This window comes from Netta rufina (assembly GCF_964035555.1).
Source record: "Netta rufina genome assembly, chromosome: 21".
NCBI lineage: Eukaryota > Metazoa > Chordata > Aves > Anseriformes > Anatidae > Netta > Netta rufina.
The window spans coordinates 7,970,653-8,204,186 of record NC_140145.1 but is presented as its reverse complement, the minus strand read 5'-3'; the positions used below and the strand labels follow the sequence as shown (position 1 = coordinate 8,204,186).

The 233,534-nt window shown below is 45.0% G+C and overlaps 7 protein-coding genes across 15 annotated transcripts; 3 read left to right on the top strand and 4 right to left on the bottom strand.

Annotated features, from left to right (window-relative positions):
* Positions 1-1,469: 1,469 nt before the first annotated feature.
* On the top strand, positions 1,470-67,718 carry NCOR1 (nuclear receptor corepressor 1). 5 transcript variants are annotated; one of them, XM_084299605.1, is made up of 48 exons: positions 1,476-1,581; positions 14,852-14,972; positions 15,305-15,482; positions 17,389-17,528; positions 18,589-18,784; positions 20,434-20,616; positions 22,490-22,603; positions 24,517-24,573; positions 25,358-25,410; positions 27,163-27,229; positions 27,981-28,153; positions 28,657-28,747; positions 29,289-29,467; positions 29,942-29,996; positions 30,782-30,883; positions 37,835-37,965; positions 38,515-38,732; positions 40,344-40,406; positions 41,083-41,222; positions 41,982-42,108; positions 42,591-43,146; positions 45,140-45,266; positions 45,569-45,764; positions 48,467-48,640; positions 49,498-49,658; positions 50,049-50,169; positions 50,274-50,375; positions 50,875-50,969; positions 51,426-51,594; positions 52,158-52,298; positions 53,292-53,375; positions 53,891-54,147; positions 54,536-54,896; positions 55,422-55,646; positions 56,319-56,528; positions 57,387-57,536; positions 58,099-58,272; positions 58,761-58,926; positions 59,194-59,690; positions 60,140-60,268; positions 60,850-61,007; positions 61,256-61,479; positions 61,905-62,042; positions 62,582-62,724; positions 63,533-63,586; positions 64,659-64,847; positions 65,393-65,575; positions 65,820-67,718. In XM_084299605.1, the coding sequence occupies exons 3-48, from the start codon at positions 15,375-15,377 to the stop codon at positions 66,005-66,007; spliced, it is 7,569 nt and encodes a 2,522-aa protein (XP_084155731.1). In that variant the 5' UTR covers positions 1,476-1,581; positions 14,852-14,972; positions 15,305-15,374; the 3' UTR covers positions 66,008-67,718. The 5 variants fall into 5 exon arrangements, with proteins under 5 accessions (XP_084155730.1, XP_084155731.1, XP_084155732.1 ...); XM_084299606.1 differs by having other exon boundaries at positions 64,626-64,847; positions 65,516-65,575; XM_084299603.1 differs by having other exon boundaries at positions 64,626-64,847.
* A 2,189-nt stretch (positions 67,719-69,907) lies between these two features.
* TTC19 (tetratricopeptide repeat domain 19) lies at positions 69,908-73,815 on the bottom strand (the record flags this gene model as incomplete). Its single annotated transcript, XM_084299904.1, has 10 exons — positions 69,908-70,203; positions 70,672-70,834; positions 71,141-71,295; positions 71,492-71,586; positions 72,177-72,238; positions 72,504-72,560; positions 73,087-73,125; positions 73,281-73,391; positions 73,493-73,566; positions 73,626-73,815. The coding sequence occupies 10 exons, from the start codon at positions 73,813-73,815 to the stop codon at positions 70,070-70,072; spliced, it is 1,080 nt and encodes a 359-aa protein (XP_084156030.1). The 3' UTR covers positions 69,908-70,069.
* Positions 73,816-73,892: 77 nt separating this feature from the next.
* Positions 73,893-85,411, top strand: ZSWIM7 (zinc finger SWIM-type containing 7). 2 transcript variants are annotated; one of them, XM_084299552.1, is made up of 5 exons: positions 73,893-74,201; positions 76,446-76,467; positions 79,617-79,719; positions 84,205-84,309; positions 85,125-85,411. In XM_084299552.1, exons 1-5 carry the CDS (start codon positions 74,126-74,128, stop codon positions 85,239-85,241), a joined length of 423 nt encoding a protein of 140 aa, XP_084155678.1. In that variant the 5' UTR covers positions 73,893-74,125; the 3' UTR covers positions 85,242-85,411. The 2 variants fall into 2 exon arrangements, with proteins under 2 accessions (XP_084155678.1, XP_084155679.1); XM_084299553.1 differs by lacking the exon at positions 85,125-85,411 and adding an exon at positions 84,390-85,117.
* Positions 85,412-88,542: 3,131 nt separating this feature from the next.
* On the bottom strand, positions 88,543-99,807 carry ADORA2B (adenosine A2b receptor; the record flags this gene model as incomplete). The annotated part of the gene is made up of 2 exons (XM_084299854.1): positions 88,543-89,383; positions 99,479-99,807. 2 exons carry the CDS (start codon positions 99,805-99,807, stop codon positions 88,690-88,692), a joined length of 1,023 nt encoding a protein of 340 aa, XP_084155980.1. The 3' UTR covers positions 88,543-88,689.
* A 15,679-nt stretch (positions 99,808-115,486) lies between these two features.
* SPECC1 (sperm antigen with calponin homology and coiled-coil domains 1) lies at positions 115,487-194,805 on the bottom strand. 2 transcript variants are annotated; one of them, XM_084299367.1, is made up of 15 exons: positions 194,678-194,805; positions 184,762-184,946; positions 181,990-182,125; positions 152,715-154,273; positions 150,659-150,866; positions 149,910-149,983; positions 149,191-149,369; positions 140,074-140,219; positions 139,766-139,866; positions 138,699-138,780; positions 134,698-134,848; positions 133,884-133,986; positions 117,768-117,884; positions 116,402-116,461; positions 115,487-115,606 (listed from the first exon to the last, which is right to left on the bottom strand). In XM_084299367.1, exons 2-15 carry the CDS (start codon positions 184,909-184,911, stop codon positions 115,517-115,519), a joined length of 3,156 nt encoding a protein of 1,051 aa, XP_084155493.1. In that variant the 5' UTR covers positions 184,912-184,946; positions 194,678-194,805; the 3' UTR covers positions 115,487-115,516. The 2 variants fall into 2 exon arrangements, with proteins under 2 accessions (XP_084155493.1, XP_084155494.1); XM_084299368.1 differs by lacking the exons at positions 115,487-115,606; positions 116,402-116,461; positions 117,768-117,884; ... (5 more) ...; positions 184,762-184,946; positions 194,678-194,805 and adding an exon at positions 144,303-144,814 and having other exon boundaries at positions 181,990-182,114.
* Positions 194,806-206,177: 11,372 nt separating this feature from the next.
* Positions 206,178-209,843, top strand: TIMM22 (translocase of inner mitochondrial membrane 22). Its single transcript, XM_084299859.1, has 4 exons — positions 206,178-206,428; positions 206,821-207,017; positions 208,065-208,137; positions 209,249-209,843. Exons 1-4 carry the CDS (start codon positions 206,200-206,202, stop codon positions 209,323-209,325), a joined length of 576 nt encoding a protein of 191 aa, XP_084155985.1. The 5' UTR covers positions 206,178-206,199; the 3' UTR covers positions 209,326-209,843.
* A 1,423-nt stretch (positions 209,844-211,266) lies between these two features.
* ABR (ABR activator of RhoGEF and GTPase) lies at positions 211,267-233,128 on the bottom strand. 3 transcript variants are annotated; one of them, XM_084299856.1, is made up of 22 exons: positions 233,006-233,128; positions 228,329-228,433; positions 227,789-227,974; positions 227,531-227,638; positions 227,063-227,123; positions 225,441-225,493; positions 225,071-225,211; positions 224,642-224,763; positions 224,360-224,525; positions 224,111-224,233; positions 223,924-223,999; positions 223,678-223,782; positions 223,127-223,201; positions 222,891-222,988; positions 222,648-222,779; positions 216,678-216,737; positions 216,435-216,544; positions 216,126-216,265; positions 215,425-215,559; positions 215,203-215,308; positions 213,527-213,674; positions 211,267-213,352 (listed from the first exon to the last, which is right to left on the bottom strand). In XM_084299856.1, exons 1-22 carry the CDS (start codon positions 233,111-233,113, stop codon positions 213,263-213,265), a joined length of 2,448 nt encoding a protein of 815 aa, XP_084155982.1. In that variant the 5' UTR covers positions 233,114-233,128; the 3' UTR covers positions 211,267-213,262. The 3 variants fall into 3 exon arrangements, with proteins under 3 accessions (XP_084155982.1, XP_084155981.1, XP_084155983.1); XM_084299855.1 differs by lacking the exon at positions 233,006-233,128 and adding an exon at positions 230,151-230,626; XM_084299857.1 differs by lacking the exons at positions 222,648-222,779; positions 222,891-222,988; positions 223,127-223,201; ... (10 more) ...; positions 228,329-228,433; positions 233,006-233,128 and adding an exon at positions 220,236-220,568.
* Between the last annotated feature and the right edge of the window lie 406 nt (positions 233,129-233,534).

Genomic DNA, 233,534 nt, shown 5'->3' with positions numbered 1-233,534 from the left:
AAGCGAAAGCTCAGAAGCAGGGCAGGGCATGAGGAGCACGTCTTCAGAGACGCTTTCTGCTGTCCGCGAATCTGTCGGCTATCCCGAGCGCAGCTACGAGGGGAAAAAAAATGTTTGGATATGTCTCAGAAGTGAAGTCAACCGCTGAAGAAGGTTGCAGAGCAAAAGAAGGCAGGAAGTAGTAAAATAAATATGCAAAAGGCAGTCATATGCGGTGGCTTGGAAGCTTTGCTGTTGAAGACAAATAGGCAACATGGAAGACAAGCACATTACCTCAGCCAGAGTGTGCCGGCTGCGCAGGTTCAAAGAGTCAAATGGGGAAAGCAATTAAGCAGAATTCAGCATCTGAAGAACACCTAAAGTCTCTCAAGATACTTGCCTGACTTGCCCTCACACTTTTATTTGGATATCTATATCCTTAAAAGTGAATTGAGGCAGTCATTGTGTGTATTGGGATCAAAGACTGCAACCACTTCGCCTTGGGGACACCTCATGTCACGCTAACATAGCACTTAGCAGAGTGGAACTCAGCTCTGCTACTAACTACAGACTTGATAAAATGCATGTTTTATAAGTAAAAGTCACCTGTTTGCCACAGGGCGAGCCCCTGCTTTATTACTCCGAGCAAATAACTGTGCAGGCGCATATCCCACGTGTAGGGTATGACTTCTGGTACTTAGTGGAAGCTGTAACGACACGAAAACATTTTCTCAATGGGATGATTTAATCTCATCTAATGGTATTTTTTCCCATTGTAAACCTGGTAAGAGAACCATTTGTGATCTCAGCGCATCCAGAATTACACATTTGCAGATAAAACATCGCAAGGATTTAAAAACCTTATTAAAAGAGCTACCTGTGCTACATTTTCCTCTCAGGGAAAGGGGAAAAAAAGCCCAAGACATTCAGGATTTTAAACCTCTCCCGTTTTTCCAAAGTCAGTCACCGCTCCGGGCCCTCAGGCCGGCTCCCTCAGCCCTGCTCCGAGGGGCCCAAAGCTCCGGAGCCCCTTTTCATCCCCTCATCCGCAGCCTGAGGGCTCGGCGGCCGCCTCCCGTTAATTGTGATTATTATTTTTATTCATGTCAATCGCTTCGCCTTTTCTTTTCGGCCCCTCAGCAGCACCTCCGGCCCCTCTGCCTCAGCGCCTCCCGCCTCATGGCGGCCGCCCCCCCCTCAGATCCCCTCAGCGCTGAGGGAGGGGAGGGGGGGGGGGAGAGAGCGGGAGCCTTTCCCCGCCGCCTCACCGGCCAGCGGGTCCTGGAAGGAGCATAACAACCCGCCCTCTCACCCCGGGGCCCGCCCCCCGTTCCTAGCGAGCTGCCTCCAGCCGAGCAACGCCACGCCGGCTGCGCGTCGGGAGGAAGGGGCGAGCCTCCCTCCGCCGGGAGAAAGAGCCGAGGAGCGGCGTTGCCGTTCTCTCCTTAGCTGCCAGGACCTGGCGGGCCGGGGCGGAGCGCGGCGAGCCGGGGGAGGGGAGGCAAGATGGCGGCGGCGGTGGCGCTGAGGTTGAGGTGAGAGGCTGCGAGCGCCCAGCCCCGCCGGAGCCCGCCGCCGGGCCGCCCCCGCGCCGCGCCGTCGGTAAGGGCAGGGGGCCTGGCGGGGCGGCGAGCGGGGCTGGCAGGGCCTGGGGGGGGCAGCGGGGCCTCTAGCGCCTCCGTCGTGAGGAGGAGGAGGAGGAGGAGGAGGAGGAGGGGGAAGAGGCGGGGGCCCCGGCCATCCCTTCCTCCTCCTCCTCCTCCTCCTCCTCCTTACCGGGGACGGGGCCGCTCTCGGGCCCGGGGGGAGGGCGCTGGAGCCGGGGGGGTCCTGAGGGAGGAGGCGGGGGAGGTGGGCGGGTCAGGTGTGGCTTAGGGCGGGGGGTGCCCCCTGCCCCCGGTGCTTTTTTTTTCTTCTTCTTATTATTATTATTTTTATTTTTTTCCCCACTGTTTGTGCGCCCCGAGGTCCGGAGGGGCTGCGGGTGGACGTTGATGGTGCCCCCTGAGGGGAGGTTTGGGGAGAAAGTGCAGAGCATCGCCGTGTTGGGTGTCCATCCTCACCCTGTGGGTGGGAGAAGTCCGATTTAAACCAATAAACCAGTCATAATTAAAATACATCCGAATCGGCCCTTGGAAGCTTGGATAGGGGTGCGTCAGGAGATGTCCTGCTCCTGGCCGTGCGCTGGGACTGTCAGCGGACACTGAGGTACCCGTTTGGGACCCGTAAACATCCCCAGCTTCTGCAGGGCACAGCACGGGGGCTTTCCTGCAGTAACCCTGACTCCCTGGTAAAGAAGTTTGTGTTTCTGCACTTAAAAAGCTGTCAGTAGCAAGTCAGTTGCAGTTGGACGAGGTTCCAGATGGACGCATGTGCTCTTACCGTTGGGCTCCAGTACGTAAATAACGAACTTGGTGATCCGAGCAGTCTGCTGCTGTCCAAAATACTCCTCTTCATGTTGCACATACGTGGTCTTCACCAATATTCTACCTGTTCATGACTGTAAATATTGGAGCAACGTAATAATAATAAAAAAGATAACTTCTACAGTGAGAGGGGTGTCTAGTTTCGAGTACCTGCTTTTGTAGTGATATTCTGCATTATTTTTAGGTACAATAATAGAGCTACAAGCTGCTAGAGCTGAGGCAAGGCTTGTTATTTCAGGCTTTAGGATGTGAGGGAGAAATGGTGCTATTAGGAAAGAAACATTATGGTAGTATGATGACTGAGGGTACAGCCTAAGTGCCTGAGTAAGTGGACACACAGCGCTGTGTCCCGGTGCGTAAGGACCGTGTAGATCTGTTGCAGTTCTGTGCTGGAGTTATACTCTGCTGAATGTTGTTATTCCTGATTAACTAAACAGCCTTGACATTTCGAAAGGAAATATGTAATGCTTGATGGGGGTTTTTAGTTAGCTGAAATCTAGTGTCTTGTGTTGAGGGATGAAGGACCTTCGTGCTCAAACGTTCAGGGGAAACAAGCCAACTGCAGTGACCCTTCTTGCGATAACACAGTTAATTTTTTTCTTGACATTACTCTACTACATGATAGAATATAGACTACCTAGGAAACAAAATGTTGTGCTTTATGTGTAGTTTGATTTGTCTGCGGGTAATATCCTGTTCAATATAGGTTGCTAAAATACTTGTTGCTGAAGCAGGGGGAGAGGTACCATTTTGGGGATCTTCTTTCAAGAGTTAAACTGCACATCTGTTAGTGTATGGAGAGGATATTCCAAATGTTTACTTCCACAAGTGTTAGTTCTCTCTAGCTTTTTAGTAAGTGTACAAACCAATTAAAGGTAACTCTCCAAATTTAAATTAAATCTACAAAGTTGGGGTATATTCACTGTTCTACGTTATGCTGATGATGATTTATTCTGTATACATGTTACATGTACAGCCGCTTATTTTAGTTGCTCTTCCTGGGCACACGTGTTCTGCATCGTGAAGGGTCTAGAAAGCTCTCAAAAACTGAGGTAAAAGTAGTGACAGACTTGAAAGCTTCTTTTTGATTTCATCCTCTGGTCCCCTTCCCCAGTTCTTGTGGTTCTATTACTGCATCTTCTAAGTTGCCTCATTTCTCAGTTACAGCATGACTGAGTGATGCTTGCAGGGAGAGGAAGCTGATTGCTTCAACTACTGCTAATACTTTTCCAGTTACCTTTCTGCGTTTCTGTATCAGAACAAATATAATCTTTTTTTTTTTTCCTCTATTATGATGTTCTTAATAGTGGCATTTATTTTTTTTCAAAGCTCTCAGTCAAAGTTTTGGTGAAATGCTTTTTTTCTTCTTCTGTGCTTATCTGCAAAATGGTTTCAGTGAAGGTTTTCCTGTATGATCAAAAATACTGTTCAGAGTTCTTGTGTGTGTAGCTACTTAAAGTTAAGATTTTAACAATTGTTTGAGTTGGAACAGATCTGTGCCTCATGCAGGTGCAGTACAACACAGCACAATCTTGAGAACAGACTACTAACCAGACAGTGGTTTCATAATGCAAACAAACGTTTCCTGGATGCAGTCTTGAACTCTTCAAGTCATTTGTGTTCTTCAGTCAAATGTGAATCGGTGCTTCAGATGACAAGCAATTAACTGAACGTGTTACCCGGTCTCTGTACTGTAAATGTTCCAGGTAAAAATTCTGACCTGTGCAGACTGCTCTCTGTAAATATTTACTTTAGGCTATTTCTAAATTATGCAAATAGATGGGAACGTGCTGGATATGTCCTCAGTTTGAGTTTCTCTACCCTTCAGTGAGTCTCCATCTATTAATGATGTTTTGTGATGTTCCCTTCCTCTTCTGTACCTGTTCAGCATTTATCCACCACCTGTTAAATGCCTACCCCAGCCCGGGCCTACTGGGGCTTGAGTTTAGCGAGCTGGGGTGCATGCAGGAAGCTCAAACTTACCTTGCAGCTAAGTTTCCTCCCAATATCCTGAGAGAGATTTCTGTGTCCTTGAATAGCTTCACATCTAAACCACTCATGTAATGCTGCCACTCCCAGACTGATTTGATACGCAGTTTTCTCTTCAGGCTTAAGGAGGATGTTGGTCGATGTGGTTTTGAAGTCAGTGACATCACCTGCTCATGATTACTGAGGCTATTGCAAAATTAAGGTACTGTAGTGTATGAAGATGCGTCGCCCACCTCTGAAAAATCCTGTTGTTCAAAACTCTCAGAAGTAAAAAAACAAAACAAAAAAACACTCAGGAATGAAATTTTTGTGCAGACATTGGACAAACTCTTGACCAGGACTTGAGAATTCTGTGCATGTGGACTGGTCTTGGGTAAAACCGAAATTACAATAAAGAGTGAGGGGAAGAAGGCCTATCAATGAAAAAGGAAAAGATAAAGTACAAAATATGCTTAAGCTAATATTATGTCTCTTTTGACTGTCCTTCTTGTGCCATAAGTTTAGCTGTGGCTTACAGGGAAAGTACGTTTGGTCGATTCTGTTTGTAGCTGTCGTGGAGTCAGAGGCCCGCTGGTCCTGAGGAGAGCTGAAAACGGCCGCGGTGCAGCTCACGGAGTTCCTGCAGTGCAAACACCCACTGGGTGGTTCCTGGTGGGGAGAAGTGGATGCTCTCCTAAAAGAATTAAAATACCGTCATGTTTCAAGGAAGGTGCCTAACAAACGGGAATATAAATCAACTCATGCAGGAAGTCTACTAGGAGACACACTTGCCTCTTTCTTCTAATGAACCTGTTGATTCCTCTCTGTTCATGCTAGAAAATTAAGCCCATGTAAGTTCAAGTGCTGTTTTCTGAACTAGATGTTATTACAGTTCAGCTGTGGCCTTCACCTCACTAACAGTAGTTTGGGAAAAAAAATAGAGGAATTAGTTTAAGAATTATATATACTTGGTTATTTACCGTAGAGTTTTGTCTCAGAGTCACATTCTTCACTTACGGTTTCTGCTCACTATGCTATTTTAAATGCTTTGCCGTCAGAGAAGGGCTGTGTGAAAGGTGTGAATTCTCCCATGTAGTAAGTGTAATTTCATGATTTACCTTTCTTGGAATGTTATTCCCAAAACCGTTTCTTGTAGAAGTGGTCACTTACCTGTGCCGTTACAGCTGTTATTTTGTAGGTGCTGTTTCGCTGTGGTTTCAACGAGTAAGCCCGTGTGTGTCCAAAACCCTGAAGTTTTGGTGCGTTTTTTTTGTTTGTTTGTTTTTTTTACCCCCCCCCCCATGGCTATTGAGGTTTCCTTACACCATTCATAGCTTGAGATCCTTTCCATTCTTCACCATTTTCTGTGACTGAGAGGCTGTTGTGTAAGCTTCAATGAGGAATTATATTTTTATATGTTGGTGCGTTCTCTGTGAAGTAGAACATCTCAAACTTAATCATAAATGTCAATAAATCACAGTTGCACATAAATCAGAATAAACTTTGTTTCTAGAAGGTGATACTGCACAGGATATACACAATCTGAATAGGCCTGAACACTCTAGTACAGTAAAATAGAATTCTTATTTTAACCTTTTTGTCTTTTTAGCTGAAACTGAGAGTTATTTTTGTATGAACTCAGTTAACTGAGGAGAGTGGTGAGGCTGGTACTTTGTCCTGTACAAAGAAGCAAAAATTGCTGTCTTGAAATAATACTTCATAGCATATAATATATATGAAGTTTGAGATCATCATAATTGTTTGTAATCGTGGGTGAAACAGGAAGAATTAGGTGGATTCAAGTAAACCTCAGTGAGCTGTTAGCACTGACTGGTGAGTGAGAATGACTCGAGGAAGGTTGTCTAGTTCTTATCACTGCAGTTGCGTAGCATCTTTTGAGTCTCTTGCATGCTGTGAGCTGATGAGTTGGAAGATACTTTGTGTGGTTTCTGTTTCACCTTACAGCTTCGCGGGTTAAGTTTGAATGCTTCAGTTGATGTTTCATAGCAAGTTGAATTAGCCCATGGCAGGGTTTGGGCCCTTCAGAAGGGGTAAGGTGATTATCTGGGCTGTGGAAGCTGCTGCACTTGTCTTAAGAGGCGGGGGAAGTACTTTCAACATTCAGTTCTGTATACTTGGTTTCTGGTCTTTGGCTCATGAAAATTTTCTGTGGTGTACACTAATTGTGTACTATTTGCTGTCTTGGGACAACCAGGAATGAAAATGTGGTGTTGCTGAGAAAAACAAGATGTTTGAAGTGTCTTTAGGAGGAAAGTGGGTAGTTTCTATTATAAAGACATATTTTTGAAACCAGAAAGCCTCGTAAGGTTTGTATCCTTCTTTGATTTAAATCATTGGTCAGCAGTACTTTCAGTGAAAGAAGTGTTTCCATCCTTCATTTCCTTTTTTTTTTTTTTTTTTTTTTTTTTTTTTTTTTTTTGAATGAAGGATTTTCTCTTGCCTCTTTTGGATAGTTTCGGTGTTAGTGTGACCCTCCTTGGCTGAAGAGAGCTGGGTAGGTTCCTGCAGGATCAGAAAGTGCTGCTCCTCGATAAAAGTCAGGAGTGAGAAGATTTAGTCTCATGGGGACTCTGTGAATCCACTAAATGAGAAGTCAGAAGCTGACTCTTTCTCCTGCATGTTAGATTTTTAACAACTGGTGAGCAGACTCTGAAAATATTTACTTTTCTTTGAAATATATGTACTCAGCACTTTTTTTTGGTGAGAAAAGTGGGTAGCTGATTAGAAACTTTGTAAGATGTTAATGTAGTTGTAGTTTGTCCTGTTCTGATCCCCCATATAATGGCAGCCTTGGCCTTGATAACACTTATTAGCAACTTTTCTTTAAGCTCATAAATTACAGAAGAGAGATTAAAATAGAATTTCCTGGAGAAGAGTGTCTTGTCAGCTGAATTTGATCGACCCCATTTGCTAGAGCACTAATTCTACAAATACAGTAGCCAGAAACAGGAGAAAGAGAAACTGTTATTTAAACATGAACTGTAAAAAGGTGATCTTGAGATTTGCTAGCCAGGTTTGGTTGCAGATTGCACATGCAATTAAGTAATATTTATCTTTTGGTATGGCAACAAAAATCCTTTGGAAGTACTCTTTTCTAACTTAATATTTAATGTTCTGAAAGCTATTACTTAAGTACCTTGAGGAGTTGGAAGTCTCTTAATGGAAACCTCTTTCTATTAAAATGTGAAGTGTAAAATCCTATTTTCATTTTTGAGCTATCTTGATGCAGATGGAAAAGTCGTGCTAATAGAGAGTAAATGTGACATCTTGAATGGGCTGCTGTAATGCTCCTTGACTTCTGTCACTTCTGTAATTGGCTAAATTAAAGGATACCATGCTTCCATGTCATGTAGAGTATGAGTCAGACACTCTATAGCATAATTGCGAGTTTATGCTGTGGACATTCAGAAATAAAGCATTGTTGTATGCTAGTAGAAATTTCAAGGTATGAGAAGGGGTCAAGTTCAGATGCTTGGGCATTTCTTAACTTTTTTCTTTCTTAACTTTTTTCTTTAACTTTTTTTCACTTTTTGTTGTGAAGCACAAATTTATTGTACATCTACTCAACCATCAGCCTTCTGGAAGGTTCTTGAGTGAAAACCCATTACGTTTGAGGGTTGTCCGGTCTGATCCTGTGGCTACTTTCGTCCCTTTGCGTTCCATCCCATTACTTTGCAGAACCTTGTTTAATTGGACCTGAAGGGTTAACACAGACCATGGCATCAAAAAGGTTGGAAAAGGCCTTTGAGTTCGTTAAGTCTAACCCAAGCTTTTTTTCTTTGTCACTAACTCTTTTCACAGTTGTTTTTCTGAATAACTGTCATATGACTGTGTGATAGCTGGGCACTAAGGCCGTGACTGAAGGACTAATACCTGCTCTTGAAATGTCTGGTGCTTTTTTTAGTTAAGGACGAGGCTGCTAAGTCGGTCCTAGCTTCTGACTGTACTTTTAGTGTGCCGAGCAGTTAGGTTTTAGATGGTAAGTAAAATTTAACCTTCTACTGTATCTATTGGTTGATCAAATAGCTTTTTTATATGGAGGTTGGACATACTCCCCTGTTTTTAGAAATCTGTTGAAAATGTACATTAGTTTTCTCTTGTATATCCCCAACATGCAAATTTGATGTTTTTGGACAAGTGCTTGAACAGACTTAAGATTATCTGACAGAATAAAATTACTGGGAAGGTTTGTTTTGCATATCCAGCAGGGTATTTATTTGAAGGGCTTACTTCTATGGCTCTCAACTTGTAATTTTGTGTTATTGTCTGTGAGTTGGAGTGTTCGCTGACTTGAAGGTACAAACGCAGGTCTGTTAAGTTCATGAAATCTGTTCTTGTTGTTTGCTTTAATGGGTTGGTTGTTCAGTACGGCCTGTTTTGGGGTTTTGTTTTCCCTCATAATACTCACTTTTTATGAAGGGAAATCACAGAACGGATTATTCATGGGTATTATTATCATGCTTCAGATAAAACCTTTCTAACCACTGCTGAAACAGTCTCTTCAGTGGAAGTTTCATTTTATGCTGGAGTGAAATTTTAATAAATATCCCCAGTTTAACTTAGTGATGTGTTGTAGGCCACCCCCTGCCTAAGGCTGAGCCTTCCTTGTTTTGCTATAGGCTGGTTGCATCAGAGCTTGATTTACTGAGGCTGCTGATTTATTTATTTTTAGAAAACAACTTGATTTGAGCTTTCTTTAGCTGTAATCTAACTCTTTGCACTCTTTACATCAGACTTAGTATGCTCAAAAACAAGCTGAGGAAAATCCCCCCAAAGGATGAGAAATTTAATTAGCAAATATTGGTTAAAGACTTCAAGATGACACAAAAACTCCCCTCAATGCAGAAGTGCTGATTTGTTCCGTGCATGTGGAGAAAACCAGAACCCACCCCTGGGCCTGGTCTTTCCCCGTGACGTTGAGCGTGCGAGTGGCAGACGGGGTAACCCTGCCTGGGGCGATCCTTTCCTCTGACCGCTTCCCTCTGCTGCTGCACACACTTGCGTGGCCACGAGTTGAGTGTTTTGGGGACCTGGCCTGCTAAAAATAGTTCCTGCTTTAAACGTGCTGTGTTTTCCCAAGCGAAGAACTGCTTTTCTCTGTGGCAGCGCTGGCTTTTGCCCGCTTAAAATGCCATGGATCCGCAAGCTGAGGCTTGGGGACTTGAGTCTTAGTTCTGATTCAGTCGCTGACTATTTCCTGGGTAGCCTTTGATAGATTTCTTAACCTTTCAGTGACTCATTTTCCCATGTGCACGCTGAGGATAGCGCTTACTTACGTGTCTTTCTGAAGCATTTTGAGACCTGCAGATCAGGGGATGCTGTTCAAATTAGTATTGCCTCTTGGAACCAGATCTGAAATGAAGCTATGACTGTTGCTCTTGTAATATCCGCTTCTAAATGATTTGTAACTTACTCAATATTCTCTGCATATGAAAATGTAAGTGTGAACTTACATTTTAGCTTTTAAGGGAAAGTTTGAATCGGGTCTCTTCAGTAGTTTGAGGTGGCCAAAGAGACAAACGCTGTCGTACTTTTAGAAATAAACAATGTTAAATCATTTCCTTATCTGAGGAGCTCGAATTATCGCAGGGCTAAGTGTGTCCTCCCAGCTCCTGAAACTTCTCACTGCTTTCCTCAGCTAGGTATCTCCAGACCCAGCATTTTCTTTTTTTGGTTCTTAACTCCAACTTCCCCTGTATTTTATTTTTTATTTTTTAAATATTATCCATTTAACACTACCGGGTTTCCCCATCCCTTGTATGTTTTACCACAGAGTCCAGGAATGTCAGTCATGACCTGGGACGCTATAGGAGAAGAATGGATTGAGTTATGAAGCAGAGAATAAAACACACTTATTTCTGACCCTTCTGATTGTCTGTATTCAGTGAGACAGACGATCGGCCAGCATGGTTGGCAGCTGTATGAAAGTATTCGTGACCTAACTTTATCTTTGTCAGACATTTAAGGCAGAATTCCAAAGTCTGTAACAGTTCTTATAAATGTTTATATGAGAAAGCTCTGAAATCTGCAGAAGGACACGAGAAGATGGTATGAAAATACTGGTCTGAAAAAACAGAGTCTTGCCTTCATTGAGTGAGCAGAAATGGAAGCTGATTTCTTGTGTCGTAGTTTGCCAAGGATGCTAAAAATGAAAATGAGCAGCCTCTGGTCTGGCGTGGGAGCAGGAACTGGTGGAAAGATCGGAGAGGCAGCAAAAGCTGGTAGCAGTGAGCTGTACAGGGGGATCCGGGTTGTGTCTGAGTAGAGGAAGACAAGGTTTGTCATGACTAATGAAAAGATACAGCAGTGAGAAAAGCCTGGACAAGGTTGTTTACAGTCTCTATTCACAGTTATAATTTGATGCAAGAAGAGTGCCATATTTAAATGTAATCTCAATGTATGGAACCTCGAGAAGTGACAGCAGGGAGGTGGCATTACCCTCCCTGACCAAGAAATAGGTTTGTGAAGAAACTCTGTCTGCTGGATGCACGTAAGCAACTGCTGGAGGTAGAGGCAAATGCTGCTACGTGTGAGGTTGGAGGGTGCCTGCACCTACAGAGCTGAAGTCAAGTGCATGCATCCACAGCTGCAGAGTTGGGTAATAAAGCAGAGATCAGCAGAATGTTGGTGGTAATTCTACAGGCAAATGCCAGCACCGCCACCCCCCTGCATATGACAGAATGTAAATATGCTCATACCAAGAGATCAGCAGATAAGATGGGATCTGCAGGGCATGTAAAGAGGTCAAATTAGGAGAACGTGCAGGCACGTCTGAGTGCCTGTGACAAGAATAGGAGCTTGAGAGGGGAGGGGAATGCTGCATTTCAGCATCATTTTGCATGCTCTTGTACCACAATGTCATTCTTGTCCTAAAAGGAGTGAGATCTCCTACAGGATCCCCATCCTTTAGCTCCTGCTGCACCTTTGCAGTGCCAGGGCGTAGCCACGTGCCTCCTCTGCTGTAACGCCCTGCTTTCTTCCTCTCTTCCTCCTGTCTTATCGGTGCCTTCCCATGTGGCTGAGGGTGGGGGATAAGGCAACCCCCACTTACAGCTTCATCTTTCCTTTTTTTGTTTTTCTATCTTCACTTCCACCTCTTATTGACCACAATTATAGCCTCTAATTGTGTTTCTGTTGCCTTCTGCTGTTGGTAATTTTTTGTTTGTTTGTTTGAGGTTATGGTGCTACAAATGCGGTCATCCTCCCAGTTCTCAGAAGGCCATTAGACTAAATGTTTTCATGTGTATTGCATAGACTGCTTAGACTATGGGATGTGGGCTTGCATTAGTGTTGTTGGGTGCATGAAGGACATTTGTGCTGGTACGCTGTGTCCCCCTCCTGTCCCTCATCTTTCTGCTTTTTCCACTTCTAGTACAGAATCTGGAGAGACAGTTAGGACCTCTCTTTGCTGCTGGATGAGTGGTGATATTTAAAAATTGAAGAAATATGCAAGTGCACATATGTTATTTTTTATCATTTCCTTTTGTTTTTAACTGCCTTAAGAAAGGATCGTATTAATCTAAAATTATATTATTTCCAGTGAAGTTGGCTATTTTAGTATTTATTTCTGTTGTTACTATAGTTTGACTTAGTTATTCTCAAGCATAATCACAGGGAAGTAAGAATCTGTAGTTTGTGGTCCATGCAGTTTGCAAATTCTGACATCTTTGTCTTGGTGATCCCCAGTGATCATTTTTGGGGTTGCCAGGGTCATGGAATATGGAAGATAAATGTTGGGGCACTCCTGGTTTAAAGATGTTTGCTAGTCAAGCTTTAAGGTTTTAAGTTGTTTCTAAGAAATTCTGAGCTGTTAAAACTTATGGCAGGTGTACAAGTATAAATTTTGGCTAGGGCTGAATACTGCATGAAGAATTTGAGCGATATTTGCAGTGACCCAGCTGAATCACTCTTTCCCTCCTCCTTCCCTGGGTAAAACTTATTCCCTAGATAAGCAGAGGGATTTCATGTGTCTGCATCACCAGTGTCTAGGATCTGTGATTTCCTAACCATAGGCAGGTGTGAAGATTTCAAGACTAACAATTGTAACACAGACGTAGCAACCTGCACACTGAAGCTGTTGTGAATGGAGAAAAAACCTTTGCAGCATCATACAAGTGAGCGTGGACTGAACTTTCAGCACCTGGGTTAATGATCAACTTGCTGGTTTGACTGAACACAGAGAAAAGAAGATGCAACGTGACAGAGATGAACTAGAAAGGACCTTGAATCGTGTAGTAGTTGGCCTATATTTATAAGTTATTTTCAAGTGGCTGTTCCTCTGATCCTCTGCGTCTCCGGATTCTTTAGATCTGCTTGACTTGCCAGCATGCCAGGGAAGAGGAGAGGAACAGGATGAGTATTTACTGGTGCTCTCCCAGAATGTTTCTGGCTCCCTTTGCCTCCGCGTGGGCGCCCCAGAAATAGAGAAGGTTTGGAAGTGGGTAGACAAGGAACAACTGAGCAGGCTAGGGGATCAGTGTGGAAAAGATAGGACTAAAGGGATATGAAAGAAATCTACGGAATCACGTGTGCAGAGGAAAAAAAAAAAAAAGGAATGAGATGTTTGGTTGTTCCAGTGCCAAAACTGGAGATAGCAGATGAAGGTAGCAGGTCCAAAGCAAACAAAAGCTGGTGGTTTCTCATGTGAAATGTCACTAAGCTGTAGAAGTGCAAAGAGCAGTTGTGAATGCTGAGAACTTAGTCTGGTTCAGAAAACAGCTGGACAAACCAACGGAAGAGAAAGCAACTAAGAAATCTGAAACAGAAGGGCTCCAGCTCCAGGAGTCCCAGAGTCACAAGCTGCTATAAGGCTGGAGAACTTGTTGGGAAAGTCCTGCTGTGTGCTTGCCTTTCCTCTTTTAGATTTTACGCTAATAGCATGCTACCGATCATTGTCAGTTACAGCTTATGGGGCTAAAGGAGCTTTGATCAAATTCAGTATTACTGTCTGTGTTCCTCACTGAAGTTTTTTCAGTGTATCAAGCATAAATATGATATTAAATTCAGTCAGACATCTTCCATGCATTTATGAAGACTGCATATGACAGTACAGGGCTGGTGAGACAGTACAAGTTAAGGCATCAACAGTTCATTAAACTAAGATTTGTACTTCTGTAAACTGAAATTGTTTGAGTATCCTTCTACCCTGGACCCAGTTACCCATTTAATAATAAAATGTTCTCCAGCCTTTGGTGGGAGTAGTTATCACATTAGCAAACATTTGATCAAGCTGACAGTTAGCTGTATGCCAAAATTTTATGTGGACTTGCATGGAAATTGAGAGAGTAAAATCAGATGTTTTCTTTTTGCTGTAGCTTGGACTCAGGAATACATGTGAGTGTTCAGGTAGCTTGCAGCTATGTAGCACGATGTATATTACCCAAAATTGCTTGCTTGCTGACGTTGTTTCTTATTAAATGGAATACATACAACTCAGATTTATTAGACCGTCATATAGTTTGTAAAGATGTACTCTAATGAATGCAGTGAAGAATAGTAAATGTTAACGATGAATAATTCTTTATATTAGAACTTGCCACTGGGATGTAAATTATAGGTACAGTATGAGATGTAGAGGTACTATATAGCACACAACTACTGATTTGTAGTATAGCTTTGAAATCAAAGCTGTAAGCTTTTCTTTAATTTTTCATACCTGAAAATCAGGCTAAAATTTATAATCTCTGAAACCTAATATCTGAAAAACAGGTAAATCTAAATTTCTCTCATTATTCTGATAATCCAATCTATAAAACTTTATTTCTTAGGTGGAAAAGAAACTAATCAGGACAGAAGTGACAAAACTTGTTAGATAAGCTTTAAGATTTATTTGTATAGCTTTCTGTGTCTGATCCTTCCCTGAGCTGATTTTGTCTATTGACTTTTAATGGAAAATCCAGTTGAGAAGTGTAACTTTACATGTGGTGTTTGTGAAAGGTTGCAATCGAATACACTTCGAAATGAAGCCACCTAGGCAGGGGTCAGCAGGTACTTTATTTGAAGGCCTGGTGCGTCTGCCAGGCACTGGACCAGAGGTGGAGACCAGAGATGGACAAGAGGTATAGGTAACTTCTTCTGGTCTTCATCAGATGATTTTGGCAGCTGAATCTATATATAGAGCTTCATAGATAGATGCTTGGACTTCATTAGTGAATGCTTTTTTCAGTGTTTAAATCTTCCTCAGGTCAGTGTACATTTAAGTGTCCACTGTTAATCTGCAGCTGAGAATGCAATAGAGGCAAATCATTCGTTGAACATCAACTGAGCAGGATTGTTCTAAGGTTTCATAGTATATTTAGTTGCTGGCATCCCGTATAGGAAGAACTGTGCTGTCAATTGAAGTAGTGTTTTTTCCTCTTAGTTCCTTTTTTTACTAAGAACTGTCTTTGTCAAGTTGCTGTTAGATGGTGGTAATACTGTATGGCCTGACTAATGCATTGTGGTTTAATGAACTGTAGGCGGCATCGAGTCAAGCAACCCTAAGACTACCTGAAAGTAGGAAAGAGTTCATAGAGTCCAAAAACTGTAGAAGAAACGAAAGTGAACTTCATGTTGTGCTAAAGAAACTTACTGTAAATTGTGAGTCCATCTATAGACTATTATAACCTCTTTAACACCTATTTAAGTGACCTACTTTTCTTTTAAAATCCTATTAATTCAACTGGTAACTGGTAAAACGATGTTTTCTGACAATATAATACTCAAATCTTTGTGTGGACAATGCTGACATGTCTGGTTTTGAGCCCATTTAAGACTTGTTAACATGTTTCAGACTAGAGTAACCTATTAAATAAATACATCAGGAAAAAGCTTTTACTGGTAATGGTTGTTTTGCTTAGGTGACTATGGCTGTAATGTATTGTGAGTACATCTGGTACTTCAGTGCTTATCAGTGATCTTTTTTCCTTTAGGCGGTTTCCTAGAAACATGATTGCTTGCTGGTCTTGATCTCACAGCTTTGTGAAGACTTCTTCTCTGATAATGTCAAGTTCAGGCTACCCTCCTAACCAAGGAGCATTCAGCACAGAACAGAGTCGTTATCCTACTCACTCTGTCCAGTACACCTTCCCTAGCACCCGACACCAGCAGGTAAGCAGTCATTAGGGTTACAGTTTTTATCAAGAGTGTAATTCAGATGTTTGCTGTGCCAAATGGGATTTTTTTTTTTTTAACCACTATAATACGAGCTGTTACACAGATCTCCCCAGTCAGTTTCACCTGGGCATACCAGTCTGCAGCTGCTCTGTTTTCACATGAACAATGTTGTTTGTACCCTTGAAGTTTGGCTCTTGCATCAAGGCTGATGGGTGCACTTATTCAAGTATATTCCTCTTTAAATGAGGGTCTGACTATGGTGTAACTTCTGGAAAGTATAATCGGTAGTAATGTACTTCTCCCTGGCTCCTTCCTAAGTATTAACTTGAAAGGATATAATTACCTGTTGAATTATGCCTTCCTGCAGTGCTCTAGCTGAAATTACTAAAATCCTTGACTGCAATTTTGGCTTTTTAAAGTTCAGTTTTTGCTTGTTCTTTTTTTCTTTCCCTTGCCTTATTTCTTTTTACATAGACTAGTATTAAAAATACCCTATAAAGTGGTGAAGGTAGCCTAAATAAAACCCTATAGCTTGTTGTCTTGACAGTATTTCCTATTATTTAATATTTGTGAATGTAGTAAAACTAGCAATACTTCTTAAAAAATTAGCCTGTCTTGAAGACTGTATGTTGATACTCTTGTCTTCTCAATATGTTGAATCTTTTTGTTTTTTTTTCCTCTTGGAGATGAAGTTGAAAAATGAAATGTAAAAACAAAAAAAAGTATTGAAGTGGCAAAGGAAGTGTTTTGCCTGCTTAGGAGACCTACTGCTAGTGTTGTTTAGATAAATAATTGTTTTCCCTGCCTCCCCTCCATCTTTTTTTCTAAAAGCACTGGATTTTATTTTTTCAAGATTATATATGTAACACCTCTTTGACTTTTTGACAGAAAACTGAGTTTTGTAATTCTTTGTCTTTATCGTGAAGAATTAATATAAATTTCCTTTTTTTTTTATCACTGGTTTCTCCTAGTTTGAATAAATTCATAGAAGTTGTATTCATAAAGTTTTGTTTTAGCTTTGCTTTAATATAATATGTTTAATCATCGTACTGAATGTGTCCAGTGTAAGTGTGGCTGAGTGCATGTGCAGTGATAGCAATAATTTTCCAAGAATATGCAAATAGTCTGTCTACAGTCACTGTGCGTTTAATATGAATGCAGAATTCTGAGCCTCACAAATCCCTAGAGAGGGTGGGCTCTTAGAACATTTGTGGGCACTAAATTTGTATGTGGAATTGATTTCCTGTCAGGCCCAGGAGTGTTCCAAGAAGGTAAGAAGTAAACCCGTAGTTACCTTTCTGTCCTTTAAGGAGCATTGGGCTAGATTATCTATAAGCTGATGCAGTACTTGACAAAATATGTGTGCAAGGCAGAGAATGTGAGTCTGAAATATACAAAACTGTACATCCCAAGCTTTTTCTGAAGCAGCTGTTGTAGTGCTTCCAGGCAGCTGTGTTCTGCTAGCCACAATTAGGGGAACAGAGTTTTAAGAATCTCCTATTTGGTATTTGGTCGTTTTTACCAAGCATTTATTCATAGAATGTTTTGGGTTGGAAGGGACCTTCCAGTTATATTCAATTCCACAGTGAATGCCAATGACAATGATGTTAAACAGCACCGAACCCAGTATCAGCCCCTGAGTATCGCCGCTCATCACTGGTCTCCACTTGAACATTGAACTGTTGGGTGCAACCATCCAGCCAATTCCTTTTCCACTGAGTGGTCTGTCCATCAGATCTGTGCCACTCCAGTTTGGAGACAGGGATGTCATGTGGTACAGAGCCAAATGCTTTGCACAAGTCTGGGTAGAGGAGGTCGGTTTTTCCTCCCCTATCTTGTTTAATTGTTGTACCTTCTGTACCTTTTGTTTTTGTTAACAACTGAACTGTGTTTCACTTAGGAATTTGCGGTTCCCGATTATCGTTCGTCTCACTTGGAAGTCAGTCAGGCAACCCAGCTCTTGCAACAGCAGCAGCAACAGCAGCAGCAACTTCGGCGCCGGCCTTCTTTGCTTTCTGAATTTCACCCAGGCTCTGATAGGTTAGGATACTGTTGTTTGTTTGTTTGTTTTTAAATATGTGAAAGAGTCTTTTATGAGTCTGTGCTTTCTGTAAAGTCTAATTTTAACTTTTGAATAGAAAGGTTTTTGAGTTTCACTGTTTGATTAATCAGTGCTCCATCGTTGAACACTGGAATTTGATTGTTGTAGGACTGCCTGGTATTAATCTGCTTTGTAATTCCTTAGTCCCTTTGCTTTAACTGCATGCTTGTTTCACAGAAAGGAAACGAGTCAACAAAGCACAGTTTGTTTCACTCTCCCCACAGAAAGCTTCTAGGACATTATTACATACTGCAAACTTCTTGATGTTTAGGCTAAAAGTATGTAGAGTTTGTATCTTTGGATAACTTAATCTCAACAAAATTGAGGTAACAAATGCAAAAATCATTACAGTGTGAATATTGTCATATTTCCTAGATCACACTGGGAAAAAAAATCTTAGGTTTGCATATTCAGCAGGTAGTATTTGTGTGTCTGGTAAGAAAAAAAAAACAGTGGAGCTATTTGGGTGTTTGAGCTGTGAGAATTGTAGAAGACAGAAATGTGACTTTTAAGCACAGATGACTACCCTACTTTAGCAAGAGATACTTTTTCTAAGTACCCTTTTAGTCTGGTGCATCATTCCTGTCTCTGTCTAAATAGATGCAGCTGATCTGGGTCCAGTAGGTTAACTGAGAAGAAGTGTAGGGACAACTACAGAGAATTGCTGTCATTAGTGTCAGATTGGTAATATCTTCTCAGTAAAATAGGTTACTTTACAGTCAATATTCATGAATGTTCAAATGCGCAGTAATATTACATTACATATCTGCTAGGAGTAAATTCATATGCTGCGTGAGTGCTAGCAGTTTATTTTGGCTATATCTGACATTAACGGTTATATTTTTGAAGATCATACTTAAAAACATTTGTCTGCCTCACTGATTAGAAAGAGTTTTGCTAAATTGCATTTAACGTATGTCTGGAAATTGTTGATGAACAGAAAATGGTTTTCTTGTGTGGAAAGTGCATATTTTAATTGTTTATTTCTCTGTTTACTAGGCCTCAGGAAAGAAGAACTGGATATGAACAGCAGTTTCATCCAGGTCCATCTCAGACAGATCATGATTCACTGGAATCTAAGCGACCACGTCTTGAACAAGTTTCTGATTCCCATTTTCAGCGTGTCAGTGCAGCTACTGTCTTGCCTTTAGTACATCCTCTGCAGGAAGGGTTGAGATCTGCAGATATTAAGAAGGTGAAGGCATTTTCTGTTATAATACTGAAGGTGTAACTTCCTGTGTTGTGGTGAGCTAATCATTTTTTATTTTCCTTAGGTAAATCTTACATCTCCTTATGTTCAGTCTCATGAATTTTACATGTTACCACAAACTGTAGTCATGATTTAGGGTGTTACTCGTTCATAAAAAGAACAAGAAGATAAGTCTGTGTCAAACACAGTACAGAGGGTGGAGTTCTGAGTAGCTACTACACTCTGAAGTTGTTTAAGCCTCAATTGCAAAGTTATGATAGCATAGTATATAATAGATAGCATATGAAATATTTCTACTTTTCAGTTAAAACTGCTGGCAAGCACATGCAAGTCCATTTTTTTCTCTAATGAATAATTTTGCTGGACAGTCAAAATACATCCCTCCTGTCCCTTTTAAGCATCAGAAATGAATTTGCTAATTTACGTAATGTTAATGATACCTGTCACTGTCTCGTTTTGGATAAATCTAGGGCAGTCTAGTTTGGTGTGGATATTTTCTATTGCAGATATTAATGTATCTTAAAACTAATATTGAATCTCTTCTCTCGTCCACTCACCTAAGCAGACAGGCCCACATGCCAAAAAGGTGGAGTGTAGGGGCCATGACATCTGATGTACTCATATCATTAAAGAAAAAATCTACCATATGGACTCAAAAGCTAATAGGCATCAAGTTTTTAAAGTAGAATACTTATATTGCCTTGTCTTTACCATTCATTCTATTGTGTAAGTAAACCATATGTGAAATAAAATTATGATAGCATGTGATTCTCAGTAACTTGCTGTACTGCGTAACAAAGGTAAGAGCAAAGGGGGGGGGTTGGAGAAACCAAATTAAGGTATGCAATGTTAACATGCTTGCATGTAACTGAATTTTTATCCAGGCACTACATACAGAAATTTGCTGTCTCAATAGAAATATAGCCCAGTGCTCTCTTGAGGAGAAGCGGTATTGGGACACAATATTTTGGTCAAATTTGGCTTGATTGAGGGATGTGTTTACTGAGCTAGCATTTGCCAACTAGGTAGTTGTGGAGCATGATATTCTAAGTACATAAACAAAAACAAGGTACAACAGTGCTGACATATTTCGACATGTTCCATGTTCTAATGTTGTTTGGAAACAGACAAATAGAAACATGATGAAAAAGAAAAGTCTTTCAAGTCATCACTCTAAGAAAATGCAAATAACCCAGAACGTACTCTTGACAGGCTATTCGCAGTTATGTTGAAGAATATCCTTATTAGTATGCGGGCAGAATATTGAGGATTAGCTCTCAACCCTATATTTAAAAATAAAAGTTACTATTTACATTTTTGAAGATATATTGTATATTAAAAGGGAGGTGTTTTGATCTTCATGATAAATGTTGAAATGTGCTGTTAATTATTTTTAAAGGTAGACTTTGAAATTGTAGTATCATAAATGGGATGTCAGTTAATTCTAAGATATTTAGAGCACTGATAAACTGAAGTCTTAAACTATCTCTCTGTTAAGGAGCTACCTAAGCTATAGATAACTGGAAATTCTTGTTTAATTCATGCATGCTAGTTTGTTTACTGAACACTCATTTGCACGTTATTAATATGACTGATTTTGTTCAATTCTGCCCTGCCTCCTGTCTCCATGAAAGGACCCTGCTTTTGGAGGAAAGCATGAGGGACCATCATCTCCAATTTCTGGTCAGCCTTGTGGGGAGGACCAGAATGCTTCGCCTTCAAAGCTGTCGAAGGAAGAACTGATACAGAGCATGGACCGTGTAGATCGTGAAATTGCGAAAGTTGAACAGCAAATCCTTAAACTGAAGAAAAAGCAAGTAAGCATAGCAGACACTACTGTTGTTATCTGTCAGTGAAAAAGGTGTGGAAAAACTTCTTGTGGTGGTGAATTTTTTTGGTTACATGAACCAAATGAACCAGTTAAAAAGGGAAGGTTGTGTATGTGATTTTGCTAGAACATTTAAATAGATTGGGTGTGATACAGTTTTGAACTTTTTTGAAAATGTGAGCCAAGTAGGAACACCAGAAGCAGATGGCTTTATATTTTAAACTCTTTCTTGTTAGATGACTAGGGAAACAAGGGTGCTGTGACTGTAATTTCGGCTTTAAAGATGACTACTGTTTAGGGGATGGCTGTTGTCTTCCTTCTTTCACACTCTGTGCAAGGGGATAATCTCTTGCATGCATCTCCAAAAACAGTGCTTGTGCAAAAGTCCCTTGATCATCTTTCACAAAGACAAGAAACCCTAACATCTGGAGCAAAGGTCACCTTCAGGGAAAGTGTAGTAGGAGGAGTATAAGTAAACCGAGCAGAGAACTAAAGGGAGAAATAACACTTTTTAGTATGGTCCTGGCTATGTCTCACAACACAAAACTGCACTTCAGTCAGCAGGTGCAAAGGCAATGTTTGTTGACAGTATTTGTTGCCTTCCCTGTAGATGTGGCTAAAACGACTCTGCAATCTAGGCATCTGATACTCATTGACTAAAAGTCCTTGTCTGCTTTTTCTCACTTCCAAAGATCCAGATAGGAGTAGTGCCAGCTTTAAGTCTCGTTAGTGGGAACTCTGTAGGAAATGACTGTTATGATGTACGATTTGTAATCTGTAGGTCCAGGGTAACAAATATGTGACTGTTTAGAGCCATATATTTTTATCGTCTGGAAGCATTTAATTACTTCTGAATTTTAATGACCTGTAAAATGACTTTCAGTAGAAAAACAAAAAAGGATTTCACTAACTATTTGACTCTGTGTTAAGGGTGCTGGATTTTTTTTGTTTGCTTGCTTATTAAATTTTCCACAAAATCAGCACGTCCTTTTGATTATGCATATCATCTGCGAAAGTACATTTGGGCATGTTTGTACTGCTGGACTTAAAGAATTACAAAGTTGCTGTTGTTTTCAATAACTAAGCCTGCTTATTATGGCATTCTGCAGAAAATATTAGCTTTTGAATTCTTACACAAGAGTATAGCACACCCTAGCCAGTACTGTAAGACTGTATGGTTCCCTTGCATCAAACATACCTTATTGTATGTTTGTGGTAGGCATGAATGAAGGATATTTGCAGTTTAAAAATGAAGAGTGAACTGTATTTATTTGAAGTGAAAGCAAAGCACATTATTATAACAGTTAGGAAGATTATAATAAGGTATTTTGCTTGCTTGCTTGATATTGTAACAATCTGTGAACTTCAGTACACATGGAGTGGTTCGTGTTTACTGCAAAGTATTTTTCAGTGATGTTTTCTGTATTGCTAGAAGGATTTTTGTACCTTTTAAAAAAATAAAAGGGTGATAATAATGACCCTTAGGTATCTACATTGTGGAGAAACATGTATGGGGCTTATTTCTTCTGTGGGAAGGCAGGCTTTCTCTGAAGTTCATGTTCTTGTTTAAAGTTACATAGTGATAACATACACTGCTACAGTGGCCTTAAGTGTCAAGCTGAAGCAAGTCTGACTTAATGCAAGTGAATCTAATAAACAGCTGGTTTGGTTTACCAGTAGCACAGAATGGTCATGTTACCATCCCCATGGGCATTAAAACCTTTCAATTCGTACCTTGTCGGTTAAAAAAAGAAATAACAGGCAGTGCAAGCCGTTGATCGGATGCATATTTTATCTGGTGACTAATTACTGGTAAGGGTAGCATGGTGCGGATGGCTGATTTTCTTTCTCTCGTTTCTTAGCAACAACTTGAAGAAGAAGCTGCTAAGCCTCCGGAGCCAGAGAGGCCTGTCTCCCCTCCTCCAGTGGAACAGAAGCACCGCAGTATTGTCCAAATTATTTATGATGAAAATCGGGTAAGCGTGTTTTTCAATTGAATGAGTGTAGTAGCGAGTCTTACCGAATGCACTAAAATTCATTAGTTCACTCCTGAGAGGCAATTTTTACTACTTGTATTTTGTTCATTTTGGCCCCCACCTTCATTTCATTTGAAGAAGTAAATGAATTTTGTAAATGAAAGATTTCTGCACAACATTTTTATTCTTGATCGCAGGATCTTCTATCTTACAAACATTCTAGGGAAATACATCTATGATTCTCATCTCTAGACCTTTTGTGTTGATGTATGCATGTACATAATGTTTATATAAATGTGTGCGTGTGTGTATTAAGAATTCAAAACAACTTTCTGTTCTCCTCACATAAATGCTAACAAGTTTGGCTGAAGACCCATCATTTAAATTAGCCGAAGGAGAAAACCTGCCTTAAAATCATATAGTCACCTTAGAAGACTGACTTAAGCTGAGTTTCGTGGTGGGTAGCAGGCAAAATTAGTCTGTATTTGAAAAAGTCTTAACGGGCTGCTGTGGAGCTCTTTCTCTGCTAACCTTGTTTGCAGGTGGCTTATACAAGAGAATTTTGAAGTTACTGTTGCATTCTCCACGTTATGTATGTGCCATTAGGTAGGGAAACCTGTTTCTGTATTAATCAAGATGGAGTAATGTGTCAGTGTGTACTCATCTATTAGCTGCTTCTGTGTGGCTCTTCATATATCAATCTATATAGCAAGGGAAGTACCAAGCTTGGTGCATTTGTGAATCCATTTAGCAGTTGGTTTGAGCTCTCATTATCAGGAATTACATGTACTGTAGAATGGCAGCATCAATGGGGCGTAATACAGACATCATGCATCAGTACCTACTCTCTTATTTTAAATGATTGTTAAAGAAAGGCTAAGCCATTTGTGTACACAGTACTGGTTTGGTATCTTTTCTTCTGCAGTTGTACAAGAGGACAGTCCCCTTGGCAGCTTTCATCTTCAAACCATACAGTTTAGGATAATTACTTCTAATATTAAACTACAGTTGGCTAAAATTTGATTGAAGTAATAGGGCTGGAGTTCAGTTTTAAATGTTTTCAGACCAAACAAACCATTCTAGCAGGAGTATAGTATAATACTGCCTCGATATATAATTATTTTGTACAGCTGTGAGTTCCAAAGAGTATCTAAAGATTGAAATTACAAGTAAAGAAGTTAGAACTTAGCAGAATGCTTTCTAATCATAACTGCTTTATGGATTAGTTTTTCCTATGTTTTTCTCTGTAGGCATCTACTCTTAGGGCTAGTGTGTACAGCTATTAGTGGGAAAGAAGCAAATTTGAATTAGTATCCTGGATCCTTTCAGATAGCCTTGTCTGCTGACAAAGGGCTTTGGAAGATCATACAGGCTTGAAATGAATTTGGGCAAGCCAACTGTCTTATCCAGTGCTGCCTCCTTGAAGTTTGGAATTACTTTGGAGTATTTACATAGTGTGAGTGAAAGAAGATCTTTGGCATAGTTCATAATATGTGTATGTACATGTTGATTCACAATCCCAGACTTTGCAAATGGAGAATTTTAGTTCCATTTTTCAGAGTTATACTCTTTTTTTTTTTTTTTTTTTCTGAACAGCTTTCCTCTTCTTAGGAACTTTTGCTATATTATTTATTAACTGCGTGTACTTTTTGAATCACAGAGGAGGTCAGTGTCTGTTTTTCTCATCTCCGTGTTTTTAAATTGAGAGAGCATAGTAGTAATTGTAGAATTCAGGTACAGGTTTCTTGATTTGCTGAGGCAGCATTGCAGAAGTAGGTTAAGAAGGATATAATACGTTCAGACAGGGCTTTAGCAGTTGAACTGAGTGAGAGTTCACTTGTACTTCTGACACCCTAACTACAGAGGATTTACTGACACTATATATATATATAAAAAAATATTTTCTTTTACAGAAAAAAACAGAAGAAGCTCACAAGATTTTTGAAGGTCTTGGTCCAAAAGTTGAACTGGTAAGTTGTCTTTTTTTATTCTGTGTTGCCAGTGTAGCTTTCATGTCTGTAATTCTGTTGTGGTAAACATGTAGTTCTGTGTTCGAGTATAAAAGAACATTATAGGGTGACTTAATCTTTTGGTTTGGGGAGGGAGGGGTTGGACTTCTTTTCATTTTCACTTGGTGCCTGATATTTTATATTAGTTTTGAACTCCTGTCCGTTTCTCAGTTTAAAACTTGTTTGAACATCTCCAGTATTAAATACTGGAATTGGGTAGTGTAGCTATATATGAGAAAATATAGATTAAATATACATGATGTTCTTTTTGTCTTCCTGTAATTGTAAACAATGCATTTTAAGAGCATATTTCAAGAAAAAGTTGCATTCATCCCTGCTTTCATCTTCAATACTGAAGAACACTGAAAGCAATTAAGCTTGTATCTTATTTTCACAAGTTTATATTAGTGTGTGTTTAAACACACTCATGAGTCGGGGCTTGAGTGAACTGGCTGTGTTAAGTAAGTATAGCTTTTAAAAATAGATCTGAATCTGTTTGAGAGAACAGGGTTGAAATATGATAAAAAATTAAACACCGTTGTATAGTTATTGCGATCTAATTTCAAATAATGAAGTCTGTGTCCTAAGTATTGAGTATCATAAACTTATTGTCACTTCAGATTGCTGCATCTCAGTTTAAGTACATTGTAGGCAGAATATTTTAATGTTATTAAACGTAATACATATACTTTACAATTAAAAAGTTGATAAGTACTAAATATATCTTTCAAATCCCAAATTGTAGCCACTTTACAACCAACCATCAGACACAAAGGTCTACCATGAAAACATCAAAACGTAAGTGCTTTAGTATCTTGTCCCTCTGCCTTTTAAGGAGTCTGGACTTAAAGTTTCACTCAGTTTTTCACTGCTGTGATTTCCAAATATGATGTGTGCACTTTAACTATGTTAAAAACTTTCCAGTTCATGTAAGCTTGAGAGTTCTGTGTTGTAGAATAGTGCTGCAAGGAATGTGATATAGGTACCGCAGACAATGGGACACAGTGACTTTCCATCATAAATTAAAGACAAAAATAATAAACTTTTTTTTTTTAATTGGTAATACTTGTATTTTTCAAAACCTGAAATACAGTGTTTGACCGAGATGTGCCTTATCAGCTTTTCAAACGTTATTGGTGTCAGTAAATGGTAGGAGGAGTTTATTTATTTATTGACTTTACCATGTACTCATTTTCTGTCATGGGCCGTGAGCAGAGTTACTGTATGCTAAGTTTACTTGTTATGTAGGGCAAACAATTTACTGATTTGAAGTAAACTAGTTGTCTTCTACTGTAAAAACTGTGAATTTCTAGGAAAATTAATCTTTCTTTTTCTTTTAAATACAGAACTCTTCTCAAATTTGAATTAGTTCTTCTAAGTTCACTGAAGCAAGTATTGATTATTAACTAAAATAATTGTTAATAGATTCATTTTTAAATGTATTTAATTGAATTAATTTATGCCCAATTTTAAATGTCCATAAGAGAGACTACCTGCATGGGAAAATCATTGATAACATGGAACAAAATTTAAATTTTTAAGTGGTTATGCCAAGCCAATATTGATTTTGCTCTGTAGCAATGTTATAGAATACTGAAATAATGATCAATATTGCAACAAAATTCAGCTTATTTTCAAAATACGTATTGCCTCTAGACTTTGAAAATAATTGCTGAGTTGTAATTACTGCAAAAGTACATTTTTCTTACAAATTATCTTTGAGGAGATCCCACTCTGTTCTGCTAGGAGGTCAGCTATGAAGACTGAAGCCTCTTCATGGCTTCTCTAGGATGATAACTGGGAATGTTTACTTTCATGTCTTGCTCTGCAACTCTGTTTCTGAGACAAACATGATATACTACTGCTATAGCACAATTAACAAATTTAAACCAGTATAAAGAACAACACTACTTTAATAAGACTTTTATTTAATTGATTTCTGCACCACCAGTTTTTACAAAAGAAGAAATAAATTGTTAGTTTCAGATGTGAAGAAATGAATAGTGAGTTATGTGCGTATTACTGTCATAGCATTTAATTCTATTTTATATATTTTTTTTGTAAGTACAGAAAAAATACTTCTTTAAAATGCTTTTAATCCAGGGGGAAAAAAGGTAATTCTTATTCTTCTCCTTTAAATGTAGCTGTATTTCAGTTCTGCAGTACTAAGAGGGTTTTTTTTTTAAGGCAGTACCAAATTTTGAGGATTTTAGGATTGAGTTGCAAAGACACTTCTTTTTCTTTTCCAAAGTATAAGAGTGTTACCAAATTTACTCATTTTAACATCTTTAGGAGATAACCTAGCTTGAAATTGGAAGCTTTCATGTCTCTCTTGTTTATTTCAGTCATCTTTGAGAATATTTTCTCTTAGATAAAATACAGTATAAATTAAATGATTGTTATATTGGGATTTTTCCCTGTTTTCCTACATCTAGGAATAGTTTTCACAATAACAATCTGGCATCTGTAACCTACATGGGCTTTGTTGAGTAGATTTGAAGTTCCTGAATCTTCTGTGGTTCACTTTTTTTTTCCAATTTTGTTTTCTAGAAACCAGGTGATGAGGAAAAAGTTAATACTATTTTTTAAAAGAAGAAATCATGCAAGAAAACAACGGGTAATACTACTATGTTTTTGTGAAAAGATCACTTTCTTTTTTTTTTTTTGGTCTGGATCCTTGACATACTTTCTCAAATGTGTCATGTAAATTCAATTGATTAGTTAAATAAGATCTTAAATTATGTTGAGTTGTTTGCAAATGAACTGCAGGCTTATAAACACAGTTTGCTAGTTATCTAAAACAAGGAAAAAGGTTTATTTTTTTCCTTTCCTTCCTGTTCTTTTCTTAGAGTATGAAGAAAGAAGGTGAAAAATCCTTAACTGTCATGCCTGGCCTCTCTCTGAGCTTTTCCTGTATAGTAGCTATAGTATCTGAAAGAAAATGAGGCTGATCTGATTCTGAAGACTGAAAGCATTTTTAATCAAATATGTGCATGTTGGATGTTAGTATTAACTAACTTAATGCTTTCTCTTGCATATCACTATATCAAGTAGCATACATTTTGGTGGGGTGGTATCCAGAAGAATATTTCAGTTATTAAGAATAGCTGAAGGTTAAACATCAAATTCTACCATGAAAATGTAATGAAGTATTTCTCTTCTTACAGTCCTGGTCTTTTTTATGTAGGAGCATAATCCTCAAAATCTACATTCACTTTTCCCTCTGCTGAAAATTGGTTTTATGTTGTCTTCAAAATGTAAAGCCACTGCTGCAGGATATGAATCTGTCTATGAAATGCCTACAGGAGGTGTACTGATCACTTACTGTATTTGTGTTTAGTTAAAAGTTTACTTTTGGAATTTAACAGGAACAGAAAATCTGTCAACGTTACGATCAGCTGATGGAAGCATGGGAGAAAAAAGTTGACAGGATAGAAAATAATCCACGCAGAAAAGCTAAGGAGAGCAAAACAAGAGAGTACTATGAAAAACAATTTCCAGAAATCCGGAAGCAAAGAGAACAGCAAGAGCGATTTCAAAGGTATTCCCATGGATTTGATACATACTTACAAAGTATCTCTTAGTTTTTTGAAATTAAGCTGAAGCATTTTTCTAAATAATGGATAATATGTTTATTCATATTAATTACTTAAGTGTATCGTTCACTACATTTCATGGTGTTGAGCACAATTTTCAGTTCACATCCTAAGGATGTTCATTAATGAATGAACGTTTCTCATACAAAGTGGAATCATGCTGGTCAACGGCTTGCAATGTAATCCTTTTTTGACGTTGACTCAAGCATGACATTTTGCAGAGCCTTGCAAATTCACCTGTAAAACTGGGCAGTTGTTGGAAATTGCAGTACATTGCAGTGTTTGTAGTCTTGAGACTACTTGAGAAAGAACTGTCCTAACTAACTAATTTGATTAGTTAGGTAACACCATTTTAAGAGTTTTGGAAGCTGTCATTGTTATGCACAAATCTGAAATTATTGCTGTTTTCCACTTTATCCTTACTACTTCTGTTTTCCCCTAACACTAGAGTTGGTCAAAGAGGGGCTGGACTTTCAGCAACTATCGCTAGAAGCGAACATGAGATTTCTGAAATCATTGATGGACTTTCTGAGCAGGAGGTGAGGCTATTGTCTATTCTTTGCTATAGAAGCATAACAAATGACTCAATATCCCTTTCCTGGCAATTAAAGGTCTCTTTCAAAAGGTTTGTTTTTTGGTAGGAAGAGAAACTTTTTGGGCTGGTTTGGGGGAGTCTGTGTGAACTTTGACTTGAAGCAGGTCTTAGAAATACTTCTCATTTATGGGTCATGCTTCCTAATTGCATTTATCGTAGATTTTTCTTATGTGTCTGTTTCATTGCAGGTGTTGCAACCAGCTTTCTTTTTATATCTGTAAGAAATGTGTGCAAACTCTTCCTTTCTAAAGCCCTGCACCATTTTATTTTTTCATAATATGGCACTATCTCCTGTTCCCTTTAGCTTTGTTCATTGGGATAGTGACAGCTTCTAGAAGAGTTAAGAAGTAGACAGAAAAAATGTTTGAAGCTACCTGTGAATGTGTACTGTGGTGGAGCTTTAAAACATTGTGTAATTCAACAAATGTAAACAATAGTAGCAACTTTTTGTATTCTTTACTTTTTGTTTTATTCTTTGCCTGTAGAATAATGAAAAACAAATGCGTCAGCTCTCAGTCATTCCTCCCATGATGTTTGATGCAGAACAAAGACGAGTGAAGTTTATTAATATGAATGGTCTGATGGAGGATCCCATGAAAGTTTATAAAGACAGACAATTCATGAATGTCTGGACCGACCATGAGAAAGAGATTTTTAAGGAAAAGTAATGGGCTTTCTTCTCTCTTATTTTTATTGCATTGCAGATAACAGTTAAACACCTAACCCCACAGTAAACATCAGTTAAATTGGAAGTTCTGAAGGTTTTGTGCAGTGATATTTGATAACGTTCTTAATTGGATGAATGAAATATTGCAAAAGCTTTAGACTACGCCAAATGTTTTTGAACTATGTAGGTTTGCATCCACTTAGTCTGTAGATAAAAAATTGTCTTTAAAATGGCTTAGTTTTCTGATAAGATTAAAATGTGAAGAGTAGATATACAATCTCATTATATTAGTTAATTGCTAATTTTAAGTGCTTAGTTCAAAATTTGATCAATTTGAAAAATAGACTTTTTAGACTAATTTCTATTGTGAAATCAAGGGAGTGCTGATGGTACAGATTGTTTAGAAGACTGCTTTGCTTATTTGGTCATGAATTATGTTGTTAAACTTAAATAATTTCTGATTTGTAAAAGGTTTGTCCAACATCCCAAGAACTTTGGTCTAATTGCTTCCTACCTGGAACGAAAGGTAAGACCTTTTTTAATATAAGTAGAGCCTAGGGTGGGATCCCTAACTTTCCAAATGTAAGTCATTTATTCCAGCATCATTTTACCTTCTTGGAAAAAATCTGTAATTCCATAAAAAATATTGCTTTGACAGAATTTCATAGTGCTTGATCAGTAACGTCATCAGCACATGCAAACATATAACAAAAGTTAGTGGAATGACACTACTGACAGCAGTAAAAGAAAATGACACTATTTAGTTTTGATCTTATTTTCTTTTTGAAGCAGGTAAACTGCTTAACTATCTTATTGTAGTTAAGGGCATAATTGGCTCTGCTGAGCCACTGTTACTTCTAAGAAACTTTGCCTCCACCTTTTAAGTCAGTGGGATCCCACTGCTGGCTGAATTAGTCTTTAGATCTGATTTTTTTAGTCTTTAGAACTCACATTGCAGAGCTGATGTAAAATGTGGCGGAGAGTTGGGATTTTTTAAAATTTATAGCAGAATCTTGAATATGTAGGACTATTATGATAAATAGAAGCTTTTGCGTTTGCAAAATGTTTATTATATGTTAAATCACACAGATTGAGGTAGCTGAGAGATATTATTAATATAGGAGATCTGTGTTTAACACAGTCTAATTTTATACATGGTTGTGTTGCTACATGTATGACTTCGCTTCCCTACTGATCAAACAAATAGTGAAGGACTAGGGATTGAATAGTTTTAAGCATTGAATTAAATTAAATAACAAAAATGTATTTATTTTGTAGGAGTAAAACTTTTTTTTTGCCTTTTCACTTTAGAATGTTCCCGACTGTGTATTATATTATTATTTGACTAAGAAAAATGAAAATTACAAAGCACTTGTGCGAAGGAATTACGGTAAACGCAGAGGAAGAAATCAGGTATCTAAAATGCATTTGTTACTTGAATATTATTGTTTTATTGTTTCATATTTACAACTGTCTTGCAATCCTGTATAGAAAGCAGGTTATGGTATATGCATGAAGTGGAAAAAAGGAAAAAGTAATTTTTCCACTAGTACACTCTTATCCCCTTTAAATATAAGGAATCCTGACATCAAGGGTTTTTTGGTTAGCTAGTTTTTAATTCTGTGGAATATCTCCTTCCTTTGCACATCTGTGACTTTTTTGACATGACAGCTCATTTTATTTGAGGATCCTGCCATAGACATGGAGGTTGAATCCATCATTAAATCCCATGGTGGAGCCAACAGAAATAAGGTTATACATGTGACTTGCAGTGGAAAAAATATAATCACTTTATAATGCCAGTGTTTGTCAAAAAGCAGAAATTAATGGTAATCATTATATGGTGGTCAGGCTCGAAGTCAAACTGGAACTTAACAGCAAGAAAAAGGAGACCAATTTAATGCATGCAAATTAAAAATTCTGCTGATTCAGGAAGAACTCATTTGGAAGTCTTGGAAACCTTTGGAGGGGAAAAGAGCAGCATATTATGAGGAATATATACATTTGCTAGGCTACCAGGGTTAGTGTGGATATTAGAAAACAAAAATAATTTAACAAACTCAGACTTTTTCTTAATTAAGACAACAGGAAGAAAGTTGTATACTCGCTGAATGTGTCCCTACTCTTTCCATTTGGTTTTCCTCTTGCATCCAACAGCATTCTGAAAACAAAATAAAAGATACATCAGTAATGAGGTTAGGAAAGAAGATCCTATATGTAATAAAATAAATGAACAAAGAAAAAGATGTAAAGATGAAGCCTGCAGGTATTTTGAATTTGTATCATTAAAATGAATTTAACAGCTACAAATCAGTATAGATTTGCAGAAGAAATGCAGTGTTTTGTTAGAACTGAAGCTTGATTAGGGGTGCATAGGAGATAGGAAGGTCCTATAAAATTCAGGATTTTTGAAATCCTTAAACTTTAAAATATGAAAAGTTGTGGTTTATTGGACTTAGTCATATCCCAGCAGCAATACTAAAGAGAAAATTGTTGAGACTTTGAGTTACTTTGGGTTATTGTGACTGCATAATTTTTTATTGAAATGCAAAACAGTGAATTAAGTAAATAACGCATTTCAGGATATGTGAATCCTTTCTTTCTAGTAATGTAAGTTTTGTGAGAGTCCCAGTAAGTGTATTCGTTATATAGAGTAAAATTACTGCACATGACTTCAGCTGACAAGTTGATCCTATCGGCTAAAACTGGTCAGCACGTTTTGCTTCTATGGTGGTGTTGTACTTGAGCCTTTTGAGTTGTGGCCTGGTATTCTAAAAGAAGAGATTTTGTTGATGAAGATGTACTTCTCTGTACCCCCACAAATTATGGACAGCTTGGGTGAAGGTAATTTTCATTATGCAACAGACTTTGCAGTTAGTGAAAGTATAAGTTCTGACTCCAGTAATGGGAGAGAATGCTTGTCATGTATCCTGTATTTTGCCAGAACTTCTATTAGACTTTAAGTCTAATAATGCTTTCTTAATAGGAAAATGTATTGTTGTGTGTCTAGTAGTGGTAAAATATTAAACTAAGGATGTATGGCAAATACGAAGCAAATAAATAAATGAGACTTGTCCAAAAGAGACTTTTAGACAGTTGTTGTGAGAAGTAAGTGCAGAGAATGTTGCTGTTTTAAGTGGCTTTGTTTTTATAAAATGAGATTGGCATGATCATAGCAAGTATATACACACTGAGCAATATCTTCACCATATGGAGTTCTGTTGCAGCTGTTCTAAGAGGTAAGGAGACATAACTGGTTCAAGCTGTAACATAACGTAACTTTAAGTTTTGATGCATTCAGAAGATCGTAATTGTATATTTACACGTCTTTCAGCTTTATTGCATTTCAGAATATCAAAACTGGTAGAAATCAAAATCTGGATGATTTCTCAACCCACAATTTGTTTGCTTTCCTTGAGCAATGCTTTTAATCAGGGAAGATTTTAATTAGTTTTGTGTAGAAGTGCATATAGACTTGTGAACTTAGCTAATGATAAATGAAACTGAAGGTGCTCTGCTTGGCTTTACAACTGCTCTTGTGAATACTTATTTCTACATAAGTAACAGTAAGTATGTGAGTTGGAGCACTGAAGTTGCTGTGGTTGTTCACTGGACTTGGATTACTTGCTCTTTGAATTTTAAGAGTTGTAGGTCTTAGTTGCTTCTTGTTAATCCACAGTAAGTACATTGCTAAACTGTTCAATGGGCAACTGCTAGACAGACTTAATGTGTGCTCTGTGGTGAGGATGCAGACAAGTGTCAGGCTTCATAGACCTGAAGACTGTTAAAGAATACTTGCAAAGTCAAGGAGATTCTCTAAACAATCTAAATGGGGAAATCTTACCATTTCTGGAAGTTTATATTCAGGAGTATTATAATTAGTGTTTAGTGATGCTATAGAAAGGAATTGGATGGTACCAAAATACTTGTTTGTATTTCTTAATTTTATTAATGATTAATTAGCAACATCTATGTACGATAGTTGAAAAAAACACTTGAGAGTGTTGAACTCTCTTGCTTGCCAGAACTTTTATCTTAAGGTTGCAGAATGTAATTCGTTCCCCGTGTCCCTCCCTCACCCCAGCTTTGTTTGAAGCTGATATTTTTTTGTTTCTCTGAGGAGCAATCTGAAACTTCCTTGCTGATTGGCAAACACAAGACATGTAAGATTTATGATGTGCTCCAAGATGTGCTTATGCCTGCCAATAACAGGTGCTTCAGCTTGAACTCGTAAGAGTTCATATATTTTTGTAAATTAGAAGGCAAGCAAGAAGAATGGTGCAGTGGAGAAGATATTAATCATGGTAATGATGTTGAAATGCTTAAGAGATTCTTTTTTAGTGTGTACAACTTGACTCAAATTTCAGCAGAGGCTTTTACTTTAAAGAAGCTGACTGCTAGATTAAGGCATGTAAAGTTAAGAGATGTAAGGCTTATTGAATTCTGGTATGCTTTTGTCCTTAAATAGGATTAGAAAGGACATCTTATTAAACACTGCCTAAACTGTTCCAGAATGCACACAGAGGCAACTAAACAGGTGTGTCTTACACCAAATATGGCTTAAAATGAAGAGCAAATTTTTTGACATAGTATTAAATGAAAGTATGGCTATACAAAAACACTGCCCACAGATAGTCTGTGGGGCTGGCACTTTGCAAGTTTGGTCAGTGAATGCTGGAGTTCATGCAGCAAAGAAGTCAGTGCTTTTGCACTGGTTTCATTACAGATAATGCCATAAATAATTAATTGAGAGGAGGCTCTTTCTGCGTAAAGTTTCTCGTTGCAATTTGGTGGCAAAGCAGTAGCGTGTGGGGGGGGTGACTTTTGCAGTCTAGCTGCCTGGTCAGCATAAACCAGTGTCCGTGGATCAACCCGCATGGCTCTGCAGCAGGTGGGACAGCCCAGTGATCCGACGAGACAGAAATTTGCTGTTTTTGTGGGACAGCCAATCGTGCTGAGCTCCCCGGGGATTACCTCGGGTGACCCCAGGGAGATTAAAAGGTTGTATGTGAGACGGGCAACTCTTCTGTAGGCAGCTTAAGTGGCAGAATGACACAATTTCCTGGAATAAACATGTTGCTGGGTCAGGCAGCTGCTGCTAAAGAGCCGTGTGATGTTGGTGCTGTTGTGGGTTTTGTCCTTTTGAATCTTATCCTGAGCTAAAGCCCGTCCCCTTGCCTGGATAGTAAAAGTTTTAAGCAACAGATGAATGTGCAGGTACGTCGCTGACTGAGGCTTCAGCTGTTTTAAGGTTTGTGTTTAACCTGCCCTTGACCTATTGATTATGCATGTTCAATAAATTCTCTGTCAAACAGAGAATCCTGTTGTTTACAAAATGTAACGTTAAGGTAACCAGCAAAAACAACAGAAGATTTTCAGCATCTGTTTTGTAAATGTAAAATACAGTTTTTTTTTGTCTGAAAATGCATATTTTAACTCCTCGCTTTTGAGGCCAGTCTGTAGGACAGTGGAAATAATTTACTTTAGCACGTGTCTCTGACGTCTTTATTGAAGGAATGTTTTGGATAACCAAGTAATGCCAATATCTTACGTGCTAATAGTTTGCAGGAAGATAATAGTGGTTAGCATTTGGGGTTTCTGCTCCAGTTCACATTATTAAAATGTCAAAAACAAGTCCTTTCTGTGACTATTTGCAGGCTCAGTTTTGCTAATGAAATGGTGACACCTGCTGCTACACTTACAAGAAGGTTCTTCTGTAAAAAGGAAAGCCTATTTTGAGGAATCTTTCAGTGGGCTATAAACTATCTAGCGAAGTCCTAAAACAGCAGTCTTCTGGATCTCTGTCCTTGTCTTTCTATGAACTCCAAGTGATAATTGGGCATTTGTTTGGAAGGTAGCCTTATAGAAATATTACTTGTATTTTGCCTTTCAAGGTTGATTTGCAGAGTCTTAAGACCCAGTAAGGAACAACTCAGTTCTGCACACGTCAGATTTGAGTGGATAGCATCTAGGTATGGCAGTTCTGCATCTGTGACTCCAGCTGAAGTGGTTTGTTTAACCCATTCATGCCCAAGCCCCTTCGGTGTAAATCCCTGTGAATGGTTCCCTCTGCGTGGCCATATCTGACTCCCCACCCTCTTTACGTACTGTAGTTTCTTTTGAAAGCATATATAAGGCAGAACTTACACTGCAGTCATTTATTTGAGATCATCTTAGGTGTTTTCAGAGAGGGGACAGAGAGCTCTCTCTTCCTCTTCCCTCTCCCCTTGCCTTTGACTGGAGTTCTGCCCACCACTACTCGCGTGGCGTCTCCCGTTTTTGTTGTAGCGTGCCCAGTCCAACAGCCTTGGCTTTTTCTGCTGCACTTGGAAGATCACCTTGTTACAGATGCTTTTTCAGCATAAATGGACAAAATGGGTTAAGCTCTGCATGCTCATTGTGGACTTGCTGGCTTTTGAGGCTCATCAGAATTCATTTGCATCGTGTAAGGGTTCTGGGAATGTGGGGAGTGAGTTACGTGATTTACTTAGTGGCAGCCTTACTGCTTGGTGTTTTAATCTGGAGAGGCAGGAATTTGCAAGCAAGCCACAGGCATAGAAATTCCACAGTGTTGGGAAGTGTAAGATGTGTTTGTCGTGTGCAGGTTGATTTTTATGGATAGTAAACAGCAATAGTTAGGCTCCTTTTTATGCTGAAAAAGGCGCGTGGCCTATACTGCTGGACTGACCAGCTTTTTATCTGGTTAATAGTCAGTGACTTAAAAAGGATCCAAAGCGGAAGTATCTCACACTAGTCAATACTTGCTATGTAATCTGTATTTAGGAGAATTTCTATTCCATGTTATCCTTTCAGGCATACGACTTGATTGTTTGTGTAATTCGTGCTTCCATGCATACAAACACCCCAATTATGTTCGTAACACTAGGAAGTGTAGTAGATTACAAAGCATCAGCTATGTTACCAGCTTAATTTTTTTTTTACCTTAACCAGTCCAGTTCAGAAAAGCTGTTTTGAGAGCTGAAGTCTTCGAAGTATTGGGAAGCAACACAGTAGGGAGAAAAAAATGTGCTAAAACTTAAGTTTCTTCTGTTTCCATATTTGATGTAGTTTTCTCAATACATATTTTTTTTGTGTGTGAATATATGTATTTTTTTTAATGTTTAAAACTTCACAGGGTATTTAGCTTATCTTTTGCTAGGGTACTTCTAACAGTTAAGGCAGACAGGGAATGCCACAGGTAGTTTATTTTTTTGTGTGTGATAAGGATTAAAAAAAAACAATGCCACATGTTCTTCTCACATCTTTGAGACTTTATTTTATTTCCTTTTTTAGCAGTTGTAAATGGCCATCCTGGTAATTCTTTGTGATTATATGAGGTAACAGAAATTCTTTGCATTAATTCCTGTTTGAAGTAGATCACGTCTTCTGGAAAGTTTAAATCAAATTTATCTGCTTTCTAAAATGAGGTATTTTTTCCATGTGGCAGTCATCTGGCTTCACTCTGAGAGATAAGGAGTGAGTGTCCCTTAACAGAAAATACGTAAATAGGATAATAATGGGTAATGGTAATTACTGTGTCTTTTGTTGGTACTTATATGCTTGCAAAACTATAATCTCAATACAGGCTACAGTGTATTAAAAAAATAAAAATCTAGGTTATAATTTTCCTTCTGCACAACATAAATTCACTAGAAATATAAATCTAAAATTCCTGACATTGTTTTGAACAATTACATTTCTTAATTACTAACAACAGCCTTGAGAAAGGTGGCTTAGATTTGGTCTTATTGTTCATGTTACAGTATCTTCTGTTTTCAAGTTGGGAGCTGTTGTGTTTTGCTTTTTTCAAATGTACAACATTAAAAATGAAATTTGAGGGGAGCAACAACATTACTACACAAGATGTTAGACCTTTCCTAGGCACTTCTAACAATGTGGCTGTTCATTTTTAGTACAACGTATGATAACACATTTATTTGTTAACACATACAAGTGTATGTTATCATGTCTGTGCTCACCCTGCAAAAGAAACCTGTACCTCCATTGAATTTATAAGACAAAATACGATGTCTGAATAGGACAGCTGAACAGAAGAAACTCAAGAGAAAATAAGCTGAGAGCTACTGAGGATCCACAGCTAATATGTAGAAACTGAATATTCTGTGGCAGAAGGGATTTTGAATTTTGGGAGATATGCTCAATTCATTATAGTTCCAGGGTGTAGATAGGTATTACAGTTTTTGGCAGAGATGTTTTACTGTTTTAATGACAGATGTGCAGTAACTGTAACTTAAAATATTATTGGGTGACAGGTAAGGTAATATCAGTGTTTGTGTTGCTCGAGTATGAGTTGCTGTATCTTTCTACATACTGTAAAAACGTGTAAATTCCATTTTATTTTAGCAACAAATTGCTCGTCCTTCTCAAGAAGAAAAGGTAGAAGAAAAGGTAGAAGAGGAAAAAGCAGAAAAAGCAGACAAAAAAGAGGAGGAAAAGAAAGATGAGGAGGAAAAGGATGAGAAGGATGAATCAAAGTAAGTATACATGGACTGAAAACACGCTAATTCATTCCTGATTGCATCAACTTTTTATTATAAAGAGCAAAACGTAGTTGCTATTAGTCTAGCAGTGAAATCTGGACTGAAAACTTTCTATTTAGGTTAATTCTTATGCATTAAGCTTTTTTTTTATATATATAAATTTCTTTGTCTTGCCGATACAATCAGACTGGTACAAAAAGCCAGAGTGATTTTTCTGTTTGTTTTGTTTTGTTTTGTTTTTTCTCTCCATGGGTAACACTTTGCATCTCATTGGCTTTGTTTTTTTTTTTTTTAAAATGTTCTGTCACAATGTCCGTATCTTCTTTGCAGTTGATAATGTCATGTATCTGTTACTCTCTAGCAATTCTAACTTTTTGGCAGTAAGTGAATTCTGCTTCACTGTTAAAGTGTCTTGGTTTTGTTTTCTTCCAAGTCAAAATAGGAAGTAAGATCTGATGCATAGTTTTTTAAACCATATTCAGGAATATCTGCCCATAAGAGCTGTCTGAATGAGTCTGAATCGCCTTTGTTGACTATTTTCAGAGATAATACCAAAGAAAAGGACAAAACCGAAGTTGCACCAGAGGAAACAGAGGAAAGGGAACAGGCCACTCCTAGGGGCCGAAAAACTGCCAATAGTCAAGGTCGTCGTAAGGGCAGAATCACCAGATCAATGACAAATGAAGCTGCACAAGCAAATGCTGCTGCAGCTGCAGCCACTGAAGAACCACCACCGCCTCTTCCACCCCCACCAGAACCTTGTGAGTAGCATTTATAGGACACTTGGGGACCCATCTGGTAGTCAGGCTCTTCACTGAAATAAAGCCGTGCTCTGTGCATGGAGCGCACTTTGGGGTTGTTTGTTTGTTTGTTTTTTTGTTTAGTATTACGTCTTTATTCTTAGGCCTGCTCATAATTTTGTGACTGGTACTGCTAAACTTCATGAATGTAACTGATTAGTATGTGTGTAATCAGATGAGTCTTTTAAAATCACGTGTGGGGCAGGGGGAGCCAGATAAGCTTTTCAGTGATAACTACTTTTTGTCTGTTTGCAGGGTTAATGCTGTGTATCCATACAGATCCAAATGCATTTGACAAAGATTGACTTACAGGCTGTAGCTCACAGAAGTTGTTGTTAAATAAGTAGACCTGATATTTGAGTACTTTGGGGAGTTTCATAATCTGAAATAGATCCTAGCAAGTAATTGTTGTTGTTTTTGCATTAGATGGCAAGAGAATTCTTTAAAATAGAAACGTTACTCTGTTGGCATGTATTGGTAGAAAAAACTACCTTATCTCTGGCTACATGTCTAAAAAGGCTGACATAATCTGTGGTGGTGCAGAAACACTATCAAACAAAATACCTCATGGCTAAATAATTATTTAGGGTGGTGTGGCAATTTTTTTTCCTGCAGTGCTCTGCTGTAGCAAAGTTTATTGCTCTTACCTCTTTAACTACATAGTTACAGGCAGCTAGATACTCTTATAGACGTTGTAACAACTTTCTATTGCTCAAATATTCTGTACTTCCTGAAGAACAGAGTAAGTGGGCATGCGAGTTCACTCGTAGCTTAAATTATCAGAAATGGACGTTTTGCTCAGTTGATAAACTTTTTTTTTTTGTCAGCTGCTGAACTAAGACAACAGGTTTTTTCTTTATTTTGATGAGATTTCCTGGAAATCCAGAATAGCTTTTGAGTGCATCAGATATTTTATAGTGCCCTACTTGTATTGTTTGTTAATGGAAGCTGTTGAATACCCACTAATTGATAAATAACCATTTCAGTCCTTTCTGCATTAGTCAGTGAAATAGGATGGAACTAGCTCACAGCACATTGGATTGTGAGAAAAGTGCAGAACTTTTGGAGAAGCTGCTGTATTGTGCCTCCTTCCCCCCAGTTGTGAATAATATTAAAATCAGTGAAACACTGCTGTGTTTTGTATTTTACCCTGAGTTGATTACATACTTGCTATGTAAGGTCAGGGTTAAATTACAGTTGAGAATCAGTTTTATTTCTTCAGGCCCCATTGTAGTCAATGTACTGATTAAGACAATCATATGGGCAGTAAGAGCACAGAAAGTTCTTTTGTAATTTTTAGAAGAATATAGCATGTTTGAGTTACAGTAATATCTAAATTTAAGAAACCTTGCCAGATACATAGAAAAGAATGGATCACAAGGAAGGAAAAGGACACTGCTGAGAATGTACATTTATATCTTGGTTTAAAGGAGACTGACTATTTCCCACTGACAAGAGCAGTTTTTCTGAGTGACTTGAACAAGCGTTAATGTAAACAGGATAATAGATTATGGGATGGTCGTAAAAGTGTCTCTTAGTCTTTTCTCTGATCAGTCATGGTTTTTCTTTCAGCTTCTGCAGAACCTGTGGAGACATCCCGCTGGACAGAAGAAGAAATGGAAGTTGCTAAAAAAGGTAAATCTTGTAAAACTTCTGTTTTACTTCACAATACTTGTACTTACTGAATTATTGAAAACATATTTACTTCAAATTCTACAAGTTCAAACTCTTTGCAGCACTACACTGAATGAATAACTTGAAATTTGCTGGTTTTGTTTAGTTTTTAACACAAGCATCTTTAACAGGCAAACACATTTTTTTGGGGATGTGTTGACTTATTTCATATGGCCTTCTTAGAGATATTTGATGTTGTACTTGGTCCACAGAAGCCTGAGAAACAGATGTGAAGATATGTATGTTGTATGTAAACTTTCAAAGTAACATGTTTAAAGTTTACAAAATGTCCTTTTGTATAAGGCATTCTTCAAGCAGAAAAGTTAGTGTATTGTATAACTTGTTACTTGGTAGATACTGTCATCTGTAAATATTATGCATAAAATAAACATTTTAGCAAAGGCATTATGTATTAGCAACAGCTAGTAAGAGTTGAGTTTGAAGGCTTTATTAGCAGATGTTTAGATACTCAGCTTTATACCAACCCATAATTAGTGGTCATATCAGTTTTCACTGAGAATTCTTTTAAAGGATGGCAATACTTTTGTATCTTCCCTTCCCACTAGTTCCATTTATTAGGGTTTGGATAGCTGAATTATTTATCATAGTAAATACCTGTTCCTATATGTTTGAACAGGCCTAGTAGAACATGGACGCAACTGGGCAGCGATTGCCAAAATGGTTGGGACGAAAAGTGAAGCTCAGTGTAAGAACTTCTACTTCAACTATAAAAGGAGACACAACTTGGACAGTCTCCTTCAACAGCACAAACAGAAGGTAAGCGCAGTGGGCATTGACTATTTTACAGGGAAAAACTTGGCATCTCTCTGAAGTCCTTCATCATGCTTCACTAAGACGGTGTTGCAGTAACCACTTCTTTCCTTTTCCACTTGTTTTTCTTTTGCAACATGTATCTCCTAGAAAAGGCAGCTGAGTCTCAGTGACCTGTGATACTAATCGCTTCATACTTCAAAGTGCAATAGAAAATTTTCTATCAGATAGCACACTCAAGCCTGAAGAGTTCCTTACCTCTTTGAAAATGACATTCCTTATCAGTACACCAGCAAGTATAGAAGTTCAGGTTATCACTGTAGAACATTTACCATGAAACATGTCGTGTCATGCAGTAAGCACTAACCTTACAAACCAGAGCAAAAGAATTAAGAAAACAACCAGGAACTGAAAGTTCTGGGGCATCTAAAATAGAATACTGAGAGCTGGAATCCTCTAAGCTGTGGTGTCCTAGTCTTCTCTCCACTGAAGTGAAGAGCTTCAGTGTCTGTGTTTGCTGCAGTAGTTCCATTTCTCCCCCAAATATGTAAGGAGTCAGTGGTTTGTTCCCAAACACGCTTTTGGTGATAAAAAGCAAAAGCTGGACAAAAGTTGAAAGAATATGCCCTTGTGAATGAATATGTGCTAAACAGAGATTCAGTGCCGTTTATTTTAATCTGAGATTAAGAAATGGGAATGCATGTTAAAAACAAAACAAAAAACTTGTAAATGTTCAGCATGATATAAATACCATATATTTAACAGTCTTCACGAAGGCCCCGTGAGGAGCGAGATGTGTCACAGTGTGAGAGTGTAGCTTCGACTGTGTCAGCTCAGGAGGATGAAGATATTGAAGCATCTAATGAAGAAGAGAATCCAGAAGACAGTGAAGGTAACTTCCAGGGACTGGAACTCCTGTATGCACTGAAAGAGAGGGACAGACATATGTTTAGTTTGTGTCAGTGGTGATCAGAAAGTTGTGTGCCAATTCATAATGTGGTGCTCGATACTGTGTTTCAGTTGGATTTTAATTGTTTGAACACACTTCACTAGTTGTATCTGGAGGGAGAAAAAGCATTTTCAGTATTGAGCGGCCTGAAAATACTAATCCTTAGTATTTTGAGGTATTTTGACTATTCTGTTTTCTAAAAGATAAATTAATAGCGTCTGGAATTGTGCATGCTGAAGCAAGTTGAATCAAAGATTTGTGACCTTTGTTAGTTAATGCTCTCAGTAAAACAGCTGGGCAATTGTCTTGTATTTTGAGACAGCAAACATGCATCTGATTATTTTTAAAAAGATAAAAAGCAGCAGTTGACTGAAACTTAATTGGATCTCATTAAGTTGAACCTTTATTCTAAAACTTTTTTTCAGGTGCTGAAAATAGTTCCGATACGGAAAGTGCTCCATCTCCAACTCCAGCAGAACCTGCTAAACCAAGTGAAGAAACTCCACCTGATAATGCTGCCTCGAAAATAACCACTGAGGCAGCGGCAGAACAGGAATCTACTGTTAAACCTGCAGCCAGCACATCTCCCTCCTTAACAGCCCAAAGTGTATCAACAGCTGAAAGTCAGACCTCTGAGCCACAGGTTAAGGAAGAAATAAATAATGAGGCAGAAGAACCTATGGATGTTGACAGTAGAAGCCATGCAGTTGAAGCTAAGCCTGTGCTCAATCTTCCAGTACATACCAAAGTAGAACCTGTAGAGACGGAAATGAGGCTACCAGAGAATATTCAAGTGAAAATAGAGAGTGATACCAAAGAGAGGGAGATGGAGAAACCCAAGGAAAAGTCAGAACCTGAGGAAATGGACTATAGTCTGTCACAACAGGTTAACTCAGCAAGACAAGAACCCCATTCAGATAATGATTCGAGTGCTACCTGCAGTGCTGATGAGGAAGTTGATGGAGAGCCTGACAGACAAGGGTGAGTTTAATTGTTCAGCATTCATAAATAGCCATCTTTAAAAAGTGGTTTTACTTAACAGTGGTCAAAACCTGTCATCAGTAGCAATGTTTTTGTTAAGAGTTTTTACTGTGGAAAGAATTTCTAAAGAGACTTTGCTGGAAGTACAATAGGGGGAAGCATTGATTAAAAAAAATTATGAAAAGCTCAAAGAAAGTTATTGTAATGCAGAGCAAGGCAAAATTCCATAATTGACTGGGTAATTAGCAAACTAGCACAACTACCTGGAAAGCTAGAGAATAAGGGAAATTGAGCCATGTGGGATCTGTTCAGAGAATGGGAATCACGTTAAACAATCATCTGGAAAGGACAGCAGCTTACTAAAACACTGAAAATTTGCCAAAGCATGAAAAAAGATTCAAGATGCTCCTGGCATGAGTTTCCAAGATGAGTAACTGTGGTATTTTCTGGTGAGAAGGGAAAGCTTTTGTTGCTGCATGATTGATACACAGACACTTTAAAACCAATTACCAACTCAAAAAAAATAAAAAATAAAGTGGGTGATTTTGTAAATCCCCCCATCTATCCACTAAGAAAATCATCAATGATTGTGTAATTGGATCTGTACTCAAGTTCTTTGTTTTGTTGTTGTTTTTTTTTTTTTTTTTTTTGCTGCTTTTGCACAGTACTTCTGTACAAATCTACACATTCAGAAGTACACATTTCGTTATAGGGTGATTCACTCACTTGGGAAATCTTGGGGGCTCTCCATTCCCTTTAGAGAAAAACTGTTTGAATGCAGAGCCAAAAATTCAGCATGTTTTAATTGATTCTTATTCTCACAAGTTCAGTTTAGTAGAATGTATCCAAACCTTGAATTTGATAGGAAAAACAGCCTGAGTATGTTTTAGTAGGAGATGACAATAGCTTAAAAATAAAATAAAAAAAAATCTAAGGGCATAAAAGGCTCTTTTTTTTTTTTTTTTAAACATTTCTAGAGGGTATACAAGCAAATAAATGTGAGTCCTGTACCTAATTACTGCCATTGAACCATGCTATATCAGCTGATAGAACAATCTCTTGAAGGCTATTATTAATAGAGTCGTGGAAGGTATTTCTCACCCCCTACCAGCCTGTGTCTGTAAACTAACAGACAGATGTCCTGAGAAGTAGATGACCTCTTTCTTCAAAGTGTATAAGTAGTGTCTGCGTGCATCTAGTTGTTCCTGGGAACTTGGCCCTAAACACAGCGGATAACCCACACGAGTAGATAGGGCTTTAAATGGACAATGCTGCTTATCTTTGGAACCTTTGTATCTTTGAGGGTAGATGGTTCATACCACTGATGATAAATGAAATCTTTTACTGTTCTGTTGGTACAATTCCTATGTAACCATAGCGTAGCTTCAGAGCCAATGCCCCCTCCTTCCCAGTGGTCTTAATATACACACAGTACTGAGGATAGATGTTAAATGTCAAAAGTATCCAGTATCATTGTTCCGCATATGCTCTTTTGAAGAGGGCAGTCGGTGGTGTTTCTGCACCCTCTGTCTTCAGACAACATCTTTTCCACTTCAAAAATGCATTAGCCCTCCACGTGAAAATAGTCTGTGGTACACTACACTACTGTTTATGTATTTCCTATGGACTAAATATATCTAGTGCTTGCCATCTATTTTTTTCCAAGGCATTCTTTATAAAGAAGGTTCCGTTCTGGTAGGACTGCATATATAGAAACTGCATACGTGAATTTCTGGTTTTCGAGATTCTGAACAATTCTTCTGGTATTTCTTTGTATTTTACAAAATAGCAGTATCTGTTGCTTGTTCTACCAGATGTGCTTTGGGACAAACAAAACACGGTTAATTATTTTTTTTACTTTGTCCGGTGTGTTAAATGTGTTGTTTTTTTCTTTTTTGAAGTTGAGAGGCTTACTTTTGCCTGTAATTTTTAAAGTTGTTTAATCTTGTTCTTTTTGGTGATATTTTTCCCTTCCTTCTTTCTCTTATTCCAGTATCTTCAGGGAGTCAAAGCCCTCACTGTTAAACCCCACTGGGTCAATACTGGTGTCACCTACAATAAAGCAAGGGCAGATGGACCTACAACAACTTCACCACCGAGCTGCTGTCATACCACCAATGGTATGGGGTCTTTCAAGTAATGTTTGAAGGAACATGTTGTCCTGAGAACTAGCTCTAGTACTAAAGCAGGAAAAAAAAAAGGAGCAAGGAAATGTATTGTTTGCTTTGTTATCGTAATACTTTTAAGGAGTAAATTAAATACAAACAAATATACAAATGTTAGCCTAAAAACAGGCACAGACCATTTGAAATGCTCATACATGCACTATACACCTGCTCAAGTGGACTCGTTGAAGAAGACAGTTACTTTAGTAAATACCTGCATTAATGTACCCAATGTTAACATCTTCCCCTCTTTGTAGGTTTCTTGCAGTCCCTGTACTGTTCCTGTTGGAACACCAGTGAGTGGCTATGCACTCTATCAACGGCACATTAAAGCGATGCATGAGTCAGCACTGCTGGAAGAACAACGCCAGAGGCAAGAGCAGCTGGATATGGAATATCGAAGTTCCGTAAGCCCATGCGGCACTTCCAAGAGCCCTAACGTCGAGTGGGAAGGTAGGTAGTTTCACATCTGTCATGTCATGGAGGTAATTCTGCATTTTATGTGTGCGTATTCCACTGTCTGCCACATTTAAGAAGGAAAATTTAGCGTACTGTTGATTGTTACCTTCTGATAGGACTTGATTGAAGGAACCTCTTTATTATAACAGGTGCTGCTGCAGTTACAGTGTTGGGGAACCACCTTATAATTTCCTTAGATAAAGCAGAACTGGCTCCAGTGGGGTGAGATCAGAATTCAGTTTTCGGAAACTAAAGGTGGAGTTGCAAGAGAATTGCTAATAGACAATGAGCACAATTAAGAGGAATATTTTACTGCACCAGAGTACGTGGACATTGAGCCCTGGAATACTGCACAAAAAAATGGTAGAACTGTCATGTTGTAGCCTGTCAGACCATGGAAGGGCTGTGAGAAAGGTTTTTCTTCTTGCAAATATGGAGGTTGGTTGCTTTTGCCTAAATAGATGCTGCTTGGAGGCATGATTTGAACTGAGATCTCAGATCTGGATCTTTATTTCCAGAATGTGGCTCTTGTATTCTGTGGTACAGAACAAATCCAGAGCTGTTCACAGAACCTGTCAGGGTTCCTGAACAAGGATGTTTCTATTACCATTGTTGGTTACAGAAATGTGATTCAGATGGGCAATTTACATTCCTATTTAAGATCCAGCAGATGCATTTAGTAGCTTTCATAGACGCTTGCATTATGTTTTCTCTCAGTGTAAATTGGCTGTTCTTTCAGTCTTTGAACTGAAATTATTCTAATTCTCTTAACAACGTGGAAATTGCAAACAGCTTAGCAGATGATTGTCTTTATTTATGCAAGAAAAGCATATTCTATGGGAGGTCCAGCTCTTTGCTATAACTGTTACCTCTAGATACCCAACTTTCTTTCCTGGGAAATGAATAGGTCCAGAAACAACACTGTAACTGGGAAATAAAACCAGTGTGGCTAATGTGTTGAATATTAGTGTTAGAGATACCATCATAGATGCATAATTCTGCATTCTTTGATTTAATGTCCTTGTGCATTGTGTCTGTTGGCTCCACAATGTTAGCAGTGTAAACTATCATGGTCTTTGAAACTTGAGTGCTTTGCACTTAACATGCTCAACAATTTTAAAATTATGCTGTGAAAACACTTCATCTTAATTACTTTTATTGAAGTGAAATGAAGGAAACATACCCTTTTTTTTTTTTTGCCTGTTAAAATAGTGAGAAGGGAACTTGTGGATTGAGGGGGGAGGGTATAGAGTTGCTGGTTTTGGAAGTTGCTTCTTTAGGTAGAAAGTCTGGGGATGCTTAAAAGTACCATTTAACTAAAATACTATCTGAATAACTCTTGGCATTGGCAGTACTGTATTATGAACTGTGGGAAAGTTCTAGCATCAAGTCTCTGCCAGCAAAAATCAAGGGTGTTACTGAAGCAGTGAGGGGGGGATAATGTGGTTAATGTAAATGGGTTCTACAAGTCTGGACATCTTCATCTGCAGACTAAAGAGGCTGACATGTCATCAGATCATTGCAGTAGCTACTTCCTAACATACGTTGTGCATGCCAGCTTATCCATCTACTCGTGTATGTAGGAGAGAACCCACAGACTGTTTAAAAATGTGGTATTGCATACATTGGAATATACACATCCAGTGACTGTACTGCAGGGCATCTAGTCAGACTGAAGGGCATATTGTTGATTGGCTTATGACAAGCTACAAAATACTTCACCATTAAATAAAATAGTAAAAAGCTCCTTTAAGGAGCTATTATGGGATGACTAGTGTCATCTTTCTTTAACTGTGGAGATAAAAGATGTAGTTTCCCAGCTGCAGTAGACTTGTTCTGGCTTGTAATTTTTAATACTTAAATTGTCTGTTGCCAAACGGAAGGAATTAGAAGTTGTGGTACTGGATTTTTAGTTTTCTAAAATCAATATAAATATATTTTCCCTTTAAACACAATTGACGGGCAATACTGGTATTTGAACTTTGATTTGTTGCTTCTGTGGGCAAACAAACAAGAAAAGAAGGCTTTTTGTCTGGTAGAATTGGCATGTAAGTCTGGCTGAACTTGCATGTAATCCTGGCCAATGCACAGTATTTAGAAAGAAATCTTTAATATAAATCTTTCTGTAGTAGAGCTTTCACTTAAAGGAACCAGCTACTGGTTTTCACCAGCAAAGCATGAGAGAGTTTATACAAATAAGTTTATACAAGTGTGTAACATAATTTTTAAAACTGCAGTCTTTGCCAGGGAGTGTATTCCAAGATGATTGTATATGTGTATGTGTGTGTCACAGTCACTCACTGGTTTCGAAATAAATGCATGAATCTGGATTACTCAAAAGAGTAGGAGGACTAAATACACTTACCTTCTTCTCGTAGCACTACGTGCTATTGTAAGAGAGGAAAGTGGTACAAAAATTGCTACCCTTATGTCTTAGCACACAGAACCATTTATTCCTTTTATTCAGAGAGAGGCTACATGCCTGACCTTGGCATTTTTCAGTTACTTCAGTGCCAAGTGATATTTTGAATTTAAGTCTTTCCTTTCTGGTCTAAACGTGTCCTTGTAATTAGACTTGTGTACCTGATGAGTACAATCTGATAAAGTAATAAGCCCTTTGTTAAAATTCTGTGGTAAACTGGACCTTTTGACTCTAATTTCTAATCTTAGGGTTTTTCTTTCTTTAACTGTCATAGGAAAACCGGTAGCCTATATGCCTTATGCTGAGGTCAAACGAGCAATAGAACAGGAAGCACAAGTGCAAAATACAGCAACGAGGTCAGCATCACCATACAGGCTGTCTCCAAGAGAAGTCAATAAAGCCTCTCCTCAGCCTGATATGAATGCAGCTCGCTACAGTGTCCCACCAGGTAAATACTTGCTTTAGTATCGTAGCAATATACAGTCTTTGGAAGCTATTACTTTATGTAGTATCAAATTATTTTCTTAAACATCTTTGTGAACAAACGAGAGTAGTATGTTTTTTGTGTGTGTATGTAGATGGATGTTCTGTATTCTTGTTTGGTTTTGTTTGCTTTGTCAGCTACCTAATGTGCATTTTATTAAGCAAATAGGATTATCTGAAAATAGTTAGAACAGCATAGGAACAAAGTCATCCAGAATTTTTTTTTTCAGCTCAGTAAAAATACTGTCACCTTATGAAGGAAGAACTGAGGAAAAAAAGAGCTGCTACTAGGCTTGACATAAGTTTCTGAATAATTGCTTAATACTATGTATTGAATGATTTATAAAATAGTGAAATAACTGGCAAATCTTAAAGTTCTGAAACTTGGACTATTGCTTCTGCCTTCAGTGTATAATGCCATTCTGAGAAAAGACAGAACCAGTGAAGCTTAGATTATACTTGCCTCAGTTGTTCTTATTCTTTAAGTAGACTACTTTATTTAAAAACAGAAAAGCAACAACAAAAATATGCACCCTGTATTGTTAGCTTTAAAAGTTTAGTTTTCTGAGTTTGCAATTTTGCAGTGCAGCTTTTACCATTTTTGAACTTCAGTGCAATGTTAGGTATTACCTAATCAATGTCTAAGCACAATATATACATGGACATAGTGAGCTTCAGAGTTGAAAATACAGCTAGATAGCTTTTGGGTATTGTGAGGTTATTCCTATTGGAAATTGTCAGGTGAACTGTGTTATTTTGGTTCTTCTTGTCTCTCTAATGACTAATAGAGCTGAAACAGACTAACGCACATTTTTCCCTAAGTTCTCCAGCCAGCTCCTCACCAAGTAATAACCAATATACCTGAAGGAGTCCGCCTTCCAACAACCAGACCTACCAGACCACCACCACCACTCATTCCATCCTCCAAAACAAGTGTGCCATCAGAAAAACCTTCGTTTATCATGGGAGGCTCGATCTCACAAGTAAGAGAACTACTTGTTGAAAATCTCTTCTTATAACGTTTTTTTCTGCCGTTCCACCGACCATCAATATCTTTTACTCAGTTATCTGTTCACAGCATTAATAGTTAAGACCTGTACATGTCACCGCTAAAAGTCCAGGAGTTACAGGTGCTTTATAAAATAGAACATGCTGCAGTTGTTTACATTTAATAACACAGGTGAGGATGTCCAGTTTAGGTGAACTGCATCTCTGAACTAACAGTGACACTAGAGTCCTGTTGTTTTGCACGTTGATATTTTGCAGTGGTGTTCTGTAGCATTTTAGGATCATAGTAGTATTAGCAGTCTCCTTTAAACACAGAAGTGAATTTGCATTCCAGAAACAAGAATTAACGTAATATGTTGTTTCAGGGAACACCTGGCACTTACTTAACATCTCATAGTCAAGCTTCCTATACCCAAGAAACAGCAAAGCCATCAGTGGGCTCTATATCTCTTGGGCTGCCAAGGCAGCAGGAATCAGTCAAAGCTGGTAAGAAAAGAAAAGCTGACGTGCATTTTTTTTTATAGACTATTTAATAACTCATAATTAAGGAGGGATTATTATTATTATTATTTTTTTTTTTTTCTGAATAGCTTCCCTGCCCTATATCAAACAAGAAGAATTCTCTCCCAGAAGTCAGAATTCCCAGCCTGAGGGACTCCTGGTCAGGGCACAACATGAAGGTGTGGTTCGAGGTAAAGTCAGTCATACAGCTTAAGAAAGAAACTTTGTCAGAGCCTGATGAAACTGAGAGAACTGGAGCCCAAACTACTGAAGTGTTGTTATTAAGTATTAAAGGATTAATCTGCTCCCTCTTTTCCAAGGCATGTGTACATGTGTTTTTTTAACAGCTCCTCCTGTCTGCATGTCTCATTTAAAAACATTTGTTTCAAGACATGCCAGTTTCAAAACTAAATTGTTGGGCATACACATAGCAATACTTGTGAAAGATATAAATACATCAAATGAAAGGAAACTAAATACCATGGATTAGTGGCTTCATGTGATGTAAAAGGCTAAGTCAAAAGGGGAAATAATTTAGCTGTCTCAAATGCACACTATTAACAAGCTGAAAGTTTCCCTGTATTTGAGTATAATCTAACAGTTCCCATTAAAAAAGAGTTTGTATATCAAGTAAAACAGCTGTATTTTTTTGATTCCCTTATTTATCTGGATGTCTTTTTTTCAAATCAGGTACCACAATACAGGAGGGAAGTATAACACGAGGAACTCCAACCAATAAAGTTTCTGTTGAGACCATTCCTTCTTTGAGAGGCTCTATAACTCAGGTATTTGTCATCTTACTGAGAAGGCTGTAGCAAAATAATGTATTTACACTATCACTGTGAACATATTTGCATGTCTAAAAACAGTAAATTAAAGTCACAGAATAGGAACTGCCCTAAAGAAGCTGAAATACAATCAGATAGTTAAATATGATATTCACTGAAGTCAGTGTTGTCAGGATTTCATCTTCGTGTATTTGAATATTTTTATATTTCTAAAATAAAACCACCAGAGCTTTTAGTTATAGCTAACTGAAGGCTTATTAGCGATTTCCATGAAAAATAGCATCGCACCTGAGTTCAAATGTTACAATCAGTTGTAGCCAGTCTTGCACAGATGCTGTTTAAAGCTGTTTCATCTCATCATATTTTAAATACTCGTGTTTTATTTATTTATTTACAAAGTGTCAAACTGCTTGCAAATAATTATGTTCTGAATTATATTTGATTTAAATGCAGGGTACACCAGCACTGTCCCAGTCTGGCATAGCAGCTGATGCATTATTGAAGGGAACTATTACCCGGCTAGCTACAGAAGACAGCAGCCCAGAAAAGTGCCGGGAGGAAGCTACAGCCAAAGGCCATGTTATTTATGAAGGCAAAAGTGGGCATATTTTATCTTATGATAGTGAGTATTTATATATTCTACTTGATTCAAGTCAAGACTGCAGCAGGTTCTGTTTTTATAATCCATAGGTGAAGTATATCTGCTTCCAAATGCATAAACATCAGTCACTGGGGTGCCATCCTGAAGAAGTACTGACCTACATGTATTTTTGTGGGTATAAGAGTTAAAACGATCCAGAAATTGTGTGTGTTCTGATGAGTATCCTGTACTATGTAGTTAAAATACAGTTCAACTATTGGATTTCTGTGCCATTTATTTCCAATTTTTCCAGGAAAATTTTTATTTTGAAAGGTTAAGCAACCAAGTTTAAAATGTTCTGTATTAAACTCAAAAGAAATACCTCCTTTAACTTTGAACTGACGTTGAAATACCAGTACATGAGTAACTTAACAAATCTTTTATTTAACAAACCATAAAAGATCTTTTTAAGGTTGAAATTTAATGTTTCAGTATTACATTGAAGTTACCATTAAAGCATTTGTGTTTTGTGGTCTCATTAAATGTCATGCTCATAACTTTTTATTGTCCACGTTTTCTAACCATACTCCTGTAAATTTTACCAGCTATTAAAAACGTTCGTGAAGGAACAAGGAGTCCAAGAACTGCTCATGAAATTAGTTTAAAAAGAAGTTACGATACAATGGAAGGAAATATAAAGCAAGGAATGTCAATGCGGGAGTCTCCAGTGTCTGCACCACTGGAAGGTAAAAACAGCTGCTCCTGAATTGTTTTGCATTTTATTCAAGTCTTCTGCATTACTTTAAGATAATCTACAATTGTTTATGGGGAAAACAAAAAGAAGAATTAGATTTATATCTTACCCCATTAACCAAATCTATATAATAACCACTACAACAAAAGAATGCTGGGGTTATTACTGGAGTAGACACTAGTTTTCCTGTTTCATTTGTTGGTGGATGTTCCAATAACTGCAGGTGATTCAGCTGGCACTTACATGTGTCAGATCCTCAAAGAGGAGTAATTGACTCTTCACAATCCCAATGGATTGTTGCAGAGCTCAAACAGCTCTCAGTTGTACTAGCATGGACTCCGTGGACACAGCCATTGAGTTAAATATTGCTTCTTAGCCATGGCACAGTGATGTACATATGTTGGTATGACCTTTTACGTTCCTGCAATAAATCTCCTAGATAATGCCAAGCAGAAGACTTGTACAGCTGCTGTATTCTGCTTCAGGCCTTCCCTAGTATTATTTTGATTTAATAAATTGTAATCAAATTAAGACTGTAAAGGTCGAGTCGGGCCATTACGCAACTTTTTCTGATTATCTTAAAAATAAAATTAAAAAAAAAAAAAAAAAAAAACAGATATCAAGATGATGTTTCTTGCCTAAACTCTGGAGTCTTATTCCTAAAGTGCATTCTATCCCACCTTTGGATAGCCCTTAAAGGATATTTTCTGTAAAATTTCATTACATGTAACAATACAGTTTAGAAACCTCTTACTCATATATAGAAATTCAGTGCTGCTTTGAAGTTGCTCATGCATTTGGCTTGTCTTCCATCTTTTGTGGGCTTATGAGGCAAGGCTCTCTGGGCACTATGGATAGTATCTGTAATGTATGTAAGAAGAAGAGTGGGTTTTGTTTTGTTTTGGTTGGGGGAGATGGGTTGAACATGTTGTGGGTTGAACATGTTATTCTAGTTCTTTAAATTATTTTCTCTTTTTAAATTTAGGTTTAATCTGCCGTGCACTGCCTAGGGGTAGCCCACATGCTGAACTTAAAGAGAGAACAGTGTTGTCTGGTTCTATAATGCAAGGTAAACTTTTGCTAGTTTAGAAGGCAAGCATTAACTATGTTCCCAAAAATCTGGATTTCTGAACCTTAAAACTGTTATTTATTAAGAATGGTAGCTGTGTTAAGGGCAGAGCATATTAGACTGTTTTCAGAGCATAAATTATCTATAAGCAGCTTTTGGATATACTGTATATAAAGCTAAATGTTTAAACGTAGCTTTTTTCTTTTTTGGAAAATAGACACTTTTTAATACAAATGCTTGGTAATTAGCAACATTTTTACTTTTTGTTTTTAAATGAATATTAATACTTCCCCAGACCTCTGAAGATGTATGCTATTGCCTTTATATTGGCATCTGAAATAACCTGGGACACTTTCAGTATCTTGAATATTTGTTTGCTACTATTATAGTTACACTATAGACTACTGCAAGTCAAAATTCTAGTAGTTACTCTGTTTATTAAAAAAAAAAAAAAAAAAAAAAAAAGACTTAGTGATTATTAATACACCTGATGTAACTCTTTCTTTCTATAAAAGGCACACCAAGAGCAACATCTGAAAGTTTTGAAGAAGGCTTGAAATACCCTAAACAGATTAAAAGAGAGTCACCTCCTATAAGGACATTTGAAGGAGCCATTACTAAAGGAAAACCATATGATGGAGTCACTACTATAAAAGAAATGGGCCGTTCCATCCATGAAATCCCAAGACAGGACCTGTTAAGCCAGGAGAGTCGCAAGACTCCTGAAATAGTGCAGACAGCCAGGCCAATCATAGAAGGCTCCATATCTCAGGTAAACATAAAAAGCACGGCTAGACTCATACAGTTACTTACGTATTCAGTAGTGAATCAATTCCAGATATTTGAGTAGTGTTAAATGTGTGGGTGTTTTGTCTGTTTTCTTTTTAAGAAATATACCAGTGCATAAAATGTAAATATCTTCTGTGTATTAGAAAAATCCTGACACTTCACCTGTAAGGAACACACTTAAAAATCTGTGTGAGAGAACTGACAAGTAATAGTGGCTAAGATCTAGTTGTATTCTGTGCTGATGTGATAGCAGTAATGAGCTACGCTATCAGTCAAGAACATGATTTTTTTAAATTTTATTACTATTAATTTTTAAGCAGTAGTGAAACATTGACATCTTACCTGATCTTTCTTTTTTCTTTTTTTTTCAGGGTACACCCATAAAATATGAAAGCAATTCTGGCCAGTCTGCCATCAAACACAATGTAAAATCATTAATCACTGGACCAAGTAAACTACCCCGTGGAATGCCTCAGCTGGAAATGGTGCCAGAAAACGTGAAGGTGGTGGAGCGAGGAAAATATGAAGATGTGAAGACCGGGGATGCAGTACGTTCCCGTCACACGTCAGTAGTCAGCTCTGGTCCCTCTGTTCTCAGGTCAACTCTTCATGAAACTCCTAAATCACAGCTGAGCCCTGGGATTTATGATGATACCAATGCACGGAGAACACCTGTGAACTATCAGAGTCCAATGTCCAGGAGTTCACCTATGATGAATAGAGTTAGTGAGGGTATGTTATTTTGATCCAAAGTAATACAAGAACTTCGAATGCTTTCATTTTAAACTTACTATTTTAACCATTTTCTGTAATCTCTTCTACTTCCGTTTTACTCTAATGGTTCCTCTTGATTTGGAGGATGGTTTGAAGGAATTTAAGAAGGCCTTAGCTGTTAGTTCAAATAAGAAAATAAAAATCTACCGTATGATAACGGGGAGGTAGGAAAGTAGTTCAGTCTCCATTTGCATTTGATTATGGATCACACTGAAAGAGTTAACTAAGATCGTAATGTTTTGAGGGCAGAAGCTATTCCTTTGTTATATAAGCCTCTAGAAGAGAAAAATAATATGTGGAAACAATTGTAATTCTAGGATTTATGTTTTTAACCAGAGTTTTTGATATAAAATGCTTTCTGTGATTTATTGTAGCAAATTGCAGGGTCCTCTAGAACTTGCCTTGTGAGCCAGTGTGTATTTACCATTGAATCTTCCATTGAAAATAGGTATTTTCAGGTTTTTTTTTCCTTGTTTTTGTTAGCTGGAATATCTTCTGGTAAGCCAGCAAATCATGAAAGGAAAAACACACTTACTCCAACACAGAGAGAGAGCGTGCCAGCAAAATCTCCAGTTCCAGGGGTCGATCCTGTAGTGGCTCACAGTCCTTTTGACCCTCATCATAGAGGAGCTACTCCTGAAGTCTATAGGAGTCACCTCCCTCCTCACTTAGATCCTGCTATACCATTTCACAGAGCTCTGGATCCTGGTAAATGTGTTTGTCTTGTTTTTGATTTGTTTGTTTTTAGAAATATTGTATCTTTTGCACAGAAAATATGCCTTTAAAAAATAATTATTGATAGGCATATATAAGGGCTTATACACACTGTTGTGGTTTGATATTGAACTGAACCAAGATAAGAAAACTTTCTAAAATATTCTTGTATAATACTGTAACTTCCTCCTAGAAGATAACAGATCACTTCTGTTTAATTAAAAAAAAAAAAAAAAAAGACAACAAAAAAGATTGTTTTTCAAATAAGTATTTGTGAAGTGTATTAAAAGATTTCAAGAAACCAATTCATAAAGAGATGTGGAAGATACTACAGAATGAAAGTGTAATTATGACCCATCTGATCTCAGAGGGATTACCAAGTTATCCCTAATGATATTAAGTACAGTATACTTCCTTTTAACATATCCGTTGGTCTACCTTTGTAATGTATTTTAGTACTTCACAATTTTATTCAACTCTCTTCTCTTGGAGAATAGATTGTTAGTTTTTTTCTGCCCGTGTACAGTGCATAAATTCAGTAAAACATTAGTATTAAAATGCTATTTTGATCCATTTGGTTCTGGCTAGAGAGAATTGATAGCACTTTCCATTGAAACTTCAGTTCTATATCTTGAATACTAAATCTTTTTCCTCCTTCATCCTCAGCTGCTGCTGCTTACCTGTTCCAAAGGCAGCTCTCACCTACCCCAGGCTACCCAAGTCAGTATCAGCTTTACGCAATGGAGAATACACGACAGACAATCCTAAATGACTACATTACCTCACAGCAGATGCAAGTCAATTTACGTCCTGATGTAACCAGAGGATTATCTCCTAGAGAGCAAACTTTAGCTCTCCCATATGCGGGAGCAAGAGGTATGGTACCTGTGTTTTTCTGGTAGTCTTTAAAGCATATTATAGATAATGTGGTATGGCTTAGCAGAGAATCTTAAGGAGCTGTTAAGTGATCAAAACTCCAAAGTAATGCTTTAGAAGATAGGAATATCGCCAGAAAAAAAAATCCAAACAACAACAAAATGTGTAAAGCAACTGTCTTACAAGTCCGTTCACTATGGAGAGATTTAGACTTCTGTGCAGGGGTTTTCTAACGGGACATAATTTTGAAGAGTTTCATATTGAAATGTCCAGTGCAATATTGGAACAAAATAATAAGTGAATAGCTATGAATCCCTGGGGTTATATGGCATTCTCCCAGGAATAACAAGCTTAACAGGAAGTAGCTGAGCTACCATTTTAGCTACTGGATGTGATAATCTCTCTATCATTTAAATCAGTTTTGATAGTTATTGGAAGAAAAGAAGGTAACAAAAGCGAAGGAATTAGTCCAGTAGGACTAATTATCTTCAGGATAAGATATTAGTTATTTAATTGGTTGGAAAAGAAGAGATAAGTGTGTGTTTTTCATAGTAGGGGAATTTATATTGTAGTAGCAGTGGGTACCTGTGAATTTCAGTGTTACATTTTATTTTATAAATATAAGAGATCTGGAAAAGGGAGTGAATGATGGCATGTAATACTATTTTGCTAATAGATGGGATTATTCAGAAGAGGTTCAGTGTATCTTTTTAAAAGGACAATTAAAGGGATTGCTACAAATGCAAATTCTGATTTAGTGTGTTCCTAAATTGCTGACTGCCAGATATATTTTCCACTAAGCATTTATTAATGAACAGAATATATGTGTGGACCTTCTTGTGTGTCATCTTCTAACAGGAATTATTGACCTGAACAATATGGCTCCCACTATATTAGTGCCTCATCCTGGAGGAACAAGCACACCACCCATGGAGAGAATTACTTACATCCCTGGTACTCAGCTTACGTTCCCTCCCAGGCCTTACAATCCTGCTTCTCTGTCACCAGGTACAAGCTGTTACAATTTGATTTTATGTCTAATCATCTGACATACTGAGATAGTTGACCAATTTATTCTTTATTAAGCTGTCATTAATATTATGGCTTGTTTTGTCAGGAAGTGCTATTTCTTTGCACTTCTCACTTGGATAACAAAGTGGTTTTTTTTGTTGTTTTTTCAAATTATAATCTGTATTGTTGCAGTAGCAGATGAAGGAGCACTGACAAATTCAGAATTTGCCTTGTTCTGTCAGGTTTTCATTAATTTTCATTAATCAGTTTATTAACCTCATATTGTGTGTTAAAGACTGGAATTTGGCTTTATAAACTGTCTAGTTTCTACCTGTATAGAAAACACTAGAGTAAAAAGCTGTTAATTGAACCTTCCCCTGATACTGTATTAAGCTTTTGCCTTAAATAAGTGGATAGACTTGACTGTAATGAAAATAGATTTGGGAAGTTTGTTGTAAGTGGATGGCAGAATGTATTGGAGAGTGTTTGCATCAAATTATGCTTTAACTTTAGCATCTGTTTTTGCTATTTCAAACGTTTTGTCTTGTGGATGTTCCAGGACACCCTACACACTTGGCAGCTTCTGCAGCTGCAAATGCTGAAAGGGAACGGGAAAGAGAGAGGGAGAAGGAACGGGAGAGGGAGAGGGAACGAGAACGAGAGCGGGAAAGAGAACGTGAACGAGAGAGGGAGAGAATAACTTCAGTCCCTGCTGAACTTTATCTTCGACCAGGTGAGTGTGCATTGTTACATTTGGAACAGTCTCGTTGTAGACTAACTATTTTCTATATCCACCTATATCCAATATATATCCACATTTTCTATATCCACCGTAAGCAACATGCAGCTTATTAACAAATTACAGAGTATTGTTTGATTTAGCCTTCACTTAGGGAAGGTTTCTAGCACCTGGCAGTTCTGTTCATAATTGAGACTTCAAGTTTTAGGCTTCTTCATAGTTCTGTCATAGTGATGTAGTACCTAGGGAATGGCATGAATCCCAGTCATGCCTATCACTAATTGCATCTCATTTAACGCATTGTAAACAGAATGCTCCTATTTAAATCCTTAATATATACAATTGCATCCAGACTGGTGGAGACAATTGGGAAAGAATGTGGAGGAGAAAGCATTGATGCATTGTTATACGTATCCTACGTTGTTATAAGAGTAATTTATATGTATATTTGTTTTTTTCCTCCTCTGCTTTATTTTCTGCAGGTACAGAGCAGCCTGGCAGACCTGGTAGTCATGGATATGTTCGGTCCCCGTCCCCTTCAGTTAGAAGCCAGGAAAACATACTGCAGCAAAGGCCTAGTATTTTTCAAGGAACCAACGGGACAAGTGTAATCACACCTTTGGATCCTGCTGCTCAGCTCCGTATCATGTATGTTTCTTGTTACTGTCCCAGAGATATCTGTACTAATACTTGAGCTTATTGAAAGGTGTGTTTAGTCTGAGGAAGATCCTAAGATACAAGGATATACCACAGTTGTCTGGCTCTTTAATTTATTGAAAATGATCCTGTCCATTTGTACCAAGTCCAATTTGGATAGAAATTCGTTTCACAAAAGCTTTGCTTTGTTTTACTCAAGAAATGGCTCTGGTCCTTTTTCATGTGATATAATTCGGAATGTTCAATGTTTGCCAACAGGCAGCTCACACCTGGAGCTCCCTCCATAACTCAAGGGTTGCCTGCTTCGCGCTACAATACTGCTGCTGATGCCCTTGCGGCGCTAGTAGATGCTGCAGCCTCTGCTCCTCAGATGGAAGTTGCCAAAGCAAAAGAGAACAAGCATGAAGGAACCAGGATAGAAGAGAATATGGGACGCAGGTCAGCTGTGGTTACTGAGCAGCCGCAGATGGAACAGAAAACACTGGAGGTAGAAAAGAGGCCTGTCCAGTGCCCCTATACATCTGCAAATTTTTCTGGTGGCAAGTCCCAAGGACAGTCTTCATCAGTAGTCTATTCAGAGGCTGGTAAAGAAAAAGGACCTCCTCCTAAATCCAGGTACGAGGAAGAGCTGAGAACTCGAGGAAAGACCACAATTACTGCTGCTAACTTCATAGATGTGATCATCACTCGACAGATTGCTTCAGACAAGGATGCACGAGATAGGGGCTCTCAAAGTTCAGATTCTTCCAGTAGTTGTACGTATCTTAGTAACTACTTACTTCTTTGCTGTCTTAGCCTTTTAGGGAGATGATAAAATGTGAAATGATTCTGATATTTAATGATAAAATATTCAGCCCTGCACAGATCAGATGCTTGATAGGCAAATGCAGTTTTTGAATATAGTGCAGTGGCTAAAGATTCTTGTAAAATTTAGTTGATCGCTTTATTTAGGTTCCATGCTGCATTGTGAAATGCAGGATAATAAAACTGACCATATCATAAGTCAGGAGATGTAAAATTACTGAATTTACATTGGAACACTGTTTTGTGGAAATATGTTTCACTGTGATTCTCATGAGACAGACAGTTTTGACTTCCATTTCACTGATGTCATTTTAATGGAAAGACAGCATTGCTACATATAGGCAACCAAAATCTTGAGTGATATTCAAACCTTATTCTACAAATTCTGCTCGATATACAGTATCTTCCCACCGGTATGAAGCTCCTGGAGATGCCATTGAGGTGATTAGCCCTGCAAATTCACCTGTACCTACTCAAGAAAAGCTACAGTCCTATCAACAAGAGACACCTAAACCAAGCCAGGCAGAGAGTAAGTTGGTCTACTTATGCAAGTGTGCTGACAATTATTTTGCTTATATTTACCATGAACTCAAAATATAGTTAAAATATATCAGGAGTCTTTAGGTCACCGTTTACCACGTTTTTAACTTTTAGAAACTTTTGCTGGAGTTATGTTATTACAGGATCTGTGGAAAAAACTTGAGCAAATGTATTGGAACTGTCACTTGGCATTGAACAGCTCCTTTACATTACAGCCTAGCTGATTCAATAAGAAATTTATTTTGAATGTATTATTTAAAATTACCACATGTTGGTGTTGCTATCCACATTTTTTTGATCTCTTAATAAAGCTCATACTACTACAGTACCATTTGCAGATAAGAAATGAGCTGGAATTCACCAGTGTTGTGGAATTAAGCTTTAGCCTTTGAAAGTCCAGGGCCTATAAGTGGAGGGGAAAAAGCGTTTATTAGACATGATGCCTAAAGTCTATTATAAAAAATCTATTATAGAAACGCCTATTGTTTTATACTTGTAAGCAGAGAACTTTAAAACCTTGAAGCTTCAGTAATACCTTCATAACAAACTGTCCTTTTGTTCTTCAACTAGGTGACCCAAACAGGCAATATGAGGGGCCGATTCACCGTTACAGGACACAACAGGAACCTCCTTCACCCCAGCAACCTCCACCTCCTTCCTCCCAAGCAGAAGGGATGGCACATGTGCCCAGAACCCATCGACTTATCACCCTTGCTGATCACATCTGTGTAGGTTTATTTGTGCACATCTTTTCAGGTGTGAAAAGTTATGCTTTGATTATGAAAACAAGGTTTGGAACATTAATAAAACTAATAATTACAGAGTTGGTATTGGGGATATTATACAATAATGTCTGAACTTATTTTTTCATTTGTTGCAATTAGTCTCATATTCATCTAGTTCACAAATGCTGAACACTACACTGTAGCCAATGTCTGACCAAAGTTTCCTTTCTCTTTTTTTTGACCACAATCAGCAAATTATTACACAAGACTTTGCTCGAAACCAAGCAGCTTCTCAGGCCCCTTTGCAGCCTCCCACCACTACATTCCAGAACTCCACCCCTGCTCCAGCGCCTGTTTCTACCCGAGCAAAGACATCGAATCGCTACAGCCCTGAGTCACAGTCACAGTCTGTCCACCATCAGCGGCCAGGTGCTAGAGTGTCACCTGAAAATCTGTCTGACAAGTCGCGGGGAAGGTAATGCATGTATTTTGTTTAACTGTAAATTTAATTAATTCCCAAGTACAATATTTACAAAAGCTAGTGCAGTAATCTTTATGTAGATCAGAAATAGCAGTATCTTTTGGTCTTTTTTTTAGGCAATGACTTGCACTGTTTTTGACAATTGCTTGGCTCCGTAATATAAAAATTTTCACTACTAATGCATAATTTCCAATCCATAGAGGAGTGAAAAATTCTAATCACTTAGAACTTTGTGGAAGAAATCCACAGAATCATTGTGGACAAATCAGTGCTATCTTCTAAGATCATCAAACATACTAAAACATGAAACACACATAACTAGAAATATAGTTTTATAACTACTGGAATGCAATTATATGTGTTAACTACACTGTTACATGCATTAAGAGGACTTACCTGTCTCTGAATTCCAAATGCAGACCTGGAAAATCTCCAGAGAGGAGTCATGTTTCTTCAGAGCCCTATGAGCCAATCTCACCACCTCAGGTCCCAGTTGTACATGAGAAACAGGAAAACGTTCTATTGCTTTCCCAAAGAGCTGAGCCTACTGAACAGAGGTACGTGTAAAACTGCAGTTTAAAAGCATTATTCTGGATCACTTGGCTTCGAACAGTATCTTTATTAAAAAATCATTTAAGCAATCTGCCTCTGTTATCAGAGGCAAGTTTTTAATTGCTGTTCATAATAAGGAGGATGAAATTGGAGGAACAGCTGGGATGACTATTGGGGCTTCTAGCTTAAAAATGTAGCCACCCACCAATATATAGCTAAAACTTTAGCGAGCATGCACGTTGCAAGGCAGAAATAGACACCCCTGAAATGTTTGAGTGCGTCATCTCTGTACCACTCTTCTAGCACAGGCAATGACAATGTTGCTTTTTCTGTGAGCTTTAGAATCTTGAATCTTGAAAAAGCAGGTATTTCTGGACAATCATTAAATTGGTCTAGTCCCTAAAAAAAAAAAACAAACAGGTTGAGGAAAGATGATCTTAAAGCATATTAATGTTGGCAGTATCTGCCATTGATTGCTTTTTGAAAGATTTAAATGTACAGCGTGAAAAACGTTCTCTTACTTTTGACACATTGGTCTTGGCAGGACTGACTCTCGCTCTCCAGGTAGTATAAGTTACCTGCCTTCGTTTTTCACCAAACTTGAGAATACATCACCAATGGTAAAGTCCAAGAAACAGGAGATATTTCGAAAGCTGAACTCATCTGGTGGAGGTGACTCAGACATGGGTATGTAGGACTTTTCTATGAATTTGTGCAACTTAAGCTCTATGTGACTGCTGTCCACAGATGATCTAACCTAAATGTTTCGATTAGTGTGAGTGAATATTAATCTATTAATTTAAAAACATATTGTATATGACTGAATATCTGTAAGATTTATTTTTTTATGCTGATGTATGTAAACTGTTGCATTTAAGCATTTTAATATTTAATTTGAGAGATGTAAATGTTTAGAAGAAGCATAATTTTTGAGATAGTTTGCTTCATATCAACATTAACTACAGACACAGAGTTAACTAGAATAGTGTCAGGTTTTAGCAACTATTACACCTTTTCCATTTTGAAAAAGACATCATCTAAGCTGGATTTTTCTTTTTCTTGGACCATGTGATTATGACTATCAAAATGACACATTCTGGATATTTTAATGCAGTCTCAGTAATGGATACTGTCCCAGTGGAATATGATACTAGAACTGTATTTTTTTCTCTTAGAAATCTTACTATAAATTATTATCAAAATTATCAGTAGTAAGAGTTTGAGCTGTTTGTCAATCAGTACCTAATAGAAAGTATTTATTTGAAAGCAAATGCTTTTGCAGATTTCATTCTGAGAAACAAGGCTGCGTTAATAAGGGTTGCAGTATTCTCTTTATTGGATCTCCATTGTGTGCACAATACATCTTGCTATGTTGAAAAAAGTACAGGAAATAGTTCAGAGTAATTCTATCATATGTATTAAGACTAATAGGGTTCACTTATAATGATCATCGGTACTGTGGAAAACTCACTTAAATGTTATGTTTTAATTGCAGCGACTGCTCAGCCAGGGACTGAAATATTCAATCTGCCAGCAGTCACTACATCAGGTAAGTTTTTCAGTAAAAGGAACTATGCATGTTTCAGAAAAGGTAAACTAATGCAGTATATTTAATGTATGTGCTTTGAGCAGTGCCGTAAATGAGGAAGATGATGTAAAATTTGAAAAGTAACACCCCACAAAAAAGGTTTTTTCCTTTGTCCTAAGGAAATTTCACATAATATTTAAATGGGAACTAAAGCAAGAATTGTTTTATTTCTCTGGTGTCTGCAAATCTTAGAGGTAGAAGTCGTGAAATTGGTTAGCATCTCACTTACATAGAATTTAAATATAGTGTAGTTCAACAAAACTAGATCTCAGTTCAGCAAATGCAATTTACTTTATAAACTGGGGTATTTAAAATACTTGCTGTTTTTTTCTGTGATAAATAACACTTAAAAAACAAACAAACAACAATTTCCTGTCAGATGAGGAAATTAAACAAAACCCATATGTTCTAACGATAAAGGTGAATGAGGCAGAGAAATTTAAGTGAAATATGGGAGGTAACTTCTAAATCTGAATCTGAGTTGTACTGTAGATTGCCTTTACATGGTTTTAGCAGCCAGTTGGCTCCCCTTCTGATACACTTATTCTATCTTTAATTGGAGAAAGTAGTGATCTCCATCAGATGAGATGGAAGGGTAGGCTTTCTGAATTAAGTATTTGCCACAAATCATACTTTGTAAGATGAATTAGTGTGGATCATTAATATGAGAAATATTCTTCTGGTCTCTTCTCTTACAACTGATTAGTAGCTACAGATCTTACTTAATATGCTATCACAATCAGCATGTTTAGCTTCCATTGCGCTTTTTTTTTGCTTAATGTAAAATTTACTCTATTGCAGAGTGTCATTTAGTGTTTGCTGGCACATATAACTTACAGCTATTGTGAGCTGCTTTTGAGCATGTAGCTTTGCATTTTAAAAAAAACATTTTTTCCCCAACTTTCTGCCTATCTTTGTCCACATCCCTTTGTAATTTCTCTGAGATGTGTTTTTTGCCTCCCCTCCCACCTTTCCATGTATGTTTTCTTTTATCTCCCAGGTGCAGTCAGTTCTAGGGGTCATTCCTTTGCAGATCCTGCCAGTAATCTTGGTCTAGAAGACATTATTAGAAAAGCATTGATGGGAAACTTTGATGACAAGAGCGAGGATCATGGAGTTGTAATATCACAGTCCATTGCAGTAGCATCTGGCAGTTCCAACGCTGCAGTACCTGCAAGTAGTGAGACGCGTAGGGAAGAAGCTAATCCATCGCCTAATTCAGGTGAGGTATTTCAGCTCCCAAATATTTCATGGTTTAAATAAAATAAATAAACGAAGGGCTTGAATAAATTCAGTGTCACTGAAAGTCATTCCCTTTCCTCTGGAAGTGACAGAGAGACGGTGTTTCTATTCCCAGTAGTGGTCCTGGCTTTCAAAATGGTATTGGTGATTTTAGGTGCACTAGCCAATATCTCTTGGAGAATGACAACACTGATGAAACAGGGAAGAGATAATGGGTTGGCTTGATGAAAAATACACATGTAGTACATTACCTATAGGGAACATGCAGTGATGGGAACTAGCTTGAACTGAAAACAGCTCCCTTCATAAGGTTGGAAACAAAACTCTCATGGTAAGAATAGGGATTTTCTAGCAATAGTGTCATTAGTGACTGTATAGGCTAGTCTTCTAACTAGTAAATCAGCATTGCAGAAGAAAGCATCAAGTCAAATCCTTGTTTGGCGCTAAGCGATAATCTCTAGAAACAAACCTAGAGGCTAAAGTGTAGTGTAATATTTTTGGAAAACCTGTCCCTTCTATTTCCAGGAGGGGGAGTCAGCAAGCAGAAGTTAATTGGCAAATCAAATAGTAGGAAGTCTAAGTCTCCAATTCCAGGACAGGGATATTTAGGAACTGAAAGACCTTCTTCTGTCTCATCTGTACATTCAGAAGGGGACTACCACAGACAGACTCCAGTGTGGGCCTGGGAAGATAGGCCTTCATCAACAGGTGAGAAATGGGGGTTCTCTTTCCAACTTAATAAAGTAGATGTGTTATTTGCGGAAAGGTCAGATGCAGACATATAACACTGGCAATTATCAAAAGATTACATCATCTAGATCTGTGGTGCAAGGATTTCCTGAAACAGATTTTCTGCTAGTTGTCACAACCAAAGCCATACTATCTTTGCTATAGATCTCGTATAACCTCTTAGAACGGCACATTTTTGACTTCGAGAAACTCTTTCATTCAGGTTCAACACAGTTTCCTTATAACCCCTTGACAATGAGGATGCTCAGCAGTACACCGCCAACATCAATCGCGTGTGCCCCACCGTCCATGAGCCAAGCAACCACTCACCAACAGAACAGGATATGGGAGCGAGAGCCTGCACCACTGCTTTCAGCACAATATGAGACTCTGTCTGACAGTGATGACTGAACTATGCAGATTCTTTTTTTTTTTTTAATTTGCGGGTCAAAATAAAAAAGTTATTTTTGACTTGTGCCCAGAGAGACTTTCCAAGAGAGCAAGGGCCACACAATGAAGAATTAATGGAGAGTCCGTTAAATGCCTTCTGCACAGGCCGTGTGTTGGAGGATTGTGATCAAGAAGGTTGACTTACTAAAGATAAATATGTAAAGAGTTTTTAAAAATGTGGACTATTCCTGTTCTACATCTATTTGTAAAGAAAACCATAATGTCTTTAAATCATTCTTCTGTAAATAGAGAGTACTTTTTGCAGTGTTTTTTCCCTTGCTATAGTATCTGGTGTACTTATGTTCAAATCATTGCCTAAACTTTGGGGGTCATTTTGTAATTTTTTTAAGCATTTTCTCCAGTGTAGAGTACTCTTCATAACCCTAGCCTCCCTACCAGCCTAGCCTAACCATACCCCTAGCCTCCCAGTCAGCCTAGCATCATTGCCTGTTTAATGCCATGCCACTTCTTGCAGGCATTGTGCTTTTATATATATTTTTTTCCTCTAGACACTTCTCAGTGGTGTTCAACTCTTGTGAAAATGTTGATTTTTTTTTTTGACTGACCCCTTACTGAATTGTGTACATTAACATAGCCAGTTCGCTGGAATAAGATGATATATTTCTTTGAATTTTGAATTCTGCCACATTGTAAATTTTTGGTGCAGTTGATTTTATTTAGTAACACTGCAGAAATATTATTGCATGGGTATGTTATGGTTCATTTTAAAAAGGATAAAAAAAAAAATCAAAGCAAAACAGAAAGAACAGCTTCTGGAGGCATACCTCACTGTTACGCACACTGGGAATTTCAACTGTGCCCCAAACGCCTATGTTAGTGTTTTCTGTTTCTGCATTGTATGCAGTTGAAATAGGCTACTAAATTTTATTGTCATGGTTAACCACAGCAAATGGCTTATCTGAACAGAGGCTCTGGGTGGGTTGATAAGTCCTTTAAGAAGAAAAACCTCTACATCCTGAGTTTAAATAAAAACAAAACGCTTTTATAGAATAATTGACCAACACGAGTCAACTATTTGGCTTCTGTTATAACCAGTTTGAAATAGGTACTGCAGTCTTTACTTTCCTTAGTCTGATTTTAAAATCTTAATGTAATAATTATTTTAAAGCCTGTGTCCACATCCCCATCCCTAATCTTATCAGAAAACTTTTGGTAGAAGTCCTGAAAAATGCTTGGCTTAACTCCTAAGGTGTGCAATACATATTAGGGTAAAATTTTCTTTTAATTGTATATGGTACTAGAGAGTCATCTTAATCATTCATCTATCAATGCCTGCTATTATATGCTTGTAGCTCATGTATATGTGCATTTGGTTAGCAGTATCACAGGGTCTTCTGCCATCCATCTTCAGGAGCATCTTATTGTTTGCTGCACTAACCTCAGGAAAGTGAATCTAAATCTCTGGGGTAGAAGGACCGATTTATAGATAGCACTAAGCTGGGGGGTAGGATGGTCTGTCAGATTCCATACTGCTTTTGCATCTCATTGAACAATCCTTGCCTAGAGGTTACTTTCCAGTCACAGTCTTTTACATTTAACTGTGTTTGCAATACATTGTATGAAGGTATAATGTAGCTATGTAACCTTGAGTCCATGTAAGCTCAACATTTTACAAAAGAACTGTGATGGTCCAGTAGTACAGAATTATTTATCAATAACAAACATACAGAGAAAAGCCTTTTTACCCTTAGCATAGGAAAGAGAAATGACAAGGGAACTCATTTGGAAATTTGACAGTGTGTTGTAAATCCAGAATTATTTGCTACCTTTTTTCTAAAAAAAAAAATAAATTCATCAGCATAGAGCACTTGGCAGACTTAAAGCTGCCTGCAGTCTTTCTTAGAGAAAGACTTTCTCACCTTCCTGTCCTTTAACCTTCTGGCTTAAAGTAGTGTTTGTTTTTTTCATTGTATTTTTAGGCCTGTGCTCTTATCTGTAACTTTTTTTGTTCCTGTGCAACACATACTGGAAAACAAGTTCATCTGCCCTTTTTGTAGCTTTTAATTTGCAGTGGACAGTTAAGTTTCCTTCTAAAACTCAATTATTAATTGAACAAAAGAGGCATGTACAGACAAAAGTCTTTGCTAACTGTACTGTAAGTATAGCATGTTCATTGCAAAGCTTCATGTTACTGCTGTTGCAGCAGCAAGATATCCAAAGTAGGATAGTTACTTTCTCCTAAGATGCAGCGTGAGTGGCATTTGCATGTAAAATGTTGCTGCTGCTTTTGTTTGTTTTTTAAGTTCTAACTTCTCCAGTGTAAAATCCTCTCCAGAGCCTAAGTTAGGGTTTACCACAATTCCAGTACTCTTCAAGTATGGAGCTACATCTGGCCTGTTTCAAACAGGAAGGTGTTAATAAATCACATTTACGAAGTATAGTTTACTACAGATTTTTAATGATTTCTGATCAGCACTTTCACAATGCTGTCATCTTTGTTTTATGATTCTGATATGAAATCATTTAAGACTTGAAAAACCCATGCATCATAACTTCTTTTCCACACAATGTCTTCAGTGTAGATAGTGACTTCTGGATTCAGACCAATCAATAAAGGGGATCAGTTCTCCATTTGCTTTTCCTGTGTCTCCCTCTTGTTTTGCAGCATCAAGCTCTGTTCATGAGAACAAGCAAAACACTTCCCTTAGGGGGTGCTGCAGGGTTCCTAACTGACAATTCTAGTGTCTACAGATGAAAAAAAAAACCACCAAAACTCAAATAAAGATTGGTTCTAAGCTTAGAGCCTTCTTGTTGGTACAAGTGTGCCTGGATCAGCCCTATCTTTAATTCAAAGCTTTGTTCTCAGCAAGCTAGATGTGTGACAGTTTTAAGCTTTATGTATGACAGTTTCTAGCTTCAATGAACATCTAACTCTAGGAAATCTGCATGTGCCTCTTCTTAGCTCAAAGTAACAAAGAGCTTAAGCCACTATTAATGCTACTACTGTAAGTAAACTAATAATGCAATTAACATTGAGAGTTGTACTAAACACCTGAAGTTCTTACATATGAGCAGTTAAAATAATGCTTGATTAGTGACAGTTACATTTAGTTCTACTCTCATGGAAAAACATGGATTTGATAACTTCTGGTTTAAAATCTTTGTCTTCAGTCTTAGGCTTCCTTGCAGGGAAAAACTGAAATTTTTGTTGTGCAAGCAGACTGTTTGTACATGCCTTTAAGTGAATTTAGTAACTTACAAGCCTGATAGTTTGTCACATACTATCTTTTTCCAACAGGAAGCCTCAGCATTCTAGCACTGACAGCTCATGACCTGTCTAAGAAAGGAAGACAGCTTTGGCATTTAGTGTGTTCTTACTGGGGTAAGGTAGCAGAGGGTTTTAGTTCTGACAGCAGCTCTGTTTAGTAACATAGCCTTACCCCTCCTTTGAGGTGTTGTATCTTTGGATAGACATTTTGAAGCCACACCTGATCTTTTGCAACCTGTTTGAAAATGACACAGGGCTGCAGCTCTGTCACAATACATTCTCTGAGGTGTTCTACTGAAGCTAATGCATATTGAACTGCATCTGACAAGTACACCCTGTTGTGCTGTCCAGCATGTAAAGAGCAAAGACAATTCCTGCCTTACTTCGGATCCTCCTTCCTTAATCTGACATTTAGGCAGTGCTACCTAATGGCAGACTGTTTTCATGACCTAGCTTTAGGATAGCCGTGTTTTGAAACCAAATACTCTGAAGTCAGAAATAACAAGTGACTACAGGTATTAGTAACAGGTGAGGCTTGCATTTTGCTGGCAGTCAAGACTAAGTTCACTTATTAGCACAGTGGATCACTATAACCATAGACTACACCACAAACTGAAATACAGTTATGACTTCACAACTTTATTTTGGACTATATAGGCAATAGCAGCCCTTCTTGATAAGAGGTCCTTAAGTTCCTGATTGCTCTTCCTCTGGAGAATTGCACCAGTCCCAGCCTGTTTGTATTGACCCACCCTTGCTGCTGTCAGACACCTGCAGTTTGGACTCTGGCCAACTCAGGCGGAGCCCTTTCTCCTCTTGGCCAGTTCAGCTAGTTCTTCCTGGATGTGCTGGACAGAAGCAACATCTCCCTTCTGTTCTGCCTGCTTCAGAGCTTCTTTATATACTTGTCTTGCTTGCAGAAAGTCTTCTGTAGCAAGAGGAAAAAGGGGCATGGCTAGCCAATTATACCACCCATTTTCAGAATCCCCTCCTGAAGGTGACCACAGGCAGAGGACAAGCAAACGACTAGTTGGAACACGTTAAGAACTAGGGAGGTTCAGAAAACATTCAGCATAAAGTGCCAGCTGTGAGAGCTACACAGCAACTATGATGACGGGACAAGATGCTGTTTCAGCATCACAATCTCCTTGAAACAAGTCACAAGCCATATCTTCTGTCCTTTTGGAAGGGTTACTTAGTGAACAGGACAAGGGAAACAAGATCCCTCTGGCTGACATTCAAATGCACCAGTACTGCATTCATCTTGGGCAAGATCCTTCAGCAGCTGAATTCGGTTTGAACACAACGCAACTTGCCTACACCAAGTCAGCAGACCCAGTAATTAAACTAAAAACTGTAATGCACAGACAGTGACATAGACAGCACATTTACTTACTTTTGTGCATCAGAATTGCTGCCAGGTTGTTCAGCACCATGTGCTCCTCAGGGTGTTGAGTCTCCTTTGCCAGTTCAGCTGCCTTCTTCACATAGGAGTATGCTTCATCGTAGTGCCCCTGAGCATCCAACACAGTTGCCAAGTCATTCATGAGGACCACAGTCTGCACAAGGACAGAAAAGAAATCCTCAGAGCGAGACTCATGCCAAACTTCAGGCCAACTGGAGCCCTACGTTCGTAGCCCTGTCACACTAGTAAAAGTATTTCCCAGAGAATGATTTTAGTAAGAAAGTGCCTTATTTATCTATCAGCATGCTACATGCTCAATTCTTCCTGGCAGGAAAACAGAACCCAATTCAGTGCAGTGTACATTCAAAGCCAGCAAAGCTGCTTTTATGGCTGTCTCCTTCCCTGTAAGAACAGTTAGCCTTTCTTTCCCCAGTAGTCCGACTACCATTGTACACATCACCTGTGGATGAGCCTCTCCCTGAACTTCCTTTGAGATCTGCAGAGCCTTCTCGTACATCTTTTGGGCCACGGGGAGCTGGTTAATGTTTAGGAGATAACGAGCATAGGAGTCTAGGCTCATCCCCAGCAAGAGACGGGTGTTGGCTTTTTCTTCAGCTGCAAACAGAGAACAGTGGAAGTGATCACCTCATAAGATCAAGCATGAGTTCACATCCTACAAGAGCAGGAAACCCATGTGCTGTGAAGACAATGGATTGATATGAAGATGGTGCTTGGGCAACATGGAAGATAACAGCAAGGACAGAGAAACAAAGATAACGAGAGAAACCTTTGGCAGTTAAGGCACTCCCACCTGACAAAACATCTTCAGGCAAATCCTTTTGCTTGGCAATCTTCTCCTCTAAGGTCAGGATGCAGAACTCATAGCCAGCCAGGGCTAACTTGTGCCTGCAAAGTGCAACAACTCATCAACGTGAGGCTTCTACCATCCCTGACGGGATGGATGTGAATGCCTTCATTTCCTTACTCTAGGTGGCCTATGAGAAAACACTTCCTCTCCACCAGACCATTCTTGCTTTCAGCGCTCTATCCTTGATCATGTTCTAGACCCTTTTCTTGACCCATGCACAAAAGGATCCAAGAAATGGAGAGGGCTCCCTCCCCCAGACAAGGCCAGCTACTGCTACCCACGCCAATGCTCCATCTCTTAAGAAAAATAAAGCTGCAAGTTACCAACCACCAACTGCAGTCAAAAGCCTTCACTCCTGAATGCATGTCTTGTGAGGTGTGGATTTAAGGCTAGAGAGCTATGTCCTCCATAGCTGCTTCTACCCTAAGCCAGACAGATCACAGCAATCACTGCGCTGCATGACAGTGAGCAGACAAACAGCACGCCTGTGGGCGCTTTTATGTTGGTAGTATCTTGTCACAAAGCTTCCCCAGGCACTGTCTTCTCAGAGAGAAGAGCTCCTGCTTGGCTACCACTGCCACTGTGAAGTTGAGATTAAAGCAAAAGATGCCGTTAGCAGAAAACTCACTGTTTCTGAGCAGCATAGATACTGGCCAGCTTGAGGGACATCTCAAGGACTGCATTGTCATCCTGCCAGGAGGACACAATGCAACTGTTACTCTAACATCTTCCCAGTAGAACCATTACTATGCCACAGAACAAGTTTACACCTTGAAATTGCCCATCCTGTTGTCACCAGCACTGCCATCCATTAAAGCAAGTTCCTAAGAAGCCCACCAGCTCATAGCTGGTATTGCCAGTTCCAGGAGGAGGTGTTACAGCACAAGAAATAGACCAAAGAACCATGCACAACGCTTAATATTTCCATTGGAAAGCCGTTATCAAAAGAACCTACCTCCTTTGTGTCTCCTGCTAGCAAAAAGCTCATAGCTGCTTTGTAAAGCTTTTCTGCCTGAAATGAGAATTTTGAAGAGAACACTGAGTGATGATGACACTTCAAACATCTCTACTCTTTACAGAAGGAGACTGCTGGGAGAAAACTGTCTCAAACTTTGCAATACAATTGCTATCAAGACCAGTGGAAAGTGAAAGGCCAACCAGAGCCTGATGCTAGTGTTAATTCAGGACTCCTACGCCAACCACGAGTTTATCACATCTGTGTCTCTTCACTGCTTTCCTGGGTTCTCCTTGTGACAATCCTCTAGATGTTCGACCGTGGCTTTTCATAATAAGAAATATACCTTCCCTTGCTCACCACGTTGGAGCTCGCAATCCAGCTGGGAAAATACTACTCTAAGCAACACAGGATCACAGTCCCAAGGCAGGATATTTTGCTGTAGAACACAAGATTGCTGCCTCACAACTCTCAGGATACAGCAAGTCTGCGGCACACCGCACCTCCAAGATCTTTGACAACACCTCACGTTGTGTATCAGACTCTTACACGGAAATAAAAACAAAACACCGGGGCTACTCACGTTGTCCAGCTGCCCCTGCATGAAGGCCACGTTTGCCATCTGGAAGAGACAGACGTTGCGCTGAAAGCTCCACCGCCGGGCCCAGCCTCACCACCACCTCTCGTCCTTCCACACACGGCTCCCCAGCACCACGCCGTGCCCGTACCCTGCGACACGGCCCTGCCCCGAGCAGGACAGCACCGAGCAGGAGTTACCATGCTGTAGGTGTAGACGATGGCCCTCCTGTCATCCGCCTGGTGCGCCAGGTGCAGGGCTTGGTGCAGAAACCTCTCGGCCTCCCCCAGCTCGCCCTTCATCGCGCTGAGCTGCGGGGGGACACAAAAAGGGAAATTTGGGGGGAAAACGAGAGAAATGGGGGGTAATTTGGGGGGAGGGGAACACCTCATGCCACCCTGTCCCCTCTCACCTTGGCTCTCTTCAGCAGCAGCACGATGGCGGCCTCGCCGTCCTCCTCGGCGTCCTTGGGGAAGAGCGAGAGGGCTGCGGGGCGAGGCTCAGCCCTCCCCCACCCCCCCACTGCCCCCTTCCCCTCCCCTCACCTCCAAGGAAGCCCAGAGCCGGGCCCGGCCGGGCCCACCCCAACCGCCACCGGGTGGCTCCCGGCCCCGTTCCCGGTCCCGTGCCGCCGCCTCGCTCCTGTCGGGCCCCCGAGGGCCGGGCCCGTGCCCGGGGGAGCCCCGCGGGGCAGCGCCGCACGCCCAGGGCCCGCCTCAGCCCCGCCGCCAGCATCGCCCTCACCCCCCCCACAGCCACACGCGGGCCCTTTAAGAGCTCGCCCTCGCCACGTGACACGGGGCGCCGCGTCACCTGTTGCCATGGCGACGAGGCAGACTGTAGGCCTAGAGAGGCTCGAGTAGGCCCCGCTAGGCCGCGAGGTCGCCGCCGCCTCAGCCCCGAACGGCCCCGAGGCGGCTCCCACCCGGGGCCGATCCCGGCTCTGCCGCCCCGGTGAACGGGCCCGGTCTGCGATGTCCGCCGTGACCTGAAGGGCTTCCCGCTGCCTCCCGCTCCCTCCAGGCCTGAGGCGGGTGCCCCGGGGATGGGCAGCACCCTGCCGGCTGTGGCGGAGGAGCTGCTGAAGGAGCTCAGGAGGGTGTTTCAGGAGACGGCGCAAGGTACGTGACGGGGACGGCTCCGTCCCTGAGGGCGGTGGTGTCAAAACCTCCAGGGAGCAGCAGGTGGGGGCTTCGCTGTCGTGAGGGGCAAGCTGGGGGGTTGCTTCCAGCTCCTCCGTTTCACAAATGGCGTTAAGGCACAGATAACGAGGAGCAGCCCCCTTCTCAAAGCCAGGCCCTTTCAAAACTGAGACCAAGTTGGGCACTTTTGGGACCTAGAGGAGTTCTGCCTGCCTGTAGTGCAAGTGGCTGCATGTGAGGGGTGAGCATTTCCACACTCTTCTGTAGTTGTTTTGTTGTGCCTACTGTGCTGCTCCTTTTATAGAGCATTTTATGTTTTTAACCAGAGTTAAAAGGGAATTTTTTGTAAAAATGAACGTGTTTCATCACTGACCAGCAGAGGGTGTTGCGTTAGCCAGCCCGTGGCAGGGAGCTGCTTGCCCATTGCTGAGGTGAAGGCAGAAGCTACCAGTTAAACCCTGGCCAGTTCTAGCTGCTAGTTAAGAACGATGACACTCATTGCCCTCTGGATTACTAACAGAGTTCTGTAATCTGTGCAAAAATCTGTGTAAAAGAATATCGCTGTTTGTGCTTACTGGGTAAGAAGTGCAGAATGGTTCTTGCAAAGGAATTTGTGTAAGGAATATTTCTACCTGCACTAAAACCAACCCAATAAACATCCAGAGGAGTCTGTTTGAGTGCTGAATTTGAGTGGGACATGGACAAAGACTTAATATCTAAACTGGGTAACCACCTGGATAGCTTTTTGGCATACTTGCAGTATGGCTCCTGTCAGGTTAGAGAAGATCCAAAATGTACATGTGACTTTTTAAAGAGCTTTATAAATATAAAGCTTGTATACGCTTTATATAAAATTTATCCCTAAAGCACCAAAACAGTATGCTGGGACATAACTGAAAAGAAACTGATCAATCACTTCAGAGACCTAAATTAGAGGAAAGTTGGAAAAGTCAGACCAACGGTATAACAGTCATAGGGAATATTTTGAGTTTCTGGAACAAAGGCTTTTAAAGTCAGAAGACCTAATTTTCCAGTGGAATAACAAGGCACAGTACACTGTGTCCCATTAGTGATAACAGAAAGATCAGATTGGGTGATCAGAGCCTCAGCTGTCAGCTAAAACAAACAGACGACTTTTCCGAAGTGCAATTTTCCGTCTTAACAAGAAGTTCTAATAAATGAAGATTTTTTTTTTTGCGTGCATACTGTTTTAAAAGCCATAAACTAGTGGTGCCCTGAAAGACTGTGCTGGGAAAAGAACAACATTGTCGAAGTTTTGATGCCACAAAGTTCTCTACTCACGCCAAGAGAGTTTCAGGGAAACCAATCTATGTATTTTTAACCAGCTTCTTAAAGAGGCAGAGCAAGATGTTGAAGCTGTGCGCTTGTAAAAGTAGGATATTGTAAAAGTTCATGTATTTGGACTTCCACATTTCTTTTTAAAATTAATCCCCGTGGTCTGAATGTATGTGTAATGTGTATTTAATTGCTGTACTTGATAAATGCATAAAGAACAAGGAGTCACGCTGAAAGTGCAAGGGTTGTGGCCCTTGGAACAAGGGGGATTGATGATTTTCTTGAACAAGACTGAGGAAACTTCTGCTCCTGCATTAACTAGGAAGAACCCAGCTTTGGGCTGGGAGCGGGTGCACGTTGGAGTGGAGATGGTGGAAAGGAGGGGGCTGGAGCCTGGTGGGGTGCATCAGGCCCGGTGAGGGGAGCGGCAGCGCTGCTGTGAAGAGGGCCCAGGCCCAGAACGGGACGCGGGAGGCTCAGGACTGGAACAGAGGGGCGGGCAGTCTGCTGGGAACAGCAGGGCACTTGATTGTTTTCAGTTCAATGTGGTTGATGCAGCAAGGAACTAAGACTGACAATGACAGCGTTGCCTGACTCAATTCTGCGTGCTGTTGGGTTTTGTGGAACTTGATCTGTTTGGCCTGGTGTGCTCAGCCAGAGCTCCAGACACAAGAGGTGGGGATGGCAAACTCCCACCCACGGTCACATCTCCAGTCCCCTCACACTGTCCTAACTAAAATTTTCTACCATGGCAGATCATTTTGCTGCTCCTTGTTTCTTTTTGGTGACTAGAAGGGATGGGTAGAGTCTTGTTTGGCCTCTGGGGGTGGATTAGAATCACCCTACCCTCCCGAGGCTAGCCTGTGATGTTGTTTTATGCAGTGGGGGAGTTCAGCAAAATCACCCTTCATTTTCTTTTTGTTGCAGTCCCTGATGACCTGCTGCTGGGGTAAGTATCTTTTCCTTTGCTTCCTGTCCCAGTGTCCTGTTAAAGGGCAGTTGATAACTTGCTGTCATCGTAGTGCAGCTGGTTTTCTTCTGTCTTTGACCAGTGCATATTTCTCAGGCAGAGTTTCTAACTAAGTGCGTGTGCTGGTAGTGGGAACGAAGGTTCTTGTCTCAAGGGTTTTTCCAAATTCATGAAATTATCTCTGTATCGCTGAATCTCCTGTGATGACTTGCACTAATTTGGGTGGATAAAACATGCAGAAACCCAGAATGTTTAACCTGAGCTCTGAGTCCGCCCTCAGATCCAGAACGAGTTTTCTGTGAGAGTGGACTGTGTTTCAGTGATTCATGGCACTGGAACGCTGCGCTCCACTGCGTTCCTATCAGTGTGAGCACAACGGCGTCCTGAGAGCCCTTCTTCTGCTTGAGTCATGCGTGTGTGCTGGAGAGGGAGAGCTGAGTGTGTCTCTGTGCACCAACCAGGTAACGATTCCCTTGAATATTACCCTGAGTTTTCTTCCATTTAGTGTAATTGTCAGGTCAGCTTTATAACCTTTGCATTGACTGACGCTCATGAATATGTCAGCAAAACACAAGAAGCCTCCTAAGAGAACCAAGTTCTGCAGTCCTCATGGAGTGGTGATGAAGGTAGAGAAAAGGCACCATTGCAGTGAGAAAGACTTTTTTTTGGATTCATATTTAGCTTTGTGTCCTTGCCTGCCTGTAAATTAGCCAGGAGAGGAGATTACCAGGAACCCTTCAGGCCTTGATGGCTTTGGGTCTAAAGTTACCTAATACAACACTTGTGAAAGGTATGCTTGCTGACTCCTTCTTCTGGACCACAGTGACCTTTCAAGGGTAGGATTATATTTGACAAGTCTCTTTTTTGCTCCCTTCTCCTCAAAAAAGAAAAAAGGAGAGAAAGTCCCTTGTTAAGTTTAGTAACACTTGGGTGGTAACTCTTGGCAGTTGGATTTCCACCAGTTCCCTGTGACCAAGGGCTCTGAAGTATTCTGATTTAATTTCTGAATCTCTTCCAAATATCTGAAGAACTTCAATTTCCTTTGGGCATTCCCCTTACTTATTTCCTGTTAGACTGATCAAATTATGTACATGAAAAAAGAATTCCCCAAATTTGAAAGAGTTACTGAAACTCATTAAACTCAGGCCTATTATAGTTCCAAATCTAATCATTAAGGAATGCCTTACGTTGAGTGTTCCCCCACCCACCTCCTTTCAGTCTGTCAGATGAAACCAATCCTTACTGCCTTGAGTTTGTGCAACTGAAGTTTTGGTCTTCCTGGAATAAATCTGTCTTCTTGGCTTGTTATCAATGAGATTGACTCAGCCGTGTAGGTCAGCCGTGCTGTTGAGACGCCAGGGCTCTGCCTTGGCTCTTTGTGTCTTCACTGGAGTTGGAAACTTTCCTCTGCTTTCTCCTGTTCTCCTGCTCGCGTTTTGTGCTATCTTTTCATCGCTGCTGATTTTCTTCTTGTTTACCCTTGCAACTAATCTAGACTACGCAGATTTTTCTCAGTGGATAAAAGGTCTGTAAAGATTAGCTCAGTTGCCTCTGAGCTCTTTGGAACTCGTTCAGAGTGGCCGGATGTACAGGTCTAGAATAACTTTTAAGCTTATGAGCTGTCTGGACAATAGACTAAAGGTACAGCTCTCCAGGTCTGACGTATGGCTTATCGTAAACCCTCACACGGCATCAGCAGGAGAGAAAATCCTCCTTGAATGGCACTAACTCTGCAGACAGGGAGTGTGTTGATGGAACCTGCTGTGCCCTCAGCAGTCGCAGCTCTTTACTTTTCCACTTGCTGGTGTAGAATTTTACAGCACCAAGCGCAGCAGCGGCCAGACCCCAACATGTGCCTCTATGGTGCTGCCTTGCAGCACTGAGACGGAGGAGAGAGTTGTACAGAGGCACGGTTGTTCTGGAAGCAAATGTGTACCTGAGCAAATCTGGCTCACCTGGTCTCTTCCCCATCCCAGCAAGCTGCCATCTGTAAGTGCCATGCAGTGGTGTGTCCCGGCATGGTGATGTGTCCTGCTTGGAAGGGAAGGAAAGGGAAAGTTTTTTAGGGAGCATGGAATGATGTAAGGCGTGTGCTGTTCCTGGGTGTGTATCAGGAATGAAGTCGTCCCTGGGCCTTGCTGGTAGATGAATTATAGACATGAAACTACTGCTATTGAGTGGCTCCACTTGCAGTGTAATGCTTTAAGTATTTTCCAGACAGTCCTTTGCTTCCTATTGCTGCAACTTTGGGTAGAAAAAGAATAATTTGTACCTCAGTTGTGACTGTGATCAATGAGACATAATCACTTTAGAATGGCTCATTTGTTCTTCTGGGTGTAAACCAGTTTTCCAGGGATCGGGAAGGAGTCCTGTTGCTCAAGGAGTTATGTATCATCGGTGCTCTTTGCTCTGAGGCGTGATGTGTGGCTGTGACTGGAGGTGGGATTCAACTGATCAGTCAGCTGGTCCAGGGGAACTCAACCAGGACTGCCACGCCAGATATGCTGCCCCAGAATAACTCCTCACCTACATAGCTAACGCTGCCTCACAGCCACGGAGACTGACTGTAAAAATCTCACTTCTGTGTCTCTGATGCACTTTGTCTCATTTTCGTTCAGGACAGGAACCACTTTATGTCCTGTTTGTGCAGCAGGCAGCCAGAAATGTGTTTGGGTCATAGTGCTGCAGAAGAATCACATAAGGTCCCGTGTAAAAAAATAAAAATCCTTAAAATGCCTTGTAAATAAATCTGAGGTGGGTATTGCAAAGAGATGTGGGACTGCTTGGGAGCAGCTTGGGATTTTGGAAGTTCTCAAGAACACCCCAAACCACGTAGGTGCTCAGAATAGCCATCAGAGGGAGGCTGTCCTTGAGGACAGAGTCCCCGAGAGAGGTTGTCATCTGGGGTTGTCTCAGAGAGCTGGGCGGGGACTGGCAGTCACTCGGTGAAAGAAAAAGCTGAGAAAGCCAGGTGGACACATCGCTTGTTAGCGTAGTGAATGGAGCAGTAACTGGTGGGATTTTGAGGTGCAAAGGGAATTTATGGCTACAGGCCTCCTGTGGATTAAAGCTAAGCCAGGTGGTCTCCTTTTGTGACGTGACCGAACTGGAGACACTTTCTCTTTCAGGCTGAAGTTCATATTTGGCCCAGCTGCTGTCCCAGCCTTGGATTTGGTGGATCACCGTTCTGTCACCCGAGTTGTGTCCCCCAGCGGAAGGACAGCGTACCAGGTGCGGGCGTTGTTTGTCTCCTGTTTCACTATCTGATGGTTTCCAGTTGACACCTGACCCAATATCTTCCTAACTTGCAGAGCATGGAAGTGCACTTGGATAAACGCAGAGGCAATATCAGTGTCTTACAAACCCGCTCTTGCAGCAGCCAAGAGGAACATTTCTAAATACTGTCCCTGCAAGGGGCCTTCCCTCCTTTTCTGGAGGTGCTGAGATGCTTTGGGGTCATCTAGGGTAAGAGAATTGCTGGGAAACCAGGCCTGGGTAGCGACACAAACATTTTTCACGTGTTCAGAGCTTGCATTGCTTGGTTTGCACGTGGAATCTTCATCGCTTCTGGGGCCTTGGAGAGGAATTCTGCCCCTCCAAAGCGGCATGATTCATAAACATAAAGGGCTCAAGAACACAGGCTCCAATTTGAGGTGAGGGCTGGCCGGTGGGTATTTGGTGCAGCCTAAGAAGCACTGCTTCCAGGACCTTTAGACAGCAGCTGCCTCACTAATTGAATGCTTAAAGGCTTTTCCTTTTTTACTGTTGCTCATCTGAATATGTCACTGGGCAGAGAGTGGTCACATTGTCCTCACAGAGCTTTGTCAGGCCTCGTGGGCTAAGGCAGAGCATTGCAGGCTGGGATGCACTTCACTTGCTCCCCTTTGTGTGAAGGATGAAGGGGACAGTCAGAGCCTCTGGGCAGCCCAGGGAGCCTGGATGTGTGCTCACCCACTGACAGTTTATCTGTGGTGTGGCGGAGCTATCTGCATCTCCAGAGGCTTGATATTCATCTCTCAGACCGAGGAAGCCTAATGAGATGGAGAGGAAATCAGAAGCATGACAAGAGGGTTTGGATGCTGCAGGGAAGGAGCCCCTGGACATGGCGGTCAGGGCTGGCCATCAGGAGGTGATGTGGGACAGGCCCAGCCCTCGGCCAGGTGGTGTGCAGCTGATGGTAGCTGATGGGGTGATGTTTGCTGCTCCAGCAGCGTGTGCCGGTGCCCTCCCGCTGCAGCCACACGTGTCCTTCTGAGCAGCATTCCTTGTAGTGCAGCTCCCTTGCTCATTAAGACCATGCTGATGAGTTCATTTACGGAGGAATCTGAAGAGCTGTTTTCTCTGGGGGCGTGAGGCCGGTCCCATTGCGAAATTCTTCCTCAGCACAGCTGTCTGAGAGGCAGAAACAGAGCAGAGCCTCTCTTGAGGCCGTCGGCTGGAGCCTTGACGGGAACACAAGCTGGGGCTGCAGAAACCAAAGCGCTGAGCGGGACGCTGCACTCAGGGTGGCTGAGTAGTGTCACTGGCTCTCGATTCATGCCTCTGTGTGGTGCAGGCGCTGGTCCCAGCTGTGTGCACTTCTGCAGCAGAGAAGCACGCCCAGTGCAGTGGGGGCAGGGATCGTCTGTGAGCATTTGGACGCAGGCTCAGTCATCCCTCAGTCCCCAGAAGGTCAGCTCTGCCGTTTGCACCCAGATGTGGGTGAGCTGGAATGTGAAGTGGTGCTTTCACTCACAGCTGGGTCTGGAGAGCTCTTGTTGGTGAGGCCACGAGGTTGGTCCTGTTGTGAAACTCCTCTGGGTCCTCATAGCCAAATCTGAGCTGTTGATACTTCCCAGGCCAAAACGCTGTTTGTTCCATATCACTCAGCACATCTTGGGCACTGCTTTGGGGGAAATGGCTCTGCTCAAGCAGGCCTTAGGACTGCAGCCTGTCGTGTAGACAGCTTTTGCCCTCAGGAACCAAGATGCGAGAAGAAGGAGCCCTCAGTCAAGTGAAAACCATGAGTTATCTTTTAATGCCCAGGCATTAATGCCTTTGCTACTTAGTACGGGGGTGGCACTGACAGGGTGTTCAAGGCCAATGTTACCTTAGGGTTGTAAATCATCCCAAAAGAGCTTGTGTAATATCTGCCTACACTGCAGGCTATTGCCAGCCCTGGTAATTCCAGGTCAGGGATAAGTCCTATGTGCTGCAGAGGTGGCAGATGTTCGCTGGTGGTGGAGCTTGCTGGATGGTAAGTGGTGAGCAGGAGCGGCTGGGGCACCTCCTTTAGCTGTGCCTGAGTTGCAGAAAGGCTGTGAGCTGCAGGAGTGAAGGCAGCTAGCAGGGGGAAGGGTCAGTGCACTAGTCCTGCCACCAGCCATCACTTCCATTGCTCATGTCCTGCATTTTTATCGGTTTCTTCTTTTATAAGTCTTTTTAAATTAATTTCCTAGAACTCCGGCAGCCTGTCCCACCTTGAGGATGAGAGCACCAGGCCCTGGCACAGAGTGGTGCTGCCTGGCAGTACACTGGTGCCAGAGCTGGCTCTTCTGTGTCCCTGCATGCTGGCAGGGACAACACCACCAAGGTTATTTTTCCTCTCGGTGCTGCCAACAAGTGCCTGGCAACAAGGGCAGCGGAAGGAAATCTCCGAGCATCTCAGGGCCAAGAAAGCACCCCAGCGCCTGGCTTGGCTGCAGCTGCCCAGAGATGGAGGCACCTTTTTCTCTTGGTCTTTGGAGTTTAGATTCTGCCTTATTAGGCAGAAGCTGCATTCTTGCCGTCTAGGTCAGGATGGGGGATCTCTAAGCTCAGCCCAAATCTGGCAGTCTGTGACTTCCCCCCCTCCTCAAAGGAAAACACTTCTGAAAGAAAGGCACCATCAGAATACTTCATCTTGGAAAAAACAATCAAAGGGGCTAGAGAAAAACAAACTTATCACAAGTGAAACAAACAGCCTGGAGTATAAGAGGGGCCAGGGTAAAGGCCAGACTCTGAAAAAAGTCTGATTTCCCCTGAAATAAGAATGTGGATCTTGTGTCCTGAATCTGCTGGGAGAGATGAGGGATAAGAGGTGTAGCACGGCGGGGGGAGAGCTCAGACCTGCAGGCCTCGCCCACCAGGCAGGGGCTGCAGAGAGAGCTGCAGGGGACAGGGAAGGGACCTTTAGCAAGTACCGTTCTGGACCCTGAGGGATGATGCTCTTCTGGAGGGACTTCACAGTGCTGGGGTCCTCCTGGGGGAGCAACACTCTGCAGACCTCCACTGCCTTTTTCCTTTTTTGAGGAATTTTTACGTTGAAGTGCACGTGCCATGAATCCAACCAGAATCTAAAGCCTGGTGTGAGAGGAGCGTGGTGTGCCATCAGAGCCCGGAGCTCGTGCACAGAAGAAAGCTCTGCTGTGATGGCACCTGTGTAACGCCCCACTGCTTTCTGAAATACCCCCTAAGACTTAGTGCCAGCCACTTGCTCTCGCTGTGGCAAATACAACACACATCGTGGCACAAGGTCTGCTGGAACTGCATTTTGGGGTAACTGGGTTCAGTTTAAGCCTCAGAGCATCAGGGAAGTCCACACTGTTCAGGGCAGGTTTCTGCTCCTAGTCTGTGAGTGTGTTCTTGAAAGAGGAGGAGGGCAGAGCAGATTGCTCTTAAAATAACTTTCTGAAAGCTACTTTCCAGTCTTGAAGAAGGCAGAAGAGAAATAATCCTGAGGTTGGCTTTTCTGTATCAGGCAACCAGCTCCAGCAGTGCAGTTTGCCTGTCAGCTTCACGCTGGAACGAGCGCTTCCCTCACCTGGCTGCCCGCGTCCTGTGCCCGGGGAGGAATATGAGTCAGTGCCCGCCTTGCAGAGGAGCAGCACGTGGGAAAAGGAGGCAGTGCTGTTCCCAAACCAGAGGTGAAGTAGGGAGGCTTCTTCTCTGGAGACTTGAACTTTGTTTATTCAGGCAAAACTGGATTCCAATGGCTGCAGCTGTTTTCAGGAGCAGAACAGTGAGAGCCTTTGCAGCCTCCAGCCCTCGGTGCTGGATAGAAAAGGGCTCGCTGCAAGTGCTTACTGCTGCTCTCCTTCCATCCACAGGTCATTGGAGGCCCTGGATTCATCAGTGTGCTTTCTGTGACAAGACTTTGGGTTATCTTCAACCACCCAGGGTCTGACAGTATTGGGTTGGGGCCTGGCTGTAGGGAATTTGGGAGACTGCGGTGGGGCTCTGTGCTCAATGCCTCAGCCCTTTTCCTGATCTCTCACAGAATCACAGAATCACAGAATTTTCTAGGTTGGAAGAGACCTCAAGGTCATCGAGTCCAACCTCCAACCTAACGCTAACACCCCTCCACTAAACCATATCCCTAAGCTCTACATCTAAACGTCTTTTGAAGACTTCCAGGGATGGTGACTCCACCACTTCCCTGGGCAGCCTGTTCTCAGCAGCAGACAAGTCACTGGAGCCAATGTCTGCTGCAAACACGGGTATACGTACAGGAGCTTTCTTCTCCTGTAGGGAGAGAAGTATGTAGAGATGCAGAAAGCTGAGGAGTTTCAAGCTTAATGTGTGCCACTGCAGAATCTGGGGCCTCTTTTGTGATTTTGTATTGCAGCATCTGCTCGCCTGCTGCATGCTGTGAGTCACTGTGGAAAGGATGTCAGACCAAATACAGGCCAGGAGTTAAAGAAATTGAGAGTGAATGTTCGCTCTGACTCCCACGCCCTCTGAATAACTTTGTTTCAGGTCCTTGGGACCTCGGGTAAACTCTACACCTGCTACAGCTCCTGCCACTTCTGTACCTGTCCTGCTTTTGGTTTTACTGTACTGCAGAAGAGCGAGAGCCTGCTGGTAAGTTGTCTGCCCTAACTTGGGGTCAGGGCAGGGTGTGGGGCAGAAGGCTGTGCTGATTTCTCCTCCCCAAACCACAGCAGCCTGAAGTTTCCAAGGGAGCAGATACCTGAGTGTGGACTTGGCCGTGCGGGCTGCACCTGACCCAGTCCACAACCTGGCCTCCAGGAGTCACAACGTTTAGATGGAGCTAGGCCTGCAAGGGCTGGAAAGGGCTTTTGCTCTTAATTACGTGTTACTTTTCAAGAGATGAACAGTTCCTGGTCTCTTGGAACAGGGGCCACTGCCACACATACGACTGCCACGTAGAGGCTGGCTGATGCAGTGGGGCTCACCTGGTGCCCGTGAGGAAGGGCTCAGGGTCACTAACGGGCCTGTCTGTGTGCCCCCGTGCCAACCATCCCTCCCGCATGGGAAGCCCACCCGTTCCAGGAGCTCTGTGAGCTGGGCCTGATGTTCTCACTTCCTAGAGCGGTGCGGGGTGTGTGAGGGCTGACAGACAATGCAAAGCCAACTCTTGCTCTTTGTGGCCTGGACCTACCTGCTTCTGCACCTGGCGTGCTCGTGGGGAGGGCAGCAGGATCCGGTAACACTTTGCCATGTGTCAGACCCCTGTATGTGTCCTGACTGCAGAGACCTGGGGCAGCTCGAGCTCCAGGCTTGTTTCTTGGTGTGACAAAAGGGAAACGTGTACCTGGGGAGGTGAGAATTTCCCTGGACACATTCTGGCCTGGATGCTTTTTTGTGGCTGTTAGATGGAGCGTGGCATTCCTGCACTGCTCCTGCTGTTAACTTTTCCATGCTGTTATTTGCAGTGCAAACATATCCTTGCTGTCTACCTCAGCCAGGCCCTGGGAGCCTGTCAGGAGCTAACAGTCTCTGAGGAGCAGCTCACAAACATCTTACTGGCTGAGGAAGAGGACGAAGGATGAAGGACTTGGATCACATGAAGATGTGCTTGCTGTGTACCCTCCTGGCTGCACAGCCAGCACGTCTACGAGGCTGCCATTGCAGCTGCTAGGTTTCTTCCTGTGCTGTAGCCAAATGTGGCATTAATTAGCAGCTTTGCACTGATTAATTAATTAATAAATGTTAAGAAGCCTGTGCTGACTTCGGTTTCATTTATTTAAGCTGTTCTTGGGATTTCTGAAGATGTTTGAACTGATCTGTGGCAATGTGGAGACACAAACAGTCCGGCAGGTCTCTGCATGACCACGGAGCCTCATTAACCGCGCCCACTGTGGCTGCCCCCAACCCTGCCCAGGACCCGACAGGTTTTGGGGACTCGGCCTCGCAACGAGTGAGCCCGCAGTGGCTCTTGAGAGCAGGCTGCTCAGGGCAATTTCCAATCCATCGCTGGCAAACCCGTACCAGGGACTGGGGCAGGGATTCCCTCAGCACCTCCAGCCTGGTGACAGCTGTGTGCTGTATGGGCCTCGCTTCTGTGCTTACTGTAACACGGGGTCTTTGGAGGAGTCACTGGTGGCTCTGGTTTTAGATCGACCCAGTTCAGACAAGCCAACCACCTCCTGCTGGCAGGCAGGGCAGGGCTGGGCCCACCAGATACAGGCAAAAGAGGCGGCTGCTGCTCCCCTGCTCCACACAGCAAGTGAGCCAGGAGCCGGCTCCTTCCAGCTCCGTGACTTCCATGTTCTGAAACTGGTCTCCTCCCCAGGCCCAGTGTTTGTGTGATACACCGTGTGAACACAACACCACACAAAATGATGGGGCACAGGCTGAGCCAGGTTGTGTAGGTGGTAAATTAAGCATTTTGTATGTAAATAACAAAGTCACTGCAAATACAAAATCTGAGCAACATGAGGAAAACACATCCATCCTATGTACATCAGAGCAGTAACGAGTGACAGCTGCACATCCCCAGCTGCACTCTACAGAAAGTTCCTCTGCCATTTTCACATTTTTATAGAAACTTTCAGAGCTTTTTTTGAGGAGGGGTGGGAGGGTGTCCTATTTTTATTTTGCCTTGAAATGACTTTGGCTCAGATCCACGAAGGCACTTCATGTGCCTAAATGCCACGGTGACCCAGGCCATAGTTACCAGCACATTCACACAAGGAAATGCCTCGTCTGTGTAGAGGGATTCTGGCTCATGAGAGGCATATGGAAGGTGGCAGTCATGGATGCTGCTCTGCAGTGCTGTCACACACAGTTCTGGGACATCTCCTTGTGTGGCGGTGCTGTGCACTTCAGTCTGATCTGTGCTGTCCAGAGCTTGGTTCATTTTCGGCGAGCAGGAGGGGAGGGATTGCGTTCTTTGCTGGAAGGATAAATGTGGCTTGCAACCACTTTGCAACACTGCCAGACCTGCAGGTGAAACCCTGCTTGTTTCCAGCCATGATTAACAGAAGGAACATGGCCAAAGATAATACAGAAGGGAAGGAATGAAAGGAGAGCCAAACCCTGCCTAAATGGTGGGAGGCGGCTACATGTGTTAGCTGGACCACGACCAAGGCAGATGCAGCAAAGCTGAGTGGGGAGGTTAAAGGAGAAACCCTCTGGACAGTAACTTTGTTCAGATTCATCTTGGGAATGCCAGGATCTGAAATACCGAGCTGTGGCTGAACTTGGGCATTGCCTAAGCATGTGCTAACCCCACTGGTGCTTCACCAAGGCCTGGGTCTGGCTCTAACGGCTCAGCCGCTGCACATGGTAGTGAAACCCACCACTTCCAGCAACCTGTGTGCGTGGTGGGCCCTCGGGCATACCTGCAGCCTGCAGGTCACACAGCTGCCACTGCAGATGCTGCAGGAGCAGGATTTCTTCAGATTTTCAGGAACTGGATGTGTTTAAATTTCCTTCCCTGCCACCTGGCTCTGAAAGGGCTGCTCCCCACCTTTGGCTCCCTGCATGGCTGAGGAGGGCTGGTATTCTGGGTTACCACTGAAAACTCCAGCTTCTGTTTGGTGATGTCTGACTCCTTTCCTCACCCTGTTCCTCTGTTGTGGAATGGAAATGGCCCGCTAAACAAAAGGCCTCCCAGAAACACCAGGTTGCTGGCAGCAGTCTGGAGACGTGGCGCTGGTACTTTGGAAAATACGGCGCTCCTCTTCCCACCTTTGTGTAGCTTTGTGTACCACGGTTACATATTAAATCAGCTGCAGTAATTACCGAGCTGTGGCTGCAGAGTTATTAACTCCCAGCCCAGACTAACACCACTCTGCTGCTGAGGGCCTTGCGCTCTGGCAGCTCTGTGGCTGTGGCATCAGGGCCCTGCAGTGCCAGGCCAGCTCCGGCCCCACAGAGCCTGGCCAACAGCAGGCCGCGAGTCAAAGCGTTCTCTCAAGCAAGTTCGTTCCCTTCCTGTCTCTTCTGCTACTGATGCAGGTCAAGATTAAAAAATTAAAAAAAAATGAAAAATGACCATTAGAGAGAGCACTCACAGTTTCTGGGGCTTGTAGGAATGAGGTGAGCGGCAGCACCCAGCTATCACAGCTAAAACCTGCGCTTCTGAAACACTGCAAGTCTGTCAAGTTTTGACATGGAAGCAAAAAATAAAAATAAAATTGGGGGGGTGGGGAGGGAAGTGTTGCCACAGCTCTTGGAGAGTTTGGACCATGACAGCCAGGGCACATCTGCCTTCTGCATTTTGATAGCAGGAAACAGATATGAAATAAAACCTGAAGCGTTGGGCTGCACAAGTTAGTATATCCTGTAGAACAAAGTTATTTAAAGGCAATAAAAGTGCTGTTCTACAGCTTCAGTCAACCCTTTTCTAAAGTTTTCTCTTTTAGTAAGTACGGCTTCAATAATGGGGCTGGAATACACGGCCAGGTCTGATCTTGTTTCCCCATCAGCACGGCCGTGTCTCTCAGAGCCTGGGACACGGATTCAGTTTCACACCAGCAACTGGGCTAAGAAAGACTTTTTCCCATCGGAGAATACTAACTGCATCAAACAATTGATGGAATAATTAGGGTATTACCAAAGTGCTGTCAAGTATGAACAACCCCAAAACACACAACATTATTACTCCTATATCAATAAAGAGATTAAAAAATAATAAAAATAATTAAAATAAAAATCTGAGGACTTGACATGAGCAGCACGATCGGGGAAACACCCCCAGCAGGTGGGTCCTCCACAGTCAGCATCTGACCTGGAAAGGAAGCACAACGCGACCAGCAGCGCTCACGCAACCTGGCTTTACAGTAGAGGGTGAACTGCACTCAGTCTCCCCAGTCAGGTTATCCCTCTAGGAGGCACTATGTTAATTACAAAAATAAAAAAAATACAGCTGCATAACTGCATAGTGGTCATTTGTGAGCACTCCCGGAGGAGCTGGCTGTAACTGTCACGTAGGCACAGGGAGGAGTAGTGTCAGGGTCAGGCTGCAGCGCCCCGGGAGCAGGCTGTGCAAGGTCAGAGGGTCCCAGGGGCCGCTGGAGCGTTAGCGTTGGTGACAGTCAGGTGCTGCTTGTTGTCAGTGGTGCACTTGGGGAAGTCGTCCGTCTTACAGAGGATCTTGGAAATGATTTTGCGGAAGGTGTAGCGGAAGTCCCTGATCCTGTAGGCATAGATGATGGGGTTGATGACAGAGTTGGCGTGCGAGAGGATGATGGCCATGTACATCACCCACTCGGGCTTGGATTTGGAGAACTCCTCGTGGAAGTGAGTGATGCAGTTCAAGATGTGCAGGGGCAGCCAACAGAAGGCAAAAAGTCCCACGATGATGGCCAGAGACTTGGCTGCGTGGACCTCCTTCTGCAGTGTGGTCCGGGAGTTGCCCATCAGCTCGATCTGATGCAGCTGTTTGCAGGCAACAATAAATATCTTAATGTAGATTCCCAGCATGATGACGAGTGGAAGCAGCACGCAGCCAAAGAAGTTGAAGTACACCATGTAGCTCATAGTCACCACGTTCTCAAAGAGGCAGGAGATGAAGCAGCCGTGGTGTTTTGCCCCGGTGTCAGGCCCCGTCTCGTTGGTGGAGTTGGGACAACCGCTCATGGCTTTATTCCAGCCCATAAGCGGCGTCAGCCCGATTACGAAGGACAGGAGCCACAGCACAGCGATGAGGCCTCTCGCCCTCTTCCCCGTCACCAGACTGTTATACCTGCAGCATCGAGACGAGAGCCAAGATAGGGGCATTAATTACCTGAGCACTCATGACTTCCCTGCAGTTAAAGTCATTGGTGTTTTGGCCGACGCCACAAAATCCCCACCCACACCCCCATGGGAACCTCACCTCTGTGATCCTCGAGGGGTAAAAAATCTCACCTCTGCTCCACGCCTACGCGAGGTGATTTGGGGAGCTGAGTCACGTACTATTCCCGTGGGCTGCCAAGCACTGCCCTGGCCCGCGAGCATCAGCCCGGTGAGACTTCAGTAGGAGGTAAGGGCACGGAGTCTTAAAAAAGGCTTTATCATTGCATGAGCCTAAACCACTGACTACACGGACGGCCAGCACACGGCGGTGGAAGGCTCCGCAACCAGCACCTGGCTCTCCTGGCTCAGCACCCACCGCTGGGCACGCCACGGCACGCTGCTGGGCTCCGTGAACTTCTGGGCTGACCGATTCCGGCCGAGCCGGTGCTGGCTCCCACTTGTACGCTGTGATGGGCAGCCAAAGGCTTAACCAGCATCTCCCCACACTCCTACAGCCCCTACACCGCAGGCTGCTTGCTTCAACTTGGGCTGCTCTTACGCCTGCAGCAACGCTGGCTTTTACTGCAGATTGCAGCGGTCCAGTAATGTGCTGGCCATCCCTGTGCTACCTCGTACACAGACGTGGGAAGTACACATGTGTGTGGAAACCATGGATCCTACCAGTTTCCCAAACAGTGCAATTGCTGGCTCACACATGCCAGACTGCAGCCCACGCGAGCTTGTTGTGGCTGGATAACAAACACCCTGGCAGAACTCTGAGCCAGCATCTGCTAATGATGGATTGCTCAGGAGATTTACAAGCGAGGGTTTGTGTCTCCATTCCGAGTGGAATGCCAGAACCTCCGGGCTGTTCTCCCTCCTTTCACCTTCCCTGCTCTGTGCCCCCTCTGACAGTGCTGATGGGCGCAGCTTCCCTTAGCTCGCAGGGCTGGCATCAGCCTCTGCTGCTTGAGTACGTGACACTGCAGCTGGATGTAAAGACCCAGATCTTAAAGCAAACGCTTTCCTTGGGCTGCTCTCACAAGTTATAAAGAATTTCAGCAAAGGCCAAGTTGATGCAGTACAGGGGGATGCAGAGCCCCCCACATCTCCGAAACAGGTGGTGCAGGCACCTGAGAGGGCAAGGACAAGCTGGTGTGGGTGCGATGAGAACAGATGCCAGCGTCAAAACATCACTTGGCTCTCATTTTGGAGGTATGAAGAACCCAGCGACTGCCAGAAAGACAACACAAGAAACCCATTCCCGTCCTGCCTGCGGCCAGTTCGCATCCACTGGCCCACGGACGTGTCCCCCCTTCCCACACCCTCCTTTCACTGCTTGTTTACTCTGGCTTCGCTACCCTGCTCCTCCTTTCCTAAGACCGTTTGTTCTGATTTTCTTCCGGCCCGTGAGGCAGGGGAGGGTTTTTATTCCCACAGAGCTGCAGCTGTGCATCTGAATAACGCTGGCGTCGCCTCCGTGCGTGCGCGGCCGTCTCCTCCTGCAAGCTGCAGAGGCGGCGGGGCCAGGCCGGGAGGAGCAGCCGGGGGGCTCGGGCTGGCTCTGAGCACCCGGAGGAGGCAGCAGCCCAAGGCACAGGTTTGCTCCTGCACTTCTCTCTTGTTATTACTGAGCCTCACTGCCTCGGATGAGCAATTATCGGTCGGGGCATCAGCGAGGCCAAGCCCTTTGCTTTCCGAACACTGTGCCTGCTGTCAGGAGCCCAACCTGCTCTGGGGCTGTGGAGCCTGGAAACTTTAAGATGGGATTCGGAGCAGGAGCCCAGCTATCTTGGCAAAGTCGGAGCCTCGAGCTACTGCTGGCCTTGGCCGGGCTGAGTCAGTGCTGCAGGGAGGACCAGGGGCCGCTCCTGACCTTTATGGCTCTACACGTGGGAAGAAAAGAAATGCGGCCATGGGAGCCCACAGGCTGTCTCGGGCTCCCCAGCTTGTGCTATTCACTCAGCTGACCGCTTTTGTTGCTGCTCCGCAGCCTCGGTGCCATCACATCACACGAACCATTGCAGCAGCCGTGGAAAATGCAAAAGCCCAGCTCAGAAAGAGAAAGTGAAGGAGCCGAGGCTCTGTCTCGCTGGAGGCTCTGTGCAGCCGAACCGAGTGGCTCAGCCACGTCCTGCACCGATGCTGCCTCTTGCTGAAAACACATGGCCCCAGTGAGGCTTTTTCATTGTCACTGCTCGCTCTTCCCTCCTGCTCACGAGAGGAGGGAGCTGGGATCAAACTGAAGCAGGAGCCCCATCGGTGCGAAGGAAGAGATGGAAAAATGTGCTGCTGGCAGTGGCAAAGGCCCTGCAAAAGCTGCTCGCTGAGAGGAGGCCCACGTGAAGCTGGGGACGGTTTGGTGTTCTAGAAGTGTTGGCTAATTACCCTCTCGTTACAGCTACGTGGAGAGAAACTGCCTGCACTGAGTTAGCAGAAGCCAAGCACACGCTTACAGGCGTGCAAAGCCACCACGCGGAGCCGCCGCCACAAAGCAGTATCAAAAAAAAAACCTTCTCCCTGAGCACGTGGAGATGAACACAGTGTCACAGCTCTGAATACGCCAGGAAACCACTCCTTCACTCTTTCAGGCTTAATATTATCAGGCAAGAAACTGTTAAAGTAAATTTACTCACCTAAGTCCGCTCAATTAATGCACAACAAATATTGAATCTCCTCTAGGTTTCTGCTTAGGGGCTTCAAATGCTGCTTTAGTGTAAATGCCAGCTGAATGCTTAAAAATGATTTATGGAGACTAAATAACCCGGCGGTGCATTAGTTCCTTTTACACAGCCTGGCAAGGTCTCTTTGCTGGCATAATCATCACCAAACAGCTAATTAGCTCAGCTCCCACCAGCGGAGAGGCTGCAGAAGCACCGATGCCATCCCCAGCCACCGGCGCTGTGCTGCGATCACAAGGAGAGTTAGGTTTCTGTTTTTCCGACAAAAATAGCGATGCACTGGCTGTCAGTTAATAGCCACGCAGCCCACGCTGTGCTGGGCCAAATATTTCCCACGGCGTCTGGCGGAGAGGCCCCCTGAGCTGGCCGTGGGCTGGAGGTGGCAGCCTTCCCCCAGCACTGCCTCTCCTTGGTAGGATGCTCGGGGTTTTGTGGGGTTTCTCCCCCCCAGCAGCTCTCACTGCACTCGCACTGCTGTTTGCTAGAGCTGGCCATGCCAGGACACCCGGCAGACACTGCTGAGAGCAGCTGGGTGGCAGGGATGGGGTCTGGCTGCTGTGCGGAGGCACCGAGTCCTGTGCTGCACGTCCCTGGCATCTCCCCGTGAGCTTCTGCAGTGTCCCCACTCCGAGATCACCAAGCAGCACTGCTGCTGTCCAACAAGGAGCAGCCAGGGCATAATTCAGCATTTAGGGGCATGAGATTGGGGCCATGAGGCAGCAACGGCCTGGGGGAACAGTCCCGAAGGGGCCATACCCAGCCCAGGAGGAGGAGGAGGTCAGGAAGCCGTGGTGCCACAGCCTTTTCCCACCCTCTGCAACTGGAGACACAAAAATGAGCTCCAGAACCTCCTGGAGCTCACCTGGAGGAGCCAGCAGCGTCCCAGCTGTGTCCTGGCACCTTCAGAGCCTCCGGGGTTGTGTTTTGGGGCAGGCAGGCCCTGGCTCCCTCCCCATTTCACCCCATGCCCAGCGTGCCGGATGCAGGGAGCCGAGCAGACGGAGAGCTCGCAGCACTCACCCTCCGCAGGTGCTCTGCTACAAACAAGCAGCGATAATTTATAGGTTTCTATTTTAAGGGTGAAGAAAAAAAACACAACACAGACACCTCCATTCACAGGGGGAGAGAGCGGTTCGGCTGCCAAGCATTGTATCCTTGTCATCTCCTCGCAGCTGTACTTTTCATCATGCTCTTTTTTTTTTTTTCCCCTTTCTTTTCAGTGTAAGAACACGAACTGTGCACCCGTGCTGCCGCTCCGTTTGCTCCACACACAGCCGCGGAGCAGACATCGCCTATTAGACGAAATATCCTGGCAGGACATTAGAAATGAATCACAAATTGCACCTTAGAGAGAGAGAGAGAGAGAGAGAGAGAGAGAGAGAGAAGAGAGAAAGAGAGAAAGAGAGAAAGAAGGAAAAAGAAGGAAGGAAGGAAAGGAAGGAAAGGAAGGAAGGAAGGAAGAGAAAGAAAGAAAAGAAAGAAAAGAAAGAAAAGAAAGAAAAGAAAGAAAGAAAGAAAGAAAGAAAGAAAGAAAGAAAGAAAGAAAGAAAGAAAGAAAGAAAGAAAGAAAGAAAGAAAGAAAGAAAGAAAGAAAGAAAGAAAGAAAGAAAGAAAGAAAGAAAGAAAGAAAGAAAGAAAAGCAAAAACAAGAGCTGCGCTGTCTCCCCAGGAAGGAGTTGGCGGCGAGTGAGAAATCTGATTAGTGGCTGCAGCGCGGGCCGAGGAAGCCGGACATCTGTGCGCGGCCACGGCCAGTCGCAGACAAATCGCTTCCTCCCCGCATCTGCCCCCGATGTGCGCATGGGAAGGCAGCAGCAGCCCCCGTGTGCTCCCGGCCTCCTGCCCTTCCTGCCGGGGGCACGGAGCTGGGGGGGCTGCAGCGAAGGTGAGCTCGGTGGGGCTCACCGGGTGCCCACCGTGCTCCTCCCCCAGCAGGGCACCCCCCTGCAGGGCCCCTGCAGCCCCGGCAGGTCCACACGAGGCGTAAATGTGATGGGAGAGAGGAAGGCTGCGGCCATCGCCCGGTCCTACATGGCACCTTGTCCCTCCCAGAGCCCGAGCCACGCGGGGCCAGCAGCTCCCGCTGGCCCTGGCTGTGGTGCTCAGCGCCCGGGCGCTTTCCCAGCACCAAACCTCTGCTCACAGAGCACCGAAGGGCACAGATAGCAGCACGGGCACACCCCAGGGATGTACTCACGGGTTATATCTGGCTCATGCCAGGCCTGATGTCCTCAGGAGGCTTAGGGGGATAATCCCCTCTCCGGAGTGTGCGAATTCCCTGAGCCAAGCCGTGAGAGCAGCCGGGGAAGGGGCAGCTCTGCACAGCTGCAGGCACAGCTGGTGGCACCGACCCTGGCACCCTGCTGAAGCTGTGCCAAACCACGGCAGCAGCCTCAGCACCCCCTGAGGGCCAGGGCAGGGTGGTCCTAAAAGACTCAGTTCTGCAGTCTGTGCTCACTGCCACGACAAACTGCAAGCTCATACCAAAAGAGGTCTTAGTTCCACAGCAAAATTCTGCCAGATTTCAAAACCCGTTGTTTTTTTCCATTTAAAAATTAACATACTTTTTTTTTTTTTCTCCTTTTTTACAGGTTGACCTGACCGAACCTAAAAAAAGCCCCGAACCCCAGAGCTCTGGGTCCTGGCTCAGCCCAAGGTCCGTGCCCCGAGCTGACCCCTGGAAGCAGCTGCGTGCTCCTCTCCCCGACATCCCTGCTGCCCCTGCGGAGCTCCCGGGGACAATTAACATCCTGCCGGGATTTTTGCTCTTTGCCAGGGAGGGAAGTGGCCCCTGAGATATGGGAAAAATATAAAAATTTGGGACATGCACATTTAGGAAATCGGACTGCTGACACCTAAAAATAACTGCTGCTTCCCGCTTCCAGTTTACGACCCTAAGAGCGATCGGCACCGATGTTTTTGTACGCAGAGAGGCTGCATCCGGAGGCAGCTGCGATGCCCAGCATTAGCCGCTGCCTGCCCCAGTCCTAAATCCCAATGCCTCAAGCACCAAAAACTCCCGAAAGTCGTGGCAGCTTCATTGCTTAGGCAGACACCAGCCCTGCCCGTGGTGCTGGGCACGTTTGCTGGGTTTGCTGTGCACTGAGTTTATAAATCGGTGCTAACCTCATGCCGACGGCACTGCTCGGGGTCGGGAACCATGTGTGTGAGCCACACGCAAACATCGGGACACGCGTGTGGGTCCAGACAAAGGGTAGTGCAAGGATTTCCCCTCCAGAAAGGAAACGAAGCGAGGGCAGAAGGAAGAGCGGCTGCAATTCTCTTGCTGAGGCTCAGCTGGCACACAGAAAACGGCCGAGGAAGGCCGAGGCTCTGCAGAGGATTTTCCCTCCTCCCCAGGGCTCCAGCCCTACAGCCCATGACCGCTCAACGGTTTGCTTTCTGGGGAACAAGTTGAAGGGAACTGGGAAGCAATTCCTGCAGGGCTGCAGCCTTCCCGAGGGGAGCAGCTCTGGGGAAGCTGGCCTGCTGCAGCGGCAGATGCAGGGCGCCCGTGATCAAGGCGAGGATGCCCCAGCAGCAGGAGGCGAGGTGAGGGCACTCAGCATGATGCTGGGCAGGGCTTTTTGCTCTGCTTTGGCACTCCAAGTACAGATACTGCCCCGTCTCGCCCCAATTCCTTACCCGTTTGTTCCAGGCTCCTACCCCTACCTCCAACAATGAGCCATGCCAAAGGATTTTGGTCGATGTGAATAGAAGGGAACGGTTTTATTCCACCTACAAATCTTCTTTGGCTCGCAGTGGCGGGGCTGTGGGGTGAAATCCAGCCCTGGAGAACGCTGCAGAGCAAAATCTTAGCCCCGCTCCCGTGCCAGATGCTCTGCAGGGTGGATTTGCTGCTGCTGAGGCACCGCTGCCTGGCCCCGATACTCTGCTCACAGCAAGCGCGGCGGGGAAGGGAGCATTTGCTAGGGGGCTGAGGTGGGAGCAGAGAGCTATTTATATTTATATTTATATTTATATTTATATTTATATTTATATTTATATTTATATTTATATTTATATTTATATTTATATTTATATTTATATTTATTTCTAAAGTGCCTATCACCATACTGATAAACACTCTCTGGAACTACTTATAGGGCAGGGGTAAGAACAGGAGATGGCCTGTTGGTACCTCGGCACTTCTGTTTCCAACCAGTTAAATAAAAATAAAAATAAAAATAAAAAACAAACAAGACTTTTGCCCCAGGACGGGTGCTGTGTGCCCACTGCGGCACTGACGGGTGCCGGGCAGCAAGGTGTGGGCAGGATGAGGCCAGGAGCTTTTGTCCTGGAGCCGGGAACGGGCCGGGAAGGGGCCAGGAGCTGCAGGCACGGGCTAGACGTGGGCAGGAGGTTTTGCCCCAGCAAATAGTAAATTTGTCAAACCCAAACCCAAACAAACAAGTGAGTTTCAAGGGACAGAAAGAATTCACGACTTCGTGGCCAAATTCAGCAAATATTTTTAGCCAGGCGAGGGAGGGTTCCAAAACACCACTTGGAAATTTTGTACAATTTTTGTTGTGCTCTTCTCTAGCCGGGGACTCGTCAGCTCCTTCTCAGCCAGGATGCCCCCGTTTCGAAAACCAGCAGCTGCAGGAAGGGTTAAGCAGCTCAGCAGCAACCTGCCAGGCTGGTCAGGATCGCTGAAGCCTCCAAACCTCGCTGCTTCGATTTGACTGAAACAATTTGCCTCTTCCCCCGTGGGATTTTTGGGTTCAGCCACAGAACTGAAAAATCCATTATTAGCCTGGCTGCAGTGCAAACTGCTGCACAGCCTGCGGGCCTGCCCTGCCCGTGTGCTTAAATATCCCTTAAATAACGCCAAATAATATGGCAGGCTCCATCCTCAGTGTCCCCACACAGGTTTTCAGCAGGAGCCATGGTGCATGGGACTCAGGCTACAGGCTGGGCACAAATCATTAAATGCTTGGTGCCGTGCGGCCCGTTACTGGTCCCTGCACTGGTCTCCAGGAGGAATTTTTTAGTGCAAAAGAAACTTTTCCTACAGCCATCATTCCCACAGCCCAAGTCTCCCTCTGAGGGCAGCAGTGGGGCCGGATCCTGCCCACACCACGGGCAGTGCTGGGACAGGCCGGGCACGGGGCTGCTGCTGAGGCTGCCCCAAAAACCCCAGGCTGGAAAACCCGAGCGTGGCAGAGAAGTGTTTTGCCAGCAGAGTTTTATAACATCCTCCCCCCAGCCTTCTCTGTCCTCTTTTGATGCTGGCTGTACAAACGAGAAGCCTTTCGGTGCCAGTCCCTAAACCTCCTGCTGCTGAAGCAATGCCCTGTCCCGGCCTTTCCAAGAGGTTTTCCTTGCTGGTCACCCCAGGAGCAACGAAACGCGCCTCGGTGCCAAGGTGAAGCTTAATCCAAACCTCACACCTCGGAGCAGGCTTGGATGGGAGTCCTGGATGGCGATTTACAGCCAAAGAGCTGGATGTGTCTGGCTAGGAGGCAGTCACAGGAATATATATAGATGCACTGAGCAGATGTCCGTGCCAAGGGAATACAGGATTTAGCCAAAGATGGGGTGAAAAAACAGCGCTGGGAAAGTATCTGAGCAAGGAAACCCCCCTGGGGCTTCATCCCACGCAGGTGCACGGACTGACCTAGCAGAAAGTGCAGCAAACCTGCTCGAAAGCCGTGTTAAAAGAGTGGAGGAAACACTTGCTGCTTTGTCGGTTGTCAAAGCACTTCCCCTCTGCGTACCTTCGAGCGATCCCTCAAGGCGCCCTGACCTGCCGCTCTCACACTGATTCCAGCGGAGCACAAACCCCGCTCGCAGGGCTCCGCTGCCTCAGCCGAGCCCTGCAAAAAGCATTTGTGGTACAAAGGAGGAGAGTCACAGCTAAAAGCCCGAGCCCAACACCGTGCCGGCGATGGGTGGTGGGATTAAACTGAGAATTAAAAAATCCGAACTGCTCTGGAGCTGCTGCCGAGCCGCCGGACCCCATCCTGAGAAAGCCCCAGAGCACACAAATGGAGCAGGCAGTGGGGAATTATCCGAGCCAGTGCCAGTGGCTAGGAAGGGTTTACAGGACAGCAGCTGCTTGGATATTGCCTGCCACAGGGCTCAGCCCCGCTCCCCATCCCGAGGAATTCCCAGGTCCCACGACGCTCGCCCCACTCAGTTTCCATTCCCCGGCCGTATCGCCTGCCCGGTGCCTGAGCAACATCTGCCCAATGCATGGGACTTACACCGTGCCGGAATAGGGTGAGCGGGTGGGGTTTTTAAGTCGTTTTAGGAAGAATTTATTGCTTATGCAAGGACATGCCACAGCCAAGCAGAACCTGGGGAAGCTGCAGCCACCGCGGTTCAGCTGGGGTCCCTGCCCTGTGCCCCCCCAGACCCCGCTTGTGGCCGCTCCCCGCAGTGCCGTGAGTCCCCCCGGGGGCTCATCGATGCCCAGTTCCCGGGGAGGGACATCAGAGGCAGGAGGAGACCAGATTAACAGATTCAGGTCATTTGTAATGCAAAACCTGGGGGTTTGCCGCACTTAAGGAAGCTGCTGCACCTACTCGCTGTTAAAGTGCTTGTAAAATATATTTAACGCATTCATCCCAGCGTCCCGTGAATTAGAAGGAAGGCAGCGAAATTTTTGGATGAAAGCTTGAACATTGAACTTGTGCAAACTGAGGTGTGAATCCTTTCTCCTTCCCTCTCCTCCTGTCACTGTGTGTGCACAGAGCTGACACCTGACATTTACCTAGGTACGCACCCGCTCGTGGCACGCACTCAGAAGGAAAAGGTGTGCACGCAAATACAGCACTTGTAAATGCAACAAAACGCATTTTTCAGTCCATTGATTAAATCTATAAACTAGAGGACAGCCTAGTCAGGCTCTTCTCTGAGGCAAAAACCTGAGTTATGCCCAATGTCACATTAAAACCCCTTTAAGATGACTTTCAGCCTCCCTGAAAGTATCACAGCCTGAGCTCGGCGGGACAAGGGCTCTCACAGAACAGCCTGCACAACCCTTTCTCTCATGGGCTGGGAAGTAGGAGAAGGAGTGGTTGCTCTTGTATTCAATTACCCGGGAGATGCCCTGAGCCCCAGTAACAGGGGCTGTATAAATACCTACATAGATAACCTCGACCTGTCCCAGGCTCACTCCTGCATACCCGCGTAGCCTCCGCAGGAAGCCACTGACCCTCCCAAGACAAATAGCCTCAAGACACTGAGCTCCCAAGTAGGTCTTTAAGCAAGAGGCAGGACGCTGGGAACCTGATCCCAGTCGTGCAGTGAGTACAAAATCTCTGATATTTTCACCATCACCACCTTCAAACATCACGGCACCGCTAGAGACGGGACGTTACAGGGAAAGGCACGGCCCCGGCGGTCAGGGGACGGGGCTGCCTCGCGTCTCTTACCTCAGAGGGATCTTGATGGCCAGGTACCTGTCGATGGCCACCGCCAGCAAGCTGAAGATGGAGCTTTGGGTCAGCACCAGCACGAAGCAGGCGAAGAAGAGGCAGCTGTGAAAATCCACCTGGAAGCCGATGCTGATGGTGATGGCGAAGGGGATGGCCAGCAAGCCCACGGCGATATCGGCCACGGCCAGCGACACCAGGAAATAGTTGGTGGCGTTCTTCAACGTGCTGTTGATGGCCACGGCCCAGCACACGAGCACGTTGCCGGCGATGGACAGCACGGCGATGATGAGCTCCAGCACGATGTAGGTGGTTTTCAGAGTGTCCATGGCGAGGAGCCGCGACCCTTCACCGCCACGAGCTGCTCGCCCCGGGGCTCGCGGCTACCAAGAGGCCACGGGGCAGCGCTTCCCGCAGAGAACCACCCATCGGGGGCCTCCCCGCAGCCTCCCCCCGGCTCCCGGGGGGCCGGAGGGGCGCGGCGAGCCCCGGCCCGCAGCCCCCCGCCGCCGCCCGCCGCGCCCGACCCCAGGGGCGCATCCGCGGGCTCCGGGAGCTCCGCGGGGACGCGCTCAGCGCCCGACCGCCCCCGAAGCCGCCCCCATCGGCGGGGACGGGGCTTGGACGGCACCGAGCGGACGGGAGCGGCCCCCGCTGCCCGCCGGGGGATGCTCCGCAGCCCGGCCGCTCCGCGCGGCGAGCGCCGGCTTTTTGTGCCCATGGGGAGAGCGGGGCGGGGAGTGCGCGGAGCGGCCGCGATTGGACGGGGAGGGCCGGTCCCGGTGCCCGCAAAACCCCCCCCGCAAACCTTCCCCGGTCCCCCGACCCCTCCCCGCGATCCCCGTCCCGCTTTTGGGGTTCAGAGAGCGGCGAACGCGGAGCCGGCCCCGGCCCCCGGCGAGGGTTGGGGATTGCCACAGAGCGTTGGGACACCGCCGGGGTGGGGGGGGGGGGATTGCCACACCGAGAAAAGTCCCCCCCGTGCCGGCCCACGAAAGCAAAGCGGCTGTTTCATAAAATCCTGACGGCCGCCCGTGGCCCCACGTAACGTTTCCTGGCATAACGAGATGGCAAAACGCCGTGGGTCAGCACGAGCTGGCTGCTAGCCACGGGGCTAGCGTGGTCAGGGTTAGCTCCACGGGGTCTGGGAAGAATTAAAAACCTGCTGCAGGCACTAAAAAAGGAGGTTCTGCAGCAGGCGATCTTAAAACCAGCAGTGAATGTGGAAATAAATTATAATTCAATAGCTACTTACCTTTTGGTCACACCTTTCGTGCGTTATATTGTGTTCACCATCCAAAGCCGAGCGGATCAGAGGCTGAGCATCACAGAGGTTTTTGTGGCATCCAGCAGTGCTAAATAATCCAGGACAGAAACTGGAAAATATCCCAGACAGGCATCCCCCCTTCCTGTAGCAAACAAACAGTAAAAGAAACTGCTGTTGCTTTTCAGAACAAACTTTGAATTAAAAACCTGTGCAAGGGAAAGCTTTCTGGGGATCCAAACCTAAGCAGAGCAAAAACACATGGGAAAAACGATTTATAAATGCTTTTTGTGGACCTGGAGTAAACAGAAACACTCCCAAGGATTAGAAATGCTTTGGATCAGGCTGATTTGAGGGCAGACTGCTGGTGTGTACTGAGTGAAGCCATTTTCTCCAGGGTGGGCAGCTCAGCAGCAGAATGCTTCAGGACGACTGGGATGCTCAAGGAAAGCCACGTCGGTGGCACATTTGATTTGATAGAAACATACAGCAAGGTTCCCTTCGCTTCCCTTTGGTAAAAGGATCTGCCTTTGGGGGTGTCGCTGCCCCTTGCCCCCCCACCTGAACACTTCACACCCTGCAAGCTGCCCGCAGGGCAGGGACCACCTCGCACCGCAGCACCCAGGGCAGCACACGCTGCGCTGCCTCCAGCCCCGGTGCCTGCCCGGTGCCGCACGGGGAGGCAGCGGTGGAGCCCCGGGGCTGCTGCTCCTGCCTTCTCAGCCCTGCCTGGATCCTCGACTTGCCTGCACTGGTTTGGTTTATTTATTATTTTGGGATGAGCGGAGCTCCCCTCGCGCAGAGCCTGTTAGGATCGTGCAAGTGAAGGTAAACAATGATGGAAAGGCACTTTTTACCCCAAAGCAACAGATTTACATCAGGGTTTTTACCCATTGTTTTCCTAGGTCTATAACATGTGCCAACAGAAGCCTTTTGCTGCTTTACGGCACTTCGGCGAGAAGTGAATGAACTTTGCAGAGGATACGTTTCATTAGGGAAGAATCTGCTGTTGTGATCATGGAAGTAGTTTTTACAGGCTGAGCCCGTGGAAATTTTGGTTTATCAAGTCAGACATGAGCAGAGAAATAATCTGTTTCAGCTTTTGATGAATAGCTCGTTCTGGACAAGGTCTGTCTCCGAGACAGGCAGTAAGGCACAGCGAACTCTATGGATTTTGCATTATGCTGAGATTCATGGCTCTGCAAAGCACAGGCACCTCTGCCAAGGTCCGGTGGTTTATTTTGGCATTAACTGAAGCAGCTGAACTCATTCCGAATCCAACTTAGCTGCCAGTGTAGGCAAGGAGCAGTGTGCTCGCTCTGCTCTACCATGCGTGGTTAAAACCTGCCGGCAGTTAGAGCAGGACGAGCCCGGTCCCAGGTCCCAGCCAGAGATACGGAGCATCCGGACCCTGCCCTCTGGCTGTGTTCTTTGAGCCCTGCTTTAAATTGTGTGCCATTAAACATCACCTGGATGTGTCGGCCTTGTAAAGCAATCATCGGGGCAGGCATTGTGAAACTCTGCAGTCCCGGTGGCTCTGCGGATGCTGAGTCCCGAGGTGACAACGTGCATGGCTGTATTCTGCCGGCTGTAAACCAGCAAGGACGTCACGCGCTCAGCAAGGTAAATATAGCCCAAAGCAGCTCATGGAATCCATTCAAGAAGTGGAGCACAATAATAACACGGCAACAGGTCACCGGCGCGCTGTTTGGTGCGAAGATGTCACATACGGTGACAAATGAGTCATCATTACTATTATTTTCCGGGTTTTTATGTTACGCTAGGGATTTGCCGCTCAGCACTCTTGGAGGAAACAACACCAGCCCCGACCAGCTTCTTTCAAGTGTAAGGACTCATCTGGCTCCTTTGTTCGGAGGGAAACAGATTTAAACAGCTCCCACGTGGTGGACAGCGATACGGTGGGGGGCAGGATCGGCACCCTGGCGCGGCCGTAGCCTGCAGCTCTGCTTTGGCAGAAGCCCTCCAACCTCGTACGTGCTGTTCCTCTGTCGCTGCAGTCCCTGGAGGAACAGAGCTGCCGCTTTGGAGGCAGTGCGCTTCCTGCAGCCCTCTGTGATCTTTTGTGTGAGGCCTCTCTGCCTCTGCGCAGGCTCAGGCTTCTCTGGGACTTCCCCAGCCAGCTCTGCCTTGACACCTTTGGTTGTCTTGGCCCAGCCACAAAGCAGCAGTGAGAGACACCTCCTACCCCCGGCACACACCAAGCCAGGCCCAGCCAGCCCTCGGGGCCAGGCTGCAGCTGCCACGAGATGCTCCTGAGCCACTAAGGGCCGAGATGCTCTCACTGGTCCTGCAGCCAGTTCTCTATTCCTGCAGACCTTGGCACCTTCAGCACAATCCTCCCAGCATGTCTCTCCCCAGCAGGCCCTTCCCTTTCTAACCTCTTCTCACTGCTTGTCTCCTCGGCGAGGGCTGTTGGCTGCAGGAAGGATGAGCGATGGCAGGGCTTTGCAGGGCGGGTGTGAGGAGCTGGCCCAAGGACCTGCTCCTGTGCGTTTGTGGCTGCCTCTGCCAGGGCAGCAGACCTCAGCCCCAACGCGCTAAATAGGAGCCACTGGCCTGGCAGAACTAGCACAGCCTGGGGAACTGAATCCCCATTACTGCTCAAGTCCTCACTAGCACATCTGAGCTGTTTTGCAGGACAAGACAGAGCTTGTCCTGAACCTGACTCCACGAAAGGGTTCCCAAGACACAACACAACCTGCAAACCATGCAGCAGGTACAAAAGCCCTCTTCAAAGTGGTGCTTGCGATGACGGTCTGAAATGCACACTGTCTGCACAAGCCAGGCGAAGGGAGCCAATTTGGTATGCAGGCAGGTGAAAGAAGTACCCAGCGCTGCTGGAATATTCATGGTCTGCATCCCATGCTGAGCATTAGCATGTCAAAGATTGCAGGCAGCTCTGCAGTAAATATCTGTGGAGGTGAGTGGTGCAAGGCAGGGTTTGTGGCTGCATTGCTGGAGGCATTTTTCTGGAAGAGCCGGGGAAAGGAAAGCAGAGAGTGAAATTCCAGAGAAAACTGCTTCCGTACTGAAGACTTCACCAAATCCAAAAAATGCCTGGAAAACAAAACAGAAAAATTATGGTAAGGTCGTAAACTGCAGATCAACAAACTTGGATTTTCCTAGTCCTGGGGTCACTGCCAGACAAGAAATGTTTAGCATGGTGCCTAAACTAGCTGCAAGAACTCATCTCGTAACAATGCAGGTGTGTGAATTCTTTATGCGTTGTGGGTTGTATCTTACACCTTTCATTAGAAAATAAAAAACCACCGCAGGACTGAAAAAAAAAAAAAAAAACAAAACAAAAACTATAAACAGCAGCGAAATTAAAAAGGATTTTGGCTGAATGGAGGGCAAGGCAATGAGGATAGCAGTTTAAAGAAATTTTTCATGCATCTCTGATTTTACTTACTAACCACCCTCTATGATGAAAAGCTAAGTACCTCTTCCAGCAGGATCTTTACAGGAAAGCTGCAGCTGCAGCCAGACTGCACGAAGCCACGCGGGGCTCAGCCCTGTCCGGGTCTGGTGAGCGCAGGGGCCGGCTGGTGGAGCAGGTAGAGCCGATTTCCCCAGAGAAATCAATAGGAAGTGGCGGTGTGTTTCCAGGCCAACACCAGGAGTGGAAAGCCCGGGGTGAAGCCAGACAGGGCAGCGACACCGCTTGCAAGCCAAACACCCTGCGATTGCTTCATTCACAGCTAGAGCGGCTTCCTGGGCAGAACCTTCACAACTTCATGCCCCTAAGAAAACAGGCTTGCTAAACGTCTGCTCCACAAGTGTGACTCAGAAGTTCACTCCCCATCAACGCTTCTCAGCAGCAATAAGGAGAAGTGATTCTGTGCCCTGCCAGATCCTGACAGGACAGAGAAATGCACTGTTACGTAAAAATGGGATGCTTTGAGTTCCAAATCATAGTATTGTTAAGAGCAAGGAGACTTGAACTGGTTGCAATGCAACTGTTCTGAATGCAGACGTTTCTCTGTGCAAGATGGAGCCAAGAAATGTAAATATCTGTTATTACTGCTATTACGATGATCTCCAGCTTTCAGAGGACAGCTATAGCACACACAAAGAAGGCCATGGTATCCTAGGTCCCAGCTGGAGCTTGGGGCATCTTTGCCCCCTAATTCCTAGCACTTTGCAGGCAGACCCATGCAGGCCACTAAGGGGTTAAAGGGCAGCTGAGCTCCTACAAAAGCTGCAGAATACACCCAAAAAAAACCAGGTCAGGCGCTGCAGAGGAAGGTGTCAGCCTTCCTGCCCCACTGTCTCCACACTCAGCTTCCGCCAAGCACTGCATTTGCACTCCAAGGCTGTTTGAACCCAAGTGTCATTATTACAGCCCCAGTTGAACTTCTCCATCACAAAGAAAAGCAAATGTTCCGGAACCTGCCTGCTGCCCAGCCCAGGAAGGTGACACATCGAACACCAGCTTCTTTCAGAGACCAGCACCCAGAAACCTCACTGCCTATCGGCTCGATCCAGTTTTGTCCATTCTCTGTAAGTACTGGCAGCAGTGCTGTGTAAACCTGCTGCTGACCACCTTTAAAGCCCAAGGATTTACTGGGTGGGGTTTCCATCCTTGCCACTTTTTCAGACCCTCCCTAGTTTAGCTGCCAGGAGCCTTAATCCCGGATGAAGGGGAGAACCTGGACCACACCGACTGGTGGCGTGTAATTTATTACTGATATTATGAGTCCCTTTGCGAGCTTCAGGCTGAACTCTTCCTGCCCAGAATGGCTCTCCAGGGCCTTGGCAGCACAACTGCTCTCAAGGGCCGAGCTCCGCTATGATAGCGCTGTGCTATTCAGGCATGTCGGGTTGTGTGAGCCAAATCCCAGTAGCTGCCTTACAAATAAGCAACAGATTATGTTCATGACTTTCACTGTCATGCCCTCTGGGGCAGGAGGGCATATGCTGAAGTCTGGATTTCTGTGGGTTCCTGCAAAGAGCAGGGCTGGGCAGCAGTGTCCCTACAGAGCCTCCTCCCTGGGGGATGATTTCTGCTGGGTCCTGCTACCTGCAGGTCATGCTAGCAATTGTCACATTGCAATTGTGGTGGAATTACCGTAGGTTCCTCTGTGCTGGGCTGTTTGCTGTGGTTTCCATTTTGGCAAGGAAAACAACAGGTATTTTATGTACAACCGAAACACCGATTTGCTTGAAATAGACTGAAATACACATACCTGAGAAGGCCAAGCAGAGCGATGTGTGCTGCTGGTCGTCTGGCTCCCCAGGAGGCTGACCCTGCCAGGAGCATGGTCGGTGTGTCCCGCAGGACCACCAACCCCAGCAGTTGTTGCCTTCTGTGATTAGAGTGCAGGAGCAGCTTACGCTCAGAGAGAAAGGATGAGCTGTCTGAGAAGATAAAAACTACAGCACACCAAGGTGGAGCAAGGGTAGTGGCAAAATGGAGCTTTGCACTGAAGGCGTACAGCTGTCTGTGCAGAGCAGGGTAGGAAAGGCACTTGCTCCCATTTTAATTCTCTAATCTTGTTACTTTCTCTTTAACCTGCTTAAACTCACGATGTGTGGGTAAGGATGAAACCTCGGTCATTGCTATGTACTTAAGAAGGGACGGAAGTTCATATTCTAGAAATGTGAATAATGTTTACCCACATTGGCATTTTACAGCTTTCGTTTCCCTCCTGCTGTGCTCAATAAAAGACGCTGCTTGTCCCCACCGTCTGACTGCCAGCATTTCTGGGTGACATTTACTTCAGGGTCCTGCCACCCACACTTTGTGCCGGTCGTTTTTCAGCACCAAATAATGCAAAGCTGTACCTAGGAGACTGGAGCCACCTGGTTCCAACCCTTGAAGCCCACCAACACCCCACATGGAAGACTTCTCATGCTATTTGCATTGCTTATGTTTCTCTCACCTATTTATGGCTCGGATCTCTCAAGCACATGGATAACCAGGACAACTTCTCAGCTAGCGCTCACCTGCTCTGCCTTCCTGCCCAAGCATCTCTACTTCTATTGCAGCCCAAAAAGAGAGCAGATACCGAGTAATTATTCTATATCCACACCAAGAAGATGCAGTGGGACACTTAACCTGACTCTAGGAGCTGGTCACTATAGGGGCCAGGAAGGAACTGCTTCCTGTGTACTGCAGCTCACTTCTCATTTCCTTTCTCCCCAGCTACACGCTCCTTACAAAGCCAAAGAGAGAACATGGCTGTTCTGAACTGTAGCACTGCTGAAACTCCTGCTTTTCCAGAAACATTTCTGGTGACAGGCTCTGGACAGCAAGGTGTCTCTGAAGATTTTGAGGCCCATCGTCTCAGGGAAACAGAATGGCTACTCCAAGAAAACAGGCAGGATGGTTCGCTGTACCAGAACCACGGGCTGAGGTCCTGTCCACTTAGCCAGCAAGAGCCTGGGAATCTCGGGTGAAATTCACATTATTAATGTCTAAGAGAGACATGAAAGGATTGGCTCGGAGGCAGGGGAGACTGAAAAATATGCCAATAAGCTTTTCCTGAAACCAAGAGTTTCCTTTTCATCACATTTCATGGCACCACAAATGGGTTCACAAAGGTTCAGACCCTGTTTGTGAGTAGCACACCTGCCTCAGTTCCCATGGGAGGTCTCTGAGCAGTTGGGGAATGCAAACCAAGGCTCCCAGTGCCCATGACAGGCTTTAGACTTTAAACTGAGTGCGCTATCTTCAGCTTCAGATATAGATCAGATCACAGCATTTCGCTTTCATCTGCCTCTGCCAGGGGCTGCAGCTGGATACAAACCTCAGTCTGCTGGAAGCCAGGCTTGGAGCAGGTCTGTGTGTTCGCAGGGAGGTGCAGGTTCATGGCACCGTGGTGACACAAACAAACCCAGACTGCTCCATCTCACAGATGAACACACACCAGTCAGGAAGGGAATTCTTCCTTCCACCCCAGTCCCAGCTCTCTAAGCTCTAGGAGACACTTGGCAGCGAAACCAAACTTAGCAGCAGAGCAGTCCTAAATCTTGTCAGCTCACCCCATCTACAACCAGCCACAAACAATCCTGGGAAAACATTGGCCTGAACTCTCGTTTTCAGTCTCTTGCTGAACCACTTGCAAACATAGCAGCACGGATTACTCACTGACCTTCTCCACACAGAATCCGGCTTTTTCCAACAAATAAATCAAAGCAACTGGAGAACGTTGTGAAAGGAGCTGAGGCAGCAGAGCATCTAACAGCTTACTTCAGTGACAGAAGCACCAAGTCTGGCAGTAAAGACAGCAGGGCTTCAGCATCAATTGCTCCTACACAGGATCTATTTGCTGAAAGATAACAAGGGATTTGCAGACATTAATGTCTGCAAATAATACGTAGCTGAATATAGTAAATTGTGACAAAAATAAGAACTGTCTTACATCCTCATCTTACGTCCTCTCCAGCTGAAGATCCTGGACTGTTGATTTTTGCTGGATTCCCAGCCTATGCTTACCTGGCAAAGGCACTGGCACCAGTTGAGTTGACCTGTTGAAGTCAAGTGGCAGGGTGTTGTCTCCATTTTAACATAAATATTATTTGTGTGTGGTTTTTTGGTTTAAGCTTTGAGACACAATCTGTAATTGCACGATTTTGTGTTTTGTAGCATTTCCAGTTCAAGTAGGTAATATGGCAATGGATTTTTAAAAAGCCAAAAAAATAGAGGTAGCTTGCTTGATCCCTTGCTTAAAAACAAAGCAAACATGAGCTAAAGTGGCTGCAGTAATATATACTTGCTACCCACTGGTATCTCCAAACTGTACAAAGAATGGATTAACTCTGACAAGAAGTTATCAGGAGGTTTGTATCTCTTTATAGACAGAGAATTGAATTGAGGCTCATTACGTGGTTGCATTTTTTGCTCACTGGTGTGTAATGCAGGATTTCTGCCTTTCCACATCCCAGGACTTAAATCCATGCCCATCAAAAAATTATTGGCTAATAGACACGAAGGATAATATCCCACCAGCACATTTAACTGTTTGACTTACGAAACAAGCAAGCAAACAAAAAACTGACCCTAAACCCCTCGCTTATTGCAGTTACTGTAACATGCAGACAGAAATTGCTAACTTTACATAAGATGGAAACGGGGAAGTCAGCCACACACAGCTTTGAATCACTGGTCACCCAGCCCATGAATGTGAATGTTCAGAGTCCTGCTCTTTACGCATTAAGCACAATACGAGTCTGCATTCCTGGTGATGTGGAGATTTCCAGAGAGCAAGATGGGGCTGGTTCTGAGAACTCCTTTGCAAAAGATGACTGAGGTGTGAAGATTGGGTCTGGTGCCTTCTAAGTGAGCTACGGCAAGTCTTCAAAATCAAGCGTAGTGGCAGCTTGAAAAAAACTAGGAACGCTAGCTTGCCATTTCATGTGGTCTTACTGCATCCCGGAGGTAAAGCTGTCCAAAGTAAAACAAATCAAAACAACATTGCTTTCCCTGTGACATTGCCACAAGGATGGACCAGGCCAGCATTAAAAATTCAGGGCTGAAACATGATATTTAGGTGGGGAAAGGCAAAGTAGTTTGGATTATGTAAATGGGAACTTCCCACAAGGTTTCATCTACACAGCTGGGCACAAATGTACCTGAGAGGCTGGAAGAGATTTAAATGCCCAACCGTATCTTTTATTTTCTCATTTTCTTTGCTAATTCAACAATTTCCTTTTTCTAATATTGTCACCACCATCATGAGATAAAAAGCAGCTTCTGTGAGAAGTATGCTGGAATTGGAATGTACTGGACATAGCTTTATCTGTTTCCCAAGTGAATTACATATATTCTGAGGCACTCCAGACATGTTTGTAACAAACCAGATCCCAGCATCTCTGAAAACTCATAGATTGGATATGGGCTGCAACACAGCATCCATGGGGCTGAAGTCCTCAGCAGTAAGGCAGACCTCCACAGCCCTCTTTGTTTGTGCAGGCTGGAAAAAGGAATTTTATCCAGGGAGACAGTCTAGAATTCAGGAAGCCCTCCTTTACTTCGTGGTGAATGTTTACAATAAATGTCACCATGAGCTTCGTTGCTTGGCATTCCAGTTCTGACAGAAAGTCATTATTTTTGCCCTTTTTCCCCATAACTCAGCCCTACCTGAAGTTCCAAAACAAGCTTCCTTTTCCCTCCCTGTGTCACTAGCCAGATGGTGATGTTTGATCTGCAAGACGCGGCTTCCTTTCAAAAGATCAGCAACTGCTAAGTCGTCTCTGTTGTGGAAAAAGAATAGCGACAGGTCTGGTCACTGGCATGCCAGTAGTGTTCGTCTCACGTTTGTATCATTTGTTTCACAGATGAGCAGAGGAATGCATCTTTCCAGCACTATGCATAAACTTAGCATCACCTCTAACATCCTGTCACTACCTACCAGGTGGAGGGTACTTTGCAAGCTGTAACTCATTTTGCCTCCTAACTTACTGGTGATGTACATTTATACTTATTCCAGTCACGAGGCCTTGTTTCCACTCTTTGACTACTTCTTTCTTAATCCTCTAGTCATTTAAGAGCTCCTACTGCAGAAACGTGCTGGCGTCTCCTGTATCCTTCCTTGCCTTTGCAGTAGGATGGTTTCCTACTGTGTCGTCAATATGGTTTGTTTCAGAAACTGACACTCCTTTATCCCCAAGACAATCTTCTGAAAGGCATCCAAATGCATCTGTTACTGAAAAAAAAATTGAAATTGATGTATTTATGAAAAGAAAATTCTGACAAAATTTTCTCTGCTACCAGTGTAGGAGAAACAATGAACCACGAGGACCTTTTAAAACCTCTCCTGGGAGTCCTGCTTCCCAGCAGTCTGCGGAAGAATCGGCTCTGCATGTAGACATTTGAACCATTACGGCAAACATCAGAAACAGAAAAAGATTTATTAGAAATATTACACAGATTTTTGCATCATACATTTTAATAATGTTAATCTTTAAATATTAGCATGTCCAAATTTGGCAATGCCTAGTATATACATTCTAATGTGCTCTTTGTATAAATTAGATTACGATGTAACATCTGTATCCAATAGAGAAAGCTAAAAGAACTTGACAGTTTAGAGATGGTTATCCTATATGACAAACTCGAGCCTGGACCAATAATCAATAAAAACATTGTGTCCAGCCCTGCCCCACGGATCTTGGCACACGTGCAAGTTAAAAATGTAGAGACCGTCAGTTGTGAAAAATGTTAACTGTGGTTAAGTTATAAGCTTGATTCTACACCACATTGGTGGGTGAGTCTAAATGGCACTGGAGTTGATAAAAAACATCTAGTCTAGCAGAAGTTATTGCTGGGTTTAAAAATATGTCTTAATGCTCAGTGCCCTGAGTCTTTTTAGGCAAAAGCCCTCTTCTGATAGGAAAATGCATAACCTCATCCCATACAGACTCTGCATCTGATCAGATACCCAAGGCACAGCTTTGCAAGCAGCTGGGCCCGTCAGATACTTCCTGCTGGAAGACCTGGTACCCTAAGCAGAGGAAGATGAGGGAGGTACAAACAACCTACAACTGGATGAGCCAACGCTCTCGTTTTCATTGCCAAGGAAGTGAGACAGAAAAGTCAGCGAAGCCAAAAGTGAGATTTTGAAGAGCTGCAGGTCAGGAATCACACGGGGCAGATGCAATCATTCTGCCAGCGTGCACCTATTTGGTTTGGACAGAAAACTTGCACGTACTGTTTGCACATATAAAACAAGAACAATCACACAGAAAACCTGAAAAAAATAATAATTATGAAAACCTGCCAAAACTCAAGGAAGAGAATGTGCTTCACAGAGAAGAAACTGGAGAATCTGCATAAGTCAGAAATCAGTCTGCTTCGTACGGCTGCCTTGCTGCAGCACAGGAGAAACAGGGAAGTCTTTGGTTCCTGTGCATTTTCTTGAATATCACAGGCACAGGAGGGCAAACCTGGTAAAGGCAGCAAGCTGTGTGCTCTCTTCCCTCCTCATCTTCCACACTCCATCCCAGGCTGCCCTCTTAGGAGAAACGCCACTTGAGGTGACAATCGGTAAGGACTCTCAAGCTGAAACCCTACAGACATCCGCATCCGTTGCTGTCCACAAAGGCACAGGCATATTTCCCATATGTGCCCCCTCTCCTCACACACTGGACTTTCACTCCATTCAGTTTCACTGCGTACTTTCAGGAACAGCTCATCAGCCTTTCTAGAAAACCTTCTCAGAGAGCTGACTCTGGGCTCGCTTCTCAACTCCCCTGTACCTTCCCAAGCCACGAAATACTTCACACCTTCCATGAACCAACAGAAATTCTGGGAGTCAGATCATACTCTTTTCATACTTCTAATTTCCTTCCCTCTCTAGCAGCTCTAGTACAGCAGCTACACGATGCAATACCCCTCCTTGGAACTTCACTGAAATCCTCATCTTAAACATTCTTCTCACGTGCTCAACCCAAACCAGCTTCATGGTTTCTTGCAGTCTGATGGACTACCCAAGCACATACACACAGGGATGTGCAGGTATGTTTTCGAGTCAGGGTGTCTTTAGGGAGCACATGGTGAAGAGATTTAATCTGCCTGCATCAGGGAAAGATCCATTACTCCTACAAGGTAAGCTGTCAGTAATGCCACACATCATACTATCCACATATCATCACATATTCCAATCTAGCACATTTTCAGAGGATTCTTAAAACTTCTATGAAGATCATTCCTATACACTGTAGCTTATCTTAATTAATAAGCTCTTTAATATCAAAGTCAGCTAGAACTTCCATTTCGCAGTTCCAGTTGGAGATGTCTAACAAGGGCCTGTGGACACTCGATATTTTCTGAAAACCAGGCTGGTGTGCAGCATCTTGCACGGGACAAATTCTTATTCAAATTTTTAGGCAGCATCAAAAACCAACACTTATTTCTGAAAATCTGGGTCTAGAAACGTAACTGTGCGAGATTCAAAGGGAAGGAGAAATATGCAATATAGCAACAGCGAAATGAACAAATAAACACAGTCCTTCATCTCAAAAAATAACCTGGAAGAGCATCTCAACCTCAAATCATCAGCATTTCAAAGTGAGATGCTTTCAGTTTTGAACACTGGAAAGTAACACTGAGCAACTGGTGAAACAGAGTAGCTTTGTTCCTACTGACAGAGAACAACTTGTTCTAACTCCCAGGTAAGTAAGATTATTTTAAAGAATATACCATTAGAATTGGGTAGAATTAGTGTTTGGACTATGCTAGTGGGGGTATGAGAAAAGCTGCAAGGAGACAACAGGAACAGTGCTTTGCAAAATTGATTTAAAAATCAAAAGCTGCTAGATCGAATGGTGGAATGGTTTGCAAAGCTAAAATAAGAATTGGAGAAACAGATGAGAATAGATGCCAGAGCAGTGCTCGAAGCAAACGCAACTGACATATTAGATAAGGTATGTACACAGTGTACATCTGGACAGGCATCGGGAACACAGGCATTTCCCGCAACAAAGGGTTAAGGTTATATTTCTTTTTTAGATCATGTGGAGCCCTCTGACTTTGAAATGTTTTCCAGGCTCTGGGAATGAAAACAGTTTTTCTCATCTCTCCAAGTGTCCAGTCCAAAGCCCACTGAGGAATATGGAATTTTCTGTGTTGACTTCACCACGCTTTGAACTAGAGCCCGTTGGAGAGTTAGGATCTCTGCCAATGGATACCTCAAGGGAAAAGAGCCTGCTGCATCCACAAGGCAAAGGAGCTGTGCAGTGTGGCTCCCTTCCTAAATGAACTCTGCTTAGCAACTATTTTTCTCTTCCCTCTTATCACATAATGGGAAACTTATATTTGAGAACACTTAGAGCAACGCATCCTATGTTCTCTAGGGATGCCAGAGTGTACACCAAAAATTACTGGGGACTTAATTTAATCTAGGAAGCATTCTCTTGCAACAAAATAAATCTGGCCAGCATTTACAACTGCTTTCTCAAAGTATAGGATGACACCAAAGAGTGCAAGAGCACTGTAAGTGCATGCCGTTTTTTATCACATGGACTCTGAAAAGATTGGAATCAGACCTTCCTGGTGTGGTGGATTAGAATAAATGTCAGACTCAGGAGCAAGGGATGCTTTTCTCCTTCTGTGAAACAGGCATACGTTGTATTCCTCCAGCTTCCTTCCTGTTCAAGGCACTCACTGACCTTGGCTGCTGTCATCTATCCCCTAGTTCTCTGTTTTTCTGTGAGAAAACCAAAGTTTGAAATAGGTTGTTTACTAGTTAAATGGTATAGAACAAAAAAAACATAATACCCTCCCACCAAAGTACTATGGGAAAGCCAGAGGCTGAGATCAGCCACTTGCAAAGCCCCAGAAAACCTGAAACAAATTTCCTCTGCGAAAGCACCTGTTTCTATTTCATTAGCTTTCTGTTCAGGTGCTAAGAGCAGTAAGCACATGCTATTATTTTCTTCTTCAAGATCCCTAGCTGCCTATGATTAACTTCCACAATGCATTCAGTCAGGGTCCCAGGGCTAAACATGCTAACTAAACTCCTTTCTTCTGCGAACATAATCTAAAGCCGCTAGGCAGCCTTCTACAAGATCCTGTACAGCATCCTCTCTAAGACCTGCTCCTAGAACAAATTAAGCAGCCTGCTCGATCTTGCTCCCACTGGAGACACAGAACATTTAACTTCATGGGGTGAAATAAGAGAAATGCTCTAATGTAAATTTAACAGTATCCTTCAGACATTTTACTAACAGTATTATTGAGCTGAAAAGCTCTTCTCTGGCGCCTTGGAGATTTCCATGATGCAGCGAGGGGAACACAGTACTACATGGCAGCTTGCAGAGTGAAGTTTCAGCTGTCATTGTTACCAATACAGCACTGTGTTCCTTTACAGGGTAACACCACTTCTAAGAGTTTAACACAGGAGAGAAGTTACTCCACAAAATATGAACTGAGATGTCACTGTATTGCTCAGAGAGGCACCACCTGATTACTGGCACCTAGTAGAACTAAAGCTAGTAACTTACGCTTGCAATATTCCTATGGTAAGTGTCTGTATGGCCAGCTGGGTAATAAGGCTCTGGCTTCCTTTACCAGTGAAGCTATAGTAATGAAACTGCAGTAACAATGCTATTTTTCTCTGAGATTACTTCGGTTTGATCTGAAATGGAGTCCCAGCACCTAACTTGTTCTTCTAGAGTTCTCTCACTAACTGGTGGTTGAACACAGCGTGGTTTCCAAGTTACAAATGACTGTGGTATTATCCTGCTGGATACGCTACGGCAAGCAACCTAGCAGATTTACTCGGACAGATGTGTGAGAATAACTCAGGTTAAGGTTTTACACACACACGTTTGTCATGATGTCTTATAAAATATATGGAGGAAAAAAACACCACATATTTGGGATGAGTTAAACATATTTTGGCAAGAAGAGCAGTTTTGTGAGCTTTTGTATTAACTTCCCAGCTTTTCTTGAGTGCCAGCATAGTCCACATTGACTTAAAACCATTTCGTGGCAGGTCTCCTGTTGGTAGAGCCTGGTTTGAGGCAAACACGGAATCCTCTTCAGAAATAACTCAGGCCTCTTTGAAAACATCTTGCAATTTTCATGTGGGAATAAAATCGCAGATGAATTTGGTTTGTATAGATGGACAATGGTTATTTATTTGGTTGTAGTCCCAGATGTAATCAAAATTATGGAAAAGCTTTCTTTCAAACTAAGAGCTTAGGTTGGTTGTGGAAGAGGAGCAAGGGGATTTTTAAAGTGATCGAGTGCATCTGTGGCATTCTTTGTTCTCTTCCCCACTTCTGTCCACCTCTTGCTGTGTGTCTCAGGTCTCAAAGTACTTGTAAATCTGGGCGACGTACTGCATCACGCTCTGCCAGTCTGGCCGGTCTGTGTACATCATCTCACTGAGCTCCTGCATAGGAGAAATTGTCGAGATTTAGTCAGGCACCACCACTGTATCACTTGGTCTTCTGAGCAGCTGTGGTTATTGAACACTGCTGCTTCCACACCAGAGCATCTTAAAGCCACATACAATATAGAGGCCCACAGGAGCAATCTACTGGCCTACTGCAATTGTAAAACTCATGCCAAAGAACAAACACGAGTTAAACGACCATATGTAGTGTACATCCTGAAAAGACCTCTTCCATCTGTAATCAAAGATTAATTTTCTATGTAATTTCATTTTATTTAAATTACTGCTTCTTTGCATGTCTTTGGTTCTGTAATTTAGCTCATGAACCCTGTAATATTTCCTCCTTCATATTAATCTTATATTTCTTGCCATACTGTCGATTTCAGCAAATGTTTTTTAAACAGCTTAACAAGAAAATTATCCTTCTGTTTCTTAAAACACTAAAACAAAAGGGAAAAAAAAAATGATCTAACAGGCAGATATAGGGCTCTGCCCATGAAAACAGGAGTCATCTTCTAGAATAAGCTTCCGAGGGGAAGACATAATCGATACTGTCATTTCAATACCAGATGATCTCCAGAGGTTACTTCAAATTATATCAATTTTATGATTCTACAAATTTAATCTGCTGGAAGTTCTCAGAACAGTGTGAAGTTTCAGAGATGATGGTGCAGGCCTTCCCTAGGACCACATGAACATTTCAGGGCAATTTGACTGACTGGACACGTGACAACAAAGGTTTTGGAATGGTGCAGGCAACAATTCCTCCCTTGTTTATCATAGGTTACTCACCAGGCTGGGTTTGATGCCTACACTTTCAGCAGCTTGAAATGCTAACAGCAGATTCCTCTTCTGTAAAAATAAAACAAAGGTTCAAAAAGGTTATCAAAGTATGATTCCTGAATCCTATCTTGCATCTGGCTAATCAAGGAGTTTAAATGAGCAGGTGTATTTCAAAACTGAAGAACACTAGATTCTATATTTTCACATAGACAAACAGCTAGATCTAGGTCCTAGGTTAAGAAAAGCTAGGAACATGAGGTGCAATAAATCTTCTGTCCAACTAAAGCTCAGGGTTCTAAGCGTGTTTTGTCATAGTTCACAAATTCTTTTCAGAATGATTTCCTTAAGAAGCTGCCAAACTCAAAATATTTTTTTTTTCTGTGACTATGGCATTCCCCCACTTTTTTTTTTTTTTTTTTTTTTTTGTATTAGTGAGGTATACTTACAAAGAACCTCTTTGTCCTTGAACAGCTCATCCACTTTTCCCAAGCTACAGTCCTGCTTTTCACAAATAGGTTCTTGTGAAATGAACTAAACGGGGCAAAAACCCACAGCCACTCTGAGCTTGTCTTTATCACGAGTGAGAGGTGCTAACTAATATATGAGGCATTCCTATACATAGCATAACACAGCATTCCCATACACGGCATAATTAATATTGTAATAGATACTAACTGTCTGAAGTAAAACCAGTAAATAGTTTTCACCTGTTTGTGAGGTTCTTAGTAACCTACCTGAATGTACTGACATGGTTTGACTTTTCTGTCCAAGTAGTTCAATAAATGACCTGTCTACCAAGTGAACCAGCACTTGAATTTGTGCTGCCTACCTCAAAAAGAAATGCAAGGCAGATCTAAAATCATCACAAAATTAGACTTATTAAGTTTGATTGGTAAGCCATTGGTTGTCATACATCGAAACTGAAACCTGACTGAAGAACCTGTAGCATCAATATAGACAGTGAGTCAAGTCTTTCACTACTCCTCTGCCTGTGGTATTTGTTAAAGAGGAAATGAAGCCACCCCCAGAAAGCCGTGTTCTTAGGACAGTCAGAGCAGTAGGAAACATCTGATGCAGCCTTTCAAAAGCGATGCTGTCTTGATATTGATATGCAGCAGTCACTAGACTCAGACTCTCTATTCAATAGTCCGTGCATTTCTCTCTAGAAGCTCACTGTTGGTTTCCTTCCCTTTTAATCCAGTCTGCTTGCTGAGTTCTTAAAAGGCACTCGCCTCTTCCTGTTTCCACCTTTTTGTTCTGAATGAATCAATACCAAGATCTTGCAGCACTGCATCTGTACCACATGCTCATCAAAATGGATAACGTTCACTGTGAATTCCACAGGTTGTTCAGGAAAAGGTATACTGAAACTTACTTTATCCTGGCTGTTGAGCTCCTGGTAAGGAATATGTGCAGGCAAATACGTGTGCAGCAGAGCACAGAAGGCGAGCCCATCACTCCAGCTGCTGCTGAAGTTGGTAATATCAATATTCTGAAAGAGGAAAACACAAACCACAGTCCTGAATAGTGATACATGACAAAAACCAAAACCAAAACAAAAAGCACAAACCTGCAAACACCAGTTTTTATGCAATCATGGAATGAAAACTCAGCAGTATTAAAGGAACATAGGTTTAAATTTTCCATTCTCCCCTTCTTTTCATGGCAAGTAAAAAGACACCAAGTAGTATGGAAAGTTTCAAAATCCTGGACAAGGGATTATTAAGAAGTCAAATGTTTTTCACACTAGGCCCCAAACGGGGAGATGCTCTCCAATGCCTTCTAGATGGTGAGAAACACATGTGCAGCACATGCTGCACCTGCAGCTCTCCTTTGCTGGCAAGAGAAAGGATTTTATCTGCTCCCTTTCAATCACAGCACAGCAGAAATACAATTCCTCCAGCACTTAGAACAAAGCAATTGATACTTAAAAATGGTATTTTCTAATCATTTCCATGCTGCCTTGTCTTAGCACGTCTGAGGGATGGACTTGCAGAACAATGTGGTAGTGTAATCTGCTTCAAGTGCCATCCAGACATGGGCCTGGACAACCTGCTCTAGGTATCCCTGCTCAAGCACATGGGTAGGACCAGATGACCTCCAGAGGTCCTTTCTGACTTCAACCATTCTGTAATTTTGTGTATTTGACCAGTGTTACCTTTCTGATACTACACAGCAGATTACGTGTTTTAAAGAGAATGTGTAATCAACATTTATGACCTGATCCAGCCCCTTACCAAAAGCCAAATTGGACTGGTAAAAACCTAGTACTCAAGACCTAAATAATGCACTTATTTGTACGACAGGGAGGCTTAAACTTGGCAACACCAACAGCTGAACGGGCAGCTTTCCAAGAGCTGGGCATACGTGCCTGATTTGCACAGTCACTTGCATGAATGCATGTTTGCATTCTCCTATTGCTCATCAATGCAGCATCTTTCATTTGCACATCACGCAGAACTTAAAAAAAAAAAAAAAAAAAAAGCAGATAAAGAAAGGGAAGTTTGAGATACAGAATTTAACTGCAAGTTTAAATGGTCAAAAACGTCTTCTCTTCCCTTGTCACCAGATGGTGGGATTCTTTGCTAGTCCCCAAACTCACTGCAAGGGTGCATGCAGGTGTACAGAGAAAATCCAGTTTTCCTACTCAAGAAAACTGAAGGATTTTTAAATTATTTACTGGCTAGAGTGAGGTTCAAAACATGATATAGTTGGTAGGTGGATTAGAGTGATGACAGGAACAGAAAGGGATGTTTCAAAGTCAGCCAATCTAAAAAGAACACGTTAAAATACAAAGAGCACGGGGATACAGACTGCAGCCAGGGCTCTCCACAGGGATGCTGTGAGGCCGAGCTGTGGTTCGGCATGCACTTGTGGCCCAGCTCTGGTTCTGTGAAAGAGAAGTGAGCCTTCTGCCTTCCCCGTACACACGGATGTAGCCATGCCAGCATGCTCAGGCTTTTTTGTGGCTACGCTTTGGTGCTCTAGTTCCAAATACCGGCTAAAAACAAAACACCAAACTAAGGGGCAGTGGCTGGAATCGCAACAGCTCCAAATGCTCGCTGCAGAGCACAGACGGCTCCAGGACACGACAGTACCGCACCGTCCCTCGTGCTGTGGCAGGGATGGAGCTGCCCTCACACCACTCGTTAGCTGTACCTTCAGGGTGCTGCATTTCAGCTCTCCCTCTGCCACTTAACCTCCTTTATTTAGCTATTTTCCAGTTTCTTTCAAGATTCCCCAAAAGCTTTTGCTGCATCTGGTACCAAATCTCATGCAGGTGCACTAAAAGCCAGGCAGGAAGTGTTTCAGCACATGCTCTTCACTCATGCCTCATTGACTGGTTGTCCAATGTGGACTTTGTCCGGCCAGCCAGGATCTCAGATTAGTAATAAATGTCTACAATAAAATAGGACTCAAGCTGAAAAAGTACAGAATATTTCAGGGTAAAATATTCTGGCTGTAATAAACTGACAAATATAACGAGGTTAGAAAACAGGCCACGAGCAGGGGTCATGGCTGCACTGTGCTAGCACCACCCTGCATTTTAGGCTCTAAACATCCGTCAGTGGAGATAAAAGTACTTGAATACCATCACAAGAAAAAAGTATTTTACTCTGAACACCGTCTTGGCCTGAGCCATAAATTTGCACCAGGAAGTCACGTTTCAGATTAAAAAAGTGACTTACTGTTTATCAATCTTCAGCTGGTGAGAAAGAATTGACAGCCACATCACCGAAGTGTTGAATTTACTGAGGGCAATAAATTTTAATAGCAAATCGCCTATCAGCAAATGCCAATATTCTGATTTTATACCGTATAATAAAAATGAAAATGGAGGAGTTTTAACTCGCTCTGCCAAAGGCCATAGAGGCAGGAACAAATAAATAAAAAGATATCAGGTTTGTGTGGGAACGTTACATCCCATCCTCATTTTCGTGATGCTATGATGAGACATAGCATACAAAGCTGCTCCACCCTACAGTACTTCACCATCAGCTTGATAATTTTACACATCCTTGTGGTCTTAACTATACCTAAAACCTCTCTCCTCTTCCCATGTAACAATACCTAGAGAAGTGCTAAAATCAGCAGTAAAATGAGAACGAGGTCCAAAAATCCTCATGTCTCCAACAGCATTGTCCAGCCAGTTATCTTCAGTAATTCTTGGATCTGTGTCTTACAAACAAGCAAGAGAACAAAGATCGGGTTCTGCTGACAACATTTAAACCACGGATGAAATCTACGGCAAAGCGGTATGGGAAAATGAACACAAATCTGAATTTTTGTCCTAAATGAAAAGCCAAAATAAATGTAAATGCAGAGTCAAAATGAGTATCTGAAGGCTCAGCTCAGCTGTTCAGTTAATAACACAACAATACACACTTAGGCATAACCAAAAGTACCTCATTGCCATTCTCACATCCAAAAAGCATCAGTGAGTTGTGTTTTTTCCCCTATACAAAAGTATTTCCATTTCATACATGCCCCTCTGGCATTCCACCTTTGATTCTGTGTTAACTACTTTTCATTTTGGGATATAAGGATATGGCAAATGAAAAGTGATCTTTGGTGTTTGGCTACACTGAAGCTTTATTTGCAATACCCCCCCCACTACACCACACCGAAAGGCATTAACTCAAACGATTTCTCAGATCATCACTGGCTCCACTGAAGCCATTAAAAAAAGGAAAACAATTTAGGGAACAAACACCTTGGAAACTATTCACTACTCCTGATTATTTTGGCAGCGGAACCCATCCCAGCGTTTCTGCCACACCTCTCTACTCCTCAGCACACAACCCATGGATATGCAAGAGCTATTTGTGTACATGGTGGTTGTTAATGTACACTTCCAAACCGCAGGATGGAGAGCCTGGTGATTTCTTTCTCACTCCGTGTGAAATCCTACAGCAGAAATCCTACTCCAAGCTCTGAAAAAATGCACGTGGCTTCTCATGATAGACCTAAAAGTTAAACCTTGTAGGACAGAACACGTTAGGAAGAAGATGCAACATCACAGTGTGCACAGAATGAATGCAGGAAGAAACAGGAAAATGGAACAGGTGCTACGGATTGAGTTATAGTGCTCAGAAGTCAGGATGAAAAATTTGCCACCTTATGGCCATAGCATATCTGGTGTCACCAGCGTCCCAGTCCTTAGCATGCCATCAGTGGCTTCACACTGCTAAAGGCATTTACACCAGAGATCAACTCCTGACCCATGGGCCAAGGGTGCTGAGCAGCTCAAGTCTGCACCACTCAGGGTTACAGAATCTTTTGGAGCAGACACACCATACCCGTGTTACGCAGCACCGGACCTGGGTCTTCTGCGGTGTTCCTATGAAAGTCATGTTTTAGGTGTTGAAAACCTGTGAAGAATGTGAAAGTCTCACTGCAGGCCACAAGAGGTGTGGTTGTCATAGAAAGATGACATAAGAATTTTTGCGTGCCCTGTGGAGTAGCAAAAAGGAGTGTGGAAAGATTTGAGAGTACAACGTTTCAGCTGTCTGAAAGTACCGGAGTACTTGTATGGTTCCTTTCTATGCATAGTAAAGTATCCGACATTAAGCAAAGTTAAAAATAATAATAATCCATGTTATTTAGAGAGCAAATACATTATCTATAACATTAGTGACAGGCCCAGTCTAAAAAGACACTGAACACCTGCAAGTCATTAACCTCAGCCCCCTCCCCAGGAACAGGACCTTTGCTTGCAGATAACAGCGCTGAGAGCACCGCGGTGAAGGCCCACAGGGAAATCCGTGTGATCTGTTCTCACTAAAAACAACTTCTTGTTTACCCGAGGAAAAAACAACCACCCCGTTAGATTTCGCTAGATCTTTGACTCCGAGCCTTCAGCACAAAGCAACAACGACATCGCGGGCTCTTCGTTAAAACACCGACCCCAGATCTTCCTGCTCGGCAGACGTTCCTGCGCCTGCAGCAGCGGCTCTCTGAGTCGTAATTTTCTCTTGTAAGACCCAGAATTATAAATTACAGACATGAGTCAGCTTGAAGCCAGGCTGGAAGGAGCTCTGTGGAAGAAAGCCTGCAGTAACTACACCCTTAGCATCATTCTCCCCCTCCCTCCCCAGCACACAGAGTGCCTCTCAGAGTCACTGCTACAGGGCAGCACGCTGGGAACACGCTGGAGTGGCTCATCGTTGGGTTTCAGGCCACAGAGAATAGGAACTTTAACAGTGAAGAGAGAACTAGTTAAAATACATATAGAGAATAATAGAATAAGCAGAATATACAGCATAAGGAGAACCAAAGGGAATTGCCTTGTTTTTAAGAGCAGCTCCCTGAAACCAGCTCAGCTTCAAGTTTTTAAGCTTTAAGACCCACATGTTCCGCACAGAGCAGAAGCCTTACACTTCAGCGGTTTTTAGTGGTTATATTTAGACACAGGTGTCTGGACAGGAACCTCTTTCACGAGCTACATCTCTGCAAAGCTGAACGCTGACCTTTCTAGCGTAAAATCTGATCGAGGTACCTTGAAAGGCAACTCCCCAGGAGTACCTCCACCCATCCATCTACAACAATAGCCGTGTGAAACTGCTAATCTCATTTGGGTTCATCACACCCTAATTGGTGGGGGACGTGTTGGTGGGCCACAGCCAGAGAGGTTCTAGCAGAGGAAGCATGTAAACTGCGAGCTCTGGCTGGGCAAGTGGTAAATCCTTCCTAGGAAGTAACACAAGAGAAGAAGGGGTCCCGTTAGCACGACCTAACCTGAGCAAACAAAACACTCCAGTTCATCTGAAATGCTCCGCCAAAGATATGAAGCATTTGGGCAATCTGCTGGAAATGTGGGTGAATTAGAAGTGTGGTTGGGTCCAGTTAAGATGGATGAAAGGCATGAATGCCTGAAATTAACGACTGCCTGGATTCTTGCGTAATTACAGGGTGCACCCAGATGACTTGGACAATTGCACTCAGCTATTTTCAATGGGTAGCGTCAAGTCTAAAGCGATTTGCATATCACATTTAGCCAATCTATTACCAGGAAACTTTCCGAATTCGCTTACAAACCTTTTTCTCTGAAATGGCAGACAAAATAAACTAATGTCTCTTGATTTAAAAAAAAAATAAATCCAGAATAATTTGTGGAACAGCAATACTGTTTATTGTATAGAGATTAAGTGGCTAGCCAAGATTGGGAAGGAAGCCAAATGACCTTCTATCCTCCAGGCTATATTAATATCCCCAGTTCAAATGGTTTGGGCAGCTGCAGTCTCCATAACGATTGTTTTTAACCTCTCTTTGAAATTTTGTGCTTCTATCCCCACCATCCGTATTTCTAACACTTCTGCCAGACAGCGTCATGCATCTTATTGATTATACATGGATGAAACAACGTAGCTCCAGATAACAGAAAACGCCACGTAAAAATGCTGTTAAATTGCATAATCACAGCACAATGAAATAAGGAAGTGGTGTCAGCTCTTTAAAGGTTATCCCATCTAGTACCTTCCTTTTTATAAGAAACCCCATTTCCTGCCACATTCCTAGGTTCTCTTCACTCCTTTCTTCACTGCTGGTTGTTGCTGCATGTTGCTTCAGCTTTACTGCTTATCATTTGCTTTAGCAAGTGTGAATTAATGAGCCTTTTTAGCATAGCCAAGGCTAACATGAAACTGAGTTCGTGACATTTCTTTTTTTTGGCAGAAGCATCACTTGACCTGAACAGTCACAGGGAGCAGGGACATTTAAAGAGGACATTTAACAAGCTTATTGTCATGCACTCCACACAGATTTTTCTGCTCCCAACTATTTCAGTCTCTCAAAAGACAGAGTTCTCAGAAGATACCTGAAAGTCAGGCACGTCCCATGTTCTTCCTTACCTTTCCTAGTTGGGGCAGACTGGCAAGAACAGGTAACATGAAGCTCTCTAAACCTCTGCACTCAAAACAACCTAATCTGACATGAGTTGTCTTAGAAACATCATTTAGAGTAGACTGTAAAGCTTATTATAAAATAATCCGCGTGCTCTTCAAGCTCAGCGTTTCCTTCCTGAGGTACTGAAGAGGTCCATGACCTCTGCAAGGCACCTTGGTTCCGTCATTTTGATTGCAAGAGATGTGGTGCTGCTATAACTAAAATTGTCGTAAGAATAAAAAAAAGGAAGTGGTACCAAACGGGAGATATTTATGGTAATATGTGATAATGTAATTATGTGACCTCCCATTTCCTTTGCTTGCAAGGCAAAATACAGTTGCTACTGACATGGAAATCATCACTGTAACTATACATACAAGTAACTGCCTTAATAAGCCAAGCAGCGTCTGTTCATGGCCAGCAGGTCTGTTGCTCCCAGCACTGTGTGGACGGGTAAATATTTCACCATACTTTGTCCACATTTTTTTTTGGTATTGGAATATATATATAAAGACCAACTTTTAAAAACGAGAACAGATTCCGATAAATCAGGGAAAAGCTTGAGAGACAGTGCTGGCACTGTGCTCGTAACACACACAATGCATGTGAACTTTTCCTAGCAAACAGCACAAGCTCTTTTGAATACTAATTACCCTATGAAAACATTCTCATTACTAAAAGTCACCTACTTCAAAGATCTCTCTAGTAGCTAGTAAAGTAGGGTTTTGTACATATTTCTCATTTGGGGCCTTTAATATCACTTTGCACCCCAGCTTCTAAGGAGGGGGGGCAGAGAGAGAGGCTAATGCTGAGCTCACAGTGAGCAAGCTTTTTAATACATAAATATACAGGACCAAATGAGAGCTAGCATAAGCAAAACCAACTTTATAAACATCTCTGGGCCATTTCAGGGGTGAAACAATGGTTCCAAGAGATATCTATCAAGTGTGGGTGGTACTTTTGTAACTGACACTGCTGTCCCGTTCAGCGAGTTGGACAAAACATGTTCGTTATGTCTGGAGAGGCAGAGGTGGGTGCCACAGCGAGGCCAGGAATTAGCTGGTTCTCCTCATGTCACAATCCCTTCAAATCGTTGACGACTTCTTATTTTTGCATGAGGGAAGATGCAGCAGCACAGCTCCGAGGACCACACAGATATTCTGGGGAAGAAGGGAGGGAGCAGAGGGAGGCACTTAGCTACTTCCTGCCTGGAGCCCTGGCACAGAATCGCTAATGACCACAGCGACAGCTCCCACAGTTATTTCTAATTATCTGTGGGGATAGCTCAGAGCTTAAACACGTCCTGGAATTCCTGGGAAGAGGGATAAGCTGCAGAGGAAGGCAGGCTCACGGCAAAGGATGGGGAAAACTTAGGGAGAGGTCTCAACAGCAAAGAATACTCACGGAAGAGGCAGCAGGGCTCAGCGCTCTCCCAGTTAAATTCATAGTTTGGAGCTGTTCCAGCTGGTGACCAATCAATTCAGTGTTTTCCCTGATTGTCATTGCATCCAGGCAACACGAGGGAAGCGTCTTGGACTTTGGGATGGATAGAATGTAAATGCTATTTTTAAAATTACCCAGCAGGATAGAGAGTTACGCATGAGAGAGCTGCATGGGCATTTAATTTATCCCTCCAATCAAAAGACTTGTATTCATTTACAGGATAAAGCCCCTTGCGTGAAAAAGGTAGAACTTGCCTCAAGTTAGTTGGCTATGCTGAAGAAGCACGTTTATGAATTGGCAACTCTGTGAAGGAGACTTGCACATTAGAAATTAAACTGATTACTCCCAACATGCCATGATTTAGCTGCTACATTTATTTTCCAGACCCAACCCTGGCTTCAGCTGAGGCACAGAGAAACTGCGTGTGCCCACTGGACTGTAAGTGTTTTTATTTAGAAGAAGAAAAAAAATGATGCTGGAAAAGAATTGGGAATATCTTGAAATTTCAAATGTGTATTTTCAGTAATTAAAATTCTCAGTATTACCCTTTTATCAGGGTATCTTTCCAAATCTTACTGAAACTCATCATCAGCCACTGAGATAAGATGATCTATATTTTAACAGCCAAGGAAATCAATGTAATGGCATTACGCAAAACAGCCAGGGTCACAGAGGTGGTCCAAAACAGCCTTGAGAGCAAAATTCCTAATCACCTTCTTGTCAATTTTTATTTGAAGACAGGGCAGCCCCTCCTATCTCAGTGGCTTTTACCAAGACTCCCTCTGATCACTGCATAGATAGGAAAAGTCTCTTTGAAGTGAACTAAAAATTTTTCTGCAAAAATCAGAGAAACTCAAAGAGACAGAAATTTTACCCAGTTCTCAGAAATACACAGAATACAAAAATAACTTTCTGGTAAAACCCCATTGCACATATGTTCCACTTCTAAATGTCAAAATCCTTTAAGCAATGTGGGTGCAATGCTATTTACAAGCGTACGCAGGCTCTCCTACCAGAGCAGATACGCTGGTGTATGGTACTTTAGAAAATGTCACCGTCCACCAGAGAAGAATTTTGAAGCGTTAATGGCATTTGTAAATATTAAGACAGCCAGATTTTTTCTGTTTACTCAGCAGGCCCTGGCCATTAGCTTCTAATCGCCAGCACACAGGTTGGTGTGGCAGAATGTAAATCTTCCCACTCTTCCCCAGAAGAGGATGACTCCTCCCTGAATGCTGTCCAGAATGCATAGATGGCTGCCGTTTACATCTGGAGGGGTTTTGTTCAGTATCTTTCCTCAGCCATATTACACAAATTGGGAGTTATTTGTTTTACTGCTGATCGTCAGTAGAGAAGATGAGAGCACTCTGGGAACCCAGCCTTTCCAGAGCACACAAATAGTGTGTAACAGCAGATGGATTTACCTCCTGTCCCCGTTGCTGGAAAGATCTGGCTTGGAAAGGTGGCCAGATAACTTCTGCGTCCACTCCTCTGTGTTACTGCTGAATTATGGAATGCCACAGCTTATCGAGTTCTCATGACTAGTCAAATACTTGAATAGAAAGGTGGTAATGCTGCTGTGAGAGAGAGAAGCTGATACAATTTGGGAACACACTGAAGCAGTTCTATGCTACTTGTTGACACAAACACAGAAAGTGAGGTAGAAAAGGGTAAGAGAATCACTACCACATCCACAGGCACATCTTCTGATTAAACAACTGGGTTCTTTCTGATCACATTTTGGACAGTATGCAGCTGTACCAGGATTCTCAAGGCTGTAAAACTAAGCTCCATTCATTATGTTAGCGTCAACGGATACATCTGATCTGATTGTTTCGTGAGGCAAGTCCCAGGAATTACATTCTGCCCAGGTTCAGAGGTTGAGAGGATTGGTTCTGGTTTTTGTTCCATTCGGTTCTTTGATTCTTTACTAGCACTGCCAGCCTGAGCACCAAACCTGAGGACAGCAGTAGCATTTGCAATAGTGTCTGTTCCCTTTCTATGGTCCAAGACAATGCAAAGCTGAAGTGAGGCAAAGTGCTCAGTCTAGACTTAAAAAAAATGATTGAGACAGCAGTTGCTTAAGAAGATAGTCATCTACTCACCCTAATGGCGTACAAAGAAATGATGGGCTTCTTGCTTCTAAATATAACCCTTGGTTTCCAGAATAAGGAAGAAACTGTCAAACACAGACATGTTAATCTACAACTGGCCATGACAGAGCTTGTGGAGCTGTTATACAGCAGGACTCCACAACACGCAGCCCCTGAACCCGCCTGCTTGCTGCACCAGCAGCCAAGGAACCGGCACCCTGGCTGGTGGGCCAAGCAGCAGCATCCTCCCTGACGTGGGAGTGTTGGCCCTATGTCCATGAGACCAAAGGGAACACGTTAGATCCTCATCAGCCTATCTGCTTTTGTACATCTTCGGGCGATACTTAATGTGTGCTGGATGTCATCCAGTCACCAAATGAATCAAAAAAACATGGGAAGAAGCAGGGGATAATACCACGGAGTAGGGCTCAAGAACAAAGGCGATATGGTGGAAACACTATCCAGCGCACAACTGAAAAGGAATGTGAATTCCTGTGAGAAAAAGAAAGCCACAAATTCATAAACATAAAGCTAGTATTATTCCGAGTTTAAATTGAATACAAAAGGGTAAAAAGCTTTATATTATATCTGCTGCCAAGCCACTAGATTACTTGACAAACAACAAATACTGACACAGCCTTTATTTTTCTCCCTAAGCTTTTGCATCCTTGCTACAAGAAGAATATAGTATCGTGCAGACGCTGCCATTTCTACAAGGTCTGATATACCAGTTTTATGCTTCTAGTAGCCAGAGCACTCAGAATTACATTTCATGACTTTCAGGTTATGTTTGGAAGTAATTTGTTTCCAATTGCTGTCTCTCAGGGCTGGAATAGCCATAATAACTGGAACACTTCAGGGCAGATATTTTTCTTCTTTTTGAATAGTTCGCTGAGGCACTACATAGGAAAGGCACTTTTATTAATATATTCAGCAAAGACTAAGGCTCAAGTATTGCCGACAGCATCAGGATATTTCATCAGAGCCCTAATACTAACAGTGTCTTAAGAAAAGGAAGCATGAAAAAACAATTCATAACTTTCCAGACAAATATTCAGAATGACTGAGGGTACAGATTTTAGTACTTTACTAATTCAGACTAAACAATATATGTTGGAGATTATTGCCCTAAAAATAGTTCTAATGCACTCCTAAGAATACTTCCTAATACTGCACAGTGTTCCTGGGACCTGCTACAGAGGTAAGTGACACCAAATACAACAGGGAAACAAAAGTCTCTTCTAGCTTTGCTCATAGTTGCTCGAGTATTTTAATGCAGAATAATGAAAAGGAATTATTGTCTCCAGGAGCTGCTTGTACATGTATGATGTGAGAGCTAGGTAGAGATCATGCTACCTAGTACTTACTGTGTGCTGTTGGGATTCCTCCAGATGGTGTCAAATCTGATCTGAGGCTGTGGAAACCAAGTTTCCTGTGGAAACCAAGACCACCGATACCAATTTGTCAGCCTTCTGCTGTCGGTGTCAGTGATAATGGGAAGCACTGCCTCCATCCATGAGAAGACGGACTCAGACTGTCACAGTCATAAAGCAATGGCTCGTATGCACGGGTAGGGAATATATGATACAAAAATCTTTGGAGGTATAGCTACTATTTCCCCCTTGTCAGTTCTACAGCATTTCTTATCTCCTACTTTGCATTTCTTCCTCAAACAACCACACAGACAGATTCAGTATAAAAGATGGTGGTTCTTCAAGAAGTGGATCCCAAATGGGTCCTGTTAAACCAAGTGTAACTTGATAAAAGGAACAAACATGATGGTACGTTGGAAAAAAGACTCAGTCTCAAATTCTCTTTTCCTCTGTGCCATAGGATAGATGTGTAGTAGTTGGAAAAAAATGCAAAAACAGTTCTTTTAAGCAAGCCATCTTCATTAACATGGTAGCAATTCCATCTCGTCTCTGAAGAGGGTATGTGGCAGAAATAATAATCCTAAATTTTAACGATCACGGGTTAAGTGCCTCTTGATGTTCCCTGTTTTCACAATACTTCTGTGGATAGCAATAGATTTAATCTAGAGAGGTTTGGCCCCTTGACAAGTGGTCTCCACAGAGAGCAAAAAGAACCAGAGCACTTAAATGACACTACAGTCACTAATGATATGATTATGGAAGGTGATAATGCAACAAGAATGACTCTCAGCAGCTTCCAGGAGTTATGACTCATGGGAACAGAGCCTATTAGAAAAGAGGCACCAAATTTCTACTTCACACTGTTGCTATGATGTATAATCTTTTTTAATAGATGAGGAAAAAAAAAACACAAGACAACAGAGAAAAAGCTATTTTAACATAAATAACTTACTCTCAGCAGGCTTTGTGGTTTAAAGGACTTGTGGTAATTGAGCTGCAGAGCCACAAAAGCAGTTCTCAAGTCTGGTCACCTCACCACCTTACATTACATAGCATGATGTCAACAAATTCAGAGAGGCAGGACGAACAGTCTATGCATGTTTAGCAAAAGAGATGTGGCAGTGTACATTTCTTATAGGCAACCATACTTCAGATTGAGTTGGGTTTATTTTGTTTGCTTGTTTGTTTTTCAAGCTGGAGATTTTCCTCAAGGAAGTGTTGCAAAAAGCCACTAAGCCCAAAGCCTTATTTCACGGCAATTCTTTTTGATGCAGTGATTTTTTTGCACTTCCCCTGAACAGTTATTCAAAATTGATGCCCAAAATGCCAGAAAACATCGATCTAGGCATTGAAACCTGACAACTGAAATCATATGCTAGAACATACCATAGTTTGAGATCTCACTTCCATATTTTTTTCCTCTAAGTCATTAAACTGAACTTCAGTTTATCAGTAACAGCTTTACCTCAATTCTCGTACTTCTTTCTCCATTTTCTAAAATATTACTTTCTCCTTAGTGTTCATAACCTTTTGATATTAAATCACTGTTTAAATAGGGATCTTAGAAATGACATAGCAGATTAGAGACGCGTAGACGCTTTAATGTTTCCCCTCAGTTACTGTAAACTCATGCAATTTCTTTATTTAAAAAAAAAAACAAATCAAACCCTCCAGGCCAACATTCATTTCTGTTGCACTTCTCTCAACTCCCTCCAGTGTCCCTCTCTTGTTTTACGAGATTGCCTCCCAGGCAACACCACACTGAAGTAAAAAGCCAGGGAATGTTCCCCTGTAGTCAGTGTAAGGATATATGCCAGGAGCAGTAAATGTGAATTTCTATCTATAGCATAAGCCTTGCATGGATTAAAGCATTTGAAAAGTGTAGCCTTGTGCATTGGTCCCTAGGTCTTATCCCCAGATACTCTCCTAGGTCACTAATCCAGCTTTCCTCAGGGGATGTGGGACACAGGCAGTAGCTGCTACCGAGAGAATCAGTTATTCTAATCCGTTTTGTTCATATCGTTTAATGAAATCAGGTTTCTGCCTAATTTAAACAGAAAGGAATCCCCCTCCTCCTCTTCAGCTCACAGACAGACTTATATTAAACCTCCAAGGCTGCACTCTGCGATACCGAAAATAAGAAGCTAGGCAGCCAAGCATCAAGTCTTATTTTCTCTCATTCCACTGCGTCACTGAGCTGAAAATAGTTTGCTTCCCAAACTACTTGTGGTTCTGAGCTTCATGTCAGAAAGAACATAGCAGTATGCTGGGATCTGCAGATGATGCCTCACAGATGGGGGTCTTATGTATGAAAAATAAGTGATGCACGTCATCAGGGTTCTGCTTGCTGGAGCTCATTACTTCATTCCCACCAGTGCAGTGGCTAAGGCAGGAAGGAGGATGATGCTCTTTCCTCCCTGTGGAGCTCAACATCAGCCTTATCGTAAGGGTGCAAGGGTCAGGGGAAAGCTAGTTCACGAAGAGTCCGTGAATGCACCACAGCGAGCACGATGGGAACAAGAATCTGAGGAAGACTGTCCAAGAGATAGTGCCTCTAAACGAAGCTATGAGGATAGAGAGGCAAGACTCTCACCATAAATCAAGACATTGTTTGTCCTTCGATACATCTGATTTTAATTTCTACTCTGAGATCTTAACACTCTAGACAATAACCCCCCCCAAACACACACACACCCCACAGGCTGAACTCCTCAGCTTCTCCTGGCCTACAGAGTGTTTGTCAGTGCTGTCCCTGCTCTTTCTGAAAACTGCTGAGCGTTCATTCTGCTGCTTTAGACTAACGACAGAGGATGGCTTTCAACCGAACAAGAGCCTCAGCAGAGCAGGAACCAAAATGACAAAGCTTTTTCTGAAATATCAGCTGGACAGTCATGTTAGTAGTAACAGCATTCCAACAGCCATATATAAAGCAAAGATTTCTATTGTCCTCTGAGCCAGGGACATGCTTTCCTCCAGAGACTAATACTAAAAGGAAAAACAAATAGACCCGGGCTGCTTGCATACCTCCTGGGTGGCCTGCTATCCGATACACTGTTAGCTCCACTACTTGGGTTCAGGATAGAAAAACAAAACTCCTTCTCTTTTCTATCACAGAGGGAATACTTGTCACCAGTCTGGTACCTCCCGCATCAGGGCAGGCCTTTATGTCTGCAAGCAGCACAGTAATTTCTAAAAGCAGTACCTTCAGTCCTACCTGGGTGTAATCAGACACACGTAACTACTACAGGCTGCCTCCCAGAGAACACTTCCAACAGTGACCCCAGATGAGTCAGGCTATTTTAAAAGAAGTGGAGGAAGTTCCTATGTATGACATTTAAAACAAAAAAGGGCAGGAGAAAGTCTTACTCAGGGGTTGGGCTTTCTGGCCTAACAAAAGTTAGACTTGGAAAAGTTGTATTTTGCCAATCATTTTCTGAGGACTGGATGGAAATGTGTCATGTGTCCCCACCCCTTCCCCTCTCCCCAGATAACTTCTAATCCAAAACCAGGAGAATTTTAGAAGATGAGATACAAGTAAATATGAATTCAACAGAGTTGAAGACGTAACTTCACAGGACAGCACTAGAGCCTTCTATGCAGTATCGCACAATTGGAGGCTAAAATCTAACCCTGGCTTTACTGCTTCTAAGGTGTGTCTAAAGGCAGGAGCTTTCTCTGGTACTTGTCATTCTGTAAAGTTTGTGCAAGTCATTCATGTGCACATGAATGTGTGCTATGTGCTAAGAAACAACTCACACTTTCAGAGATGAGCTTATTTAAAGAGAAAGCTACTGTCTTTTCTTCCAAACTCCTGTGCGCTGCAGCTAATGCTTCATAAAGAGCTAGTTGTGAAGAAAAAAAAATGTTATTATTTACTTTAAAAGATGGGCTCTGCTTTTATTAAAGACTTGCTCCAGGGTGCATATCATGTGGTGATAACTGCTTTTGTCTTCTGCTCTAAGTAACAAACAATATTATTCTTAAGAAAAAAAAATCTCAACATTATATCAAACTAAGACTATCCTGCACACCCAGCATATATCACAGGATGGACTGTTGCCTGTAACTGCCTTCTACAGCTCAGTTACAAGCAGAGTCCAAGGTCTAACTCAACTGTATACAAACACCAGCAAGAGCTTTATGAGCACAGCAATGGCCGTACAATAACTGGAGAAATTATTATGCCTGTTCAGCAGTGGAAAATCACTACATAAAGAAATCACAAGTTCTCAAGCAGTCAAAACTTGTTTTGTAAAATTCAGTGAAACTTCTGTAGATTAGAAAGAGCAGGACCCTAACTTGCAGTTTGGGCAAGGCCACACATAGAAATATTTATTTAGTTTTACAGAAATTACCAAAAAGAAAACACCCATAATAACACACAACCTATACAAAAACGTTAGTGTCATTTCAAAAATTGATACCAAATTGAAGACACCATTCATATACACTGTTTCTCACCATCAGTGACCTTTGATGCTGCAAATACTTCAGCTTTTGCATGTGAATTACTTACGACAATGTAATATTGGGGTCTGCAGTGTTAAAGAAATCTGAAGGAAGAGCATAGAAAACACCCAAACAGAAGTAAACATGTAAAAAGCAGCAGACTGAATACATTTTTCTGAAGTGACATTGCTTACTGAATGTGTGTAAGAAAATGATGGAACTGTTCTCTAGAGGAAAGTAAAAATGTACCTGGTAGCCCTCTGTCTTCTTTTGGCACCATTTCAACAGAGCGTTCCTCTTCGAACCACCATACTCCCGGGCAAGGGCTGCCAATGGGTCCTTTCTCTCCACACTAATCCGGGGGGCGTAAGGGAGAAGAAGACAAATATGTTTGAAATCTCATTTTTTTTTCTTCCAGTGTGTAAATAATATCCATATGACAAACCAAGATGGCATACAGAACCTAAATGGAAACCAAACTGTAACAGCTTTCAGAGCACAACTTCTGTCTAAAGAATCTGTAACAATAAATTCACATCCAATTGAGCTGCTGCAAAATGAGTTCTTGAATTAACTGAAATATCTGGAATCTGTATTGCAATTAAGGCCTAGAGTACAGTTAAAGGCCATCTGTCAAAACACCCACACTGCCTTCACCCTACAACGTTTACTTCTGTGAATAATGGTGGAGACCAGAGGAAAATGATGTGTCTGGCTTTCTCCTAGACCTCAAAGCTTTTAGTTTTTTAACTCACCATAACGTGCAAAGCTACAGCAAGATAATGATGGGATTTTGACATACAACTGAGTGACTCCTGAAAGCTTAGTATCCTCGTTTTGTCACACTTGCTCATCTTACAGATAACTGTGGTTATTATAGCCTGAATTTTGATATTTGGCTCTGGTATAGTTTACACAGCCTGGTAATTCAGAATCAGATAGAGCAGCCAGCAGACTTTCTACTGGAGACAAGAATCCACTGGATTGAAACATTCATCTTGGTGCTAGGTAATGCTGTCAATCTTTCCAATGCGCTGTTTTTCCCAGGAAACTTAGCTTGTACCTGAGTTTGCTTTGGGGTTTCAAGCTGCTGGAGTTTGAGGTAAGCATTCTGCTGCTGAAGGCCATAGGGGGTTTGCTCAGGGATTCCAGGGAGGGGCTTTTACGGAGGTAATGGTCTGGTTTCAGCTCGTCATTTCTCCCCTTCAGAAGGTCTGTGGGAATTAAAAAGGAAAAAAAAAAAAGCTGTCAGTTTGCAGTCTGAGGAATTCGATTAATCACTGTTCTGCCACCCAGCACACAATATGTAGTCTGTTGTTTTGATTCTAAACAAATGTACTCATTTGTTCATTAAACACACATGGGGCTAGGAAACCTTGAGCAGATTAGAGGTGATCATAACAAGGAATGGCTTTGATGATTTCAACAATACAGACTGCCTGGTTTCCTGTGATTGATACTCCTGCTGGGGGGTAGGGGCCTCAGGTGAATGAGGGGAAATACCAAAATCCACAGACTTAAAGGTTCAAAAGCTGATCACCAGATATCTTCACCAGATGACTGACCAGCCCTAGTATAATAATTTCTTTTCCTGCCACTAATATTCATGTAACAAGACGACCTCTTGTCTTCTAAATACAACCCAGCAGTAAAAGGCATTTATTATCACATGGTGATTGGCATCCTATCTAAAATGACTTTGGGAAGTCCCAATATATTCACAGCAGATGCATCTGTATTATTATGACATATATTAAGTATTTTTAAATATTACATATTGGTTTTACAGTATATATATTTATGTGTGTGTATATTTTAAAAAATCAACAGAATTAGTAGCCATGGAACCCAATGTTGATACGTTTTTGAACAGAAGCCAGAGATCATAGAAATCAAATTATTTCCCCATGCACATCAATTACAACCGAGTGATGAATAACAGAGTTGTCCATTTTTTCTCTGTAGACAGACTGTCAACAAGCCAGGATCTATGAGCAGCACATTATGAGGTATCAGAAATTAATTGAATGCAGAACATTTAACTTTGTCTTTCTTTTCAGCTACTTCCCTATGTTAATAATTAAATAATGTCACATCTCCTAAACATATGAATTCCTTCTTAGCTTCAGCAAAGGATAGTATCAGTGAATCAATCCTAGATTTCTTTTCAGCTGGGGTGTATCAGCAGTTGCCAGACAAGCACATCCTTCCAAATGGAGCGTGGTAACCATAGGTGTGCAGCTGCCCTTGCTTTGGCTCCTGCAAGTCATTAGACTAACAGCATTTATAGCTGCTCAGAGCTATAGGCATTACTGCACCTTCTTTCCACAGCAGCGGAGGCCGCTAAGTTCCTATCTATTAAGTCATATTGATGGAAAAGGACAGAATCCAGTCCTGGCACTGTTTTATTCCACGAAACCTGGCTGTTGGCAGATCTTTGTTGTATTTGCATATACCTTGTTCAGTCAGGATCATCCTTCCCTCCATTCCCCTGTCCCTTCTTCATGTACATCATAAATTTGTAACAAGAAATAGCACCAGGATAATGCTTTAAAATACTGCACACTACAAAATGCAGAACAGAAACCCTAGATCTCATTTACCTCCCTGAAAAGGGAGGCCCTCTCCTCCCAAACAGCTGAGCTTATTTAGAAGAAGTAACTCCACATGTCTGTGTGTATGTGTATTTGGATATATTACACCTTTGCCATTTGAAGGCAATACAGAAAATCTGATTTTATGCCTTTTGGTGGTTTTCCACTGTACGGTCCACATGCATATGTCTCTTCTAGCTCCTCTTTAGGTTGAGTTGATGGAGAACTGCCAACTGCTTCTCCCAGTTATCTCAAATTTTAATAGCCACGCCAGTCAGACAGGCATTCAATGAATTATTCTTGGTTTTTTAAATTTAAAAATATTTTGTTTAGAGAAACAGATGTACAACAAAGGGCATATCAATAGGCAAAATCTGAACATTATGAAGAAGAATGTAGGTTTCTCACTAGCCTGTAAGGGTGGCAAAAAAAGCGCACTGTTAAATTGTCATTAACATAATTGGACTTGGCTAATGGCATGGTGCAATTAGGAAGTGCTGTGCCAATCATTCAGAACGCATTCATGTGTGGTACAAGAGAAGGATAAGGAAGGCTCCCAGACAGGAATAAAAGCTATTGGAAGTACAGTGCTGTGTAACTGCAAAGAAAGGAGGGTGCAGACGAGGGTATATTAGGAGCCATTTGGAAAAAGAAATGAGATAATGATTAAGGAACATCATATCCTGTTAGCACAATCTGTTTGCACTATTTAAAGAAACATTTTGGCTACTGGCTTGACTTATACAGTAGTGCCAAAATGGTGCAAGTAACAGTATCCAGCCTTGTACCTTGAGTCTCTCTTGCATGAGTAATGTACTTCCTCTGACTTATTTCTGGCTCCCAGACACTCCAGAACAAAACCAGTAAACCTATGATTCTAACTGAAAAGATCATGGTCAAAAACCTGCTCCCTCTGTGAAGTAATCCGCTCCCCTCTGCAATAATATAGCATTTGGGTCAGATTAAGGACATCACAGAACCCTGCTATGATACCAGTCAGATGGAATCAGCCAGAAGATTATTATTATGGAGACTACTTCACTCTGAATTTCCTTGGGGATATTTTTTAATTCAGTCTTGTTTGCATAGGACTTGAATCAACTGCCTTCTAGGATTATTTAGATTGGAACCAGAGCTATTACAATTTTATAGTGAGTAAGCATTTGCTATGGATTACTGGAACTAAATCAGACCCAGGTACAGAGTGAAGTGGTAGATGCAGGAACTTGTTAGATAAGTGACCATAAATTTTTAGCATACAATGGCTAATAAAATATCTGTTGATTTAAACAGATTTTCATGGAACAATTGTCTATGGGTAATAACAGCAATTATCCACAGCCTGAACTGGGATACTTATTATTAGGGAAAAGCATTATATTACAGCTGACAGATTACTTCACTGTACAGTAAATTGGTAGAGACTAAAATGGTTTTGTGTTCTGTTTAGGATCAGAATACACTCTCCTGCAAGACATTTTCTGGAAATCAGTTGACACGTATAAGGAACCTGTCTGTTCCACTAATAACTTCTGTTTTCTTATCATTTACTCTTGCAGTAGAAACTGGTAGCACAGACAAGATTAATGGTTATTTATGTTGCCATCCACCTTATAAACAGTTTTACTGTTCAGATCCAGTATCTCTTCACTTCTGAATTCTGGAAGGGGCATTTTAGCAGATTATTTGAAGAGTTTAAAAGGTGGGCAGGTTCTAATTTCTCTCCTGTGCTAACAAACTATTGCAGAAACTGCCTCCAGTTTCACTGAGGCCTGACTACATGAATATAATACTTCATCTGTCCTTAAAAATTAAATAATCTATTGGTACTAGCTTTGATTCCAATGCAATAACTACATTCAGGACTAGATAAGCAAAATAAAGGGCCCTGGAGAAAAGGGAAACAAACACTGGTAGAAAAGAATATTAAATGACAAGAGAACAAAAGCAAAGTGTGAAAGAAAAACAAATGCCTCTCCTGAGAACTTACAAAACAAACTGCTTCAAGCCCAAATAAGACTGCTCCTAAAACAGTTGCATCTGTATCTGAAATGTTTCATGTATTTCAAATGAAGCCCAATTTAAAAACAAACAGGCCCCCAGAAGACAGTGCCTTGGGTTTATTCCAGATACATATATGTTGAAAAAAAAAATCAGTCCATTTCAGCTCCATGGCACGGATTAAAGAGGTGCCACGGATACTTTGAAATAAAGAAGGCAAGTTTGTGTTGGCAAACCATATTGTATCACCTTTTTTTTTTTTTTTTTTTTTTAATAATTTTCTAAGGCTACGCTCAAGATGGAAACATGTCAAAATTAAAAAGCTCTCTAAAATAGAGATACAAAAGACACTTCTTCACGTTTCCTTTGACCGTAGGCAAAGAGCAAAAACGGCCCAGAGAGACCAACATTTAATGATAAGATTTTGCTGGCAAAAAGAGGCAGCATTTGTACATTTACTGCAATTTACCTGAAAGAGGAAGGTCTGAAAGTTCTGCGTGCTTGGCAACTCCTTTGCTGGCTGGCTTCGTGTTGTTATAAACAGAATGTCTCTGTGAAACAAATGTACAAAAGGATTAAAAAATACAAGACATCACACTTAAACAGGCAAGCAAAAAGAAGAGATGCTTCTGCTATCTCAAGATCACAAAGCAGGTTTAGGAATACAGGAAGCTTTCTACAAGGTATCTGCTTGCACCTAGAGCTGGATAAAGGGTGGTGAAAAACAAAAGGACAAAGAGCCAATATTTTTAGGTGGCAAGAGATCAGTTCGTGAATTATTTCACATTCTTATTTGCATGTTTTTCTCTTGCCAAACATAATCTAGTACGAGTGTCTCCAACCCAAAGTAAGAATGTCTGTTCCTAACTGTGTCTCTGTCCACAGCACCCTGGATCATATGCCAGGATTCTCAGCCCAAGTTTCCAGCATTAATACCCACCCATGCATTCACAGAAAGTTCTCAGACCTCAGTTTAATACCCTTCTTTAATCCTTTGCTGATTCTTTGAATGAAATGTGCTAACACACAGCATTTCCAACAACACTATACCAAAGATTGAAAATTGCTTACAGAAAGTTAATTGATTCAGTGAATCATAGGAAGTACTATATTCCACAACAGCTCCATGAAGGGAAAAAAATCAAACCATAAGAGCTCTTCAGTCAGCACTGTATGAACTCACTGGATAACATACATCTTTGAAACTTGTCAACTCACATGCCTAGCTTAGGCTGATGTTTCTCATAACTCACTACCAATTATTGAAACCTATTTTCTGGTTAACAGTGATTAAAGTTCAGAATTGTATTCCAAAGAGTTCATATCCGTCCACTGAAAACTCTAAACTGAGGTCAAATGCAAACTCACTTTGATCCTTTTTGTTAGTACTATAGCATTTGATGTCTCACAGCAAATAAACAGATGAGTTTCCTTTTCCCCTTGTCAACATATGTATGTTGGCATGCTGAAGCAGTGTCATGCAAATACAGCATCTACCCATTTTAAAACTGCGACGATGGAAAGTGTTCCTTTCACCTGCATGGGGGAAACAGCAGCTGCGGGGGCTGTCCTCACTGGAATTCCACTTAGAGGGCTCCTGGGGACCTTGTGAACTGAGATATTTTGTCCAGTGCTACCTGTAAGAGAAAAACATGGAAACAATTGCATTTCAAAACCAACCATCTTCCTCTCATTAAAACAGTGAACCAACGATGTAGTGACATTCCATGGACAGTCCTGAACCAAGCACTGACAGAGAATTTGCACTAAGCAATTGCATCACAAGACAGCAGAAATTACCTACTCACTCCCCCAAAAAAGGTTTACTACAAAATACGCTGTACCTGAACATCCTAAGTCAAATGATTTTATTAGCGATTTCACAGTGGCTGCAGATTCTGATGGTGTGGGAGATGCTCTGTTAATGCAGACTCCTTGCCAGCGGTTGCTTGTATCTGCCTCTATAGATTCTACCTCTTCGGCTGTCAGCCTGCAAAGCAGAAAGCAGATCAAAGTCAGTGGCAACAGGAAGTGCAAGCAGAGATTAAAGGTCTTTATATGTAGTAAGGCAAATCCAACGATGCACATTGTTAATTTTAACGCCCAGAACGTGTACCCACTACTGCCATGTTCGTGCTCCTGTTTCGGAGTGCCTAGCAGATGTTAAAATCATTGAGTCTTAAATTTCTTGTGTTATTAACCATATCATCTCCATTCCCCATCATGTCACAGGATGGAAGATTATCATGGAATAAAAGGAGTTTCATGAGACTTAGGAGTAATCACTAATAATCGCCTAAGATGGGCCTTCAATACAGCACAAGGGCCAAGGGCCTAACATGGTCCTCAGTTGACTAATGAGGAAAATAACCAAACAGAAAAATGTTATTTTACACTGTGTTTTTAATTGGTGTGACCACTGCTGGCGTAATTGTTAGCAGTTAAAATACCATAATTGAAAGTAAAATAATTAGCTGGACAGGGTTCAGCTAAGAGCCATGAAAATTAAACTAGAAAACTTGCTTCATAAGGAAAAACATTGAAATTCAACTCTTACAGCTTATCAACAAGGATGTCTGCTGAACAAGTAAACCCTCAATCACAATCCATAAACAGTTATATAGGGAATAAAACTTAGAAGTGCTTCATCCTAACAGAAAAAGGAACACCAAAATTCAATGGCTGGAATGAAGATAGACAACCTCAAAATAGAAATAAGGCCCGTATTTTATTGTGGATCATTAAGTTGCTTCATCAACAGGAAATTTTAAAGTCAAGATTAGGTGCTGGACTTGCAAGGAATTAGTACAGGAAAGTCCACATTTGTGTTGAACAGCAAATGTAATCATGTAGTATAACCATCGCTTCTAGTCATGCATTTGATGGATCTGTCTGAAATTGCACTGACTCTGTACTTACCCAGAAGGTCTCAGGTGGACTTCGAGTCAATTACCTAGCTTTACATTAGGAAAGTTGCAATTAGATAAAGCCTAGTGGTGTAGAAAGAGAGTCTTTATCACATTGTTCTCCCAATCTCCTAGCTGCTTAACAAACACACGCTGATTTACAGGATTTGAGGCTTCACCACCTTCCCCTGCTCTGAAGTAGGGTAGGGGCCAAGAGATTCATGTCCAAAAAAAAAAAAACCAACACAAAAAAACAGAAAATATTTTATCAAACATCTGGAAGATTCTATCAGGAAAGTGCCCATGAGGTGGAAGAACATCTGGTCAGCTTAAAATATAAGTCGAGCCCTTTTTCTTTCCTTCTTGGCATCACAGTGTACAAAATACAAGGGGCTAAAGGGTGTCAATGAATACGAGAATAAGAGTGACTCACGCTTCTATTTCTGGCAGAGCTTAAGGAGGTGCTGTCTTTAAGCAGCCATTTCTTTGCTAATTCATTCAAGCTACTTGTGTGCCAGGGGGGCCTGCAGAGGCAGATGGCTATAGAAAAAGCCATTTCAGTTCCATTCTCCATTTAATCCAATAAGGAGGAAAGGCAGACTGGATAAGATCCACTGAGCTCTGAGGGAGCCAGTGTTTTGCTGGCTAATTTTAAGCTCGGCCCTTCACTTTTTCTTTCATGGCTTTGTAAGACATTAGCAACAAATCAACAGGTGATAGTGTCTGCACTCCATTTGTAAGACAACACATAAGCTGAAGGAGCCTAATAAAGTACAGAGAAAGGACAGATTTCGGCCTCAGGACACCAAGCCACCCAACGCAATACATTGTATTTTCAAGAATTATAGAGATCTGCCTGTTTAATCAGGCAAAGAGCAAAAAGCACGAGGTTTGTGGGACATTATCACAGTAGGAAAGGAACGGTCAACGCCTGTAGGCCAACTGGTCAATCTTGAGAATAAAATAAGCCAAAGAAATGTTCCAGGCTGCCATCACTTCAGCAGGAAAGGGGTCTGGCTCCAGATTTCATTTATTCCGAGAGGAACTATACTAAATGGCACCACAAGACACCGCAAAAGACCAATGGCTGCCAATACAACCACCTGGCTCAGTGAGGCTACAGATCATGGGTCGGGATTTAACTCCGAGAAAAGCTCACACCTCACAGACTAGTCTAGCCTCTCATTGCAAAAGGATGCAAACTGGTTAAAATTAAGTCAGCGTACCTAGACCAGCCTGTGTGCCACGCCACAGACAAGTCCACTGAGAAATCACGCACCACTATTCTGTCATTGTGCAGATTAATTATGAATATTCATGCACTGGAGCTGCTACTGGGTCCAATTTTGTTAGAATGCTTCCTGTAACCTTAAGTCTGTATATTTGTAACACTCCTAATGCACCCTGAAACAACCTCCTAGATGAAACACCATCACAGCAGAAAACAGAGGCCTCTCACATTGTAAATGCTGGCATGAAAGCAGGTAGAATGCTGCTGAGACCTACTCGCTTCATCCCGTGCCAAAGAGAACAGCCGACAAACAATGAAGAATTGTGAAACCCGGTGAGTACCTTCCATTTTTGAAGAGAAAAATCTGTAAAAAGGGGATGCACCTTTGTGTACATACATGGGTTTCTTGACAGAGAAGCAGAACTGAACTTGCAGTAACAAGCTGTGGAGGACAGTGTAGGAGAACAAGTTACGAAGATTAATGTTGAGCCCCACCTTCAAACCAAAAATGGCTCCTTGTGCACACACTTCATTTAGTTTAGCATAGTTTAGGCCAGCCGAGAAGACTGACTAAACCCTGCTACAAAGAAGATGGAGTTAAGAAATGTCATCTACTGCTGTATGCTTTCCTTGAAACAAGGATGAATGGTTTACACAGTAAAAAGCTGCAAGTGCAGCTGGCTCAAGTGGAGCAGGTCCAGGAGGAAGCAGAGCACTTCAGCCACAAAGGAATTCTGATGTGCAGAGCCCTTTTCACAAAACCACTGCTTAGCTTCATTCACTGGTGAGAGAAGGAGATGCAGCGAGCTCTTCTCTAAAGAGAAGAGTTAGTCTGTTTTTTTAGGTTTAGAATACGTGGACAATAACACGGTACAAGTCTTTCTGTGCTTAACATACAGATTTTGGCAACAGCAGCCTTCATGGGTTTGAAAGTTTAACTGCTCTGATCTCTCCATTACAAGTGGCTTAGGACAACAGAACCACATTTCAGAAATAATTGCTCTGCAATCTAGTCTTTGACACAGTTCCTGTTGGTGTGAATCCTCCTGAACTCCAAGAGACACAGAGACACACAGCTGCTGATACACAGAACAGAAAAGATGCCAAGAGTAGGCAGCAGACAATTCCGGACACAAACATTTATTTGGCACTTCAATATATATATTTCTTAAACATAAAAACCGACATTCAACAGCTGCCAGCACAGTAAGGAAAGGCAACACAAGTGTGCATATATGCATACACTCCAGTAGCATGGCACATAGGTGAAGGCCGTGCCAGAGCCAGGACATGCTGCAGAATTCTTTAGCTCAGCCTGCTCTGAGATCAGGCCCCTGCTAGGTCTTCGCATCCAGGAGAAAAGGACAGGAATCCCACATCCAAAATATGAAATTCCAGTCCTGGAACGAACTGACGATCTTCTGGCACAACTGGTAACTTCTCAGTTTCTTGTTGATATCCAATGAAAGCTTTCTCCAGGTGTCTCCAGTAGCAAAACTGAATTGAAGCAAGTTCTCCCTGATCATATACTTCACCTGAGTTGGTTCACTTATAATAAGGGCATGAGAAAGACACCTTCTGAGAGGATATTGATTAGGAGCTTAATATATTCATTGCTTTTTCTTCTGGATCTATCCATCTGCAATTCTCAGCCAGGACAAACCTCACACAGGACACATGCTGTGAAAGTCGGAGCAGAATATGCTCCTCGAGCATCACACTGCTTCCTAACACACACTGAGTGAGACATGCCACCAAGTGGTGAGTGCATTGTCAATGCAATATTAAAAGCCCCAAACAAACAAAACAGCTGATACCAATTCAGTAACTTAATGTTTCTATTCAATTTTCCTGCTGGATTTCAGTAACCTAATTTCCATGAGCAACTCAACTCATCCAGCTGCAAAGGTGGGAATCACTTGAGTTTGTGTGTATGTATACGTACAGATCTGTATGTATGTGTATTTAGACAAACAGATCTATGGATATAATATTATATGGAGAACACAATGTGTATTTTTACAAATTAGACATACACACTCAGTTTTATTTTTAAGCGTAAAATGGCACAGTTGAACTTCTGTTCCAGGAAAAATACCCCCATCCCTCCAAAAGGACTGTAAATTATTTCAGTGCCCCAAATCTCTGTGGTTACGAATAGTTGGCTTTAAGCTAATTCAGAACGTTTTCAGCCTCATGGAGTCTTCTGAAGATAGAAGCCTTCTGAAACAAAGAAGCAGGCTCTTGCCCATGGAGGGAAGGTGGACCAGAGCAGCATTCACACTTTGCGATACATTCGACTTTTGCAGGGCAATAAAAAACTGGAGTTGCTTTTCTCCAATTGAAACTTCCCTTTTTCAGCTGCAAGTTGAAGGCATGTCCTGAAGTGTCTCACAGGCCTGGCTATGCATCCATCCAGGGCTGTGTTAGCTGGTAGAGTTCAGGCACCTACAGAAATACAGACAACAATGGGTGACGTCATAAGAAGCAATACAATGCCCATTCTAGTTAATCATCCATCCCACCATCACTAAATAAAGGGGAAAGGGGGAAATGCTGGTGGTGGCGCAAAGCCCATCTCTTAAAGGAGTGCCTTAACACTCCACCACACCAGCTTAGATTTATTTTTACTGCTGGTTGCTCAGATAGGAAGAGATTAAGTTCTCAGAGCCAAGGACCCAATTTCAAAGGACAGAGATGGTGGCATTCCTGGCTTTCCTTGCCTGTAATCATTTAGGACTATTCAGTCAAAATGGGCACATGAACCTAGTCAGTAATTAGAAATGTGCTACCTCAGAGTTCGTTTCAGGGTCCTTGCACCAAAGGGGCTGGAACAATCTCCACTTGGTACCAAAAATTCTGAGGAGCGCCTAACCAGAGCAAACAAACAATACTTCAAGGGCCCTGCTGCGATATTCTACTTTGCTTACTTCAAGTGAGAGCAGAATGAACTATCGAACCTCCGTAAGACAGAACAGCTGCAAAACACAGGCACAAATGAGCAGCACATCAGCACATACAGACTGACAGCAGGTTTTAATACACATAGAGTACAAGCTTATTTCCAGGAGAAAAAGCATGTAACACTGCCATGCTGCGGCATTTGAGACTTTAGGAGGAAGAACAGAAGCAAATTAGTGGGGTACATCACAATTGTCACTTGACACTTTTTGAGGACTTGGTTAGGTTTTTCTTTATTCTAGGAGTGGCTCATTTAATTACAGATATAATTTCTTTGTCTTCTGAATGCTGCTCCCAGCCCAGCTATCTTCCCTCCATGCTCTTGGTTCAATGCATATAATATTATAATGCCAAAATAATTTTGAGAACTTGGGAGGGAAAGAATCAAAGGAAGACCTTGAAACTTTCACTGCTGTTAAACATTGTATTGCTAGAAAGGCTTGGAAACATGTGTATGAAGCCAAAAAGGGCTGTGTGAAATTTGGGTGCATTCAGCAATAACTTTGTGTTACAAACCCAATGTTTTTGCCAACAGTGGAATATTTGATCCTAGAACAGCTGCAAAAAGTGAGTTTATTTCTAAGGCAAGTTTTTCTGAAAAGATGAGATTTGCTACAGGATCAATAATAGGGTAATTCAGGTTGGAAGGGCCCTCTGGAGGTCACCTAGTCCAACTGCCTGCTCAAAGCAGGGTAACCTATAAGACCAGACCAAGTTACGCAGGGTCTTATCCAGTCCGGTCCTGAAAACCTCCAAAGATGGAGACTACATTATCTCTGTTTCCACCATGCCTGAGAAAACAGTTACACAACAGTGGATTGTAAGGTTTTACATTTTACTGAATAGAAATAGCATTAATTAGAATGTAAAGTATCATAGAAGACTGAAACATAGGTTAATTAATTTGTAGGTTTTAATCAGTACTAACTTGGGACAAGTGAACTCTTTTCCTTATTCCATTTGTTTGATGTCCAACCTCCCCCCAACATTCTTAGTCATAGAATTAGACATTTAATCTGTGTTAAAGATGCCTTTGGGAGGCTCTTACCTTCATTCAGATGAACTCTGATGACCTCATCAGGATTTTTTCTGCAAGTTCTTTGGCTCTTCCTGAACCAAAAATGACTTTTTGTCTGATTAGAAGAATGTAATGGTGAAATCAAACTTGGAGGCAGGAATTCAGGCAGCCACAGGCAAACATTAAAATGGCAGGATGTCGTAGGAGATAAATTGGCTTCAAGATCAATTTATGAGGTGGAGTCTACTGACCCTCAAGAGATAGATGAGGTTTTGCCAAAAAAAAACAACTTTGAGTAGCAAACTATTTGGAAGGTACATTTTCCAATCAGAACTTAAAAATAAGACAGGAAACACTCACTAGGGACTCTCAGACATTCAGCTGAATGCACAGCTGCTCAACATTAACAAATATGAGGGATACTTTACAGACTGTGTTAAGGTATCACGCTACAAACTGTTTCCACCAGTGCTGAGCATGCACTTAAAGTCACCACAGGCACCAGAATCTACTGCTGATTTTGAGCAGTAGCATTTGTGAACACTGACTTAAAGCAACGATGAGAATATCCCCAGAACTTTCTGGGTAGAAGAAGTTGAGGTGCTGGGAAGACAGCAACCTCAGGAATGCAAAAGTAATAGTGTAGAATTATAGAACTGGCTTTCAGCAGTAGCTTTGGCAACTTCAAGATTTTGTTTTATAGGTCGGTACAGCTATAAAATTTCACTGCTTTGCTGTCGATCAGTGAGTTTTTTGGGCAATTACTTACATAGACTTCATTATTTTCTCCACACCACTTGGTACTGAAACTTTGTTTGCCTTAGTACTCTCTGCACGTACACTGTGATTGATACTCAGTCAAATTTGTTATACCCAAACTGACAGATGCAAAATTTGGTCTCATTACTTGCCTTTGAAAGAGAACACATATTTGTCCACTGCAGACAGTACAACTGGCTCCACAACCAACATAATACTCAAAGAAAGCTACACAGACTGTCAACATGACGCAAAAGACACACATATATCTCTATATGTATGAGAAAGAGTGAGACACAAATGTTAAAAGTGATTTAAATACGTTTCTGAATGCCTCCTTCTGAAGCTATGTATGTGTGAATTCCCGTGGTCTAACTTCAAAAGTGCCATGTTCAGCTCAGGCTTCTTATGCCAAAGGACTGACAATGCAGGCATGTTCCTTAAGCACGTACGATAAATATCCTGATTGACCAATTAGTGGGTCATCTTCCAGTTTAAATATTATTAAATACATCTTCAGATTACAAAATGAAAGAATAAAGAGGGAAATTATAAGTAAATGATTCCTGCCCTTATATACATACAGATTAACATATAAACTGGAAAAAGTGGTTATGTACCTTACCCCCTGCTCTAAATAAGAGAATTTTCATTAAGAACAAATTAAGAATTAAAACAGAGCCCAGAATTTAGGCACTGGCTACTAATCATTTTGCCTTAATACATAATGCATAATGCATAACAGCATTTCTTTGCATCCACTGGGGATTCTGATAATGAACCTGGAACTTAAACGCATTCTTTTCTTTTTTCTGGAAAAAAGAAAAAACAAATTTGTTCTTTCTATCCATCAGTTCTGAATTACATGCCTCTACATAAAAGCCATACTGTCTTTGTACTTCCATCTACTGTCCAGCTGCCGTGGAAACTTCTGAATGGAAAACAGTGAGAAAATACAAGCAACATTAAGCTGGACACTTACTCCACCTGAAATAAAGGAGCGTTTGCTGTTTTCCCATGGCTATTCTAACAGAAGCCATGGACCTTCTATAAGAGACATTAACTGGATAAATCCAGAGAAGCAAAGCTAATTTGGCATGTTTTTGGTAAATGGTCTTACTGTTTATGTTATTTTGTCTTTCTCTATTCCCCTGTACAAATTTTTGTCCCTGAAGCTCTGGTTCTGCTTGTGCAAATGCAATAACAGAGTAGAGCATTGCCTCCTTTATAAATTTTAGTTCCTCCTTCTAATACATCTCTTGTTTTCCATCTTTTATTATTTAGTGCTTCAGTTGTAGTATGACTTTTGGAATAAAAGGTCACACATAAAACATCCTGCACTGAATAAAAGCCACATTGTAAGGCAGCTGTACTGATTCCAAATTCAATTGTGTAAGTCACTTGTTCTTACCACGCTCCCCCAGAGGCTCACCATGACAGGGTATATCTTTAAACCGTTCGCATTTACTGCTCCCACCCCAACCACAGACTACAGCCACTGAATTTCAAGTGGGTCCACTGCATGACAAATCATTTCTGGGATAAATGTTAACCCAGGCCACAAGCCAGAGCATTTAATCACGCAACAGGTTTTGACTTAAGGACGGGAGATGTGAGGAATCCTAGTGCTTGCATTGATCACTAAATCAGCATGTATCAGACTTGCAGACCTGCAGAACAAAAGTCCAGCTAGTCCTCATTTTAGTTTGAAAGAAATTCTCTTCTGGATGTCCCATATGTAGCCAAAGAAGCTTTTTACAGATGGTTTAATACAGCTGTGCAGAGTTATGAAAGCAATAAAACACAGTGGAATACAGTAGTGAGAACAAAGCTATGAAAGGATATTAGCAATTGCTATTACTTAATATTTGCTTATTAAAACCTTCATGGCCTAGGTGACAGAACTGGATCATCAAAAAGAAAAAAGAACAGAAACATCTTTGAATAAAAGACCACAAAATCCATCAGAAGAGTTAAAAACAGACAACATGCACATCCAAGCCAATGAATAGTTATTGACAAAGCACTGTTTGCATGCACGTTAGCAGTCACAGAGATCAAATCTTGGCTTTTGTAAGTAACCAACCTGTTGTTGCCCTTCACTTCATCGAGCTCCTTTTGCAGTCTAGCACTCTTCTCCTCTTCCTCCTGAAGCTTCCTCTTCACCACACGGAGCTCCTGCTGGGCTTCACACTTGATATCATTGGCTACAACCACTGCAGTCTGCAGATCAGCTTGAAAACGCCTCCATTCTTCTGTATCTTCCTAAGAAAAACAATTACAACCCCAAACTGTTTGCTGTAAAAATACACTTACTTGAGTACTTTGTTATCAGTCTCTCAGCGATCATAAAAGACCAGGATTTCACCACAATTTCAAGATGCTGAGGTCAAAGTAAACACTTGCCTGTTTACAGTTTTGGCTAGACTGCCAAAAACTGATGCTTAGCTCTCCATTCCAATACAAGTGCAGTCAAGGTTCTTCCTATAGCTATTGATCATTCAGACTTGTGATACTACTACAAGTACTATCGCTGAAAAGAACTCACTGCTACCAATTATTTATGAAGCAGGAACAGATGCTCAGAAGTAGCAGAAGTTCATAGGTACAAAAAACAAAAGTAATTTGCGAAGTATATATTATAGTTTCCATCATAGGCAAAAAATCAGCTGTAAACAAAGGGGACAGAGAATGAAAAAATGTAGAAGCTTCTACAATTGTTCTAGAAAAAAATACGATGCCTAACTGAAATCCAGTATTACAATAAAAGCTCAGCCTAGCTTTGTCATGGTGTCTGAGCCTTACCTTCATTTGCTTAGTCAGAGCCTTCAGCTGCCTCTCTATATCTTGTTTTTGTTCCTCCAGCTTCATTGTTTTACCTAAACACATAAAAAAAAAAAAAAGAGGAAAATATTATTGAACACGAGGGCAATTTGAAAAGTGAAAATAGGAAAACAAAGCAGCCCATTTGGTTTTGCCTCTAGCAATGCTACTAACAGATGTAATGGAAATTAAGATACTCTGTCAGTGGATCAGGAATGGATTCAGCAACAGCTTTATTACTGAAATACCTCTAATGGTTCGTTATTTTGAGGCATTTAACCACTTTTATATTTACAGAACTGCATGTGCAGGATCACTTGGTCTGCACACCCGCCCACGAAGCACTCAGTATAACACTGGTAAGAGAAATGAGCGACTCCGTCCACCAGGTGGCAGCTCCCCTTCCACACTGCAGCGGCAAACTCGACTTCCCAGCTGTTTCTAGCAATTTTACCTAAAAGCTCTTTAAAAGGCCAGTAATTCTAGTTCTCCAATAGCCAATACATCACTCGCTGAAGAATGAGTTTTGGAGACTGGTTGTAATTTTCTTTCTGTAGCACTAACTGCTCAAATTGTGACTTGTGTGTGTGAACAGGAAGGACTGATCAAAATAAATTGATTTAAAGTGAGGCTCGTCACACACCTCAACACACACCTTCTCCTCCCAGTTCTGGCCACAACTAAGCCTCCAGAATAAGTTCACTTCAAACATTTTTTTCAGCTCCACCTACTTTCTAGGTCACTGATGAGCTGGTTGTTGTGAAGTTTGATAGCACGATGTTGTTCCACCTGGTCCTCCAACTCGAAAATGGTCTCCTTCAGGTTTTTGATATCTGCTTCGTTCTCTGATGTTTTTTCCTGTAACTTCTGGCTGGTTCTGCTCAGCTGCTCAGCCTGCCGGTCACAAACCTCCTTCAGCTGACCACACTCATTCTCAGCCTGGAAATGAGGGAAGAAAGCTGCAAGGCTGCCTTTTATTTCTTAACATACCACTCCGATTTTACTGATTACTAACAGAATTGAACCTCTGTTCTGTGCGTTATAGAAACTGAGTTTCAATGCTAACAAGAGAGTTTCAGGAAACATACATGAGTTCTGAATGTCAGTGTTCTTTCCTGGTCATAGGTAACAAAAGAAAATGCTAGGAAGGAATTAAGTTTTCTATACGATTACCCTAATTCCAAACCAGTCTGTGCAGGTAATGAACAGAGGAACGATGTTCCTGGAAAGCTCCAGATCTCTTCCTGTTTCGCATTATGAGAATGAAATAGCTGCCTTAGGGCCAAGATGCTAATCAGTTTGGCCATATTAACAACTTTGCTGCTTTTACCACGCGCATTTCTGATGGATTGTGAAAACATATGCAGGAGAAGTAGCTACTGCAGATAAGTATACTTTCTGGATACAGGACATCTGGAATTACTGAAGGGGGAACTGCTGCACTTCAGTTTGTTGGCTCAGGCCTACCTACAGATCAATGCTTTTAGGGTGGGGGAGATCCCTGAGTATGACCCAGCTACGGAAAAGCAAGGTGTAGGCTGCCAATTCAGTGAGTAGCACTGGCACAGGCTGACTTGAGGGCAGCCTTACAGAAGCCTGTGGTCTTGTTTGGGTGTCATAAACAGCCAATGATTCAAAACAGCTTAATTCAAGGGAAAGGAAGAGTAAAAAGGAGGAAATCTGTGGTTTCAAAACCAAGCAATAAAAGTTTGGTGCAGAGTCTGAGCACTCAGCAGTTTTTCATTTATTCTTCATACACTGCAGCTCCAGCAACCACTTCAAAACATTCGGGAACTTCCTCTATGAACTCTGTTTGCTGTGGTCACCTATTTAAACTGAAAAGACACCTGGATTTTCTAAATCGCTCAAATCACAGAGGTGAGTTTTGGCAGTGCTCTCTTCCTCTGCAGCTAGCCAATTCTCCAGCTCTTCCCATGATCCCTTCCCAGACAGGAAGGGCTGCACATACTGCTTATCACTCCTTCTGCAGCGATGGGGCATTAATCACTGCCTGGCACTATATTAATGACGGTCCTGTAACACCCTGCATTGTGGCTCTCTTCTGAGCACCCAAGATCAAACAGCAAACTGAACCCATAATTGACTTAAGCTTGTTTGGAGCAAAGCTATGAACTACCAAATAAGGGAGAGAAAAAAATTGTTCTACACATATATAATTTTTGGCCATTTTACCTATGCCAAAAGAGTACTTTTTAGTTTTGTAAAAATACTTTAATTTCACCAAAATTATCTCACCTGCAGCTTGACTGTACATCGTAAGTCAAGTCACTATAAATATCAACTTCTCTGAGCATGTTTGCATGTTCTTGTACCCAGTGACTTCTATAGTTCACTACTAACTAATCTGTCCTTCATGATTTATCAAGGATTTATTATTTGCTGATAAATACTTATGTCCTTCTCTTTACCTGGATTACGAAGTGATTTTCACTAATCTTGGTTCACATAATATCAAAGTAAGGTTTTATTGACCTCTTCTCTTGCTCCAGTTTTGATAAATACCTTTCTGTTTGCCAAAATGGTAAATTCTGCAGAAAATACTATGGAAAATAAATTTTGAACTTACAAGCTATGATACCAGTTATTCCTCAAAAAACACACACGTATAGCAGAAGAATCAAAAAATATCATATGGCCCCAGCTTCCACTCAAAATTAATGAATGCAATTGAAATCATGGACATTTATAATCAATTGCTGAATAGCAATCCATAGACCATTTGTGGGAAGACAGAGAAATTATATGTTACAACTGTTACTGCTTTACCTTAGATAGCAGCCCCTGAACATGCTTCAGTTCACTGTTAGCCTTCAGCAGCTCTTGCTTAAGCTCAGTACAAGATGCTTCTAACTGATCCTTTTCTGCATGGGCTACCTTCAGCATCTCTTGCACCTCCGAGGTGTCAGTAGTACATCCCATTGCGTTGATTTCAGCAGCCTTTTGTTTCTCACTCTCTAACTGGGTTTTTAGAGACCCATTCTCAATTTTTAGACCTTCCAAGGCAATTTTACAGTCCTCCAGAGTTTTTGTAACTGTGCTGTTGCTCTGCTGCTCCACTTCTAGTAGTTTAAGCAGCTTCTCATTTTCAGCTCGCAGGCCTTTAATCACTTGCTGGGCATCTTGATGCTCCCTTTCTAAGCTTCTTAGGCTGCTGGTTAACTGTTGCTGAATGTTAAGCAATTTCTCTCTTTCAAACTGTGCTTTTTCAAGAACTTCTGCACACTTCTGTTCCAGTTCAAGGACCTTCCCCTCCTGAGCTCTACTTTCTTCATTCTTGGATCGCTCTTGGAGGAGAGTCACTAGCTTTTCGTTTTCTTGACTCAGCTGTTCTGCTCTGTCTCTGTGTTGACGAAAGGAAGTCTCCAAGAGAGCTTTCTCTTCCACTAGCTTCTCATTTTCTGCTGTCAGCTCCTGCACCATTTGTTGTTGATCTGACAGCTCCTGCAAAGTGGCTTGTAGCTCTTCTGCTGTGCTATGGTGATTCTCTTCCATTTTCTGTATTCTCTCTGTAAGAGATGCAACAGAAAGGTCGCTAATATTGTTTGGAGAACTTCCTGTAGTGGAGCATTTGGAACCTTTGATGTGGTTGCTGTTGGAGGATGTTGGCCTGGAAGGTATATCTGCTATATGTTCAAAATCTGATGCATCAGGTGACAAGGAAGCTTTAGTGACATCACTGCTGGAAGAGCCTGAATTGCGCAGCGCGCCCCCATTCACTCGCTGCCTGTGCTCATCTGTTTCATTTCTCAATGCATTTTTTGATGGGCTTCCAAAACTGGACTCTTGGGTAGTTGGGGTTGGGAGGCTGCTGTCACCTCCACTGCTTGTTGTTGTGTCTGAGAGAGGCGAGTTCTCCAGATAAAGCAATTTCTCTTTCAAAACACGATTTTCTTCTCCCAGGCTAGCAAGCTCTTTTTGAAAAGTCCTGTTTTTTTCCTGAAGGGTCCTTATTAGTGGGTCTATGTCAACAGGTGACGATGGTTCTAAATTTTGGTCTGAAGGTTCAGGGTTAAGTGACCCTTTCTCTTTGCATTTCTTCAGTTCGCAGCGGAGCCTGGTAATTTCAGAATCTTTTGTCTTTGCTTCTGCCAGGAGTTCTTTAACCTGAGATTCCAAAACAGCCTTGTCACCAGTTTCGCTCTCCTGCTTGGACTTGCTAGTGGGACGCACATGTTTGGTAGGAGTCGGTGTACCAGAAGAAGTGGGGCTGGGCTGAGTTTTCCTAGTGTTGGCTTGACCACGCAATACAGCTCTCTCTCTCGATACAGATGACGATATTTCCCGGGGTGCCGGAATCCCTGTGCGCTTTGCAGCTGAGACTGCTCCTTGAAGAGAAAAGAGATGAGGCAAACTGAGTGAGTTCATAAAAGAAAACACGTCACAGGACAACAACACTAGAGCCCAGAGCAGGCTTGGAGAAAAACACCTGAATGTTTGAATAGGTTTAGTCATGACTGAGTGCGTGGATTCATGTTTCACAAAGGCTCGTATTATTTTGCATTTCCTCCTCTCCCACCCCCTGCAAAGGGACACAGGCTGCTGAACTACTTCCCAGTGTTATATTATTAACATGCAGATGCTGCAATACACAAACTGCAACCTCCTATATTGGGATATTAATTACCTGAAAATAGGAAAATTCTTTATGCTACCTTGCGAAACGCTGAATTTACACCTATTAATTTCTGGGGGAAGATTCAATAACTTGAGAAAAGATACAGTCTTTGATGGTAAAATATTTTTTTTTTAAACCACACGAGTATTTTAACTCACAGGAAACCAGTATTTGCATTACACTCAATTGATGCAGAATAGAACCATAAAAAAAGGCTTGAAGTACTTATTCTGTCTGCAGATTCAACGAAATGGAGCCTCAAATATAAAACTGTCTCCCCTGGCACTTTGAACACTAAGACAATTGTATTGCTGCAGCTCTCACAGAGATGGACAAAAGATTTTTCATGTTATAAATTCCATCCTCCATTATGAAGGAAGAACAATAGGGGGTTAGAAAATTGATGCTCTTCCTTTTTCATTTTATTTATTGTTATTTTTTAAACCTCATGACCAAGCATTATGTGATTACAAGGGAAAATTTCTGAGCAGCTGATCTTCATTTTTCAAGTCTTTTGGAAGATGAAACCATGGGTACGGAAGAAACAGTAACAACCATCCTGACCATGAAAGTATTAACAAAACAGTTAAAGAAGGGAAGCACGTTCAAATTACTGCTTTCGGAAATTTATTCAAAAGGGAAAGCCCTAAAGTACAGAATAAAGTTATGGAATATGGTACAAAGAAGAGATTTTGTCTGATGGAGCCACACAAACAGGATGCACGAGTCAGTTAAGCAAACAAAGCGCTACTGATCCAGTGTTTGGAGTGAAAACAAGTTCCAGAAGCACTCTGGGGGTAAATCCTAGAATCAGCCACCTCTCTGCAAGTTTGGAAGGCTCTCTTTGCTGATGTACACAGGAAAAAAATCACAGAAAGTCAAATGTCTGCTAAGACCAAAGGGGGAGCAGACTCCCTGCTGCCCAACTGCGTGCCTATGGCCTTACACAGCCAGGCGACTTCATAAGCATCCCAAAACGTTTTTTGCACAGTGAGGGAATCTTGGTCCAGTTCTGCGACCCTCAGTAACGCAGGGTACTGACGGGTTAATGTTAACAACACCCCCTTTGCTCAGCATCTCTTTTGAAGACTGCACGAGGTTTATAAAACCCACACAAACAGGAGCCCCTCCTCCTCTCCCCCAAACAAACACACTGCGCAGCAGGCACAATAAACACCCGGGGACAAAGAGCAGCTGAAGAAAAGCCCCCTGAACACAGAGGCGCTGTGCTGGGAGGAGAGCACAGAAAGGGCTCTGTGATGGCAGGGGCACGATAAGGCCAGAGACAAAGGGTCCAGTGTTTACGGGAAGAGATAGCAGGGACAGGCTGGCCGGAGAGCCAGCAGCCCACACAGTTTCACGTTGTCATCTACATCTGGAGGCGCCGCTGTAGCGAGGCAGCACCGGGCTCCCCAGTGAAAAGTGCAAGGCAAGCAGGGACGGGAGCGTTCCCACTGCAGCTCAGATGGTTGCCGGTGCAGCTCCAGACCTGGGAACTCATTTCTCTTGTCACATCCGCAGGCTCTGGGCTCGCTGCACGTCCCGTTTCTTAACCTGGCACCTGTAAGCTGTACTCACTGAGCTCAGCAGACAATCAAAGCTCTTGGTGTTGATGCAGCTAACACCAGAAGGTGATGGGCAGGAGGGAAGTCGCATGGATTGATGCGACGTGTCGTTCCAGCAGTACAGCTCAGCACAGCTCCTTCCTGCTCAGAGGGAAAAGGTTCACGTGGGGATTCCCAGGGGTGCAAGACAGAGGCAAGGGCATGTGTCCACTGAAAACGCAGCAATTTGAGAGTCCTGACAAGAGGAGCAGTACTCACACAAGCTATAACCATACTACAGGCTTAAGATGTAAGATATGCATTACACATGGCCATAGATGTTCTCTGATGGAGCCCAAGGTGTGCTTTTAAAGCCTTCTGCTATGCCCTGGACTTTTATTCAATCTGAAAGGTTTTTCTACTGTCATAACGAAATCCCATGACAAAGCAAGTGCCCCAAATAACTCATCTGGTTTTTTGCACTGCTGAAACTAACGCAAGGCCATGACTGTCATCTGGTCAGCACATGACAGGGCAGTGTTGGATAAGCAGTGGGTAGTGTTGACTGGGCAGTATCACACACATTGCAACAAAGAACGATGCTGCTACACGCTGGGATGAACTGCACAGCACTAAGAAAAACACTTTTTTTGAGAGAAACGTAGCAGTTCTGGTAGCAATGCCAGTGTGCCTTTAATTGCCACCAGCTCACAATCACAACGCGATCCAGAGCCAAGGAAGATGTATACATAAGGACAGCCATCAAGCACATTTAACTGGGATTATCTGTACTTCACTGAGCTTACTCAACCTGCCCCGTGTTTTGTGCCTCTATACTCTGCTGAGTTGTTCTGTCATAAATCACAATGCATTTGCCATCTACCAGGAACCATTAACCAACCTGTGTGGTTTTTCATGATGTAGAAACGTGTTTGTATCTTCCATCTTCCTCTCTCCGCCCTACACAGTGCTGCGGAGTACTGAAATGCCAAAGAGAACCCAGAAAAGCAATAGCTCTCAGCACATGTTGATGAGAAAGCACCAAACCAAACATAGGCACTAATATAAAGTCTATTTTATGGATGGCTCCCGCTTGGAATGACCTTGAAATTGAGCAGCGTAGCGGTTATAAATGGAACCGGCAGCCCCACAGCCCCAGGCACCCGCTCTGCGGGAGCTGAATTTCGGGCTGCACAGTCTCCTGGGTGACCTGATTAGCTCTGCACCCCGCAATGGTTAAGGTCCAAGGGAGGCTCCAGAGAGATGCACATCTGCCAAGCTGCAGAACCCAATTTCGGGTTGATTTATGCTGTTTTTTCAAGTGGCTGGAATCACATGGAAATACATTGTTGAGAAGGTGCTTGCTGTTTTGAGCCGGGAAGAGAAAAAATAGCCTGCCCTGCATCTCAAGGGCAACATTTGGGAAAAATATCTTCCCATTTGGTCAAAATGGTGCTATGGCTCCTCATTCCTATTTTCACCATTCATCCTCCCTACCCAGACTGTCAGCTTAACTATGCCCTTGATAAATTTGAGTCCAGCCTCCTCCTCACTGCCCTGTGCATCCAAGCTCAGGCCGCCTCTTTCACCTCTGCCAACAATATATTTCCAATTCCCTTGGCACCATATTTAAATTCCCATTCCCCCAGTGCTGCACCCAGCTTGCCAATGGGCTCAGCTTGCGTTCCTCCACTTCAGGAGAATGGGCAAGTATTCCTGAATAATCCACTGGGAGTTATTTCCCGAAAACTTGTTTTGCTCAATCTGAGGTCACCTTACCATCACGTTCCCAGGTGTAGACCTCCTTCATTTTCAGTGCCTGCCACGCTATCCAGGTGTAAGGGATTAAACCTCAACATTCACATAATACTTCTAACTTTCACAATGCTTTAAAATCAACAACTATTTAATGCTCAAAGCCACGGATACAGGCAATTGTTAACTCCAGGTTACAGAACGGAGACCCACAGAGAAATGTCTTACCCAAGGTCACCCAGCAAGGCAGTAAGGATTTGGACCCTGGAGCTCCTGGCTCACAGCCTGCTGTGCAGCTTCATTGTTTGCGCTGCTTTCTGCCAGGGGATACTTGCTGCCTTTCAGCTGGTGTCAGAAACAAAGTGGGACTTTAATGAGATAAAAGGTGACACCTCATGATGCTCTTCGGCCATTTTTAATCCCATTTGCAGCACAACTACATTGTATTCCGCAGAAGGATGGATCAGGACTGCTCTGTAGTTTTTCCACATAATGCCTCTGATCTATATTTGATCTAAGCTCTCAACACCTGTTCCATCAGCTCCCAGAGGGGCATCCACGAGCAGAAGGGAACGGAAAAAAACCACGTCCTAGCCCCCAAGGTGGAACAGGTGGGACTGCTGTTCAGAAGTCAAGCTGTGGAGGTTGGCCCACGTAGTTACAGTCCTGGCAGAACAGGGCAGAGGACGTGGCAAACACTTTGCCAAAGTCACAGGGGGGTCAGAGATGACATTTCAGAGTGAAGATTCAGACACGTCTCTCTGCCTTTTCACACAACTCTCTGCCTTCACACTTTGCGTGCTCCGAGATAACACATTAGCACTGCCTCTTCAGTAAAGCACTAGCCTTGAAGTTACATTTATTTTACTTGACTCTTAAGTAGAATTAACAGTTCAAATACTTGCTTCTCCACTCCCAGAGCAGAGGAAGAATCTCAGTAGGGAAGCGATTTCACCTGACCACAGAACCACCTTTCAGACTGTTCTGCATCCAATCTGGTTTTTAGACCTGGAGTCACTCCACAACTATTTGCCTCTGGTCCGTGTGTCATTTGTGTCCCACAACCTGCCCTTTTCTTAATCCTTCTCTCCATCAACATATTAATAACCCAAAGGTTAATACCATGGGCTTCAGCTCTTCCAAACTAATATGGAATGTTCCATTTTATACTTCCTTCCTACATTTTAATTCTGGCAACTCTAAGAACAACAAAAGCACACTTTTCTTCTTTAGCATGCTTAAAAAAACATGTTAATAAATCATTCTTTCAAAGTTTGAGTAGGTAGTGATCCTCCTGCACTTACAGTTCATCTGTGTAATTCAAGCATGCTGATCGCTGACTCATTTCAGAAAGCATTTCAGTCGTGTAAGATTAAACCATGAAGACAGACGCATCTTGGGTGTGATTTCTTAAAACAATGGGTACCTTATTTGAATTGCAAGGGCAGCATAACATGAAATAAAAGAAAACTATTCACAGCACTCTGCAATGTTAATGCCATATGTTTCAAAACAGCCGAGTTTGCCTGCAGACAAGTTTGCACTCTCATGATCACCTGCTGCACTAGGACAGGCGCATCTCTTTCATTCTAGCTCCCACATTTGCAACAAACAAATTATTGTGCTGTTTTGTGTTTCCTTGCCGTCCCTCCTACCTCAAAGTGGTTCTAAAGAGATAAAGACACAAAAGACATCACAACAAGAAATGACAGGCTAATTCATAGCCTCCCTGCCAACAAAGACGACCGTGCTTCTTCTGTTGTTCTGGAATTCAGCTCCCATGAGCCAAGATTTTTTTTAGTACATTTTCCTACCCAAACATAACTCCCAGGTCTCAGATAGAAAGGTGATTACTGTGAAACCTTGAGGGAAGGTGTTGTTATACAGGCTGCAAGCATTTAGAACAGCTAAATCAAGACAACACTATTACCAGCCCATGTTTGTACAGCAAATAAGTTATTAAAGCTCCCCAAACAATTTGACTTTGCTCTATCACACATAGTTCAGTTGAAATAGGTCCTGCTCATCAGTTTGGTTTTTCATCTTATCCTCTGGCTGTGACTTTGGTAGATTCTGGACTTTGCATCAACTGCTCCTCCCCAGGCTTTGCCAAACTCGTGCTGAGAGTCCACCGCAGACTGGTACCATAAAGCAATGGGCAGGTAACGCAGCCAGGTACTCATGACTCACCTCTGTTCTTGCTTGTATAAGGTCCTATTACTATTTTAGCCTAATTGGAGTTTCTTATTTGCAAAACAAACCTGGGGCACAGATGTACCTTAACCCCACTGAGCTAATGACACCTTGTGAAGGAAGTCAAAATGCAGACGTCTGTCACTTCAGCCGCTCTGTAGGTACGTTTAAAACACCTTCCCTGACCTGAAAAATTTGACAGTACCTGTGGGAGACCTGTCCTCTGCTGAAGAGGTAGGAAGAGTGCAACAGATGGCTGAAGACCTCTGAAATGGCACCAAACATTGAATTGAACTGTCAGACTTTCACAACAGATCTACCAGCTGGTGTTACACGATGGGTAATAGCAGCTTTTAGGTGCTGTTTACAAAATTACTCCACTACCACTTAGGTGACTTCCAACCACACAATGAACTATGACTTCACACAAGGCATTAACGTGGGACTTCGTGACACCATCAATATGAAATTAGTGGCTGTCGAACCACAAAAAGACAGCGTTGGCCTGAAGCCACCACGCTTTGTTGACTCCCTGCTGTAAAGTAACACACATTGCAGGGAGCTGAGCCACATTTTCTGCGGCCTCATGAAAATTTTACTCTGAGTTGACAAGAACCTGATTAACCCAGGTGCTTAAAATTACTTTTCCAAAAGTGGCTAAGCCAATAACAGCTCCAACTTCAACCGAAAGCCCAGGTGAATTTGCAAATTACTTTCACCTTTCTGGCTCCAGAATTGCTCCTGTCTGTGACTGACACTGAGATTGATTAAGAGTGAACTAGGTATGTCTTTGGGGAAATGATGACTACACGGCACAAAAAGAAGGACTGGTGTACATTTGACTCTGAAGTACTTTTCTCATTAGAAGATTTCAGAGTTTTGCACAGGAATCTTGTGCAAAATGCCTTATTTTCCCCTGCCTTTACATTGCTTTGCTTGAAAAAAGTTAACCAACTTTCCTGCTAACCAGGTATCTTCCCATATCCTCATTAACAAGAAACACAGTTTCAACATGAGAGAAACATTAACACATCTCATGGTGGCATGAGAAAAAGCATGCATAACTGCTGTAAAGGAGGGCAAATATAACAGCAATCCTCTACTGCTCTGGAGTGCTCATTTTACAGAAATCCCCACTGAGACAAAATCCCTATATGCGTTCTGCCACGTTATTTAATGTTCCTACCCTTAAACCTCTGGGCATGCTAACAGCAAGACAGCTTGATAATGAATACTGAATGAACGCATGTGACTCAGTCAATTTAGAAGGAAGATCTGAGTCAGTTTTAAGTGCTTCTTGGGGCATAGAACGAGAGCAGGACTGGATGCAGAAGGCCAGACTTTCAGAGAGGAAAATGTCTAAAACTTCTGGTCTGCCACCAGCCTAGGTGAAAGTCAGGATAAAGAAGGATGTGATTGTATGGCAACAAACAATTACAGCTTGATCTGCTTGATCAAGGGAATTAGCTGAGTGGGTTACCTTGTCAGCATTTTCCAGTGACAACATTGCTAGACACTCCTTTGGGTATTCCTCAGTAACGCATTTTCCAGCCCTTTCAGGGTTTCCCTGCAGAAAGACAATGCTCTCTGCTACCTTTATGCAACAGTGAACAAAGCAAACCTAGGCTTGGCCACTCATGGTTCTCCTGAATGAGTCTGTTTGCAGAATATTAGTCACAGAGCCAACACCTTTGCAGGTCAGCAAGTCTTTGGGAAGGCTCACTTGGACTCCACCTCACTTTGAAAGAGGCATGAAAATGGCTGCAGAATAACAAAGGTGGTTTTGATAATCTAACGCTAATTATACAGGAGCATCTGCTCAAATAATGCCTTCCACTCGCTTAGTAAACAGAGACTAAAGAGTAATTATAACGTGCACTTGCTTTTCTCTTTATGGGCCTGATCACACAGAGCTCCTCTCTGAGCAATTGTAGTAGGAAAAACGTCCTTACCCTGACAGACATGCCAGCATCTATACAAAGGGAAAGTCCTCTGAACATTTCTCATGTTAGCTGCTTAGGTTTTCTGGAAGTTTGTTAAGTCTCAAATGTGAACTCAAGCTTGGATATGTTTTTGTTTTTGTTTTTAATATAGCACAGGTTTTTTTTGTACTATAAAGTACTGCAGGTTTTACTGTAAGAATGAACATTTTTGCTCAGGAAAAGCGTAGGGACCAAAAATACATTTGTGAAGTACACTGGCAAAACAGACAAGATGCAAGAACTGTACTATCCACATCTATCCTTAGCCACTATTTCCCATCTTTTGCTGTCACAAATAAAAATTTCACTTCCAAATCTGCTCAGAGTCCATGAAGCATCCAAGGGGCTTCACCATGCCCCAAGCCTCCTGCATAAAGAGAACCATGAGGGTACCACTGCATTTACCTCTTACACAAAGTGCACAAACCCCCCCCGAAATCACCACGTTTATCATTTCTGGCAGTTTGGGTGCAGATTACGAGAGCGTAGTTGCAATCCACCACTGCACTGCTTTGGATTTTTAGAGTACCCAGCAACCTGGCATAACAAACAGAGACATCCAAAGCAAGTGATCTAGCAAATGCTGAGAGAAATTCTATATCGTATGCTTACTGCGATGTCCTCCTGTAAACTCAAGCCTACTTTTTTGGGAACTGCTAATACCAGTGGGTCTGCCAAAAACTTAGTCACCTGCTGACTGTACCCCTTGCCTCCCCCCAAAAGGATGATTAAAACATTCTGTATGTAACATTATCCCAACATTAATCTGGTAGAATTTACAGAAATCCAGCTAATTTCTCAACTAAGATGGCTGCAATGTAGTTTTCCCTAGGATAAATGACTGTCAGTTGGATTAAGAATTCCAGGATTTTCCTCGGTTCTAGCCTGCAGACAAGTAGATAATTCTCTTCAGCTCCGAAAATTACCTCCCTGCTGTTTTAGCCCAGAAATCTATTAGTCAGGCATCGCTGGGTTAACAGTAGGGACAAGACGGCTCTACTCCCATTTCTGGGAAACACCATTAAATTAGACAGAATAGCAGCTTTGAGTGTTTCAAGAAGTACAGGAAATTTAAAAAAACAAACAAGTGCTTAATGCAACAGTGTAAATTCAGTTAACTATGGCCATCACAGAGTAGCAAGTAGATACATTCCTCTGTGTACAGTGCATATGATGGCTGCCACAACTGAACATAACAGTCTGGTCTGTGTCTGGGGGGTAATGAGGAAGTTACCCAACACCTCCTGGTCCAAAGATCCAACAGGAAAAGTGAAAAGAACCCTGCTGCCTCCAGACACGTCGGGTGCTGTGCATCACGAAGCTACAAGACCTACCTGATGGATCTACAAGCACAAAGGGTAAGCAAAAAGCAATCCTAAGTAGGAAGACGTCTGATATCGACATTTGCACAATTAGAAGGGTAACTCTGTCAACCTGTTAATTTGACCGTTCATTAGGCCACGCTGTGAATTGAATCAGGGAACTGATTTGGCTATAAAAATTATCTACGTGCTTTTTTCTCCTTCTCCTTTCTTTGTTAAAAACAGAACCTGATCTAATTCGTGTCCTTCCCACAAACACTTGAGCTTGTACCAGTAAGGGAGCAGCAAGCCACTACAGGAGGAATGGAGCAGCTGAAAATGCCTTTAGACAGCAGTGCTGTAGAGTGCTTTGTATTAGGAAACCATGACCTGAACCCTCCCGTTCAGGAATGCTGCCCCACGCTTGGCCAAAAGGCCATGGCTGACTGAGCCAAAATAATTTCTTTCCTTGTGAGTTCTCAAACCCTGCTAAATCCAGATAGAGGGAGGAAAAAGTGAATCAAAAATGAGAACATGAAAGAAGGTTCCTTCTTCTCCTGTAAATCAGAGGGCAGGACTTAAAAGCTGAAGGCCACTTTTTTGTTTGCTTAATATTTAATACCAGTAGACATTGCATTGGTTTTGCAACTGACTTTTGTTTACTAAAATGTGACGACCACATAATAAACCCAGTTTTATTGCAGTTTCCAGCCTCAGTGAGGGGGTGGGGACAGAACTGTGATTTAGTTTCCGCAGCTCATCCACAGCTCAGCTCTGTCTGCCGAGTAGAGCAAGAAGGGAGCCAAGCAGCACCGTCCTGAATAGCTGACACTGGGAACTGGGCTGAAATCATTAAAACTCCATCAACACAGGATGAAACGCATCAAGAAATGAGACAGAAGGAGAGAGAGGAAGAAATCTCTAACATAATGAGATGTTTATCTATAAAAAGTTGCCCACTTCAAAGCAGGAAGAGCTTCGACTCCTCGGTTAAAAAAAAAAAAAAAAAAAAAAAAGCAGCTTTTAATTAAAAGATCAGTCAAAGATTTTCCACAGTCAAGCAGCCTCAAAGAAACTGTGCGTGGAGGAGGCAGGGAGTAATTTCTAAGTTGATTAGTCCATTCTTCAAACTCAACAAGGTTTTATGAAAGCAAAATTTCTCAAAAATAGATAAGGATTGTGGAAATACCTTCAACTCCTTAAAGAGCATTGTCTCTTCCCTTCTGACACCTCATCAGCACCAGCTTTTGCTCAAGGAGAACAAGGAAAAATGTTATCAGAGCTGTGTGAACCTTTGAATGAAATACACAGTAAGCCCAGAACTGATGGAGTGTGAGATAGATGCTCAGCTTCGGGTCAAACAAAGCCACTGCCATGTACTTAAAGAGGCCTGCAAACATAAAACGAAGTCTGTCTGTACATATGTCTGCACGCTGCTTTAGCCAGATAAAACACGCCGTCTTCTGCACGCAACTTTCCATTGTATGAGAGTTTAAACACCTTTAGAGATTTACATCTTCTGCACCAATTTTCTGGAGCACTCTTTCCATCCAAGAAATGATATTTGCAGATAGAAATGAGTATGACACCACTGTCTTATCCCAGCACCACAATAGCAGCATTACTGCTGACGTTACATGGGAACAAGGCAGACACATTTCTGTCTGGTCATATAATTATTTTTATGCTTTTCTTTTTGTTTTCTGAGAAAACAAGATTTTGACAATTCTGCCTAGAATAAAGAAAACTTGACTTCTGTTCCACAGGCTGCAGTTTACCAACCATTTTATAATGGCACCGACAGGACCACAGCAGATCCATCACAGTCACTCAGCTGGTGCTGTGAGTTCTTTCCCCAGCTGGGGAATACCAAACCCTGCAACGGCTGGTGTTCATGACAGCTCAGTCTCATCCCCATTTAGCAGCTACTAATTGTGACTAATGGAACTATCCTTGAGCTGGTTCTTTTCTGCACAAGCATGGAGAATTACCTTCACTTTATTTTAGATGTATGTTTTTTTTTTTCCTATAAGAATAAATATTCAGATATGCTTTGGAAGGTCTTTCCCTTCCCTGTCTTGCAGAGAACTAGGTTCCTGCCAACAAATTCATCATTATCCACACCCTTGTAAAACATCCCCTACAAAAGCGATTACATGAAGAATAATTATATGGTATTATAAGAATTTCTACATCTTCATTATAAATGCTGCAATGTGAAAATGGCAAAAGACCTTTAGGATGTTAAAAACAGGGAAGGAGACCCCTCTAGATATAGAGAAGTCACCTTCGCAGTTTAGTTCATGTTAATTTGTACAAGTTTACTTTGTACATATTAATTAAAACAGTTTTCTATCCTTAGCATGCTAGGGGTCTTCTCCAGCCAGCTGGACATGAGACAGTTCAAACTGTAAGGGGCAGAATGAAAATATGCTCAGTCTCTTCCTCCTCTATGGCATTTCAAAAGCATCGCCTTGGTGCCTTCACATTTCCTTTACACACCCCTATCAGAACAGCCATAGGTCAGGATGGTTTGCACAGACCTATCTAAAGGTAAAAGGTGAGATGACCTTTTACCTATAAAGGGTAACTAAATCAAAACTAAAAGGCTGTCAGGAGATCACAGCGTCTTACAGGCTCTTCTACTGAATTCAGGATGCCCACTGCATCCAGAGGCAGAAGCTGTGTGGGAGGGCTGTGCCCTCGAAGATTAAGTTTGCTCAATAACCATTTTAAATAGTCTTCACGTTTATTTCCAGATATCATCTTGATTTAGAAGAGGATCAGACCATGGAAAGCAACCAAATTCTTAAATTATAACCAATTACCATTCATCAAATTATGCGTGCAACTACTAGCTCACTGCAAGTCAAAAAGTAAAGCAAATTATTCTGAATATTGTTCACAGATCATGGCAAAGAAATGTGAAAGTAGGGTTAAAGATAAACTACAGTTCAGCAGGGGAAGAAAGAGGAGTCAGCCAACATAAGTACAATATATATCAAACTACTAACTGAACCTTGTCCCTACAGCCCCTTTCCATAATTCAATAAATATGACTTCAGCGAAGTAACTGGTCAAATTCTTACTTGGTTCACTGGTGCCCTACTTCCACTGATCACCTTTAACAGCACCACAGTGTCCAGAGGGACAAGAATGAGGGGGAAATAACTCTTCCCACAAGATACTGACATGCTTACTTAGCCTCTAATACTTTTCCTAAGCAATTGAACAAATTCAGCTTCAAACAAAAACTAGGCAGTTCTCACAGCTTAGTAAAAAACAGAACATGTGTCCGTGGTTCAACACATCCCAATGCGTACTCAGAACCGAACCCTGCAAACTCATGTTAGCCTTATTTTTTCCCCAAGGAGATATTTTTCCATTCAAAAGCAAATTTGCCTCAAACAGCCTTGTATTTAAAATGTTGCTGTTGATAAATATATACAGCTTGGTAGTTGTGATTAAAAGGATGGAAAACTGCAGTTCTGCCGTCGTTCTGTAGCCTGCAAGAATTGACTGCTGAGCGCAGATCATACAAGAACAGAGCGCTCTGCTTCAGAATACGCGATCCATAACTATCAATGCTTATGGAAAAACATTACTGCTCCATGAAAAATAATAGAACATTACAAGAGGTATTTGTGAACACAAGTTTACTTTAGATTATGGGAGAAAAGAAGGTGATGCATGGAAAATCTCACAGCGTCTGTCATCAGAGATCTTCAATTTTATATAACCTTTAATTGTCACATTCAAATTCGCTTGGATACACAATATGGAAAAGTATGAAAAAATAAAGGAAGTACCAAAGATTTGTCAGCCTGAAAGTGGCAGTCTGTTCACACACAAATTAAGTCTTCTTCAGCAAATACTGTGCCAATGACATCAGACGGGTATTTGCTTCAGTGTGGCAATTTTGTGTTGTTCTGAAAGCTACATTCCCTAGGGGAAATCAGGAGATTTTATGAAAAATAAATTAGCAAACTAGGGGAGGAATTGAAAAAGAAAAAAATGCTTTGTTTTGCGGAATTAATAGTAGAAGCACCAAAACGCAGGCCTGCTTCGCCACGACCTCATGAATACCTGCAGGGCTCTGCAAGCTCTCAGTAGGAAGACCAAGATGCAACCCTTGCTCAGATTTCTTTGGCTAGCTTTGTGATTTTAAGATCTTGAGGAGCCAAATATAACCTAAACAAAAAGGAAACTTAGCTTTTTCTCCAAGGCCAACATACTCCCTGCTCCCCTCGCCCTTTCCCCCACCGGAGCCCTGCAGCATTGTGTCCGAACCACCGCACCACCACAGCCATCCGCTGCCTGTCTCTGAGGAGACAATTGCAGCACATTAACTAAACCAATAAAACAGTGACCAAGAAAATGAGCTTTTACCTTTACTATTACCCTAGATCTACTATTCACAGATTCTAGACCACTACCAGCACAGGGGCAGAAGCACAGACTGCAAAGCTCTGGCCATAGAGGCAAGCCGTCATTGACCAGCTCATCCAGAAAGGCTTCCCAACTGCAGCAGCAGCTCTCTGCTTCCCTCCAAGAATGGTTTTAATTTCCAACAGCACAAAAATCTAACACAGACCGAAATACATAAACCACATCCTGCTGCCTGCCATGCCCTAGAAGTGCTTTTTGTAAGTGCTTTGGTCCTGCCCCCAGAGCAAGCGCTCCCACTCAGCTCATCCTCCCAGCCACACCGACTGTCAGAGCAGCCCTCGCCTTAAGAAGGAGAACTTAATGAGTCTTCCACTAATTTAGCATTCATTGGCCTCTCATCTTGGGATCAGGGGATCTAGGAACGATGCCTTCCACTAATTTGGCATTCATTGGCCTCTCATCTTGGGATCAGGGGACCTCTGATTATCACTTAACTCTGCCTCAAACAGAATTTCAGAGCAGCTAGTTAGTCATAGTCATGACTAAATTCCTCTAAGAGGTCCATCCAACTTGTGACATAGTCTCTTGGCTGTACTCGTTTCACTGGCCTACAGAGCAGAAAACACTACCGCTATTTGACATCTGTTTGTCAGTATTTCTGAAATGATTTAATAATGTCACCCCAGTCGAGTCACATCACAAGACTAATCAACAGAGCTGGCCCTAACTGGCCTTGGAAGAGAGACTTAAGTCAAGTAGAAATTACCCTCTGGGGGAAAATAAACTTCTTCAATGCCGGTTTAATCAGCAGCGCGTTACTGCTCCGAAGAATGAAAGCATTTGTAAAACTCTCGTGCAAGGATGACTTGTGGGAGGAAGAGGTGACTAACGAATTAAACTATCCACTGGAGAGCAAACTGTGGTTGCTGGCTCCGCTGGGAACAAAAGGTCTACGGCTCGCTGCCTGAGCTCGAGGAGGACATGACTTGCTGTCGGTATTTCCATGAAAGCTGTTGTGTGATTCATTAGCTTTGCTGGCTCCACTCTCCTCCCTCCCTTCCCCCCACGGCATCATTAAACTCATCTGTTCTCTGGAGCTCTCGCTTGGCAGAAATGGTGTGCTGACATATAACAGAGTTAAAAAGAGTGGTTCCCATGTTTAAAAGGAGAAAGGAAGAGAAGCGGATGATGGAGACTAAAGGCAGCACCCAGAAAAGACAGGAATGCACTCCCCAAAAAAAGAAAATCAGAAATCACTAGAAATTATTTTTCTACAATACCCTCTATCTTGACTGAGTCTGTATGTTTTAAAGACTATGTACCCTACACTGAAGAATACCTTCCTCAAATGTAAAATGCAGCCACCCCTGAGCTAGGAGAAAACAGACATAAGAAAACAGATCAACACTGGCTTCGTGTATACACTGACATTTGATATCCTCATCCAAGCCATGTAAGCATGTTTTACAAATAAGCACAGATCCAAAAAAAAAGTCTAACCCTTGGATAACCCCACCCGTTACCTTGTTCCAACTAGAGAAGTTAACATTTCCCATTTGATTGCTCCTTTCAAAGTTTTTGTATGTATTGAGTCACTTTTTCCACCTCTTCCTGAAGATATTATTAATCGCCACATCACCTGCAGATGTTTAGAGGATAAACAAAGCCCCACCACCACAGAGTCAACCCCTGTCAAAGAATCTTAGCACTCCTGTTCGGAAGGACAGGCTGCCTCACCGCTTCCAGGCAAAGTAATGTTTGAAAGCAATGTTTGAAAGCCTTCTCTCAGTAAATACTCACACACAGGATAATGTGTACTGCTTCATACAACTCCCATGAAATGTTCCAACAACTTCACAGGTGCTCTGGCCTGTGTTTGTATATATTAATGGTTCCTTCAGCTCGGGGCAGCCAGTCTCAGAAGCAGAAAACTATTTCTTCCAATGAAGTGCAGCAAGTAATTCGCTATTGGTTTACATCCTTTTCTGTACAATTTTATAGGTGTTTTCATTCTAAGTACTCAACATGCTTAATAAATTCGAATATTCAGAACGCTGAGCTACAGCAGAAAGAGTTACCACTTCCCCACTGTGCAAGTAGGAGAGTTTGGCAAACATGATGCAAGCTTGGGTCACACAAACCAAACAATGTTCTTACAAATGATTCTAAAAATGGCTTAAACACATTTTAAATTACAAGTCAGGAAAAGCCTGTAGGATATAACAATATCACAAGTAATCTCCTTGACACCTTTTCAGACACTCTTAGCGACAAGTAATGCAATGTAACAAGAGATACTTGGCTGTTAGAGAATCTCATAAACCTACTCAAACCAGAACCATTAGACACAAGTAGCAGATTACTTTGCAAGAAACACGTAATGTATGTAACATTCATTTTCTGTCTTCACCCCTACGCAATCCCTTCCTCATCTAACTTTTCTTTCAGATTCCCCTGTACAGACACGTCAGCTTCAAACGGCTCAGTTTGGGACCAGTGGTTTCTTTCCTGTTCCTTGGCAGCACTGACCAGCCCACCCAGAACTCGGGGTTATCACAGCTGTATCTGTTCTCCCTGACTCTTGGCTCTTAGCTGGACAGTCAGGATCACCCACACGGGCACTGTCAGGCTCTGAACCTGTTGCTTCTGGACCCACCTTCTTTTATGTACAGTTTTTAAACTAAAATAGATCTTTGTTGTACAACTGCAGCCACGTTAGCCAAAAGCTGTGTGCGCCCACATCCTACTATTTGTATGTACACTCAACAGGAAAAGCTGCCAAAATGCATCATGCTCCCATAAGTATATGGAAATAAGTATTTTATTCTAGGTTACACAGATGCATTCAGGGTCAAACTTTTAAAGACTTCCGTGTCCAGCGATACCAAGAGAAGGAACAAATGTTTTAAAATCTGTCTCTGGTAACCCAAGATGATAAGTTTTGGGGTGGAAGAAATACAGATGAACCATGCGGTGTCTGTAAGATTTCCTGAAAAGAAACAAACGAGATGACTCTGAATATCATAAGGGGAAACCCAGGTCAAGACTTGACTGTAGTTAAAGATGGAGTTCAAGTAAATACATCAATAAAGAGGCCCATTTCTGGGTCTTATTTTAGTTATTCTAAACGGACCAAATTTAGAATAACCACAATTATTCAAGAGTTACATGTTTCTGACTAAGAGCTGAACTAAGCTTATCCAAGCAGAAACAAAGCCAAACACATACACTGTCCATCTATCACACTCAAACGATGCAAAAACTTGTTTTTCACTTATTTGTCAAAAATGAACACAAATACTACTTCAGATGTCACCACATTACCCTGACTTCCAATGCCTGAGCTCTCACACACAACAAAGAATACGTTGTCAGATTTGTTTTCTGTCAGCAGTGATGATCCTGAAACTTTTTTTCATAATTTAACCGAGTCTTGTGCATGTTGTTCAATAAAAAATTCTCTCTCAGTATTCGTACCTTATGAACTGTGAGCACATATTAAAACAAGACTTGGTATAGCCTACACTTAAAACCTGAGAAGAGTTCTAAAAGTGTTTAATGCAGCAGAAATATAACCCTTTCCCCCTTCAAGGAATCACAGGACAAGATAAAACAAAGAATGAAAGATTTTCAAAATGCACAGGGGGTCTGTACACTCATTTATCATCTACGTTAATAACAATAAGCTGTTCAAATTCCTCCACTGGCCCTGAAAAATCACGGCCAGTTTTCCTAAACTCTGACTAGAAGTTAGCAGTGTATTCCCATGCCATTATCCATCTCCCCCTTAGTTTAAATCAGCATTATCCCTCCTGGAATTAAGGTAATGTGTTTAGTTTCAGCTGGACTTCTCCAGCTTGCAGTGGGATGACTGCAGATCCTGGGTTTGTACCAGCCATACTTCCTAGCCTGAACTTTAGGTTTCCCTTAGGGCAGCATTTCTGCTGGTGACTGGATACTGGCAGCTTTTGTGCTCTTCGTTAGCCTGCTGATTAACATACTGCTAGAGAGTTCTCCACTACACCTAACTGCTGTTCCAGCACTCACGGGCAGATCTGTTACGAGAGATCCCAGAGCAGCAATGCAGTGGTGTCTGCCCCTTGCTTTTCCTCACGACAGTAGAGATCAGGTACATGTATTTGCTTTTAAAACAACAGCTATATATCTAAAAGTGATGGAGAATCCCCGATCAAGCTGTAACAACTTTAACAAAATTTTGTGAATGGAATTCCCATGGAAACACTAAGGTGCAAAGTGCCAGGAAACCCAAGCGATGCCAGCTTTCTGTACGTTACAGCATTCTAAGCTCGAACAGAAACTAACCGCAGAGATCCGTGGGCCTACTGCTTTTCCTCACTCAGTATTAGAGGAGCAAGCAAATTAAACCAAAGGGCAGCCAAAACAGTACTTCAGCATAGGGAACGAATTACTGTCTTTTCCTAGCGTATCTTACAGACATCTGGCACAAAGGGAAGCAGATATACCTGACGCTAGCTCTTGGCTTTCTGTAAAATCTGCTACTGTTTAACATGCAAAGCACTACACTTCTGAAAAGACAATGGTGGGAAGCCTTCCACAAAGGCATCATTTTAAATTCTACCGCCTGGAAAATTTCAGGGCGCAGGCCACAAGCAATTGTAAAGGCTAACACACCGAGCTGCAGATCCTAGCAAGTTGCATGTACGTTGCAAAATAAGCTTTGGAACTTTTTAGCTGCATCATGCAGACTACGTGAAATAATATCTGTCAGGCATCGAGGTCCCTCCCTTGTAGGCATTCCGTTCTGACCAGCAAAGGATTTCTTTCAGAAATTCCCTAAGGACGATGCTGTGAGCTCAGGTATGGAGCAGCAATGAATACCATTCGCAAGGTAAACGGCTGTAATTTTACTAGCAGGCTCGAAGCCCTCAGCATTATCTCTGACAACAGCCTCTTTTTCCGCTCGGTAGGACGCTGCAGTTAAGCCCCCCGAGAACAAAACCCCGAGCCCTGCGGTTACAGCCCCGAAAGCTGCAGGCAGCAGCCCCGGCATTTCGCAGGGGCTGGCCATGGCCAGGCAGCAGCCCGGCCCATACAGACCTTGGTCGTGTTCCTCGGCTCGCCCAGGCTGGTTGCCCATCTTCGGTCCCTGGCCAGCTCTTCCCCAGGCTCCTCTAGGATCCCAGCACCCGGCTCATGCTCTCGGAGGCAGACCTGCCTTTATCTGCTCGGAAGGTCTACGCTTCAGTCAACTTACAAAGGAAAAAAAAAAAAAAAAAAAACAACAAACCTCAGCTCCTTCCTAGTTCCTGGCACCAGGAACAGAGCCTGCTGCTCATGCTGGAGCAGCTGTGGCTCTCCCTCCTACCTCATTACAATATTATGCACTGAAGGCCGGCCTGTGCAGTTAATTAGCTGCCTGACTGCTGGAATAAAAGGAGGGGAGAAAGAGAGGCAGAGAAAAAGGGAGCTTGCTCGCAGAGAAAGAAAGAGCGACTCACCGAGCAGTGTAGGCCACTTAGAGGCAGCAGGAGCAAACTGCAGGCGGCTCAGGGAGGCACCGACTTCACCCAGCCCCTCTCCGGCCAAAAACCAAGCTCCACCACAGACCTGAACTTGCCTTGGAAAGGCACAGGACTTCTGTACCCCAGCACAGCCATATGAAGAGGACCCATGGCTGCAGAGGGGTCACTGGCTAGAGTGTTTTTTGAGGCATACACTAGTGAATTTCATCACAAATACAAACTACGTAGCATATCTCTATCATCAGCATCTTTTGATCACGCCTTGTAGAGCAAGGAGAGGTGCATGAGGCTGCTCAATCCCCAGGGACGGGCCAAGTGCCCATCTTTCAAAGGAAGAACTCAAGATGCTCCTCGCTACCAGAGGAGCCATGACGTACATGGGAAGCGAGAACACAATGACTCCAGCAGTTTCCATTGCGTGGATAATTAATGCAGTCATCTTCTTCAAGTCTTGGTTTCAACAAGAGGGTTAAAAACAAATTAAAATAGCTCACAAATGTGTCTTAGGCTCAAACCAGACTGAAAATAAAGCATACAAAAATTAAGACAGCCTGTTGTGAATCCACAGTTTCAAATAAGAAAGGAGATTGTTCAGTAAGATAAAACCAGAATTTTTCTACTATTTCAGTGTAACAGGGTGAATTAGTTGTCAATTGTAATTTTTCATCATTCTTGCTCTGACACTTCATGGTTGAAGCTAAAAGCTTTCATACATCTGTCTATATTTGGATAACATTAAAGAAAACTCCTGTCTACTATATTTTATGACTTGTCAAGTACAAAATGCTTTGTTTAATGAATAAGTCCTGTAAGTTCTGTAAAAAAGGATGACTGATGATGCATTATTTTTCTAAAAGTCATCTTTCAGTCTCTTAAACTTTGCATCCTATTAGGAGGTATTAAACACGCTGCCAGTTTTCTCAAGGGTGCAGATCTAAATGTCCTCCAACCACTCTTGATATCTATCTCCAAGGCAAAGATTTTCTTCTATTACAGATTAAAGAGCAACTTCTGCTTTTCTTCAACAGGATTCTCCAGAAGAATTGCATTAGTCAGTATAACCTTGGGCTGATATATCCTGCCACTGACCATTTATTATTTCATCAGCAGCTTTCTACTTCTGTAACACAGAGGGAATAGGGTATCAGGCTCCCAGTATAGCGTGGGATACAGCGTGCAGCAATTATAAAACATAATCACCAAGTCAGAGCAAACACACTTGAAATCTGAACAGAAGTGTCCCGACTGGAAGAACCAATCTGCTATCTTTGACAACAGCATGAAACATGAGTCAGAAAATTCTGACACCATGATAGGAAGAATTACGTCAGGCAAAAGGCTGCAAGGCTAAGCCCATAGTGAAAGGTAGAGTGTGAGCTTTAAAATAAAGCTAGCCTGAGCAGAAACCACAGAGGCCAAGATCACCATTTATGAAGCCTGAAACTGAAACTGAGGGTAAGGAAAAAGGGATATGGCACACAACTTCCAGCATGGTTCATAGGTAATGAACTATGACAGACACATGGCTAAATCTTTAAGCAACCATTTATTATCTGAACATTTTCGCCTTTCTCCTCAGTAATAAAGGAATACAAAGAAGTGAATGAACAAACAATTTCATCACTATAATGTAGATGAGCTGGTTTCTTCTTAGGCACAAAGACTGACTCATCTTTTGCACCATCCACTTGTGGGACTGCCAAGCAAAATACACACAAACACGCCTTTTCTATACAGCAAGAATAGGAATGAAATACTCAAGGTGTGAAATACTCAGCTTTTTCAAATGACTAGTTAAATGACAGGACTTACTTGGCAGACATAACTCTCCTTGCATCCTGCTCGCACAGCAAGCAAGCATAACTGCTGAAAGTTCAAACCATAATCCATTGTCAAAAGAAGGGTGAAAGAGCTGCAGAATATTCCCAAATTTCCAGCAACCAAGGAACTGACAGCCCGTTCACATGGCTAAGACCTAAAGAAGTTACAGATGCTGAGCAGGACCTCCAGAGGTTGGACCTTCTGGTCAAGACTGAACTAAACTGAATGGGCCTTAAGTATGTACAGTGCTCATCAATGCCAGTGTTCACACCACCATGCTCTACTTCATTAACGCTGGAGACTTTACGAGCACTAATATTACTTATGAATCCATCTGAGATGTAGCTGTCAAACCTTCCCTTTTACTTGATAATATTAAAATCTGGTGTAAGCCACAAGCTGCTAAAAAAACAGTGAAAAAATAATAGAAGGAATGCCAAGCCCTCTCCCGATATGCATACTTGTTAGACCAGGCCAGCTTTGCATTCCTTTCCTTCCCTCCCTCCCATTCTCAAAGTGCAAACAGAATGGCACTCCGCCAAGGCAGTTTGGCTGTGATACGTTTAGGCCTTGAGACTGTGTGCTAGGGATCGTTTCTCTTCAAACCAGCTGAAGGAAAAGCTGATTATTAACCTACGGCAGGTAGTCAACACCAGGTTGTGTTGACTTTGCTGAACAACTTCAGCAGAGAAGCCTGAAAATGAACACAAACCAAGAGATCCTTGATGCGTACTGTTCTAGGACTATCCAAGCATGATCTCTTTTCTGTTATCTCTAGCAAGGCTCTTGTGATCTTCACAGTTTCCTTAGAGCTGTAATGGATCTTCCCTGTATGCGTTGGCTTGAGCCAATTAACTGTTAACAATTTAATGAGTCAAGTCATTACAGTCTAAGATTTTGCATTTCAGTATCCCTACCACACACTGAATCCTCTTAACTGGCTCAGGTCCTGGGGTTGTAAACATGTGCCAATGGAGTCATTCTCAGGGAATATACAAAAGAGAGAAAAGCCTGTGTATTTCACAGCCTGCTGTAACAGAAAGTTGCCTGCAAAACATTAGGATGTTTTAATAAGGATTCAGTGCAGTAAATGTAAATTGTGCAGTACATTAGGAGAGCAGCAAAAACGACAATGGAACATACTGCAGACTGCGCTGTCAGCACAAGTTAATTCTCACCTGTTTAATAATGCAGGATGACTGCAGACAGTCTGTGAATGTCTCTCAAAGAAGTTGTTATCCTTAACGGACTCAGGTATCAGAAATCCCAAGTCACGGTAATGAATTGCGCTCACTCCATTCCTGGTTATAGAGGACGGCTCATAACACACCCAGTGACAGAACAAAAGAATAATTATGCTAGTCAAGCCTCACATGCCACCTTTAGAACAGGAAGAGCATCAATCAGTAGATCTCCATAATTCAAGGAATCATGAGTCTGAGATCTTGAGCCAATAGTTATCAGAGTTTAATAACATGACTCTGATTTTTTATTAAAGAACTAGTGAGCTCCTTCTGCCCTACTGGAATAAGTGCCTGTTCTCATTAAGATATCCTACCACAGTATTTATCAAAACAGAACAAGAATCCTGAAGAACAGCCACATGAAGCAGTACCCATTCCAAGCAATGCCAAGATGTAGAATTGTCCATGGGCTACAGAAAAAAAAAAAAAGAACAGAGATCAAAGAAACAGGGAAATTTAACATGGCAACAAATGTTGTACAGAAACTTTTTCCAGCAAATTATTTAGAGGTGAACAGATGCACTTGAGTGTGCAGGATATCATGAGGGAAAATTCATTGCAAGAAGAAATAAGAGCAATTTGACAAATAGGAGACGTCTAAGAAAACTGGAGATTTCAGCCCTTCTCTACGCAGTGCACATATTGCAACATATCCTAGGTATAGTTTCTGTACTTGTAAATGTGAGGAGCTAGCTCCTTGGGCAGCATCATCTTTTACACTTTCATTGTAGGAAGTATGAAACAGTGATATTCTGAATTTTTCAAACTACTTACACAGTAGAGGCATGCAGAGTAAACAAAAAAACACCTCAAAAGACTGTAAAATACAAATCAATCAGATGCCATAAATTGAATGTGGAATGCCAAATTTGATTTACCTCAATTCTGGCCCTTTACATTTACAGGTTAGTGGGTAAAATCTCCTAAAATGGTGCTGAAACTTTGCCTGATTACTTCCTACCTAGGGAAATCACAGATAATGTTTTGTAACATGAGAGGTCAAGGCTCAGATTCACAGTTGCACCAACACCTTACAACCAACCATGCAGATGTGGATGTCAGTATGTGTATGCAGCTACATGTGGAGCTATGGATGCAAATGCAGACATATTTTTACATTGCATGCTAAATTCCTGCAGTACTTCTTGCCTATTTGAATGACATCTTGGCTAAGCATCCCTCCCCTTCCCCCCCTCGCGTCCTCCTTTCCTTTTTATATCACTTCTTCATTTCTGGAGCTAAAAATCTCTTTCTCTTGGTATAAAAGGAGAATTATGCAAAAGCTGTCTCTTGTACATGGAAAGGGTAGCAAAATGCAACCAGCTTTCCAGAAGAAGCTTCAAAGCATATTTATTGTTCCTGGGAAAGCCCAGATGAGATCAGTCATTTGGTTTCTGGTGAAGCCTCGTGGAACAGAATGCACCAGTCTCATTAATGTCTCTCACACTTGTCTGTATCTTTCACAGAAATGAGACAGTAACAAGGCTGAATGCAACGCCCAGCAATCCTCTACAAACCTACAGTAGTCCTTTGATCTGTCACAGATCACAAAAAGCAGACCCTGTCAAAAACTGATGTATGGGGGAGTAGAAAGGTCCCAAGGTCAACAGAGGGCTGTCCTTCAAAAGAAATCACTTTCCTTTTTCCCCATTTTAATTGGGGTCTGTTAGCATCTTATGAAGAATTAAAACTGTCAATTAGATTTTGCATTGATTTTTTTTAAAAAAGCATTTATTAAGATAAATACTTTTGCTTGATTTTTTTTGACCACATAGAAAAGGCTTTAGTCTGGATTAGCTTCAACCAAGTCTAAAGAGTTACCCCACAATGGAAAAATGACAAACACTGGCCAAAGAGACAAGTAGCAGAAAGAAAGGCAGTAATATTGATGGATTCCATGTATTATTCTCACGTGGGAACCTTGAAATGACAACTCTATAAATGCGCAGGAAGCTCTGAAATGTCTAGGCTGCAACATTTTCAATTTTGATGGGAAAGAAACATACCTAATGTGCAATACCATACACCATCGTCCCTTCTAAAATCAACCATGACTGACTGTGATTCTGTGATTCTCTGCGATTTTCCATAAAATGCTAAGGGTCTCTAGAAATAGTAAGTTAGATGATTATAACATCATCATTGATGATTTCCTACTGTTTCTAAGGCAAATTAAGTAGTTCTATATCGATTTAGGCTTTACATAGGATTAAAGAAATAGGCTGATGAAGCAGCCTGGGAAAACAAGTACGGCTATCTGCTATTTACATTTCAAGGATAAGTAATACTCCATGTTGCAGCTGATATAAAAATCAATACAGTTGTGTGAAATGGGGATGCTTTCATACTACCTGTTCACAGCATCGCCCAGTCACAATTCCTGGTTCTTGCTCTTTTCTAATGTCCAGAATACACAAGCACAAGACTTTTTCCCCAGCTGTTGAACCTGACAGATAATAGCTGCTGGCACTGAAATAACAGCAAGGAAGCATATGAACATGATTAAACTAGACAGCCTTAAGGGAAATTTTCAGAAAGTGCTTGAATCGGGAATTTGTAAGGAGTGAAAGAGAACTGACGGACAGGATTTGGAATGACTTCTAGGATCTATTGAGCAAGTGATTTCACCTTTCTGAATGTCAAATTCTCTATTTGCATGCCAGTACTACCATGCAATGCTCTTCACAAAAAGTAAATGACCATATAAGAAGCTTTGAAATTCTCTGGGAAATAGCAGAATTTAAAGTTATTTGGCTTACAAACCTTGAAGGTTCAGAACCTGAAAAATCACCGATTGCCTGTAGTCCTAAAACTAAAGGAGAAGAAAGTCCTAGTTACTTATGGAGTTACAGATTTCTATATTTAAACATTTTAAAACAATTTATAGCTTCAGAGATTGGATGGCTTTACAAGTACATGCATTAAAATAAACATTTTCCAAGATTAGCAATCTCTTCCTTTTCTTCCTCCTGTTCTGCAATTTTTCCAGCTCTTTCCTCTCCTGACACGTTAAAAGCAATGCAAGAGCCCTGTAAGTGTGCTTTTTAACATAAAAACAAATTGATATCTCAGGGCATTGTATTGCCAGATATAACACTGTGGATAAGGAAGCTAAATCCAAGACATTTCTCCCTGTCTGTCATTTCCCATTACTTGGGGATTTCAAAACTGCCAAGCAGTGACAAAGCCAAACATCACAGCAGAGAACCCCCAGCCAGAGTCCTTCTCCAGTTCTTTTTACTCAACTCCACTTGCCAAGAACGGAGACATGAGAGTGGCCTCATCTTCCTTTAAGTTGCTTATGATTTACTGCGTTAGCTTCCAACGAGGCAGACAAGGGTAGCACATGTCAGCAAAAGGCAAGAATGAATAAGTTAAACTGCAGCAAGGGCAGCATACAAACAACCCTATTTAAACAAGCAATCTTGGTGTCAATTATTTATTATCTGCAGCATTTGGAACGCGTGCTATTGCTCAAGGTCACACAAATACCAGACAGTCACACCCAAAGAAGAAAGAAACCTAAGCAATTCTTTTTTAATTTTAGTTGCCATACCTGATTTTTTTTTCTTTTTCTCTTACACAATACTGAAATACCAATTGAGTACCACCAGAACATACCTGGAACTCGTATAATATCCTTTCAGTAAACTAACCAAATCATTCACTTGAATAACAAAGAAAGCCCAACCTAAAAAACACCACGTCTGCATTTTAAGACATTAAAGGAAAATGCAGAACTGATGAAGGCAGTCAGAGAAGCCAAAGAAAGTGGTTTCAGAACAAAATTAAGATTTAATCAGTTGGCTGTGTACACAAACATCTGCATTTCCCAACTACAGGAACATTCCTACTTGGGTCAGTTCCACAGTCAGTTAGCATTGCAGTGCAGTCTTGATCACAATCAGATTATTTGGGATTCTGTTTCAGTGAAGAATAGCAGCTGAAACTCTCTCTTTCTACTTATGTTTCCAGGAACGTGTTCTGTCCTCTGTCATATTTGATTTTCAAGTTTTCTCTAAGCAACAATATATTGTATGGAAAAAATACCAATATGCATTTTGTAACAGTGAGACCATCTAGAATTAGCACTCAGCCTTGTAACCTTGCTCATTGTATCTCGCACCTTTTACTGACCATGGTAGTGACAAATATCCTCAGAGTCTGCCTAGATTTCCAAGCACCCTTTTGGACTTTGGAACCACTATGAAAATTAAGATATGCAAGATAAAGCTCTTTTTGTACATACCCCTGTGGATAGCCCCTATAAGATCTGGGCCAGTTCCCTCTAGGCTACACAAGAATTTAGAGAGAGGTAGCACATATATTCTTCGTGTTTATCTGTGCAATATACATAGCTCCATCCTCAGACTCTTTTTGCTCAGGACTAATATTCTCATTCATATTTCTACAAATGTTGCTGCAGAGCAATGTATGAGGTCAGTTCTAACGATACAATTTAAACTGAGAAAACAATACCTTGGTGTAACTTGACCTCCATAAACCATTTTACCATTTGTGTTTACAGCGGTCATCATCATAAATCTTATCCCTCCCCCACCCCGTTATTATCCACACATGCAAAAGGGGGCTCTCTATTCCAGTGCTGGTATTTGTGTATCTGACATATGTATTCTATTCCGTACTCCCTGCAGTGCTGTCTCTTTGGCTGTATTCCCGGGATCCTATGCTGCATCATCTGTGCAGGTTTTCTTCTCCCCTTGTTACTCCTCCCATGCCTCTTTAGCTAGCATCTTCTCTCTTTATTGGCTGGCAAATCTCATACATCTTTGGATGCGAGTAGTCACTATTAAATTTGAGGATTTACACGCCGATTAACTGCAGAGCAGGATCTGTCTTTGGGTTCCTATAAAATGCTCTTTAGGGGGTAGAGGGAAGTATATAAATATTCCCCCTCCCCCCAAGAAATCCCTTTCTGTTTAGTTTCATTGTTCTGTTACACAGCCAAACCCTGCAGAGGCTGTGACAAACAGGGAGGTCACGATCAAATTTAATAACATCTCACATTCCCCTGGAAATGCCACCAGGGAGCAGACAAAGGCAAGCATTTGCTGAGCTCCTGGGGGAGAGAAGAGTATTTGCACTGAAGTCCTTGGTATGCAGATGGTGTCGCTGCCTCTAGAAACAGGCTTAGATTTGAAACCAATAGGCACAAGCTGATAGGAATAACACTGAGGGAGAGGGCGTGCCACGACACAACTCAGGAGGACAAGCTATACATCAAGCGCTGTTTTTTTTTTAGTTTTGCATCTCTGCTGTGAAGATTGCTAACTTCTCTGCTCAATCAGTAGAGGGAGAGCAGAGAATTCTACAGATGTGGCTGGAAATAATAATAATAATTTTAAAAAATCGCTGAATAAATTAAAAAACCTTTAACTGGCCGCGTTGCTTTGCAAGCAGGGAGCTGCGCCCCCGGTGGGAGCACACGGGACGAGGGCACCCCCGTGTGGCCGCTCGGGGCTCGGCCTCCCCCTGCTTCTCACCGAGCTGGGGCTGGAGGATGCTCGGAAAGGCGAGGCTGCAAGGCTCAGCAGGTCCCATCGGCACGCTGAGTATTGCAGGGGGATGGTAGAGCTGTCACCACCTTGTAGCACAAGGGAAGCCCACCAGGTTCTTGGCAGGCCAAGCAGTTTCACATAAAGCAGGCACTGGTCCAGGATCTTTGTACCTACCTGTGCTGGGCTTCAGCCGGCTCTCAGCAAGCTCAGAAATGGCTCCGGTTGTAATGGTCTTCTTCAGTCTAGAGACTCCAGAAGCTGCTGTCACCCCTGGTTTTGTAAGCATATCATCGCTGCTCGCCCTCTTCAGCTGCAGGAAAGAGATGTTATAAGCAACCAGAAGATTAAAACGTTGGCTGTTCCCATCAAGCTGTTCAAGAGGCCAGGTGCCTGGGAGAAAAGGACTGTTTCTGTAAAGTAACCCAATGGAAATACTGCTTTGATAACACTACTAAATAATTTAATTAATTTTGTATTATTTGTATTGCTTTCCAGATTTTTGTGAAGTGGGTTATGAGACTACTGTTCCAATAACAAAGAAGAAAACCAGGAAAGACTGTTTAAATTAGCAAGTAACTGAGTTGGTGGGAGAAAATAGCTTACAGTAGCAGACTACTGGGTACCTCCAGCTTCTCAGACACTGCCCCAAATAGCAGTCATCATATTTCCTCACTGGTTTGCGTTTACTGAAGTAATTAGGCTTCTGCATCTAAGTGCCAGCTGCAGAGCCTGACACACAGAACAGGTCAAAGCTGCAAATAACTGGCCCCACACTTAATCTGTCTGTCAAAAAAAAAGGATCCTAACAGGATCCTGCTGGCTTTTGTCTCGCCATTCAGGATCATTCACTTTTGCTCCAGTGGTGACCTCAGACTCTTAAGAGAGGCATCTGAGCTATTCCAATAACTGCCATTTTCTTCCTGTGTTTCTCCCAAACAGGAGTCACCAAACTTTCTGGCAACATAAACAGGATTTTTATTATTTATTTTTTTTTAACATGAACAAAGAACATGCTGGAAACTGAGCCAAAACCCCAAAATAACTTAGCTGAGAAGCTCAGGCTGCCACAGTAATATGAAGCAGCCACTATAAGATCTAGCACCATTACAAATTGGAAATCCTTTATCTTAAACATGACATAATTTCAGCTACTTGAGCTCCTTGTTTATGGAAAAGCAGTGAACAAAGCTGGCCAACAATAGTGTGATGGGGCCTAATGCTATTGGTATTGCGAGGGACTGTAGGACTCAGTACAAGAGAAACCAGAAATCTGTTAACAAGAAAGCATTCTGTTATGTACAAGGAAATCATTCACAGCAAAGAAAAGCATTGTTCTTCGGGACAGATGAAATGTAGAGTTCTGAAGATTAATACTAATACGTTTTATAAGCTTGGAAGAAGGGGAACTATTTGCTTTACTTGTTATTTAATAGTACATGTCTTAAAAAATATTAGATATCACCAAGTTACTGGTAAGCCTTATTGTACATGAGAAAACAATGGGCCATTGTTGCTGTGCTGTTGTTTTTGGGAGGGGGATTTGCTTTTAAAGCAAGTTTACTCTAAATGCATATTGAAAACCACATAAGTCAAGCACGATGAACTTAAGATCCAAGCAGAAACACTTAAATGATGTTGCTTCAACAAGCAGAAGTAGCATTTTATCTCAGAACTTTTGGTCAGCTGCTTCCCCATTTGTGGGAATCTCCGTAACGGCCTGTGTACCTCTAATAACAACTTCTAAATAACTCCAAGAGAAATATTTTAAGCATTTTAAAAGACCAAAGCTCTAGACCCTCCTTGGAACAGTATTTTTCTACCTTTTTTCATTTTCTTCTCACCTAAACTATTTTCACAAATCAAACGCCTTCCTTAGAAGGTGTCCAGGGACATCAAGGGAGCCCATGAACCACAGGCTGAAACCACTCCTTAGGTTAAATGAAAATGAACGCACACAAGCAGAGCTCTCTCTGTTTAGAAGGTCCTAAATATAAAATCTTTAAGCAAAATGAAATCTCTCTCTCAACTCCAATTCCTTCTCCCTTTCATCTCTTCCTCTTACTCAGAGTCTGTGGTTTCCTGGACCCCGTGAGCATGCAAGTTTCAAAAGCTGGTGTTGATCTACTCCAGGAAACCAAACATCTAACGTTTTGCTTTCTGGCACAGGTTTTGTCAGCTCCCTCCTACTAGCAGAAAGAAACAATCTGAACTTTCTGATATGTAGAAACCCCTGCAAACCATCTGAAGTAACTTACTCAATGCACCCTCTTTTAACAGCAGCAACTGTGCTGCCTTTTTCTGTTTCTTTGGGGAAACTACATTGATCATCTTGCATTTGCAAATGTTCAGCAATTTGAAAAACATTATCTGTAATTTGGAAGAAAATCCTCGACATTTAACACCAGACACAAATCAACCACATCAGATTTCCTGCTTAGTCTCTTCAGAGATGCTTGCCTCAGCTATTACACAAATACTCCAATGACAAAACTTGCCTGGAGACTAAAACACCCTATTGATAAGATGCTTGGGGCATCTAGGAGTCTACGAAGCAAGATAAGGAAATCAATCCTTCACATGAGTGGCTGTGAAGATCAGTGATGCTTAGATCTCCTGTTGATTGAGGTGCTGTACCATGTTATATATAGTTTGCTAAACTTGACTATCAGAAACAGTTATAACCAGGAAGCCCTGGGCTCTTTTCATCACTGTCATCTTGCTCCGTATTTGGGCCACAAGGTTATTTTTGTTTGCTAATTATGAAAGTACAAATGCAGCGGCATTTCAGGTGTATTATTGTTTTCTTATATAGCAACAAACTTCTGGCAAAGTAGGGTTATTCTGAAAAATACCTATGAGGAACGATAGATATCAAAAAATGCTTGTGAGCCATTGTGACCAACACATTTTGTTAATATATTTTGCCTTGAAGAAAGCGGTTAGTACCTTGCTGAGCCGAGATTCAAAGGCCAGTGAAGTCGAGGACTTGGATGTCTTCATTCCTGTTGAGGTGGTGGTAGAAAGCGACTTTCCTCTGTCAACCCCATGACTCGGTTGCCTTGCCACTGTGTTCCAAGGCCTGGCAGTACTCTTCATTTTTTTTTCCCCCCAAATAACTCAGTTTACAGCCCCTAAAAAAAAAAAAAATAAAATAAATGGAAAAAGAAGGTTTTATATAAACTGAAAGATAAAAAGAGAAGCAGAGATACCTAACACATTTAAAGGGCTGAAGAGGACAGGTCAAGCTTTATTCCTTCTCTTATAAAAGTAAGAACTCCACTTACTCAGCCCAGAGAATCCTTCAGAGCAGGCTGCAGCCACTCAGATTTTTAATGCTGGCTAGTAACATGAAACAACACAGAAGGAACAGTGACTTTTGTTTGCATTGTACAAGCCAGAAACCTCTGTCAGCCACAGAACACCTACAAATGCTGAAGCACAACAAAAGAGAAACTGAGGACACTGATATGCAGAAATCCACAGCAACTGACGACAGCTGTGGCATAAAAAGAAAACTATTTCTCTTACTATTAGATTTAGCATCTAATAATCACTTTACGAAAGTCACGAGAAACAAGTTTCCTCGGTTGTACAAAGAATATCTTTAACTTGGAGTCATCCAGAGAAGCAGTTGATGTTGCCACAATGATTAAAGAGATGTTTCATAATACCAGGATTTACAAAACGTGGTAAAAATACCAACTTCCTTGCAAACAGAAAAAAAAAAAAAAAAAAAAAAAAACACAACCAAAACCAGATCCACTATTCCTTAGAGATAAGCTTCTGCAAGAGAGAAATCCTGCCAGGAATCAGCAAATTGAAGTCAATTTCTTTTTTTGGATATAGATGAATAAATTTAATCTGCCAGCAAGAACAACGAGCGTTTCTCTCAGTAAGCAGACCGCTGCCAATTAAATAGCTAGCTCAACTCTCGTAGATCTAAATACGTGCACTTTCAGCCAGCCATTGCCCAATCCAAACCAGAAGCAGAATAAAATAATTATATTTTAAATCCCACAAGCCTGCTGGGCTGCAAGTTGGAGGGAGGGGAGATTGCCTGGTATCTCATCGCTTCCCCCCCTTCAGCATGAGCAACATTAGTCGTCTGCAGCTTCAATTTCTAAAATAGACACAGGATGTATTTGCACACCAGTTTTGCGTAGGCAGAAGCTAGCTTGCATCTTTCTGAGCTGAACAGGTACCCAAGATCTACAGAGAGATCAATATCTAGAGTCTCAGCGAGGGGAAAGCACCCAGTAAGCAGTACGCTGGTTATCATGTAAGAGTCCAGCTGGGCTGGTGTGAGCTCAGACAGCAACCCTCCGGGAGAGATACCAAAATATTTCTCCCTCGCTGAGCCAGTAGAAGGGGTTAGATCACGTCCCGTATCACACAATTTGCTCTATGCGTTATTTCACGTTCACAAACAGGAACACTCACTGAGCACAGGGAAGAGAAACCACTTTGGGGCCAAGTCATGCTGGGCACTGACAGCACCGTCCCGGTGCCACGCCGGGCTGCTTCAGGAGCGTTTTGCAGCACAGAGGCAGCAGGACATGCCGAGTGCTCTGCCACTGTCCACAGAGAACAACGCTAGCGACTGGCAGGTCCTGCTGATCCTCGCTGCCTCTTGCAGGGAGGGCTGCCTCCTTTCTGCACAGCTCTAACCTGCCAGCTCCTACATACAGAAATAGCAAAGTTAGTGTCACTAACTAGTTACTCCTGCATTACAATTCTTAATGCAGGCAGCACGGAGCCATCATCGATCCCAACAGAGGTGAGAGCAGCACTGCCTTTGGTGATGGTGATGCTGATGGCTTGGCTCCTTTTATTGTTTTAAAGCCTGGACAGATCTGTAAACTGTACCACAGCAGAAAATGTTTAGCATTCTCAGAGTTCACGATCTACCTTAACAAGCTTTGGTGCTTTGCACATATTTAATAAGCCATTTTCTAATGAGCACGCCATTCACTGTATTTATATGGGTGAACAAGCAATTACACATGCAAACTATCTTCCTGATTAATCTCCAAATTATGCAGATTTGGGGTTTTGTAGAGTCAGTGGTTGCACATACCCTCTGGATTTCTTCATAACTATCTCATACTTTCCTGCCTTAAGCTGCGCAGATGCTTTCTTGATATCCAAACGAATTTAATTTTGAGTCACTCGTGGCATTTCAAGCTGCAGTGGAGTGATATGCTCATTAGGCCACGAAGCTGGAAGTGAAAGGAGGAGGTACTAAAAAAAAAAAAAAAAAAGGCAACAAAAACCACACACAAGAAACCCAGCCAGTAGCCTGAAGCAAACCAGCTTTTTCATGTAATGATAGCTGAATTGTGCCATGTGGATTTAATAGTATCGCACCACATCAAGCAGATAAAACTAAAATTGAGAAGAGGACATTTGGATTTGGTTTTCCACGTATTTATATGGGACTCATCATCTATAAAATATGGAGGCAATGCTTCTGATGTCATTGGCTAACCTGAACCTGTGCTGCAGATAAAAAGGTTTCAGTCTCTGAAGTAGAATCCCAACACTTTCCACAAGCCTTACTTCAAAGAATAAAGCTGAGTTTCACACACATTAAGCTGCTCTCATTCCTAGACAGGTGACACACATTTATTAGAGGTACTGCTTTGGGAGCAGTACAAAATAAACTACTTTCCAAAAAATAAAAAAATAATCCTACTGTGCTTTGATGCGAGCAGGAAATACATTCTAAGAGTCAACCTCTGCTTTTTCTACCCTCAAAATTCAATTTATTGCACTACAAAAAAAATAAATCAAAAAAGTTTTGTGGATGTTACAAGCAGTTGGAGCAATGGGAAACCCCAGAAGGTCAGTGTCGTGCAATGGCTCAGTAGGAAGGATAAATGTGCTGAAAAAAATGTGTAAGGACAGAGTGCTACTAATACAAACTATTAATATATCCTAGTACCTAACAAAGGCAGCCAGTAAAGGACACCTGAATGCACCCTTCCGTCCTAAATCTTAAGCTGGGCAGTCTTCGCATTGCTCAGTGGCAGCCTCTGCTTCCTGATGTGGTTTTCAGGGTGAGGGTGGTAGCAGCAGCTCGTGCAGGCCGTCCTTCTGAGCTGCAGAAACGACTGAAAGCAGCCGATCATCGTCACCTATATCATCATAAACTAGCCCTGAGTGAGAGCTTGGGAAGGGGATCACCACTGACTTCCCATCACAGCTGAATGAATCCCGAACAATTGTCCCTTCCACAAGTTAGGGCGAACACAGTGCTTGTGCATGTATTCGTATTGGAACCACTGCAACAAAGGCGATTTTTGACACCCTTTGTGACCCCACCTTCCAAGCCGTGTGCGTCTGAGGAACTGCCAGCAGGTAACAGCTCCCAGTTAGCTTAGAGTGCATTGATAGAGGCAAGACTGCTGTGTTTTAAATAAATAACAGCAATCCCCATTCAGAAGAACCCCAGAGAGATTATGACATGATCTCTAGGCTACCCACAAAGAAACCTGAAAAAGAGAACAGCAGCAAGAAAAAAGCAGCTTTACACAAGGGATGCAGCCAAGTTACTTCTGCAAATACAAAGCCAAAATCACTACTTTTACACCAACTACATCTCAGTACGTTTCAGATGAGACATGTTTCTGCTCACTTTCCTGGAAGATGACTCTCCAAGCAAACTCTGGAGCTCTGCAATTTCAATTCTCATTTCTTTCTTAGCGTTTTACAGGGACTAGTGGCCACAATCAAACCCGTGCCATACACTCTGCTTAAAGACGTGCTCAGAAAATGGGTGGAAGCTGGAGATAAGCAGCAGTTCAACGTTGAAGTAAATGGGGGTTCTTGCCAGGGCCATGTTGCTTCAGAACAGCAAAGTCAGTTCCATCACCAGTAATTTTCAGAATAAGAGTGCAGGTGTTTTGTTTGACATACATCTTTTGTATTCAAAACTGCTGGTGTCTGAGTGCCCCTCTCCTCTGAAACAGGTGCTGCAAATGAAATAATTGAAGGTCTCATAAAAATGGAAAGCTGGTCCTGACAGAGCCTTTGCTCTCGGTAATCCTCAGAATTCCCTGCAGGCATCAGGCTTTGAAAATTCAGGCCATAATATATAGCTCATCCTTTCTCACTTGTATTTTTAAAAGGTCTTTGGCAATTTTTGATGTGGACTGTTTTGGCAGTTGTCAGAAGTCTTGCAGTGGAAAGACAGTCCATTTTACTTCAAATTTTATTGTTTTATTAAAGATGGAAAACCTAGACATCTGTTATTAGTCAGTCCACATGAATACATTAATAAAGTCCTGAGAACCAGCCTGGAATATTTCCCATTTTATGGCTAGAAAAACTGGATTAAGAATTTATCCTGACTCTCGCAGGCAGGCAGCATCAGCAGAAACAACCTAGGTCTCTTGGATCTCAAGGCTTGGCTATCCATCAAAGGAGTAACTCACCAGCCTCGTAGAACAAACTAGGGAACACTCTGCTGGCCGCCAAATGCTGCTTTACTCCCAAAAACTAGAAAAAGAATGGATAGGTTGAACTGAGTGATGACAAGCAGTATTATTTTACGGCCAAGAAACCTAGCAGTTACACTAGTAAGTAAACGAAATTCATTAACATCTGCAGAAATTAATTTACACAGAAAGATCCCTTAGAGGGACGGGAATAGGCAGGGTTTGTCTGTACCCCACGTATTTAAAGAATTTGGGTTTTGGTGATCATGTTTGTGTGTGATGCTACCCAACAGGACAGTCAGATTAGAGCAGAGCCATTCAAGTTGCTGTGGCAAAGCCAATGAAAAAAAGATTTATGAGCATCCCTTACTAGATCTGGAGAGTAACATACAGGTGGCAGGTTCACTGAGACCTGTGAATGCCCAGCGCTTCTGACAAAGGCGGTCGGAGGCAACAACTCTGCAGGCCGGGCTCTCCAAGGACAGACATCTGTGACTTCGCTGGGTTAAAAACCCCAATCCCCAGTGCCATTTCCCTCTAATTCTGCTACTTTTATTACACCAAAAAGTCAGACTAGTCCAGGACCTTTCTTACAAATTCTCATGAAATCAAAACAAAATTCTCTTCCTTCCTTTCTCTCTTTTTTTTTTTCTTTGCCATGTGAGACTTGCATCATGCTTCCACTGTCTTCCTCCTGACCTGATCAAGCTCTTTTCAGACAAACTGCGGACCAGAACAGGAACACCCAGCAGGTTCAGGAAGCTGCACAGCCTTTCCTAGCAGCCAGCTGGAAGCTCTGTGGCAGGACAGCCACTGATGCTAAGACAGGATGCCTTTCTGCCTTTCACTTCAATCCATTTTAAACAACATTCAGGCTCGACAGATGCTCCCGTGTGACTCATCGGGATTTCGTAGCTGATGCCAGGGTCGCAAACCAGGGAAGCTGACGGTCCCATACAGTAACTACCCACGTGGAGGTAGCACACAAAACCCATCTGGAAATAAGACTGGGCTAGCAATTAAAAACAACCCGCTTACTCCCTTGCGGTCATCATTAGCAACTTTGCCAAGCCATCATTCATTTCAGCTCCACGTGTGTATTTCTGTATCTAACACGTCCCCTTTTTCCTCTAGCTGCTGTTAGCCTGGAAGACACCGAAAACAAGGCATCTCCGTGCAACCCTCCTCCATTGCTCTTCCAAGCAGAGACACTTGCAGGATTTTTTCCTGGTACAAAGTTTAGCTTTCACTAGAATTGGATTTAGAAGCCCATAAAAATCTCAAGCCAGACCACCCTCTTCCACCCAAAAGCAAACCAGAGGAACAGACAAGATGCGTCCATTTCCCAGCACCTTACCCCTAATGCTCTCACTGGCCACAGAAACAGAAAATCAATTTCAAACCTGACCCTGATCGCCTGGGCAGCTGCTTCCTCTGGTCTACCTCAGCAGACTTGCTCTCCAATCTCATTTGCACCTGAGTTTTCATGTTTTGCTGGTAAAGTACAAGAAGACAAGACAACACTTGGAAATTTTCATGTCCAGACTGCATGTTACAGCAGGGAAAACTCGGTTGGTTTTATGCATGCCTCAAGCAAAGGTGTTTTCATGGTTATTATTTTTAACTTTCAAGAGCGGAGAAAAATGTAGAGTAATAATTCAGCCAGACAGTTAAAGCATCCAAGTGTTTTTGCAAGAAGTTAAAAATGTAGGTGAATTTTAGATAGAAAACAACTACACAGAAACGAAGAAACAAGCCCAAGGTCACCCAGCTAATCACTGGGAGAATACAAAACAAGAAACCAGCCCAAGGAGTTAACCAGCAGTAGTTGTGATATGGCTTCAGGAGCACATCTTCAGCATCTTCTTTTAAGGTTGTCTGAAGATTATACCCTCATATGCAGAATGCCTTAAAAGAAAACAAAACACACAGCGCTGCAGGACTCCTAAAAAACTTAGAAGAGAGCTTTTAACATGGCATCAGATGGGAATTTCAGAGCACAGGGCTCCCCTTCCTCTCTATATTACAAACAAGTCCCTGTCCCTTCCCCTCACGGCAGCAGGTGGAAGCACACAGCCTGCAGAAACTCCCTTTATCTCCAAAGGCACTTTCTTTACCTGTGGTTACAGTGGTAAGAGAATCTCTCATTTCTGTGTTGTTTAAAGTGTTTCTTGCTTATTTCCTTCGCATTCATGATTTTCTAAATGGAAGTTTATTAACCAGTATATAAATATACCAAATGGTTACGAGCACCTGTAAATAGCAGCAGAAATGGTCTAGGCAAAGACAGCCCCAGGTAGCCACAAATGACAGCTTTCTGGCCATCAACTTCCCAAACCATCCCAACCAGACTGCCAGGCTCCAGGTCAGCCACTGCAGGCCTCCAGTTCTCGACATGGCTGAAAATAAAATCCTCTCTTCCCACAGCAGCCGTTAGGGTCACTGATGATTTTTCCAGGCACGGACGGATGAGAGCAGCACGAAACCTCCTGTCCATCCTCCCACACAGAAGCTCTCCCTGGAGGTTTAATTTGCGATTTTTTTATGCTTAGTTAGATCTCAAAGAATGCAGAAGTCACAACAAAACCCTCATGGGTGCATATGGACAAACAATACACTTAGCTGTATTTCCCTTGTCCTCATCCTACATTACTGGCTGTTTAGAAGACAGGAAAAAATCAGGCAGCTTTGCTACTTCTTTAGCTAAAATACCCAGAAATGTCATCCAGCAGTGACTGATGCTTAAAAAAAAATAATAAACTCAAGCCAAAGCTGTACTCTGAAATGGCTGGGAACCATCTCCCCCAGTAATCTAAATGCTGGTTGTACATGGATATTCGATTTTCTCCTCCACCCTCGCACTGATTATCTAACCAGTCACCACCACGCATCTCAGAAGAGAAGCTATGCTTCCTCCCTGCGACCCCTGATCTTACAAACATGGGGATAAGGAAACAAAAATAGCAACTGATCTGTAATTTTTTGTGCTCCTGAAGCCTTCCAGAAGACAGCAGCAGCTACCGGCTGGATGGGACAAAACCTGAAGAGGTTGTGAAGCACAGCAGGGTGCTGGCCATCAGCAAACCACCCACCACGGTTCTCTGGTGCACGTGGATGTTGTCTCAGTGAGGCTGAAATGACAGAGGACTGACAAGATCTTTCACTAACTTCAGGGCAGAGATGTGGACTTGAACGTGGCAATTCTGAATCACGCACACCACGTTACCGATGGCTGAGTGCAAGGGAAGAAACTCGACCAGAAGGGAAAGGACGGGAGCACGCGTTCGTGGGCGGCATGTTCTCAGGCTGGAGCAGTAAAGGAAAGCATGGAACAGTGCAATGCTGCACAGAGGTTTTATGTTTGCTATATTGCAGATGAGAACAAGTTGGTTTAGAACCATTCCAAGGTTGCTGCTGCCCAGTAACCCAAGTTGTCTAACTGCTGTCCCAGGGAACACAGCACAAACTGGCTAACACATCTCATTTGGCCAACAAGGAGGAGGAAAAGGTTTCATTTCAGATCGAGCAAGAGCTGTGTAATTGCTGAAGAAATGAAGAATAATTACAAGTGGTTTGCTGGGTAATTACCTGCCATTACATTTTCCTGAAGCACAGGGGGGTAGCTACATGTACAAGAAAGGGAAGGCAGGATGCTGTGTTAGCATGGCAGACATGCCCCGCGTGCCGCTACGCGGTTATCTGGCCCGGTGCGTGCACACACACTCGCAGGTCCCACCTGCTCGAAGCATCCATGGATGACACCGCCGTCAGTGCACCAGCTTGGGATTCCACCCGATTCTATCCTCAGCTCCATCACAGCTTTCCTGCACTGCCTCAGCCATTTCCCATTTATAGAAACAGGCTCAGTCCCTACACAGCAGGTTTACGAAGACAAACACATGAATGAGCAGCGTTCACGTGCCTTGCAAAGAAACCCCACTGAAAAGCAAAGTAAAAATGAGAGATCAACATCTGTCCCAGAGCGCATGACAACCCCACAGACTGCCACATGCTGGGATGTTTCCCTGGCTCCTCTTTTCCATCCATCACGATGCAGAGAAATAATAGAGACCTGGGAGCTATCCCTAAAGGAGATGTTTGTCCTCCAGTAAGTGCAGAGCGGGTAACATATTAGCTGCAATAAATGGGCAGCTTCTGAACTTCGATGAGTGGTGATGTGAACTGAAAGAAAGGTTTCTTTGGGAAGACGACAGCAGCAGCAAATTCCAAAACTGCAGGAGAAAATAGAGGACTTCTGTTCTGTTCCTCTTCGGTATATTTCAAAAATGCAGATTTAAACAATGCTATCAGGGGATTATGAGTACGATTTGAGGCCACTAAGGGAGCAGAAGGCCCACCTTGGTACACTGCATAATGAAAGGAAATTTTAGAACTGAGCCAAGAGAGGAGGTTGCACATGTGAGCATGTTAGGTTGAGGCATCCCTGTGTTAGTTACCTGTCACGTTCTGTCAGTAAAACCCAGTATATTTCAGCAAATCAGCCATCCTCTCTCCTGCTGAGCTTACAGGGACAAAAAGTACCTTATAATTTAGAGAGGGTGGAAGAGCAACATATGAAACAGTATTTGGGAGGGGAGACAAAGCATTAGGAGGGGACATCCAAAAGAACTTAAGACAGCGTACAAAAGACAGGGGTAGAGAATCCCTGCTTTCAAACCAGTTCCACCAGTAATCCCTCACTGCTCCATACCCAGGGCTTAATTACCATCTCTATAACTCTGCAGAGCTATGTTACCTGCTATACAAACGCTGTTATTATTACTATTGCTATTACGATCAAGCTTCAGCCCAGAGACCAATTTTAAGGCCAAGTGTTCGGCTGCTACATGTAAAGGTCCTGCTGCGAATCCCAGCAGCTCTTTGCTCTGCTCTCACAAGGGGGGAGCCGCCTGGCACACTCTCCGGGGCTTTCGCTGCTCCCCCGCAGAGCAGCGAGCTGCCAAAGCTATTTGCTCAGCAGCTTGTTCCCTTCTGCCCTTTCCCGACTGGACTACAGGAGCATGCAGTAACAGAGGCAAGAGGGCTTGTGCTCCTGCTTGGTGCAACTGTTGGAGCACAGCGCTAAATTCCCGAAGAAAGGAGACGTAGGCACAGAAATCGCTTCATCCCCTCTGTCTCTAGACTCCACGTAGCCGAGCAGAAGCAAACACAGCAGGCAGCTCTCCAGACTCACTTCTATGTTGTTGCAATGGCTTTTACATCACCCCCCCCAGCCCATTTTCTGCTAATGCAGAATTGTTTGCACCGTACATTTCTTGTTCCCAGCAGTTTAGTTGTAATTAGTGAGATATTACGAAAAAGCATCGCTGAGCAAAACAGGTACATGCACTCCAGGATTACATTGCTGCTCCCACAACCCCACTAGAGATGATAACTCCCACCTTAAAAAATAAAATACTTACAGTAAAAGCTTGTCCTCCTTCCTGCATTAAGAAGAAAACTGTCTCCCACTAGCTTCTGACAGCATGTGCAAGCCAGACTGAAAATTCAGGGCTTGAGTTCTTCCCTGAGAGGAAAACCACATTGCAGCGAGACACAGAGAGCTGCTTGAGAAATGATTCACATACGGAAGCAAGCTGGCTTCACCAGCGCTTTGGCATTCAGCACACACGCGCGCACACATATGCACACTTGCTTACTCAGGGGAAAGAGAAATATTATATTTTCATCAAAGCAAGGAAGATTTATGCAAGAAAGACGTTTATATCCCACTCCAAAACCCGAAGGTGCTTCATTCCACAAAGCAGGCAGTTGCTTTCAGTAGCTCCTCATCCCAGCAGCAGAGCTGGGCACTGGGCAGAGGGCATGAGCCCCAGCCTGGTCTGCGTGATCCAGTCAGGTGGGAACATGCGGTACCTACAGCGTAGGAAGGGCAAGGAGGGGGCCACAGCAAGAAGGCATTTTGCAGAGGAAATCACAGGGACAGCTTCCAGAAACTTTTATATTCCACACTAAATCTCTCCCACAGAATGCCAGCAGTCACAGCCAGAACAGCTCACGACATTTTCCGTGCCATTGTTACAAGAAAATGAAAAGGTGTGTGCGTGTGTGTGTGTGTGGAGGGAAGATGCATTATGACAAAGACTTCTGCAAGAAGAAGTGGGTAGAATCAGTCCTGCGCAACTTCTCGTGAGCTGACCAAAAAGCATCAGTCTGTTCTTCATTTAGAAGAGAGTGAATAAGGGTCAAGGGGAGCAATGCTCAAGAATATCCCACTTGCTTACCCTGAGGAGCAATTCATCTCTGAAAATGGGCAGGGCCAGAGGTTCTAATGGGGTTAGATCAGGCAAGGACAGCATCAAGCTAGAGGAAGCAGAGAGGATGCAAGGAGAAATCAAACCCAGATGTACATTTCAACCTATAAACTTGAGGTATTTAGAACAGGGATTTTTGTTTGAGGCTGTGCAGAGGGAGATGTTTGCTCCCCAGGGGATGTCTGTCACCTAAGACTGAAACTAGAGATCAGGAACCTCCTCCTGGGGTGCAGCAGGGGCTCTTTGAACCACCAGTGAGAACCTAACATACAAGCAATCTCGTAATAACAGAGGCAAGATTTACAATATGATCCTGGAACAATTGTTGCAGCTGAACAGCTCAACCTTACCGCACCTCTTGGAACTCCGTATTCTGGGTGCCAAAGGGACTGAAAAGAAGCTAACGCTATGCCATGGGTTAATTTACTTTTCAATTCAATGTTGGCATCATTATTGTTATTGTAGAGCAACCAGACCTTAAAACATAGAGTGAGTCCAAGCCGACTCCCTTCTAAACATCATGGATTTTGGGTCCAACTTTGAGATATCCCTGAGAGTGGGGACTCTTACCTTCAGACCTTAAAACACAAGAACAAGACCACACCATGACTTACCTCACAAGTGATAATGGTCTACGTTCAGCAGGTGCCAAGCTTTCCTTATTAGCTCCAAATCCCTGAACATTCACCCCATCATGCCAGCTGCCACTGGAAGTTCCCACCTACCTGCAGCACCAACCCTTCTATCCAGCCTGCCTCACCGTTCCATGATTTTAGACATATGAAATTCAGCAATTATTCACAGCTCAGATAAGACAGCAGTACTTTCTATCATTCCTATTAAGCAAATTCTGGTAGACGGTCATCTACATGAACGGTTTCTCCTCTCCAGGGAAGCAACGTTCAGCGCTGCATGCACAGACACTGAGGTCGCCCAGGTACGCAGCTCAGCACCCTCTGCTGCGATGACGGACCACCATCAAACATGGAAGATACAGCCAAAATCTACTGACAGAAGATTGCAGCCCCCTGGAGCTGAGCACATAAAGGAGAGGGCCATCAGCTGCACACACCCTGCTGCAAAGCCTCCTTGTCTGGAGAAAACAAGCACTGGTGGGACCGCAGCACGCTGACTCTCTGCCACTGCTGGTGAGTTCTTGTGGGCTGGGGGGGAGAGCAGCCGTGTCAGCTCGGTAGGTTTTCCTATCCTCAGGCCAAGAGAAACAAACAACTGAGATGAGGGGTGTGGGGAGGAGAGATGAGCTACTATATTTTGTTCTCAGAGACTTTTTTTTAGCTTTGATAAACACAACTTGACCAAAACCTAAACATGAAAATGTTTGGGTGTGAGGGATAGTCCCAGCATTTACATGCTGCAGCTTTAGCAGACGGGCTAGAGTAGTGCCACACAACTTCCCAGACCCAACAAGACCAGACAGTGCTTGTTTATTTAGTTTTATTTGGTAGCGCTTATTGCTATAATTATCTGATGTCTTTACTTAGACCAAAGAATTATTCAACACAAAACCTTCTGAATTGAAAAATTGCCTTTTTGTTTAATGAACAAAGAGCCCAGAAACAGACAGCTCAAATGAGTTGGCTAAGGTCATAAAGAAAGTCTGTGGCCTGTCCAGGGCATTAACTGTAATTACTTTCACACAGCCGGGATGAGAAAACAATTTCAAGCAGCAATATATTTATATATATATATATATATATATATATATATAAATCTGCCAAGGTCTCACCCAACTTGTATGCCTGGTTGATAGCCAAACGGACAGTTAAGATATTGCTTGCACGGTCAACTTGCTAGCCCCCATGTCTCTGCAACAAGGGACAAGAGTTATACCCTGCCTCGCTCATCAACGCACCTTCAAAATTCTGCATTTGAGGAATTTAAATGCTTTGTGTCGCAACCTGCATCGTCTGGGCAGTTTGACAGGAACGAACACGGATGACACACAACTTAAAGGAATGGGCAACGGGCAGAATTTCTGGTGGCACAGCTCATTTGAGATTCAAATGCACAAAGAGCGTGGAAAAAAAGGGCTCGTACACGGAACAAGATTAAAAATATCTTTGCATTTACAGATATTTATGCTATGTTTAACTGCTTTTGTGCATGCAACAGCCTTAATTACAAAGAGAGAGATTCCATAAGCAAGGCTATTATGTCAATAACAATGTCTTCTTAAAGCAAGTCTCTAATTCAGTCAGAAGACTTGGAACAGCACTGTCTGGAGTTATAAAACCAAAAGTAATTACAAAGGAAAGGCTGCACCAGACAGTGGGTATTAGTGGAGCCAGGCCATGGCTTTACTCCCTCTTTCCTCCTTTTTGTACATAACTGATACAAACTTCTTTATTTTCTCAGTCCCACTACAGATGTCAGGAAGTTCAAGCAGCCAGTCGACATTTGCAGAATGAATCATGGGGCACCGCTTTCCACTCTGACAAAAACAACTGCTGTTCAGTCAGCGAGGCGATGCTGATCAAATGGGTGGATAGAAAAAGTGAACTCCCGGAACTGCTGCCAAAAAGGCTCCACCAGCACAAGGAAGCTGCACGCACTCCCCTGCAGAACTCCGATTTCTCCCTGTCCTTATTCTGCAGTTCCATTTTCCCATTTATTTACCTGCAGAGCGCAGCCTGTGGCACAGCTACCAGCTCTGTCCCATAACTAGAGAAAACAATTTTGCTGGGAGAAGCTAGAACTGTTAAAGCTGGAGGAAAGCAGATATGATTTATGGAACGCGGAGTGCTACAGGAGACAGAAAAAGCAGCTTCCTTTGTTGCCTGTTGCCAAAATTTCAGAAGACCAGACAACAACTTTCAAATTTCCAAGGGAACAGCCACTAAGCACGTCAAAAATAGAGTTAGGAAACTGCCTGTTTCAGTCTGAGTCTGTAAGGGGAGCCAGCATTTTTCAGCATTTCTGTCATTTCCGACCAGATCACTGAAGAGTTAAGAGACATCTATCTACCAACAAAACCCAGCCCCCAGAACATGACAAAATGAGGAAGGGAACCTACGTGGCAAAGAAATATTCACGTATTCACAGTCATTCAATTATTTTAAATAAGTCTCATTATTTTTGCACAGTTTTATCCAGAGAAGTTATTTTTCCTCTACAATTTTCAAACATCTCTGTACTTTCTTAGGCATAAGAGGCACAGCAGCAGATCAGGGATTGCTTCACTGCAGTCCCCCTTCTGTTCAAAAGCAGATAAATCTGAAAGTGTGAAAAATGCAACCCTCGGTGCTCTTCTCTGAAAGGGGGAGATAAGACTTTCCGGGTTCTTTCCGACTTAACTGAAAATTTTGATTTCAATGTTGAAATTAAAGACTTAGAAGAAGGGGAACGTCTCCATTCTTTATTATTCTTCAGTGCTCATTTTCTGGTGCATAGGCTGTAATACAGCACTCATTAACACCAAGAATTACCATATTCAAGTTGCACAGCAAGTTCCTACTACCTACACGAGAAAAATACTGCACAACCCTATTTGCTCCCTTTGCTTATTGTCCGAGACGGATCACATGCTGCAAAAGCTAGCATTTGATCACCTAACAGCAGAGAAATTGGAACAGGTATCCATTAGAAACGCTAACGAGCCTCCAACAGAAAATCATTTCATTAAGTTTTTGCTGATCACTAACAATAGAGAGCTGTGCAGGAAAATTAAGGACTGGAGAAGACGTGTGCTGGAGGCTGCCTGAGAATTAAATCCCCGATGGGACGGGGTAGGAATGCCCCACTGCTTTGAACTTTTTGGCGCATTTCAGGGAGATGCAAATAAAAGACCTGAGTTGCCAGCTTCGTTTCAGAGGGACTTGCACTAGAACTGCTGACAGCCCTGAATGGAGACAGAACTGCGGGGTGCGCCTGGGTGCATGGAGAGCATCACAGGGAGCCCAGCAGCAACAGAAAGTAGGACAAATTAACACAAAAAGGATGAAGCACAAGGAGTTCAAATCCCAGGGGACAAACAAGCCCTCTAATGTAGATCAGGATTCCAGAAAAAGGGTATCTGTAAGGTTTGATACCTTATATAGTAATATCCTAGAGTTTCCATTTGTTCTTACCCTCTGCTTTTTATTTCTAATAGATTAATTAAATGGAATCAGCTAATCACTGCAGCAGCTTCATAACTCTTACTTGTTTTACAGGTAGGGAAACAAAGGCACCTAAATTATTGAAAAAATATCAAGATCTAGTATGGACCTATGGTACCCATTGATTTTAGTTCCTACATAATAAGAAGTCAGCAGTTTTGCAAAACACAGGCATATTGGTATAGATTAGGCACCCAGAAACGGAGCAGAAAAGTTTGGCTTTGGTGGCCTAATCAAAGCCAGGAAAAGGGAGAATCTAAACTACAGCAATTCATCGCTTCCAGACAGCTTGTATGAATGAACATTTGCTGCTGCTTCAGCTTTTAAGTCAGCTTAGCACACTGCAGAACTATGCAGCTGAAATGTGAAGTACTCAAACACTGAGATCCCTCCAATGTTAATTGTCATGTTACAGAATAAGCATTAAGAAACGTGCAATGATATAACGCAAGCAAATTCCATTCTGAGATCCTGGCTCTGCTTTCAAGATTCCTTATGAACATTATTTCCTTGGATTTCTCAGTTACCAGTCATAATTACTTCAGATTTGAAACTCAGTCCAAATTTGGCATGTTATAAACATCTTATTACAACTAAAATCAATTCTGAGCATTTTTAAACTCAGCAAAGGGATCTTCATGTTGCCTAAGAGGCAGGTAAGGACAAATATCCGTGCTTTGTCAGCACAAACTCCTCTCCTGCAGAACAGGTGGCATTCTTTCAGCCACAGAGGTAGGCAGCAACGCCTGCTCTGGCTCTGGCATGTCAGTTGTCCCCACGCACTGCAAAGTGAATGCAAATTGCTCTTCTCCTCAAGGTCTCCTTCCACGTTCTTGTCCGGCGCAGCCAGACTGAAGAGCCTGTTACATGAACGGACCTCACTCTCTGAAAGGTGAAAGATGGAAGGCCAGAAGCAGCAGGTACAGCCACAGCTAACAAAATAGGAGAGCAGCAGAAAGAGGTGCTCAGCTTTCCAAGTCGCTATAAAAGCAAATGATAATTTAAAATCTCCAGCAGATAGCGAGATAGGAGGGTAATGAACCAAGATATCAGTGCATGAAAAGGAAGTATCCTATGGAGCCTGTGACCAGTCACCATAACCAGTTTCATAAATAAATGAAAGCAGAACAATCCCTGAGGTCACAGAGTGAGCGTGAGGGACATGAGTGACCTGCCACTTGGAGAAACCTACAGAAACAACTGGCGTTAAGAGCAAAAGGACTGACTGGCCAAGCACACAGGAGCTTGGGAAAGAAAGCTGATAGGAGGGAAGGAGGGGAAGAGTTGGGTATTAAACACAGCAGGCAAGTCACTCTAAATAGTGGCTAACTAGCACTGCTAGCCTGGTACGCAACAGCTGAAGGCCTAGGGCAAAAAGCAGCAGCTTGGGAATACAAAGAAAGAGGAGAGAATATAAAAGCCAGCTCATTTTTCTCTACTCCAGGCTGAATCAGCCCGAACACCTCTGCCTGTTTCTATGGCAGAGTACCACGGTTTTGCATCCTTTGTGAGGATTAATTAGTTCACTTGTTGGCAGCATCAACAGAAAGGCCAAGTGTTGGACTGACCAAGGAAAGCACCATTCTCCTGTTCCTGCAGGAGCTTGCTGGTAAAGGTGTGCTTCCTAAGGGAGGTCTGGTCCCTCATTGCATATTTAACTGTCCTTTTTCTCCAACTTGAGCACATCAGATTCCAGAATCATCAGTCAAAAGACCTTCCAGTACCATTAACATCCACTGCTATTACAAATAAGAAATACATTATATTTTCTCTTTGATATTGGGGGTGATCTCATTGAAACCATGAAAACAGAAGCCTAAATGCTCTGCCCTGTGGTATCTCAAGGAGCTGGAAACCTTCTACCAGCGAGAAACTCTTGCAGCAGTTGCCATGGTGACACCCGTAAGAGATATTTAAAGGCAGCTCACCCGTAATCACATCTATTAGGTACCAAGCAGCTTTGGTAAGAAAGACATAAAAAGCTTGAAACCAGGGAACCAGGCCTAGGGATGGTGTAAGAGGACAGGAAATTCATGGAGAGGGACCTGCTTATACCTCTGCTCGGCTGGGCACCAAGGGCTCCTTCTGTTCAAATCTGAAACAGCGCTGAAGTTTGCAGAGTGAACTATTTTTAGCAAGTCATTTAAAATGGGATTCTTAAGGCCACGTTTCAATAGCAGGAGCTCTATAAATCCTTACAGGGTTATCCTGACCAGAACAGGAAGCTGTGCTATGGCTCAGACCACAGTATGGCTGCTACAGACCACCCTACCCACCAGAGCTTCCTTCCAGGAGGGGAACACCACTGCGGGCACTGCTGCTCCCTGCGCCCACCGAGGGACCGACACCTCCAAAGCTGCCCAGCTCTGGCCATGTGGGCAAAGGAACAGGGCCAGGCTGCTTTTTGAACACTACAGTGCACTTGGAAACACAGATCCAGATAAATAAGCAGTGTCCTTGATGAACTAGAAATATAGATGTCAAATAATTTCTTGAGGATTGAACGTAACAAAGAAAGTCCACAGGATCAGCTCTCCAGCTACGGAACCACTTCATCACCAAGCGGGCTATGTCTATGCAGCATTTATCAAATTGAGATTTCCTTTCTCTTTTTCCTGCATATTTCCATGACAACTTCCTCCCCCCCTCCCCCCCCCAGTACCAATTTCTTTCTATTGGAAAGGTCTCTCAAACGAGAATTTAGGCTTCTATAGCAACAGCTAAAATCCCTGGGAGATGATGATGTCTGAAGCCTTATGCAGATCTTTTTTTAGACTGTGAGTTACAAGGCAAGTGCATTTTGAATTTCATGGAGGAAAACAAAAGTATGCTTAGTATCAGGGAGATGGGAAGAAGGGAACAAGAAGCTCGATGAAGGGGGACAAACAGCAAGGAAGCACGTTACTTTCAAAAAGGATGTGAGCTTTGAGATCTAAAACGTCAAAGAGAGAAGAAAGACGGGATCAAACAGCTTGAAAACCCACATCCTGCTCCTTCTCACTGAGTTACAAAGCAGAGTCACAAGGAACAGTCTACTGAGAGTCTACTCTAAAAGGAGATCTTATTTAAACACACATATCTGTACCTCTGCAGCCTTGTATATTGACCTGGAGAAAAAAAAATCAGGCTGTCCTTTCAGTTTTAACTCCCATATAGCTGCCATCTAGCTACAGTACGATCTTTTATTAGTACTTTAGTTTTGGCCATCACACTGACAGTATTCACCAGCATGGAAAGGCTTTGCACCTCAAAAAAAAAAAAAAAAAGCACTCTCAAAACATAAAATTTGTGAAATTCATAGAAGCCAAGGGAAGTACAGACATTAAAGCAACTTCCAGTCACTGCTTTGTGAAATATCCCTAAATTCAATTTACTTCTCTAATGCCCTTTTAAACCTAAGATGTTAAAATCTTATACAAAATCATTACATTCACAAGCTGGATGGGAAGTAAGTAAGCACCAGCCTAAATTTATAGCTGAGGGTACTAGAGTGGAAATGTGAAATGGTACCTGAAGAACCATGCTCAGAGCCCAGCAGGCTCCCACACAGCCCCTTGATAGCCACTGGAAACCTCTTTGCTACATGAGACGCAAGGTCTGCAGCGTGACCAACACGATTGCAAAACAGCCGTACTTTCTTCTGCTTGTGGGGAGACTGAAAGCTTCTCCTTTTTTCCCCCCCCATGAAAGCTTCAGTTAATCTGTCCTCTCCTCCTCCCATTTGCCTAGGTCATCGTAGTTCTGGGAAAGAAACAGGTGACAGACAGGTAGGATAAGAGTGAAAAAGAATGGATTAATCAAATTATATTTAGCTTCCATCTTCAGCCACCTCCTGCCCAGCTAATTTCTGAAAAGAGAACTGTCCATGTTTTACAAAAAGTTGAGAGAGATGAATTTTTTGTTTGTTTTTAAATAGTGACGCTAAAAATGACAAAGCTTATTAGAAATGATGGAACTCTACAAGTAAGAGCCATGCGCAACCATGATTTCAGCCAAAAATATTCTTTCCAAGGTTTAAACTCTCTGCTCTTTGGGATCCCGTTTGGAGAAGTGTTGGATGAAGGCTGAATCCCTGTACAGGTCAAGTGAAATAGAATTATTTCATATCCCTACGTGCTGCCCTCTGCTGAAATGCTGAGCACCTTCGTGCATTGGGTCCATCACAGGCCAGTGAAAAACTAATGATCAGCTGCACCTAATGCTGTCATCACCCAGGAAAAAGCTGCTTGCACAAAATGGAGATGTTTCATCCAGGACTAGGCAAGGATAAAAATAACCTAAGCTCGCCTGTAATAACCTGCCCTGGCCTTAACAGTTCCAAGATGAAAGCGTGACTTCAGGCACATTGTTCAGATGGTAAAAGCCTGGTGAAGGACGAGGATCAATGCCCTGGCTGCACATGTCTGTAGTGATGAAGGTTCACAAGTTTATGGCAGGTTCATTCAAAAAGAAGAAACAGCTTAAAATTTCAAATGAGTAACTTCTCAAAGATAACTCAAACTTACAAATTCTCTCTCAAAAGCTTAATGTTCCATCTGATTTCACTCACATGAGAAGTCCTTTCAGGCTGCTGAGGTTATATAAACAGCCAAGGCCATGTGTTTGTTCAGACATGGAACAGAGAAGAACATGTATGGGAAAAGGAGTAAACCATTTCAATACCTGAGGGGAGAAATTATATATATTTAAGTCTATACGTGTATGTATAAATAAATATAACTATTATAAACAAATATTTTGTAAATATATTTCTAGGGAAAAAAAATAGTATTTCCAAGCAACTCTAAACCCGTGATTTTGTCCAAAACCCAGGAACAGTTAAAAGAAAGCAAAAATAATATTCCAGCTATACATGGAAACCCTCAGAGCTCAAATTCCAGATCCAGCACATCCTTCTTCCCTTTACACCTCTGGAAAATAGGCTTTGCAGTGTGACTTCAAGATCAGCCCAACTAGGTTAGTTTAGATCAAGAAGATTGAAATCTACAGTTAAGGGCCCCTTAGGGAGATCATCCTGCCAGCAACCTTCTCTTTTATGTAAAGACAACGTTTTAGTAGACTGTAACAGCATGCTTTTCAACAGCTTCTGACCTTAAAAAGAAGAAAGGGACCAAGATAGTTTAAAAGGAAAAGGACAGAGATAGAGAGAAGGAAGAGCACCGGGCAGGTCTGATGGTCCAGCCAGTAGAGGGCACTGGAATTTAAGAGGAAAAGAGGAAAGTTGTTGCAAATGAACTTCATCACTTCATTTGAAGCGGTAAAACCATCAGTTTCAATGGTTATTTAATCCTACATGTCCAGCCCTAAACCGAGGCATAAACAAGATACAGTGAAAAGCATTAAATAAATAAATAAATAAATAAGAATAGATTTCTTCAGGATCTCTAACAAGTCACCTTTCAGGGTGAGTTTGCTGTCAGGAAGATTTCATACTTCAATAATTCCTCTTAAACAACGAATTAACCTTTTACATCATTTTCAATTAGCGAGGTGGAGTAATTTGAAGCATCCTAATGAAACGATCACAGCCGTTCCTCGAGAGTTAAAAACTTACAGACAACTTTTACACTTAACACAAAAAAAAAAATACCAGAAAGAAGACAAAAACGCTTTTTTTTTTGAAGCATACCTTCAAAAAAGCGTGCTTGGCTGTGCGGAACGCTGGTTCTAGTCCACAAGACGGTAACACTGGCTAAACAAAATGAAACACAAGCAAGGCGGGTAGGAGAATTTCAATCTTGGCAGCCCCTTGTTCGCCAAGGGAAAAAGGCACGGAGGCATTTCTCACCCCGCTACCACGCAGAGCGAGCAGAGCTGAGCTTTCTGCGTGACCTGCCGTGAGCTCAGCGCGCGTTTTGGGACAGAAAAGCCCGATTCCGTACCTTCTCCAAGCACTCCTGACAAACGGGTCCCGAAGCCGAGCCGCCTCCGAACACCTGAGGAAGCAAAAGGCGCAGCTGACAGGCGATGCCCGCAGCCCTCAGCTCCCACCTGCGCACCACAGACCCCGGCAGCGCTGCGGGGCCCCCCCCCAGGCCCCCCCCCCCCGGGGCTCCCCCCGGGGCTCCCCCCAGACCTCCCGGGCCCCTCCGGGCCCCTCAGCCCCCGGGGGGGGCCGGGCCTTGAGGCCCCCACACGGCGCCGCGGGAGCTCCCCGAGCACCTCGGAGCCTCCCCCCGGGCCTCCTCGCCCCTCATGCGGGTCAGAGGATCCCGGCCCGGCCCCTCAGGGCCCCCCCGGTCCCCTCACAGCCCCCCCCGGCTCCCACCTGCCGCCGGCCCCGCTCGGCTGCCGAGGATGCTCCGGAGCCCTCCCCTCAGCTGCACCGGCCCCAACCGTCGCTAGGGGGCGGCCGCGAGGCACGCTGGGAAACGTAGTCCTCCCCCCTCCCTCCCGCTGTCCTTCAGGGAGCCTCGCGGAGCACGACGGGAAGCGTAGTTCGCTGCGCCCTCACGGGGCATCGCTGGGAGGCGCGGGCGCCGCGCCGCGGAACTACAACTCCCGTCGGCCCCTGCGCGGCGGCCTCCTGAGGTGGGGAGGGGGTTCGCGGTGATGGCGGCGGCTCCGTCCCCGTCCTCACCGGGCGGCCCGGAGCCGGAGCCGCCGGCGGTGCGGTACAGCGAGCTGCTGCAGCACCTGGTGGGCGAGCGGCGGCGACCCCGAAACTGGGACCCCACCGCCCTGGGAGGCATCCCCAGCCCGGCCAAGAGCGAGGAGCAGAAGATGGTGGAGCGAGCCATGGAGAGCTGCGCCTTCAAGGCGGCGCTGGCCTGCGTGGGGGGTGCGCGGGGGGCTCTGAGGGGGCTGTGAGGGAGGGTTTGGGGGGGCTCTGAGGGGTTTGGGGACGGGCTGGTAGCGGGGGTGCTGAGGGAGCCGCCTGGGGATGAGCCCCAGGGCGCTGGGAGGGTGGGAGGGTGGGGGAGAGGCCGCCGAGCTGCGCCCCCATGGGTTTTCCTCAGCCCTCAGAGCACCCCCGGGCTGTCACAGGGCCCAGGGAGGGATCTCCGTCCGCTTTCCCTTCTGTACAAGAAAGAGGTGATCGTGGTGTTTCTCCACACAACACAGGCCCTCAGCGGGGAAGGTGTCAGCATCAGCATCCACAGCATCACCGTACGGCCCCTCGTAGCACTCTGACCCAGCAGAGGCTCATTTTATCCCTTTTCTCTTTCGCAGGATTTGTTCTCGGAGGAGCGTTTGGTGTCTTCACAGCTGGCATTGACACCAACGTTGGGTTTGATCCCAAGGATCCCTATCGCACGCCAACCGCGAAGGAGGTGCTGAAGGACATGGGGCAGAGAGGCATATCCTATGCAAAGAACTTCGCCATCGTAGGTGCTATGTTCTCCTGCACCGAGTGTGTGGTAGAATCGGTGAGTAAGGAGTCCTTAAGCATTATGAAATATTTTTATTATATACACAGTAATCTCCTTTAGTGGACTCAGATAAGTATGCATATCCCCCTTGTAACGGGGTGAGGGACAAGGCTACTTTATTTTTGCTTCTCAATCATGGAAGCTTTTCAGCTTTGAGACCTCCCTTCAGAACCGCAGTTCTCTGATAGAATAAACAGAACTGCACACAACCGTGAAGTCCTTTCCCAATTTTGGCAAGTATGGGCATTGCTTTTTGAAACTCTGGCTACAAGTAATCTGTTATTACTTTAAAACATCAAACTGAAAGTTGCAAACTTGCAACATGGTCATTTGAGCCTGTAAAAATTGCATATGCAGACAGGGAGCCTTTGATCAAAGTTCTTAAGTAACAGGCCTATTTTCATCTTGCGCCTACAGCAAGAACTGGCCTCGTGCAGCTCAGCGGTAAATCTCCCATCCATTTTCTTAAATAGGAAAATTAGCTTGTTATGAATTTCAGTACTGTCTTTTAATTGAAAGACGATTATTTCTTAACTCACGTAGAAGAAAAATGTATCTGCTTGCACAACAAAGCAGAACAAACCGATCTCTGCACTGGTGAAAAACTGGCATGCTTTGGCTATGGAAATTGTATATCATTGCCAGCAGGGTGCTGTGGCTCTCCCCTGTGCTGAGAACCAGGTGGCATGGCCAGGCTCAGTGCTGCACTCGGGTGACTGTAGCACCTTTAAAATCTCTGAGCTGGTGCCAGTGCACAGCGCTGCCGTCTGGGGGCTGTGTTGGCTCACCTGAGAGCCTGTGTTGTAGTTCTGCATTGCACCATATGGATTTGTCTTCCCTCTCCTGGTGACCTGCTCCTTCCCCTCCTCCTGGCCCTGCGAGGCTTATGTTTTAAAGTGCAGGGGGCCATCTGCTGAGAACAGAGGGAAAAACATCCTCATCTGAGACAGGGCTGGAAGGTCAATCACTCTCTTCTGCTATCAGTACAGAGTATTGAGATTTTATTCCATATTTATTTGTTGACTCTGCTTTTTAATTCCTCAGTATCGTGGAAAGTCAGACTGGAAGAACAGCGTTATTAGTGGCTGCATCACAGGAGGAGCGATCGGCTTCAGAGGTTGGTGGTGCCTGCTACGAGCTATTTCTGTGATGAAGCTGTAATTCGGTTAGGTAGCAAGCAGTATTTTTAAGGCAACACGCACAACAGATCTCCTTGCACGGGGTTATGGTTATGTCAGCATGAGAGTGTACTCCAAACTGACAGAACTGCCATCTCTCTCGCTTTCCTGTCAGCTTGAAAGATATGTGTGGGTAGGGAAGGCTGTTGTACAGGACAGCAAGATTGGAGAAAAATGAACAGAAGTGACTTGAAAGAGAATCAGGAAACGGTGTTTGCTATCCACATGCGTCTGTGGTGTCATCGAGAGGGATCCAAAAATACGTGCAGAACAACTTAGAGAAGTTACAGCTCTTGTGGTAACAGAGCTGTACTTATATATACTGTTTCACTGGCAGGAACTTTGTTAACTTGCACAGCATGTACAATGCTTCCCTCCTTTCTCCTGTATCAAATCAAACAGGCAATTCTATTTATTGCTCCTGTACAAGAGCAGGAGCACGGGGATTTTAGTCCAGCAGGCACGCATGAGGACTTTTTGGGGGAAGCCATGAATGCTAAGAACACCCAAGTAGGAAGAGCTGCGCTGTTTATCAAATATACCAAACTTCTCTCACCTATCCTTAAGAAAGCAAAAGCAAAATAACAAAAGCAAGAAGACAGCTAACATAAAAGAAACAAAAGTGTTCTTAAAAGAGCTTTTAATTGAGCCCGTTAAGTTGTGTCTGTCCTGGGCCTAATCCTCTTAGAGCTTTCCAAGTAGCAGCTGCTTTTCCTATCCGTCTCTTGTCCAACAGCAAAGCCACTCGCAGTGCTCAGATCAGAGCACACTGAAATCATTAGTGGCCACTGGTGCTTTCTTTCCTAACCCTTGTAGGGAAAGTTAGGACCACAGCACCCAGTCACTGTGTCTTGTGAATCCAGATGGGGAATTTTAAGTGCAGTGTGTGCCAAGTTCCCCCCTTCCTTTACCTCAAGCAGTGTTCCCTGGTAGAGGACCACCAGGTTCCTGCAGGTGTAAGCTTTACAAGCCCATACAGCGTAGGCTAGTTACTGGGAGGAACAATTTCTTTCCTATTTTCTCATTCTTTCCCATCCTTTTACGTTGCAGCTGGTTTGAAGGCAGGCGTTATCGGCTGTGGAGGATTTGCCGCTTTCTCCGCAGCGATTGATTACTATCTCCGGTAACAGCAGGATCCCCTGGGAGCAAGTTTTCCTTGTGTTCCAGTGCTGCTGCGAAGAGCCTGCATCACAGCAGAGGAACCGTCGAGCTTACCTTTCCACTGCTTTGGAGTCCTGATCGGTGCAAGCTGGATGGTGCTGGCTGCTTCTCCTGAGTGACTAACAATAATCTGGCTCTGAGCCTTGGCATGCTGCTTCAGGCAGACTTGCAGGAATATGCAAGGATGGAGCCAGGCGCAGTGAGCAGTATCACCAGGACGGATCAGCTGACTGTCAGTTTCCAGGAAACAAGCCTGGACTCTGAGCTTTCTGGATCCTTTGGGTCTGATTTTGATTAAGTCTGTTGCTAGCATCAAAAGAGGCAGGAGGACAGTTTCATAAAGAAATGCAGTGGTTTAGATGACCGTGTATTTGAACGTGCTGCAAATGTTTAGCAGTTACCAGTTTGCAGCTTGCTGTTCTGTTGGGGAGAGGTAAGATCCTGTGGAGAAATAGTTTGTTCCAGGCTTTTCTTAAAATACCAACTGAAGACAAACCACCATCTGTACAACTTGTCTTATTTCAAGCACAGAATGAGAGCCAGATTTCTTTACCGTTTCTTAAAGGGAAAAGCAAAAAGGAATCCTTAGCCTTAGAACTGTGTGGTTACTGGCAGATGAACAAAACAGTTTAAGGGTAAAAAAGAGGTTGTTGCAGATGTATAATTCTCTGTAGCCACTTGGCTAGCCTGGTTTAACCTCACCATGGGAGTACAAATAGTCTTGCTACTGCTTTAACTGCCACAGGCTCACACCGTTGGTTCCAGCAGTTGGATGGCTGGACTTTAAAGCAGAGTTGTGAGACTAAACCACTGTCAGACAGCTAACCAGACATTTGCTTAGCACACTGCTTCCCGTCATGTTCCTGCACCACCTCTGAGCACCCCAGTGTTAAACTGGGGGAAAGTGAAACATCCCCTTCTGCAGAGCGTTGGTACTGAAGGCAGAACACCTGCTCACAAGCCTGGGGAGCTGCTCCCTTTTGGATTTGCTTTTTCACCAGCTGCCTTGCTCTCCTAACCACAGGCTGTTCTTGGACCATAGAGGATATCTTTAAAACTCAAAATAGTTTAGACTGGGTTTTAACTGTCCTTGAGCCACTGTGCAAGGGGGAACACCCACCCTTAGAGAGTCTTAGAATGGTTTGGGTTGGAAGGGACCTTAATGATTATAAAATTCCAACCCCTCCGCCACAGGCAGGGATACCTTCCACGAGACCTGATTGCTCAAAGCCCCATTCAGCCTGGCCTTAAACACTTTCCAGGAATGGGGCATCCAGAGCTTCACTGGGCATCCTGTTCCAGTGCCTCACTGCCCTCATTGTCAAACCGAGACAGCAGCATCTCAAATTCAGCTCAAACGTCTTATGGGGGTTCTCTCACCCACTTCCCCTCCTTTGCATTCACGGTTTGAGATCCCAGAACACTGACAGCACTTGCTTCCCTGGGAGAGCAACACCAGCAGGGCAGTTTAGCTGATAAGGTGGTCAGTTTGGAGGTGTGTTGTCTCTCCCATGACCACAAGGAAAGAAGTGGGGCGAGAGCTCCATGTGATCCATCAGATGAGGTTTCCGGATCGCCTGATCGCCCTCACTGTGCCTGTTCAGTATCCTCGGGCCAGAAGCTGTGCAAGTCAGCTGAATTTGAAGCTTGAGTAATTCCGGGCTGATTAAACAAGCTGGCTCCAGACAGTCCAGGTTTTTTTCCTCCAGAATGTACTGAAATGCAAGGATGTAGCCCAAACCATGGGATGTCTCTTAAAAGATTGCCTGGCACAATGCCCATGCTTATACCACTGGCTCGAAACACAACTAGCAAGATTTCCACGGCTGAAAGAGAAGAAATTGCGAAGCCAAGGTGATCAGTTAGTGCAAACAGCAACACCACAGGGCTCCTTTTGTGCAAATGTTGGGGCTTTGCATTTTTATTAACATTTTTTTTTTCTTCACATGGTTTACAGCCATTTAAAGTTTATAATCTACAGAAATTGAAACAGAACACAAACAAAAATATATCCTTAACAACTTCTGAAAGTCAAATATTAATTAACAGTTCTATTCTACCTGTAGCTGCAGAAGTCCACCCCCCCTGCCTTTCCTTCCTGCAGGAACAAACAAAAACCCGTCACGGGGATTTTGGCCGCAGCCTGTTGTGCTGGGGCTGCGCGGCGCGGGCCTGCAGCCACCGTCACGCGGGGGGGATTTTGGCTGTACAGAGTCTCCATCTGGAATGACACCACGGTGGACAGAGACTTGGACACACGTAACAACTCGGACACACACAGGGATCCGCTGTGCAGTCAGATCTTAACGCTCGGCCTCCTTACTGGGTCCAGGGCCAAGACAGACGCCTGGTTCTTTTCTGCGCTGCTGTTTCCCTTCTGGTTAGCTGGTAGTCGAGAGGAGCAGGGTCTGGAGTGTGAGCCCTTTAGAGGGGGACTGAAAGGCTTCCCCTCGGGTAGTTGCTTTGCTGGTGGGGGGCTGGCAGCTGCTGCCTTCCCCGGGGAGGTGGGCTTAGGACATACCTGGAGCATCGGCCGGGCTTTACCTGGACCAGTCTGCTGGTTGGGGGGGGGGAAAGGCAACGCTGCTGGCAGCAGGGACACGCTTGGTCACTTCTCATCATCTCCCTTTGGCACAGGAGCGCACCGGGCCAACGCAATCGAGGAGGGGGCTTTTCCCCCACGAGAACACAGACTCAGCTCACAGAGCCAAAGGTTTTGTGTCCCAGCAGCTACCGGCAGCTCCCCGGCAGCGTGGGAGGGCAGGGGACGGAGCCAGGCACTGGGGGGCAGCCAGGGCACAGCCTCGAGCACCCTGCCACGGGACACAGCATGGCCACTCCGGCTGTCAGCCTGGGGTCAAGAGCTGGAGCCATCAAACCACTTAGCGAGAGCACTTCTGCCTCCGGTAGCGAGGGCCAGGCCAAACAGAGCCCACCGGGGCTTTCCTCCCCCATCCCTGAGCCAAGGAGGGAAACAAAACCTCCCCGTTCTCGTTCTCGTGGCTGCAATAGGAGTGCTGCTGCCCCGGGGTGCCGCACGTGGCATGCCCGGGAGGCAGCAGCCAGGTGGCAGTGCTTGGCTGGAAGGGGCACGCAGGGAGATAAGGCAGGGACACAGATGTACAGACACAGCAGGGCAACGCTCCAGTCTCTTGCTTGGCAAGAACAAGGCCGAGAGCGTGGTGAGGAAATGGGAGCTGACCCCATAGCCCACGGCTCCGCAGTCGGCCCGCCGTGCTTCCAGGCAGGCGCAGCGCCTCGTCCCAGGAGGTTACCCCCAAAACACTGCGTGGCGATGCCAAGCAGCGAGGGGAGCGACCCCCCTGCTGCACCCACACAGGCAAAGCGCGGGGTAAGAGCAACCAAGGGAGGGGACTGGCCTGAAAGCACCCGGCAGCGACGCGGCGAGGAGGCAGGGGCGCCCTGCTCCCGGGTGGATCCAGGCAGCGAGGCAAAGCGGGGCAGGTCGTGGCCGTCAGGGAGAAACCCGCGAGCTCCCAGCCTCCCAGCGAGGAGCGTGCAAGCAGGGACAGCATCCAGGCAGCCAGGGGATGCTGCAGGCTTCGAGCGGGGCGAGGCGAGGGGCGCCGGGCGGGAAGGAGTCCAGGAGAAAACGAGCCAAAAGGGGGAAGCCTGTGTCCACAGCCCTTGTCAGTCACTACCTCTTCCGTTGAACAAATATACAGAAAACAATTCTTGAACACGAGAAGGGACATAAGACACGACTACTTTACAGAGCGGCACGGCGCCTGGGGCGGGACCGGGCCATCGGTACGCGATTGTACAGGAGCTGCAGGCGGCACCGTCCTGGGGCCAGGCCGATCTCCCCGGGGGCCGCGATCCGGTCCATGGCCCCCAGCGGGGAGCTGGGAGTGTTTGCAGCTGGTGCCTCCTCCCTGCAGGCTACACGTCCGTGGAGAAGTAAAGTGTGTTGCGCTTCAGCTCGGTGAAGGAGATGGGAGGATGCTGCAGGTAGTAGAGGAGGACCTGGACCTGCGGCAGGCAAATTTGGGGGGTTAGGGCCGGACAGGGGGGAGCTGCCAGGTGCCAGCTTGCCCCGTGCAGCCACCTCCTGCAGTGAGGAGGGACAGGTCCACTGGACAGGTTGGTGAAACCCTCTGGGTGCTGGCACGGGCTGGGTCCAGGCCCTACCAATTCGGCTCTCACCTGGGCCATCACGTCGTGGGACCAGATGTCGGAGGCCAGGGTGAGGTGTCCTTTGCTCTCCCCCTCCGAGGGTCTCAGCAGTGTTGGCCCGAAAACCGTGGCCAGGTTGTGGAGGGACATTTTGTTGATGGGCTCCTTTTCCGCTACCCTGGGGGATAAGAGGAAAGCCGCAAACGTGAGCTCCCAACACCTCCGCCCAGAGCAGTACAACCACCGGGTGCCACGGGAGGGACAAACGCTGACCTCCCCCTGCCACCCCCCAGCCCCAGCAGGACGGCTCGGGTTGCAGCAGCCCCCTGTGGCCCCCACAGACCCAGGGGCAGGGCAGGGAGCTCTGCCCCCTTCACGGCCTCCGCAGGAGCTGCCGGGCCTGGCTGGGAGCCCTGGGCGTGATGTGGCAACGACCGAGCCCTGGCTTGCTTGCGAGCTGCAGAGCCTCCGCCCTGCCCCAGCCCCTGCAGGGTATGGGGGGCTCTGCACCGGCCCCCTGACCCCGTGGGACCCCAAAGAGCCCCCAACAAGGGAGCGGGGCCACGACAACGCCGTGTTTGCAGGCGGCCGCGCTCCCCGGCTGAGCCCCGGCCAGGGGAGCAGATGTGGGAACTGGCTGTGCCCAGTTCTCAGGGTGGAAATGGATTTTCCTTCCCCACTCCCAGCAGCAATCACTTTTTCTGTTTGCTTTTAGCCAGAGCAGAGAGAAACACGTCACGATGCGAGTAACACGAGCCGCCAGCCCCGCTCCCAACCTCATGGCACGCTCTAGCAGGGCCCTGCGTGCCGCACCGCGGTCCTGCCACCAGCCCTGTGCCCACTGCAGGTTTTGGGGGCCCCTGCGCTGCCCTTCCCCAGCTTCGTGGTTCTCCCAGCTGCAAAAGGAGCCAGGAGCAGCTGAAATGGAGCGGGCACAGGAGCTGCAGCTGCTGCCATGATGGGGAGCTGCACGGTGCTGCTCTCACCGCAGGATAAACAGCACGAGGTGCTGAGCACAGCTTTGGGACATTTCTGCAGAGCTGAACACCCCCAGGGCTCGGCCGCCAGCCTCAGACAAGTTGCAGGGATCAGAGCAATGTGCTGGGCAGGGGCTGCTCCTGCACTGGTGGGGGGGCGCAGCGCTCAGTTTTCCTGCTAAGAGGGCACCGCACGGTCCCAAATTGATTCCCCGCCCCGTGCTGAGGCCAGCTGGTCCCCACGGGGAGCTCATCCAAGCAGCTGCACGCAGGCAAAGGCAGCCAAGAGCTGCCTCGTGCCAAAGGATGCGTGCTCCCCGCAGAGCGGAGCTGTGCAAAGGGCCCTGTGCTCTGCAGGGTCCCTGCTGCCACCACCACCACTGACCCCAGGCCCCTGGGGGCTGTTCTGTGTCACAGAACAGCTCCAGGATCCCACAGATCCCCCGGTGAATGCACCAGAGTCCAGGAAGTCAGCGTTGTGCTCACCCCTGAGGCTGCACCCTCTGGAGGAGCCAGGAGAAGGGAAAGACCACTGCAAGCTGCCCAAATCCCAAATCCCACCCTGCTCTGCACCAGCACAGCGTCACCTGGTGAGGGACCAGCCACGGTCATGGGGTGTCGGGGGCACCCTGGGAGGCAGCCAGCAGCTTCCCCCGTGCTCGTGGCCCACCCCCAGGCAAAGCAGTGAGATGGATGCAGCCCCCCTGCCCTGCCCTGCCCACCCGTTACCTTTTCAAGTGCTCCAGCAGGAAGAGGAAGGTGATGAGGTTGGGGTCAGGCAGCGAGCGGAGAAGGTGCATCATGCAGTTCTCCTTGGCAGCAGGATCCGAGAGGGCTGGAGGCGAGGAGAGAGAGGGCTCAGGGCAGGGACCAAGCCCTGCGTGAGTGGGACAGCAGGGAGGAAGGTGCTGGCAGCGTGGCCAGACCCCTTCCTGGTCCCCAGGCCCTTACCGATGCCCTCCATGAAGGCGGGGTACAGTCTGTCAGTGAGGAGGGGCTCGGGCAGCTCCCGGAAATACAGCTTGAGCGTGCCGGCGATGGCGTTGATGTCCATGTCACTCAGCATCACCAGGATGTCCTTGTTATCTGTCCAGAGAGCAGCCCCGTGTGACACCTCCTGTTCGCCAACACCCCGAACAGCACAGTCCCCAGCCCCGGTGCACCACCGAGGGCCCCTCTGGACGTGGTAGCCCCAGGAAGGGGATCTGGGGATCCCCGTGAGCATTCATCCAGCTCCTGACCCTCCCGATGGCAGCGGGTAGTTTGGCCATGGCAGGGCTGGGCAGCGGGCCGCGGAACAATTTGCAAATCCATCTGCAACCTTGCCCTGACTCAGTGTCTCCCTGGGAGCCGGCCAGGCGCAGAGGCAGATCCGAGCCATCGGCACACAAACACCACCGAAAATAGGTCAGGGCAAAGCGGGGCTGTGGGGCTCCCTTGCGGGGGCTCAGGGCCAGGGCTGCCCGTGCCCCACACGCGACGGGGCAGCAATTCCTGCGGCACCAGCTCTGAGCTTTTACCTCCTCCTCCCCAGCCCCTCCAGCACCCACCCGTGCACCTCGCACGCGGCGTAGTGCCACGGGCAGCCCCCGGGCTTGCAGCACCAGGGGGGTGCTCGGTGCCCACGGAGGGGACAGGCGGCCGTCACTCACTCGCATCGAAGACAGCCTTCAAGGCCTGGATGTCCGTGGCGACGCCAGAGATCCTGTAGATGCCGACCTCCTCGATGCCCCTCTTCTCCACCTCCTCGATGCACTGGCGCACGATGTAAGGCACCTTGGAGCGCTCGCGCCTGGCTCAGAAAGCAGAGGTGTCAGCGGTGATTTTTGGGGCCCTTCCAGCCCTGAGATGGGGCAGGATTTGCGTGCAGGGTGGAAGGGATGGGGGAGGTCCCCCGTGTCCCCAAACCCCACAGCCCGCAGGGACAGGGAGGGAGCAGCCACCCCCAGCCCCGCACGCACTTGGTGACGACGCTGATTTTGACTCCGAAGACACCAGTCTGCTTTTTGGACGGCGTCCTCTTCAGGCTCATGTCTCTGCTCGTGAACTTCATGGAGAACTCCACCTTGATCTGTGGGGACATCCTGGCTGTCATCTCAGCGTCACACAGGGGTACGGCCCCACAGTGCACCCAAAGCTCAGGTGGAGGAACCAGCAAGCCCACCCCGCTGCCCCCCGGGGAAGGGGTTTTGTGCCCTGCTTACCCCGTTCATCTCAATCACGTCCATGTGCCAGTTCTTGGTCTGCACGGCCTGCGGGTCCAGCTGCGGGGAGAGACAACACATCGGGTTTGGACACCAGCGGGGACAGTCTGGGGTCCCTTGGGTTGGGTGCTGGACCCGGTGGGATCAGTCCCCCTGAGCCCCCGGCTGAACACACACCCCAGCAGCAAGAAATTTCCAAGAATCGGGACTATTTCTGGAGGCAGATGGATGGAACAGAACTAGGGCAGTGTTTTCCATGCAGAAAAAAAACAACATCTCCCAATAGCCAAGGCTATTTATAACCCCTGGGAATGACGGGCTCTGCTATTTCTGGCTTTCGGGCTAGCAGGGGACTCGGTGACGCTTCCCCAGGGCCACAGCGAGGTTCTGGCGTTCCCAAGGCCCCACCACTCATGGCAGCGAGGTGGCACAGAGCTGTCCCCAATCCTTGGAGACACAGGACCGGGGCAGAGAGGACAGCAGTGACCCCAGTCCCAAGAGGGGACGGAGATCGGGGACCTCAGCCCCAGGGATAGGATGATGAGGATGCAGCACTGGGACGAGGAAGGCTGGCACCAGCTCACCCTACTGCGGGGCTGGGGGGTCCGCTCCCACCCGAGGGCACGGGGGCTCTGCCACAGCATCCAGCCCTTGCTCCAGCTGCCTTCTGGGGCTTTTTGGTCCCCAGCTGGTGCCATCGATCCGGCCCCATTGATCCTCGTAATGCACGGGGCAGCGCCTGGCACTAATGTCCCCTCAGGGAAGGGGATGGGACGCGGAGCTGGCGGGGGTCCCGGGGCTGCGAGCGCGCAGCTGCCAGGCGAGGCTCGTGCCACGTGCACGGGGTCACTGCTCAAGGACACGGGAGTTTCCTTTAGCAGCTGCTGGCTTGGGAGATGCTTGGGGTGAGCACAAAGATCCCTCGTGTCCCCCTCCTGCACACCAACACCCGAATTGCCCTGGCTCCAGGCACAGCCCCAGCACCACGGCATGGCCTGAGCTCAGCCTCGGGCAGCAGGAAGAGGGGATGTGGAGCTCAGCCAGGGGACATCAGGCTGAGGACAAACAGGTCCCACAGTTGTCACAAACACTACCTGGGCTGGCCCATACGAGACAGCCAGACCCTGCCCAGCACCCGGCTGCTGTCCCCAGCACCATTCCCACGAGGCCGGGCAGCTCCTCCACCCCCCACTGCCACGTGAGGTGCTGTGGTTTCCAGCAATGTCTCCAGATGCCGATCCCTTCCCCGGTGCCCCAGCACGGGGTAGCCCTGGGGAGCACCACGATGCCTTCACCCCGCCAACCCCACAGCTGCTGGGGACAGAGCGGGGAGCAGGAGGAGGAGGAGGAGGAAGAGGAGGAGGAAGGCTGCAGCTGCCCCAGGCTCTCAAGGGGCCCCACAGCAGGTTTGGATGCAAGGATCACGAGGCTGCAGCTGGACCCTGGCCAACCCCAGCCCTGCCACCGAAGCCCCTCGTGTCCCCCCCACCAGTGCCAGTCCCCTCCTGCAGCGCCCGATGATGCCACCACAGCCACTGCCATGCCCTGTGCAGCAGCAGTGGGGCTCTGGCCGGGTCCCCAGGGGCTTCCACCCCTTTTCCACACGCAGCCACGTCCCCCTCGTGGCACCGAAGCAGAAGCTGCCTTGTCACCACAGCCCCAGCAGCGAGGAGCAAAGCGCCCAGCCCCAGGCACGGCAGCGAAGCCGTTCGTTCCCCAGCCAGGTCGGGAGCCGTGGGCCTCCCCCTCCACGGCGCGAGTTTAATTGGAAACACCACACATCTTCCCCAGCCCCGTCCCACGGGTCCCCCGTCTCCGATGGCCCTGGCAGCGCACATCTGGAAGGGCTTTAGCAGGCTCCGAACAAAGCCCTAATAAAAGCCAGGTTGGCTGCCACGAGCACAGCGCGTTCCCCCAGCCGCACCGCGGTGTCCCCCCCCCCCCTCCAAACTTTTGTCACTGCCCCAAAATTTGAGCCGGCTCAGCTGGCGTCACCCAGCTCCCCTGCAGCTGGGGACGGTCCCCAAGGAGCAGTGGGCTCTGAGCTGGCCCCGGTGCTCTCCAAACCCTGCTCGCAGCCACTGCCACGTCCCCATGGGACACGGCTCCGTGTGGGAGGACGGATGGGAGCATCTGCCCACGGCGCCAGAGGCACCTCCTGCCCACATGGCGCTGGCAAACACCCAGGCTCAGCTACTGCCACTGTCACCATCTCCTCCCCCTGCACCACGGGGAGCTGCCACGCTCCAGCACGGCCCAGGGACGGCCCCAAGCTGGTGGGGAGGACGGCACCCCCAGCTCCGGGACGCAGAGACTCACCTCCAACCTCTTCTCCCACCTTACCTGAAGGTGTTTGCTTGCACGAGGCCCCTTGTCACGGAGAGAGAGGTGGCAGCAGGGCAGGCAACGAGCAGTCCCACTGGGCTGCGTGTGTCCTGGGGGCTCTGGTGGCAGAGGAGCCCCCACAGCGTGGCCCTAGGGGCCCCGAATGCCGGGATGCTGCTGGGCACATCCCTGCCTCGCACCTCTCACCCGTGAGGTCACCCGATGCATCAGCCCGGGGTGAAGCCATCCTGAGCAAAGCGGTGACTCAGCCGGCGTGGCTCTCCCCGTGTGTCACCCTGGGAGCGGGATCCCATGGGATCTGCTACAGACGGGGTCCAGCAGGCAGGGGATGCTCCAGGTTCCCGCACAGTGACCCCCTGCCCAGGTAGCACACGGTGACAGAGCTACACTACAGGGACAGAGCAGCCCCAGAGCCAAGCAGAGCCCAAAAAAGCAGCGATTCAGAGCCCCATCTGACGGCGACCCTAAAAGCAGGACGTGCCTGCTGCACACAGGGAGCTGGGCACGGACTTACTGCAGCTGAGCTCCCGTGCAGGACGGCTCACGGTGACACAGCCCCTGCTCGCCCGTCTGCCCCGAGTCCTGGGAAGCAAAAACCTCCTCGGGTTTTGCCCCAGCAACAGCCGCCGGGCAGCTCCTGCTGCAGCCCTGGCGGCCCCTAATCCCCTCTGCGGGAGCTGCACGGAATCGAGGTTAATGCCGCTGCGTCACAGCCAGCCCTGCTGCCACCGAGCCCCCCTTGCTGTTGACAAACCAAACCCGCACGTGCCGGGGCAGCTCCTGCCTTTCATCGCACGGGAGGGAAGCCCCCGGTGCCCCCGAGTCCCCCGGGACTGCCTGTGATGGTGCCGTGTCCTCCCGTCACCCCTTCGAGCACCCCAAAAGCAGGCAGCACCTTGGGGCAGGAGGCAGCACCCAAGGGTGCCCCGACACCCCGGCTGCACCCCGCGCAACACAAGCAGCCTGGCAGAAATCAGCTCGGCAGCCCCCAGGGAAGAAGGGGAAGAGGAAAACAAGCGCTGAGCAGGCTGCTAAGTAGCCAAAAAGCTCCCGAAGCAACCCAACAGAGCCCCCCAGCCTCCTCCCCAAAGCAAGAGGGTACCGAGGCGCACCCATACCCGAACCCCCCCCTCCTGAACAAAGCCACCAGGTACAGGGAAGCCAACTGGATGCACCCCACCACCTCCACATCCCCCCGAGCCCCCCAAGCACCTTCTGCCTCAGCAGCTTGCTGCGCACCCGGCCCCAGAGGCGGGCACCCGTGGTGGAGGGCCGCTTGCCCTCGGGCTCCTCCGGGCCAGGCTCCAGGCGCTCGCCCCCAGGAGCGGGGCTGCCGTCGGCTTGCACCAACACATCCGTCATCATCGCCACCGCTTCGGCTCCCGGGATGCCAGAGGAGAGGCTGGGGGGCCCCAGGGTGGCCGGGGGGGCTGGTTAGCAGAGCACCGGCATCCCCGCTGATGTTTGGGCACGGAGGTCAGCGGTGGCCGGGGGCAACCCGGCTCGGGCGGCGGGCAGGCGAGCAGGCTGGGCTCATCTTCCAGGGTGTGTGAGCCAGGCTGGCGAGAGGCAGCTCGGCTCGGCAGCCCCAAAGCCTCCCTCCCACTGCGAGGAAGTGACTCAAAGCAGCCCCCCCGGCGTCCCCCACGCGTTAACTCCCGCCCTGCCGCCCGCTGTGCCGCTCGGGAGGGCTGCGCAGCCCCGCAGATGAGGCCAGGGAGGCACCCCCGGAGCATCCCTGTGCCCCCCCGCAGCAGCCAGGCTGGGCACAGCAAGGGGCTGGCGCTTTTGGGGTGTCCTGATGAGGTCTGGGGAGCAGGAACCCGCCCTACACCTCACCAGCTTGCCCAGATCCTCGTCGTCTCCGCTGCTGGTGGGGTGAGGTGGGGACAGCGTGGGGCAGAGGGAGGTGGGGGTGCCCTGGGGCATCACCACGGCTCCTCCTGACACACACGGACAGGGCAAGGAGCCAAAAATCGGAATTACACAGCACCCTGCCTCCAAGGGGCTCAGCACCAGGCAGGATCCAACGCCCAGGGCTGCACGGGGGCACCCTGGGGGTCCCTGCAGGTCCAGGACAGCCCCGACACCACAAATCTCCCCCCTTTTTTTTTTTTGGAGCTTTTGCCAACCCTGCGCAAAGGGGGACCGGCCGGGGAGCGATTCCCTGCAGGGATGGCAGGCACCGTGCCCATGACAACAACACAGCCTCCGCTTCCACAGCCGCATCTCCTCCCCCCTGCACCAAAACGGGGGCTGCACGGCCAGGGGGGGGCTGCTCTGCCCTGCCCCATCACCCCCTGGCTCCGAGACCCCCTCCCCATACACCCGCTGCCAGTCCCCCTGCCCAGCCCAGGGCACCAGCCTTGGGGCCAACCCTGCCCCAAGCGACGGGGCCAGGTGACAGCAGGACAGCCCCACAGCCCCGCTCCTAACGTCAGGAACACCACCCCGTCCTCGGGGTGAGCAGCCCCGGGGGCCTCCTCTCTCTCCCTTTCTCCTTCCCAGACTTTCGCACGGCAGAGCCAGGCTGTGCTGTCCCCTGCCCCGACCCCCGGTCTCCCGGCGTGACTCATGTTTGTTGACACGGGCTATTTCCAAGCACACAGCTGGGCTGAGCCCCACGGGGTGCTGAGCCCCTTCCCCAGCCCCCTGCGTACTGCGTGGCCTCGTGCCACCCCTGCCCCACGCCGGGGAGGGCAGCAGACGGGCAATTTCGGGTACAACCAAGCCCAGCCGAGCCCCAGCCCCCATCCTGCACCCAACGTGCTGCCACCCCACGTCGGCACCTCCTTCCCAGCAGTGTTTCCGTGCTCCTTCCTCCTCCCCAGGGACCTGCCCTCAGCTACTTTCCCATGGAGCAGGCAGCCGGGTGCTTTGAAGTGTCCTCAGGCAGGGGGGGGACGTGTCCCAGGCATCCCATCACAGGGGAAAAGCAGCCAGAGCGGGGGTCCCACCAGAAAAGTGGGTGGGCATCGCCCTCCTGAGGCATCCCCGCTGCCCCCTGCCCAAGGGGGGTGCCATGGGGCGCAGGGTCTGGGGGCTGCTGGCTCCCCTCCTACCAACCCTGCTCACCTGGAGCATCTCGGGGCAGCCCCAGCCTCCATCCCCCTGCCTGGCAACGGCCAATCAGAGGTGGCCGGGCCGTTGCCCTGGCAACCCCCCGTTGCCATAGCAGCAGCGGATGGAGGTGCCGGGGATGGGGATGGTGGCAGAGGGGACAGCGGCGGCCGGCGGGGAGATGTGGGGCTGGATGCTCAGAGCCCCCGGCAGGTGGACACCGGGCTCGTGGACCCCCCCCACCCCCCTCGGCCACAGAGACCCCTCCCCGCAGCCCATGGGGTGAGCTGATCCCAAGGAACGGGGCTGGGTGCATGCCTGGGGGGTGGCTGTCACCTTTGCCACCTCCCCAGGATCCCCTCTCGCTTTGTCCCACCTCTGCTGAGGCCATCACACCCCAAGATCGTCACCCGCGTGCCTGATGCTCATCCTCCTCGCTGCCTTCAGCCCCGAGCCCAGACCCCTGTGCCCAGCTCCCGGTGTCTCCCAGCCCAGCATCCCAGCAGGCTGGCCCCAAGAGGTCCTGGGTTAGCTGAGAAGGTGCCCCAAAGCCCCAGCACGTACCTGGATCTGCCCCTTGCCCATGATCTTGTCCACGATTTCGTTGTTGTCCTTGTTGAGCTTGGTCTTGTCGTAGCATTTCTCGTAGCAGAGGATGCGCAGGGACTGCGAGCCTTCCAGCTCGATCTCGAACTCCTGGGAGCAGACGGAGGGCGGCTCAGCCCCAGCACCCAAAACATCTCCAAAACCAGGGCTGGAAGGTGGGCACGATCCCTTCCTTCCCCGCATCCTCCAGCCTCCTCTCACCTCGTTCCACTGCGGCTCCGTTGTGTCCCGGAAAACCCTGGTCTTGGCTTTGCTGACGAAGTAGCCGAAGGAGTCCACCTCCAGCGTGCAGTAGAGGTCTGGGGGAGGAGACACCGCTGAGTGCCCCCGTAACACGTCCCCATCGAGCTGCTGGGACCCCCGGGGGCTTACGGGGCCCCGTGCTGGGCCCAGCTCTCGCCCCAGCCCCTCCGAGCAAGGGCGGGCACTGCACTTACTGGCCGACTGCTTGAAGCCCTTGGCGGAGTGGACGATGACGTGCAGGAACCCGTAGAGCCCGGGGGACTCATCATCTGCGAGGCAAGGAGCAGAGGGGTCATTAAGGCTCTGGTTTTGACCCCCAACAGCCCCCGGAGGTAGAATCTACCATAACGAGCCCCAGCACGGCCCCCGGGTGCCTGCAGTGACACCCCCTTGTCCCCAAGCCCTTGGAGGGCTCCTCCTGAAGGTCTGGAGAAGGACAAGCATCGCCTGCTGCCCATCAGTCCTGCCGGACATCCCGAGCTCCCTGATGCTGGGGGTTGCTGGTTGTAATGGGGTCACTCTGCTCCTGCCCAGCCTGCAGGGATGTCACTGGGGACCCCAAAACCAGCCCCGTGTCACAGCTGGGAACGTGAGCGTGGGAGCCCAGCTCTGCTCCGGCAGTGCCACCTGCTGGGGACACGTCCCCCTGCACAGCCAGGGACCCCACTCGAGGCGAGGGACCCCACACACCCTTCCCCACGTCACCCCCATAGCAATTGGGGCCAGCAGCCCAGCAGACACTCACCGTCCTTATTGCTGGTGACTGGGATGTTGTGGACGGTGCGGAGCTTGAAGCAGGATCCCGTCAGCACCTGCAGCTCCACCGAGCTCAGCACGAAGGCCTGGAGGTCTGGGGCAGGAGAGGGGCTTCAGAGGGACGCAGCCAGCACCGGCCCCAGGGAGCAGACGGGCTGCAATCCCATGGGGCTGATCCGTGGCAGCACCCTAGGGAAAAGGAGCCCCAAGGGGGCCTCGGCAGCCTGAGAATTACCTTTCTTCTGCAGTTTCTGAATGGCCTCCCTCCACTCAGACCTCTCGTAGTCGGAGGACAGCAGGAATAGGTAGCTCTGGAAAAAAAAAAAAGGTGGATGCTGCAGGGCTGAGACTCATCCCTCCCCGGCCAGCACAGCTCCAGCCCCCTTTATCCTCCAGCCCCCTTCCCCTCCAGCCCCCCTCACCTTCCCGTTGCGGTTGTGGATGCGGAAGGGAATGGCGGGCGAGTTGAGGAGCAGCCAGAACTCATTCTCAAACATCTTCTTCTTGAGGCGCTCGATGGCACGGCTCTGCCCCTTGTTGGCTTTCTGCAGGCAGGGAGAGGACACGGGGACCGGGTCAAGCAGGCGAGATCTTCTCCCCGGCATCCCCAGCACCCTTGGGTGCTATCTGCCCATCCGTGGGCACCCCGCACCCTTCCCAACCCTTCTCACCTCCTTCTGCACCTCGCTCTTGATGGCCGAGATCTTCATCTTCATGTCCTCCAGCTCGTGGTCGGGGATGACGTGCACCTGCGGGCAGTGCTCCGACTCCTCCGGCGAGGGGAACACCAGGTCGGCCAGGGGCACGTACCACTTGCAGTCGTACTGCTGGTGCTTCCTGCGGCCGAGGCGCGGGTACTGAGCATCCTCAGCATCCTCCCAGCCCTCCCAGTCCCCCGTCCCCACCCCGTGCCCCTTCCCGCTGGAAGACGGGGCCCCCAGCGCCCTCCTTACCCCACCGCCGTCTTCTTCAGCTTGGCACAGAGCAGCACGTCGGTGAAGAGGAAGACGTGCCGCAGCTTCCGCGAGCCCTCCGACAGCTCCACCAAGAAGCCGTCCTTGATGAGCTGCCGGGTCTGGGGAGAGCAGGGATGGCGTGAGAGCGGGCAGAGAGCAAGGGCCAGCACCCTGCGGGATGCCCCCGTCCCCCTCCGTGGCTCAGCCAACACAAGCACGGGAAGGTCCGCGTCCTCTGGGGACCATTTTGGGTCCCTAGGGTGCCACGAGCAGCGAGGACCAGAGCACAACCCGCACACCCAGAGCTGTGTTGAGGACACCCCCTCCACCTCCCGGCCAAGCACCGTGGGGCTCCTCAAGGTGGAGGCACCACCAGGGGCTGGCAGAGGGCTCGGCCACCACCCCGTGCCACCCTGCCCGCCTCACCTCCCCCTTGGGGGTGGTGACCGCCGTCCTCCGGGGGTCGATGTCCTCATTGATGCTGGAGAGGAAGTTCTGCGAGATGCGGAGGGCGTCCTGCAGCAGCGGGTAGTCGGGGTGGTCGGCCGGGGTGTGCTTGAGGAGGTCCTGGATGGGGGTGGGCACAGGTGAGTGACCTGAGGGTGCCACCTACCCCGCAGCACCCACATCGGGGTGCCCCCCGTGGCGCTCCCCGGGCTGTGGGTGCCCAGCAGCAGCAGGGCACGGCTGGTCTGGCACGAGGGAAGGTCTCCCTGGGGACGCAGCCATCGCCAGCCACCTGTCCCTACAACCCCTTGGTGTCCCCATCCCGTCCCGGGGCCGGCGCCACACTCACATGCAGGACCAGGGTGCTCCGGGTGACGCGGTCAATGGGTTTGTACAGCAGCGCTGCGGGAGACACAAGGGGTCAGCCAGCACAACCCATGGGGTCTCAGCCCCCCACAGAACCCCCAGTCCCTGCTGGGTCCCGGTGAGAGACCCCCCATGGCCCCGCACCCCGCTGTGACGTGGCAGCGGGGCGGAAGAGCCGCTTGGCACCACCAGCGGCCCGGAGTTTTTTCAGTTTCCCTTTTTGCTCCACACTGGGTCCCGTGCAGCTCCCACCCCAAGCCCTGCTCCCACTGACCCCGAGAGATGCTCTGGGGTTTTTTTCATCCCCAGAAGCCAGACCTTCCTCCTCCTCCTCCTCCCCATCCCCTCGCAAGGGGCGTGCATGCGGTGCCCAGCGCCCCTCGCATGTCTCTCTGGGCTATTTATACCCAGACTGAGGCATCTGGATTTTCCCGACGATTCGGACCACTTCCCCAAACTGCAGGGCCCCGGCGGGGACGGGCTGCAGGCGGGAGGGGAAGAGGGAAACACGCCGACCCCGAGCCACGGCATGAGTCACGGAGGGGGTCCGGTCCCGTTCCCAAGGAGCTCGAGGGAGGGTGCTGTGGCAAGCTGGGGTCTGGACACGGAGCTGGTCCCCACGCCTTGGTGGCAGCACAGAAAGCTGGAACCCCTGCGGCACCCAGCGAGGGCTCCAGGAGGGAGGGGACGCTCAGGGCATCCTCCCACCCCGCACACAGGGAGGATGGAGCCTCCCGCTGCCATCGCTACAGGTACATGCAAAGCACTTGGGAGCCCGCTGCGTCCCCAGGAGGGGCTGATCCGGCACGGCACCGGGCCCCCCTCCATCCCCATCCCCATCAGCGTGGTCCCTGGGGGCAGGCAGCTCAGGATGGCAGCGAGCAGGGAAGCAGAATCCGCTCCAGCCCCGCGGAGATGGGCGTTGCAGCCCCCAGCAGCTCGCAGCCTGCGGCGAGCAAACGGGGACCCCTCCCCATCGCCACCCCAGCACAGAGTCCCCTCGAGCGGGGCTCCCCTTCACCACCACCAGCACGAACCCCAGCCCCACGGGCCCGGCGAGCGCGTGGCCACGCGTGCCCGAGCCAAGGCGGCTCGATGGAGCCGGGAACAAAGACGCGCCCAACTTCAGGCTGCCGAGCACGATGCCGCCTCCAGCCAGCAAGGACAGCGGCCGGCACCCCCACGGCAGGTGAAACACCCCCAGCACGGCAGGTGAAACACCCCCAGCCAGCTCCCCACCGCCCCCAGCCCCTCACCGTAGCTGCAGTTACAGCACAGGCGGACGATAACGAGGATTTCCATGGCAGCCCCGTCTCCGCGCAGCCATCCCTGCCTCCCCTCGGCAGCTCAGCCCGGCTGCGCCGCGGCATCGGCCCTCAGCACGGCTCCCAGCGAGGGAGGAGGGGGTGGGCAGGGGGTGGGGGGCTGCTGCACGCCCCCAGCATCCTCACGAGGGGCGTCCCACCCCCCCCACCAACACCAGCACCAGCACCAGCGCCGCGCATGGGAACACAGAAGGGCTCCGCTGCCGGGAGCCGCTCGGTAATGCACCCGCAGACAAAAGGCTGCAGCCCCCTCCCCACGCCCGCCCCGCGCATGCCGTACCCTCCATGGTGACCGACGTGTGGCTCTCCTTCGAGTCCTTGGGGCCCTTCACCTTCAGCTCCTAGGGAGGAAAATGCCCGTCAGGGGTGGGGGCAAGGGGGCTGAGGGCTGGGGCAGGTCGTTGCTCAAGGTGTGGGGGCTCCACACACGCCACGCACCCCCCACTGTGGCTGTGCCCCACAGATCAGCCCTTGTGGGACACTCAGGGCTCCCCCAGAGCAGCACTGGTCCCGCTGAGGGACCCCAAGCAGGGGCCAAATCCTGAAGGATTCAGCGCAGCACCGTGGCCACGACCATCCCGGCACAGCTGCAGATGGCTCTGCCCCACGGGTGGTCCCCAAAAGTCCCTCGGGCAGGGGCAGCCCCTCTGTGGGGTGCACGTGGTTGACCTGGCCACAGGGACAATGTCCCCTGCCCCACCCCGTGGCACATTCTCTGACCCCACGGCGCAGACCCGGCCCCGCTCACCTCCGAGATCTTCTGGAACTGGTAATTGCTCTGGCTGCACTTCTCGGCCGTCTCCAGCGCGATTTTGTAGTTATCCACAAAGGCCTTGTACACCCCAAGCTGGCTGGCCTGCAGGCATGGGTGGGGGGTCAGCCAGGCAACCCCTGGGGTCCCCTGCACCCCCCAGAGGCCAGGCAGGAGCCACGGGGGCCAAAACTCATCACGGGCTGCCCCTCGAGCAGGCAGGGAGCAGAGCAGAGCCCCGGGGAAGGCGCGTACCAGCTTCTGGAAGAGGTGGCCCATGGTGATGTTGCTGTCCCACTGCTGCACCTTGGGGCACAGGCTGTCGTAGAACTCCTTGTGGATCTCGTAGATATCCTGGATCTTGTAGAAAATGGTCTCAATCTGCTGGAGGGTGAGGACAGGCTGCGACGTGGTGGCCGTGGCCTTCAGCGGCTTCATGGGCTGCCGGGCGAGGAGAGGGGAGAGCGCCTGAGACCGGGGCGCCGAGAGGAAACGGCCCCCAGGGGCTCCTGCAGCCCACCGAGGGGGACAGCTCTGGGACGACCCCGGACCCCCCTGCACGAGGGGCTGTCGCTGCGTGCCGATGCTCCTGCACCCCCCGGGACTTCCCCGTCTACATCAGCAGTGACCCTCGCGTTGTGCAACGACGTCCTGACCACGAGGGCCGGCGTGTCCGCGGGAGGAAGCGGGGCTGGAAACACTTCTGTGCCGCGCAGGCTGGCTGGGGAGGGGCTGCCCTAGCAGAAGGGACCCCATCCACCCGTCCTGGGGACACCCTCCCCGAGCTGTGCTCACCAAGAGGAGTGCCTCCAACTGGTTGATGTAGATCTCCTCGCTGGCCAGGAAGCCGGAGAGCACCAGCTTCCGCATCTCCAGCCCTTTGCCAGCGTCTCGCTCGCCCTGTGAGACACAGCAAGGAGCCCGGCTCAGTCCCACCAGTGCAGGACGGAGCCCCCTGATCCCACCAGCCCCAGTGTCCCCATGAGGACACATCCCTGACACCATGGGGACACCACGGCGAGGGCCGAGCACGTGCCGAGGGGTGGCACGGCCAGGCTGGAGCCAGCTGGGGAGCCGGGGAGGCACCGGCGGCACTGCTCTCCCCGCTCCTTGCTGGCTCGGAGCCCGGCGCTGCGGGCAGCGCTCCAGGGCGGCATGGCACGGCACGGCACAGCTCTCCCCGGGCAGAGTCCAGAGGCACCCCTTGGAATCGTGCCCGGCGGCACCATGCAAGCCGGCACCACCCTTTTCTCTGCCTGGGGCTTCCTCTGGGAAAGTGCCACCCCACGCGGTCACCGCCGGCTTCTGCGCGGTGGCATCGGGACAGGGCTGGTGCTGGGAGGGTGAGGAGGGGGTTTGGGAGCTGCACCCAGCCAGAAATTGCTCCTTGGCGTGCCAGCAGCCTCCGCTCTGCTCGGTGGGGCACGTGTCCCATCCCCGACACCGGCACGGCCCTGAACACTGCTCCTGGACTACCTCAACCACCCGCTGTGCTCTGAGTCCCAACCCAGCACTAAACATCCACCCTCAGGAGCTGGGCTTTGCCACCGAGAGCAGCACCAGGCAGAGCCACAGCCCTGCAGCACCCAGATCCTCGTCTCCTGCCTCAACCCAGCTGGTACAGCCCTGTTTGGAGCGGATCACAACTCCCACCTCATTGCTCCAGACAATTTGGGACGGTTCAGAGACCACCGTGTCCCGTCTGCCCCCATCCCGCACTGCCTGCGGGGACCCCTGTGCCAGCACCCGGCTCTGCTGGCCCCAAATATCGTGCCGGGGGTCCGGCTGCAGCACCCAAACATGGGTGCAGCACAAGCACCCCCCCGGATGGGAGTGCAGCCAGGAAGTGCACGCTGCCTCCGGGACCAGAATCGCCCATCCTGCCCCTCTCGGTCCCGATCCTCAGCTGCCAGGAGCCCGGTGCCCCCCCCAAAAAGCTGCACCTTTAAGGCCAGGCTGCTGTGAGCAGCAGGGGGGGGTGCCCAGAGAGCCCGCTTGACGTTGGCGGGCTCGCTGCCACCGATTAGTCACGGGCTCTTCCTGCTTCCCCAGAGGCTCGGCCCTGCGTGAGAGCTGGGGAGATAAGGGGCCTGTCTGTGCCGGGGACCCGCAACACCCCCAGGGACGGTGCCAGTCTGACCCCATGGCCCCATGGAAGGGCACGGAGCCCACCCTCCAGCAGGGTGCAGCCACCCTGAGTCAAAGCCTCCGAGGAGAGGAGGGATGGAGGCCTCCCCCCGCCCCATGGCAGCCCCCACAGGGCACCCAAGCCAGGTGGGCGAGGGAAGGCGCAGGGCTGTGGCCGGCCGGGGGCACGGCACCGGGGTCCAGCGGGGTTGGGGGCACTTTAGGTGGGGGTCTGCATGGGGCTGCGTGGCACGGAGCGGTCCAGCTTCTTCCCGAGCATCCCAGCTCTGCCAACACGGCATCCCACCCCAGCGGGCACGCGCAAGCACCGGCTGAGCCCTTGGCACCCTCTCCCCTCCCTGCTGCTGCCCCGGAAAACCTCACACCCAAACCCCAAGACCTGGGCCGGCAGCGGCGAGGTGCCCGTCTCCGTCCCCACCCTGTCCGGCGCCAGAACGGGGTGTCCCACGGGTGCCCCACGGGTGCCCACCTTCTCGCTGGCCGAGAACGGAGACCCGGGGCTGGTGGGGGTCCCCGGCTCAGAGTCATCTTCATCCTCCAGGACTTTATCCAGGTACCCTATGGCCTCCTCTTCCTCCTCCATGGCCTGCCGGGCACCGTTGGGGTTGCACGGGGGACCCCACAAGGCTACGTCTGGGAAAGCTTACGCGGCTGAGCCAGCCCGGCCTGACTCAGCCCTGGACGCCGGCCACAGCTTCGGGATGAAAGGAGCCATTATGGGATCCCCGGTGCTCCCTCCTGCCCCGTCGGCCCCTTTGCGAGGCGCTCCTTGGGCAGCGGCACGGCCGCCCGAGCGCGACGGCGGCGGCGAGGACGGTGGGACCACCAGAGCCGGGGGCTGAGGGGGTGCCGAGCTCTGCCCACCAGGCCAACGCTTCCCCCGGGGTGTTGATTTTTTTTTTAAGGGGGGGGGCTGCCGGCGGTGTAGGGCCGCTGCCCGCCGTGCCGCGCTGCTCGCAGCCAGCCCCGCCGCTCCGCCCTGCGCTCTCGCTACAGGAAATGCACGTCGCGGCGCTGGAGGTGGGGCTGCTCCGTGCTCTGGTCAAGGCTGGGGCGCAGCAGCCCGCCGCCCGCTTGTTTTTTGTTTTTTGGTGGTTTTTGTTTTTTTTTTTTTTTGGAGTTATGTGGTGCTGGGCGGCGGGGGAAGGCATTGAGTTGGGGGCACCCCATAGAGAGGGGGTCTCCCCACCGTGCTGCTGCCTCTATCCGGAACCCCCCGGGGCCTCCCCACATTCGCCAGGCGGGGTCATGAGTGATGGGAGAGCTCCCATCCCACCTGGGGTCCCCGTGGTCCCCCCCAAGCAAGGAAAGAGCTGGACCATGGGGTCTTCCATCGCCCCTAAGGGCGGCAGCAGGGATCGGGTCCCATAAGGGCACCTGGACCCCCAACCTCAGCCCCCCCCCCCTCCCCCCCAGGAAAAGGGAAAAGGGTCCTCAACCCCTCCCTGCTCCAGAGGAAACCTCAGCAGGGAAATGCTGCTGCTGCACGGCGCTTCCCAGAGCGCCCACATTGCGCCCAGTGGGGACCAGCACCCGGCTGCTGCCCCAGCCCCAACGGCTCTGCGGGGCCTCACGGGTGCTGCCAGATGGGGCAAGGAGATGTGGACATCTGCACGAGCTAACGCAAGAGCCGTTTCAGCTGTTTTCCCCCTCTCCCCAGCAGCAAAAGGGGAACCAGCAGCTGCTCAGTCCCTACAAGCCGCTCGCCTCCCCGCTCTTCTCAAAACCCGTAACCAACCCCACGGTGCAGCTCAGAATTTGCACGTTTTTGGTAGGACACGGACACCGGATGACCAGAGCAGCCACCCTCAGCACCAAACCCAGCAACACCCAAGCCAAGGCTGGGCCACCACCCTGCGCTGTGACCACAGCCCCTGCCAGGATGCTCAGGGCTGTGGGTGGGACGGGCTGGTCCCCACGCAGGGCTTTGGGGCTCCAGGTTCAGCCTCAGAAGCACCTGAGAGGAGACACCCTGCCCCGATCCTGCCAGCCCCCAGGCTGGAGATGCCACCTCTGGCACCTGGAGGACACCAGGGCAGGCAGACACCTCTGCAGAGGGGGTGAGCCAGGCACTCCGTGCCACCCAGGCAACACCAGCTGACACGCATGTGCCCACCGCGAGGCTGGGGGGACCGCAAGATTTCAGCTGCCAGCACCCAAAGGGCACTCCCCTGAGCCCTAACACAAGCAGCTGCAGATAAAGAGATCAGAGGCAGAGCCGGCGCTGAGCTCTAAAGCTCCCAATCCTGTTAGCACTGGGCCAGTGCTGAGCCGAGACGGCCACTTGAGACTGCCTGCGTCCCCCAGGGCCACCCACCACCCCGCTGCCCCCCCCCAGGACCATCCTGCCAGGGTCAAGACCCCCTTGCGAGCAGGGTGCCGGGGCGGGGACTGCCTCAATTCCCTGCTGCGGGACCGGGGGACCGTGCCCAGGGTCATGGTAGCTTGGAGTGGGGTGGTGGGACCCACAGGAGAGCCCTGCAGGACCCCCGTGGGGCTGGGCGCTGAGGATGCTGCGCAGCACCCTTGGGGGAGGAAGCCACACCTCTGCGCTCCTCCACCTCAACATCCGGGTTAAGGCCTTAACTCCTTCCACGGCAAAAACCTCCACATTTTCCACGCCGCCTCCTCCCGTGCCCCTGCCGTGCCGCAGACCCCCCCCAAAAGTCTGGGTGCTCCCCCAGAGCAGCCCCTGTGCCAGGGAGCAGAAGCACCCACCGACAGCAGCCCCCGTGTCCCCGGGACAGCATGGCACCCCCTGGGCTTTAGGGATAATTTGATTCTGGAAAAAAATAAAATAAAAATAAAAATAAATAAATCACATTTTCCGCTTCTAATTTCCCACTCTGAAGCTCTCCAAGCTCCCCTCCTTGGAAAAAGGATGGATAAAACCCCGGTGGCTCGGCGAGGATGCTGGGGTAAGAGCCCAAGGAGTTAAATCTAAGTTTCCCTGCAAAGAGGAGGGGACGGACACGGTGTCCCTCTGCAGCTGGCAGGGTGTCCCCAAGTGCCGCTAGATGGAGCCGGCAGCGCGGCTGCGCCTTGTCCCAAGCCTCCCAAAAAAGAGGGGCAGGGGACAGGGGGGTCCCAGCACCCTCAGGCTGGGCTCCAGCACCCAGAGCCTGCTGTCCTGGGCAGGGACACCGACACGTCCCATGGATGGACGCAGCCCCGTCCCAAACAGCATCCAGACAAGGAACCGGCTTTGGGAAGCAGAGGGGACATCCACCGAGGTCACAGCACCACCAGACCGTCGTCAACACCGCAAATCCCTCCCAGCCGGGCACCCCCAGCCCCCAATTTCACAGCCCCCAGCCCACCTACCCCGGTGCCAAGGCCGTCGGTGGGTGTGGGTGAGACGCCGTCGCCGCTGTCCTGGCCCCGGGCGCTGAGCTGGGGGGACATGGTGGGCGACTCGTCGATGTAGGGCATGGTTTCCGAGCCCTCCGGCAGCGCCTTGGGCTCCTCATTGCCCTCGGCATCGTAGTCATCTGCACCATAGTTGAAATCTGCCAGAGGAAGAGAAGATGGGGGGGTGAGCATCCCGGAGATGCCGCCTACCAGCGGGCTCATGGCCGGTGCCGGGGGGGAACAAGGACACCAGGGGAAGCCTCTCACCATGCTGATAGTGACCGTGCACCGAGCTGTAATTACCCAGGGACTAACGAGCCCGTTTCCAACACGCGGGGCCGTGCGGGGACACGCACACACCCCGCGGGGCAGGCAGTGCATGTTGCGGGCACCCTCCCCTGCCTCTGCATAATTCATGGTGCCGGGAAGCCGCAGGCCTCGTCTGTGTGGGGGCAGCTGCTCCTGCAGACACCCCTCGCCAGCAGCAAAATGCCCTCCTCAC

Coding starts and splice junctions, on each gene's coding strand:
- NCOR1 (XM_084299604.1), top strand. CDS start 15,375: ATGTCAAGTTCAGGCTACCCTCCTAACCAAGGAGCATTCAGCACAGAA. Junction 42,109..42,590: donor GAATCCAGAAGACAGTGAAG/GTAACTTCCAGG, acceptor ACTTTTTTTCAG/GTGCTGAAAATAGTTCCGAT. Junction 60,269..60,849: donor TAAACCAAGCCAGGCAGAGA/GTAAGTTGGTCT, acceptor TTCTTCAACTAG/GTGACCCAAACAGGCAATAT.
- ZSWIM7 (XM_084299552.1), top strand. CDS start 74,126: ATGGGCAGCACCCTGCCGGCTGTGGCGGAGGAGCTGCTGAAGGAGCTC. Junction 74,202..76,445: donor GTTTCAGGAGACGGCGCAAG/GTACGTGACGGG, acceptor TTTTTGTTGCAG/TCCCTGATGACCTGCTGCTG. Junction 76,468..79,616: donor CCTGATGACCTGCTGCTGGG/GTAAGTATCTTT, acceptor TTTCTCTTTCAG/GCTGAAGTTCATATTTGGCC.
- SPECC1 (XM_084299367.1), bottom strand. CDS start 184,911: ATGAAGAGTACTGCCAGGCCTTGGAACACAGTGGCAAGGCAACCGAGT. Junction 139,867..140,073: donor ATTTGACTTAGGATGTTCAG/GTACAGCGTATT, acceptor TTTCTCTTACAG/GTAGCACTGGACAAAATATC. Junction 117,885..133,883: donor AGAAGACAGAGGGCTACCAG/GTACATTTTTAC, acceptor TTCCTCTTTCAG/AATATTGATATTACCAACTT.
- TIMM22 (XM_084299859.1), top strand. CDS start 206,200: ATGGCGGCGGCTCCGTCCCCGTCCTCACCGGGCGGCCCGGAGCCGGAG. Junction 207,018..208,064: donor CCGAGTGTGTGGTAGAATCG/GTGAGTAAGGAG, acceptor TTAATTCCTCAG/TATCGTGGAAAGTCAGACTG. Junction 208,138..209,248: donor AGGAGCGATCGGCTTCAGAG/GTTGGTGGTGCC, acceptor TTTACGTTGCAG/CTGGTTTGAAGGCAGGCGTT.
- ABR (XM_084299855.1), bottom strand. CDS start 230,264: ATGGAGGAGGAAGAGGAGGCCATAGGGTACCTGGATAAAGTCCTGGAG. Junction 225,212..225,440: donor GGAGCACCCTGGTCCTGCAT/GTGAGTGTGGCG, acceptor ACCCCCATCCAG/GACCTCCTCAAGCACACCCC. Junction 215,560..216,125: donor GAAGGCTGTCTTCGATGCGA/GTGAGTGACGGC, acceptor CTCTCTGGACAG/ATAACAAGGACATCCTGGTG.